Raw genomic sequence first — 244668 nt, forward strand, 5'->3', positions numbered from 1 at the left:
TCTACCACATCACCTCTCTGCCAAGAGGCAGGAGGCACGCTTCATTATCAGTCTTCTGCCATCACGATTTGTTACCTCACTGGTCAGAATTCTGAAGGCTTTATAAGTTGTTTTCCTTTACATTGTGGTCATTGTGCAAAGGATTCTTCTGGCTCTGTTCATCCCACTCTGAATTCATACAAAAATTTCCTTATCAGAAGGACTCCTCTCGTGCTTCTGTTTCTATCCAGAGCCTCCCTGATAAACTCTCTCTTTCCATTTCAGTTCTTGGGCTAGTGATTGACATTTTTCCTAGAAACAGACTGACATAGTCTGAAAACCATGGAGCAAAGTAGTATTGAAATCACTATCTTCTCTCCTTTCTCTGAAGAAAAACAGCCTGATCCTGGAAATAGTGCATTCATTCAATAATTGACTGCTTTAGTTTTTTGGGGTTTTGTTTTTTTTTTTTTTTTACTCTTTTAAGTAGTAATTTAACAGAATCCCTTCTGAGCAAAGCTAAAAATAAAAATTTTTCTACAGACACAATGGATCCTGTCCAATAGCATCATTCATGCTTAGGATTTGGGAGCGGCCTAAGATGGGTGTGGGGTCTCAACAACCTGTAGTGATTCCATCCTTCTCTTCCTCCTTCTGTCTCCCCAGCACACAGGAAGGAATGCCATTGGAGACACGGTTGTCTTTATTACTTTATTTCATTAAAATGATCATAAAATAATTTTAAAATAATAAAAATTATCACCATTTTACAGATGAGGAAATAAAAGGACTAAAAGAAATTATATGACTTGCTCAGGGCCACACAACTAGTAAGAAGCTGAGGTAGGATTTGAACTTAGATCTAGGACCAGCACTCTCCACTCTGCCATCTAAAGGTTTTATAATACTTCATGGTACAGTGGAAAGAACAAGGATACTAGAATCAGAAGACCTGAGTTCAAATCTTGCCTCTGACACGACCTGAATCACTTTGGACAAGTGAATTTAATCTCTCTGGGGACTCAGTTTTTTTGTGTGTAAAATGAGGGGGTTGGACTTGGTTATTGTTCAGTCATGTCCAACTCTTTGTGACCTCCTTTGGGGTTTTCTTGGAGAAGAGTAGTTTGCCATTTTCTTCTCCGGGTCATTTTACAGAAGAGGAAACTGAGGCCAACAGAGTTACGTGACTTGCCCAGGGTCACACAGCTAGTAAGTGTCTGAGGCCAGATTTGAATTCAGGTCTTCCTGGCTCCAGGTCCAGCACTATATGTACTGCATCACCTAGCTGTCCCTTGGTGGTTTCTTCTAATTCTAATATATGTTCTATAATCAAAAGTCCTCTGAGTTCCCCCTTGGCTCTAAATCTGTTATCATTTCCCTGAGACATGCTACCTTTTGCATATTGATAAGTGCATCCCAGTGAGTGACACTGATGGACGTTTTTACAAAATGACATTTGATTCTACCCTCAACACACTGGATTCACCCTGGGGTGGGCCTCCTAGAGAAAGTGCAAACTTGTATGCAAACATGAATCAGACTCTATAATAATGAAAAGGGCAAGATAGGTGGCTTTTAAAAATTCATTCTCATCTAATAGTAATACTCTGTATTGACAGAGAGCCTTGCTTCCAAGAGTGCCAAGCCTTGGGCAAACATCATTTCATTAATGCTCACGATAACCTCTCTGTAAAGCAAGAAGGTGACTTGAACCAAGATCCCCGTTTTTTAAAGGAGAGAACCTAGGCATGGATTGCTGAAGCGGTTTGCATCAGCTAATTTAGAGAGTAGCCAAAGGGATTAAATCTAACTCAAGTCTATTTCTGTAGATCTCATGCTTAATTCCCTATTCATTGACCCATAAATGGAAGTAGGCAAGGTCAGCCTTCTTTTCACAAAGCCAGCTGAGTAAATTCACAAGACACCAGGTCAACTGAACAGAATTCCTGGGGTAAAAGGCATTTCTTCACTCTCCTACCCAGGAACAGTGCAAAAAGAGAATTGTGTCCTAAAAAGAATGATCAACTGAAATGATTCCTAAAATTTAGAGCTGGAAGAGGAGTCTTAAAATTCATCTGGTCTAAGGGTTCCTAACTTTTTGAGCGCTATGGACCTCTTTGACAGTCGAGTAAAATGTATGAATGATTCTTCCAAATGACATTTTCAAATGCATAAAACTAAATATATAGGAAAGCAATTATATTGAACTATTGTTACTAAACTACTAAAAATAAAAGTTCACAATCAGGAGTTAGGATCCCCTATGTCCAATGCTTTCACTTCATAGAAAAACTGAGTCCTCCGGAATCACACCAGGAGTAAAAAGCAGAGCCTTATGGGATTTATACCAATATTTGCTGGTTCAAAGGTCAGGATTCTTTCCCTTAATACACTACCTTCCTCATGGCATTGTTCAATACCAAGCAAGAATCAGATAGCCCTGAGAAGACGTCCTCCATCCTCTCTACCTCCTCTACCTCTCCCCTTTAAAAAACACTTTTTATTTATTTTGCGTACATTTAAATTTTATTTATGTATATATAGTGTTTCTCCCATATTATGTAATCTTCTTAAAATCTGATCTATTTCATTTCTGGCTTTGTATCTCCAGGGCCAAATAGAGGGGTAGAGAACCTATGACCTTAAGGCCACATGTGGCCTTCTAAGTCCTTACGGTCCTAAAGATTTGCTCTGTAAAATTTAGATTCAATCAAAAAGCCACACTTAAGGACCTAGAAGGTCACATGTGGCCTTAAGACCTCAGGTTGCCTACCCCTGGCCTAGAATATAGTAAGCACTAAGTAAAAGAATGTGAAATCAATGAATGGCGACATGGTAATTCTAGTCCGATGGAGCCACTGATGTAATTAGATGAGGGCCTCACCTACTTAAATTAGTTGCAATTTTGAAACAGCCAGATCATGAACCCACCTACTTGCCAATGAAATGAATATGTGAATTTTAAAATTATTTTTTTATTTGGAATGCAGAAGTTGAAATGGTCCATCTAAAGGAAAGAATTCCCTGAAGAGCTAACCTGAAGAGTGGACACAGGATGAATTCCTTTCAGTTAGGCTGATGTTCTTAAAACAGAACTATGTGACATCATGGGAAAGAGTACTGAATTTGGAGTCAGAAGACCTTAACTGGAATCCCTAAATATGTTGTGTCAGAAGAGTGACTTCAATCCCCTGACACTTGGTTCCATATCTGTCAAATGGAGGTGCTGGCCTCCACAAAGATCACTTTGTAGCTCTAAAATTCTATGGCTTGTCTTCAAAAGTCTATAAACTAAACTGCCATCTTGCCCTTGTCTGTGGAGTTGGGAAGAAAAAAAAGGAAAAAAATGTGCTTTCCAAGAGAAGGTGCTGTCAAGGGATGAGAAATCCCCTGGCAGATGTTAGCTGAGAGTTAGAAATCAGGTGTAAATTTGAATGTTGCCCACGTAGAGGTGATAATTGAGACTGCGGGACTTAATAAGAGCCCCAAGAGGTGACAAAGTGAAAAATATGTTTAAAAAAATAAATGAAACAGAGAGTGAAAATAATAAGGGGACCTCATAGAGATCTCAAAACATCTGCCCCCGCTGAAGATGAGAAGAACATGGAATTTTCCTGAGAAAATATGTAAAATAATCTAAAATACAAAAAAAAAAAAATCAAATGCTGGAATAAGTCCCTTGAAATGATCCTTCAGCTCCCTTTGCTTTCCCATTAAACATTATCTCCTTAATCCCCCACAATATGGGACATTTTCCTCTCCCACTATTACTATTGAATCCTCTCAGTTGGACCCAACTCTCTGTGATACTATTTGGGGTTTTCTTGGCAAAGATACTGGAGTGGTTTGCCATTTCCTTCTCCAGCCCTTTTTGCAGATGGGGAAACTGAGGCAAATAGGGTTAAGTTGTCCAAGATCACATAGCTAGGAGGTGTCTAAGGTCAGATTTAAATTCAGGTCCTCCTGACTCCAAGACTGGCACTCTTTTCATAACACCTCCCTAGCCACCCATTATTAAAAAAACAGCATAAGAAATTGGGGTGCAAGCAGAGATGGGTTCGTTAGGGGTTCTGGCACTGGAGGAAGGAGCTCTTGGTAGGGAGAACTTGCTACGTTGTAGAAAGTAGAGAAGACAGAGGATTTGGGGAGGGGGTCAGTGTAACAGGACCATGCTAGGACTACTTTCTAGGCAGCCTCGGCATGGACAGGAGCTTGCCACTAGAAAGTCATGGATTTTGTAGTTTCTGAAACCAGCACCCCAAACTTACCCTCTATTCTCTGATGAAAGGAAGTAGAATCCAAAGTAAAAAAGCTCATTCTAGCTCTCCTTGTCTAGTCTGCAAGATTTCTGGTCAGAATATGTCCTTTACCATGAGAAAGTGCATACTAGAAAGAAGCTTAATAAAAGTCCTGAATTTTGGAAGACCACCTCCAGAGGCTCCCTAGAGCATCTAGGATAAAATACAATTTCCTTGGCTGGGCATTTCAAGCCATCTGCAGTCTGGCTCCAGCCTACATTTCTAGATTTATTTCACATAACTCTCTTCCATTCAATATGTACTGCAGCCAAAATGGCCTACGTGCTGTTTCTCAGACTCAACATTACATTTCTTCTTTATGTCTTTGCACAGACTGTTATGCATGCCTGGAATGAATTCATTCCTCATCTTTAGATACTTTGTTTCCTTCACAGATCAACTCAAGCAGCAGCTCCTTTGACTCAACTCAACAAATGCTGGATTGTGCTAGACCTAGGGATGCTCAAGTATTCATAAGAATCCTTGATTTGGACATTCCTTCCAATGATGTAGTCCATAGCCCATCTGCACCAGCCCTTGCAATGGGACCCTTGGCCTTATCCTCCCAAAGCTCATCACTGGGAGTCTACCCAAAGTACTAGGGGACTTCCTCAATTTATTCTGGCACCAGGAGGATGCCTCTGTCCTTGAAGAATTTACTTTCTATTAGAATGCCTTTTCTGATCCTCCTAGCTATCTGTTCCTATCCCTTTCCCTCTTCAAATTGCCTTGTATTCAGCAGTTTTTCATTTTGTCTTTGCTTTCTAAGGAATGAACACGGTTCCTTGCACACAGTAGGTGCTTGTTAAGTGATTGTTTGGATGGTTTAACTGAATGTAAGCTGGCTTAGTTCCAGATGAATGAAGCATGTAATGGAAAGGACACTGAGTCAGGAGTTGGATTCTTGTCCTGTCTCTTTCACTCATTCGCTATGTAACCTGGTACAAGAGCCAAATAAACATCTCTGTTTCTCTGTTTCTTCATATGTATAATAGGGATGTTGATCTTTGTTCAATGATGATATAACAGAAAAAAGCCATTCCTAGGTTTGAATGTCAGTCCACATCTACTAGCTCTGTAGCCTTGAGTGAGCCACAGTCTCATAGAGCCTTAGTTTTCAAAGAGGACAGATTCAGACTTGACTTAAGGAAATATTTCCTAGCAATCAGAGCTATTTAAAAGTGGAGGAGTCTTTCTGGAGGGATAATTGCTTCCCCCTCAATTTGTTGTTCAGTCATTTCAGTTGCATCCAACTAACTATGACACCCATTTGGAGTTTTCTTGGTAAAGATACTGGAGTGGTTTGCCATTTCCTTCTCCAACTTATTTTACAGATGAGGAAACTGAGGCAAACAGGGCTAAGTAATTTGCCCAGGGTCACACAGCTAGTAAGTGTCTGAGGCCAGATTTGAATTCAGAATGAGCAGTCTTCCTGATTTCAGGCCTGGCACTCCAACCACTGTACCCGTTAGCTACCTATTTAGCATAATAACATGTAACAAGGTACAAATGAAAAGCAGTGAAAAGAGTGTCACCAAATAAATGTATAATTAAAAAAGATGGTCCTATTGCCTGCTGAAAGTTAATGATAACCATGATGTCAGAGTCATGATGTCAAGTTAATTGATGGGAGATCATAGAAAAAGCAGTCAAGGATGAATAGGTATAAATAGGTTGGAATATGTATCATTGAGGGAAATACCCACATTGATATGGTCACAGATCCTTTTTGGCACTTGAGTAATATCATCCATAATGTTTTCTATTCTTTAGGAATCTTCACCACCCTACAATATCATGACAATTGGTCCCTGAATGCCTCTAAAATTATGTCCCCTGTGGTATGAATTTCCTCAGTCCAGCTGCTCTTTCCAATTTAACTTCCCAGGGTTCCATTCTGAATGCAACAAACTTTATTAAGTGTGTATTATGTTCAAAGCACTGTGCTGAATGTTGTGGATTCAAAGACAAAATGAACCGCAGTCCATGCCTTCAAGGAACTTGCAATCTACTTTTCCATTTTTTCATGAAGCATATGGATAGTAATATAATAAGAACAAACGTACTTGGTTCACTGGCACTAATCGTGAGTATCAGTCACTGTAGAAACATTGGTAAATCTATTCTATTTTGCAGCTGTGTTGCCCTCATTCCAATTTCATCTATAAATGCTCTCAGAATGACCTGACTTACTTTGGTCTAAAGTCAAATTCTCCCAGGCTTGTTTTCTCCTCCATGATCTCATATATTAAGCTCAGCAAAGTGGCACCATGGTGCACAGAATGCCAGCCCTGGAGTCAGGGAGACTCGTCTTCCTCAGTTCAAATCTGGACTCAGACATTTACTACCTGTGTGACCCTGGGCAAGTCACTTAACCCTATTGGAATCAGTTTACTTATCTGTAAAATGACCTGGAGAAGGAAATGGCAAACCATTGCCAAGAAAACCTCAGAAGAGGTCATGAAGAGTTGGACACAGATGAAGGGAATGAATAAAAACAAATCTTACACTGTCTTGAAAGGTGATGATTGTTTAGCTGCTTCATCATCATACTTTGTGATGAGCTTATACTCTAAAATGGGGGGTGGGGGGAGGGACCTGCAGCTTTGAGGCCACATGTGACCCTCTAGGTCCTCAAGGGCAGCCCTTTGACTGATTGCCAGATTCTGTGAAGTTTGGATTCAGTCAGAGGTCCACACTCAAGGACCTAGAGAGCCACATACGGCCTCGAGGTGGCAGATTTCCCGCCCCAGCTCTAAACAATGTTGCCAGGGCCTGTCAGGTCTCATGGTGAAGGGATTCAGTGTTTCCTGACCAAAGCAGCTTCTAGATTCTTTCATCCTCCTTAGTGTAGAAACTGACTTGCCTTTGTCCTCGTAGTCTCAAGTCTTCATCTGTGTGATGTACCTCTTGTACGTAGCTATTATGAGTTTCAAATGAGATAAAGTATGTAAAGTGTTTTGCAAAGTTTAAGCCTCGATATAAGCGTCATTTGTCCTTATTACTGTTATTTTCACTTAAATTTAATTAAGAAATGGTCATAACCTGAGTCCATGTTTTTACTTTTATCTGTTTCAGTATCAAAAGATTCTATAACTAACCCAGGTTAGTGTTATTATCATAATACACAGTGTCTTTTTCGCATCTTTATCTTTTCTTCTGCTTTGATGTTCATTTTTACCTTGGCTCTAACCAGCTGATTACTATACACAGACAGCTGAAAGAAGCTGGCTTAGCTGAAGTTGGCTTTTTTCATATAGTGTTTAGTGTTTGTCTTCCTGAAGGAAATATTCATCGTAGATAAGAATGAGGCTTCTGAGTGATTTGTGAACAACATGATATAGTAGATAGATGGAGTAGCATGTACAGCAGAAAGAATACTGGCTTTGTAGTCAGAAGACCTGGATTCAAATCCCACCTTTGCTGATTACCACCTGTGTGACCTTGAGTAAGTCATTTACCTCCTTTTAAATGGGACTCAGTGACCTTGAGGAATCTTCCAGCTCCAATTCTATGACCGATGAGTCAGAGGACCTTGATTTAAATGCCATATCTGTCACTTTCCATCTATGTGACTTTAGACAAATCCCTTAACCTCTCTGGACCTGTTTCCTTATCTATCTAATGCAAAGGTTGGACTAGATGGTCTCTAGAATCCCTCAGACTCTAACCCTAGGATTCTTTGCCTTTATACTCTTTCCTTCGTTAGTTTCAAACCATCATTTTCAACTTATTTTTCTTATACTTCCCTGTGACTGCGTTGTTATTGAAGTCATCATGTATAAAGTCATCATGTGGATTGACTTTCTTTGTGGGTTCTTATTAAATTTTTAAAGGAATATCTGTACTTTTATTTTCTGCAATAGATATTAACACATCTTTATGATGGTCCCCTTCCTATGCTCTTTATTAGCACTGTAAAAGAATCACTCAAATATCATACTAAATGATCACCTCTGAAATGATTCCATTGGCCATTTCTTGTTTACTTATTTCAGTCATGTCTGACTCTTCATGACTTTGAGGTTTTCCTGGTAAAGATACTGGGGTGGTTTGCCATTTTCTTCTCCAGATCATTTTACAGATGAGAAAACTAAGGTCAACAAGGTTAAGTGGTTAAGGGTTAAGCCCAGGGTCACACAGCTAGTAAGTGCTGAGGCCAGATTTGAACTCACAAAGAGAAGTCTTTCTGATGCTAAACCCTGTATTCTACCCACTTAGCTGCCTTTGGCCATTGCATGGGCCTTATTAAAAGGGTATCCCATAGTGAAAGATTGGCATTTAGAGTCTTCCTTTCTAGATGGGCTGTATAACCTTCCTGGGTCTTGCAGACTGGTCTGAATTCTAATTTCTCCCCCACTCTTACTGCTGCCGGCAAAATTCCCATCTCAACTGAGTTCCCTTTCCCAATAAAAACTCCAGCTTCTGTTTCTCCTCCCACTAGATTTCCTGTTTCTTGCATCCTTGTTGGAACACATTGACTGGGCTACAGTAACTACCACCTTCTGGGCCATATTAATTTTGGATGCCTGGTGTAACATGGCCACCTCTGAACCTTAGCAGACTTGCATACCCCCTTGCTGAGGAGGTGGTCTTTCACATTCAGGCAAGGCAGCCATGATAGAGCAGAAGGAATACTTGGAGTCTGACTACCAGAGTCTGATGATTGGCTATAACACTTATTAACTGGAACCCTGGCAAGTCTAGTTGCTTCACCAATCTGATCTTCACTTTCTTCATCTATAAAATGTGGACGAAAAAACTTCAGATCAATAGCAGTCTGTGACAAAAGTCTTAGAGAGATTCCCGGAGCAACGCAACATTAAAATGAATTGCCCACCATCTCACAGCCAGCTTTTGTCAGATTTGAACCCAGCTGCTATATAAAGTGGAATTATTATTTTGCTTTTTTTTATGTAGCAAAGGTCTAGACTGTCCTTCCAGAGTGAGGCCAGCTACATCTCCCCCTCAAGGTTCTAGGAGTGGTGGGGATGAGTCTTTCTCTAGTGTTACTGGCTCCAGACCCAATTCTAATATATCCTCCCCACTGGGATCATCAGTGATTAGTATCCCAGTTTCATTTAACCAGTTCACAACAGTTAGCTTTTCTGAAGGGATACTTACTGCATAGATATAGCAAAAACAGTATAAATAGTTGCATAGAGCATTGGACTTTGAATAAGGAAGACTCATCTTCATGAGTTCAAATCCAGTCTCAGACACTTAGTAACTGTGTGACCCTGGGCAAATCACTTAACCCCATTTGCCTCAGTTTCCTTATCTGTAAAATGAGCTGGAGAAGGAAATGGCAAACTACTGCAGTCTCTTTGCCAAGAAAGCCCCAAATGGGGTCATAAAGAATAAAACATGAGTAAAATGATTGAACAACAAATGTTATATGTTTATGTGTAATATATATAATGTAATGTGTATGTATGAATATATGTTCATTATACATTGCATATTATATGTCCATTATATTATATATTCATTAATTATATATTCATTATGTGTATGATTTTGTGATTTCCTCTGGAATTAAGAATCACAGAAAATTGGAGTTGAAAAGGACCTTAGAGATAATCTAGTCCAACCCCCTCATTTGACAGGTGAGGAAACTGAGGCTAGAGAGGTGAAGAAGACATATCAATAATTTGGAGAGAGAAGAAACCAAAAGCATAGGCATAGGGATATGGGGCTCTGTAAATAAGTCAGGAACACCTGAGGCACACTCTTCCCAATATTTGCCCTTAGTAAGCTCATACTTGTTATGGCTGCTACAAATATTCATCCCACCAAGTTCACTTCCAAACATGGCATAGCCATTGGATAAATCCTTGTCTCAGTTAGCACAGTACTAGGTCTTTCAAGTCATTCATTAGGGCCTTGCTGCTGGGCAGAATCCCCAAGTTTGTTCCTCAGGGGCTTGGTACTGAAGCACAGACTATACATGAGTCATGGTTTAGAGCTGGTGGCCAAGAAGTTGAGATGGAGATTTGGTTTCAAGTAAGAGGATAAGAAAACTCACCTCTCGTAGCCCAGGGTGATTCTCAGGGCAGAGCCTAAATTTATCATGGGAAAGATGCTGATTGGGGGTAGTGACTTCTCATATGTGTTACTCTTTTTCCAAAGATTAAAAAAAATAATGTATCAACACATCTTCTCCCACATTCACCTTCAGAATCTAGCTGAATAGACATTAGCAAAGATTGCTATTCTACGGAACTAAATCCTCCCAAATGTGGCACAGGAGAAGTGTTTGGGTGAGTCAAAGTTACATCAAGGGGGAAATTGGAGGAAGGCACTGGCAAACTTGGACAATATCACAGTTCTGTCCAGATAGAGCCCTGCAGTCCTATCGCCTTCCCACTAAAACATACACCACCAAAATAAAAGTAAAAAGACGCTGTGATTTTGTGATTGCCTCCGGATTCAGAATCATGGAACCATGCAACTGGAAAGGACCTTCAAGTCTGAGGCCTAGACAGAAGGGAAACCAATAATTTGGAAAGAAAGGCCACAAGTGTGGGCATAAGGCTATGGAGCTGTGTAGATTAGCCAAGAAACACTGCAAAGGGATGAATCTGAACAAAACAGGAGCATGGAGTTCCCCACCCCAGCCTCTACCCCTACACTAAACACTTATGAGACATTATTAGATTAATCCCCTAAAGCAGGGAATGGAGCTTATTATTTCTAACGAGAGGAGAATGAATGGAGTAAAATGAGGGAGGAGGAAAGGAAAGAGGAGGATAATAACTCATCACTGACAATTAGCACTCAGTAATCAGGACCTAGCAGGCATTTTTCTCAATGATCCATACACAAGGGTGGATAGCTTTGAATGCTAAGAGAAATAAATGGTTGTGGGCACAGCAGAGAACAGATCATCATGTCTCTTTACTTGTTATTATGGTTTGGCAGGAAAGGCTAAAAAGCGTAAATGAAGTGAGAGATGGCCGCTCAAGAATTCACATTAGTTATTCCCTCAGCAGTGGGTGACTTTGGGAGATGGTCCTCTAATCAAGGCTGATTAGACTTGTGCTGTAATGATTTTCCTTTGCAAAATGTCCAGAGTGGCACCTTTTACCTCCATCCACTTCAAAAAAGGAGGGATGAGGGCATATTATTTTTTAATAGTCAAATAGTTGGTGATCTCAGGGATGCCAACCATCCATGTCTGCCCAGTGGAAGTGATTCTTGACCATGTTCTCCCATAAATCTGCCCCAGAGTGTCCACCCAACAGTGTAGAGGTCTTCTCCAAGTTCCTGTTCCATTGTGTGGGCATCAAGCAAGCATGGAGTTTGGCCATTGCTTACCCTACACATTTTATAAGCGTTATTAAGGTGCACTTTATAGAGAAGAGCTATGACACCATAGAAAAGATTCAACCTTTGAGAACAAGGCCACTTTTCTGAAGATAGCAGATTTCCAGCAGCTATTGAAACTGAGAAAACAACGTCAAGGTTAGGATTTTGTTCATGTCACCTTACGCCTCCCTGAGATGTACATTAGGAGTCCAGCTGGGTTAGCATGGCACCTGGAGATCAAGGTTCAATTGGTACTCCCACACTCAAATATGTGAACATAGGCAAGCCATTTCACCTCTATTTTCTCCCCTGTAAAATGGGGAATTACTCGAGATTATTAACGAGCAAGCACCTTGTAATGCATAAGTGCTTTCTTCAAAGACAGAAGCTACTATTATTACTAGTATTTCAGAAATACATACACATCTGCCCACTGAGTCAGGGGGAGGGGAGGAGGAAGACAAGGTTTGGATTTTTTTTCTCACTTTTGTGCTTTTCAGAGTTTTCAATGCAGAATTAGAAAAGCGCCAAGAGCAGAGTAGGAAAAATTGAAACCATGACGGAGCATACCTCAAAACAAGTAGCTCCCTTCTCTGGTTTGGCTTGCAGAGGGACTGACTTCCAAAAGAAGTAGAGACCCCTTTTCAGTGACCCAAAGAGCCAATGGATGCCAGGAAGCCACTCCAGAGGGCCTAGTGCACTAATTTTCATTAGGACACTCAGTTATGCTTTGCTCAGCTGGAAGGAGACACAGGAGCCCCATCATGCAAGAGCTCCTCTCATCTACAAATTCCTTCTCTTTTCTTGGCTCGCCTCTCCTAGTCCCTAATCAAATAAAGTCAGATGAATTGAATTCAAATTTTGTAAGTAACTTAAAAAAAAAGTAAGACAGAATAAATGGGAACCCTCTAAGACAAAGTACCCTGGCATCTCATAAAGGCTCTTAAGTTAATTACATAAGAGCTCATGGTGTAGACTCCAAAAGAAGGAGAATTTTATGGAAATTCTGGCAGAGTCCCAAAGTGGAGTCGTGCTGTGGACACTGCAATAATAACTCTTCTTATTACCAGCCAAGTTTTATTTTATGCCTGAACAACTGGTCCCTCAGCAACAGATTTTTCATACCCACACAGAACCTAGGCCAAACAAACCTCTAAAATCTTCTTTGGGGGTGGGGACAGACTCAGTATTCCTAAATAGCCTTCTTGGTTTTTTGGTCTGCCTAGTTCTTTGGGGTGAGAGAGGGGTGGGGGCATTTCCACAAGCAAAGCAAAGCAGGGGAGAGGGGCATTATCCTGAGAACCCTAGCAAAGATCTGCAATTGTGTGAATCACCATAGAAGGCATAGCTTAGAAGAGGCCTGGGATGAACAAAGGGAAATGACTGCCCCCTCCTTGGCTCTTAGCCACCAGTCTGTCCACAGTAAACTTTGATAATCCATGCTCTTTCCCATCCCCCCACTTTGAGCCTGGGGAGGATTGATTATTCTGACCTGAAATCTTGTCTCCTTGGCTCTTCTCTATGATGCTGCCCGTGAACATTTATCTTCATCCTCAACTCTAAAATAAATGAGTTCTACCCATCACTAAACACGTGTGTGGGCTTGGGTAAGTCAGTTCCCCACTCTAGACTTCAGTTTGTTCATCTGTACATAAAGGGAGACAGAGTGACTGACTCCAGAAGCTTTTCTCCTTCTCCACTTGCCCAGAAAGGGAGCTTCTGAAAGGTCGGCAGAGATGGAGTGTTCCCACTGGCCAGCCTGGGGCAGTAATGGCACTGTCAGTGAACCCTGAGAGGGGCACGATCCTAGAGCATGGTAGCTGGACCACTGAAATAGGGGTCAGAGAGAAAGTTGAAGCATCCAGTGCAACAACCACAGAGAAAAGCAAATGAGTGTGTGCCTAAGAGTAATATTCAAGCACCCAGAGGCTTCTGCCCCTTCATGAGGTGTGTGGGTCCACTGTGATTTAATGCTGAGTTGGGGAGGGACCATGACAAACATTGAGGGTGAAGGGAGAGGAACTTTCTAGAAGAGGACTGTTTCTATTGTGGTTTTCTCCTGTATTATGCCTGTCTTTGATAATACTGTTTTGTCTGTTAAATGTTGAGTTAGTATTGGTGTTTATTGGAGAGCAGGGGAAGGAAGGAAGGAAGGAAGGAAGGAAGGAAGGAAGGAAGGAAGGAAGGAAGGAAGGAAGGAAGGAAGGAAGGAAGGAAGGAAGGAAGGAAGGAAGGAAGGAAGGATAGGAGGGAAGACAAATGCCTCCCCTACACACAGGTACTGGTTTGACCCACTCTCGTCTGCCCACTGAAGAAGGAAGAGGACAAGGTAGAGGAGACTTACTTTCTTCCTTTTCCCTCTAACTTCATCCCATTCCTCACAGTGTCATCCTGGTCTGCAGCTAGTGACCTCATTCTCAACTTTCTTAGGCATGGCCACAGCAGGTTCTTCAATATTTCCCGTCTTCATCACGCAAGATGAAAACAAAAACCCTCCTGAGTTCTCCCGTCTACATGTATTACCATTTCCTTTCTGTTTCTTCCTAGCTAACAGTCCCTTCTATTGTAATGCACACCTTGCAGCACACACTCTTCCGTGTTAATTGTTTCTCCCCAGCTATTTCTATTCCATTCATTTTCTCCATCTCTCACTACAAGAGGGATGGGGAAAGATCTCAGTACCTACTACACCTATCACTATAGTTTATTTAATTGCTTATTATGTTCGAGGCACTAGAAGCAGCTTTTGCCCTCAAGGAATTTATATTCTATTGAGGGAAACAACATGCCTTCATACAGATGTCCTATTTGCTCTGGAGTTATTTTCCCAACCCCGCCATTGACAGTAGTAGGTCACAGCCCCAGAGCTTGCCTACCATGTCTCCCTTCAGGGTTCTAGAAGCAAGCCTAGATTTTCTAATACTATGGCTAATGAGTTCCTCAATTTGTATGTTGCCCACCATGATTATGAATTGGTTACCAATTAATCAACCAGACTAAATTAGCTTTTAGAAAGTGGTATTATAGCAGTATAGTTACTACAATACATGTCTCCTACAACTCTGTGACAAATTCTCCCGTAAGGGTATAAAGAAGTCAGGGGAAAGTGACTCAAGTTTAGAGGCCTTGTGTGGCAAAGATAGAAGCCATACTTCCTGGAAGTGCTTTTGCTGGAGTCCTGAAGATTCCCTCAGGTACTTTTTCCTGGGCTCTTTGTAAAGCTTTGAATCTGCATTCAGTCTTCATTGACTCCTGATGTAAACAATGTCACAGCTGATTTGAGGATGCTTCTAACGATGGCAACTGGAAGATGGAAAATTGTCCCGACCTCTGAAATTCATGAGGTCCCTCTCCAGTCAAGGAGAGGAAGGACTGAGATTAAGACTGAGCCTTGGTATTTTGTTCTTTCCCCACTCTGCCCTTCTCTTCAATTCTTTCTTAGGGGGTTAATGAGAATACTCTCTCCTCCACTTGCTCCAGTCTCTCTGAATTCTGAACCAGTTCCCTGGGTTAATACATGCCCCACAGGGAATTATCAAGTTTTTCAGTCAAATTGAACACACTTACTTGTAAGAGTCTATCAAGACTTTGTTACAGTTATTGGAAAACCCAGGTTTGATTGGTTGACTGATTGATTGGTTGGTTGAGTCAACCTCACAATTTTAAGATTTCCAGGCATTTTGTATGATGGGATGGCTTCCCCAGTTTCATTAATTGACTCCCACTCTTTAAGGCCAGTTCAAGTGGGAAACAGCTGGGTGGGAGAAGTAGGAAGAGCTTCATGTAGCAGATGGCCTATGAGCTGAGGTTTGAAGGAGGGTAGGGATACTAGGAGGAAGAGGTGAGGAAGGAGTAGGTTCTAGGTGTAGTACATGTTCTCTCAGGGACTAGATTCCCCGAATTCAGCTGGCTGCTTACCTCAGGGTTCCAAGGTACCCTGAAGGCTTAGATGAGGGCTGGGGGTGAGGAGTATCTTTCTAAGGCTATAACTCAAGAGGTCACACTGGTATGCTTCCCTCATTGATTTTAAGTTGATATCAATTAGTCGACCAAATGCTGTAGGAAAGAGGTATTTTACTAAAATAGTAGATAAGAACAGTTAATATGAAACATCTCACCCAAAAGTCTGCAACACAGTCTCCCCAAAGCGCATAGAGATTCCAGCAGAAAGTGGAATCAGCCTTAGAGCATATGTGACAAAGATGAACAACTCACAGCTCCCAGAAGTCTTTTTACTGGATGTTCCCCTCATGTATGGTACTGGTCAAATCCTACAGCTGTCTTTCCTCCATCTGTCCAGTTTTTCCTTGGTTTCCAATGTAGACACTGCCACTGATTGCTGCTCTCCAGGGGACACTGCTATGACAAAGATGAGATATACAAACTTAATCTTCCAAAGTCCACAAAATCCTTTTTTGATCAAGGGGTAGAGAGGTGATAGAAGCTCTTCTCCCTCAATCCCATAAGTGACACCCTCTTAGGTGACTCGACACTCAAAAGCCCCACAGAATGTGACAGGGTTTACATTAGTTTAAAGCCTTTGATCAATCATTTCAAAAGAGTTGCATGGACTTGTTCACACTACGTTCAAAGTATCAGCATCTTTTTAGTTACTTTAGATGGGAATGAGATGACTGACTCAATCAATCCCCACCCTTACACAGGCATAGGGAATGGGGGAAGGCTGGCTATGAAGTGTCCTCTATGAGGAATAACAAGAAGATTGAATGTGATGGTGATGGAGTCCTAATAGAGCTGCCCCCAGCCCCAACATGCTAACTTTATTACAGGCCCACTGTACCTACCTAACCTGCCCCCCCCCTCCGCCCCACCAATGTCCTTCACGTATGCCTCACTGCTCACTAGAACAACAGGTGTGTCCCTGAAATCTTAGTTCTCAGAGAAATAGCAGGCATGGGAACCCAGCCATTGCCTCTACCTAGTCACTGCTCCCAGACCCATTCCTCATATTTCCCACAGAAACAGCAGATGTGTCCATGCACTCAACCACAATCACATCCATCTAGTCCTAGACAGGACCACAATAGCCAGTCAATCAGAAAGCAGCACCACCAGGATTCCCAAGCAGGATATGAACCCCAAAACAACAGAAGGAACTTTCCCTAAATAGGCACCTGTACAGTAGACCTAGAGTAAACCTATGACATAGAGAGGCTTATTACATCATTATCATATATACATACTCCCCTAAATGGGTTTCTCTGTATGCATTGTGGGTAATCACATGTGCAGTTCCACTGTGGCTGGGACCCCTCCTTCATTACCTAATCCCTTGACAAACTGCTCCTGCTTTTTTAATATTAATCATATTCCTATATTCTATATAAATTTCTGTTGTACAATTGCATCCTTACCCTATAAAAATCCATCTTGTTTTCTCTGAAGTTGCTGGTTCCTCCTGGAACATGGCATGCTTCATGAGAGGTGTTAATCTCAATAAATGCCTATGCTTGGATTTGAGGTGGTCTGACTGAATTTTTGAGATTGTTCCACCACAACATATCATGAAACCCCAACAGTTTTTGGCATCCCTGGATCTAAACCTCAACAATGGGATAATGGAGTGAATGGAGGGGAATAATATGTAAGAAAGATAGGTTGGAGCCAGGTTGTGAAAACCTAAACAGAGCAGTCAGTATATGATCCTAGACATAATAGGGAACCAGTGGAGTCTACTGAGTATGGAAGTGACTTGGTCTTTGGTAGCTGAAGAGGGAAGCCACTTAAGAGGTGCTTAATGAATTGGGTCAAGGAAGCTAGGTAGCAAAGTGGAACCATGTAGTTGGGAGGATATGAATTCAAATGTGACATCAGACACTAGCTATGCAAGTCACTTAACACTGTTTGCCTCAGTTTCCCCATCACTAAAATGGACTAGAGAAAAAACTGGCAAACCACTCCAGTATCTTTGCCAAGAAAACTCCAAGTGGAGTCACAAAAAGTAAGGTACGAATGAAATGACTCAACAAAAAATTAATTGGATCAAACTCATTCTTCACAGGAAGAGTTTATAAAGTGGAGTGCAGTCAAATAAAAAAATTTCTCCCTTCATAAATGTCCTTTGTGCTGATTTTCTGCTTTCTTCTAGAAAGGGGCTCTATAATCAGTTTAGTAGTAACATCACAGCCTTGATTCCCCATAGGAGGACACAAATTATTTCAAAGAGTTGCTATCTGTTCATTACACTGACTGAGCCTATGGGCAGACCTCACCTAGCACTTTAAAACATCCCCAAGCTGGAAATTGTCATTTCTCCTAGAGGAATCGATAGTTATTGCTATAATTTCTACTTCTACATCATCCTCACTTACTGAATGGAGCTGTGATTTTGAAATCAGCATGAAGAGCACGCGCAGAAATTCCTTCCACCAACATCTCCATTTCATTTTTGACTTAGTAGCTAAGTCCTAGGGAGATATGGGAGGCACATCAAGCTTAAGTGACCTGCCAAGAGTCACATAGCCATGAAATGTCAGAGATGGGACTTGAACTCAGATCTCCCTGACTCCAAGATGAGCACTCTGCCCCTAATACCACGACAATTTAAAAACCTCACCTAACATTCACTTTGCCATTTTCCTTATTTCCAGCCTGGGAGCTTTGACCTGGAACATTGATTTAATTACAGTAGGATGCTGACATCCTCTTCAGTTGCTGCAGAATAGATGCACCCCCAATGAGTTTACAGGAGTGAATTAGAAGGGTAGGCAATGATTTCTGAAACAGTGTCCTGTGTTGAGTCAGGAAAACCTTAAAGATGCTTTGGAGACAGCACAAGCTTCCAATCCATGATTAAATCAACATCCCAGATATAGAAGACAGCTAAGTGGCAGAGTGGATAGAGCACTGGACTGGAGTCAGGAAGACTTGAATTCAAATCCAACCTGGGCGAGTCACTTCACCTCTGCCTCAGTTTCGTTGACTGTAAAAAGGATAATAACAATAACATCTACCTTCCAGGTAACACACTGCCCTGAGGAGTATTGTGAGGGTGGAAATGCAGTGGTATTTGTAACATGTTTTTCAAACCTTAAACTGCTGTACAGATGTTAGCTATTACCATTAACACAGTTCCAGTGAGAATGATGCTTTCCTACAACATTTACTACCCATTGTCACATGACTTGCACTTGACTTTGTTTTGAGTGAGGGAGGGCTGTGCAAGGTCACCAACATCATTTCTCTGATGTCATGGTCTTCTTCGAAAATGAAGGACGAACACAACCTGTGAGCAGATGGAGCTGTATGAGTGGGGACCCCCGGCTCACACTCTCCCTTCTGTCTTCCCCTCCCCTTCCTTTGGGGTTTACTGGCTAGATGTCCTTCCTTCCTTCCTTCCTTCTTTCCTTCCTTCCTTCCTTCATTTTTTGTTTTTCCCCAAACCTTAAACCCAGTGTACTCTGAAGCCCGTAGGCTACACAACAATAAGTTCCTGCCCAACCTCCATTTAATGACTGCCTTACAGTGATTATCAATAGTAACAGTTTCTGTTTCCCTCCCAGCTTGATTTAGTTCTTTTTTTCTTTTGTTCATTAAAAGGGCTATCCCCTGACTACTCCTTAAAGAGGCCTATTTACTCAATGGCCCTTACCTCCCTCTAAGGGAGTACCTGAAAAAGCCAGCCTAAAAAGGCCAAGGTCTCCCATTGCATCCTGGGCCATCTCCATTCATCCTGATGAATATTTGGTCACAGGATCCAGATGGCTCAGGAGGAGAAAGTGAGGTTGTTGACCTTGCACAGCCCTCCTTCACTCAAATCAAAGTCAACTGCAAGTCATCATCATTTCTCTGATGTCATGGTCTTCTTCAAAAATGAAGGATGAACACAACTATGCATTGTATCTTATTTATTAGAAAAACAAAAACAAAAAATAAAACTAGTCAAGAAAATATGTGGTTATATTTGGCTCTAAATTAAAAACTCAAATGAATCTCCTACAATGTTATAACAAATAAAAGGCACATTGCAATTTTGTTACAATTCATAGATGTGTGGGACTTAGACAAAAATTTTACCACACCTACCATGCTTTTAAAAAATTTTGGCCTAATGAGAAAACAAGGTGAAGAAAATTAAGGAAGGTCAAGATTTTAAGAAGGGGAACTGAAATATTTTTCTAAGAAATAATTTTCATCAGTCATATTAAAGAGTAGTCATGTAACACCTGTCATCCCTGGTACTAGATGAGACTGAGACCAGTAGATGATTTGAGCTCAAGAATTCTAAGTTCAAGTAAATCTAAAGCTGATTGGGTAACATACATTACATTTCAAACCAAAATAGTGAGTTCCTGAGAGAGGAGGGGAAGGGAAGAAGGCCCCCTAAGAAGTTTCAGGTGAGCAGGCTGGGGTCAAAAACCAGAATGAAGCAAATCTTCCATGTCAAACAGCACCATGGCCAGATGCATGAGTAACCTCTGTGCTTCCAGCCTAGGAGAGATAGGGACACCCAGTATCAAAAGAACAACAACAAAAAAAAATCCTACAAAAAAATGAAAGTGACTTGGAAGAAAAAATAATGTTGGAGAGCCCAAAGTGCCACAAATTTTAAGAAATAAAATCAGTTATCTGATATTGACTAACATAGGATTTAGAGCTAGAAAGGAATCTAGCACAACCTCTCAATTTACAGATGAGGAAACTAAGACCAAGAAGTGGCTTATCTAAGGAGATATAGGAGGTTAAATGGCAAATCTGGTATTCTAACTCAGATCCTCAGGGCTCTATTTGTTAGACATTTCTACTTTTCATTATGACAGACGTAGAATGAGAAAACTGTGGTCTTAATTCCTATTCTCTTTTTATTTATAGTTTTTTATTTTTTCCAATTACATGTAAAGACAACTTTAACATCCCTTTTTAAAGTATTTTTTTTTACTTTTCCCCAGTTACGTGTAAAAACAATTTTTAATATCCACTTTTAAAACTTTGAGTTTTAAATTCTCTCCCTTCCTCCCTCCCTTCCATCCCTCATTGAGAAGGCAAGCAATTCAATATGTTATACATGCATAGTGATGCAAAACATGTATATAAACAGTCATTTAATATCCATTTTTAATGAAATTTTTAATTCCAAATTTTATCCCTCCTTTCTTCCTCTCCCTCCTCCCTAAGACAGTAAGAATTAATTCCCATTTTTCCTTCAGGCAAGGACAGCATATTCTAGTAACTCATGAAATGTCAAGATGGGATGGAAAGGTAATCTTCACCTGAGGAATGGTAATAAGGTCCAACTCCGGAAGAAGCAGGTATCGGCTAAACTCCAGGCCAGATCAGGGGCAGGAGTATCTACAGGTTACCCGGTAATCGGTCAATAAACATTTATTAAGCACTTATAATGTAACAGCTACTATGGTAAGTGTGAAGAAGGCAAAGAAAAAAATAGCACTCCCTGTTCTCAGGAAACTCACAATCTAATGCAGGGAGAGAATATGCAAGCAATTATGTACAAGCAAGCTATATACAGGATAAATTGGAAATAATGGAGGGAAAACACTATAATTAACAAGAAGGAGGAAGGTATGATTTTTAACTAAAGAAACTAGGAGGCAGAAATGAGGAAGGGGAGCATTCCAGATATTTGCAGACAGCCAGCAAAAAACAAAAATGCCACAAGTCAGGGGATGAGGTATATTCTTTGAGAAACAGCAGGGAGGCTGGCAATGAAGGTGAGAGAGCAGGTTATGAAGGGCTTTAAATGCCCAAGAGATGGTATATTTGATTCTAAGGGTGGTAGGGAGTCATTGGAATTTAATAAATGAGGAAGTAATACAGTCAGACCTTTGACAGATCAGTGGAAGATTGAATGAAGAGGGTAGAGATTTGTGACAGGCAGATCCACCAGCAGACTATTGCAATAGTCCAAGTGTGAGGAGATGATAGCCTGTACCAGGGTGTTGACAATGTCACAGCAGAGAAGGGGGTGTATAGTGTAATGGGTAAAATCTGAAATAACTGAAAAAACAAAGGTTTAAGCTTTTGAGCATATCAATTTATTAAGTAACGCGTGTCAATTGTTTAACAAATCGGGACCAGGCAACCTCAGCTGACACTAGATCCTGAATATAGGTAGAAACAGATTTTTATGCACTAAAAGAAAATGATTAACAGGATACAAACCAAGATACTAGATTAGGTAATCTGATTTCTAATTGAAGGAAAAGATTAAGGACTTTCTAAGTTGGAGAGGAGAAGACAAGTAGGTAAACTTCCCCAGATGTGAAACAAGATCACTTAATTCCCACAATTAGCAAACAGGTAGAATTTACAGGAAAATGAAACTTAAGTCCCAAAATGGAGCCAGTTTTACAAGATGGAGTCAGTTTGGTTCAGATAATTCTTAAAAGTCTCTAAATTGGAAAGATGTTACAAAGGTAAAATTAACAGTTTTTGGTAACAGATTGGATATACCTAGTTGAAAAGAATGAGAGGTCAAGGATGACATCTAGGTTTTGAGCCTGGGTGACTGGGAGGATAGTGGCACTCTCAGCAGTAATAGGGAAGGTAGAAAAGGGGAGGGTTTGGAGAGAAAGACAAAGAGTTCAGTTTTAGACATATTGAACTTAGATGTCTATGGAATATCCAGTTCAAGATGTCCAAAAGGCAGCTGGAGATGCAAGACTGGAGGTTAGCAGAGATTAGGGTTGGAAAAATTCATTTGAGAATCATCAGCATAGAAATAATCATTTAATTCAATACCAATGAGATCACACACAATGATTTAAGGCTGAGATGAGTAGGTGCACTGATTTGCAATCAGAAAATTCAGAGCTGAGAAGATGCACCGGATTAAGAGGCTCAGGGCACGCAGCAGTACACCAGGGAGTTGGCACCTTATAGGACTCAAATTGCTTCCCTGAAACTTAGATTTTTTTTTAATTTTGGAGAATTTTTTATTCCAAACTCTGCTGCTATACCTACTTAGCAATATGTGAGCCCATACAATAATAATCACTTGGTTCGTAACTTTAGTTGTTCAATCATGTCCAACTCTTTGTGACCCCATTTGGGATTTTCTTGGCAAAGATATTAGAATAATATGCCACTTCCTTCTCCAGTTCATTTTACAGATGAGGAACTGAGACAAATAGGGTTAAGCAGCTTGCCCAAGGTCACAGTGTCTGAGGTCAAATTTGAACTCAGGTCTTCCTGACTCCAGGCCCACTGCTCTATCCACTGAACCAGCCCAAGTTCATAAGCTACCTTGCATATCGTCTGACACACAAATTACTTAGGAAAGATGTTTTTCTACTTTAATGTCAGAAACCAAACACAGAAGTCAACTCACTGAAAGTTAGTTGGAAAATGACATGCTTGTGAACCTAAATTGTGATATTTTAATATATCAAGACTATGATAAAATTATCAAAGAGGATATGGCAAGAACTTTAAAAAAACTCCAGTGGAGCTATTAGCAACTTAGCATTTCCAGTTCATGAGCAAACGTTCAATTTATTCACTAAAGACATGGGCAGAAATGGCGTTCATTGTGACTAAGACTTTATAGAGGTAAAACGTGGAATTTATAGCAACATAAAAATGTTTAGTGTAAAATGCAAATATCACAGCTGGTTGGGTTGGTCATCTAGGTATCAGCTGGGGTCCTCTTGGGCATATTACCATAGCAAATTAAGCATGGGCATGTTTCCTTTTAAAAGACTGAATTTTATTCTTAAGGAGCATCTTAAATCATTTTACCAGTGGTGAAGTGAACAGCTGGGCTGGTCACAAAACCAAACAAGAAAAGCACATTTTATTTGTGGCAAGTAGATTGGGAAATGTGTGTGGGTGTGTGTTAGTCTTGCCATAAAATGCCATTACCAAATTTGAATCTATGTTGCCCATAATACTTGATGAGACTGAACTAAAAGGAAAGGGATATTTGACAATGGAGGATCAGGGAAAATGAAAAGAATAATTGCTGAGGCTCGAGAGAAAGCAGAGGGTGCTGAAAAATGTTTACAATCAGCTCTCCAGGAAAAAAAATGTATGAATGTATGACAGATTTTTAAGCCTATTTTACATTATTAATATTTTCATCTTCACTTTCTCAAATCTGGACAATCAACAAAAAAAACAAATCAAGCTCCTGTTTGTAGCATTTGCCAATTTCCTAAGAGTAAAAGTTCACCTTGAAAAAAATTAATCTCTGGTTCTAGTGCAAAGGAAGGAAGGGAGGGAGGGAAGGAGGGATGGAGGAAGGAAGAAAGAAAGGAAGGTAGGAAAGGAGGAAGGGAGGGAGAGAGAGAGAAAGAAGAGAGGGAAGGATGAGGAAGGTGAGAGGAGGATTTTTTCAGAGAGAATAATAAGATGATAGAGTGATAACTTCTCTTCATGAAGATGAAGGTGATATTTTCCAAAGTTGTCAGGAGCTGTATTTCCAGATGCAGGGAGCCGCAGTGCATTTTTAAACTAATAAAGCTTCAAACTGCACTGGGTAATTGATAGGACTGACAAGTGGAAGAGCAGAAGCTGAAGGAATTAGAGAAACCCATCCACAGGCTGTGGTCAGGGGTGGGGTGAGAGAAGGGCAGGAGGATGGTTTGTGTTGCATTCAGTAGTTTCACTTTTATGAGTTTGATATAACGTATCTATCCCTGATTGGATAAAATGTGAGAATACATAGGTATCAGAAAAATCAACTCCTTTATATGGAAAGTGTCGCTTGCTATGCATGTAGTCAGGAAAGTGGGGGTTGATTCTAAACATGTGTGACCCAAGTGTAGCACAAGATACCTGATCATGATTACTCTTTTATTATGTACTGTTGTCAAGTTACCTGATAATACCTATGGTAGCTACTTAACTGTGTTGTCATGAAACTGAAATGAAATAATGTATGTCAAAAAAATCTGTACTGAGACTTTGGGGATAGCCTGTATAGAAATGATGTCAGAGACAATGTGGTACAGTGGAAAGGGCACTGGTTCTTGAGCCAGAAGACCTCTGAGCAAATTTCACCTCCAACAATTTATTACCTACATGACCTTGGCCAGATCATTTCACTCTTCCAAGCCTCAGTTATAAAATGAAAGGGTTAAACTAGATGTAAGAATCCTTCTAGTTCTACCTCAATAATTCTATGCATTCATTAACTACTAAATTAACATCCAATATGCCAGAAAATTTCAAGTATAGATCTTAGAGCTGAGAGAAGGGAAGGCAAAGGTTGGACAGCTTTGGGTTAATGGTAGAGGATATAAGAAACAGTGTTTGACTTGGGTTCAGTGTCAGGCAGGTAAGGGAAAGGATAAGAAGAAGGCACTGAGGTTGGGAGGAGAAAGCCCTGTGTTAGGACAGAGTGAACTCAAGGCTCCTGAAGAAATTAGTGACAGAAATACATACCTCTATGCCTCTCATAGCTCATGGGAAAAATAACAATCATAGTTGAATGTATAGGGTTCTTTAAGATTTGCAAAGAGCTTTAGATACATTAACTTATTTGACATTTCAAAAAGCACTGACAGCTGTTTAGCAAACCTCTCTGTCAGGGTTTTTGGTAACCTAGTATATAGGTCATCTGATGACTTGTATTCATCAGGGAAAGCAATGAAGGATTTTTAACTTTTCTGACATTCTCTTTCTAGGTCCTTTCCACTTCTCTGTCCTTCTTCACAGCTATTTAAGCTTCACTCCCAATCTCTGTCCTTATATTTTAAAATATGAGTCTATTAACAAGCTTCTTGTACAGCTACATTGGTTCAAATATATCAAGGAGATCAGAGGAGTCATATATACCACCTAGTGTAGTCTGAGCCAGATTAAAATGTAATTGGGAAATAGTTAACAAAATAAGCAAAAATACAATAAAACGTAGATAACATTCCATCTTAAAGCTAAGTCAATATGCAGCCCACTGGGATACTTATGTGCGGATCACTGGTCCCCATTTTTATTTGAGTTTTGACACCACTGTTTTAGATGCTTTCCTCTTTTTTCCTCATCAGAAACTGAGTGAACAAAATCTCACAAGAGACCTGGGTTCAATACTTAATATCTGTGTGAGCACAGGAAATTCACTAAACATCTCTGAGACTCTGTTTCTTCAACTGTGAAGTTGACAAAATAATACTCACAGGACTTACTTCATAGGGTTGTTGTATCTTCTGAGTGATGCCCATTTCCAGTGAGATAATGTATGTAAATCACAATATCGGTTTCAGCTTTTACTATTTCATTCCTGAGTGTCTCCCATCCCCTTTCTAGCCAACTGCTCAGGCAATGACATCATTCTCATTCTATCTCTGAGCTACTTAAAATTTAGTTTCTTTAAAGTCGGATTCTAAGCTTCTAGGAAGCAGGAACCACATGTGTTTAATTTATTTTGCACAGGTCTCTGAGGAGGGTCAAGCGTAAGTCACTAGCTAATCAATGCTTCAGGGTAATAATTATGACGAGAAAGATTTCCATGGATTTCAAATCCGGTAGACTATTTTTAAAGACCCTGCAGCACATTTTAAAATTGGCCCAAGTAGAAGATGATAGGGACTGCATTCCTCGTGTATTAGGTGGTGGGGTGGCTAGAACAGTTTGTTTCCTGTCACAACCTGATTTAAAACTAACCTATGAAGAGTGGAAGATCAACCTCTGCAAAGGAGAAGACTCCAGGGCAAGGCAGAAGAATGCAGCAGAAGAGAGAGAGGAGTCATAGCAATTTTCTACCCTTTTTTCTCTTACCTCTGCCCCCTGCACAGGATTCGTCAGTCACCAACTCCATTGATTCTTTCAGCAAAATGTCTCTGCTATCATACTTCTCAACACCCGTTGCCATCACCCTAGTCTAAATTTTTAATTATCTCATTGCAAAGTTACAGCAACAGCCTTGTAATAAACTCTTCCCTCCTTCAACCTATCCTATATACTACTTGCTGCCAGATTAATCTTCCTGATTACATGAAGTCATTCTACTGTTTAGAGTCACCTAGTGTCTCTCCATTGCCTATAAAATTAAGTGCAAACACCTCAACCTGTCACTCAAGGCTCTCCATAATATGACCCTAATCTATCCAGCTCCATTTTCACTATTACCTCAACTTCCTTCTATTGTAGCCATGCTGGTTTTCTTACCGTCCCCAAGAAGATCATTTTCCTACACGAGTCTGTGCCTTTGCTTGGGTTGTTTACCATGTGACCAATGATCTTCCCTCTCTTCTTTACCTATCCAGATCCTAACAATCTTCCAAAATCCATCTCAAATTCTACTCCCTCAGTGTAGCCTCCTAACACTTCAGCCTACATTAACGCCCCCTTACTGAAACTCCTATAACATGTATTGAGTATATAGACCCCCCCTCAACTTCACCTAGTTTCATGCTACCATTAGGTAATTATCTCTTCAGATTCATAGCTCTGAGCCCCCACTTGGAACATATTATTGTTGTTTTTCAGTCCTGTCTAATTTTTCACAGCTCCATTTGGGTTCATTTATTTTTGGCAAAGATACTGGAGTGGTTTGCCATTTCCTTCTCCAGCTCATTCTGCAGATGAGGAAACTAAGGCAAACAGAGTTAAGCAACTTGTCCAGGGTCACACAGCCAGTAAGTGTCTGATGTCAAATTTGAATTCAGGGCTTCCTGACTCTGAGCTCAGTGCTCTTTTGACTGAGCCACCTAGCTGCCCCACTACCTACAATAAGTATTTCTTCAAACTATGCCAAACCAGAAAACACTTGAATAAAAAGCAAACACTTTTAATTAAACCAGAATGGCAAAATACTGATGAGGAATTAAATCACGTATTAAACACTTTTAGCACCCAATCCAAATATTTCACTGGAGCGCTATTCAACTCCCAAGCAACCTTTCTAACTCCCCAACACAGCAACAACGGGACATATCAGTTCACTCATTGGACAGTGATAGAGTAAACAACAAGATTGTGTTCATTTCCCTTTCTACCAGACCACAACAGCAAGGTATTGACTTCTCTCAGCACCACAACTTGAGTCATTCTCCCTGTGCCCCTGTTTCTTCTGCCAGCCACAGGACTCAGGTATTTTTCCTCATCTTTCTCACCTCACCATTAAATTTTCTTTGCAAGAACCCCATAGGTCTTTAAACTGGAGGAGTCTAAAGTGCCTACTCAATTAGGATGAACATCAGCTGGGGACACCATGCTGCAAAACATAGTATTTATAGAAGTGTAATCCAAAGGAAATTTTCTTCAGTGAATAAGGCTCTTTCACACATACCCCCTAAGCATTGTGGGAACACAGGATACAGGCATACATACTCTTTTATTGCTAAAAAGCTCATTTTCTAAGATGATTCATGTGGTGTTTGTCCTTCGTTTTTGAAGAGGACCATGACATCAGCAAAGTGATGACACGACTTGCTGTTGACTTTGATTAGAGTGAGGGAGGGCTGTGCAAGGTCACCAGCCTTACTTTCTCCTCCAGAGCCATCTGAATCCAGTACCAGATATTCATCAGGATGACTGGAGATGGCCCAGGGTGCAATGGGAGACCCTGATGTTTTTAGGCTAAGGCCTTTTCAGGTACTCACTTAGAATGAGGTAATGCCCATTCAGTGAATAGGCATCTTTAAAAAGTAGTCAAGGGATGGCTCCTTTATTTAGAAAAACAAAAAAATCAACCTGGGAAGGCAAGACCCTCAAAGTTGCTGTTCCAAAGAGAAATAGTTACCATTGACATTCACTCTAAGCCAGGAGGGCCCCAAAACAGCCAGAAATTGGAGGTTGGGCAGGGACCTATTGCAGTCCAATCTATGGGCTTCAGAGTGAACAAGGTTTAAGGATGATTCACATAAGGAAGGCTAGGTGGCACAGTGGATAAAGCATTAACCCTGGAGTTAGGAAGATTTGAGTTCTAAATCTGGCCTCAGATACTTAGTAGCTGTGTGATCCTGGGCAAGTCACTTAACCCTGGTTGCCTCAAAAATGTAAAATTATTCATGCATATGAGAATATAAGATCCTGGAAGACTGTTTTGTGACTACCCTCAGTACCTAGTACCATGCTTTGGACAGAGAAGGTGCTCAGCATTCACTGAATGAATATAACAGAAGATATCCAAACTGTTTTAACAAAAAACTAAGCCATCTTGATTGACTGGATATTTTAATAGGATTCACCTCAAAACTATAATCTAATCATATGGTCTAACCATAGTCTAATTGTAATTATGTTCCTTCACCATAATAACATTTAAACCATGCAGAATTAAATTAGGATTAAATAGGGAGATCATCGATACTCATGTAAAATTCCCAGGTCAGTAATGAAATTCATCACTACTTAAATCAGTACTCTCTAACGTAGGGGAGCAGGGCTTGCTTTATACAGAGACAGGCTTAATGGCCATAATCAATCAGCTAGGTAATAAGCGTTTGTTAAGTGTTTACTATGTGTCACTACGGCAAAGGTCTGGCAATACCAAAAAAAGGTCAAAACAGTCTCTGCCTTCAAGAAAGTTCCTTTCTAATTAAGGAGACAACATGTAGATAACTAGATAAAGAGAAGATATATACAGAGTAAATGCAAGTATGGCCCTTGTAAATCCTGGGGGACCCTTATCGCAACTCCCACTCATGAAGATGGGGCCTCCAAGATCCCATAATGTACCCTAGAGAGGGTGACTTTTCTATTCTATTTGCTCCCCAGTATTATTAATCGATAACATCTAGTTGGCCAGACTTAAGTAGCTTTTAGAAAGCGACATTTACTAAAGTAGTAGAGCATGAACAACTGATTAAAAACAAAAAGTGTGATATACTGTCCCATAAGTAAATAGAGTCCAGGGAAAGTGGGATCCAATGTAGAGAGCACATGTGGCAAAGAAGTAACTTGCTGCTCCTGGAAGTTCCTTTGCTGGAGTCCTCAAAATATTCTCCTTAGGTAAGGTGCAATCTTCCTGTGAGATTTTATAAAGCTGAGGAGCTTTGTCCAGACTGTCCTTGGCTCCAAGGGCAGCCACTGTGTATCATCAGACCCATACTTTAGAAAAAAAACACTCTTGTCAGTTGAGTGAAGGTTGGATCAGAGTGGGTAAAGACTTGAATCCAAGAGACTGATGAGAAGCCCATTGCAAAAGTCCAAGCAAGAGATGATGAGGGCCTAAAATAAGGGGAATGACTGTATGAATGGAGTGGGGGGCACCTATATGAGAGATGCTGTGAAGGGAGAAATGACAAAATTTGGAAATGGATTGGATATGTGGGATGAACAAGAGTATCTAGGATGACACCAAGATTGTGGGCTGTGACTGAGAGGATGACAGTACCTTTAACAGTAATAGAGAAATTGGGAAGGGGAGAGGGTTTAGGGCATGGGGGGCAGAAGATAATGAGTTCAGTTTTGGATATGTTGAGTTTGTGATACCTTTCAGATATCTAGTTTGAGGCAGTTGGTGATGCTCAGGAGAGAGATTAGGTTTGGATATATAGACCTGGGATACATTTATAAGAAATGATCATTGAATTAATGGGAAATTATGAGATCACCAAGTGAGATAATATAGAAGAAAGAAAAATTCTCAGGACAGAGACTAGGGTGACATGGATGAAGAACCATCAAAGCAAACTGAGAATGAAGAGTCATTCAGATAAGAGAAGAATCCGGATGGAGTAGTGTGATGAAAACCCAGAAAGGAGATAGTATCCAGGAGGAAAAGGCAATCAAAAATGTCAAATTCTGCAGAGAGGTAAAAAAAAAAAAGAGGATTTAACACAGGCTAAGGTCTAACATAGTCCCTGACCTCAAGATGCTTACAATCTAGCTAAGGAGATAAAATATGAAAAGGTAGGTATTAACATAAAACACTAAAGTAGAGGTTCCTAACTTTTTTATAATTTTCCAGAGAATCTTTCAGCAAGTTTCTCTGATGAAAGTCTCATTACTGAGATATATATGTGTGTATGTGTGTGTGTATATATACACACACACATACACATGTATATATATACATAAACACACATATATGCATATATGTATAGATTAAAATTTATAAAAATAAGAGCCATTCTCCAATTAAGAAATGGTCACAGAATATGAACAGAGAGCTTTCAGAGCAAGAAATCCAAGCTCTCAATAGCCATGTAAAAAAAGTTCTTAGTCACTAACAATTAGAGAAATACAAATTTAAAAACCGTAAGGTTCACCTAACACCTCTCAGATTGGCAAAGTTAACAAACAGGAAGACAAATTCTGGAGGTGTTGTGGGAAAACAGGTAAATCAATACATTGTTGGTGGAGCTATGAGTTGACTCAGGCATTCTGGAAAGGGAAACTATACACTCAAAATTATTAATCTGAGAATACTTTTTGACTCAATGTGCAGATATTAGGTCTATTCCCCAAAGGGATCAAAAAAAAAGAGGAAAAGGATCCATGTGTACAAAAATATTTACACCAGCTCTTTTTGTGATGACAATAAGCTGGAAACTGACTCCCCATCAACGGGGGAATGGCTAAACAGGTTATGATTGTATGAATATAATCGAGTACTCTTCTGCTATAAGAAACCTGACAAGACCTATATCAACTGATGCAGAGTGAAGTTAGCAGAGCTAGGAGAATAACTTTTAAATAATAATAGTATTTTAAAGACAAATATGAAAGATTTAAGAGCTCTGATCATTGCAGTGCCCAACCTTGATTTCCAAGGTATCTCCTAATAGAGAGATAATAGACTCAGAGTATAGATTGAAGTATGATTTTTGGAAATGGCCTATTCTAGAATTTGTTTTATTCTCCTATTCATGTTTATACATGGGATTTTGTTTCTCTTATTGGGGATGAATGGAGGGAAGATGAAAGGAAGAAAAGGTGAACTTTTTAAAAATTTATTTATTTAATTTTTAACATTCATTTCCATAAAATTTTGGGTTCCAAATTTTGTCCCCATTTGTCCCCTCCTCCCCCCCAAAACGCCGAGCCTTCTAATTGCCACTATCAACAATCTGCCCTCTCTTCTAACATCCCTCCCTTCCCTTATCCCCATCCTCTCTTTTGTCCTGTAGGGCAAGATAACTTTCTATACCCCTTTACCTGTATTTCTTATTTCCTAGTAGCAAGAACAGTACTCGACAGTTGTTCCTAAAACTTTGAGTTCCAACTTCTCTTCATCCCTCCCTCCTCACCCATTCCCTTTGGGAAGGCAAGCAATTCAATATAGACCATATCTGTGTAGTTGTGCAAATGACTTCCATGATAGTCATGTTGTATAAGACTAACTATATTTCCCTCCATCCTATCCTGCCCCCCATTGCTTCTATTCTCTCTTTGGATCCTGTCCCTCCCCAAGAGTCTTGACTTCAAATTGCTCCCTCCTCCCATTGCCCTCCCTTCCATCCTCCCCCCCACCCTGCTTATCCCCTTCTCCCCCACTTTCCTGTATTGTAAGATAGGTTTTCATACCAAAATGAGTGTACATTTTATTCCTTCTTTTAGTCAAATGTGATGAGAGTAAACTTCATGTTTTTCTCTCACCTTACCTCTTTTTCCCTCCACTAAAAAGTCTTTTGTCTGCCTCTTTTATGAGAGATAATTTGCCCCAATCCATTTCTCCCTTTCTCCTCCTGATATATTTCTCTCTCACTGCTTAATTTCATTTTTTTAAGATATGATCCCATCCTATTCCATTCACTCTGTGCTCTGTGTGTGTGTGTGTGTGTGTGTGTGTGTGTGTGTGTGTAATCCCACCAACTACCCAGATACTGAAAAGTTTCAAGAGTTACAAATATTTCTTTCCGTGTAGGAATGTAAACAGTTCAACTTTAGTAAAGTCCCTTATGACTTCTCTTTGCTGTTTACCTTTTCATGTTTCTCTTCATTCTTGTGTTTGAAAGTCAAATTTTCTTTTCAGCTCTGATCTTTTCATCAAGAATGCTTGAAAGTCCTCTATTTCATTGAAAGACCATTTTTTCCCCTGAAGTATTATACTCAGTTTTGCTGGATAGGTGATTCTTGGTTTTAGTCCTAGTTCCTTTGACTTCTGGAATATCCTATTCCACACCCTTTGATCCCTTAATGTAGAAGCTGCTAGATCTTGTGTTATCCTGATTGTATTTCCACAATACTTGAATTGCTTCTTTCTAGCTGCTTGCAGTATTTTCTCCTTGACCAGGAAACTCTGGAATTTGACCACAATATTCCTAGGAGTTTCTCTTTTTGGATCTCTTTCAGGTGGTGATGGGTGGATTCCTTGAATACTTATTTTGCCCTCTGGTTCTAGAATCTCAGGGCAGTTTTCCTTAATAATTTCATGAAAGATGATGTCTAGGCTCTTTTTTTGATCATGGCTTTCAGGTAGGTCCATAATTTTTAGATTGTCTCTCCTGGATCTATTCTCCAGGTCAGTTGTTTTTCCAATGAGATATTTCACATTATCTTCCATCTTTTCATTCTTTTGGTTTTGTTTTGTGATTTCTTGGTTTCTCATAAAGTCATTAGCCTCCATCTGTTCCATTCTAATTTTGAAAGAACTATTTTCTTCAGTGAGCTTTTGAACCTCCTTTTCCGTTTGGCTAATTCTGCTTTTGAAAGCATTCTTCTGCTCATTGGCTTTTTGAACCTCTTTTGCCAATTGAGTTAGCCTATTTTTAAAGGTGTTATTTTCTTAAGCATTTTTTTGGGTCTCCTTTAGCAAGGTGTTGACCTGCTTTTCATGCTTTTCTTGCATTTCTCTCATTTCTCTTCCCAGTTTTTCCTCCACCTCTCTAACTTGATTTTCAAAATCCTTTTTGAGCTCTTCCATGGCCTGAGACCATTGAATATTTATTTTGGATGTTTGGGATACAGAAGCCTTGACTTTTATGTCTTTCCCTGATGGTAAGCATTGTTCTTCCTCATCAGAAAGGATGGGAGGAGATATCTGTTCACCAAGAAAGTAACCTTCCATAGTCTTATTTTTTTCCCCCTTTTCTGGGCATTTTCCCAGCCAGTTACTTGACTTCTGAGTTTCCTCTCCACACTCACCTCACCTCCAGATCTGCCCAGCTAGTGCTTGGGGTCTGAGATTCAAATGCTGCTCCCCAGCCTCAGGACTTTGGTCAGGGGTGGAGCAGCTATTCAGTGTGAGATTAAGTTCAGGTGCTCAGGTAGGGGCAGGGCCGCCTCATGGGGCTCAGTTCCCTCAGGAGGTTTATGAGGAGACCTTCAACAATGGATCTGAGCTCCTGCCTGCTTGGGGAGCCCCTGTCTGCTGCTGCTTCTGCTGCTGCCTCCCGAGGGGGCCTGAGTTATGGAGATACCCCACTCCCCTTTCAGCTGGCCGAAAAGACCCTCTCACCAACCCTTGTTACCTGTGGGTGGAGGGACCTGTGCTGCTGCTGGCGATTCTGTCCCTGAAGCCTGCTCAGATCTGCTCCTCTCAGTGCCTCATGGCCAAGGCAAGGCTGGGCTCTGCTCCAGGTCTGGTGCGCGACAGACCTTTCAGGTCAGTTTTTTGGGTCTCTCTGGAACAGAAATCTCCTCTGCTCCATTGTTCTGTGGCTTCTGCTGCTCCAGAATTTGTTGGGAGTTCTTCTTTACAGGTATTTTATGGGCTGTGGGTTGGGAGCTAGCATATGTGTATCTTTCTACTCTGCCATCTTGGCTTCTCCCCCAATTTTAATTATTTATACAAATTTTAAATCATTCAATACGAAAAGTTATTGAAAGTCATTGGATGAAATGGAGTGCCATTGACAGGAAGTCTATTCTGGTTGTTTGAAGGACTTGACCACACTCTATGGGGTTTATATAAAACCAGCAGCTACCATGGAGATATGTAATTCTACCATCTAGAAGCTTAGAAGTGGGAGTCTTTCTAGCTAAACCCCTGAGAAAGAATCACTTGAAAGAGAGAAACAAGACAGGTGAAGATTGGTCTTCTCCCTCACCTCCTTGACTGGAGAACTTTGTGAGCTTTGAAAGATCCAAAAGATTTAAGACTTCCTGTCTTCCCATTGGCATCCTAAAATTGTCCCTGGGACAGCAGTGACCAGTGATCAGTGTCTGAATCAGGAGTCAACAAAAGACTCAATGTGATAAGAAAAAGTAGATTTGGAACTTTTCAAAGAGCCCAGAAGAAAGCCTCCCTTCTGCCTAGGGGAAACTTCCTGACCCCACCTGTCACAAAGAGGAGAAAAGGATTTCTGAAAGTTCTAAGTTACCCCTTTGTCACATATGCTGTCTAACCGTGAGCCCAACTTCCACTGGACTTTGTCTGTGTATATGGGAAAGTGTGATCCCAGACTGAAGAGATGTTTTATCCCAACTGTACCACAAAATGCCTGCTTTTGAAAAGTTAATTAAATCTGGCTGCTTAACTGAAATTAACTAAAAATCATGAAGGGAAGATGTATATCTGTAGGGATGCATGAGCTATAGCCTTAGAAAGACACTACAAATCCTCAGGAATACCCTAGAAATCATCTGGGGTGGGGGTGCAGGTTTATAGCATCCTGGCTTTGGGGACCTGCCCTGCCAATGTGAATGGAGAGGTAGGAAGTAGCCTCAGACTTTATATGGGCTATAGAGGTTTACAAAATGGTTTTAATCAGTGTTTTACAATGTTAGGAAATAGAGGCAGTAATTCCTGCCCTCAAGGAGCTTCCTATCTAAGGGAGAGACAAGGTGATAAATATAACAGGTGCCAAAACTGTCAGTAATGGGGTGGAGATATGGAAGAATCTTTGGGTCATGTTAAAATAAATGGCTCTTGAGCCAAGTTTTGAAGGAGGGGATGTGGTAGGAGGCATAATAGGAGATAAATCATTGAAATAGAGTAGGATCGGGGCAATTCATTGTTGGAGAGGTCTTTAAGCCCACAATCAGAAACTTTAATTTGATTTGTAAGCTTATTTGTGGGCTGATCTCTTTAAGACCCCTGTGCCGATGCTACTACGTTTGTTTACACACACCATACATTCAAACAGTCATACCTCTGAGTTTCAAAGAATGGCTATGTAAATTAATGTTACCACGTGAACCTACATTTCCTGTCACCCACTTTCATTGACCCCCATCCTCTACCCCTACCTTGTGTGACATGTCAATTTCCATAGCACCACCAGTCCAAACTCCCTCTTGTCCTTGCCCACCCCTGCCCCATCAGTTCCAGTTAAAATTATTTAAAACAAACCCTTACCATGACCCTGTTCATTTTTCAATCAGTAAAAATAAAAATAGTAAAACCACCAATGGCCATTCCTGGAAATTCTTTGAGTCTTCATGGTCTGTTTCTATTAAAGCAGTGAGGAACAGTGGCTGTGGCATTGATTGGATATATAGATTGGGTGAGAGCTAAAGCTTTTCCTTTCCCCCTCCCTCTTTCCATTACCTGTAACATTTTTACACAAGAAGAGACCATTACTTAGAAAACCGTTACTGTCAACCTTTGAATAGTCAAAAGCTCCAACATCTTAATGGAGAGTAAATTATTGGTGCTTTCACAATCAAAGACCTTTGTAACCTGACGGGAATGTTAACTATGTTAACCCCTTCTGGAGTTTCTAGGTATAAGCACTTTCAAAATGAGTTTAATATCTATGAACTGCCCAAATTTGAACAATATTACCTAAAGAGGAAAATACACTCTCTCTGAACAGAGATTCAGAGGACATGGGTTCACCCTACTACATGCTGTGATCTTCGACTAGTTAGTTTCTTGGGTCTCAGTTTCCTCTTCTGTAAAAGGAGAGTATTATATTAAATAGCCTCTGAGGTCAAATTGAGTCATCAGTAAGTATCTATTAAGTGCTTATTGTGTACCAAGAACTATGCTAAGCCCTTAAGATATAAAGAAAGGCAAAAAATAGTTTTTGCTGCCTTCTCTGATATTCCTGGTTGTTAGTGTTCTCTCCTTCCCTAAAGTGCCTTATATTTATGAATTTGTGCATATTGTTATATTCATTCCACACCTACCCACCCCTAGTAGGATGTAATTTCCTTGAGGAAAGGGACTATTTATTTCATTTATTCTTTGCATCTCCCACACTTAGTACAGTGATAACAACAATACAAATTAAAAGAATAGTTGAAAGCTGAATGAAAAGGCGCAGAAGAAATGAATGTTGTAGAATTATGATGACCAAGCCTGCAGGGAAGGAGAAATATGGGAATGTGCCTCCCTTCTTTGTACAGGGTGGAAGACTATGGATGTGGAACACAACCTCCAGTGTTGAGTTTGACCAATGGATTTGTGTCAATTGTTGTTGGGTTTTTCTTCCCTTTTTCATTTCTAATCTGACTCCCAACCAAGCTGGATAGAGACAAGGCAGCCTGTGATGCTTACTGCTTGCTGCCTGTGGAATGTGATTCTGGATTGAGGAAGAGAATACTGATGTGATCCTGCATGTCTGCAAGAGGGACAGAGTTGGTTTGAGAGCTTTGAAGGGGAAAGATATTTTTCATTTCTACTTTGGCAGTGATACATATTTAGGAATACTATACATCGTTAGCAGAAATGGTTTGTGCCAGACAAATCTCCAAAAGCAAGATGGAACTCTTTTCCTTTGTATTTATCTGGCTCTAAATGGAGGTGCTCAGAATAATTTAATTAATAAACTTATGTTTGGAAAATTTGTGTCAAATATACAAAATATTGAGAATATTTTTTCCTTATTTCTCTTCTTATCTTAGTGGTATCAATTTGGTCCATTCAAAAGCTTTTCAATTCTATGTCATCAAAACAATCTTTTGGCCTCTATTACTTATTTGGTGCAGAACTCTCTAATTAGTCATGACTGTTGGCCTAATTTGATTCTTTTCTAATTTTTTTTAAATGATGTGATTTTTTTTTAATATTCAGCTCACATTCAAGCTTGACCTGAAGAAAAGCTATGACAATCAAAATATCTCCTGCTTTTTCAGAGATGGAAGAACTATGGATATGGAACTGAATAAACTATGAGACTGGACTGTGTTTGTAATTTTTCTTAACTGCCTTGGTTTCTAAGTTGGGTTTTTTTTCATTGTTGTTATAGGTAATGGCTCTTCGGGTGAATGCGAAGGAGGAATACATTGACAAAAAAAGATGGTTGATAGCAAAACCAAAAATCATTAACATTTTTAAAAAATATTTTCAGGTCACATATTCATTTTGAGATTATTACGGTATGAATACAGTACGGCCATAGTTCCCAAACTGTGCACAATGGTGGCACCAAAGCAAACTCACAGGGACACTGTAGAACAGCCTAAATTTTCAAGGGAAACACAGCAGATGAATATCCAGTGTCAGGTGATCAAATATCAGTGAATCCTAATTCCATATGCAACATTGTATCCTTGCAAAACTGTATTTCAAGCAGTTGTTGTGATAAAAAAAATGATTACATAAAAATCAATATAGAACAGGAAATGAGGATGGCAGTATCCAATCTGATTCCAACGTCCAACAGGAGCATACATGCCGTTATTAAATAATTGTGGTTATTTAAGAATAAAATAAAACATTTTCTCTTTCAATTTATATGTATTTTTTTTTTCGAACAGTTACCAAGTTGTTAGGACATAAAACATAGTAAGTTAGCTGGACCTGAACGCTTAATAAATGGAAATATTAAGTTTTGGGGGGGTTTGGTCTGTAGGTGCTAAGAAAAAAATGACAGATCCTGAGTACGGTGAACTGAGATATTTGGGTATCTCTGCAGTTTGGTGTAAACTTGGCCTAATCTAATTTCAGCCAAATTGCTTTCCAGCATTTTCAAAAATTCTTGTCCAATTTGGAGTTTTCCTTCAAATAATTTATGATCTAGATATATCAAATACTGGCTCATTATTGAGTTCTATTGTTTCTAAATCTTCTTTTGCTCCACTGATCTTCTTTCCTGTTTTATAAACAGTACTAAATAGTTTTGATGATTATTGTTTTGTAAAACAATTCCAGATCCGGAATAGCTTTTTCTCTTTCATTCCTACTTTTTTAAAGCATTATTTCCCTTGGGATTTTAGACTTTTTGTTTTTCCAAATGAATGTTTTTATTTTTTTCTAGGTCTATCTACCCCTTCTTAATCTGATTGGTATAGTACTATATCTGAAAATTAAGTATTGCAATGTTTATTATATTATAAACATTCTTTTAATTTTTGTTCTATTTTATTTCTTTGTCATACTTTATTTCTTTAAATAGTGCTTTGCAATCGTATTTGTTTATGACTTTGTAAGCTGATGCCTTGGTATTTTATGCATTTTGTAGTTCTTTTGAATAGGAATTCCCTTTTTATTATTTCCTCCTTGATTTTGTTGTTGCTAAATGAAGACTGATGATTTTTGTGGGTGTATTTTGTATCCCACTACTTCACTGAATCTCTGCAAGGTCCCATTCTGACAGTTCAATGTGGAGTAGAGGCACCTCTGGGCTCCTGAAAGCCAAGCCCAAGGAGGGTGAGCTCTGTTCAGCTGCATCATGCTAGAAAGGTTTCTCATATGGCTCTCATATTCTCATATAACCCAGCTAAACACAAATACACATCACAAGTCATCTGATCACCTGGTGATAGGTTTCCTCCCGTTGGCAACCTGTGAAATAAAGAAAAAGTTAAAATGACTGTCAGTCTTACACAGCCCGCTTACACTTTTATAGGGACAGTTGGAGAGTGCTGGAGAGAGAAGAAAAGGCATCTAATACCACAGTTTTTAGATCATCAGCAAACTTTAATTTTTGATATTCTAAAAATGGGATCCTTGCTCAATGAGTGGACTTCCTGCTGGATGAGTTAATTCACATCAATCTTGATATTTTTGTTATAAGCAAAGCCAGAAGAAAAGAAGAAAGTTGAAGCTAAACAGAAGGAAAATTCATTGTTACTCCTTGGAGATTCAAGGAAAGGAGTTCACGGGGGGAGTTGTGCAATATACCCAAAATGACAAGAAATATCATTTCACAGGAAATTTGGTCATCACATATTATGACACTAAGGATATGTTTTTTTGCAAAAAGATCACTATGAAAATAAATATAGCCTGTATACCAGTATTGGTTGCTGAAGATAAAACAGTAGAGAAGTTAATAATAACCAGCATTTATATTGCATTTTAATGTTTGTAAAACACTGTAAATACTTTATCTCATTTGATTCTTATAACAATTACGTACATAGATACTATTATTAACTCCATTTTACAGATGAGTAACACGATGCTAAGACGTTAAATGTCTTTCCCCAGGATCACGCAGCTAGTTAATGTCCAAATCAGATTCAGATTCAAGTCTTCACCAGTCCAAATCCAGCGGTCTACTTATTACGATGCATGCTGTTTTTGCTGCTCAGTCATTTCAGTTGTGTATCGTGTGGTCCTGGGATCTCCTCAGCTTCACATAGGTTCATGGTACCATTTAGCTAATTATCTCATCAGATTCGTAGCTCTGAGCTCCCACCTACAATTTGATACAGTTGTTCTTCAGTTGTTTCATTTGTGTCTTACTCTTTGTAATTTCATTTGGGTTTGGTTTTGCTGTGGGGTTTTTTTTGAGGGGGGAGCCACTGGAGTGATTGCTATTTCCATTTCTAGCTCATTTTGCAGATGAGGTAACTGAGGTAAACAAGATTATGTGACTTGCCCAGGGTCACACAGCTAGTGAGTGTCTGAGGCCAGATTTAAACTTATGAAGATAAGTCTTCTTGATTCCAAGCCCAGTGCTCCGTCCACTGTGCCACCTAGCTATGCACTATGCCACTTCACTACCTCTATTATAATAAGAAGTTGATGAGAACCTCTAAATTGAATCAACATATAATCTGGATATTTGGTGACTTTGATGCAAAAACAGGAAAAAGTAAGGATGGGGAACATATGATTCAAAAGAAAGAAACAGACGAGGCCCAAAACTTAAAGCATAGAACTGGTAGGTGATGGACAAAACACCAAATGATGTATCAAAGAATGAAATTGACTATTTTTTAACAGATAGGAAAAGACTTATTGACATAGTTATCAGCCAACTTCTTTTAACAATTGGACTATCAACTCATCAAAGCTAATATCATAAATTAAAATAAATATGAAATAGAATAGCAAGAGTAAAAAGGATATTAATAAAAAGATATTATGCAAATAAAGATTTAAATTATTTAAATAGGCTATTGAAAATTTAAAAATGGGAAGTAGAAAACAGCAATGACATGAATTCTAATTATAATGTCATCCAAAAGTTAAACCAATGTAAATTGATTGCTACAAGAAAGCAACTAAAAGAGCTCAGAAACACTTCAGTCAGCAAACATTTGATATTCTTGCCAAATGGAGAGAGATGACTGCCAAAGGCAACACTGGGTTAAAATACAAAATCCTACATAAAATCTTATGAAGGGGATGATGGATAATTATGTGCTTTCTCACCTCATAAAGCAGAGAAAAGCAGTAGAGAGTAAATTTCATTTAAAGGAAGGTTGGCAAGATATTCAACTAAGCAAAGCCATCCCATGGACATTCAAGGATAAAAATAGAAAAAGAACTAAACACAGAAGAAAATGAAAAAAAGACTTTCGAAAACCTCATTTCAACAAACTGGTTTTTTTTTTTTCCATTAAGGATAGTAGAACTACTGCACTTGCACTCAAACATCACAGTCTTTGAGATTTTTATAGAGGAAGTAGAAGTTGTTCTAAATGGGAAAAGATGGAGAAAGCAGCTGTATTGGATCAAGTATATATAGAGATTTGTACTAGAGGCAATATAATTATGAGGTCATTGAGGGACCAATACATAAGACATCTGACAGAAGAGAAGATGCCAAAGACATAGAAAAATATTTCAAACCTTCCTACTCTCTCAAAAATTGAGCAAGAGAATATGAATGATTACTGAACTATGTTCCTTCTCTCATTTATACAAACTCTTTATGAGAGCCACTTATTCATGAATGAAAGGTCTCCTCAATGAGGATATTAGTATAAAACAAGCATTTCACAAATGACATCAACAATAGACCACATCTTTATCAAAGGTGTAGAAAAATGTAAGATTCCATGGTGTTTATTGTTTGTTGATTATGAAAAATCATGACTGGATAAAACAAAACGCACCCTTAAAAGTTCTTTTAAACTAGAGGTCTCCCATTCGTATCTCCAGATCACCCAGGATTCCCAAGAAGAAGTAACAACATAAATAACCTGTTCAATAATCTACTATTAATAAACATCAGGTGACAAATAAAACAAGGAGAAGTATGGTCACCAAAAGTATTCATCACTGTGATGGAAGACATCCAACATTGACTCCAGTTGAGGAAGGATTTCCTGTGGATGGTAAGGTCCTAGAAATCCTCCTATTTTAGATGACATTGTCTTGCTGGCACCAAAACTCCAGAAATTGCAGAGCCTCCAAGAAGAGGTACATAATCATTCAAAGGAATTTTCCAGTCTGTCTACACAGAAATGATCAAACAGGTAGAATAAATCCATTGCCCAAATTTCAAAGTGAACCTGAAGGAACACCATATAGAACATTTCCATCGGTGTGTATGTGTGTGTGTACATTTCATAGATATATGTGTATATGTATGCATGTGTATATATGTATGTGTGTACATATATGTACGTATACATGTGTGTATACGTACATATAGTGCATATGCATATATGTATATAAAACAGTACAGATGGACAAAGATGGTCTGAAATTAAAAATAAAGGAAGAGATGGGGCTGGGTTACCTTGAGGAAAATATAAAGCATTTTAACTGACTCCCATCTTTCCATAACAGTAAAGGCTCATCTTTTCCATATCTTTTCAATAATTTGCTCAAGTTGCTCTATAGCAGGGACACCTGGAAGACACCTAGCTCCAAAAAAACACTAAAAGCAAATATCCCACAGAGGGCCACAGAAAGGTGGATAGAACATATGAACAGATTGAGCTGTAACACAAAACCCGTGAAGAACTCTGAAGCACAAGAATAAAGTCTGCTATCAAGGAAGGGCATGACCAAATAAGTGAACCACTGTAATGTTTCACTAGGAATCTCTTAATGTCCAGAAAAATCAAGAAAGGCCTCCAGTAGAGAGTGTCTCTCATGGTGATCTTTCTGGAGGACAGGCAAGAACTTCCCACAGCAGACACGGACAGGTCTCAATCTATATTACGGGAGGGAACTCCTGTATCAAGATCGTAGATCCATTTGAGTGTTTAATCGCTGAACTAAAGCTATTACTCAATTAGAAGATAAGCTATAATCTATTAAACTGCTCTACTCACTTTTTTTCTTTTTATTATTTATTTATTTTTTAAAATTAAGTTATTTAACTTTTAACATTCATTTTCACAAAATTTTGGGTTCCAAATTTCTCCCCATTTGTCCTCTCCCCCCACCCCAAAGCACTGAGCATTCTAATTGCCCCTATCACCAATCTGCCCTCTCTTCTATCATCCCTCCCTTCCCTTGTCCCCATCCTCTCTTTTGTCCTGTAGGGCCAGATAACTGTCTATACCCCATTCCCTGTATTTCTTATTTCCTAGTAGCAAGAACAGTACTCGACAGTTGTTCCTAAAACTTTGAGTTCCAACTTCTTTTCCTCTCTCCCTCCCCACCCCTTCCCTTTGAGAAGGCAAGCAATTCAATATAGGCCATATCTGTGTAGTTTTGCAAATGACTTCCATGATAGTCATGTTGTGTAAGACTAACTATATTTCCCTCCATCCTATCCTGCCCCCCATTGCTTCTATTCTCTCTTTGGATCCTGTCCCTCCCCAAGGGTGTTGACTTCAAATTGCTCCCTCCTCCCACTGCCCTCCCTTCCATCATCCCCACCCACCCTGCTTATCCCCTTCTCCCCCACTTTCCTGTATTGTAAGATAGGTTTTCATACCAAAATGAGTGTGCATTTTATTCCTTCCTTTAGTCAAATGTGATGAGATGTGTGAGTCAAACTTCATGTTTTTCTCTCACCTCCCCTCTTTTTCCCTCCACTAAAAAGTCTTTTGCCTTCCTCTTTTATGAGAGATAATTTGCCCCATTCCATTTCTCCCTTTCTCCTCCCAATATATTTCTCTCTCACTGCTTAATTTCATTTTTTTAAGATATGATCCCATCCTATTCCATTCACTCTGTGCTCTGTGTGTGTGTGTGTGTGTGTGTGTGTGTGTGTGTGTAATCCCACCAACTACCCAGATACTGAAAAGTTTCAAGAGTTACAAATATTTCTTTCCATGTAGGAATGTAAACAGTTCAACTTTAGTAAAGTCCCTTATGACTTCTCTTTGCTGTTTACCTTTTCATGTTTCTCTTCATTCTTGTGTTTGAAAGTCAAATTTTCTTTTCAGCTCTGATCTTTTCATCAAGAATGCTTGAAAGTCCTCTATTTCATTGAAAGACCAATTTTTCCCCTGAAGTATTATACTCAGTTTTGCTGGGGAGGTGATTCTTGGTTTTAGTCCTAGTTCCTTTGACTTCTGGAATATCCTATTCCACTCCCTTTGATCCCTTAATGTAGAAGCTGATAGATCTTGTCTTATCCTGATTGCATTTCCACAATACTTGAATTGTTTCTTTCTAGCTGCTTGCAATATTTTCTCCTTGACCTGGGAACTCTGAAATTTGGCCACAATATTCCTAGGAGTTTCTCTTTTTGGATCTCTTTCAGGTGGTGATGGGTGGATTCCTTGAATACTTATTTTGCCCTCTGGTTCTAGAATCTCAGGGCAGTTTTCCTTGATAATTTCATGAAAGATGATGTCTAGGCTCTTTTTTTGATCATGGCTTTCAGGTAGTCCCATAATTTTTAAATTGTCTCTCCTGGATCTATTTTCCAGGTGAGTTGTTTTACCAATGAAATATTTCACATTCTCTTCCATTTTGTCATTCTTTTGGTTTTGTTTTGTGATTTCTTGGTTTCTCATAGAGTCATTAGCTTCCATCTGTTCCATTCTAATTTTGAAAGAATTATTTTCTTCAGTGAGCTTTTGAACCTCCTTTTCCATTTGGCTAATTCTGCTTTTGAAAGCATTCTTCTCCTCATTGGCTTTTTGAACCTGTTTTGCCAATTGAGTTAGCCTATTTTTCAAGGTGTTATTTTCTTCAGCATTTTTTTTGGGTCTCCTTTATCACGGTGTTGACCTGCTTTTCATGCTTTTCTTTCATCTCTCTCATTTCTCTTCCCAGTTTTTCCTCGACCTCTCTAACTTGATTTTCAAAATCCTTTTTGAGCTCTTCCATGGCCTGAGCCCATTGAGTGGGCTGGGATACAGAAGCCTTGACTTCTGTGTCTTTCTCTGATGCTAAGCATTGTTCTTCCTCATCAGAAAGGAAGGGAAGAAATGCCTGTTCACCAAGAAAGTAACCTTCTATGGTCTTATTTTTTTTCCCTTTTCTAGGCATTTTCCCAGCCAGTGACTTGACTTCTGAGTTTTCTTTCCACACTCACCATGCCTCCAGATCTGCCCAGCTAGTGCTTGGGGTCTGAAATTCAAATGCTGCTTCCCAGCCTCAGGGCTTTGGGCAGGGGCAGGGCTGCTATTCAGTGTGAGATTAAGTTCAGGTGCTCAGGTGGGGGCAGGGCCACCACACAGAGCTCAGTTCCCGTAGAGTGTTTATGCAGAGACCTTCAACAATGGATCTGAGCTCCTGCCTGCTTGGGGAGCCCCTGTCTGCTGCAGCCCATGCTGCTGCCTCCCGAGAGGGCCTGAGTTATGGGGACACCCCACTCCCCTCTCGACTAACCAAAGAGACCCTCTCACCAACCCTTATCACCTGTGGGTGGAGGGACCTGCGCTGCTGCTGGAGATTCTGTTCCTGAAGCCTGCTCAGATCTGCTCCTCTCAGGTGCCTCACAGCCAAGGCAGGGTTGGGCTCTGCTCCAGGTCCAGGGTGCAATGGACCTTTCGCGTCACGTTTTCAGGTCTCTCTGGAACAGAAATCTCCTCTGCTCCGTTGTTCTGTGGCTTCTGCTGCTCCAGAATTTATTGGGAGTTCTTCTTTACAGATATTTTATGGGCTGTGGGTTTGGAGCTAGCATATGTGTGTCTTTCTACTCTGCCATCTTGGCTCCTCCCCGCCACTACTCACTTTTTGATATCTAGAACACAAAAGAATCACCAAAAGCTTGACAGACTTACTGTATTTAGCAAAATGGTAGTCAGATAGGTTTAAATTATTTGGGAGAATGCTTTAGGAGAGAGTGAACTAGGTACAGGGACCCTTTGGTGGTTGAGTGGATAGAGTGCCAGGCCTGGAGTCAGGAAGATTCCTCTCTTCTTGAGTTCAAATTTGACCTTAGACACTTACTAGCTGTGTGCCCCTGGGTAAGTCACTTAAATCTGTTTGCCTCAGTTTCCTCATCCATAAAATGAGCAGGAGAAAGAAATGACAAACCATTCCAGTATCTTGGCCAAGAAAATGGGGTTACTAAGAGTCAGACATGACTGAACAACAATCATTCAATGTGAGTGCCTGCCTGGTCAGCTTTTAGGTAGGACTGACCCTTTGCAAAAGTTTATGTTTGAAAGTCTTCTGTGATTCCTGTAAATGCTAGTTTTGTTTTGTTTTGTTCTGATCGAAGTTCATTTTGCTGGTGAGAATGACAAAAGCCTAAAGGTTGATAAATAAGAGAAGAAAACAAGATAGGGAGGTATATGTGTGACATGTTAATTTTTCAGACCGTGCCTGTTATTCTCAGTAAAGTGTATCAGGGATTGTGACATGTTTGTGTTACACTCAGCTGTCACCTCACTGCAATTTGCAGTGTTCTCCAGAATTCCACTTGGGATTGACTAGGGCAGAAAAAGATGCACAGTGACAGTTATATTTTTTTTTTACTTTTTTATTTGCTTCATCCATTCCAAACCCCTCTGACGATGTTCTGTGGTTTGCTACCTGCCTCAAAAGGAAGCTAAAATACCCTGAATTAAGAGACAGGGAGATGATTAGGGGAACCAGAGAGAGTAGATGTCTCTGTACATAAAGACTTTACTAAATATTCTCTAATTGTTTCTATCACCAGACTACTTACCCACTCCCTGGCTGTGCAAATGCAATGCTTCATCTCAACCCACAAATCTTCCTTTATACTCAGAGCTATGCCCCTGCCAACAAACACAAAGAGAATCCTTTTCCCAACTAGTCTATTGGGAAGACCTCACAGATATCTTACGACAACCTGGGTTTTCCCCTTAGCTGTGATCCTTGATCTTCCCCCTTGTAGATTATCCCTGCCTATGGGACCCAGCTCATCTACTCAGACTCCTCCATTCTCCAGTTAAACTGTTTTTGAGATTCTTCTAAGACATCAGCAACTCACAACATCTAATTCTAGGGTTCTTAACCCGGGATCTTAAGGTATGGACAATTAACAACAGAGTGGTCTGCTGCCTTCCTGAAACACCTAGAATGTGGCATAGAGCTTCCCATAGCTTGTCAAACCAGATAACCACTACTCACAAATGATGATTCATACAGGGATAAGTGACAAACCTAAAAAATATCACTAAGGCTTAAAAAGTCTTAGGCAAAAGAAACTGAAGAATTTAGAAATACAGGTGGTGTTTTCATTACCACTGACATAGAAAAGAAAAGGATTTAGAAGAATAAGGCAGATTGAGGAAGTGAACAACCTGTTGAGGAATTTGAAAAATATGGATTTGCATTTGGAGATATTTATATTTCACTTTTTAGTTTATTTTTAAATTTTGTCATCTTTTGTTTTTAAATCACTTACATTTTGTAATGTATCCCATGCCCCATCCTCCACCCAGAGAGGAACTTCTTTCTTTTAACAAAGGAAAAAAAGAGAGAAGAAAAAATAGTTCAGCAAAACCAACCAACACAATGAAAAACTCTGATGTTTTATCCAGTGTTCTGTACCCATAGTTCCTGTCCCTCCCCACCTCTGCAAAAAAGAAGCAGGAAGTACCTTCTCATATCTCTTCTTTAGGGCCAATCTAGGTCTTTTAATTCATTACATTGTTTCAATTATTTTGCGGCTTTTTAGTTTATGTTGTTGTAATCATTGTATATGTTATTTTCTACTGCTTCTAACATCATTTTCATCAGTTCATGTAAGTCTTCTCATGCTTCTCTGTATTCATCATTACCCTCATTTCTTACAACACAGAAATATTCCATTCTCTGTATGTACTTCAACTTGTTTAACCATTCCTCAATCAATGGACATCAATTTTGTTTCCAGTTCATTGCTACTACAAAAAGCGTTGCTGCAAATATTTTGTTTTATTTGGGATCTTTCTTTACAAAATCTGCATTTCTTAACACATGGGAATCACAGGTTCTTGGCCAGAGAAAAAGTATGCCTAACTAGGGCCAGTAAAAAAAAACATGCTTCTCCAGAATTTTGTGATTACTGCCAAGAGGCTTTAAACTGAAAAGGGAAAAGAACAAAACTGACCATGTAGACTGAAATGATCCAGAATAGAAGACACATTGGAATGAGAAGAACCATAAAGGAGACCAAGAATTCACCAGAGAGAATACACAAGACATCAGTGGCTTCATGTCTCTATACAAATGCACAAAGTATTAGTAATAAGACGTCCTAAGACTAGAAGGCATATTTTGACTTCAGGAATATTACTAAGCCTCAGTGGAATTGGGCTCCTAACTGGGATATGGCTGTAGAATGGGATACTTTATTCAAAAAGAATGAAGTAATAATAACCACCACAAAAAAATACGGTTTCTTGAGTCTTACAAAATACTTTACCCATTTTATTTCATTTGATCCCCACAACTACCCTGGAAGGAAGGTACTATTATTATACACATTTTATAGATGAGGAAACTGAGCTACAGAAAGGTTAAACAACTTCCCCAAGGTCATACATCCAGTAAGTGAGGTAGGATTTGAATTCATGTCTTTGTTCCTCCAGGTTCAGCACTGTATTCATTAAACCACCTCAGTGCTTAAGACAATAAATAAAAGACATGAAACAGGGGCAATATGTATTAGATAAATATGCTTGTGTAAAGAAATCTTGGACTGTGAGGGATGAGACATGGTAGAGATCACTTGAACAAAAATTTGCAGGAGAGAAGACAGATAATGTTGTTAGAGGAATATAATGGACACAGAAAGAACAATTAGAAGTGGAATTTGAGAAACATGTCAAATACTTATCATGGAAGCAAGATACTATAATGATGCGCAATTTCAACTATCCAGACATTTACTAGGTAGTTCTCTGTCTCTGTCTCTGTCTCTCTGTCTCTCTGTCTCTGTCTCTGTCTCTCTTATTTAAAACTTTTCACAGTCTGGTCCCTACCTTTCTGAACAACTTTCACTTTATTCCATTCCAGTACTATTGTACTGTAAGAAATGGTGAAGGGAATGGTTTCAAAGAATCCTGTGGGGTGGAGCAGAAGGACATGACTAATAGCAACAAGCTGGTGTTGTGGAAGGTACATTGGATGTCAGAGCATGCAATCAGGGGACCTGGACTTGATCCCAAACTCTGCTTCTTACTATCTATGTGACCCTGAACAAGAAACTTCACCTCTCAGGGACTCAGCTTCCTTATCAGTAAAATGAGGGGGTTGAATCAGTATTAGATGATCTGTAACAGCCCTCCCCAACTCTGTATTTTATGATCTTTGCCCTTGCAGAGGTTTGAGCCAACAACAAAATTGTGTGACTCTGTAGCAATGCCAAGACCATAAGAGACTTGCCCAATCCAGCCCCTTCATTTTACAAATTAGGAAACCAATGCCCAGAGATTTAACGTGTGAAGTCACACAGGGAGAATTCAACCATCTAGACCACTGTTATGATAGAGATGGGATTTGAACTCATTTCTTTCCCTACTTAGGTCATGTCTGTGACTCCCATTCCTTTTCAAATGAAGCTTTTTCCCTTCTTTAGATACATCTAAAAAGTTTGAGGACTTTAAATAATCCAATGTTTAAATTATTTAAAGTCTGTGCGAAGGTTGTAGGAGATGGACTTCTTGTTTTTCTGAGTGATGGAAAACACTGATGGTAGTGAATCACTTGACTTTGAAAAGACAGGCAGTCTTCCAGGTTCCATATGTCTGAGAAGGTGAGAACCACTGGCGCCAGGGGCATACATGTTCCTCGAACAGTCACTGCCCAGCCTCTGTACACCTCTGACCTCATGATACTAAGTGATTTCTTAAAATCTTTGGTTCCTAGTCAAATTCTTGGTTCATCAATAATGCAACTGAGAAAAACGTGTCAGGATCCCAGAAAGTTGAGTGCGCATACACACACACAAACATATTGGCATACATATCTGTCCTGACCCAAAGGCCTTCACTGCTGACATTTCCAAAACCCCTATCTGGAAATTTGCAGACCTCCATGAGAGGGGTTACCACCCAATCATTGCAGAGCTGGTTACTTCCAGCCAGCCCCTCCAACCTTGTCCCCTCAGCCTAGGTCACTCACCAACCTCCCAGTCATCTCTTCCAAACTTTCTCTTTCTCAGAATTGTCCATCATGATTTAAAGGGCTCCTTTCTACCAGTGGGAAACTCATCTCACTGGATGCAGAAAAGGGATTTCAGTTCATGGCTGTGTGTTTCCCGGGTCACAGAACACTTAGTCTTGGCAAAACCATCCACAAGATTTCTTTGTCTTCCTCATTCCCACCAGAAAAAAAAATGTTCCTTAAAATGATCAGTGAGGGGGAAAGGCATTTCTTTTGATGAATTACTAAAAAGGATTTTTAAAATTTCATTAAGTGGTTAGTTTGAGTCAGAAACCAAGTGTCATTATGCTATAAATATGAATACTGCTAGAATATTGTGAGTCTATAGCTCACCAGAAGGGCATAGCAACTTGGACTCAAAGTCAGAAAGACTCGGCTTTGAATTCTGCCTCAGATATCTGTTAGCTTTGTTACCCTGAACAAGTCTTTTAATTTCTCTGAACCCTCATTTCCTTATCCATAAAATGGACTCATGATTTCCTTGATACAGTGAATTCCCTGAATCAAAAAACTCCCTCTACCAATGCATAAATTCCCTCTAGCAATATAGAAACTCTCTCTGCCAATGTAGAAATGCTCTTTACCAATCTTCTCTGCACCTTCTAGTCTTAAAGAGTTGCCAAGACCATTGAAATACTAAATTACCTACCTGATGTCGCAAAACTATTGTGGATCAAAGTCTTCCTGGCTTCAAGGCCAGCACTCTGTCCTCTACAAGATACTGCCTTTCATCTAAAAAATGGAGATTAAAGCACATGCTTTTGCTGTGAGGATCAAATAAGATGATATACATAAAGCATTTTACACATTGTAAAAACCATCCTTATAATTTTTATTATGAAAAATATTGTTATTGTTCAGTCATTCCAGTCACATCTGACTCTTCATGACCCCATTTGGGAATTTTTTGGCAAGAATGCTAAAGTGGTTTGTCCTTTCCTTCTCCAGCTCATTTTACAGATGAAGTAACTGAGACAAACAGAGTTAAGTGATTTTCCAGGGTGAGGATTTGACCTCAGGTCTCCTTGAATCCAGGCCCAGCACACCATCCGCTGTGCCACCTACTTGTCATTCCTGATTAGAGGAATGCAAATTAAAATAGCTTTAAGGTACTAACTCACATTTATCAGAAATGACAGATGCTGGAAGAGATAACAGAAAAATAGGTACACTAATGAACTATAGTGAACTGATCCAACCATTCTTCAGAACAATTTAGAACTATGCCCAAAGAGCTATAAAACTGTGGATATCTTTTGACCCCTTTAGCCTCAAGTAACTCCATGTCCAAAAAGATGTTGTGCAGGTAATAAAGTCAACCTAATCTCAGTGACCTTTAGGTAGATCTTAGGTTCATTCCCTCATCCAAGTAACTGCCTGGGTTTCCATGGCTGGATGCCTTGACCATGTGAAAAAATTAGGCAGAGTCAGGATTGGAATCCATAGCATCGGTCTAGGAGATCTAGCAGGTATCCTGAGCTCTCTTATACATAAGGCTTCCTCTTCCTGTTTGCAGATATTATTAAGCATATGGAAACCAGCTCATAAAGAAAGTGATTTCTTCAGTTGACCAAATACATGTTTTAATAAAACTCTTGGTAAATATGACCTATTAAGACAAATAGGTGGTTTAGTTCTATGACAGTCCCCCCAAAACCTCTCTAAAAAATATACTCATTATTATTTCATACTTTCTATTGTCCTCTCTATACTGCTCCACTCCTTTTAAAATGGCAGTATATTTGGCACTTCTGGCCTATACTTTTTAGGGTGATGATCTGAATGAGTTTCTTCAATAGTTTCTCCCAAAAGTTTCTAATAGTTTCTTCAAAAGTTTCTTCCTTGTCATAAGTGAGGAGGAGAAAATAGATAAGAGGAGGTGTTGCATAAGAACATTGGATATAAAAGTGGTAGGGGAGGGGGCAAGGTGCCCAAAGACTTGACCTCCTTTCCCTAGTTTTGCTCAGGGCAACTCTGGTTATTATAAAGAGGAAGCAATGACTAGCTCTCTTCCCTGCAGGTAACAGAGAATATAATGGGTTTAAAATGCTACATGAGTTCAAAGGATTTAAATGAAATAAAAGGAGCATCCTTCTTTAGGATAAAGGGGAAAATCTAAAACTGGGTGTCAGGGAGATTGAGACATTTACTTTCCTGGAGATTAAGTTATAATCCAGCCTAAAGGGAGGTAGTCAGTTTCTCAGTCAATAAGAATTTATTAAGTACTTACTATGTGCCAGGGAGATGTAAAAGGATTGCCTTGGTGTAATGAGAACTCAGTTGAGATTATGTAACATAGTTTGTTATTGGACTCAATCAGGATGGCTTCATGATTTTCACTAATTTCATTCAGCGAAGGGGCAAAGGCAGACAATCAGGATGATTTCAGGAAAACTTGGGAAGACTTACATGAACTGATACAAAGTGAAGTGAGCAGAACCAGGCGAACATTGTACACAGTAACAGCAATATTGTATGATAAAGGACTGTGAATGATTTAGCTATTCTCAGTGATACAATGATCGAAGACAATCCCATCTCATGATGAAAAATGCTATCCAGGGGGCAGAGCCAAGATGGCGGAGTAGAAAGACACACATACGCTAGCTCCAAACCCACAGCCCATAAAATATCTGTAAAGAAGAACTCCCAACAAATTCTGGAGCAGCAGAAGCCACAGAACAACGGAGCAGACGAGATTTTTGTTCCAGAGAGACCTGAAAACCTGACACAAAAGGTCCATTGTGCCCCGGACCCGGAGCCGAGCCCAGCCTGGCCTTGGCCACGCAGCGCTGAGAGGAGCGGATCTGAGCAGGCTTCAGGGACAGAATCTCCAGCTGCACAGGTCCCGCCACCCACAGGTGACAAGGGTTGGTGAGAGGGTCTCTTTGGCGGGTGGAGAGGAGAATGGGGTGCCCCCATAACTCAGGCCCCCTCGGGAGGCAGCAGTGGAGGTGGGAGCAGACAAGGGCTCCTCAAGCAGGCAGGAGCTCAGATCCATTGTTGAAGGTCTCTGCATAAACCCCCTGAGGGAACTGAGCCCTGCGAGGTGGCCCTGCCCCCACCTGAGCACCTGAACTTGATCTCACACTGAATAGTATCCCCTACCCTGCTGAAGCTCTGAGGCTGGGAAGCAGCATTTGAATCTCAGACCCCAAACACTGGCTGGGCAGATCTGGAGGCAAAGTGGGTGTGAAGAGAATATTCAGAAGTCAAGTCACTGGTTGGGAAAATGTCCAGAAAAGGGGAAAAAAATAAGACCATAGAAGGTTACTTTCTTGGTGAACAGGTATTTCCTCCCTTCCTTTCTGATGAGGAAGAACAATGCTTACCATCAGGGAAAGACACAGAAGTCAAGGCTTCTGTATCCCAGCCCACTCAATGGGCTCAGGCCATGCAAGAGCTCAAAAAGGATTTTGAAAATCAAGTTAGAGAGGTGGAGGAAAAACTGGGAAGACAAATGAGAGACATGCAAGCAAAGCATGAAAAACAGTTAAACACCCTGCTAAAGGAGACCCAAAAAACTGCTGAAGAAAATAACACCTTGAAAAATAGGCTAACTCAATTGACAAAAGAGGTTCAAAAATCCAATAAGGAGAAGAATGCTTTCAAAAGCAGAATTAGCCAAATGGAAAAGGAGGTTCAAAAGCTCACTGAAGAAAATAGTTCTTTCAAAATTAGAATGGAGGGGCGGAGCCAAGGTGGCGGAGTGAAAGCAACGACTCACCTAAGCTCCTGGACAAACTCCTCTGGATATCTCTGAAAGGAGAATCTGACCAAACTTTGGAGGTGTGGAATCCAGTGGGTGACAGACTTTGACAGATTCGGAGCCCAGGTTAGACTGGAAGGTTCACGGGAAGGATCTGTTCCGCGGGGGTAAGCCCCCAGCGCACAGCGCAGCGCGGTCAGCACAGCAGGGTGGAAGGGACCTGAGAAGCCCGAGAGTGGCAGGCGAAACCAGCGGAGCAGGAGACCAGCCAAACCGAGCCGGTGAGAGCCGCTGAGCGCCAGATATCAGCGCAGCAGCCTTTGAAACCTTCAGCCTGAAGACTAAACTTCGGTAAGTCACCTACTTGAACTTCAGGGAGCCAGGATGGCGGAGTGATCAGTAAATGCTCTCTCCTCCCCCCTGATGACCGTGAAAGAACCATAAAATATTTCCCCAGATAAATCCTGGATCAGCGGGAACAGCAGAAGGGGGCAAATAGTCTCATAACACCAGAAGCTAGAAAAATAGCAAAGGGGGATTCTTGCTACTGTGGCGGAGGCGATCTGGAAGGACAGACGACCCAGGGCAGAGAAAATTCGCACTGAGACCCAGGCAAGCCTCAGCGCCAGGAGACGAGCCCCAGGAGGGGCGGGAACACACATTAGCATCTAGGCGTGCCCCAGCCCTTCAGGGGAAAAGGGAAGACAATAGGGAAGCTGGGATCACCATCCCCTGACCTTGCCTTTGCCTCAGGTCATCTGAGGAGATCTCCTGAGACCAGACCACCCCTCCCACACACCTAACAAGCTAACCCCAGGGTTGATCTGGGAAACAAAAAACAAAAACCTGCTTTTAGCCTCGACACACATCAGCTCAACACAAAGATCTGTACCTTCTGACTGAAAGAACCAGAAGCTACAACACTCAGCCAACATCATGAATTGGAAAAAGCAGATGAAAAGTGAAAAAACCATAGAATCTTTCTATGGGGATAAGGACCAAAACACAAACACCAAAGAGGTCAGAGCTGAGACTGTACTTCCATCTGAAACCTCAGAAGGGACTACGAATTTCTCGCAAGCTCAACTAGATTACCTGGAACAGCTGAAGAAGGAAATAAAAGAAAAACTGGCCAATGATTTTAAAATTATAAAAAAAGAATTCACTGATGAGAACATCACTCTGAAAAGGAAAATTGAACAAATGGAAAAGGAAGTTCAAAAATTAACTGGAGAGAATAATTCCCTAAAAGGAAGAGTTAATCAAACGGAAAAGGAAACCCAAAACCTAATTGGGAAAATTGATCAAATGGAAAAGGAAACACAAAACCTGAGAAAATTGGTCAAATGGAAAAAGAAGTACAAAAATTAAATGGAGAAAATAGCTCCTTAAAGGGAAAAATTGGTCAGATGGAAAAGGAGATGCAAAAGTTAACTGAAGTAAACAATACGATGAAGATTAGAATTGGGCAAGTAGAAACTAATGACTCAATGAGGCAACAAGAATCAGTCAAACAAAATCTAAAGAATGAAAAGATAGAAGAAAATGTAAAATATTTAATTGGAAAAACAACTGACCTGGAAAATAGATCCAGGAGAGAAAATTTAAGAATTATTGGCCTGCCAGAAATCCATGATGAAGAAAAGAGTCTGGACAATATCTTCCAGGAAATCATCAAGAAAAACTGCCCAGAAGTACTAGACCCAGAGAGCAAAATAGCCATTGAAAGAATCCACTGTTCCCCTCCCGAAAGGGATCCCAAACTCAAAACCCCAAGAAATATCGTTGCCAAATTCCAGAGCTATCAAGTGAAGGAGAAAATACTACAAGCAGCCAGAAAGAAACAATTCAAATATCAAGGACATACAGTCAGGATCACACAGGACCTTGCAGCTTCTACATTAAAAGATCCAAAGAACTGGAACCCAATATTCCATAAGGCAAAGGAGTTGGGACTTCAACCAAGGATCAACTACCCAGCAAAGTTCAGCATAACATTTCAGGCAAGGAGAAAGTCATTCAACGAAATAAGGGATTTCCAGAGCTTCCTGACCAAAATTAGAATGGAACAGATGGAGGCTAATGACTTTATGAGAAACCAAGAAATCACAAAACAAAACCAAAAGAATGAAAAAATGGAAGAGAATGTGAAATATCTCATCGGAAAAACAACTGACCTGGAAAATAGATCCAGGAGAGACAATTTAAAAATTACGGGACTACCTGAAAGCCATGATCAAAAAAAGAGCCTAGACATCATCTTTCATGAAATTATCAAGGAAAACTGCCCTGAGATTCTAGAACCAGAGGGCAAAATAAGTATCCAAGGAATCCACAAATCACTGCCTGAAAGAGATCCAAAAAGAGAAACTCCTAGGAACATTGTGGCCAAATTCCAGAGTTCCCAGGTCAAGGAGAAAATATTGCAAGCAGCCAGAAAGAAACAATTCAAGTATTGTGGAAATACAATCAGGATAACATAAGATCTATCAGCTTCTACATTAAGGGATCGAAGGGCATGGAATAGGATATTCCAGAAGTCAAAGGAACTAGGACTAAAACCAAGAATCACCTACCCAGCAAAACTGAGTATAATACTTCAGGGGAAAAAATGGTCTTTCAATGAAATAGAGGACTTTCAAGCATTCTTGATGAAAAGACCAGAGCTGAAAAGGAAATTTGACTTTCAAACACAAGAATGAAGAGGAGCATGAAAAGGTAAACAGCAAAGAGAAGTCATAAGAGACTTACAAAAGATGAACTGTTTACATTCCTACATGGAAACACAATATTTGTAACTCTTGAAACTATTCAGTATCTGGGTACTGGGTGGGATTATATACACACACATGCACACGCACATGCACACACACATAGAGACAGAGTGCACAGAGTGAATTGAAGAGGATGGGATCATATCTTAAAAAAATGAAATCAAGCAGTGAGAGAGAAATATATTGGGAGGAGAAAGGGAGAAATAGAATGGGGCAAATTATCTCTCATAAAAGAGTCAAGCAAAAGACTTATTAGTGGAGGGATAAAGAGGGGAGGGGAGAGAAAAATGTGAAGTTTATTCTCATCACATTCCACTAAAGGAAGGAATAAAATGCACACTCATTTTGGTATGAAAACCTATCTTACAATACAGGAAAATGGGGGATAAGGGGATAAGCAGGGTGGGGGGGAGGATGGAAGGGAGGGCATGGGGAGGAGGGAGCAATTTGAGGTCGACACTCATGGGGAGGGACAGGATCAAAAGAGAGAACAGAAGTAATGGGGGACAGGATAGGATGGAGGGAAATACGGTTAGTCTTATACAACACGACTATTATGGAAATCATTTGCAAAACTACACAGATTTGGCCTATATTGAATTGCTTGCCTTCCAAAGGGAAGGGGTGGGGAGGGAGGGAGGAAAAGAAGTTGGAACTCAAAGTTTTAGGAATAACTGTTGAGTACTGTTCTTGCCACTAGGAAATAAGAAATACGGGTAAAGGGGTATAGAAAGTTATTTGGCCCTACAGGACAAAAGAGAAGATGGAGACAAGGGCAGAGAGGGATGGTAGAAGAGAGCAGATTAGTGATAGGGGCAATTAGAATGCTCGGCATTTTAGGGTGGGGGGAGGAGACAAAAGGGGAGAAAATGTGGAACCCAAAATTTTGTGAAAATGAATGTTATAAGTTAAATTTAAAAAAAACGAAAAATGCTAACCACCTCTAGAGAAAGAACTGATGTTGTTTGAATACAGACTGAAGCATGCTATTTTTCACTCTCTTTCTTCCTTTCTTTGTTCAAGTCTTCTTGCACAAAATGATTAATATGGAAATGTTTTGCATGATAGCACATGTATAACCTCTATCAGATTGCTCACCACTTCAGGGAAGTGGAGAGAGGAGAGAGGAAGGGATAGAATTTGAAATGCAAAATGAAAAAAATTGAATGTTAAATATTGTTTTTACATAAATATTTTACAAAAAAATATACATAAGATATTATTTTTAAAAAAAACAAAGGCAAAGGGAGCAGATGGTGACAGTAATCCCAGTATGGGTCTTGGCAAGATAATTTTGGAGTTTATAAGTATAGAAACAGAACATTCATGGGTGATGATGAGATCAAGGGCATGACCATCTTACGTATAACTCAGCTAGCTTGAAAGAGTAACTCAGGATAAGAAAGCAGATCAAGGAACTGGGAAGTGGGATTTGAGGGTAAGTTTTATTTGCTTTGTTTTTCATGATGAAGAAAAATAGACCTCCATGATGGAGTATTCACTGTGTTCCTCTTTAATAAAATAGTAAAAATGAGATTTCCTGGCTGCATGCCTTAGTGAAATGTTCTGGACACCTTTAGGACCACTAAAATGGGAGGGTGTTGAGTCCACTTCTCTCTCAAACCTAGGGTCAGCCTCCAAGCCACTGGACTTTCCTAACTCATATTAATGGCTCAAAATCCCATGGCTGAAAGCAGCCTGAAAATCAAAGACCATCCCCAACTCTCCCAAACACACACACACTGGAAAACACTGGAAACAGATGTTCAGAAGACTCAGACATCTCGTCATTAATTTTGGAACTTAAATGCCTGTTAATTTCTTCCTTTTATTGCTGTGCTCCACACTGCAGCAAGCTCAATGACAGAGAGAAGGATCCTTGAGAGACATTCAATATATCAAGTTGGAAGGTCACTCAAAATCTGGGTGCTTAAGGTAGGGAGGATACAAAGAAAATGGAAGAGAGGGAGAGGTCATACCTACCATGGGGCACATCTCTGTGGGAGCCACACTCCACAGTGGAAAGGTACTGAAGCGGGGGTCATGGGAACAGAGCTCAAATCCCAGTTCTGCGATCCCATGTCCTCAATCTTACCTCCTCCATTGCTCCAGTCTCAGGGCATAAGGTGAGCTTCCTTCTTGCTGAGGCTGTCTTCTGAGCTGAGGCTCTTCACTCTATCGCTGTTTCTTACCAACCGGGAGTCAGCAAGACCTGAGATCAAATCCAGCCTCATACACTAGCTGTGTGACTGGGGCAAGTCATTTAACCCTGTTTGCCTCAGTTTCTTCATCTGTAAAATGAGCTGGAGAAGGAAATATCAAACCACTCCAGGATCTTAGCTAAGAAAATCCCAAATGGGGTCATGAAGAGCCAGATGTGACTGAAACACCTAAGTAACTAGTTCTTCAATCTGTTTCTCATTCCTTGTGGGCTAACTACAAAAATGCTTCAGCTCTCACCTGTCCTTAAATAGTAGATATAGGTAGATAGATAGATAGATAGATAGATAGATAGATAGATAGATAGATAGACAGACAGATAGAGATAGGCCAATAAATGGAAGAATGAGTGAATAAACAAATGATCAAATTAATTAATTAATTGGTTGATTATTTAGACTACTTTTCTCTTGTCCTTTCCATCCCCTGGAACTATTATCCTCATGTCACTCTTTTTTGCCATTGATAAATTCCCAGAAAGTCATCTATATTCTTCCCCTTCCTCACCATCCCCTCATTTCTAATTTTGTCTTTCTTTGTGTCCCCTATGCTTAGGACAGATCCTGGCACAAATTAAGTTCTTAATAAATTTGTTGACTAATTGACTGACTTCTCAGCTTCATGCATTCTGGCTTCCATGTTCACCTATCTATGGGATATAGCTTTCTCCAAAGAGATTTCATTATCACCAATGATCTTTTTTTTTTTCCCCCAATGATCTCTTAATTGGGAAATCTGATGGCCTGTTCTCAGGCCTTATCTTCCTTAATTTCTCTGTATATTTTAAACCCTGTCAATCATTTGCTTCTCAATATCATCTTCCTCTTTGGCATTCATGATATTGTTCTCTCCTGTTTCTTCTATAAGATTCTTCTCTTCTCCAAAGTATCAATGAGTCCCAAGCTTTTGCTCTGGGTTCTCTTTTCTTTTCTCTCTACATTGTTTCCCTTGATAGTCTCATCTGCTCAGATGGTCTGAATGCAAGTGACTGCCAAAACTCCATCACTAGGTGGCACCGCGGATAGAGCACCAGCCTTGAAGTCAGGAGGAACTGAGTTCAAATCCACACTCAGTCACTTGACATTTACTAGTTGTGTGACTCTGGGCAAGTCACTTAACCCCAATAGCCTCACCAAAAACAAACAAACAAAACCGTCCATAACCAGACCCAAGCTCCTGTCCTGGATCTCTGGTTACCTGCCAGGGGTATCTCCATCTGGATGTTCCATCAGAATGTCAAATTAAAAATGTCTCAAAATAGATCTCATCTTCTTCCCTCCAAAACTTGTACCCCCTTCAATTTCCTTCATTCTATCAATAGAACCAGTCACGCAGGCCAAACCCTCAAAACCATCTTTGAGGTAACTGGGGTAGTGGAAAAAATATAGAACAAAGGACTTAGGAGTCAGACTCATATTCTACTTCTAAATCTTACTAGCTGTGTGATAATGTCTAGTTTACTGTCTTTGTGCATCAGTTTCCTTAGCTATAGAACAAGTACCTATCTCACGGGGTTGTTGTGGGTGAGCATTTAGTAAACCTTAAAGCATTATAGCAATATGAATAATTTTTCCCCTTATTCTTAAACCAATTATTTGCCAATCCAGGCAATTCCACCATCTCCTACATCTAACCTATAGATTCCTCTTCCTTTTTTCCTCACTTTCCTCACTCTTCCTATACCAATCCAAGCTTTTTTAATCTCTGTCTGGACTATTGCAATGACTTCCTACCTCGGGTCTCTTTTCTCTCCAGTCTATCCTTTATTTTTGTTTGCTGTTGTTGGATTTGACTCTTTATGACCCCATATACCATAGTATGCCAGGTCCTTCTAAACTACACTATCTCCCAAAGTCTGTCCAAGTTCATGTTCATTGTTACCATGACACTATCTAACCATGTCATCTTCTGTCATCCTCTTTTCCTTTTGCCTTCAATATTTTCCAACATCAGATTAATTTCCAGAGAGCACCATCTTCTCATTATGTGGCCAAAGTATTTAAGCTTCAGCTTCAGTATTTGACCTTTCAGTGAATTAATTTTTTTAAGACTGATTTGATCTCCTTGCTGTCCAGGGGTCTCTCAAAAGTCTTCTCCAGCGCCACAATTCAAAAGTGTTGATTTTGTGATGCTGGTTTCCTTATAGTCCAACTCTCACAGTTACACATTACTACTTGAAAAATCATAGCTTTAACTCCATAGATGTTTGTCTCCAACTTGATGCTTTTTAGTATTCTGTCCAAATTTTCCATAGCTTCCCTTCCAAGGAGCAAGCATCTTCTAATTTTGTGCCTGTGTCCCTGTCTGCAATGATCTTTGAACCCAAGAATATATCTGACACTGCTTCCATTTCTTCTCTCTCTGTTTCCAGGAAGTGATGGAACCAGCTGCCAAGATGTTAGTGGTTTTTTTAATGTTAAGCTTCCAGCCAGATTTTACTCTCCTCTTTCACCTTCATGAAGAGGCTTCATAATTTCTCTTCATTTTCTGCTATTAGAGGGTTATTGTCTGCATATCTGACTCTTACTATTTCTCCCAGCAACCTTAATTCTAACTTTTGATTCACAAAGCTGCCAAATTGATCTTCCTGATATGCAGATCTGACCATATCATTTCCTTCCTCGAAAACTTCAATGATTTTCTATTGCCTTTGTATAAAGAATTTAAGACCTCCTGGAATCTAGATTCCACCAACATCTCTTGCCTTATTTGATGTTATTCTCCTGTGATTCTCTATACCTTCCAGTCAAACTGTACCACGCCATGTCCTCTCTCATAGAATTACAGACTCACGGAAAGGAAATCCAAGACCATCTAGTCCAGGAGTGGGAAACCTGTGGCCTCAAGGACACATATGGTCCTCCAGGTCCTCAAGTATGGCCCTTTGACTGAAAACAAACTTCACTGAACAAATCCTCTTAATAAAAGGAATACTCTGTAAAACTTGGGTTCAGTCAAAAGGCCACAACCAAGGACCTAGAAGGCTATATGTGACCTCAAGACCACAGATTCCCTACCCTTGAAATTCTAGTCCAACTCCCTTTGTTTCCTGACAATTAACCTGGGCCCAAGAGAATTTAGGTGACTTGCCCAAGTTTATACATAGTGTACAGTGTAAGCACACTAAAAAGCATATACATACAGTGTAAAACTTGCCCAAGCTTATACAGAATGTATAGTGTAAGTGGTCAAGCTGGGATTTAAACAAAGGTCTTCTTATCCCAAACCCAATGTTCTTTCTACTCTACCACATCCTTTCATTAACCTACACTTTCATACCTCTGTGATTCATGTAACTAAGTTCTCCCTTCTTCCCCAAATGCCTGCAATGAACTCCCTCCTAACCCCCATCTGTAGAAATTCTTTCTTCTCAAAATTTTCCTAGGACACTTTGTCAAATTCACATGATTTAGCCACATAAGCAATTCTTCTTTGTTGATGCATTATTTGGTTGAGCTCATGTGAATACTGCCAGGAGAGAACCACTCTTTTAAATAGTTCATAGACTCCATTCAAAGGGAAGCCACTTTAAATTATATTCAAAAAGTCTATGATCAGCCTTCATATTGCTCATTGAACCAATAGTAAGTGGGTGGCACATTGGATAGAGCGTTGGCCACAGAGTTAGGAAAACCAGTCACTCACTGTGCAAACCTGGGTAAATCACTTAACCACTCTGTGCCTCAGTTTCCTCATCTGTGAAATAGGGAAAATAATAATAGGATCTACTTCCCAGGATATATGGATAAAATAAGGTTATATTTGTAAGGCACTTTGTAAATCTTAAAGTGCTATATAAATGATAATTATTGTTATTATTGTTCTAAAAGTATCCATATGTTCTGAATACATTTATTAAAATACTTCCTCCTTCTTGATGAGGAAGTATTAACTTTTCAATAGGGTGGTGGACCCTTTGTTTCATTTTTTAAAATATGTACTTATTTATTTACTTTTAGTTTGCAACATTCATTTCCACAAGATTTTCAGTTCCAAATTTTCTTCCCATCTCTCCCCTCCCCTCACCCCAAGACACCATGCATTTGGATTACCCCTTTCTCCAATTTGCCCTCCTTTCTATCACACCCCTCCCTTCTCTTATCCCCATCCCCTCCATTTTCGTGTAGGGCAAGATAGATTTCTACATCCCGTTGCCTGTATATCTTATTTCCCAGTTGCATGTAAAAATAATTTTTAACATTTGTTTTCAAAACTTTGAGTTCCGACTTCTCTCCCTTCCTCCATCCCCAACCATCTCCACTGAGAAGGAAAGCAATTCAATATGTTATACATGTGTAGTTATGCAAAGACTTCCACAAAAGTCATGTTGTGAAAAACTAACTATATTTCCCTCCATCCTATCATACCCTCCATTTATTCTAGTCTCTCTTTTTGACCCTATCCTTCCTCAAAAGTGCTTACTTCTAATTATCCCTTCCTCCCATTTACCCTCCCTTCTATAATTCCTCTCCTCCTTCAACCCTTCTTCCCTACTTTCCTGAAGTGTAAGATAAATTTTCATAGCAAATTGAGTGTGCATGTTACTCCCTCCTTAAGCCAAATGTGATGAGAGTAAGGTTCACTTTTTTCTCTCTTACCACCTCCCTTTTCCCTTCCATTCAGAAAGCTTTTTCTTGCCTCTTATGTGAGAGATAATTTGCCCCATTCCATTTCTCCCTTTCTCCTTCCCATATATTCCTCTCTCACCCCTTAATTTTATTTTTTAGATGTCATCTCTTCCTATTCAACTCACCCTGTGCCCTCTGTCTATATGTATATAATCCCTCCCATTACCCAAATATTGAGAGAAGTCTCAAGAATTACAAGTTGTCTTTCCATGTAAGAATGTAAATAGTTCAGCTTTAGTAAGTCCTTTATGATTTCTCTTTCCTGTTTACCTTGTCATGCTTCTCTTGATTCTTGTGTTTGAAAGTCAGATTTTCTATTCAGCCCTGGTCTTTTCATCAAGAATACTTGAAAGTCTTCTATTTCATTGAATGACCATTTTTCCCCTGAAGTATTACACTCAGTTTTGCTGGGTAGGTGATTCTTGGTTTTAATCTTAGTTCCTTTGACTTCTGGAATATCATATTCCAAGCTCTTTGATTCCTTAATGTAGAAGCTGATAGATCTTGTGTTATGCTGATTGTATTTCCACAATACTTGAATTGTTTCTTTTTGGCTGCTTGCAATATTTTCTCCTTGACCTGGGAACTCTGGAATTTGGCTACAATATTCCTAGGGGTTTTCCTTTTGGGAACTCTTTCAGGAGGCAATTGGTGGATTCTTTCAATATTTATTTTACCCTCTGATTCTAGAATATCAGAGCAGTTCTCCTTGATAATTTCTTGCAAGATGACATATAGGCTCTGTTTGATCATGGCTTTCAGGTAGTCCCACAATTTTTAAATTGTCTCTCCTGGATCTATTTTCTAAGTCAGTTGTTTTTCCAGTGAGATAGCTCACATTGTCTGCTATTTTTTCATTTCTTTGGTTTTGTTTTATAATTTCTTGACTTCTTGATCTCTGCTCCACTTTAATCTTTAAGGAATTATTTTCTTCAGTGAGCTTTTGGACCTCCTTTTCCATCTGGCCAATTCTGCTTTTTAAGGCATTCTTTTCTTCATTGGCTTTTTAGATCTCTTTTGTCATTTGGGTTAGTCTATTTTTTGCAGTGTTATTTTCTTGATCATTTTTGGGGTCTCTATTAGACATGTTTTCCATCATTTTCTTGCATCACTCTCATTTATCTTCCCAATTTTTGCCCTACTTCTCTTACTTGATTTTCAAAATCCTTTTTGACCTCTTCCATGGTCATTCCTCTTCCAATTCATATTTTTCTTAGAGGCTTTGGATGGAGGAGCTTTGACTCTGCTGTCCTCCTCTGGTTGTATGCCCTGAGCTTCCTTGTCACCAAAGTAAGATTCTATAGTCTGATTCTTTTTCTGTTTTTTGCTCATTTCCCCAGCCATTTACTTGACTTTTGATCTCTTTGCCAAAGTAGATCTCTGCTTCCAGTGGGGGTGGGGGGTTGTACTGTCAGCTGCTTGATCTCCCTGCAATCTGTGGGCCTAGAGCTCCAGAAACAGTCATTGGTGCTGCCCCTGCTGCTGCTGCTGTCTGCTGAGGGTTCCTCTGCCCCCTTTCCCCTTTACCACCCTGGGGCTAGGGCTGGACCACTCTACTCTCCCACACTGGTCTCACAGGCTTTTTGCACTGACCTTCCAATATATCTTCAGCATTTTGGGGTTGTGAAGTTTGGAAACTGCCACAGGTGCCCAAGATTCAGTCCCCCTGAGGCCTACTCAGGTCCTGTCTGTGCTGGTGTGGCCCACAATGGACTGCCCTGCCCCCATTGTGGGGTGATGGACACTTCCTGGCAACCTTCCAGACTGCCTTGGGCTGGAGATTTGGTTCACTTCATCATTCTGTGGGTTCTGCAGCTACAGAATTTGTTCACAGCCATTTTTTACAGATATTTGGCTAGGCTTGAGGGCAGCACTCTAGAAAGCCCATGCTCTTACTCTGTCATCTTGGCTCTGCCCCCCAACCCTTTGTTTTTGTGCAACTTTTGATTAGAAAACTTTCTAATTATGCAATGGTCCAATTTACATTTCCAAAAGTGAATGTTAAAGATTGGTAATAATTGCCTTATATGTATTCTCACTGAGCTTTGATTTCAAGATACCAGTTAGTCTTTTGACATCATTCTCTTTGACTGTTTTGTGCTTGAAATATTTTACCCAGAAAATAATCCAAACAAGATATTTGTAAGTTTCACCTTTATTCCTTGGTTTAATTTGATCTCTGGGCTTATTTGACTTCAGTCTCTATTTTTCCTTGGTGTACATTAAGAATTTTATACTTATGAATTCCCAAGGACATTTTTTATATCAATGGAGAGAGATTTCATAAGGGATGGAGATGCTATTTAATATGTTTTTCCATGTAGCTCAAAATACAGAGGCAGAAAATAATGAAAAGAAAAGGTAAATCTCAAAGACCTCCTGAAGGCCAAGTAGAGATTCTCAAATGATACGCAGTAGTCCAGGGGACATGGATTAGTGATGTTCTTCCCTTCCCCTCAGTGAAATCCCTGCCTAACCTCATCCTATTAGGCCATCTAATAATAGCACCTACAAATACTGTTTGGGGGCACATCTGGAAGAAGGAGTGCTACTCAGAGACAATGGCCACTGATATCCCACGCTTGAAAATACCAGTCAAAGCCAACTGAAAAATATCAGAGATGGTCCATCTGCCCAAATTTTGCCTCTCTTTACCACTAAATCACTTTTCATTTATGGATATCTCTTCTGGTTCCATTTCTTAAAACTATTTTCTGAAGTAGCCTAGTTTGGGACTGAGATTTCAGGCAATTTTTGTGAAGAAAAATGATGACACTTTGCCAATATCTTTGTACAATAAACACAGTTTCAATCACAGAAGTAAAGTACTGGATGCTTTATCACTCTCCTTGTTTAATAGAGGCGGAAAATGCCAATAGTCTTGATGCCCTCAGACAAAGGTATAAGGACAAACCTAATTTAACATTTGATTCCCTGGTAATTTTTGTCCACATCTCCCTTGCCCACCCACAGTCAGCACATGCTTTCATAATGTCTCTGGGTCCTAAGACCTTCCATTTCTCTTCCTCCTGAGTCATGAAACTAAAGGAGGATAAGAGCTGCACCAGATGAGGTCAAAAAATTTGTAAAATTACAGCCTATTACATTTTTTTCTACCAGTTGTTTGTTTGTTTTTTAATGTTTCTTTACTTAGTCCTGGAAGGAGGAACATTCAGCCAACAGTTAATAATACAGTACACTTCCTAAATATAAAATTCCATTTAGGAATTTCCCATATTTTGCACTGCCTCTTCCCTCTCCCACTGCCCCAATGGCCCTCCTTTGCCCAATTAGAAAAAGTAACCAAGCTGTCCTGGCTCACAAACACCTCCCTGTGGTCAAGCTAGGGAACTTTTTTTCCAGGGAACTATCTCCTCATTCCATGCCCCTACCCATGAAGAGTATGTACTATCCATGCTCCTTTTTCTTTTGTGTTTTATCATTTGTAAATTAGCAATTTTTTTCTGTTGTTATTGCTTAGTCAAGTTTTAGTCATGTTCATTTGTAAATTCATCCTACAAAGAATCATAGAATTTAGACCTAGAAGGAAACTCAGAAGCTACTTTTCTTACATTTTACTTTCATCCATATACTTAATGATCCAGTGACATTGGTCTTCTTGCTATACTTTAAACATGATGCTCCCTCTCTCTACTTAATTCTTTTTCTCTGTTGCCACAATGACTATAATGTTCCCTTTCTTCACCTCTACCTCCTACCTACCTTAGCTTCCTTCAAGTCTCAGCCAAAATCCCATCTTCTGCAGGAGACCTTTCCTAGTCCCTCTCATTACTAAAGCCTTCATCTGAGATTATCTCCAAATATATATGTGTATATATAATTATATTAGTTGTTTAAATTTTACAATTCTATATTTATTATTTTATAATTATGTATTTGCTACATTATATAACAATGACATTATATTTTATAATAAATATACAATAATAAATTCATTCAAATAATTTGAATTTATTATGTGATTATATTTATTTAAAATTTTATATTTAGTAAATTTTTAGTAATTTAGTAAATTTAGTAAAAATTTATATTGAGTAAATATTCATGTATACCTAGTTATTTGTGTTTTTCTGCATTAGAATGAAATCCTTGAAAGCATGGCTTGTTTCAGTCTTTTTTTGTATTCTCAGCTCTTTGCACAGTGCTTGGGACAATAGTAAATTCTTAATAAATACTTGGGAACCATTTTGATTATACTAGACTTGTCTCCCAAGATATACACATCTTGCTTATAATAATAATACCCCAATCCTTTAGTATAGTCCTTTAAGATTTACAGAGTGCTTTTCCCACAACCTTAAGAAGCAAGTACTGCAGTCATTAGTATTGTTTTCTTGTTTGTCCTTCATTTCAGAAAAGATCAGTGATATCACAGGATGATGTCTTAACTTAGATGTGAATTGGATTTAAGTGAGACAGAGTTGCACAAAGTTGTCAACTTCACTTTCTTCCAGAGTCATTGAAGTCCAGTGGCAAGACAACAGTTACAGTGACTGGCAATGGTCCAGGTCATCATCATCATCAGTGGATGACCTTGGCATCTTTGATGTCTGACCAAGCTAAGCACTCCACAGCTCCTGTTATCTGCCAATCATTCCACATGATTGGGGTAGACATCCCCCTCACCCACTAACAGGTTTGAGATCTGTCACTTACCCTCAATCTGGTTGAGCCTTCTGCTGAGACAGTTTTTACTGGGGTATGGCCACTACACATACTACAGATTTTTGGAGTCACATGTGAGAGTTCGGTAAAAGGTAGACACCAAAGGTCGATGAGCAACCCTGTAAAGGGCCCAGCAAGCCCTCACACCAGAGGTGACAGGACTCCCTGAGCAACCCATGCACTCCAGTATTGCTATTACCGTTTTACAGAACAGGAAACTGAGGATCAGAGAGATTAAACAACCTACCCAAGATCATAGAGCCCATAAATATTTTTCCTGACTCCTAAGCCCCTCCTAAGTCCAAAAGGAGATTTTCTCAACCATAGCAGGAAAAGAATATCCAATATGGAAAGGGTTTGGGGATACCTTGAGTTAATTCATCTGAGCAAAGCTCCCTTGCTTGAGTTGTCCATCATGATCCACTGGTCAAGTATCAGAGAGCCTCCCTAGAATTTCTCATAGCTGTTTTGTTCTCTGGCAACCAGAAAGTGATGTCAAGAACCTGAGCCTTTGGTCCACTAAGCCAATCACAACTCAAGGAGTAATTTAATACAGTTTAGGGGAAAACCACACTAACTTGCATAGGAGGAGGAGTTAGGATATTGCTCTCACCACAACAATCATCAACAAACAATGCCTGACACATAATAAGTGTTGAATAGCTGCTTATTGATAGATTAAAGTCAAGTATGTCCATATATACAGAACAAAAAAAATAGCCTATGAAACCTTGACTTTCCATCCCCTGTCATTTGCTTTTTAAAAGAGAATATTCAATTTAGTAAAGTAGTAACAAAATTTCCATTTGCATCTCTCCTTCTGCACTTTTTTGTTTGTTTGTTTCAATGTTTTATTGATGTTCCTTCTTTTTTGCGTCTCTCTAATTTGCCACTAACTCAACCCCTCCCTCAACGGAAATGTGCCAGGCACGGGGGAAATGGAGTGTCAGCCCTCCCTTGGAACAAATTTTAACAGTCGAACAAAACAAATCAACACGTTGACCATGTCAGGAAATGCATGTCTCATTCTGCATATCTATTCCATCCCTTTTCTTCCAAGAGGTGGGAATCAGTCTTCTGATGTTAAGATAAGTTGCTACATTGATCAGATTTCTGAAATCTTAAAAAGAATTTCTTTAATTATTGTAGTCTTGATATAAATTTTTCTCCTGGTTCTACACACTTTGTTCTGCATCAGTGCATGCAAGTCTTCCCAAGGTCCGATGAATGATTCATATTTGTCACTCATATACCAAAGGTGCCTTCCTTTCCCTGCAGTCTCCTGCCTTTTAATGTCCCAACTTGTTCTTTCTAACAAGAAACATCTTATCCTGCTTCTCAATCCCATTTCATCTTTTCTCCTCTCCTTGAAGTGGAAAGGTAGAATTCCTACCTGAAGAAGGTATCCTTGTATTTTCACAGGCAGCTTAGTTAGAAGAAGGGGCTACTGTAAAAAGTCAGCAGTCATTTGGAAGGCCTTTGTTACTGTAGTCACCACCACCACCACCATCATCATCATTATTTTAAATGAGAAAGCTTGATGAATTACGCAAATGGCAGAAAGGGAGTGAACAATATGAGAACTGATGAGAATTCTATAAAGAACTGGGTTATAGTTAGAGATTAAGGTAAATGCCAGGAAAGGTTTCTTGGCCTTTTGGAAAGTATAAAAGGAAAACGTCTAGTATAGTGACTAGTCTGGATTCTACAATAACCCTGAGTGCCTGGGGAAGGAGTTAGAAAAAAGGTTGCCAATGTCAACAGTGATTTATCCCACTTTAGCTGGATGAATCCTTTGCAGTGTTTCCTTAATGTCAAAAGTACCATTCAACAAGCAAAGAAAACATGCAGATTTTCTGGTTAACCTTTAACTGAGCATATAAAACATAGGGCAAATGTGTGTTTGAAGAGTAAACAGAGATGATAGCACTGCTGTACTTTGAATAATCAAAAATTACACAGTATAAAGGTTTTCTCTTTCACGAAACCCAGGTCTATCTCCATGAGCACTTAAATCAGGCTGGAGATTTGTCTCTCAACTATCTTCATGGCCCCTAGGAATTAATAATTGAGAAAAGGCAATCCTACAATATTAATTATCTGTAAGCAGAGCGTCATGCCAATGTGCTACTTTTACACAAGATTATCTTAGAGAGGACAAGAAAAGGTCAAATAAGTGAGAGAGAGAGAGACAGAGACCGAGACAGAGACAGAGACAGAGAGAGAAAGGGAATGATGGGAGGTGAGGCTGATATATCCATCAGGGATTAAGCCTTTTCTCCTAAATTTTCTAGCTTTTTTCCCCAAAAAAACCCCACAATTCTGATGAATCAATGTAATTCTAGCAAAGGCAGTGAAAAATGTTAGGTGACCTTTTTGGTCAATGATAGTTAATAGGCTCTTTCCAAACAATTCAAAGACAGCAGACCACTACCCAAACTGAAATGTCAGGAACATCTGGTTAAAGCTCCTCCTGATAGAGCAGTAGGTAAATAGTAGAAAATAGTCATAGGAAAATAGAATCTAGGGTACAGATTTGATGCCCTTATTGGACAATTCCACATGCCAAAAGGGCATCTTAATTATTTAATAACTCTATCTAACAGACCAATTCAGGTTATATTGATCATTGGACTAGCATTATTTAAAGATCTTAAGGGTCTGGGCTAATTAAGATGTTTGTCCCAGGTATAGAACAGCACAATGCTGCAAAGGAAAACATACATTCATTCAAAAATTACTGTTAAAGTTCAAAAACAGTAATATTTCTCTTTGGAAGCCAAGGAGAAGTGCACACAGTCATCTTACTACTAGCAACAACTTTCAGTTAACAACACCAAGGTCAGGGAGTTAGAATGGTGGTATAGACAGGAAGGGTAGTAAAAGAAGTAAGGGAAATAATGTATTTATTCCAGGAGGGTTGTATATAAGTTGCATTTTATTTAAAACAGCCATTAACTGAAAATAATAATTTCAGAGGTATTTTTGATTCATCTTCACTTTTCAGAATGTATATAAAACCCAGAAAGGCAAGCCTCAGACAAGGAAGGCTTTAAACGTCAAAGTTTGTATTTTGTCCTAGAGATCATAGAGATATTCAAGCAAAGGACTGAAACCATCAGATGTGTGTTTTAGTAGTATCACTGGATCAGCTGTGTGAAGAATAGTTTGTAAATGGGAGAGGCTGGGATATTGATTTGGACACTATTGAAATAGTTCAGATCAGAGGTGGGGAGGAACTGAAATAAGGTGATCATGCTGTGAACAGAGAAAGGAGGATGGATATGGGAGAAGTGAGAAAGGAAAGGATTGAAATGAAACAAGTTTGTTAATTATGGAGAAAACATTCCACAGAAAACAATGGAAGATTTGGAAGGCGACACTGGGGAGGCAGAGTCAAGGAGAATAGGAGTAAGGTAGCGGGCAGCTGGAGATGGGAAATGGGTCTGCACATTGGCAGCTGAAGGAGTCGGAATCGTTGGCATGGGGAGAATATGCATAAGTGGGAATATGCCACTGAGAAAAACATCCAGGCAGAATACATGTATTTGGACAGAGATCAGTTGAGGGAGATAGATGATTAGACTGTTCAAGGTCCTTCCTTAAGGTCCAGCCTCATTAGACTCCATTTTTCCAGTCACGAAGAGGGTGCAAGTGATGACCAGAGTGGAGACACCATGACTGGAAATATCTGCTGAATGCTGTGGGCAACTGAAACAAAGCCACCTATAGCTAAATATTGTTGTGTGTTGGCTTTCCTTTGAGTGAGATATGTAGGGAGGACCACAGAAAACAGGAAGTAATTGGTGGATTATATTTACAATTTTGTTTAAAAAGTCTTTGACAACAGGGATTTTAATTCAAATCAAAATCACATTTCTGTCTACCTTTTGGGCAAGATTAGATTAATGTTATTTTATTTAATAAGTCTTTTTTCCTCCTACAATTCTGAATATGCCACATTTACAAACTAATTCATGAGATTGAATGTGACCCAATAAATAGATAACCTGAGATTGGTTTCCAGTTCTTTCTCACACACTGGCTGTACAACCTTACTTAGGCAAGGCACTTAATGTCTCACTACCCCTGCGTAAATCTAGACCTTCAAGTTACCAATCTTTAGTAAAGGAAATTTACTCACCAGGAGATAAGAACACAGACAAATCATGCATTTCCAGCTGGATAGTTCTTAAGATGAATAAATCTACAGATAAATATGTATATATTAATATTTAGTGAGCTGATTCCATAAACATTTATTTAGTGTATTTTATGAACTTAATGTTAAAAAGTCATTAAAATCAGTGATTCCTTATGCTCAGTAGGTGCCTTTCAAGTCTCAATACTTAAGCAGCTTTTCATTGTTAAAATAGCAAAAGGGCTTATTCCACATTATGAACCAAAAGCAAGAAAAATTATTTTCATTATTGGAGCCATTCTCAATGTAGGCGTACAAAACACATTCAGGAAAAGGAAATGCCCTCTGCCTACTCACTGCTACTTCATCAATAGTGAATTTTTCCATCCCTGAACAGAAAGAGAAAAGGAGGAGAAAAAAGGAGGGGGAGGAGAAAGGGAGAAGGAGAGAGAGAAAAAGAGAGAGAGAGAGAGAGAGAAGGAGAGAGAGAGGAAGAGAGAAAAAGAGAGAGAGAGAGAGAGAGAGAGAGAGTGAGTAAAGGCAAAAATACAACTGTCTACTTACTACGAAGCTTTACTCAAAGGAGATTTTTGTTGGTAACTCAAATACAGAAATATGCCTATGATCTCATTGCCCTCCAAGGATGCTGATCACAGCCCAGTCATGAATCACATCCATATCTTCCCATTCATTTGTCATAGGAAGCCCAACCAACATTTTTCTTTCCTTGATTTCTCTTGTCATTATGAAAGTACTGGTGGAGCATATATTGGCATTTCATTGATTATCCCTCACTCTCACCACAGGACCAGCTCATCTTTTTTTCTCATATCTTTCCTAAACGGCATTTTTTACTCTAGTGCTCCATAGTTACCCATAAACCATTTGAAATACAGGAATCTCTCTGTGTTCCAAAAGAACAAATAACTGACATTTGATTTTTTACAACAAGATATCATTCTCACTGAACCCAACACCGCCATCTACATTAGATACAGATTAGCTTGTTTCTCAAACATTTAGAATATTTTGCATTTTCTGAGCTTAATGCAACAGAGGAGGGATGAAGAGGGGGAGGATTGCTGTTAACGGAAGAAATGAGAAAAGACAACTTAATGTCTACAGGGTTATAGGCACAAAAAAGATTGGGATAAAATATTTACAAGGAACAATCTACTTGAATCTCAATTGGGAGTCAATTTGAGAAGGTACAGAATTAAACAGTGACAGGCACTGCCATATATACAGATTGGGGCCATGACAGAATGGAAGGACGTCCAGCAGCATGAAATAGACTATGTCCAACTCTGCTGTTAAAAAACCATCCAACATGATTTCTCAACTATTTACTTCAGGAAAATGTGATCCTAGATTTTGAGATTTCTTTAAATTGAAGGTTAAATAGATTCTTGGCTGAATGGCATCACAACTGGCTTGTTCCAGTCACCCTCCCTACCATAGTCTGCTTGTTCAAGATAAGTGTGAATGGCTTAATTTATGCCACACACAGAGAAAACTTCATTAATTTTTTTTAAATCTCCTATAATCTCAATTTAAGTATTTTAATATGTTTCTTTTCCAAAGGAATGGGTAGGGGAGTTATAATAATTTACATGCAGATACCAGAATGTTATCCAAGATATTAATGAAATTATCCACTAGCTTCTCTACTTGAAAATGACTAAAAATAGCTTCTTGGTTGGATGGCTAACTTTCATATCAAATCTGTTCACATTTCTCCCTTAGGGAATTAACATTCTCCATTAACAATCAAATTCAAGGATGAACTCATTTAACATCCTTATTAGCACAATACAAAGATTAATTAAGCAATCTCTTCCAAATTGCTCACCAGTGGTTAATAGCAGGTCTGCTGGTTAACTTCCTGAGGCAAAATCCACATTGGTGAAGATCTGAAGAAACTAGTTAACTAGAGAAATAATTTTGGCATGGATCCTTGTGACTTTGAATGGAAATTATAATTTGTAACAGTCTTAATGGACCTGAAATGTTTATCTCCAAGGGGCAAAGAGACAGTAGATTAGGGAACAACCAATTTTAAGATATACTAAAGCCATAAGGCAGAATAGACAGTGTTTTCATGTTTGAAATATATATCACTTTTAATGCCTTTATTATTGGTATTTTGCCATTTTGATCATTCTTTTTTCACTTCCTCAAAAGAAATAATAATTGTCCAGGAAAAATAATATGGAGGAGTTTGACTGGAAGAGGATATGAAGTTAATGAGTTTTTAAAACTATTTAAGGCTTATAAATAAATCTTACTATCTAAAAGACCTGTGGCTACCTTACATTTTACTATCATCCCAACTAGGGTCCTAGTTAAACTTTCATAACTAGAATCTGATAGAATGTATTTATTCCATTTCAAAACTACTTAGATTTCAAAGAACAGATTGAAAGACCCTTCTTCATACCCCGCAAGATGATGCAATAGATTAGTTCCGCTTATACCATAATCACAGAACTCATTGTCCCATGAAGAATAATCAGGAAGACATGATTGATGCATACAATATAAAAGGGCTTTGTTCTCTGATTCAAAACTATCTTGGATATCACTATATCAATAGAATAACTGTGCTATTCATTGAATCCGTATGACAAAAATTTAAAGCTTTACTTGGAACTTCAGAGGGAAAGCAGGGTCATACCTGGATCTAGGATTTTATCAGTGTGGGAAACTCTCATTGTGGAAAATCAACTCCTTTATAAATTACAATCTGAGAGAGTTGTCTGTGTGGATCTCTGTAGTGGGGATGAAGACGAGAATGGAGTGAGCGGAAGGAGGAAAGGAGTTGCCTCTCTAAAACCTCTAAGGTTATTTTTTTCTTCCAAGGGGAGTCCATACCACAGGATAATCTTATAAGTTTGTGGGACTATATAGGGACTAGGGGTAGACGATAAGGGGGAATAATTATATCCATATATGGGCTACTATAAGGGGTTTTTTGCATATTTGTTAAAATAAATTTTTGTTGTTATTTTCTCTTTCTTACACCTCCATGAAGGGGTAATTTAGGAGCATGTCCTCTCCTATCTCTTCATTTGAGTCCCATTTAATGTTTATAATTTTGTTACACTTACTTTTGATTTTTTATGCCATTTTTTCCATTTACATTGCTGTTACCATGTACATTGTTTTTGGCTCTGCTTACTTTTTTCTGTATCCGCTCATACAGTTCTTTCCAAGTTTCTCTGTATTTATTACATACATTATTTCTTACATAACAGTAATATTCCATTACATTCTTGTAATTTGTTTAACCATTCCTCTTTTAATGGCATTTACTTTGTTTCACATTTGTAGCACTCACAAAAAGTGCTGCTATAAATACTTTAGAGTATGTGGGGACTATTTTTCTTATTGATGATTTCCTTGGAGTATAAACTTAATAACAGACTCTCTGAATCAAAGGGTTTAGCCATTTTCGTAACTTAATTTGCGTAATTCTAAATTGCTTTCCAAAATGTTCGCACCATTTCACGGTTCCACAAAGTGTTAGTATGCCTAGCTTTTCACAACCCCTCCAACAATAACTGTTGCTATTTTTTGTCATTTTGCCCATCTGCAGGGTGTGAGATAAAACCCAAGGGCTGTTTTGAATTGCATTTCTCTTAGTAAGGATTTGGAAGAAATTTTTCATGTGGTTGTGAATACTTGGTAGTTCTTTTGAGAATTGTTCATAACTTTTGACCATAATTTATCTATTTGGGAACAGATACTGGTCATATATATTTATTACCTATTTATTTATCTTGGATACTAAACCCTTATCAAAGAAATTTGATACAAAGATTTTTTTTTCCTATTCAACCATTTTCCTTCTTACCCTAGATGCATTAGTGTGGTCTGTGCAAAAGTTTCAAGTTCCCTCTTTCATTGTAAACACAGTATTATTTTCCTTCAGTTATTTTAATCTTTTTTAAAGATAGCTCTTTTCCCTTTGGCTCTCTTCCCTTACTCCTGATCCCTTCTCCTCATTTGATATTCCCTCTTTCCTCTCCTTCAGCTAATCCTGTTCCTTAGTTTTTATCCACTTCTTTACAAAAAGGATTCTCTCACTCTTTTCTTTAACTGTCTTCTCTTTCTGTTTACTCTAGACCCTCACTCTCTGATTCATGACTCCTATAATTATCTGGTCTCTCTCTTTTCCCCAGATTCTTCAAGCAGTTAAAACTTCCAGGATATCCATTCTAGGCTCTCCCCTTTAGGTGCTTTCTGCCACTGCCTCATAGGGCTTGCCCCATGGATTCTCTTTTTCCATTGTGTCTCACTTTCAGAACAATACCAATTATTGTAGCTATCAGAGAGGACATTGCCCCATAGTAGGGCCCCTCTCCTAGCAAGATTTTGATTACACAGCTCATCACTGATCTATACTCTCTCTTCTTGACCTTTTTTTCTACATTTGCCTGGAAAGCTCCTCCTTGTGTCTATACTCACCCACCAGGTGCCAGTTATCCTCAGAGGTTCCAAACCTCCCCCATCCCTAGAAAAGTAGACTTTTCAAATACCAAATCCTGCTGATCTCCCCTAATGTAACATCCTCATCTTCCTTCATTTTGACGATCTCTCTTCACTCATAGAAGCATTTATCATTAGTATACCCTACCACGTCCAAAGGTCTTTTTCCTTCCCACCATCTCTTTTTTCAATATTTGCACTATCCTCCTCACTCCACAGTAGGTTCTTCTCTTTCTGAGATCCTTATTGATTGCCCTTGATTTGACCTTTGTGCATCACTCCTTCTCTATGCCCCTCTCCTCTCCCTTCTTTTTGTGTACCCTGCCATATTGTAATACAGTCTCACGTGTAGGCAGGGTATTGTCAGTTTCTGTCCATAATACTCTACCTCTACCCGATTTTCACATTCATCAATATCCCATTGTGTAGATTTAGAAAGACTTCTCTTATTGGTCTCTCTGTGGTCACTTTTGCTTTACTGCCCTTGCCTACTGCATTTATTCATTCCTTCTGCATTTCTGTTTGGGGTGTTCCAGAGGCAAATAATCTTTTCAGTTCTGATCTTCTTTTGAAAGATGTCCTACACTCTTCTTTGTCATTGAACATCTATCTTTTGTTCTGGATTGTCAAGCTCAGATTTGCAGGGTAGGTCACTGTGGACTCCACTGCTCTTAGGGACACATTATTCCATTCCCTCCTCCTTTTCTCAGTGTGCACTAGAATAGTTTTGCATTACTCTAATGTCCTTACCTTTGTGTTTTAAGGTCTTTCTCCTGATGGCTTGGAGAACTTCTTATTTCTGAATTAAAATGTTAAATTTTAATGATTATGTGACTTAGAGTTTGCAACCTTGGGTTTTTTCTGGAGGAATCTGTGAATTCTTTCTGTTGGAATTTCATTTTTTATGTTTAGAAATTCTGGGCAGTTGTCTTCTATTCTTTCCTTCAATGTAGTGTTAATTTTTTTTGTACTGTCACGTTCTTCTAGGAGACCTATGATCCTTGGACTGTCTCTCTGCATCCTTTCTTTGAGTTCAGTGTCTTCTGTTTGCATAGTGAGCATATTTTATTTTAATGTTATTGGTTTTTGCTTCTCTTCTTCTAAGTTGCCCTTCAGTTCTGTGTATTTACATTTCCAATTTATTGTTCTCTCTTTTGTTTCTTTGGTGAGGCTTGACAACGCAAATTCACATTTTTTTCTGTTCTGTTCATTATTTTTGCTAGCCAGGACATAAATTCTGCTCTCATAATTTTCATCTCTCTTAGAAATCACTCAAGAATAGTATGTTGTGGTTTCATGTACTCCTTAAATTTCACAGGGTGCTCTCTCATCAAGTGCTGGATTATTTTCTTTTTCTTTCTTTTCTTTCTTTCCTTCTTTTTTTGCAGTATTTATTCATAGATAGTTGAACTAGTTTACAAGATCTGGAAGTCATCTTTCCTTCAGCTGTTACTAGTTCTCCAGTTGATTTATCTATTTATGTTCAAGGTCTTTGAGTTTTCTTCTTCCTGAAATCTTTGACTTAGAGTCTTTCCCTTCTGCTTATTTTCCTTGTCACTCACTTCCTGACTCCCTCCCTTGTGACTGAAATTTCCTTGGGGGCTGAATCTGAAAATGTCTCAGCCTCCTCCTATGATGGGCAATTCATGGTTCAGAAGTCTAGGTCTTTACCCCAAGTGATTTTGCAGTGATCAGAATTGGCCTCAAATGGATGCTGTGCTCATTCCCTCAGGCTTCATGGAGGACTGCACAGCCCTCTGTCCTGGTGTCCTGGTGATCTGTCCCATTCTCTCTGATTCTCAGTTCTCTGGCCTGGTGCCAGCAGTTCAGAGTCTGTTTCCCCTGAGACCAGAAATGCAAAGCTTTGTATCAATCATACTTCTGGATTTCACTGCTAGTAGTTTTTTGGCTATGGCCAAGCTATCTGTCAAGTCCCAAGAAAACTTAAGCAGCCTGGAGTTGGGTCTCCACAGCACTCACTGGAAAGAGGGAAAGAGAATCAGGATGTTGGAATGAGTTTTGATATAAGCCTATCATCATGTTCTTGGGTCTGCTAAGCGCAGCTTTGGAATGGAAGGAAGTGGAAGAGGGATGCTAAGTGAGCTCAGGGTCATTAAGCATCAGTTTCTGGGTGGGGGAGGGCAGTTAACCTTCCTTTGGGTTTTGAGCATCATAGACCATAGAGACAGCTGAAGCTGATTTATCTTTAGCACATAATTTGTCTTGTGGAGAGGTCTGAGAGGTCATGGCTCTAGATACATCTATTGCTCACATGACTTGGGAGTCTCCATATTTTCTTTATTATAATAATAGCTAGATTTTATATTGTACTTTAAAACACTTTTCAAACGCTGTCTCATTTGATCCTCACAACAACTCTGGGAGGTAGATACCATTGCTATTCTCATTTTACAGAGGAGGAAACTAAGGCCACTAGCAGTTAAGTGACTTGCCTAGGGTCAGAGAGCTAGTAAGTGAATGGTCATACTTAAACTCATTTTCCTGACTCTGGCTCCAGGGTTTTTTCTACTGTGCCATGCAGCTTTCTCTTTAGTTTGGATATTTTCTGTGGAGTGAAATGGAGCTTTCCCATAACCAATAAGCCTTGTTGGGAGGGGAGACGCTCAGAGTAATGATCTAGTAGCTTCTTCCTGTGCAAGGACTTTGTGTTGTTCCCAGGGGTGTCTGTTCCTTATCCCCAATTTAATTTCTCTTAAAAAGTTGATTTGAGGGCTTGTTTCCTGACACATGGCCAGGGAACGTTAGGAGAAGCTTGCCTCAGGCATCAAAATTGCTATGCACATGTACCTGGCACACTTTCTGATACAGAGCCTTATGGCTCTTAATATATTCTTCACTGCTATACTAAATGTACAGTAACCTTTCTTTCTACAAGGTTCACTCCTTATCACTCTATATCATCTTATCCAGATCATAGTTTCAAGGTCATTCTCTCTCCTTTCTCAAGGGATTAAGTACATGACTAATAGATTTCCTGGGGTGCCCAGTGTAAGGGCTTGTCAAGCCTTGTCCAGGACTTCCCATCCACCTTTGGGTCTATCTGTCACTCAGTTCTCACCTATGACTCCAAGAAGCTGCAGCATGAGCAGCAACCACACTCTAGCAAAACTGTCTTAGAAGATGGGCTAAACCAGGTTGAGGGTAACCTACAGGCCTCAAATTGAGTTAGGGGAATTTCTACCCCAAGTATGTGGCAATATCCTCCTGGTGGAATGGGTAACTCATTTCAACAATTTGTTGGAATGAATAATTTGCTCCAACAGCCATGAGAATGACAGAAGCAAGAGCTGTGGAACCTTAGTGCTTGGTTAGACATCAAAGAGGCCATGGCCATCCACTGCAATCTTGGCCATTGCCAGTTGTCCTGGCTTCTGTCTTGCCACTGGACTTCAATGACTCTGGAAGAGAGAGAAAGGCTGATGACTTTGTACAACTCCACCTCACTTAAATCCAAATCAGGGGCAAAGCAAGACATCACCTGTGTTATTGTTGGTCCTCTTTGAAAATGAAGGATGAACAACCCAATTTCTTCTGTGGGATTTAGGGAATTCAAAACATAAGATGCTGTCCTGTCAAACATTCTGGTCTCCTAGTTCTTAAAGCTCCTTAAACTCCCTCAATCTATATTTTCATTTTGTAGCTAGCACAATGCCTGGCACAAGTGAATGTGTTTAATGAATGCTTGCTGATGTTTCCATCAGTGGCAATGGCCATATCCTGGTCTCACCATCATCCATGATTGTTCAACTTTTGTGGACTTAAACTCTGATATTTTCTCTCTGCTCATAATCTTCTACTCCAGATGTAATACAAAGTGCCTTCTAAAATGTTGTCTTCTCATTTTTTAAAAGCCCTTTTAAAACTAAGCAAATTTAAGTCTTAATTCTCCAAATGAACCATGATCCTATACTTGAACAGCAGGTTATTTTTTCTAAGATCTGTGCAAGTGTAGGAACATGAATACACACACACACACACACACACACACACACACACACACACACAATGATCCCTTCTGATCTAGATTTTCCCTTAACTCTCCTGCTTTCTGTTCTGTGTCCATCTCTCAGAAATTCTCCTGAAAGGAATGATTCTGCAGTTAATCTCTCCACCTTCTACAAACACATATACTTTTTGTTGTTGTCATTGCTGTTGTTTTTAATAACAGTCCAAGCTCAAAGACCAAGCTCCAGTCCACAACAACATGAGCCGACCAATTCATCCTCCGTCAGTTCTTGTTAGTCTAAGACAATCATCTCATTCTCAATCCTAAAATAAAGAAGGAGTCATCCTCACTGAGGTTAGCCAATCAATAAACATTTATTTGGTGCCTACTATGTTCTTGGCACTGTGGTAAGCAGTGGGAATACCAAAAAGACAAAAGATGGTACCTGTTCTCCAGATGCCCATAGTCCAATGGGGAAGATGACATGAAAATACCTATGTACAAACAAGATTTTATAGATATTATACATAATAGATATGCAAGTTATATAATGTACAGTATAAATTGGAGATAATCAACAGAGAGAAGGCACTAGCATTAAAGAGGATTGGAAAAGGCTTCTTGTAGAAGATGGGATGTCAGCTGAGAAGACAGGAAGCAGAGATGAGGAAGAGGAGAATTTCAGGAATGAGGTACAGGCAGTGAAAATGCCTGGAGTCAGGAGATGGAGTGTCTTGTTCAATGAATAGCAAGGAGACCGGTGTCACTGGATCCCAGAGTACAGAGGGGTAAAAGGGGGTTAAGAAGACTTGAAATGTAGGAGGGGGCCAGGTTTTGAAGATCTTTAAATGCCAAAGAGTTTACATTTGATCCTGAAGGTGATAGTGAGCCATTGGAGTTTTTTTGAATAGAGGGAATGTTACATGGTCAGACTTGTGTTTTAAGCACTTTTATAGCTGAGTGGAAGGTGGACAGAAGTAAAGAGAGATCTCAGGCAGTGAAAATATCCAGTACACTACTGTCCAGGTGGGAAGTGACTTGGACTTGCACCAAGATAGTGGTAATATCAGAAGAGAGAAAAAAGTGTATATCGAGAGATGTTATCAAGGTAGAAACAACAAGACATGACAACTGATTGGATATGGGCAGGGAGAGTTAATGAGGAGTCAAGAATGACACCTGTGTTTCAAACCTGAATGATTAGGAGGATAATGGTGCCCTCAGCATTAATAAGGAAATTCAGAGGGGAAGAAGATTAGGGAGAAAAGATAATGAGTTCCGTTTGGGACAGTCTTTGAAGTATAACTGGACATTCCAGAATATGTGTTCCCTAACCTCTCAAGGAGATTAACAACAGTCATATCTACACCCTTCATAGGAAGCTATAATCAAAGTTCCAAACAAAGGCTTACCTCCAGATCAAGGAGATATTTAACAAAGCAGTAAAATTAAACAAAACAGATACATCACACCTTGTTTTAGAATGACAAGATTATTACCCATAGAACCATAGGCTTTCAGAGCCAGACAAGACTTTAGAGGATGTATATTGTCTCAGAAGTCACTTGTTCAATCCTTCCTTACCTGAAGCCTGAATCCCCATTACAATATCCCTGATGAGTGATTATCCAGTCATTGCTAAGTTATCACTCAAGAAGAGGAGCTTACCATCTCGTAAGTTAACACCCTTTCCATTTTAGAAGGTTCCCTGTAACTTTCCCCCACTGTTCTGTCCTTTGGAGTCATACAGAATAAGTTTACTCTCTTTCCACAAAATAGATTTTCAAATACCTGAAGATACCTATCATATTCATCTCCATGCATCAAAGTCATCTCTTATCAAGGCTGTACCATGATATATCCATCTCTTGTAGTCAGCAGGACTGTACTGATTTATCACTAGTGCTTCTTAGGGGTCTTTGGAATCAATAGCAATTGTGAAGGAACAGACTTTTAAAGATTAAGTAAAAGGATGCTACTATCTTTGAAGAGGGGGCTGCAATGAGTTAGGGAGACTGTTACAGCAAGTTCATTAAACTGAGATTCAGACAGATGGAGAGGAATGGAAGGTAGCAGATTCTAAGTTAACTATGTAACTTTGAGCAAGCCACTTAGAGATACTCTGGTCCTCAGCTGCATCACCTATAAAAAGAGAGAATTGAATTAGATTCTCTCTAATGCCCTTTCCATTTATATAATTCAGTTATTATTCGTGCCATCCTCAGATCTGGAGTCATAAGACTTGGGTTCAAATTAGCTGTGTGACTTTGGGCAAGTTGATTAACCTTTCTGGGTCTCAGTTTCCTCAGCTGTAAAAAAGAGGACATTACAGTATGTGATTCTGAGGTCCTTTCTAACTCTAGATCCAAGATACAATCTATTAATCTAGACTATTCATATAATTTATTAACTCAGCATTTGGGATGGTTAGTCAAAGAACTATGTAAGAATACAACTTTGCAAAAATGTCTTGCTCCATACTATCTTGGATTACTAATTATTACTTGGATTACTAGTTATTTTGCATATGTTTGTCCTGTCTCCCCAAGAAAAGGAACTATATCTTCTCTCATGTCCCTAGTCAGTAACAAATGAAAACCAAGTTCACCACCAAAGACTCACTGCTACCACTGAGGCTAACAGCAATAATGGCAGCTACGTGGCATGATGGATAGAGCTCCATGCCTTGAGTCAGGAAGATCTGAGTTCAAATCCAACTTCAGACACTTATTAACTATATGACACCAGAAAAGTCACTTAAACTCTGCCTGCCTCAGTTTCCTCAACTATAAAATGAGGATAACATTAGAACCCAACTCTCAGGATTGTTGTAAAGATTAAATTAGGTAACAGTCAAAATGAGTTTAGCACAGTGCCTAGTACATAGTAAGCATTTAATAAATACTAATTTCCTTCCTTCTTCTCTGTCATGCTTCTCACCCTCCTCCTCCTCCTCTTCATCATCATTCTCATTATCATAATGCTATAGATTCTGCAAATAGTTTCAACAGGAAAACCAAACACATCAGGAACAGCCCTGGAAGTAATCTAGAGCCTTCCAAGCTAACTACATTAAAGGGGCTATCACATTTAGATGTATAAGTTTCAGAATGTTATTTCTGTCCTGCATTGTTATTTAATGTTTGCATGCTTATTTTCTCCCCCTGTGAGCTTGGCATGGGATAGCTGTGAGCACAATTGCCTTGCAAGCTATTGACTTGAATTCATTTTCTGGCAAAAGCCCAAATAATTGAGGAAAGCAAAGGGAGAGAAGCATGGTTGAAAAAACCAGCGATAAGAAGAATGAAGGCCAGCAGCATGTAAATGAGTGATAAGCATCGCACCAGTGGGTTTGAAGGATGCCTTGTAGTGTGAGAAAGAGAAATGGAAAAGTAAGATTCGTCCCCTAAGTCATTATCCTGGTCATGATCATCTGGTCTCTTCTTCTATGAAGAGTGAGCCTAGCCCTAGCTTCCAAGCAGTAGCTGGTTGTTGCTGCATGGACATAGCCATGGAACATGGTAGGATTTCCTCCTGTTCTTTCGATTTCCTGTTTACTACTAGAAACATCAGAGTGTGCTGTCAACTACAAGACAACTTAGTCAGAACATAGTGCTGATGCATCCCAATTTAACTAGTAATTAGTAATGACTTCTGACCACTAACCAATTAGAAGTTAAAAGTAAGCATAGTTACACATACTATGTGTTTGGATCCAGTGCCATTGCGGAATACTCACTGGATTTGACTGAAACTTTAAGGAAAGAGTCTAAGTGTCACCTGGTCCTCACTCCCTTTCCCTGAATAAGCAGTATTCAGTACTGATGCTTTCCAGGGCTCCCTTACTGGAACCCCTAGTACCTGTTTCTTAGAAACAGAAGGATTCTACTGCCCACAGACTAAAGGGAAATAGTACCAAATTCTAATTTAAGGTCCAAGTGCCCATGGCCTTTAGAGAATTCAATTCAACAAGTATTTATTAAGTGCCTACAGCATTTTATGACTCTCCTAGTAGGTGGGATCTCACAAAGAATTCTATAGGGGGAGTGAAACAAGGAGAATCAGTATTAACACCTAAGCTACAACCACCTTGGGGATTAGCCTGAAGAAACCATATACACAGGCAAGGCAGAGTCTCATTGGGAATCTCTCTAGATGTGAAGGGGAGCTACAAGGAGGAATTCTTAAGCTTGGGACAAATTCAATAGTAGTACAGAGGACCATCCAATCACATTTGTAATCAAACAAGGAAAGGAAAGCGAGCCTTTTTGATGTTCTGGCAGGGGTAGGGGAGGGAATTAGGCCAAGGGAGAAATGCGCCACAACCTGGGGGTTGTGTGGTGACTGCTAGTAAAAGATCACAGGACCACAGGGTAAGGTGCAGACTTGGTGGTCACCACAGGAAGGAAGGATACTTGCACCTCAACCCTGTAAATGTCTATACCATGAGGCAAAGCCCTGACACTCCGTGTTGATTATGATTCTAGGATGGAAGGGGATGGAATAATAGGTTTAAACTATAGCTTTGATTTACCTAGGGACTTAGTCTTGCAAAAATTGTGTGACCATTTGCAGAAACAGACTGCCTGGGGAATATCTAGTTTGTCTGAAGGGTAGCTGAAAATTATTTGCCCTCATTCACCACAATCCTAATAGCCAATACTTTCCCTTGGTCTAAATATTCTTCAAGGGGTAAGGACAGCTTCTTTTGTAATTTCACTATAGAGTCAAATTCAGGCATATCTTGCTTCACAAAACAGTGCCAGAAAGGTTGCCTGTAAACAAAATTTCTGTAAATTAAACACTGTTTACTTTCCATTTTTAAAGCCAAAACTCTGATCCTACACAATCTGGTCCCTGAATATTTTAAATAAAACAACAAAATACTGAAGATAATAAACCTGTAGAAACAGACTCTTTAGAGAAAAATAACAATTTTCCAGTGGAACAATACTCCAAAAACAAAGAAGAACCACTGATCTGAAACTCAAAATGCAATACTAGGAAATATTCTATAGAAGATGGATTTGGGGAAAAGAGATGCACCCTAGATTTTGCTTGGACCTTTTTTGTTTTTTGTTTAGGAAATTCCCTAAAATTCCACACATTTAGTTTATCTTCCTAAGGTGATCTTTCTTATGTAACACTCTTGTTTATTAATATAAGATATCTTAGAAACATTTGGCTAGCAAAAATGGAGTGAATTTGCTATGGATTCCTTATACTGAAGACTGACAACATTCCATATCTTAGGGTCATTATTGCCATTTATTTCTCATATATGAATTTCTATGAAATGGATGTGGTATAAAAGGCTCTGGAGTTAAGAGGACCTTGGTTCAAATCCCACTTGTGAAATTACCTATGTGATCTTTGGCAAAGTCATTTATTTCTCTTCGATTTCAGTTTTCTCACATACAAAATATGGGGGTTGACCTCTGAGATGGAAACATGGTCTCCAAGGTCCTCTCCAGCTCTAGATCCGTAATCTTGGAATTTTTTTAAGCTGGATGTACCTATACAGTATGGGCTATTGAATGTCTTCAATGAATGTCCTCAAATACCTCATTACTCCCTTTCCTGACTCCTTAGTCTTTTTTCCATTAATTTATTCCCCTCTCCATACAAACACTCAAATCTCCAAAAGATACCAAAACAAGATGCCATCCAAATTTGTGAAAGAAGTGGAAGTTCCTATACTGTGAGTTTATCTTCCTATATTTACTAGTTCCTCTACGAAAATCAAGTATGCCTTTTAAAAAAATATGTTTTATTGATAGCTCTTGTTTTTACATAGGCAAGATTTTCCCCAATATTCTCCCCTCTCTCCTCTTCCAGAGAGCATTTCATTTAGCAAATACTAATTTTTAATGAAACAAAGAAAACAATCAGCAAAACTGATAAATAGATCAAAATGGATATATATGTGTGTATGTGTGTGTATGTGTATATATATATATACACACATATGTCTGTGTATTTGCTTGAAAATATGTATACTGTACCATACTATGGACCTGTGCAAATCTGTGTAAAGGAATGAGGTGAGAGTATCTTTTTGTAGCTCTTCTTAGACCCCACTCTTTTTCTTCACTTTTAATTGTTCTGTGGTGGTTATTCTTTCCATTTACGTTGTTGTAGTCATATTGAATATAGTTTTCTCGGCACTTACTTCGCTCCCCATCAGCTCATGTAAGTCTTTCCATGCTTTTCTTTGTTCATCACATGTCATTTCTTACAGCACAGCAATATTCCATGACATTTATGTACCACAATTTGTTTAACCAGTTTCTAATTGATAGGTATCAACTTTGTTTCCAGTTGTTTATTATCATAAAAAGTGCTGTTCTAATTATTTTGGCTTATATGTAAGCTCCCTTCTTATCAATGCCCTCCTTGGAGTGTAAGCCTGATATATAAGTTAACAGCAGAATGAGGAAGTCAAAGGACATTTTAGTCATTTTATTTGCATAATTCCAAATTTTCTTTCCAAAATGGTGTAATGACTCACATACAGATCCACCAATAATACACCAGTATACTTAACTTCCTACAACCCCTCCCACATCAACTGTTCTAATTTTTTGTCATCTATGACAATTTGCTAATTTGTGATAATTTGATAACTTGTGTTTTAAATCACATTTCTCTTTGTGGAAGAATTATTTCATTGTTATTAGTAGTCTGCAATTTCTCATAACATTTTCCTCAGGGCCCCTCTTCCTTTCTCTAATACAGCCACCACTCTGGTGCATGCCTATTCTATTGCAATAGCCTTCTGGGTTGGTCTCCATGTCTCTCCTCACTCCAGTCCAGCCTACACTAAACTGTCAAACGGATTTTCCTAAAACACAGGTCCATCCACAGGAACCTGTTATAAGATTGGTGATTTTGAGACCACTATGACAGTCTCCCTTTAAGTGAAGATGTAAACTCATAGTACATACTCATGAAAGAATATTGACAATCATATTTTTTTCCTAAGGTTAGTACAACTGTGTGCAAAAAATTATGTTTTATCCACCACCAGCTCGAGTTTCTCCCTCATAAACCCCCAAGATATTTTGCCCTTATCCGTGATTTACAAATTGGCCAGCTCCAGGGGGTCACTCAAAATCGGAGAATAAGAGCCCCACTTTCAGAAGAGCACTTTGGAGCATACACCTTTCACTTTAGTGGTAGCACCACTTCCTATTGGAGCATGCCCTTCCTGATGAATGCCTCTCTATGCTTCTCCACACAGAGCTGCTCTTAAGTGAGTTATACTTTTATGTTGGTGATCCTCCAGTCATGCTAGAACTGACTTATTCATCTTTGCTTCTCCCTCTGTTCTGAACACATATTGGACACTTAGGTAAGCAAAGATGTCAAAGAAAGAGGGCTTAGAAAAACATATATCAAAAGTTCCTTCTAATCAAATCCAGACAAAACAGAAAAATACTTCTGTCTCCAGATCTCAGATCCTGGAAGAGGGACTAGATCCTCCTTGGTATTGGAAGAATTAGGCCAGGGCCATAGGAATGATGAGAATTTCATTTAATAAGGTCTGAATTAGTTGTGGGCTGAGCAAGAGTATCATTGGATTTTATCATAATTTTTTGAAACTGGAATTTTGGTTTTTGCATGCAACTGGGAAATAAGATGTACAGGCAATGGGGTATAGAAATCTATTTTGCCCTACAGGAAAATAGAGTGGAGAGAGATGGAAGAAGGGGATGGTGATAGAAAGGAGGACAGAGTGGAGGAAGTGGTGAATGAAGTGCACATCATCCTGGGGTAGGGAGTGGGGAACAATGAGGAGAAAATTTGGAATTCAAATTCTTGTGGAAGTGAATGTTGAAAACTGAAAAGTAAATTATACATTGGATTTCAAAAAAAAGAAGCAATTGGAATTTTGATCAGGGAGAGTTCACTAAATATAGCCTGATCCAGATCCACCACACTGCTCCTCAGGGGTTTAATGCCATGACACCCCAAAAGTACCAGGTCCTCCTTTCCTCTTTGTTTTGGAGAATAATCATCAAACCAACATTACCTTTCAATTGCTCTGTGACTCCCCTCCCCAAAACACCCTTCCCTGGCCACTACTTGGCCACCAGAGGATAGTGCTGGACATGGAGTGAGGAAGACTCAGGCTCTAATCCAGCTCCAAACACTTACTAACTGCGTGAAACAGGACAAATCATTTAGCCTCTATTTGCGTCAGTTTCCTCTTCTGTAAAATGGAGATATAATAATAGCATCTATTTCCCAGGACTGTTTTGAGCATAAAATGAGATATCTGTAAAGCCCTTTGCAACCTTAAAGTACTACACAATGCGAGCTGTTCACTGTGTGATGACAAACTTGGACAGATTTAACTCTTCTCAGCAATACAAGGATTTAAGACAATTCCCAAGACTCATGATGGGAAATGCCATCCACATCCAGAGAAAGAACTATGGAATCTGAATGCAGATCAAAGCCCACTATTTTCTCTCTTTTTGTTTTTTGTTTCTTCATTCTCATGGTCTCCTCCCTTTGGCTCTAACTCTTCTTTAAAATGTGACTAATGTGGAAATATGTTTAATATGATGGTACATGTATAGCTAATATCAGATTACACAGTGGAGGAGAGGAGGGAGGGGGAGAAAATTCAGAACTCAAAATCTTGTGGAAGTGAATGCTGAAAACTAAAAACAAATAAATTAAATTTTTAAAAAAGAATGCTAGCTATGATTACATTATTATCACTCCTCTATATGTGTTGTCTCCCTCTGTTAGAACATAAGCTGTTTCAAAACAAGGGATATTTGGCTTTTTTTGTATTCATATCATCACCACTTCACACAGTACCTGGAAAATAGTCAAGAATGACTAAATGGTTTTTTAATTCATTCACTGAAAAATAAGTCACTTTTTAAAAAGTTTTAAAGTTACCAACTTTTTGTGAGGAGTAAGTTCAACTTCTTAAATTTAATTGTTTTTTTCAAGTGTAAGTCGATAAATATTGCTGCCTTTCCACTTGGAAGTATTTCCCAAGGAAACAGAAGTCTGGGCACTGTTGCTCAAAAGTTTTGGGAGCTGCCAGAGGACAGTGAGACTAGAGCTCAGACTACAGACACATGGGCCAGCATGTGGTACCCGCTGTGAAAGACTACTCTAACACAAAGTGCTAACAGGAAGAGCTGCCCCCATTTTAGTCTGATTTCTCTTTGAACCACAATCAGAACAAGTACTGGGAATACTTCAGAATCAATTTGTTGAAGGTGTGTGATTACAAAAGCTCAATGACTCAAATTAGTGTAAGTTGAGCACAGATGTTTCCCTGCTTCCCACTTAATGTGCTGGTCACAGTCAGACACACTTATACTTCTGAAATCTTTACTTTCCAGCAGAAGAGAAATCCCACGGTGGTATTCATGGACTTACAACGAAAGCAAAAAGATGCCGTTGTTTAACTATTGCACTTGCTTTTCTCTGACAGACAAATCGATACAACACTGAGTAGCTGCTCTTATATAGGGTGGCCATGGGTTTTTTTTTGTCTCTTGGTTTGGGGTTGGGTTGGGTTTGGGGTTTTTTGGTACCACAAGTGATAATGTTTAATATAAAATTTTGGAATAATCTCTTTGTTCTCTCTGAAGTAAACTCAGAGAATGCCTCTTCCTATGTCAGCAAAAGCCAGCCAAGGCCGACTCTACACTCCTTAAGGAGACCTTTAACCTAAGACACTATATCTTGAATAATGAGACTTTCCTTTGAATCTTATTATCTACAGACATGTACTATGTTATGGCATATTAATGGTAAAGAAAATATAGACATCTTAGGTCGTAATTTCTATTGAACATTGTTTACCCTTTCCTATGTCAATTATCTATTTAGGGGAGGAAGCCTGCCACTTACTAGTGGTGGGGTTTCTTTCCTTATCACCGAGACATATGCTTACCCAGCCTGAAATCCCAAGGCCTGACTAACATTGCTTTGTTAATTGTCCTGTCTTACTGAATTTATGATTTGCTTAATTAGGAGAGTTTCTTTCTCATGGCAAAATGTACTTAAGACAGATGATTTCTGTACTAGGTAGTCAGAGTCACCTCTGACTCCATAGCGCTATGTAACTGTTTTCTTTATGGGGAACTGATTAATTAATTAAGTCATAAAATGTATGCATTTAGCCATGTTGCCTTTTCTCTAACCAAGTTTTCAGGTCAACACAAGATATCTATGACAAGGAGCTAAAAGCCTGCCCCCTTACCTTTAAAGTCAAAAATACTGAAAACCAATTTCTTCAGTTCAAAAGCAAGCAGAGAAGCAACATCTTTCCAGACATCATATTTATCACTCCAGGAGTATATCCATTTAATCATGTCATTCTCTTCACAGTTCAGTCTGTTTTATGCAGGTGAAAATTAGAGTTGAATCTCCTGTTCAAAAATGTGATTATTGCATGATCTTCATTCAGAAGTACAGAGCTGATAGGGGTACTGAAACTCATATAAACATGACATTAAAAAATAAAAATGTCAGTGTGTGTGTGTGTGTGTGTGTGTGTGTGTGTGTGTGTGTGTGTGTGTTGGGGGGAGACTGCTTGAGGTTTGGGGGTTTTTTTTCCTTCAGGCTTCAGTAATATGAGGTGTAATTATTGCACTTAATGCACTCCTAACACATGAACAATAATAAATCCCTCTTTTCTCCTTCTTGGAATTTTCTTTAAAAATACAGTCAAGTATAGCTTTAAATTGAATCTTTTCTTATCAATGAACACAAGTGGCAAAGCAATGTTTCCTACAGTGCATATACTACATATACAAATGCTACATACATGCTAGAAAAAACCCCCACTATATTCACAAATAAGGAAGGGACATCTATCCCAAACCACTGAGTACACTGCTATTTTTCTTTAATTTCAGAATCAGAATTTATGTCCATTAAATCAGTAACTATTCAACCTGGTCACTGAAACTTCTGGGAAGACGGAGGAAGTCTGATTCGGCTAAAATTACCTTAAAAAAGAGACTATTCAGTTCATAGGACCATAGAGTTAGAGGCTGGAACAAACTCCAAAGGTCACCAATTCTAACCCTATTTCAAGAGGAGGAAACTCTTGCCCAGAGAGACTAAGAAATTTCCCCCAGGGTCACATGAATAACAAATCAATGGCAAGCTCAGGATTCAAACCTGAGTCCTGACACCAATTCTGGCACCTTTTGCATTGTATTACGCTGCTTCTTTCTTTCCTGAGAATGCACTGTCTGTACCTCACTGACTGTCTTGTTAAAATGTATGCATTGTTGTCTTATACTACCATTAATTTTTCACTTGTCTTTTCCTCTTTGACTACAGTAAAAGCATCTTGGGAGACAGAAATTCAATCTTATCAGCATTTAAGTGTCTACGTGCATCCACTCTAGGGATATAAATACAGAATTGAGATAGCCCCTGGACTCAAGAAGTTTATATTCAAATGGGGAAAAATATAAATGTAAATAAGGTTTTTTAAAAAATAAATGACAATTTGAGGAGGATGGAGATGGTACTAACAAGACTTAAAGAAATGCATTCAGGCTACTCACTGAAGGTCAAATATTGAAGCTTAAATACTCTGGCCACATAATGAGAAGATGAGACTCACTGGAAAAGACTCTGCTGTTGGAAAGACTGAAGGCAAAGAGGATGAGATGGATAGATAGTGTCATGGAAACAATGAACATTAACCTGGACAGACTCTGAGAGATAGTGCAGGACAGAACGGCCTGGCGTGCTGTGATCACAAACAGTCAGACTCAACTGAACAATTCAACAATCACAAACAACAACTAGGGGTAGGAGGGAGATCAGGAAAGGCTTCCCTGAAGTGGCCATAGGAGCTAACTTGGAAGGGACCTCTGCAAACAACACACACTCAAAAGATAAAAGAGATGGGAGAAAATGCTCCTCCCTCTATTTTTTGAACAAAGAGAGGAAGTAGAAACTATGGATATGGAATATTGTTCAGCCCTCCCTCACTCAAAACAAAGTCAAGTGCAAGTCATGTCATCATTTCTCTGAAAACATGGTCTTCTTTGGAAACGAAGGACGAACACACACAGATTGTTAGACTCAGTTGATATGTTTGTTAGCTTTGTTGAACTGCTTCCCCCTCTTACCTTTTTTAAAATTATTATTCCTTACAAAAGATAGTTTACTGCAGAGTGGTGGGGGAACAAGAGTAGGAGATACATGTGGAAATTCAAGTGATGTAAAAGCAAGATACCAATAAAAATGCAAACCAATGGTTTGGCCAGTTCAGGAACCAGGATTCTCGGTACAATAAAGTCCAAGAGACTGAAATGGAAATGGAATTACAAGGGGCCCAAAAGATTTTGAGTCTAACTTGCCTGTATGGGATCAGATAACACACAATTAAGAATGCTGGTAAATAACTGAAAGTCTGGGAAAGTCAACCCAAGAAGGATGTGAAATACTCAAGAATGAAATTCTGGAAACACAGCAAACAATTACAATGTTGGAAAGAAGTGGGATGTTGGATGGGGAATTAACATAGGTAGCCTCCTGCAATATTGACATCAGTCTTTCATTTTACAGATGAGGGGAAAGAGGCAGAGAAATTGTTATTGATGTGGAATTAACATAGGTAACTAATAAGCCACTTAGGTTTTTAAAAAAGAAACGTAGAAAAGATGAAAACAAGACCAGGTAACACAGGATAAGCAGAAAGTTGTGGCATGGTCCTATAAAAAGTTATCAGATATGCCAAAACTCAGAATGAGCTGAAGCTGACAAGGGGAAGTTAAATACAACAAGACATAAAGGGAAATTAAAGACATAAAGATAAAAAATTCCAACAAAAATGTTAGGGGAAGCTATATCGGAAGAGAAATAAAGCTTTGCTTTATTGAGATATAACATTTTCCTGGGATACACAAAAGTTGAGACACCAAACAAAGCTGCTTCATTATTATTAATTTGTTTTCTTTTCCAAGGACAACACTGTTGCACTGTAAATGACAGACAAAAATGACTTAACAAGGAGTGGATACTCAAGGTAGGTGAAAAGACAATAGGAAAATGCATAGTTGTCCTTGATGAATTCAAGTCAGCTACCTGGCATGAATTACATCTTTGGATAAAGAAAGAACTGAAAAATGCAATGGCGGACAGAAGGAGTACCACAAGAGTGGAGAAGGCAGATGACCTATTTTTACGAAGAGAAGAGCCTACTTTGCAAACTCTAGGCCAATAAGCTTGATTTTAACTCCTTACAAAATTCTTAGAACAGATCATCAAAGGGATGTTTTGGTGGGCAACTAGAAAATTAGGTGATTCAAAAGACTCAAAATGTCTTCATCAAAAGCAGGTCATGCCAGATAAGTCATTGCTTTTTTTTTTACATGGTTATTGAACTGGTAGGTGAAAGGAGTGCTAAAGTGTATATAGCTTATCAAGATTTTAGTAAAGCTTCTGATAAAGTACTTTATATTATTTGTGCTAAAAAAAAAAGAATGGGGACATATATTACTAAAGCATAATCCAATTAGATGAATTCAGAACTGGTTAGATAGCTGGACTTAGAACAGTGTTTCTAATGGTTTGATGTCAATACGGCAGGAGCCTTCCAGTACAGTGTCTCAGGGATCTGGTTTTTTTTTACCATTTTTACCAAAAACTTCAATAAGGAGAAAAATGGCATATGCATCAAATTTGCTGATGACACCAATCTAAGAGGATTAACTAACATACTGAGGAGGCATAGAGCCCTGGAATTAGAGATAGGCAGACCTCGGTTCAAATCTTTTCCTTAAACACTAGCTGTATAACCCTGGGGAAGTCAACTAATTTCTCTGTCTCTTTTCCCCTCATCTGTAAACTGAGAGGGTTGAATTTAAAACAATCTCTAAGAATGATCTTGACAGGTTAGCATTGGGTTGAATCTATTAAGACAAAATCCAATGGAACATCTTAAAACTTGAGTACAAAAATTAAATTTCACAAGAACAAGATGGGAGAAGAAATAGAAGTTTTTCTGAAAAAAGATCTGAGGTTTTTAGTGAATTACAAGTTCAAGGAGTCAGCAGCGTGCTTTGGCAGCCAATAATGCTAATACTGTCTTGGACTACAATAAGAAGCTCAATAAAGGATACTCCCTCTGTACCACATCTGTAGCACTGTGCTCAGTTTGGGGTACCACAGTACCACTTAAGGATATTGATAAACAAGGTGGCATCCAAAGAAATGAAACCAGAATCATGAGGGATCCACATGACATGAGGAACTGGAGATGTTTAGCCTGGAGAAGACTCAGGGAAACATAACTACCTTAAAGGGTTGTTATGCAGAATTAAGACTTAATCTCTTTGGCCCTAGAAGCCAGAATCAGGAGTAATGGGTAGAAGCTACAGAGATGCAGTTAGGCTTGATGTCAGGAAAAACTTCTCTGCTAGGAGTTCCTCAAGCAGAGTCTGGGTGACCACTCGTTGTGTATGTTATTATGGTGGGGATTCCTTCTGAATATGGGTTGAAATATGTGGCCACTGAGATCCCTTCCAACTTTTAAATTCTGATTTAATTTTTCAATGACCCACGGAATGACCATTAAGTTACAAACATTTTGTTGCAAATATGAACAGTTTCTAAATCAAAAAATTCCCCTCTATGGGGTGAAATGATGACCATATCATTAGTCACTTCATGGGTCAGTTTTGCTCATTTTACTTTGTTAAAGGAAGGATACAAGGAGGGGGAAGGAAAGAGTATCAGGAAATGGCTGATATAAAAACAAAAGGAATTAACAAAACATTACAAAATAGTTGCTAGATGAATCACTGCTTCATAAAATATGTAGAATGACTTACTCCATTTTAAAAAGGTTGAATTTTTTTCTTTCCTAAAATCTGATTTACAGGAAAAAGCTGGTTAGAACTACTGCTCTCCACTCTCTTAAAGTAGTTATTATTGTATGAAGAACAGAGACCAATGGGGGTGTCTGAGCTGTAATATTTTCCTGGGATACACAAAAGTCAAGACACCAAAATGGAAGTGTGAGTCATTCAATGGAAAACTGAATATTCAGCATTTGGATATTATGCTAAATACAGGATTACAGAAATGAAAGATAGTCTCATTAACATACACAAATACTGTAATGGCTAGGCCAGGTATAATAAGTGAAAGTGTATGGATATTGAGAATTTCAATCAATTTTAAAAGTAAAATGAGCAGCTAAAATTCCAAGACCAGAGATATTTTGATTTAAATATACATGTGAGTGGAGGCAAAGTATGAGGAATAGGTAACTGAGTCAGCCATGTTATAGTTGGATATGACCTTAAAGATAACATTTAATTCAACTCCTTCATTTTAGAGACGAAACAGACCCAAAGTGATTAAGTGACTTATCCGAGGTCACATAGCTCCTGGTCTCTTTCTGGATCTGAAGTTAAATGAATCATACAGTATGATTTACCTCCCTACCTAAATAATTAAGAACTGCAATGCTTAGTTAAAGACAAAGTATTTGATGATCAAAGTAACCCGGCTGAATGTCCCTTGCAAATTCATTTTCAAAAAGTCAAACTGTATTTTTACACAATTCTATAATGTCCTTTTCTAAAGAATTCAAAGTTCCATAGGTCTAAATAATATATAAAAATTATCTTTGAAATAGTGGAACTAAGCCTCTGAGTGACATGCAATTAAAAAAATAAGCACATGAAAAATTAATACTAATACTTAATCAAAGATACCAAAAAAGAGCCCTTGCCTATCAAAATCTTCATATTTCTTGTGGTAGAAAAAACCAGAAACAAAGTGGATGCCCATTCATTAGCAATGGTTGCAAAAACTGATATGTGAAGGTACTGCTGAGGTATGAACAGAGAAACTTTAGAAAGATTTGTATGAACTGATGGACAGCAATAGAACCAAAAGAAAATATACGGCAAGGTAAAGGAATGGAAAAACAATTCAAGGTCACAAGTAGAAATAAAACATGAATTCCTCCTTCACAGCAGAAATGGAGAACTAAGACAGAGTCCACTGTCAGACATGGTGTCTACATCAGATTTTTTTTCTTGTTTTGCTTTTCCCCATGGGAACAGTTCAACACAGTGGTGGAAAGAGATGACTGATATAAAAACAAAGGGCATCAGTAAATTATAAAAGCAGCTCAAGGAAAGGAGAAAATTAAAGTCTATAGAATCAAGTACACTATTTAATATTTTATTCACCCTCCGACATAATACAGATGAGCTCCTAATATTTTCAAAATGCAACAGAATACAAAAAAGTACAACAAAAGAGGGAACAAAATTATACGTTCAGTCAATAAGCATTTATTAAGTGCCTACTATATCCAAGACACTCACAAAACATGTTAAAGTTGTTGGCTATGTGACAAAAAAAGGTAAGGTCTTAAATTGTTAATTCTCTTAACTTTTAATTCTCTTTCCTTCCAGGCTATTCTGTTGTATTCTATGATTTGCATTATTTCCTTATTTCAGAAAAATCACAAAATTAACAGTTCTGTGACTCAGGTTCAGTTTGTGAGAAAAGTAATGAAAATAAAATCTGTACTGTGGTAGAAATTATTCTATGTCCCAAATCATGTGACCCAGTCCGATCCCCTGCCTCCCCCATGAGGCCAGGGGTATCTCACTTCCATCTCCCCCTTCCCCACACATACTTCTGAGTCCCAGATGACCTACAGTCTGACATGTCCATCGTCCCAGGTCAGGATGATGTCCACAGAAGCACTGGTAGCTTCCCAGTGTATGAACTCTGCCCATTTCCCATCTACCCTTATGGCACATTCTTTCCCCATCAGTACTCTTCAGTGAGAACCCTCCCATGGTGCACACTGACTCCTTCCTTTCAGCTTCCTGGACTGATTTCCCTCCATCCTGTAACCTTTCCCATTCTCCTCTTCAATTACATTCCACTTCCTTCTTTAGCTCCTAATTTGCTTCTTTAAAAATGCCTTGATGATCTTTTTAAAACTACATAGCACTTTTTTAAAAAAATACAAATGTAATTTCATTCCTTGTTCTTTCCTTAGTCTCTCACATTTATTTTGGATTTTATATATTTATTTACCTTCCTTGTGATTGTTTTTTGGAGATGCTTGCAAGTTAAATTCTTGACATTTGGTGTTTTGGAGGGATGTAGAAATGTTTAAAATGCCTTTTGTTGATCATTCAACTTCTTTGTTTACTAGGTTCAAGGTGTATCATTCAGAGTAGCAACTTGAGCTCCCTAGCCTTTTGAATATTTCTTTTCCTTTTCAGAATATACTATTCAACCAATCAATAGGCATTTATTATGTACTAATTATATACTTTGGATCTCCACAAAAATATAAAAGCATAAAAATGACATTTTTTCATATAAAAGCAAAAACAAGTTTCTATCCTTGAGGAGGGATGACATGCATATAAGTAGGTACATAAAAGATAACTATAGAGTAGATAGAAAATATTAAGAGTTAGATGGGACCAGGAAAAGTCTCCAGCAGAAGGTGGTGTTTGGGCTGAGTCTTGAAGGAAGCCAGATATTCTAAGGGGCAGAGTTAAGAAGAATGCGTAATCTAGGAATGGGGGACAGCTAGCAGAAAGATACTGAGACAGGAGATGAAGCGTCATGCATGAGAGACAATAAATAAGCCTATATGGCCAGACCACAGAGCACAAAGAGGGCAATGATGCATAAGATGACCAAAAAGACAGGAATGGACCAAGTTGTGAAGGGCTTCAAAAAGGGCAAAGAAATTTATATTTGTTCCTGATTAATGAATGGGGAGACACTGGAGTTTCTCTAAGAGCAGGTCAACATGACCAGACCTACATTTTACGCAAGTGTGAAGGCTGGATTGGTATGGGGAAATTCGTCCACTACTACAATAGCCCAAGTGAGTAGTGAATGATGAGATTTGAACTACGGTGCTGGCTCTAAGAGGGGCTAAGGGATATATCCAACAGATATAGCAGAGAAAGAAATGATTTGGTAACTGAATAAAAATGTGGCAAGAGAGGGAGCATTCAAGGTTGGGACACTAAGGTTGGGAAAAATGGATTTAAGTGCTTGAAACAGTGGCCAGAGAAGCTGTGTCCATCAGGAGGGAACCAGGTCTCAGTGAGACACCAAGATGGAAGGAGCAGAAAAGTTAGTTTTAAGATGAAATCAAGTTTGCTACCTCTGGAGCAAGCATTCCAGAAACCCCATTGTAAAGGATAGCTAATTTTATAGTGGGAAGGAAAGGAAGGGAGAAAGATGGGTTAAGGGGATGGGAATAAGGGAGAGAGTGATGAGGCACAGGTAACAGGGTTTGAATGACAGATGGGCATCCAAAATTCCTGGGATGGGAAGGGTATGACTGGATGAGACTTTGTTAGTCATTGACTAATGAGCTGAGGGGGTTATCAACATCCCTTGGGGACTGCCCTCACTGTGGCATCCTCTCAGAGTGTTAGGTAGCTCAGGTGAGGGAACCAGTGGCGGGGTAGGGTGTAAGTATAGAATGGAATGGCATTTCGCTCCTTTCCCTAAGTCAGGCAAGGCCAGGTCAGGAAACAAGAGGAGTATGATGAAATGGCTTTCTCTCAGAGACAAAGGCAGTAGTATGAAATGGCATTTCTCAGTCCCTTGCAGGAAGGTAGGGGCCCTTGCAAACAAGAAGCCAGTTCAGAAAACCAGCATACTCTGTCCCCTATAGGCATGAAGAGTCCCCTAGAAGCAGGAAGAAGCTAGCATTCAGCTAACAGCTATCACTGATATAGGGTTTTAAGGTTTCCAAATGTTTGCAAAATATTATTTCATTTTATTCTTGACATTGTACAGTTGCATCTGACTGTCACCCCATTTAGTCAGGGTGAAATTCCAACACTTCAAAGGTGTTGCAGTTTCAATGTTTTCTCAAGCTTATGGTCATTCAATTAAAGTACTGGAGCTAAATGTTCTATTTGTCTAACTACATATGCTAAAGCAATCACACTCTCTGTCCTACGTTCTTTTAAAGTTATATGAAAGAAAGACTAAGAGTTTTATATCCTACCCCTAGTAAGGTTCAGGCAAACTAAGAGGGACAGAAACTTGGACTTCAGTTTTCAAAAACATCTGAGGAACAAATAACCAATTGAGAATTTCCATCAGTGCTCTTCATGAGGTAGCACAAAAGACTACAGCTCTGTTCTCAAGTCCTTTTCAATTCCTTAACTTCATCCAAATAAAAAAAAACTTAAATTACAAGGCTCTACAAGTGGCTGGAGGTGTGTTGGCAAACCTCTTTTTAAATCGCAGGCATGCAACAAATTCCGGACAAACATCGTTTACTGGATGTGCTTTTAATGCTCCTGGAATACACATACAGTCTCTTTTAAATTCAGAATATTACTCAAAATCTCTCTACCAATAAACAAATGAATAAGTGCAAAGATGCAACGTTGATCCTAAAACTCTTAGACACAGAGAAAAGGGAGGGAGAACCAAGGGAGTCAAAATCAGAAAGAAAAAAGGAGTTGTGTTTATTAAAAGGAGGAATGTTTATTAAAAATAAAGACTAAAGACACAGTTTCCAAGTTTAAAAAAATGTGTATATATAATTTTAAAAATCCAAATACATATTATACATTATAGCAATGCACATTTATTTTTAAACAAGCAAAAAAAAAAAGACCCAGAAAGTTAGGCTTATTATTTTTATAACTTCAGAAGAGAGGTGCTATGGTGAAATATTTTGGCTTTATTCTACTGACAGATAGCTGGACACCTGGACACTCACAATGCTAAAGAAACACTAAATGCTTTGTGTAACACTAATACACATAGCTAAGGGAAAGCACTCAATTGGGTTTGATGGACACACTGTTTCCAAGTAAAGTCAACATCTCTGTAACGAAGACTCCATTAGTAGACATCAGTAGTTCCATCTCATGAAATACAGGTTTAGACTGGAAAAAGAAGCATATATGCCCTCCTTCAGTTTTGCCAACTGCTGCAATAAACTACTAAATCTAGACGTCCTCACATTATTACCCTTGTGGATCCAGGAAAAAATGAGCGTCAAATCTGAATCCTCCACTCTCCAAAAAACCCAACTGGTACATTTCAAATAAAAGCTGTTGTGCCTCACTCAATCAGAACAGCGAACAAGTCTTTTGTCTCGTTATCTAAGGAGGCTTGCCAAATCAAACAACTTTCCAACAGAATATGCTCTTCGTTAGGAAGATACTCTGAAGGGCAAAATGAGCTTCAGTGTTACAAAACACATACTTCAGGCTGGATACTAGGTTGTGAAAGTTTACTATTCTCTTCTGTCTTTTCCTGCCCAGGTCCATGGCAAATTGTCTTGCGCTTAAACAATCTCAAACTTAACCGCAATAACTCATTGTCTACCACTGGAGTGTTTGTGTATGTCTGCTTCAAGGTGCCCTGAAAACAAAATAGGTACACATTATTAACAGCGAGAGATGGAGGCTGCTGACAACAATGCTAAGAACAGTTCCTGATGCTCTCTCAGTTTCTGATTCTAGAGAATGTAGTGTTTTGCTTACATGGGCTGACAAGCTACAAAAAGAGAATTATTTGCACAAACCTTAATGATTGATACCTTAGAATTCAGCCAGTCCAGCTTCAAATTCCACTAATGCAGGAAATTCCTTCTCGATATCTTGGCCAGATTGAAATCAAGTTTATTTTTAAACACTTTAAAGTGACAGAGAGCTCACCACCAGACGAGGAAGCCCTTTCCATCAATGAATAGCTGCTGTAAAATTCTTGCAATCCCAATTGGTCGCAGTTCTCCCTACTGAACCAAACAAGGTAAAATCCAACCTTTGCTAGGTGAAATTCTTTTAAATGCCTGAGTACAGTAATGATGTGGTTTTCTCTCCAGTCCTTTCAATTACTGTTCACATGCTATCACTTCTCGGTCTTTCAGTGGTCACTTCATGACATGTCCTATTCTATCCGTAGCCTGATCAATGCAGGACAAGGGTCTTCTTATTTACCTTTTTCCAGACACAATCCTCAGACTACTATGACCACAGATCATGCTGGCTTTATTGGGCAGCTATAGCAAAGAGCTTATGCTAGATATGAAGTAAACTAAAAGCTCCAGGTCTTGTTATATATTCATTTGTATTAAACCAGAATATCCTCAATCTAATCTTAGACAACTAACTTAGTATTATATGTAAGACCTTACACATATCCCTATTAAATCTTAACTCGTTAGTTTGGGACCATGAATTTTGTAAGAACTTTGAATTTAATCTTAGTCTACCTAGAGTGTTTTTGAAATCTAGTTCTGTTCTTTTATATATTAACTAATAACTCTCCTCAGTTTTGTGAAATCCACAAATTTGTTAACTATATCTTCAAGTCACTGATAAAAATGCTTGGGCAGGGTAGGCCCTTGTGGCCAACCATTAGCGATTTCCCTCTACTAACTGATCTAACACTGACCATCACTCTTTGGGAAGTCATACAACCAATTACAAATAAATCCTTCAGCCTACACCTCTATGTGGCTGCACTGGTGAATTTCACCGACTCCTAAAGAAGCCTGTCTAGAAAGCAGCAGCATCTATTTCTCCACTAGTGACAGTGCACGTAAAAAGAATTCTGCCACAACTGGTTGTCCTCATGTTCTTCTGCAGATGTACCACAGAAGCAGGCATTCACCTTGATTATTTCATAGGAAGGGATCATTATCATGGATAAGGAATAAAGAAAAATATCCACTACAATCCATTAATTCATAATCACGGAAGGGAAGGTATGTTTAACATGTTATGTTTAATATTCACCATAGTGACCATACTAAATGGGTACTTAATACTTTTTAAAAATCTTCTACATAATGCAACCACAATTCTACTTAAAACAACCAAATGAAAACATATCATTCATATCAATCAATACACTTTAAATGTAATCCAAGGAATGACAGTACCTTTTCATTTTTTACTAGCTGTTTCCGAATTGCAGAATCCCGCCTAAAGCACAATGCTTTACAACATGGTCCAAGATTGCTGAGAAGACCAGCTCTCTCTTCTTTACGTAGCAACGCTGCCATGTTTAGGGCTCCCAATTCATGTTCAAAAAGATTTTCTGCATCTAGCAATAAAAATAAAGCAGCATAGAAAAAAGAAACTCTACTAATTAACAAATAAAATATTCCACGAAGTTCAAAATATACCTAGTTAAAAGTATGACTATACTATAGGACAGTCAGTGTGGCATAATTCAGGAGTTGGTAAACTACAGAAAATTTTTAAATTTCTTACTATATTAATTCACATTTTCATTCTCTTCCTTCATTCCATCTTCTAACTTCAAAGTACTATCAACTATCAAGTGAACCAAAATGAGTTTTACCTCCTTTTTATCTTTCACTCCCATACCTTGATAAAAGTAGACACCAACCCCCCATTCTTATCTGCTCTCCCCCAAGTCAAACGCCAAAAATAAGCAGTAGGCAACAGAATATAATTTAGAACCTCTACAAATTGCGGGGAGGGCGGGAGAGAGGGGAGAATCCCTGAAAAATTTAAAACTGGGAAGTGCTTTAAGGTTTGCAAAGCACTTTACAATATCTCTTTTTATACAGACAACCCAGAGGTAGTTACTATTATTATCTGCATTTCTCAGAGGCAGACAGTGGTTAAGAGTCACACAGTAAGTGGCTAAGGTGGGATTTGAACTCTAGGTCTAACCTTCTACCCACTGTGTTACCTAACTGACTACACTAAAATGGTCTAATGTACGAGCCACACCAAGAAAAGCCACTACACCAAATTTAGGTAGCTTTCTCATAAAAATGCATCTTATAAGCAGCATAGTAAAGTCAAAAGAACACTACACTACGAATCAGAAAGTTTTGATTCTTGTCACAGCAAGTTCTTCTAATACCACCTATGTCCACTTGAGGAAATCACTTATTTTCTCTTAAAAGGCAAATCTCAATTTTCCTCATCTGTAAAATGATGGGGTTGGACTATATGACCCACAAGGTTCTTCCTACCTTTCAAATGACATAATGAATGACTTATTTTATTTTCAATTCCACCAAACCATGGTGTGCACAGTACAATACAGTTAATTGTACAGTGTCAAGAAAATAATGAAATACTACCCAAGAATATATGATTTTATTTATCTTTGGAAACTTAAAATTCTATAAATTACAATGTTAAATCATGTTGATGGCTCAGGCTAAGCAGACCTACAGATAAGAGATTCCAGCCCAAACTAATTAACTGTCTTCAGGTTCCCTACATTAAGTATAGTTTCCCGTGGAAAGGGGAGAAAAACAGCCTTCTGAGATGTAGCAACTAAACCATATCTATCCACTATAGTGAACCTACCTAACTATACTCTAGCCTATATTACAAGTTTCTGGCTCTCTCAATGGTACTGTGCAAAGTATTTAGCAGTTTTATATTTTAACTTACTCATTTGTAAAGTTAAAATAATAATTACCATCATAAAGATAAAACAGCTGAAATAATAATTCCTCCAGTAAAAAAATGCTACATCAATACAAAACAAGATTCTGCTCAATTTAAAGACTCTAACAGATGTAGGAAGAAATTATATAAACAAAATGAAACAATTACCTTTGGGCTTTTCTAGAAGTCTCTGGCACGTTTCTTTAACTTTAGAAAATAGTTCAGAACCTGCCAATTTTTTAGAAATTCCAACTCGTAGCATAACAGCTCCAGGTGTGAATTTTAAGAGGGCAGCTCCAGGTTCTCGTGGTTCTTTAGGATGTTTTGGCATAAGACCAGACCAGTCGACATCTATCACATCCAAAGGATCTGCAAAGGTGAATAAGAATATGGATGTTTTCAAAATAAAGAGTATCATACTGGAAAGGTTATGAGGGTAAACATGCCTTTTTGCGTGTTTATATCATGGCTAGAATGTTGATTTAAGTCAATTTTATGCTATCATAGATGTTTTTAATGTGGTCAATCATACTTTATGTTTAGTTACATAAACATTACAAGAAGCATTCTTGTCCATTAATATCCTATAAAACAATACATTATAATCAAACCCTGTATAAGTGCATGACCAGTTTTCCTATGATGCTTCTCCATAAACTTCAACTCCAAAGACCCCATTGCGCTATGGAGGTGACCTCAGCCTCATTAAAGTGTTTTGACAATGAGATGTAAACTCTAGCATATCTCAGAATGTGGGGCTCTGTAACAGAATATGCAGTTATTACGATTTGGTCAGCCAAGTTTAGAGGCTCATCGTCAGGTCAACCCTTAAGGAGATGAACTACTTTGGACATTACAACTCATGAAGATTATCTGCTAAGAGGGCTTTTGATTTGTACTGGTCATACTGATTAAACTGTTGTTCTTTTGAAGTATTGCAGTATATATAAAGTATCCTACTTTACCTAATATTGCATTTCCAAAGTCACAGAATGTGCCTGTGTTGATACTGGCTTTAGAGAATGTGGACTTTAACTTTACTATTTAAAACAGTCATAGGTCTGGAGTTGTTAAAATTTTGCTTTAGTGACATCATTCATCTAGAAAAACAGATCAGAATGGCCTTAGCAAAAGTCTGTCTGCTTTCAAAGTTAACAAATAGGCCGAACACTTGGCGATGAATCTTTTGGTCATGGAAACCTGTGAAACAAAAGTAATTACAAAATGATCCAAGTTCTATATTCCCTTTCGAGTTCTGCAGTGACGATGGCCAAATGGCAAAAAGGAGGGCATAGGTTGCTAAGAAACAAAACATTTAGACCATCTACATAAATATCAACATAGTTGTTAGAACTATAAAATGTGAAATCCTTGTCCAATTCTTAGTAACTGAACATACTACTGGAAGAACTAAGTCACAGCTCACAATAAACAAAATGAGAAAAAGGAATACACAGCTAAATGGAAGAGTAGCTTAAGGTTGTCTTTGGAGATACAGAACTGGTTTTATTATGTGTCCCAATGAAAGAAGCAACATCATTTCATGGAACATTTGGTCATCCCATCTTGCAGTGCTCACAATTAAATATTTGCAAAAAGACAACCATGAAATTGCAGCTTAGCCAACAACAACTGTGAGATCAATGAAAATTAGTTTTTTGAAGATTTTACTGGCACTTTCTGAACTAAATTAATATATACTTTTGATTCTTGATGACTTCAACACAAAGATAGATGAGAGGATAGTAAAAACTGTTGGAAAAATATAGTTCAGGCCTAAAAATTTAAAAAAGCCAAAATACTGCTATACACAGTATTACACAGAAGCCTCACATCTTTATGTCATAAACACTTCATCTGAGAAAAGAATAAAAAGCTAGTGGACATAGCCAGCACCAACTAATATTTGAAAAAAATAAAATAAAATCTATTTTGACAGGAAATGACTCATTACTGATGTAGAAAGTTTTACCTGAATTGGGCTATCTGTATACTGTCTGAACAACTATTTATAATCAAAGTCAATAAAAAGCTAGAAATAAAAATGAGATAAAAAGAGATGGCATGCAATTGAAATGATGACCCAACCTATTTAAATAAGTCACTGATGCCGAAATAATGGATACAGAAAGACGAAAGGACACACTGATTACAATAATTCACACAAAGTTTTAAACAAGGTCAATGAACAATGAGACCAAAAGAGCCAGAAACTGCCTTATTTGGCACATCCTTGACTTAACTTGATAACTGGGATATAGCAACCCAGGACAACAGTAGTTTTTTTATTATTAACTCTTTACAGAGAAGGATGGTGGCAGTTTAGGTGTAATATCACCTTATAAAACCCAAAGAAGCAATATAAAGTAAAACTAGTTTTTAAAAAACTTGGAGATTCAATTAAGCAGTTATCCTAAAAGTATTTAAAGTATGAAGTTGGAAAAGAGAACAAAAAAAGATGGAAAATTGAAAAGTTCTGCCAAGATTTTTAAAGCAAACTTTTCATCATCCATTAAAGTAGAATTATCACATTTGAATTCTAATGTGCTTATAGAAGTAGAAAAGACAATGAAGACAGGATGGGAAAATTAGGTCCACTAAGCAAGTATCGACAGAGGTCAGACTAGTACCTGAAGGAAGGAACATACCAAAGCTATCAGAAAAAAAAATACAGAAATTCATTACCACCAAAAATGTCAACCAAGACAACATTAACCTGCCAATAAGATACCTGCTTTCTCATTTACATAACATTTTTTAAATGAGAATAAGCTACATATGCATGTTAAAGGAAACTTTTGAAGAGGGAATTAGGAAAAGGCAGGCATTTTGAAATACTACTGTACAACAGACCACTGTAAAATAGACCACTTCTTCACCATCATGAATCTAACTGAAAGACAGAAGAAATGCAAGATATCTCACTGAGATTCTTGGTTGTTGACTATAAAAAAGACCATCTGATCTGGTAGAGCAAAATGCCACCTTAATGGGCTTCAAGTGAGATATGCACCATGTATGTGAGATTTCTTGAGATACAACAGAGATGGCCTTGTTCTACAACCATCTAACATAAGTATCAGGCAACAAAGAAAACAAGGAGATGTATAAACACAAACAGTGTTCCCCTTTGTTACGAAGGACATGTAGTCCACAGAACCTGTGTTTCTACATGATGGAGTCTTCCACACACCACTCAGAAGAGTCTGACTTAACTACATAACAGGAGAAATCAAAAGGCTTAAGACTGTCTTGCCTGTTGTCTAGATTGTGATAATGCTGTTACATGTTCAATCTACAGAACTTCAACAATCTTAGACAATGAAAAGAGACAATGTGCCGGGCTCAAAATTAACAGGAAGAGGAAAGCAGGCTAGATTAGACTGCTGCCTTTGGGAAACTATAAAGGTCTTTTAATAATCCCTAACTTTTCCATGAATGAAGGAAAGATACATCTTGTAATATCAATATCGTTCCAATTTTCTATAACTGAGGCATGAAACATTAAAGAAATGAAACTATGTATTATCCAGAGAACAAGAAAAGATTTCATCTACAAAACACAGAAGCAAAAAGAAGATGAACTGGTCACTGTGCAAGAATGGAGGTTAAGGAAGGGATAAGCCCATAGGTTCCACTGATATCCTTTCCATCATCACCAGGAAGACCTGAGAATCCAACCCTAGCACACTGGGTAGTTTGTGGCAAATTTATGGAAGCACATAGTTAAGAGCTACACAGGATGAAGGCATAGATGGATTATAATCCAAATCGTAGGAGGGAATAAACCGCATAAAAGAGAGTTCACAGATCCATTCGAGTACTTAAATATTACTGATTATAACTACAATTATCCTTTTTACAGTGAAAATCCAGGCTCATTTTTATTAAATGAATCAAAAAAACCCCTATAAATTAGGCGACCTTTGTACTCAGTTGCTACTGCAATTGTTTACCTGGAAAATTAATATACTGATGATAGTTATAAATTAGTCTAGTAGTTTAGAAAGCAATAAGTATTTCCTCCCAAAAAAAATCCCTAAACTGTAAATAGTCTTTGACCTGCTACTACTGCTACTGCTGACTACTTACTCCTCTTCCTCCTCCTAAAGACATCAAAGAGAACAACCACTATATGGAAAAGTATTAATAGCTCTTTTTGTGGTGGTAAAGAACTGAACATTGAGGGGGTGTTTATCAGTTAAGGAATGGCTAAACAAATTATGGTAGATTAATGTAATGGAATGTTATTGTGCTATAAGAAACGATTTCAGATATATCTGGGAAGAACTGCAACATGAAATGATGCAAAGTGATAATAAGCAGAACCATGAGAAAAATGTATAAAATGAGAAAACACACTACAACCTTTCCCAACTCAAAAAAGAAAAAAAAAATACAAGCAAAAAGAAAGCCAGAAAGAATCAAACAAGGACAGCTTTGAAAGTTAATGTGCTGAATGTATTATACACTTTAAAAAGAAAAACAAAACCTGCAAAATGGAGATTCATAGTTCTCTCCTGCCCTATACTATATGTGTGTGTGCATGTATGTGTCTGTACATGCATGGAAATCCTAATTTTATCTGGGATTTGTTAAGTTGAGAGGGAAAAATACAATTTAAATTTAAAAAGATACCTGGCATCTTCTCATCATCCTGCTGATCTTCCCTCTTTTCAGCATCACCTGCTAGAATTTCATCCAGTTCATCATCACTGATTGGCTCATATCCTTCTCCAGCACCAGATCCTAAAGACTGTGCATCATCTAACTTGGTTTCATCATCACCTGCTAAGAAGACAAATGAATTTCATCATAAAGATAACTTTATTTACTAATGAAGAGCCTGATATGAGATTCTACTGAAGTAACTAGGAAAGATGAGAGCTGTTCAAGTCATGAAATACTAAGGGCATAAAACAATTCATTTTTTGTACTGCTCAATTATTTGATGGGTTCCAGAATCAAATACAGGTGAAAACTTATTTTGTCCCAAACCAACTATAATAACAAGAGATAAAAAAATATAGTAATGGTACAAACACAGGTTATTCCCTTTTGGAAAAAATACACATTCACAAAAACACAACACACAAAAACCAATTATGAGCTGCAATCAAGTTTTATGTAACTGGAGCTTATATTCAGATTAACATATCAAGATAGGCCATAAGATGAGAAGAAATTACTTTTTTCATTTTCCAGCCACAATTTCCATTTGAATTCTCAGTTAATTGACAAAAAATTGATTTGCCCTTGGACTGAATTCATGCAGAGTAAGTTAGTAAAGATAAAAACGAAATCCAGATGTCTATTTACTCCAAAAGACTTTTTTGTATCATTGCTGTAATTATTCAAACTAAATGCTTTTAACACAATCTATGGAGGAGCCAAGATGGCGGAGTAAAAAGATACACATATGCTAGCTCCGAACCCAGAGCCCATAAAATACCTGTAAAGAAGAACTCCCAACAAATTCAGGAGCAGCAGAAGCCACAGAACAACGGAGCAGAGGAGATTTCTGTTCCAGAGAGACCTGAAAAACTGACCTAAAAGGTCCAGAGCACCTGGACCCAGAGCAGAACCCAGCCCTGCCTTGGCCACGCGGCACAGAGAGGAGCAGATCTGAGCAGGCTTCAGGGACAGAATCTCCAGCAGCACAGGTCCCTCCACCCACAGGTCTGTGAGAAGGTCTTTTCAGCCAGCCAAGAGGAGAGTGGGGTGTCCCCATAACTCAGGCCCCCTCAGGAGGCAGCAGCAGAGGCAGCAGCAGACAAGGGCTCCCAAAGCAGGCAGGAGCCCAGATCCATTGTTGAAGGTCTCCTCATAAACCCCCTGAGGGAAATGAGCCCCTTGAGGTGGCCCTGCCCCCACCTGAGCACCTGAACTTAATCTCACACTGAATAGCAGCCCTGCCCCTGCCCAAAGCCCTGAGGCTGGGAAGCAGCATTTGAATCTCAGACCCCAAGCTCTGGCTGGGCATATCTGGAGGTGAGGTGGGTGTGGAGAGGAAGCTCAGAAGTCAAGTCACTGGCTGGGAAAATGCCCAGAAAAGGGAAACAAAATAAGACCATAGAAGGTCACTTTCTTGGTGAACACATATCTCCTCCCATCCTTTCTGATGAGGAAGAACAATGCTTACCATCAGGGAAAGACATAGAATTCAAGGCTTCTGTATCCCAAACATCCAAAATAAATATTCGATAGGCTCAGACCATGGAAGAGCTCAAAAAGGATTTTGAAAATCAAGTTAGAAAAGTGGAGGAAAAACTGGGAAGAGAAATGAGAGAGATGCAAGAAAAGCATGAAAAGCAGGTCAACACCTTGCTAAAGGAGACCCCAAAAAATGCTGAAGAAAATAACACCTTGAAAAATAGGCTAACTCAATTGGCAAAAGAGGTTCAAAAAGCCAATGAGGAGAAGGATGCTTTCAAAAGCAGAATTAGCCAAATGGAAAAGGAGGTTCAAAAGCTCACTGAAGAAAATAGTTCTTTCAAAATTAGAATGGAACAGATGGAAGCTAAAGACTTTAAGAGAAACCAAGAACTCATACAACAAAACCAAAAGAATGAAAAAATGGAAGAGAATGTGAAATATCTCATTGGAAAAACAACTGACCTGGAAAATAGATCCAGGAGAGACAATTTTAAAATTATGGGACTACCTGAAAGCCATGATCAAAAAAAGAGCCTAGACATCATCTTTCATGAAATTATCAAGGAAAACTGCCCTGAGATTCTAGAACCAGAGGGCAAAATAAGTATTCAAGGAATCCACCCCATCACCACCTGAAAGAGATCCAAAAAGAGAAACTCCTAGGAACACTGTGGCCAAATTCCAGAGTTCCCTGGTCAAGGAGAAAATACTGCAAGCAGCTAGAAAGAAGCAATTCAAGTATTGTGGAAATACAATCAGGATAACACAAGATCTAGCAGCTTCTACATTAAGGGATCAAAGGGAGTGGAATAGAATATTCCAGAAGTCAAAGGAACTAGGACTAAAGCCAAGAATCACCTACCCAGCAAAACTGAGTATAATACTTCAGGGGAAAAATTGGTCTTTCTATGAAATAGAGGATTTTCAAGCATTCTTGATGAAAAGATCAGAGCTGAAAAGAAAATTTGACTTTCAAACACAAGAATGAAGAGAAACATGAAAACATAAACAGTAAAGAGAAGTCATAAGGGACTTTACTAAAGTTGAACTGTTTACATTCCTACATGGAAAGAAATATTTGTAACTCTTGAAACTTTTCAGTATCTGGGTAGTTGGTGGGATATTACATACATACACACACACACACACACACACACACACACACACACACTACAGAGTAAATGGAATAGGATGAGATCATATCTTAAAAAATGAAATTAAGCAGTAACAGAGAAATATATTGGGAGGAGAAAGGGAGAAATGGAATGAGGCAAATTATCTCATAAAAGAGGCAGGCAAAAGACTTTTCAGTGGAGGGAAAAAGAGGGGAGGTGAGAGAAAAACATGAAGTCTACTCTCATCACATTTGACTCAAGGAAGGAATAAAATGCACACTCATTTTGGTATGAAAACCTATCTTACAATACAGGAAAGTGGGGGAGAAGGGGACAAGCAGGGTGGGGGGGATGTTGGAAGGGAGGGCAGTGGGAGGAGGGAGCAATTTGAAATCAACACTCTTGGGGAGGGACAGGATCAAAAGAGAGAATAGAAACAATGGGGGGCAGGATAGGATGGAGGGAAATATAGTTAGTCTTACACAACATGACTATCATGGACGTCATTTGCAAAACTACACAGATATGGCCTATATTGAATTGTTTGCCTTCCCAAAGGGAATGGGTGGGGAGGGAGGGAGGAAGAGAAGTTGGAACTCAAAGTTTTGGGAACAACTGTCGAGTACTGTTCTTGCTACTAGAAAATAAGAAACACAGGCAATGGGGTATAGAAAGTTATCTTGCCCTACAGGACAAAGGAGAAGATAGGGTAAGGAAAGGGAGGGATGTTAGAAGAAAGGGCATGTTAGTGATAGTGGCAATTAGAATGCTCAGCGTTTTGGGGTGGGGGGAGGGGAGAAATGGGGAGAAAATTTGGAACCCAAAATTTTGTGGAAATGAATGTTAAAAGTTAAATAAATTAATTAAAAATAAAAAAAATATATACAGAAAAAAACAATCTATGAAAACTTATCTTACACATTTTACATGTGGCTATAATCAGGTGAAATATTTTTAATATTCTCCATACCTTACCCCAGAGTTTTTTCAATACTGAATTTTTACTGCCTATTTTACTCATTTCATCAGAATTCCATGATTATTTGTATACACTAAGAAAGTAAGGAAGATAGCTACATCTTCCTTAATTTTTTTACCTCTAAATCAGTAGCACAAATGGAGGCTCCATTTCTTGTCATATTCAATACTAGCTATTCTTAATAGGTAGGCTTAGCTTTGTCTTTTAGCAAACATACACATTCTTAGATATCAGTACAAACTTAAGTGTTACACTCCAGAAATCACAGGTAAAGGGTCTATAAACTTAATATGAATTTAACACTGTAAGTATAGGGTGTAGCTAACATTTCTAATCACCCATAAAACTTATTGATCTTAAAAAGTGTAATTCCCAAAGTCATATAGGTGAATTCTTTAGTAGATATATGGTAAAATCTCATTATTCCTTAAGTTATGACAATCCAGAATATGGTATGTCATGATATTTAAGTAACAAAATTTTTAACTATTTGTCCTATGAGAATTTTTAGGATATCAGAAAAATTATAAAATTAAGTATTTCTGAAAGTATTAACACTAAAATATACAGATTATCATAAGTACAGCCTCTGTAACATAAGCCTATTATAATTATAGCTTAGTTTACTTCACTTTACTTGATATTTTCTATTTCCAATTTAAGTTTATTTAATTAAAAGTATTTTTTTTTAATTTAAAAATTGTTTTTGGTAATTTTAACTCGTTATTGACTTCAGGATGGCCAAGACCATTCCCTATTATTCTGGATTAGATTTTATACCAACTAAGTCCTCTTGAAACACCTGGCCCTTGAAAAGTACAGAAATCTAAAATGTTTTAAATTTTCAGAAGACGATTTAAACTATTATTTTTTTTCTTTAGTGTTTTCAGCTGTGTCCAACTCTTCATGGCCCCATTTAGAGTTTTCTTGGCAAAGATACTGGAGAGGTTTGCCACTTCCTTCCCCAGCTCATTTTGAAGAACAGGAAACTGAGGCAAACAGGATTAAATGACTTGCCCAGGGTCATACTGCTAATAAATGTCTGAGGCCAGATTTGAACTCAGGTATTCCTGACTCTAGGCCCAGCGCTCTATCCACTGCACAACCCAGTTACCCAAACTAATATTTTTACCTGAAGATTATTATACATTGATTTAGCCTTTGTCTCAAAATGTATAATTCCACAAGGTGAAAATTAATTCTAACCACAAGTGCTATTAACAACATTGCTTAGACTACAAGGAATACTATGATAATTTTAAGAGTCTGCCTCCTGTGATGCCTGGAAGAGGTTTATTCTTGGCCTAAAGTTTTGTGGCTAATATAGTATTTCTAATTAATACAGTATTTAATAAAAAAGTAATTCACAGGTACAAAAGCTTTAAAGTCCTGAACTCCCATTTAGAAGTAGGCAGACTAGCCACGTTTACTTCCTTCCATTCTTGACTCTTCACACTTTTCCACTTCTGTCCCTCCCTCTATAGTCTTTCAGTTCCCTTTTCCATGTGCAGTCTTCCCCCGTTAGAATGTTAAGTTTCTTGAGGATAGTGATTGTCTTTATTTTTGCTTATATTTGTATTCCCAGCAGTTGGCACTATGCCTGGTACTTAGTCATTCTGTACCCACAAATCTGCCTAATGCATTCACTCCCCTCTTCCAAAGCTCTCAACCCACCACACCAAAGAGACCAAATTAATGAGATAGTGTGGCAGAAGAAAAATAAAGGAAATTAGGCCTTTTTTCAAATGGAAGATTGATAAGACAATTTAAAGAGTCTAAGCAGAAAATTTTAGACCATCTGGAAGAACAAGAAAGCAAGGATCACCACAAGTAACTCTACATTTTTCACTTACGATTAACATATTTTCTACAGTCTAAAATACGAATCTAAAAGTTCACCAAGAACTCTTAAAACTTCTTAACAATAGGATTCACCATGTTTAATTTATAAAGCAAGATGCTATGTGAACTTCTCCATAACAGAATAAAAATATCCCTAGCAGCCTATAAAGATGAAAACTTAGTCTATTTTTTTAGTGAAATCCCAGATCTGTTATGTATGGTCTTGTGTGATTTTTAGAAAGTCATTAAACCTGTGGAACACAGTTTTCCTATTTGCAAAATGGAAAGGTAACGTTAGATGATCTTGAAAGTCCCTTCAAGCTTTAAGTCTACAATCCCATGAGCTACAAAGATAGTGATGAAACTCTCTGAAAAGAAAAGAAAACTCCCTTCCCTTAATGCTAAGATGGTCTTTTAGTAATTTCTTAAGACAAACGAATACTGTCTTTCCCCTCTGCTCCACTTTCTAAATTTAACCTACTTGCCAATTTCCTCCCCTTCTATGAAACCTTCCCAGACCTCTCTTGGTCACTGTGATCTCTCCCCTCCTCTGCACTCACAAATACTCTACTGTACCATTCATTCAACAGAAAACAAACAAAAAACCCTCATTTTGCCTTGTAATACTTTTTATATTATTATTGTTGTTGTAACTCTAGCCAATAAGCATTTACTAAAAATCTCAAGGACTATTATTATTTAACTTGAGCTAAGTCTCAAGGACTATTATTATGTAACTTTTTATGTACCTATGCCTTGCATCTCTCTCAACTAGATTACAAGCTCTAAACGCTCTAAATATATCATATAACTCCCTTTACTTATGGCTCCACACTATCTGTGACAGCTAGTTTCTTCTCTGTAGGAGTAAATGGATAAAAATCCACTGATCTATTTCTGTCATATCTAAGATATCTAAGGAAAAAAGTTAATAGGGGACAAAAATCTTTGCATGCGCTAGTAAGATTTATTCTAAACAATCTAACTCCTTTACATTTTTTTGATCTGCCTTGGAAGGAAGTACATGGTTAAACTAAATTCATCAGATTTTTTCCTCTGCTTCCTCTACAAAAAAAATTTTTTTGGCAAGAAGAAAACCTTTAAGGAGAAAGTATTTTGTTTTCAAAGGCAAAGAAAGAGTAATATGCAGACTACTGTAGAGCTCACCTTCCAAGCTCTCAATTTTCTCAGCTTCATTTACATCATCAAATCCATGCAAAGATCCCAGGTCTTTTTCTATTCTTTCTTTCTCCAAAGCTATGGAGTCTCTGCAAATTCCCTCAAAATCTTTCTCATGCTCATCCAGTTTTGTTTCACTGCGTTTTGAAGACTCTATGTGTGAAGAAGTATCAAGAGTTCTGTCTCTGTCTCTTTCACTAGAATCAGGAATCTGCCTCTCTCTTTCCCTGTCCACGTCTCTCCTTTTGTCTCGCTCTCGTTCTCGTTCCCGGAGTCGGTCTCTGTTTCTTGGCCAATCTTTATCAGTATCTCGGTCCCATTCTCTCTGCCTTGTTTCTCTCCTTTCCCTTTCCCGTTCTCTATCATGTTCATGTCGATCTCGTTCCTGAAGCCTTTCTCGGCTATCAAAAGACCCAGATCTTGAATGAACCTGGCGATCTGACTCAGGGGAACTTCTTCTAGAACTGTGACTTCTTGAATCTTGACGATCTAAAATAAATATTATAAATACAGATATCTGTGTTATGCATTAAGCTTAATAACACAAAAGACAACACAGGTTAAGAGGGTTTCATTTTAAAAATGCCCCCTTGTTTAAGAAGTAAAGAGTAACCCTCTAAAGAAAAATAAATTTAGCCTAATGTATGATGTTCACACACATTCTCTACTCGTGTTCAACAAGTTAACAAAATACCACCATATCTGCACATATTACTTCTTTAAGAACATCCCTTAGTTAAGGTTCAAGTTTCTTTAAGTCTAAGAAATGAATCTTCACCCAAACTCTGTCCCTTCAAGAAAAATTCCATCCACATAAGAATATTTGGTTCTTTTTCCTGAAGGTTCTTAGATGATAAGAATCTTTTCTCCAAGACAAATAAGAAAAGGGAGCACTTCAGAATTATGAAGGCTAAAGACTGACTTTGAGAAATAAAAAGCAGACAAGGATAAGAATGAGGAAGACTCAAGCGGAACAAGGAGTCAGACAAGGGGGAGGGGCTTAAGTAAAAGAAGAACATGGTGATTCAAGAAAGATGAAAATCAGAGGACCATCTCTACAGGAAGAAAACCAGAGGAGGTGGTAGTAGCAGCAGTGAGTTCAAGAAGAAATAAGTAGAAAGGGAAGAAGAAAGTCTGAGGAAGAGAAGAGTTTGAGAAAAAAGGAAGGAGGAAGGTTCAGAGAAAAGAACAAGAGTTTGAAGATGAGGAAGACAGGAAAAGAGAGAAAAGAACCTAAGGAGGATGTAGGAGGAAAAGGAAATTGACAAGATATATTAAGAGAAGATAAAAAGTCAGTAAACTGAAAAGGAAAAAGAAGTGGGTGTGGCTGTTAAAACTATTAAAAATCTACATGTTTTAGCCCTTGTCTCTCCCCTTTGCTGCAATGTAACATCATCAAATTGTCTACGGGATGGTTTCTTATAGGGTGACACACAGGCACTTCAAACTCAAGCAAAATCCAAAATGGAAGCCATTAGTCATCTTTGCCATGAAATATTTGCCTCTTCTAAACCCCCTAGTTTTGCCATCCATCCTGACTGCTCACTTTCACCCTCCCAGACCTAATCATTGCCAAGTCTTATCCATTCTACCTTACAGCTCTCATTCATCCCCTTCTCTTCACCTGATGTCACAACCACTTTATTCAGAGCCTCATCACCCCTCGGGGGGATTACTATAAAATCTGCAATTAGTGTTCTCCATATCTTAAATTTCCTTTCTAATCTGTCCTCAACACTGTTCCCAACTTGTTATCTCTAAAGGCACAGTTCTGGCTATCACTCCCCTACTCAAAAAGGCACCCTATTGCTTCAAGGATTAAATTTAAAAACTCTTATTTGACATATAAACCGCTTCACAATCTGACCGCAACTTACCTAGACGTTTTTCACACTCCCCCTTATACACTGTACATTCCAGATGAAGTGGCCCGCCTATGTGCTTTTTTCCATATATACCATTTCATTTCCTGACTCTTGCCTCCATGATTTTGTCCATGTGTGGCTGGCTTACTGTCCTTCCTTACCTCCATTTCTCAGAATGCCCAGTTCTTTTCAATGCCCAGATTAAAAACAACCTTTTCTGATCCCTCCAGGAATCAATTAAATATAAACTATATACAAAGTACTATTTGTATATGTGTGGTTTTTCCTTAATGGAATGTAAGCTCCTTGAGAGCAAGGCATTTCATGTTCTACTGAACTGACAAGATGAAAATGTGACTAGGGTATACTGGAAGATTCCCCCAAGAGTTCACAAAAACAATTTTCCAGGGGGAGCTACTAGCCAAGAACCTCAAGGCTGATGATCTCATTTTTATCAAGTATAGAGAGCAGCCAGAATAGCATAGCGTCCTATACTGGCCATGTTGCTTATATTTCTGAAACAAACAAAGGCTATCAACAGTCAAAGTACAAGTTTGTCTCCTGGGAAACAAAAGAGGTTTAGGAAACTTTCAAAAGTAACAGGGAAAATTAAGTGTTTCTTTAAAAAATGAAAGAAGGACTTCATATGGACACAAAGAAAAGGAACCTTAAGAGGCCGAGGGGAAATTCAGACTTGTGGTAGGAAGTTCAAGGGTAGAATATGATAAAGAAAAAGAAATGGAAGAAGGACAATTGAACACCTGAAACAGAGATAAGGCTCTTCCAGAAGACAAAGGAGCTCAACTTGGTAAAAACAACTATCCTAAGGTGCTACCAGGGAAGCAAATGTTCAGCAAGGGATCAGAGGAAGAAGGTTTGAGTAGTGATAGCTACTAACTCCCTGATGAGGGATTAGCCTCTGTCTCTTCAGGCCCCTTCTCTTTGTTTTGAACTGAAACCATTCTTCCATTTTTTTTAAAGGAACATTTAATTCTCCATGATTGCTAAAGGGGTCCTGAGGTGGCTATTTTTCAACCTGATAACTCTGAAGAAAGGTCTGCTCTCTTCATTAGGCACATATCTAAGAAGTGACCTTCAAACTCTCAAGACTTGTCCAATTTGGTGACCACTACTGACTTTTAATTTAATTTGGATACAAATAATATTTCCAGAAAAAAAATATAGAAAGTAGTTAAACATTATGAAATTTTGAGCAAGAAACTAAAGGCTTTTATTGACACAGATAATGAGGTGTTTTTGTTTTGTTTTTTTACACAATTTTTTCTAAAAGTCAAGGGCTTCAAGAAAGAAAGGCTGGTTAATATATCTAAGCACAGGACTAGATCTCTGAATCACAGATTAAAACAAAGAAATTATAGATTGCTGGTAGGAGAGTAGGAAGGTACATTTAACAAGGGGGCTGGTTAAGAGCAAATTTGCAAATCAAATCCAAGTGGTTTTAAAATAAAAAGGAAAGAGGCATTAAAGAGAAAACTTTTTTCATAACTACTAGATTTAGCTACAATGTAGGAAAAAATTAGTCACCAGCCCTTAGTGTTTAGAAGTAGAATGACAGAGGCAAATAAACCAGCTTAGCTGCATCATAAAGTAAACTTTAGCCAGTAAAGTGCAAGAAGATTAAACAGGTAGGAAGGAACCAGCTTATGAAGGGCTTCAAATGCCAAACAGAGAATTTATTTGTTCCTGGAGGTAAATCAGAGGCCACTGAAATTTACTGAGTTGAGGGGAGGTGACTTGAGCTTTAAGAAAATCATTTTGGCAGGTAATTGATATACAGGAGTGGGAATGGCTTTGAGGCAGGGAGACCAATCATAAGGCTAGAACAATAGTGCAAGCAAGAGGTTATAGAAGGCCTATATGAGGATGGTAGTTGTGTAAGTAAAGAAAGGGGACGTACAAGAAATCATGACGGTAAAAACACTAAAATCTGACAACAGGCTGACTGTAAGGAATTGAGGAAAAATACTGAGATATTCACAGGAATCCAAGGAAGCTGTCAATAATGACATTTTGGAGCCGATTTTAATTTCTATAACGGAATCATTTCTCCTCCCCCATGATAAGGTGATCACCTGAATTCTTGTCACCATGAAAATCAACTCAGCTATTGATAATTAGGAGCTTCTCAACTCCCTCATTTGCCTCTTCCCTCTGACTGAAGAAATGGCATGTAAAACACTGAACTCCTCCCAAAGACTTCCTTTATAGAGGCTAAGAATTTTCCAGGTAACTATTTTCCACAAGCACCTCTACTTGGTCTTAACTGCAACGAATATTATGCCTCTGCCCTGTCCCCTGGTGACCTCTTCCCTTTTCAGCTCCCTTCTGTGAACTGCCTTCCCCTACTAGATCACAAGCTATTCAAAGGCAGGGGTCAGTTTTCTTTTTCTTATTTGTATCTCCAGCTCTTAGCACAGTGTCTGGCACACAGTAGATGCTTAATAAATGTTCAATGAATTAAACCAAATTGATTCTCATTAAGAATAACATGGTTGCTAGTTAAAATATAAAAAAAAGGATCTTAGGGAGAAGTGACCATCTTACAATTCATGAGAGAGGTAAAGAGAAAGGCCATCCACAGTCTGGTATAAATCCAGGATTTTATAAATATAGTATCAGTATAGTAAAGCTAAAAATGAGCTTATATTCATAAAGAACAGTAAGGAAAACAGTAATGGTCACAAAATTTACATTAAGGAAAAGAGGAGTTACAAATAAGGACAGGGCTTCAGCTAAGGATTAACAGGAAATGATAATGAAGGAAAGAAAACAAGATAGAGATGCTCAAGTTTTATTGCTGTTTTCTCAGCTAAGGACAGATTTTTACATTGGAAAGGAAAGGAAAAAATAGCAAGTAATAAGTAGATATTCAAGATAAATGAAAGTTATTAAGAAGTTCAAGTCACCAATTCAAGATGAATTGTATCTTTCATCCTTGGGTAGTAAGAACTATCAGATGTGAAAACTAGTCTAGAATTTTCAGTGATTTTATTTATAAAGATTATGAAATGTGGAAAAGGCACTGCGTGTATTTGAGAAGAGACAATGTCTTAATTTTCACAAATAACAAGAAAAAGTAAATCTGTAAACCGTAAGTCAATAATAAGTCTGTTTCTCATTTCTGGTAAATGCTAAAATATACTAATAAAACAGTTGGTCACCAAAAATCAAGGAAATAAACAGAAGAAAACTAGGATCCCAGGGAGCCGGTGTGGCTTCCTCATCAACAGACTGGACCAGGCTAAGTTCAGTTCCTTTCGTAACAGGGTTCCTCTATTAGTAGACACTTCTGCCATAGTTTACTCAGATTTCCACAAGGCACTTGACAACTTCATGCTAGTCTTATGGAAAAGATGGAAAGGTAAAGGCTAGATGACACTACAGTTAAGTGGATTTAACATCGATTCAAGGGTCAGACTCAAAAAATCCTAATTTATTGTTTGATGACAACTTGGAAAGAGGTCTCTAGCAGAATGTCCCAGAGAGCTGTGCTTGGTCCTATTCTTTTAATATCTTTATCAATGACTTAAAAGTCAAAGAGGGCATGGTTATCAAGTTTACAGAAGACACAAAACAAGGAAGGATAGGTCACACACTAATCAGTCATAGTTCTAACATGCAGAACTTTGGGCCAAAATTAATTTAATTTAATAGTGATAATTGCAAATCTTATATTTGGACCTCTCTTCTCCACCTAAAAAATTTCAATAACACACTATTAGGGAGACACAACTAGACAAAAGGTAGTAGGGAAAAGACCCAAGGTTGATCAACTAGTGAACTTTATGCACAATATGAATAAAGTATGAAATGGGAGCCAAGAAAGGTAATATAAGAGTGGGGTGCATTAAAAAGAGTAGTAGTTTCTAAGACTGAAAAATGAGAGTTCCACTCTACTCTGACCGTCCCATGAGCAGTATGCTGGAGGGGAAAAAAATGAAGTTGCAGTAATTATTATGAGACCTGTAAAGTTGCTCCTTAGGTCCTATAACCAGTTCATACAGAAAGACATTAACATTTCCTTACCATTTCTATTCCACCTTGTTCCATATAATTCTAAGCTCCTATGTGAGGTCCTCAACAACTTAACCAACATACCAAGCTTTATCAATTAAGTATTGTTATCCTACCTCAAGTTAAAAATTATTGGCATCACTGGAAATATTATTAATATGACACTGATATTCAATATTGAAAAAGTAGGGCAGAAGTTAGTAATTATTTGAAGGTACAACCTTTAAAACTTGTTTCCAAGATTAAGAGATTACTTTAAAGCATTACATAAAACTATCCAGTTTATTATTCTAATAAGTTTGCATCTCTTCAAAAGTTACATGAACAGAGAAGACATCGTTTCCAGAATTGGAAAAGCTATTAAATTGTGCAGAACTTTGTTTAGTTACCCGACAGGAGTTTTAATTACCTGACAGCAGGGTTGTGACTACCTATAAATGCTGTAAAGTAAGCTAAAATGGCAAATACCAAAGAATTTTAAATGCATCATTTTCGAAAAGACTTTAATTTATGCTAGCTTCTTTTTGTAGGCAAAATGTTCTGCTTTCAGATCCACTGCCTAACATAAGAAGCTCATAACAGCTCCTTTAGTTGGAGAGATTGTACACACACACTCACACACATACACATAGATAGAGAGTACAGGGTGTGTTATATCAGAAGAAATGATATCCACATACTCACACACACACAAAAAATAAATAACATAAAATAAAATAAAATAAAAATCAAAGGGTGAGAAAGGGAGTAAGGAAATGGGGCAGGCTGTAACTCATAAAAGAAATAAGAAAAATATTATTCAATAGAGGAGATAAGGAAGGGGGGGAGAATAAAGCTACTCTCCCCACATGTGTCTGAAGGAAGGAATAACATGCTCACTAAATTTGATATGAAAATTTATATACACCACAGGAAAGTAGGACAGGAAGCAACAAGTAGAGTGAAGGGAATGTTAGAAGGAAAGGCAAATGGGAGAAGGGAGTCACTAGAAATAAACACTTTCAAGAAGAGACAAGGTCAATTGTAGGGGGGGAAATAAGGGAGACAGGGTAGGTCAGAGGGCAATATAATTAGTATTACACAACATGATTACTATGGAAGTCTTTTGCAAAACAACACGTTTAGTCTGTATTGAATTGCTTCCCTTCTTAATGGGGCTGGGGAGGGAGGAGAGGAGGGAGAGGAGTTGGAATTCAAAGTGTAGAAACGAATGTTGAGAATTTTTACTGTATACAATCAGGAAATAAGAATTACAGGGATAGGGGTATGGAAATTTATCTTGCCCTGCAAGAAAAGAAGGAAGATGGGGATAGGACAGGGGTGGCGTGTGATGGAGGGGAGGGTACATTGAGGGAAGGAGCAACCAGAATACAAGGTATTAGGAAGTAGGGGGAGGGGGGTGATGGGGAGAAAAATTGGTCATGTTACAAAGTGAGGTAAAAGCAATTAGTATTAAAACAATAGACTAAATTAATTACTGAGAATAAATCAATGACATCTTTAGTTTGGAGAAAAGAATTTCAGTCTAACTTTCCAAGAGGAAGGTAACCTCTGATAAAATTTGGCATTGATGGAAAAGTCAAGGTTTTAATGGTAAATTTGATTTTATGACTGCCATTTAATCAGGAACTAGAACATGTATAGAAAGACATGTAAGCCACTTAAGACTTGCCTAAAAGATGTTCCTTAGCCAAAGTGAAATTATAATCATATTTTAAACCTGGCTAAAGGAACTTGCCATTTTTAGATGATGTGGGACTACTAAATGACTGTTCTTCTGAGTCTAACTCCAGGTATGGGAAGCAACAAAGGTGATCCGAGCCTCCATTACATGATGCCAGTACGCTCATGAGGTGCTGGTATGAACTGCATAGGTGATCTCAAGGGAAGAGTGGGAGAGCGGCTGTTCAGCATGGGCTGAGGTGGGATTCTCCGGACTCAATTTCCCCAGTGACACCTGGCAGACTTTAAGCCTGACTGAATACAAGTGGACAATCTACTCCTGCCTGGAATAGACATGAAGTTGGGGAGATATTGTTTCCCTGCAATGTCCCTACTCTTGGTGGCAATTCCCTATAGTCAAAAGGTTTGTAAGCTTAATACCAGATCTATTCAATTATAGATTATGGGTAGAGGAACATCCGAGGCTGCCTAAAATTAAGCTATTAGGCATAGGACTTTAGACCAACAACATGAAGTTAGGGTCTTTTTATTCTTAGTAATACTGAGGAGGCAATTAGATCAAGAGATTGTGAAGGTAGCAACATAAATATTATCTATGTCTCAGTTGGCTTATGTTTAAAAAAAAAAATAACAGCTCCTTTACCTAATAACCAGAAAGTCACTAAACCATTTTATGAAGGGGAAGAGATTTTCAAGTCTTTGCTCAATACTGATGGTCTATAATATGCACAATTATCATCCAAGGCTAATAAAAACATACACAAGTGGTAGATTAAGTTGTTTTTTTAAACCAATGTAACCACTGGTTTAACAATCTATGGACTCCACTTAATTACCTGAAGAAGTACTGCGACTGGGCTCCCCACGCTTCAATTGATCAATCCTGGATTTTCTCTCTCCTGGAATTTCTAAGCTTTTTGTCTTTTCTCTATCTCTGGAGCTACTGTGCAGGACTCTCTTCCGACCAGTCAGGTCATCTCCACTGCGATGAGCAGAATCATTGGAAGGTGACCGCAGGCGGCTAGAAGTATGACTACGATTGCTACGATTGCTTCCCAAGCTGCTACTCCGTTTTTGATCAATTGGCTTGCGATGTGGTGCATCTTCTATGGTAACATGAGGTGCTTCTATTTTCTCCACTCTAGTTCTGTGACATTTTTTGTTAGATTCTTCAGTTGAACGCTCAGGTACAATCATATCTCCACGGTCAGGGACATCTTCATCAGACCAGTCACTAAATGTTGTATCTTCTCTTTTCTGGGAAACCTCACCAGTTGTTCCATTTTTCTCACTTGACACCTCAATTAACTCTTCTTTTGTGGTCGCAGGGGGGGTCCGTGGGCCTTTTTTCTTCTTACTATGTTGAACTAATTCATCATCAGAAATATCAGAATCCCCTTTCGATCTTTTACGTTTCTTTTCAACATTTTTCTTCTTCTGCCCTTTCTTAGGTGAAAATACTTGACCGTCCTCTGTTGCTGACTCAGTGCTGTACCTTTCCATTCCAACATCCTCCTCTTTCTTTCTCTTAGTGGTCCTTTTTGGTACTTTGGACTTTTTCTTGTTTTCCTCATGTGCTCGATCAGACCCATCTCGCTCTTCAGGCTGGTGGTGTCCAACACTTTCTTGTGCACGTGTTCTTGAGCTTTCTGTTACTTCTGGCTGCTCCACCCTTTGCTTGTCTCCAGAAGAGACTCTCTCTTTGAGCTCCTGCTCTTCATAGCGCCTGGAGCTCTCTTTTCTATCTGGCTTTCGGTCTTCCTCTTTCCATCGGTTCTGCCTATCTTCTGCCATGTGCGAAGGGCTAAGTGAACGAGATTCCTGAGGTCGTACAACCTGGCTCAATAGTCTATGTTTTTCATCTATTCAAATTTGAAAGAGAAAACGAAACAATAAAGCATTACATGCAGCAAATGTCAACAACCAAATTCCATCTCCTGCCAAATTTTCAAGGTTTCAAAGTGAAAACATTTAACATAAATATTATGTTTCAGAAAATAAAGACATGCAATACAGCTTGGCTACCAATGTTAAAGCATGTTTTTAATCATAAATACTATTATTCTAAAGCAAGTATGTAACTAAATGAAGCTATTTAATAACTGAGATAATGAGGAAAATGATCTCATATTAAGTCAACAGCTCTTCCTGTCAATAAGTTTCTACCTACGAGTGGGCCCAAATACTGTAGTAAATAAAGTTAATTAAGATACGCTTACTTTTATCATCTCCACTATTGTAGGTGTCACTATCAGGAGAATGTTCACGTCGGCGTTTGGGTGACTGTCGGGGACTAGGGCTGCTTTCAGTTCTATGGCGCTTCCTAAATTGGAAGAGTAATTTCAATTTAGCAAAACCAGGTGAAAGGGAAAAAGTTCTACATTTTAATAGTTGTTAGAACTAGGAGTAGTACAGCCTTATTACAAAACATCTGTCCCAGACATAAAATTCCAAAACTTAATCCATTTTAATGAAATATTAGCTCCTAGCAAAATAATTCTCAAGATCATTTCTTTTTACTCAGTCATTTAAACAGAAATAATACAATAAAATGTTGAAGAGAAATCAATTTTTAAAAATCAATAAATTTGGAAAATACATTATTTGCTCAAGATTTATTCTCTGAGTTCCATAAAATCTTTCTCCATTGCCTCACTGTGGAGTGATAGTGACCCTAGGTATTTGAAGGTTGTACCAATTCTGGAAAGCATTTCTGTTTTCTGAGGACAAATCTAGCTAATGACACAGAATCGTTAAAAGTAGGTTGGTTAAAATAAAAAATCAGAGAAAGCTGGGAAGGGACAAACGTGGAATAGAAAATTAGGAGACAGTATAAGGAAGAAAAACTAGCAACTTAAACTAAAGGGAGGTAACACATTTGAATAAAAATTCTAAAAATGCTACTGATACATTTTCAAGGTTCTGTGAGGACTAAGGAACAAAAAGATGGGTAAGATAAAAGTTAAACAGCTTTTTAACTCTAAACTCTAATGCACTAATAAGGTGATTCATAATCACTTACTTTGATTTTCTCTCATCATGAACATCTCTTGGATTCCTGTCTTCTCGAACATCTTCTCTTTTTTCCCTTCGGTCTTCTCTTCCTTTGTCTTCCCAATCCCTTTGACGATCACGTTCTTTATCCCTTTCTCTCGCTCTTTCTCGTTCTCGTTCTCTTTCCCTTTCACGTTCCCTCTCTCTTTCCCGTTCTTCCCTCTCCCGTTCCCTTTCCTTTTCCCTTTCTCGTTCTCTCTCTCGTTCCCTCTCTCGATCATGTTCTCGATCTCGATCTCGTTCACGCTCTCTGTCTTTTTCTCTTTCTCTCTCCCTCTCCCTGGCACGATCTCGTTCTAATTCTCTCTCTTTTTCTCTCTCCCTATCGCGTTCTCTTTCTCTCTCTCTTTCCCTCTCCCTCTCTCTCTCCCTTTCTCTAGCCCTCTCATCTCTTCTGTCATCAGTTCTGTCTATTCTTCGTTCCTCTCTTCTTTCATCACGCTCAAGTTCATCACCCCTTCCTTGATGACGTACTGGTGAGTTTGGTCTTGGATCTAAAACAAAAATAAAGTTTTGCCAATGAATAATTTGATTGATAATTTGATTTGATTTGATTGATAATTTGATTTTCAAATCAGAATACATTATTAAAAAGTTCAAATTTTTTCCTTGCAGATAATAGGAACACAAACTTTAAGAGCTAAAAGGGACCTTGGAAGCCAGCTAGTTCAACCCCATTTTTTACAGAAGAGAAATAAGAGACTAGGGAGGTTATGTGGTTTGCCCAGAGTCACATAGGTACTGACCCATATCAAAGGCTGAATTTGATACCAGGTTCTGACTCTAGGCCAGTGCTCTCTTCGTTGTACTACATCAGTGGAAAAAATACCTATTATGTTTACTAATAATCTGCCATGTATAATCATCACAGCTACATTTAAAGTAAAAAATTTTTCGATGTTCTCTAATCCACAACTCCCACTGCATTCATATCTTTCCATGCCAAGATGGGCTCCATCACACTGCTCCAATTCCACTTTCCACCCCCTCCACTCTTCAGGTACCATCATCTCTATGTTCTTAAGACACAAGGAGATCACTCACAAAAATGAAAGAGAGCAGGAGGATAGACAAATATAGAATGCAACTGGGAACAGGAAAGGGCTGGGAGGTGGGCTAAAAGAAGGTTAACAATCACATTCATAATATTCATACCCATACCTTTTGGCCACAGATTTTGGCAAAAAATTACAAGGGGGTTTTGGGGAAATAGATACATTAAAACAAAGTATGTATTCATTTCAAAAGGCTAGAGAGTTTTAAGGATTTTTATATGCCAAAAGCTTAGTAATCTTGAAATGATACTCAAAAGTAAGAAAGCAAAAACTGTTTTGCTTTTGCTTTCAATGAAAGTTGAAAAGTATCATGTGATACTTAGAATTAGTCATTACTGTCTAGTAATTAAAATATTTAATATATTAAACAACGATTACTTAGTTTAAGAGTTTTTACCTAGGATGACAGTTTATTAACAATTGCTAAATTCTGCAATTTTTCAAGCAAAACACTTATTACTGTATTATGAACACATATCTATTTTTTGCTTTAACCTATAAGTAGTGAAGATTATTCTATTTACTTCTGTGTGAGAAAGGAAAGCTATACAGAAAATGAAATGCCAAAGTTGCCCTACTGCTGAATTGAGTGGCTGTGTTCAGCCTATGATTGAAGAATTGAAGGGTAGGCTGCTGGATAAAGAATAACATCAGAAAATGTTCAATAAAGAACTTTTGGACTGTCATGATTTTCCTATATTCATACCTGACTGATAGTTGGTCAAAAATAAAAGGTCATTATTACATAGCTTAGTCAGCAGCCTGGCAAACAACAAAAAAAAAAGAAGTGATATACATCAACCCACTGAGAAAGTTAATTGGTCTTAGAGTCAGAAGATAAGGTTGTAAGTCTCTACTCAGACAACTATAAGCCATATGACACTGGACAAGTCAATTAAGCTCCCTGAGACTCAGTTTCCTAATTTTAAAAAATGGGGCTGATAATAAACTGACTTACAAGACTATTCTGAGGGAAATGTTTTGTAAAACAAAGTGCTTAAAAATTTATATCAATAATATTTACTTATGTATATATGTATAATATTGACAATAGTCAAGTTTCTAAATAAGGAGTTCAAATAATGAGGCTATGATCCCTGTGAGATCTGATTTTTCCTGACACAGATCTTACCCACCTCTGCCCACATAAATGTAGGAAGTACATTTATACTGGTAGAAGATATAAAAGATCATGGAACTTAAATAGTAAAAAACAGTGTTATGACTATTTAATCCAAACTCTTTATATTAACAATAAGGAAGTATAATTACTTTGCAGGAGAGTTCAATTATTTTCATAAAATCACACAGTTATAAGCAAAAATACTAGAATCCATTTCTAGCTCCAGAAGGAACAGAGGCAGTGTAGGGAATTATCAGCATGAACTGAAAGGATATGAAATGATGAAAAAGAAATTGAATTTGGGGTAAAGGAATTTGGGAGGACTCAAATAAAACATGTGCTAAACATTTACTCTGTGCAAAACACTATGTTAAGTGCTGAGGATATATACAGAAAAATAAGACAGTCCCTGTTCACAAGGAGCTCATATTCTAGAAGAAAAAAATATCATTTTCTGAAGGAAGAGAACAAAAAGATCGAAGCTAAAGGAGGAAAAGGATTCAAGATCAATCAAGTGTTGTGGAAGTGCCTACTATATGTCAGGCACTGTGCTAGCATCTGGAAATGCAGATGTAAAAGAAGGCAACAGACCCTACTGTCAAGGAGGGAGACAACAAATGCACATGGAAAACATGAAGTATCAATATGAAATAGTTAAATACAAGGTAGTTTGGGAGGAAGGGCACTAGCAGACGAGGGCTCAGGAAATGTTCATCTTCATCTAGAAGATGGCATATAAACTGTATCTTAAAGGAAGAACAGGACTTCCTCAAGGCAGGGATGGAGGGAGTGCATCTGTAGAATGGAGAATGGCCGGTGCAAAGGGCATACAGACAGGAGACAAGGGTACTACTGTGTGTGAAGAGCAGAGACAAGGCCAGTGCAGCTAGGCTATAGAGCATGAGAAGGATTAAGTCAAATTGTGCAGAGCCCTAAAATCTAAGCAGAGGAGTTTATACTTTATCCTAGAAGCAAAGAAAGCTACTGAACTGACTGAGTAGAAGCCACATGGTTAAAAAATTACTTTGGCAACCATATATATGCAGGATAGACTAGAGTGGTGAGAGATTTCTTGTAGGAAGACTTTAACAGAAGGCTACTTTAACAGTCTAAAAGAAAGGTGAGAAAGGTCTCAACTACGGTGGTAGAGCTGTGAGAATGAAGGAGAAGAGCTGGATACAAGAAATGCTGTGAAGATAGATGGCAGGATTTGGCAAGTGACTGAATATAAGGGGTGAAGGAGAATGAGAAAATCGAGGGTGTCAAGATGACAAACTTGAGTAACATGGAAGGTGGTGGTGCCTGCAAAAGAAACAGGGAAGTTTGGTAGTCGGTATAAGGGGTGAAGGAGAATGAGAAAATCGAGGGTGTCAAGATGACAAACCTGAGTAACATGGAAGGTGGTGGTGCCTGCAAAAGAAACAGGGAAGTTTGGTAGTCGGTTTTATGGAAGGGAGAGAGGAAGATAATGAGTTTAGTTTTGGGATATGCTAAATTGAAGCTGTCTCTGGGGCATCCACTGAAATGCCCAGTAGGCAACTGGTGCTTCAAGACTGAAGATAAAGGATCTGAGGGAGTGAAGAACAACAGAGACAAATAAAAAAAGTGAAGGCACATAAAAGGAAACAAGATGAACAGAAGCTTAATCAGGACAAGAAGATGAAGTGGGAAAAGGACTCAAAAAGATCCTAACAGCTGGAAAAGACAGGGTAACTTGTACAAGATAACCAAGACGAATTCGTAAATGGTTAGCAAGACTGAACTAATGTACTAATAGGGTGGAGCAGGGTAGACAGGAAGTGTCAAAAATCCTGACTGCAGACCTTTTAACTAGTTTGCCCCAGCAGTTACCCAGGGAACCAACTAGCACAAATGAAAAAAAAAAATGCGGCTCATTTCCAGCAAGTATGGGAAACAAGAAGACTTTTGCAGGGATCTTCAAAAATTGTGTGGCGTTTATATTTGTCACAAAGAAGAGACTATTCATGCTCAAAGTTCTGGCTAGTCTCCTTCCTAGAGAAGATAAGAAGGAACATCTATCTACTCTCCAGGTTACAAACGAGAATGAAATGTTCCTTAAAAAGAGGAGTGGGGAGGGAGGGAGGAAAGGCTCCAAATGTGAAAACAAAATGAAAAAAAGAAATCAAAGAGAAAGAGTGGAATTCTGACATATTAGGGCAGAAAAAAGGGTGAAATAAAGGAAAAAAAACCTCTCAACACCTGGGAGTTAAATAAAACGGAAGAAGCAGAACATTCTTAAACATAATCAGCTGCCCAAAGGGGAGGGGAAAAGGTTAACACAAGACCAGATGGATTTATAAGTGAATTCTATCAAACATTCAAAGAACAATTCCAATATTACACAAACTGTTTGCAAAAATAGGAAAAGATGGGATCCTACCAAATTCCTTCAATGATACAAATATGGTCTTGATACCTAAAACCAGAAAGAGACAAAGCAGAAAGAGAAAAGCAGAGAAAAACAATAACTCCAGCAAAATAATAGGATATAAAATAATTCCACATAAGTCATTTGTATTTCTGCATATTATCCACAAAACTCAACAGCAGAAAGGGACAGAAAAAAATTCCATTCAAAATAATTACAAAATACATAAAATACCTATTTCAGAGACATCTACCAAGACAAAAGAAAGGAATTATATAATTAAACTGCAAAACACTCTTTAGAGAAACACAGCTAGACCTAAAAAACTGATGAGATATTAACTGCTCATGGTTAATCCGTTTCAATAATAATAATAATAATAAAAATAAATCTCCTCCCAGTAATAATAATAAATACTTACATTCATTTACTTATTTGGTGCCACACCAATCATACACATAACTAAAATAATTTTCATCCCAAAGAACAAAAAAAATCAAAACTTTCAAGGGAGAAGGGGACACAAAGTACTAGATCTCACACTAAACTACAAAAACATAATCATAAAAACTGTTTGGGACTGTTTAAAAAAAGATAGGAAAGTTGACCAGTGAATAAGATTAGGTACACAACCAACATAGTACCCTAGTTTTCAATAAACTTAAACACCTCAGCTGCTGGAGTAGATTCAAAAACTACAGGGGAAACTGGAAATCAGTCTGGTAGAAATCAGATTCAGAACAATTCTATGATGCACTGAAATGACCTCAAAATGGATATACATGACCTAGGTAAAAAGGTCACATCATAAACAAATTAGAGGACCAAGGAAGGAGATGTCTTTTGAATAGGAAAGAATTCTTGACCAAACAAAAGAGAACTGTATAAGACAAAATAAACAATTTCAATTACACAAAATTGTAAAGCTTTTGCACAAACAAAAAACAACACAGTTCAATTTTAAAAAGAAATAATTAACTGGGAAAAAGTATTTTTAGTTGGTTTCTCCAATAAAAAACTGACATAAAAAACTTAAATATATAAGATCAAAAACTATTCTCCAACAGATAAATGTGTTATAAAAAGGCAGTTCTCAAAAGACAAAAAGCAAGCTTTCAATAACCATGCTAAAAAGTGCTCCAAATGACTTAGAGTAAGAGAAACGAAGATTAAAATAATTTTGAGGATCCATCCACCTCAAATCCATCAGACTGAAAAAGACCAGGGGTTAGCAAATCCAGCTTGCAGCCTATTTTAGTAAGGATAGCAAACTAAGAATAGTTTTTTAAACTTTAAAATACAAAAATAATTTATTTTTAAACATAAAAACCATTGTTAGCTCAAGGGTCTATTTGGCCCACAGGTGGAGCCCTATAAAAGATGACACAAAAGGATAACGGCTGTTAAAAGAGAATACATGAAGACAGGACACCATTGACAGACCTGTGAACTGCTCCAGTAGTACAAAAATGTGACACAAACGTTAACTACTGTTGTAAGAGCCTCATGAAAAGTATAGAAACTAGTGATGGTGATTGTCAAAAAATAAAAAAGAAATGAGTGTCATTGAAATATTTTTTAACCCACATTAAAGAATAAAATGTAGTTGAAAGGGAAGTATACTAACAAGACTGCTCTAAAACTATTATATTAAATTTATTATATACTTTTTTAAAAAGTACATGCTATTCATATTTTTCTGTTCTTTCCATATGGAAAGGTCAAAAATTCATTGTTAACAAGCTCAGAAACACAAAATATTTTTTTTTAATGGAAGCAGGGATTGTCCAATAAAGAATGGTAAAAGGGATCCAGAAAAGCTATTATGGAGAGATTATTAAGTAAATGTCAAAGAAAAAAGATACAAACAGTGATAGCTGGAAACTCCCTAGTAAGAGGGCAAGTAGTTTAAAATACATCTTTTTTACCTGATTACCTCAGTCACAAATAATAGTTTTCTCTGAAATCGCTCTATACTTTTCATGAGGCTCTTATAACAGTAGTTAACGTTTGTATCACACCTTAGGTTTGCCAAACAATCTGCATATGCAAAGTGGCCTGAATGTCTTAGGGCAGTGTTAAGAAAGGCTTAAGACTTAAAACTGCACTAAGATTTTTGGGACATAGTGTGTTACAGCACCTGATGCTATTTTGTAATAAAGTTATTTGTGTCTCTATATCATCTTTCTAAGTTTCTTGAGGATAGAACTCCTTTATATCTCTATATATCCCTTCAAAAGAACCTTAATCAAAGAGATACTTAAGAAGGATGTGTTCACTGAATGAACACAAGTGGCAAGTCCATAGGTAAGGAAGCAGATTATAAGGAGAAAGAAGATTAAAAACTGAATTAATAAATTAGACCCAGAGATATAAATTTGAAAGTTATTCACACAGCAGTAGTACTGAGGCCATAAAGGCAAGTGAGCTGTATTCTATGGAATTAGACTATATTCATCAAGTGCTCAGACTATATTCAACAAGTGCACAATGTGCATTGGCAAGACAGTGCCCACCACCAAAAAGTTTACAATTAAAAAGGATTTTAATTAAGGAGTCCTATCCTCTACATATTATGGTAAGGAGTGACAAGGAAGTTTGGGGAAAAACTTTTTGTATTTAAAAAAGACCTACAGATGCTTACAAATCTTAAAATGAGCCACTGACAGCAGATTTTCTTGCTAATGCCAAATGTGAGATAGGTATTAAAATGCTAATTTAAAATAATTTGACATAGACAGAAATATTTGTTCCTCTTAAGTCTGGTCTTTTTTAATATGTATGTTTCAGCCCTTCATACAACCAATATAATAAGAAACCTAATGACTAGACGAAAGCCTTTAAAGGCCTTCATTAAGTAATTAAAAATAACAGCTATTCCATATACCCATTTGGGAACAAAAACAAATAAAAAAATACTGGCAGAACATACCCTATTTAAAAATTTTAAAAAATTTTAACAGATAGCAACTATAAATATAATTGCCAATTACGTATCTCAAAATCTTTACAAAGAAAAAAATTCTATTTTTACTTTGCTTCCCTTTGATTTAATCTGGCGTTCATTTCTCTGAATGAAAAATTGAAATTTTCATAAAGTGGCACCTAAAACTACCCCACTGACTAGACAGAGGTCAGAGCTCTCCACAGACAAAGTTCAGCTGTCTTTCTACTAAGAGAATGAAGTCTCCATTCTAAACTGCATCTTATAAACATATTCTTCCTTCCATCATTAACCCATATCAAAATTTATTACATACTTGATGCTGACCATAGTAAACCATCAATATTCAATTCCCAGGTTCATAAAACTTCATACTATATTAATCTCAGCATGACAGCATTCCTTACTAAGTAACCAATCAAGGTTACACAGACCTTTTCCACAAAATATTAAATATTTAAATACATTAACATGAACAGACAATAAAACTTGCTTTAAAAATTACCTTTAAATGCATCAATTCTAGTATCAAAACAATTAAAAACTTTTTATGAATGTGTTACATTAACAAAAGACTGCATGCTTAATACATACACCAAAGCATAAGACATGACCCTCCAAAGAAGAAAAAATCCTTATTTGTATTTCTCCTACTTATTTTTCTTTCTCAATATCATTTTAGAAAGAAAATTTTTCAATACAAAGGTTTTCTTATTCAACTCCCATCTCTGGCAATATTATTACTGTCATATTTATTTACATTTATTCTATTTATATAATATGATATAATTTATACATATAAATTACATATATAACTTATAACAAAATATAATAATGTATTTATTATATTTATATAATATAATTATTACTATTACTCTGGCAGTACTATCACCTCTCACTACAGATAGTAGATGGCTTTGACAAGATGTCCCATCGAAGGCCACTTATGTCCTAAGGACCCTTTAAGGTTACTACAAAGGGAAAGGACAATAAAAGAGCATAAACTGGCTTCCTCATCTACCTGTGCCTAGGCCTAAAGTGTTCTGCTTCAGTTTTTTAGGGTGGCCAAAAAAGGACAACATGACAGGCAGGCTACCTGAGCTGGAGGTCAGGAGTTGACAAGCTTGAGCAAGCAGAGTAAGTTTGGGAATAGGAAGAAAAAAAGACGACAGTTTTCCCTAAAAGGAAGAAAGCTGCCAGAGTTGCACAAGATCGAGAGAATGTCAGTGGCCAACTATTTCCATTATAATTTCTTTCTTTACCCTGACAGAAAATATCATGGAGCAATGTTAGAGAATGTTCTAGACATATGTATTCATATGTTACTGTGCTTAGTGAGAAGCAAAATCCTCTAAACAGTTAATTTTCATTAATAACAAAACCTGCCACTAATTCCTTTTTGTACCTAATATACCCTTTAATATGCATGCATTAATATGTACAAGTTTTCATACCTCTCTCTCTGTTGTCACGTCTGTCCCTTTCTCCATGTCTTCTTTCAAAGGATGAATCCCTAGGTTGATCTCTAGCATCATAACGGTCTCTCTCAGGATACCCACTTCGAGATTCCCAGCTTTCATGGTAGTTTCCACTACTACTATGCCCATCAACTTGAGATCCTCTTGCTCCTCGACTTCCTGAACAAAAGATATTCACACAAATGTCTAAGTTATTTTGTTTAGTAGGGTTTTGAAAACATCATCTTCACAAAGAGCACCATAAAGCACCCCAGTAAATCATAAAACCTCAATTGAAAGAGATACGAGGAATCAATTATCCAGTCCAGACCCTATTTGAAGCATTAATTCCCACCAACACAAGCAGTCATCCAGCTTCCAAATATGTGGAAATCACTACACTGACATACTATTTTTGGATACCTGTACTTGCTAGGCAAGCGTAATTCCCCTCTATCTGATATCTCTTCAAGTATGTGAGGACTGTGATCATGCTGTTTACCAAATCCACAAGGATCCTTACAAGACTAAAGATTTCTTTAAATCTACTTTGGATGATATGTAAGTCTTTTCACCATCTTGTTTGCCCTCCTCTGATCGCAACATCAAGAAAATGTTTTCTCTACTTAAAACTAAAGGGCATTAAATAGATAGAATATGAATTAGAAGACCTGATTCCCAATCCTGGACCACAGATAGATTTTATCAAATCAATGTGTTTTCCCCTCTCTAAAAACAAATAAAGTTTGCATAATTATGAAGTTAAAAAAACAAGTTCTCTTGTTACAATATAAATGCCACCTGCTCTCAATGGTAACTTAAAAGAATACTACAAGAAAAAATTATGTCTATGTCTTTGTTCTGAATACAATTTATAGCTAAGAAGTCTTGATAAAAGTTCAAAGTGCTTAGCCAAAGTATCATCACAGCATGTATTCTCTGCTCAATTCTGCAAGACTTAGTGCTACAAAATCTTCAAAGAATGTGGTAGCAAAGATCTGAGGGCCACTCAATTATAACTGCCTACCATTCAAAAGTCTTTCTACTTACCTTTTTTAGGGATGGCAAAATCTGACAGCATCAGAAAGTCCTAATGGTGTCAAAGAATATTACTAACAATATATCAACAATTTCCTGGTAACAAACCAAGAAAGTTTAAGAGATGTGGTAGCTTGGGTTTTCCAAAACACCTTCAAAAACATATACTGGAATAGCAATCTACTGTTTGATAAATCCAAGGACCCCAGTTTCTGGGATAAGAACTCACTATTTAACAAAAACTGCTGGAAAAACTGGAAAATAGTGTGGCAGAAACTGGGCATAGACCAACACTTGACACCACGTACCACAATTAAGTCCAAATGAGTATACAATCTAGGTAATAAAGGTTGATACTATAAATAAATTAAGGGAGTAAGGAACAGTTTATTTGTCAGATTTATGGAGAATGGAAGAATTTATGACCAAACAAGAGAGAACATAATGAAATGCAAAATGGATAATTTTGATTACATTAAACTGAAAAGTTTTTGCACAAACAAACCCAATGCAACCAAGATTAGGAGAAAAGCAGAAAACTGGGAACGAATTTTTACAATTAGTGACTATGATAAAAGCCTCATTTCTAAAACATATAGAGAACTGAGTTAAATTTACAAGAATACAACTGATAAATGGTCAAAGGATATAAGCAAGCATTATTCAGAGGAAGAAATTAAAGCTATCTATAGTCATGACAAAATGCTCTAAATCACTACTGATTAGATAGATGCAAATCAAAACAACTCTGAGGTACTACATCATACCTATCAAATTGGCTAACAAGACAAAACAGGAAAATAATAAAAGCTGGAAATGAGGTGGGAGAGTTGGAGCACTAATTCATTGATGGTGGAGTTGTGAGTTGATCCAATCATTCTGGAGAGCAGTTTGGAACTATGCCCAAAGGGCAATAAAAAGGTGCATACCCTTTGACGCAGCCACACCACTTCTAGGGCTGTATCTCAAAGAGATCATAAAAATGGGAAAAGGACCCACATGAACAAAAATATTTATAGGAGCTTTCTTTGTGGTGGCCAAGAACTGGAAATCAAGGGGATGCCCATCAATTGGAGAATGGCTAAACAAATTGTGGTATATGAATGTAATGGAATACTATTGTGCTGTAAGAAATGACAGTCAGACTTCTGAAAAACCTGGAAAGATTCATATGAACTGATGCTGACTGAAGCAAGCAGAACCAGGAGAACATTATAAACAGTAACAGTCACAATGTGCAAGGAATGATTTTGATGGATTTAGCCCTTCTCAGCAATGCAAGAACCTAAAACATTTCCAAAGGACTCATGATGCAAAATACTACCCATATTCAGAGAAAGAACTATGGAGTCGAAACAGAATGAAGCAGACTATTTTCTCTTTTGTTATGTTTTATTTTTTTCATGTGAAAATGTGTTTAATGGGAATGTATGTATAAGAGCCCAAATAAGATTGCATGCCATCTTGGGGAGGGAGAGGGAGAAAATTTAAAATTTATGGAAGTGAATGTCGAAAACTGAAAACAAATAAATTAATAAATTTGGAAGAAAAAAAACCATATACTGGCAAAAATTCCATTTTCAAAGAAAATAACAATTGCAAACTTAATGTCCCTAACTCCTGGGAATAAAAGTAAGAGTAGTACAGGAACAGCTAGCTCCTCAAGAACAAATAGCCAACACATAATTTTCACCAACCAAGGGGAAATTCCCAGTCCCTCTGCAGAAGACTGGAAATTATATTGCTTGACTTGGCCTTCAGTTAATCATAAGTACCTATTGTGTTATCATGTGGGTCCAAAGTACCATATCAGATACTTAGTGGTCTACCACATCAATGAACAAGGTCATCAGTAAATCTCTCGACACTAGAATTTTGAAATGAGGTCATCTTTATAAACCTTTTCTAGATTTATTTCCAAGAATCTGTGTGCCAATTTCTACCAGTTCCCTTCAGTCCTTTGTAATTTACTACTCAGGAAAAAGTGAAAAATGTTTTAAGGTAATCAACTTTAAGTCAAAATCATACCTTTGGGAGTTGCTAGCCACCTGGTAATTACCCATCACATAACACCAAGACAAGAATCTTAGAATCTTAGAAAAGATGGAGTTGTAACTTTCTTACTAAAATGCATAAGTTTTCTCTAAGCAGTCTTTTTTGCTTGTTTCCATTTCAAAGTCTTGCAAAAAGTTAACGCTGTCACAATTCTGGCCACTGATGGGGACATTATTTGCTATGTTCTAGTCACAAATAAACCAGCATCGATGTCTTTAGCAGAAGAGTCTATAATTATTGTTGCACCTACTATATAAAGAAATTAGAGAATTTAAAAAACTAGTTACCTTGCCCTACAATTTACAATGGTAGCATCCTGGGAAATCTTAAATACTAGAGAACTGCGAGAGTCTTTTTTACTCAAGGTCCACATTATGGTACAGGAAGTAAAAAGGATGTGGGATGGCAGGGAGTAAGGAGGCAAGGTCTGAGACCAGGAGACAAAGAGAACCACAACAAGTTACCTTGCTTCTTTTCAAAAGGTAAATGGACACATAAAAGAAATTCAAGGATGGGATAGGAAGAGAAGCAACCCAGTGGTTGGAAGGTTAACTAAGATGTGCATAAGAACTAGTATAAATTCATTTTTGAATAAAAATGTAAATCAATATTCCAATTACATTATACTTAAAAAGTTATAATACACATAATACAACAAGGATTTATTGATTTAAAAAGTTTTTTTGGTCTTTTAAAAACATATACACTATAAATATTACATGTAAAAATGATGTTTTTTAAAGCCCAATCAATATTTAATGTTGCAAATTAATAAACTTCAATTGTATGACGTGTATTATAAATGCTTTTCAACAGAATATAGATGTAGAAGTGGCTAGGTTAGAGTGCTGGACCTGGAGTCAGGAAGACTAAGTTCAAATCCAGCCTCAGATATTCACTGACTGTATGAGCCTGGGCCAGTCACTTAAGTTATATATGCTTCATTTTCCTCACTGGTTGATTGGTATTAATAGTGCCCGCTTCCCAGATATGAGAATAAAATGAGATATTTGTAAAGCATTACAAACCTTAAAGTATGATACTGTTGCTATTAAACACAATAAAAAATTAATATATGCGTATCCCAAAGTCTTAAGTTCAGTTTTAAGCTCTAACCACATACATTTGTATCCATATATGTGTGTTTATGTGGTTATGTGTGTGTGTATGAGTGTATAGATAGATACACAGATACATACATACACATATGTATATATGTGTGTATATATATATATATATATATGCCCACTGTATATGTGTGCCACTGAAATCTTGATCTACCCTCTCCCCACACAAACCCCATATGTATTGAAAAGGGAAAAAAAAAGTTAGTTGGTTGAAGGGTAGGAAGAATTTCTTAAGGAAATGGTCCTCAAATCAGGAGAAACAGATAAACAAGCAGGAAGATTTGAGGGCCAGGAGAAAGGACCCTTTATTAGGCTGACTATTAAGCATACACTGTGCAAGACAGTGTAACTATAGGCCAATGTGGAGACAGACTTCTAGGGAAGGAACATATTCAGCTGAATATCAGTGTTTTGGTTCATGTTTGGGGTCAGTTTAGGGGTTAGAAAAAGTATAGAATGTTAGGAATGTACATACACCAAGGGTAGTAGAAGGCAAAACCTGGGTGTCTGTGTCAAGAATGCTGGTGAGCATTCTACAGCACAGCATTTGATGAAGAAAAAAAAGAAAAGAAGTGGTGGGAAGGGGGGAAGGGGAGGGCATTGACTAATCCAGATCTCATACTTTTAAAAGTTGAGGAAATCATGGTAAATGGAAAGTTGGAGTTCAGTAGAAGATTCTGGGGGACAATGAGTACAGAAGGAAAGGAGGGAAGGAAGTAGATGCAATCCTGGGGGAAAAAAGGCACAGGAATTTAGATAGTTTGATGATTTAGGAATCATACCTTAGGATGATACCTTAGGAAGGTATAAATATTCATTCATTTCTTTTAGTACCACTTTAACCACAATGACTTTAAATTCCAGTTATATTAAATTTTTCTATTAGAGATTTCATTTCCTCTTGATTAATCTGGGTGTGTATGTGTGCATTTGTATGCATATGTCTTCCTGACATTGCCTTTGACACTTCTAACTAATCATGACTGATGACTTTCTAACGAATACAATAAAATGGAACTGATCAAGTCTTGGTTGGTTCATTTGGGGGGTGGGGAGGAAGTATCAGTCATTTTTTTAACAACACACTGTAGTGGTATAATGCTACAACAATGATCAGAAAATCACAATAACAAAAATGTGGCATTTATAAGAAATTTATATTTAGAAAAGACACTAGATGAAATACTATTTTCAAATAAATAAGATAGCTAAATAAACAAATAAGATGAATAAGATAAAATAAGATCAAAATAGTACCTTTTTCAGGCAAATCTGGACCTCTGCCTCTACTCCTGCCCGTCCGGTCACTCCTACTTTCATTTCGAGATTCATTTCTAGACTCATTCCTTGTTTCAGTTCGAGAACTCTCTTCTCTACCATGATTTCTTCCATAACTTCGAGAGTCTTCTTGGTAAGTATCTTCCTTTCGGTGAGTATCTCTATTTTCACGGTCTCTATAATCATGGGTATCTCTTGTAGAACGTGAGTCCCTCTGGTCACGGTTATCTTTATTATCTCTATTGTAATCTCTTGTATCCCTGGAGTCTCGGGCATCTCTGGAGTCTTTTAATTCCCTTCGGTCTCTAGTGTCCCTGGTTTCTCTCCGATCTCGGACCTCTCGAGATTCTCTGTCATCTCTATGGTCTCTAGAAGAGTTCTGGTCCTGGTCATACTCTCGTTCTTCTCTAGTTTCTTTTTCTCTATTATCCCTTTTGCCTCTAGGCTCTATAAAGGAATTTTGAAAATCAAATTCATTTACTCCATCAATTTTATCAAGTATTTCCAGTGAGGTAGAAACTATATAAAAATACTTCAAAATACAATTCACTTTCATAAATGGTATGTACTGCATATTCTAGAGGCAACTCTTTAGAGTTCTATTAAAAAAAACTGCAAGTGCATCATTTCCAAACAGTGCTGTAAATAAAAGATATATTCCTGAGCAGCCAAAATGTGGACTACACACAAACATAAAATTAGTCTTTATAAAGGTCTAAGATTGAGAATTAATAATGAGCAATGGGGTAGGTTGCTTGAATGTGCTAACAGACCTGAAATACAAAAAACAAACTCCAAGTCTTCAGAGGGATGCCTTAAGTTTACAGCTGGTTAACATTCAGTATAGAAAGAAGAGTTTCATCTGGATAGGAGGGGCAGCAGACATGAATGAAATCTTGGAAGGGGGATGAAAAGGGTTAATTTTTTTCCTTTATCAGAATTCCCTAATCTCCAAAGGCCTGCTCTTTCATAATATCCACTTAGGTCCAAAGGCAAAACCAAGTAAATTTTTATTTCACCTACCAACTATTTCTATTTTAATAAATGATCTCCCTTCTCTAATACGAGTTTCTCTTTTTCAAGACTTATTAAAAGAACAGGGCATTCTGCCTGGCATAAAGCCACTCTCATGTTCCTCTAGTTCTGAAGTATCTGAAGATATCCTATCCAACATGCATCAAACCTTCTGCAATGCTCTATAATGACAACATTCTCTAATTTTTCAGAGAAGTAAAGGTAGTATTCTTTTTAAACAACTTGATTAGATGCTCACCTTATTTATTAAAGTCTTATTTAAAAGCAAGTCTCTTGCTATAATGAAGACAGGTAGCAGACCTTAGTATTTGTTAATGTCATCTCTGTATATGAGCAAGGGAATAAGTATATCATACCTACTACGCGCCAGATGCTATGTTAAGCACTTTTACAAATATCTCATTGATAAAAATAATTTGATAAAAAGTAAACAGCTTCCAAAAACGAGTAATTTTTAAGGGGAAGGTGTCTGGTATAGAAGTAATACATTGATAATACAGCTGGAAAAACCCTAGAGTTCTCCCACTGTCTCAAGACCTAGACCTTTGACAGATATATAGGAGAGAATAAAAGAGTTAGCAGAACCAGTTGAGTTCTGAGGATACATGGCTGCCTGACAGCCTGGAATCACTTTAAGGAGATGAAATGAAAAAATAATATAAAGGAGGACAGGAAACAAAGTTGGATAAGGAATGGAAAAGCTACACTTACTTGATAAGATCTGTGGGAAGAATACTGGATTTGGAGTCCAAGAAACTGAGGTTAAAGCTCAGCTTTGTGAAGACCAAAAAAAATTTGGTTGGACAAATCACTTATCTCTGTGGGCCTAGCTGCTATAGGCTGAACATCATACTTTCTCAACCCAAATGATACAGTAGCGGGACAAAGCCTGAGTACACTGCAGAAAACTTACTACAAACAGTATAAGGGCTCTGTTACAACAAAACAATTTGGAGATTCAATGTAATTTGTTATAAATAAACTTTATAGCTACAAACTAGGAACTACATTAAAAAAAATCCTAGAAATGTGCTTACCCTCCCTCCTTTCGTGGCGTCGATCATGTGACTGCGAGGTCCGCTCATGATCATGCCTTGCTTTTTCACGTACTGGAGATCGATGCCGTGATGGACTTCTTTTTCTCTGAGGAGAAGATGAGGACCGTGGTGGGTATGGAGAAGGAGAGCGCCTTACTGGGGGAGATGCTGTCCTCTGGTAGGCTGGGGAAGGAGTTCGCTTTCGCCGAGGAGAAGGAGAATGTCTTTGAATGGATGACCCTGATTGTGATGAAGATGAGTGATGCCTGGAAGATAAGGGAGAATGACGCTGCCCTGCTGGAGAAGCAGACCTATAGAAAAAAGAAAAAAAGAAATATATATATACCAAAACAACTTCTTTATCTTCTATGCAACAGAAAAAATCTTCACTAAATACTAAAACTGGACATAAAAACTGATAATATACAAAAGCAGATGAGATAAATTAAGTAAATAGACTTCTACGATCATGAAAATGATTTATCAGTCATGACGTTAGCAACAAAAATAAAGCAATTTAAAATGGTAGCTCTGGGCAGAAAATTCTGTATCCTCTTTCTATTAGATACTAATAACCTACCCAACTCCAAGAGGAGCTTTGGCAGTACAAAGTTCAACCCCAAGCAAGAGTCTCATGCTTGCTTAAGATTATCCATGGCAGTAGACACAAGTACTGATCAGGGAATAAGGGACACAAGTAATGGTGAGAATTACTTGATAAATAAGTGCAGTATGTACTGCTAAGAGCCATAACCTCAAGGATAAGTGGCTATAAAAGCTAGTAGAAGACCAAGAGGGGAGAAAACTGTTATTATATGACATAGAGGTACAAGATATACTGTCTATTACCAACACTTCAACAAAGGCAACTAGAATAAAGTTTACCTGGCATAGATCAGGAAAAGAACAGTACTATACACTGTCTGCATTTCATTCTGACTGCCTCCCCGCCATGGGCCAGCACATGATGAGTTCTTCTCTAGCTCCTAGATGTATTTTCTTGTTAGCATACACTAACACTGCTAACAGACAGCTAAAAACCCAAAGAGGGACAGCAGGGACCCACTACCTACTCCTAGATATTCTGGCATATCTGTACTTGTCCGTATTAAAAATGGTGAATGAATGAACGAATGAACATTTATTAAGTGCTTATTACGTGCCAAGTACTGTGCTAAACAAAAGGAGTACAAAACAGAAAAAACAGCTCCTCTCAAAGAACTTACATTACTAGTAGGGAAAGACAATGGGTTCAGGTGCAGGGTGGATAGAAAGAGCCATTCACCTGTGAGGCAGATAGCAAGTACTAGGAGTCCTTAGGATGTATCAGGGTATCTGCCCCAGGAGTGGCCCACCACCCTTGGGAAAGAGGGAACAAGGCTAACAATACAAATGGAAGATTTCAGTTTTCTCTCAAGCTGGGGAGGTTGGGAGGGAGTGGAGGGAGGGTAATGGGGGTTAAGGTAAGTCAGTGTCCAGCCAAGAGAGGGCAAGAGTAAGAAGCCATCAGAGTCTAACAATGAATGTGATGAACACCTCTTCTATTTCTGTGGACTCTGACCTAGAATTCTACTTATACATTTGATTTGGATTCAAGCTGTAGCATGAATAACCTTGATTAGTAATTGTTCATTCTTTCTTCTATGGTATTTACATGAAGATACTTAAAAACCCCTTGTTTGAAAAATTCTTCCTTACACACACATACCCACACACACTCACTTTCTCACAGAAACCCAAACATAGAGATATATAATAACTACAAAGCAATGAGATTTTTGTTGTTTTTCTAAATATCAGAATTTATAAATCCAAATAATTTGTTGTTCACTTCAAAGTAGTTACTTTGGAGGGAACAAACACATATTCCAACAACCCTGATAAAGCAAAAAACAACTTTGAAACTGCCTTCACAGCCTGCAGCACAATCTTTCAAACATCCTTAAAATCTTCTGTCTTTGAAGCTTAGTTTAGTTTTTACAAAAAATCTACAATAAACAAGGAGCAATTCTCTCATAAATAATGAAACTAGATCAAGCTGCATACTAACAGTCTTGTTCAAGAAACACTTTATAAAAAATATAAAAACTAAAAAATGCTATCGTGGTAAAGAAACTTCTCACCAAGAAACTTTCAAGGGCTTCAAAGTTCCTATCTAAGCTGAACCTATCTACCAGTGGTAAAGAAGTCAATCACCAAGAATCTCTCAAAATCATTTTAAAGAAGCCAAAGATCAAGAATCTCTCAAAGTCTTTGCAGTTCCATAAGACCTAGAAGTATGAGTTCTATAAGAACTCCATTGATTTTAAAGAAATTAATTTTGCCTTCACTTTTGATTTTGATATGTATGCTGCTGGGTCTGGTGAGCATCCTATTTTCCCACTACACTCTCATATCATATTTCAAAGTCATATAGGAAACATCATGTTTTATTACCAGTTATTATCATCTTCAAAAACACCATTTTGTTGGCTCCAGGAAGCATTTCTTGAAAAATCAAAACAAACATTGAGTCTGCTATTCTTCAGCATTCAAAATACACGGCATAATCTTCACAGAAATTTTTATGCTCATTCTTTCTTAATTAATCTATTTCATAGGAACCAAACATCTGAACCTTTTAAACATGTTAATTGATCTAGTGAAGAATTCAATGATACATGTTGTACATCAACAGGACATTTTCCCTAACTACTTTAAATTTTTTCCATACATTATTCCCTTAACTTCTAGTTTGGTCAATGTCTCATTTAACTTTGCATAGATTTTTATATCCTTTTTTCTAAATAAAGGTGATTTATTTTTATGTTGACTGAAAACAACAATACAGATTGCCACAGATGCTAGCACAAAAACAGGTGACTTTCAAAGCATGAGTGCTATGCATTCAGATATTCAAAGCATCCCTACTACCATCAATGCAAGCCAATGCCAAGAAAAACACATTTTTAGTACTTTACAAGTCAGATGATAAATGTGTTCAAATTAGGTGCCCATTTATAACCAGACCCATACTTTGTTCTAAAAACCAAGATCTATCACTCTTGGGTTAACAAATTTTTGAGAGTAGTGTTAGAGAAGAAATTTTGAAACTCTCTAAATAAAATTCAACAGAGTAGGTTTCTAAAACCAAGAGAAAAATTTTCCCCAAAACTAGTTTCTGCAGACAGAAGCAGCATTTGAAAGCACATTACTAAAGCGCAGAGAATAGGACTTCAAAACCTACAGTCTCCAGCCAGAAAATTCAGTCAATAATGATCTGAGCAGTCTAAGCCTGGAATTATGATTAATTCCATGTCCCAGATTACAATCCAAAGCACAGGGAGGCTAAGTTGTGTTTAGGCAACTTGGATCAGATATGAATCATGAGATACACAGATACAGATACATACAGATACATATACACACACACACACACACACACACACACACGCACACGTGACTTAAATAGCTTTTGTTTTTATTTTGTTAATCTGATTCAACCACCTGCCTACCCTAAAAGGAAACAGTATTGGGTACATATACAAGACAGAGTTCAAAGTTAACAAAATGTCACTCAACAACAAAAAAAAGGTCATATTCTCTTTTTAAAGTCAGGTAAAAATCATCAAATTCAATACCAAACACAAATCTGGACTTAGAAGTCAAAAGTTCAGGAAAAACAAAAATGATTTTACTGAACCAAAAAAGGGAAAATAAAAATTGCATTGTCTGCAGTATTACAAAACTCATATTTGTAAACTGTAAGAACTATCTTGACATACAGCCATTAAGGTGTAACTTGATCAGACACCAATCATAAAAGGTGTTGGTTGCTTAGTTTGCCTGTTTGCTGTATAATGATGTCTCAATTCAGAATAGAGTCTTTCATTTTGAAAGAAAATCCCCAAAATCCCCCTCAGAAGAAAAAGCAGAGAGAGAAAAGCTCCCTTAGTCCATGGAGGCAAACTCTTAGCCATGAACCAATTTGCTAACAAAATTTCTCACCCCACAAAGCAGGTAACAATTATCAACCATCTTTCACAAATTGTCTCCCAAAGTGTCTATGCGAAGTCAACTAAGTTGTAATTCAACCTTTTAAACAAATCATGTAAAAAGAGTAGAAGTATATGGATTATGAAACAAACTAACCAAAATTTCTTAATATCATCTACTACGATAAATAGATGACATAAAGCACCAACACATTGTAGCTATCCAAGCTCCTTCACCGTACATAAAGAATTTTTCCTTGTTAAAATCAGACAAATTTCTGAGCCTAGATCTTAGTTCCCTATATATAAGCCTATGTTCTCCCACCTGCAAGATGGAGAAAAAGAATGCTTTTGAGTCGACAATTCTGTAGGAGCCCGAGAAGCTTGTAGTCTCTTTGCAGCAAGGGGTGAATATTCCCTGGAAGGGGAAGAATTACTGCCAGAATGATCTGCAGAACAAGGGGAACGCTTTTGTCTATGGGAACCTTCCGAAGGATCTCTATTCAGAAAACATACAAGTAATAACTTGTTAAACAGACATGATATAAACAAAATGAGAGAAGAAATGATAAAAACAAGCAAATCTGAGCCAAAGCACCTTGAAGAAGTAGTCTGCATCAGATTTCATTTTTGCATCTAGCAGAGATGGTATGGGGGGATGGGAATGGGCATGCATGTGTACATATACATAGATATACTTATGTATACGCAAAATTTTTTTTTATCAATTTAAGAAGAATCAGATATGTCAAGGCAACCCCCAAATCCAAATGATGTTTAATCTCAATTAAGTTCTGAAAAATCTCAACTTCTGGGGAACATGTTTCAATAAAAGAACCTTGCAAATAGTTATTCTACCAAGAAGGAAAAACCATTTGTTCCTGACATCGTATACTGGAGACAATGAAGACAAGTAGTTGGAATGTTATATACAAAGACAATGTCAAAGAATCATATTTTGAATTCCAGAAATAAGGAGAGTGATGCTTCAAATCTGGGCTGACTCAGTTACACTTGCAACAAGTAATTACGGTGATATAGTCAGTGGTAAGATAACCTACTATTTTCTATTATTGTGGGGCTTTTTTGAAGCTTGTGAAACAAGGTAAAAAGCATCATTTCTCAAGGTGAACTTTTCCCATTACACAAACCTGTATTCCTGTTGTCAAGATGTCCAAAGAATAGTTAATTAGACTAGGGGTAAGGGTTTTGTTTTTAAATTGGAAAGACCGAGAAATGAAATATTTAAAATGACAACTATCATTTTACATTGATCTGTAATAAACAATTTGACCTAAGCTAAACTAGTAAACTTTATGATTAAAAAAAAAAAACACCAAAGTCCTGACCCTGGCTATGGATGAAAAAAAGGACAACATGTTTAAACAGAGCACACAATTACAATTATTCCTAAGTAAACTGATGGTTTTAATTCTAGCTTTAGTTCAAAGAGTCATTTAGAACTGAAATGACAAACATATTTTGAAAAGCAGCTGTTAGGCAATGTCAAGCTACCTCTGAACTGGAACTATTCAAAATAAATGAAACAGTGAATCCAACAGAAAGTAAATTTGAAATATCCAGACTCTTCGTATACCAGAAAAGCAAAGAAAGGTACTAATTCTAGGTTCACATCTAAAAGAGATTCATTCAAAATATTAATCATTATAAAAAATATTTCCAAAGTCATAACAATACAAAAGAATCAGAATTTCATGGTCAACCTTGAAAATTCCTTTCTGAGAGGTCATTTCATAATAAAAAAGACTGCATTCTACAAGTTAACTTAGATTAAGAGACGACTACCTCAAAAAAAAAAGGGGGAGTCACCAAATTTTCCAACTCAAATCAATTTACATTTGTTGATACAACATAGTTCCATACAGATAAACAAAATCCCTAGGAACAAGACTTCTCTCTATTAACAAAATCAGTCAGATTATAGATACAGTTAGGTGAAATTCTGTTATTTCTCAGCTGTGACCAGTAATCAAAGAGGATGGCTCCACACCTAGGCAATCCACTGACTAGTCACCTGAAGTCAGGGAGGCAACTGTGGCTATGTGTTGCCTTCCTATCACCACAGGTGGGACAATTCAGAGAAAAGTCTGTAACTACAAACTGAGAAGGCCTCCTTCATGGAATAAGGAGGGATGAAAAGAAGAAGTATCCAAATAAAGCAGAGTAGAGTGGAAATGTATGCCCTGGAATGAATGAATCCCTATGGCTTCTGTATTACTTTTACCTGTGGTAATGTTTCTGACAATAAAATGTTTATCTACAACATCTTATTTTCTAATTAACAACAATGGTAATAACTAATGTACTTTTTCCCTAATACTATAGTTTATGAAAATGCCCCCAATAAAATTTCATAAATACTAAAACTCTTTTAGTAATTTTTAAATTACTTATCTTAAGAGTTAGTTACTAAGTAGGAGTTGTTGTTACTACAGACAGTATGAAGAAGGGGCCAAAAATATTCCTGATCTTGGTTCAGTATCTGACTTTTTAAAATTGAGTCTGTTTTCTAAAATTCATAGTAATGAAGAAAAACCTAAAAAGTTCTCAAATCAGCCCTTTTAGTAAATACCTCTAGTCAAATGGAAGCTCCTAAAGGACAGGAATGACTTCCTTTTTTGTCTCTGAATCCCCAGTATATTACAAAACATCCTGCACAAAGTTGGCACTTCATAAATATTTCCTTCATTCAGACTACGGGATTCAAGCTGACTTGTGAGCTTTAGAGCCTTTGGCTTCATCAGAATAGTTCCTTCCTTTCTTGGCTTTGTTCCTCCCATATCTCGGTGCAAAGCCTCAGCTGTGAGCTCTGATGCTCTTCTGAATCACAAGAGAGTGGCCCTAGAATTCCTGATAGAGAGTTAGGAGGATACCTGCCCAGCTGAAAGTTAACAGTACTAAATTGGGAGCAATGGAGCTAGAGAGCCAGGACAAAGGCCCTGGGGGGCAATTCAGTGCCCTGGAGTTGCAAAAATCATGCACTTTCCTCTAAGTACAATTTAAGGTATGTGTAAGTACCATTAAAAAAAAAAAACTATGAAAATATATAATCATTCCCTAATTTGTAGGCAGTGATTATTCAAATTACAAAATGATTCACAATGGGATTCCTCTAAATAATAAGCTCTCTCAGTACAATGAACACAGGCCACTAGTTGTGTCTGGGAGTGCGATGTTGCCCCAAACTGGAAAAGGAATTTTCTAAAGTCAAGAAAGTCAGAACCTGTTCCTAAATCTACCACTGAGTAGCTGTGACCTTAGATAAGTAGCTTTATGGTTCTGGGTCTCAGAAGCATATCTGTTCAATGGAATACCAGTTCTGCCAACCCTTGAAGGTTCCTAAAGAAGAAAGAGAATCCAAGTCATAATATTTGTAAGGCAGCTCACTGATGCAGTGGATAGAGTGCCCTGATAATATAAGTTAATTGGGACATCTGATTCCATTTATAATGATATAATGATTTAATTGATGGCATTTTTCAGGACATCTATTGTATAAAAGGAGTTATAGATTATACAAAAAAGACTTTTATCATTTAGCATGTTCAGGAGATCAGACTAGGAATTTATTTAGGAGCAGTAAGAGAAACCAAGTTGTTTTCTCTTTTATTCACAAGTAATTTCAGGAAGCCAAGTGTCACAGAGGAATATAAAACAACAAGCATTTATTAAGCGCTTACTATGTGTCAAACTTAAGACTAGTTTCCTTAGTCCCAGGAAACAGATAAACACCCTCATTTCTATCCTACAGAAATGAAAAAGGTAATAATTTACACATATGAATTTGGTACCACTTTTACTTGTATATTCCTCAAAAACTAACTCTACCATTTGACAGCTGCTTCCAATATTTGTTCTAAGCCCATAACTATAAGGCTTGTAGTAACTTGTTACTGGATAAAGGATTTATTCAGAAACAGACCCAAAACGGCAATGTTCAGAAATTTTTAGGTCCTGAACTTTCTAATCATACAGCATTAAGAATATCTTTCTCCTACAGCACAATATGACATGATTTCGTTTCTTATAAGCTCCCTAATACTCTGGACATAAATTTAAATTAGTATACTATGTGAAACCACATACCTCCATAAAGACACACAAGCGATTACAAAAAAACCTGACAATTACTACATGAGAGTCAAAAAACCATAGATGGAAATCACTGTGGTAGAAGTTATTTACACTTTTCATCTCTCCTCAAGAACAAAGGAGCTCTAATTTATGAAGAATTCAACTGTGTAAAAACGTGAATTTGAAAACTACCTAGCTAGGAAGAGATATTTCAGACGGATAGGAAACCAAAAGAGCAAAAACTTGTCTTTTGAACAGTAAAATAAATCTTTTTCCTAAGCAAAAGTTATGAGATTTGCCTAAACAGTACCCATCAGTACATGTGATAAGAAAAGAAGAAAATCAGGAATGCCTAACTTCTTAATCCTGCATATCAAATATATCTCTGAAGCCATAAGAAGGTAGGAAAGGTGTCCATCTGAGAATATTTGAGAATATCTTCTTCAAAATGCATGGTCTAACAGAGATCCTACTATGATGGCTCACAGTTCTAAATCTGGAAACCTAAGAGAAATTTTAGAAGGTTGGCTTTCTCCTCTGTTACTTCAAAATAAATATATCTCCAATGAAAAGGAACTTCTCTTTTCTTAAGCTCCCTGATGAAGTTAGTAATGTTTAGGTGTTTATGCTTTTACCTAACAATTTAATTTTCCAAGGCATGGAAATATGTTATAGCTGAAAAGCTTGTCAAATATCAACTCTATTATATGAGAGGATAATGAACAAAACAATAAAAATCCAAAGGGTAAAACGATCATAATTCAGAACACAATCCTACTTACCTCTGCTTCTCTTTTTTTTCTTTATGTCTTTCAATATCCCTTCCTCTATCTTTCCCTTCTCTTGGTTTTTCTTCAACCCGTTCTTTTGCTTTATGCTTTTCTTTATGTTTTTTCCCCAAGGCAGTTTCTTCCTGTATAGGAGGAGGTGGGCTAGGAGTACGAGGTCCTTTCTTTTTACTCTGGTTGCTTTTAGAACTCCTAATGGTATCAAAAAAGTATGAGTTTATCTTTAAAAGGTAAATGACTATTTTTAACTTAATATACCTTAATGGCTCACTTTTCCAAATCCAAATGAGATTTTTTTAAGTTAAATTCTTTTAACAGTATTAATAAAACCTAAGAAAGCATCACGTATGAAAAAATTTAAGTGCCCTATTTTTAATAGGCCCTTCCTATTGTTGTTCAGTCATGTCTAACTCTTCATGATCCCATATGGGGTTTTCTTGGCAAAGACTTTAGAGTGGTTTGCCATTTCCTCTTCCAGCTCATTTTACAAATGAGGAAACTGAGATGCAGAGGGTTAAGTGACTTGCCCAGGGTCACACTGATGGTGTCTGAGGCCAGATTTGAACTCAGATCTTCCTGACTGACTCCAGGCCCAATGCTCTATCCACTGCACCACCTACCTGCCCTTTAATATGCCTCTCTATATCTTTAAAAGTATGGTGTGCCAGTAAGAAATGAGGAACTATGCTAGGTATGTTAACTATTCCCCTACCATAAAAACTAAGGAACAATTCAGGGTGCAGGATCACAGAATGACTGTCAGACATCTGTTGATATTAGTCCAGCCCACTGAAAAAGTAGGAGTGAAATCACCCATTCAAGTTAGTCACATCCTTAACAAAGATTCTGTTGATGCAACCAAGTATTTATCTGTTCATTCTTTAACTAAAACAGAAATGGTCAATTGATTTCTATGTGGTCATCTAATTAATATAGCACTGTATAATTTGTGGTTTAGTTAATGTCTTCAACTTCCTAGCAAATTATAATTCAAAATTTTTTTTAATAGCCCACAGAGAAATTTCACATATTTCTTTTAATCCCTTACTTACACTTACTACGAAACCTTATCATTTCGTTTCTCCAGGCTTGAGTTTTGATAACTCCAAATGTTAAAAAGACATATTAATCTAAGAAAAGTTGAAGAGACAGGAAGCCCAATCAAAAAGCCTTTAGTATTTGCCCATATTTCTCAATCTTAAGCACTTCTCTTCTAAATCTCCGAAATTCATTCTTTCCTAGACTACTCCTAAGTTATTCCTACATGAAATACTTAAAATAGCATAAAACTCCACTTTCCTTTCCCTTTCAAGTTGCTCATTTAAAAGTTTTTAAGAGCTGGTCAATCAAGCCATTACTAAGTACTTACTATGTACCAAGCACTTTAAATTGATTTTAATGATCATAAAAATCTTAAGGAACCCTTTCCTAGAGTTCACTATCTACAGATTACAGATCATTTGGCCCTACCTCCACTTCTACATCTTTATGGATCAATTCATTGCTTATAATACCACCATACGAGAGGAATTCAAAGGTGCTAATACTGTTAGCAACTATGTGATAAAAAGATTTGCTCATAAGATCATAAGAGCTGGAAGGGACCTTTAAAGCCATCTAGCACAATCTCTTGATTTTAAAGATAAGGAAACAAAGTCCCAAGGAAGTTAAATGTCTTGTCCAGGGTAACCCAGGAAGTTTGATACGAGGGATTTTATCAAATAATCAAAACTCTTTCATTTATCGATGTTAGCCCTGTCTTCCCTCCTCTTCTTATCAGAAATAATAGTTCACTGTATGAGCACACTAGAAAAAAATAGGTTATACCTAGTGGTATGCTGCATTTAACTCTGTTTTTAAGTATATTCTAAGTTTTCCATACATTCTGAATCATAAACTGCTATGCAGTCCGTTAATATTAGAAGCTTTGGCCCTTACTAAATAAATGCTTGTTCCACTAGAAAGATAACAATGCTTACATCAAAGATCACACATATTGTTTTCAAGACAGAAGCATGAGAGCTGGAGGTCCATTCTCCATAGTTTATGTTACAACTAAAACAGAATTTCCTTCTTCCTAGCCTAATTCCTTCTCCAAAGATGGATTTTGTTGACAAATGTATATATGTTACAGATTTGGGAGATTTTATTGTGCTAACTGAAGAAATCCAAGAATTTATTCACAATCTGTAGAATCAGGAAGACTTTTAAACCAACTTTAAGCCAATTGATTACTCCGTGGAGACAAGAAGCCAGTCAAAAAGGGTTTAGTATTGGTTTACTCTTCTCATTCTTAAAGCTCTTTTCTAAACCTCCCAAATTCATTCTCTCCCACACTATTCTTGAACTCAAAGTATTCAACAGCAATAGTATTATAAAAAACAACAAACATGTGTAAAAAGCCTCTACAGAGTACAGAGCACTGAGCTGGACAATATCTCCTAAGTGATGACACACCAAAATAACAACACATGGCCATAATATACATTACACAGGAAGTGCAATGTGAAATCAAAAGGGGAAGGTCATTATCAAAGGGGGAAGCACTCAGGAACGATTTCCAGATTCAAAAGACTAAAAACTACAATACAGGTTGCAAACATAAAATGAATGAAAGGCCACTGACATATAATGTCTGTCAAAGATGGTATCAAGAATCAAGTACACCTGAATTCCTCTCAATGTCCCAGGCATCTTTTTAAGAGAAAGAGATGAAGGATATGTTACAGGCTTACTGTTCCAGACAGTGCTAATTGTTGAGGGTACAAATAAAAGCAAACAAGACAATTCCTGCCCTCAAGGAACTTAACACTCTCAAAGTGGAAGAGGACAAGGCAAAGGGGGAGGGGCGGAAGAGAGAGTATGCATATAAGATTTTGATGTGGGGATAACTTGAAAGTGGAGGTCCTAGAAAGATAGAAGTAAAAAGCTCATCTGTCAGAGGAACTAAAAGTAGAGTCCAAGTTTCTAGGAGGGTAGAAATGGTTAGAGATCAAGTATGTGAACTATAAGACTACAATCTGCAGAAAAAGTATAGATCCACCCTAATTGAGGGAGTCTCCCTAGGATCCACCTACACTGATGAATCACAGACCCAATCAAAATAAGTCAATACACACTATATGTATGTATGTAACACATACATATACATTTATATTTGCATACACATATATTTACATAAACACAAAAATATATAAAAACAGTTAAATACTAATTGCATTAGAATAACAAGTTAGGGTTTGAATGAAATATTGTCAAAGGAATTGTTGCCTTCCACTGATGTGGTTTGGTGAAAAGTTCAACAGAAGTCACAGTTGCCACTGCAAAAAAAATCAATTTTCATTTGCTATTGTGCAATATTTTTTTCAAATTTTTCTTATAGAATTTTATATGTACCACAAAAGAAAGCTAGTCATTACTTCCAGGATTAAATGATTTTCTATGATATCTCTGTTTTGATCAAAAATTATATCACTCACCTTAATCACAAGACCTTTACTGTAATGACTTTTAGCTAATAACCAAAAACAGTACCACTCAATAATAGGCATTTGCTGATTATTTTACTCATTTGACACTTAAGATTATGCTGTCCGGACTTGCTATTAATCATTTCGTGTATTAAATAAAAAAGTTACACATCTATAAAAAATATTATTCAGTTTATTATTAGAAGCCTAGGTTCAAAGAGACACTGAGCTATTTTCAAAACCAAAACCATCTTCCAAAGGATAAAAATCTGGCACCAATAAAGCCAGACCATTCAGAAGACGTTGCAGGCTGACAGGTCAAAGAAACGAAGCTGAAAAAATCTGATCACTGATTACAGTCTTGTGATACACAGCTAGATGTTAAAAGGTGACAACACTCCATTGCCTGTTTAAATTCCACTATGTTTGCTTTTATAAGTCTTTCTGTACAGTCACATAATGAAACTAGGAAATAATTGCAACACTCAAGATAATAAACATGAATGAGTTTTTGGAAAACATAAAGCATCATTCAAACAAACTACAGCAACTGTTCATTTATCTGGGCCAATTTTCAGGAACCTAAAGTACCAGACCTAGAGTCCAAAAGGAGAAACAAAGTTTGGTGCCCAAGAAAACCCTATCATTTAAGCCCTATCACAACACCTAGGGTTGCTCAGAGAGCAGCCTGTTTTGTTTAATAATCAAATTAATCAAATCAAAACTTAATCAAATTTGTTAAACTGGTAAACATATGATATTGCTACTCAAAACGTAGATATTTCTAATTTTATACATTTAGAGGGAGATTTATGTTTTTTTATTTTTTAAAAATAAGAGATCTTATCCAATTTCCTATAGCCACAGTTCTGCCCTCAACTCTAATTAGCTAGAGAGCAGATCAAAAACAAGAAAGCTGCTGAAAACAGACCAACTGAGAAATGACAAATGACAGTATGTGAGGAAAGAGAAAAATTCATCTACTGGACAGGCACAGTAGTTTGGGATCATATGTTATGGGGGGAATATATCAATAGGATCTTAGGGTAATTACTATATTGTCATAATAATTGGTTTATGTGCATCAGGAAGAAAGTATTAAATTATGTTTGGTACTACGGCAAAATATCCTATATTATATTTTAGAAAAAAATCATCCAAAACATTACTTATAATTTTTAAATGTTTTGGCAAAGTTTTGGTTTTCTGGATAATTCACTAAGCACAACTCATGCAGAGACAGGTGGGCATAGTGAAAATAACACTGAACTTGGAATCAGGAGACAAGTGTCTAAATCAAGGTCCTAATACCTCTATGCCTCAAGTTTCCTCATATGAAAAAATGGGGATATTACTATTTGTACCACCTACCTCACAGGGCTGCTGTGAGGAAAAAGATGTGTACACCTTAATGGGATAAAAAAATAGAAAGTATTATTACTGATTTCCTAAGGAATTCTGATAAAACGAAGGACTGATATATTAATATATAGTAACAATGAGATAAAAACGAAAAATGAAGTAGTTCCCTCTCCTTTTATATCACATTTACCACCATCATCATCTTCTACCACCAGGAGATATAAATAAATTTCAAAAAGAAGGTAAATCATAAAGCCATAGTTTCAAAAAAGAAGAAAGGGATTTGAGATTCCAAGCAGCATCAATTAACAAGCATGACAAAAATATTCCATCACTGCTCTCAAAGAGCTAACATTCATCAGGGAACTCTACATATACAAGGACATGTAAAAAAGATACAGAGAGAGGGGCCAGAGACAAGATGGCAGAGTAGAAAGACACATATGCTAGCTCTCCCCCCACAGTCCATAAAATACCTGTAAAGAAAGATTCTCAAATTCTAGAGCAGCAGAAGTGGAGAACAACAGAGTGGAGATTTCCAGACCAGAGCGACCTGAAGGACGACGGGAAACGTCTGTCACCCCCGGATGTGGAGTGGAGCCCAGACCAGTCTTGGCTGCGTGGCACGGCTCTGGGAGGAGGACGCGAGCAGGCCTCAAGGGAATCCCCAGTCGCAGTAGCAGCGGTTCACAGATCCCTCAACCCACAGGCGCCAAAAGTCAGTGACAGGGTTTTTACAGCTGGCTGTAAAGGGAGAAGCTCCGGCCTCAGACTGCAGCCCACAGAGGTCCCATCGGGTAGGCTGCAGCAGTCCCCACAGCAGCCCGCATCCATTGTTGCATTGTAAAACCCTTGGGGGCACTGAGCAGCTGATTCTTACCTCAGCCCTATGTAGAGGCCCTGCACCAGCTGATCTTTATCTCACACTGAATGGCAGCCCTGCTCACGCAGCTTATCTGAATCTCAGCCCCCAGTGCTGGCTTGGCAGAACTGGAGACGAGGTAGTTGTGAAGAGGAAACTCTTGCTAAGATTCTGAGCACAAAAATCTCTTCCTGCTCCCAGACCAGTGTACATGCTTGACTGTGCCACCCTGGAGAAACTGAGATCTTATAGATCCCCAGAGTATACCCTACTCTTGACAAAGGACCCAAAAATCAAGTAACTGGTTGGGAAAATGCCCAAAAAAGGGAAAAAAAATAAGACTATAGAAGGCTACTTTCTTGGTGAACAGACATCTCCCATCATTTCAGATGAGGAAGAACAATGCTCACCATCAGGGAAAGACATCAAAGTCAAGGCTTCTGTATCCCAAATATCCAAAATAAATATTCAATGGTCTCAGTCCATGCAAGAGCTCAAAAAGGATTTTGAAAATCAAGTAAGAGAGCTGGAGGAAAAACTGGGAAGAGAAATGAGAGAGATACAAGAAAAGCACGAAAAGAAGGTCAACATCTTGCTAAAGGAGACCCAAAAAAATGTTGAAGAAAATAACACCTTGAAAAACAGGCTGACTCAATTAGCAAAAGAGGTTCAAAAAGCCAATGAGGAGAAGAATGCTTTCAAAAGCAGAATTAGCCAAATAGAAAAGGAGGTTCAAAAGCTCACTGAAGAAAATAGTTCTTTCAAAATTAGAATGGAACAGATGGAGGCTAATGACTTTATGAGAAACCAAGAAATCATACAACAAAACCAAAAGAATGAAAAAATGGAAGATAATGTGAAATATCTCATTGGAAAAACAACTGACTTGGAAAACAGGTCCAGGAGAGACAGTTTAAAACTTATGGGATTACCTGAAAGCCATGATCAAAAGAAGATCCTACACATCATCTTTCATGAAATTATGAAGGAAAACTGCCCTGAGATTCTAGAACCAGAGGGCAAAATAAATATTGAAAGAATCCACTGATCACCTCCTGAAAGAGATCCAAAAAAGAAACTCCTAGGAACACTGTTGTCAAATTCCAGAGTTCCCAGGTCAAGGAGAAAATATTGCAAGCAGCTAGAAAAAAAACAATTCAAGTATTATGGAAATACAATCAGGATAACACAAGATCTAGCAGTTTCTACATTAAGGGATCTAAGGGCGTGGAATATGACATTACAGAAATCAAAGGAACTAGGACTAAAACCAAGAATCACCTACCCAGCAAAACTGAGTATAATACTTCAGGGGAAAAAATGGTCTTTCAGTGAAATAGAGGACTTTCAAGCATTCTTGATGAAAAGACCAGAGCTGAAAAGAAAATCTGACTTTCAGACACAAGAATCAAGAGAAGCATGAAAAGGTAAACAGCAAAGAGAAGTCATAAGGGACTTACTAAAGTTGAACTGTCTACATTCCTACACGGAAAGACAATATTTGTAAGTCTTGAAACTTTTGTCAGTATCTGGATAGTTGGTGGGATTACACACACACACACACACACACGCGCACGCGCATGCACGCACATACAGCACAGGGTGAGTTGAATAGAATGGGATCATACCTTAAAAAAATGAAATTAAGGGGTGAGAGAAAAATATATTGGGAGGAGAAAGGAAGAAATGTAATGGGGCAAATTATCTCTCATAAAAAAGGCAAGTAAATGACTTTTCAGTGGAGGGAAAAAGGGGGGAGGTGAGAGAAAAAACATGAAGCTTATCTTATCACATTTGACTCAAGGAAGGAATAACATGCACACTCATTTTGGTATGAAAACCTATCTTACAATACAGGAAAGTGGGGGAGAAGGAGAGAAGCAGGGTGGGGAGGATGATGGAAGGGAAGGCAATGGGAGGAGAGAGCAATCAGAAGTCAACATTCTTGGGGAGGGACAGGGTCAAAAGTAAGAATAGAAGCAATGGGAGGCAGGATACGATGGAGGGAAATATAATCTTACACAACGTGACTATTACAGAAGTCATTTGCAAAACTACACAGATATGGCCTATACTGAATTGCTTGCCTTCCCAGTGGGGATGGGTAGAGAGGGAGGGAGGAAGAGAAGTTAGAACTCAAAGTTTTAGGAACAACTGTTGAGTACTGATCTTGCATACAACTAGCAAATAAGAAATGCAGGTAATGGGGTACAGAAAGTTGTCTTGCCCTACAGGACAAAAGAGAAGATGGGGATAAGGGAAGGGAGAGACATTAGAAGGGAGGACAGATTGATGATGGGGTGATTAGAATGTTTGGTGTTTTGAGGTGGGGGGAGGGGAGAAATGGGGAGAAAATTTGGAACTCAAAATTTTGTGGAAATGAATGCTGAGGAGGAGTCAAGATGGCGGAGTAGAAAGATACACATATGCTAGCTCCTAACCCACAGCCCATAAAATACCTGTAAAAAAGAACTCCCAACAAATTCTGGAGCAGCAGAAGCCACAGAACAATGGAGCAGAGGAGATTTCTGCTCCAGAGAGACCTGAAAAACTGACCTGAAAGGTCCATCGTCTACCGGACCCAAAGCGGAACCCAGCCCTGCCTTGGCCACACGGCACAGAGAGGAGCAGATCCGAGCAGGCTTCAGGGACAGAATCTCCAGCAGCACAGGTCCCTCCACCCACAGGTGCCAAAGGTCAGTGAGAGGGTCTTTTCAGCCAGCTGAGAGGGGAGTGGGGTGTCCCCATAACTCAGTCCCCCTCGGGAGGCAGCAGCAGACACGGGCTCCCAAATAAGACAGGAGCTCTGATCCATTGTTGAAGGTCTCCACATAAACCCCCTGAGGGAACTGAGCCCAGTGAGGTGGCCCTGCCCCCACCTGAGCACCTGAACTTAATCTCACACTGAACAGCAGCCCTGCCCCTGCCCAAAGCCCTGAGGCTGGGAAGCAGCATTTGAATCTCAGACCCCAAGCACTGGCTGGGCAGATCTGGAGGTGAGGTGGGTGTGGAGAGGAAGCTCAGAAGTCAAGTCACTGGCTGGGAAAATGCCCAGAAAAGGGAAACAAAATAAGACCATAGAAGGTTACTTTCTTGGTGAGCACATATCTCCTCCCATCCTTTCTGATGAAGAAGAACAATGCTCACCATCAGGGAAAGACATAGAATTTAAGGCTTCTGTATCACAAACATCCAAAATAAATATTCAATGGGCTCAGGCCATGGAAGAGCTCAAAAAGGATTTTGAAAATCAAGTTAGAGAGGTGGAGGAAAAACTGGGAAGAGAAATGAGAGAGATGCAAGAAAAGTATGAAAAGCAGGTCAACACCTTGTTAAAGGAGACCCAAAAAAATGCTGAAGAAAATAATACCTTGAAAAATAGGCTAACTCAATTGGCAAAACAGGTTCAAAAAGCCAATGAGGAGAAGAATGCTTTAAAAAGCAGAATAAGCCAAATGGAAAAGGAGGTTCAAAAGCTCACTGAAGAAAACAGTTCTTTCAAAATTAGAATGGAACAGATGGAGGCTAATGACTTTATGAGAAACCAAGAAATCACAAAACAAAACCAAAAAAATGAAAAAATGGAAGATAATGTGAAATATCTCATTGGAAAAACAACTGACCTGGAAAACAGATCCAGGAGAGACAATTTAAAAATTATGGGACTACCTGAAAGCCATGATCAAAAAAAGAGACTTCCATGAAATTATCAAGGAAAACTGCCCTGAGATTCTAGAACCAGAGGGCAAAATAAGTATTCAAGGAAATGAATGCTGAAAACTTAAATAAATAAATTATAAAGAAATTTAAAAATATAAAAAATAAAGATACAGAGCAACCTAAAATGGGGGGAGGAGGGGAAGAAAGAATCAGAAAAGACTTTTTACAGAAAGTAGCATATGAGCAAAGTCTTGGAGGAAACTAGGGACTCTCATCAATCAAACAACAAACAGTTATTAAAATCTTATGTGCCAGACACTGTGCTACGAATTGGGGATACAAGTACAAAAATAAAACAACTATTGGTCATGAGCTTACATACTAATGAAGACAAGTACATATAAAATATGCTACATAAAATACGGTACATAAAAATATGGCATATAAATACATTGCAGAACGTGCTTACTAACTTATAAGATTATGTAACTGCTAACAGATAATATGGTGCATGGGTATGTATACACACACACTAGTTAAACAGAAGGCAGTTTGAGAGGGTAACTGTTAACAGGGTTATCAGCAAAGGCTTCATGTAGAAGATGGGGTTTGAACTTCATCTTACATGAAGAGAGAGGGACTCCAAGGAAATGTATTCCAGGTATGAAGGAAAGTCAAAACAGAAGCATGAAGACAGCAGATGGAACATCATGAGGGAAGAACAGAGAAGATGCTATCAGGAAACATTTTGCAAAAAGAGGACAAAATCAATCCAGCCATACGATGAACAAAATCAGGATTAAGCATTAAGTAGTGACCAAAAAATGGCTGTATTCAGATATTACACAAATAAAATCAGCAAGATTTAGCTATAAAATAAATATGTGAGGTGAAAGATGATGTCAGGTGTCCCTAAGGTCACTTTTACTTCCTAAATTACACTCTTCCAGGCTGATATTTACCACTGATTTGCATGTTTTTATCTCCTAGTTGAAGGAATTGAAAGAATGAAAGTATTTACTAAGAGCTAGCTATATGCCAAGCACTGGGGACACAAAAACAAAAGCAAGACTATCCCTGCCTTCAAACACCTTACATTCTCGGAGTTAATTCCTATAAGGGTGAAGGGGTCAGAAGGATGTTTTATCTGGAAAGATGGACTATACAATCACAGGGGAGTAATTCAGTTTAAACATCCCTTTCCTGAAGCAATTTCAATATTGATTAGATTACCGTTCCCAAAGGAGAAGTGGAAATCAGGGTTGGAATGGGAGAATACACTGTGTAGCAAGACAGATGGCCAGGGCAGCTGGTCTGACAGCATATGAGTTTGGGGTGTTGGGCTGATGAGATAAAAGATATGAGATATGTTTCTGTTTTCATAACAGGACACCACCAGAATGGTGATTCCAGAACTGAGGGGATCAAGTCACCTAGAGAGTGTACTCATGGTGGGGAGGGGGGTAAGTGCATATGATTCAGGCTTGATATGATATGAAGGAGCTAATCAGCTGGAGTTCCCTCTCCTTTCTACATCTCATTTACCACCACCATCATCATCTTCTCTAATCCTTACCTTGGCATAAAAATTGTTTGTTTACAAAATGCTTTTACCTCAATTGTCAAATTTGTTGCTCATGAGAACATCATTTTACTCATGAGAAGTGTTCAGAAAAGCTAAACACCCTTCCAAAGAGCACAAAGTAGGTAGAGTCAGGATGAAAGCCCAGGCAGATCTTCTGACTCCAAAATCAATGCTCTTTTGACTATACCCACAATGTTCCATAAAAGACATGAACAAACAGAAGTGTGATATAAAAATACAAGACATAACTGTCCAGATGAAAAAACCTGGGTGGGTTACTTAAGGAGCTAAAAGTAAATTCTTATGACATACTAGGTAACATTTTTTTTTAGCTAAAAATTTTCATGAAAACTATGCCTCTTATTCTAATGCATGTTCACCTACTGACCTCTGCTGGTCCAAGAGAGGAGAAGACACTGCAGATATCTTCTTATCTTTCTTGCTAGCTGAAGAGGATGACTTTGGACTTGATTTTCGCTTTGGAGATTTACTAGACTTTCTTAGAGGAGATGGAGACAATTTTGATCTAACCACCTCTGGAGAAATCTTTTTAAAAAGAAAAAAATTCAATAAGTTTTACTAATGGGTTATGCTAGGACATTGAGTAAAACTTTATTAGATCATAAAAAAAATTAGCTTCCAACATAAAAATGCCTTTTAAACTCAAGGATATCTGTTTACTTAAAAAGCCTACTTTACATTTAAATCTTTTTTCCTATAAAATGTCTCAATACAACAGAACAAAGTATAATAAAATTTCAATTAAATCAGGTAAGTGGTTCTTCTACATACACTTGACATTTTACAGAGACAAATAACAAGAAGGCCAACAGATGAGCTACAATTCTTAAAAAGAATAATTCCTAGGATTGGTATACATTGAGGTCACTCTTGAACATCATCTAGAACATAAAAGTCCACAAAATGAACCTTAGAGATAGCCCTGAAATGCTTTACAAGTGCACATTTTCAAAATACATATATAAAGCATAATCAATTACTGTATTTTATACTTATTAAAGCAGGAAAATACTATTTTTAAGTAATTTCAATTAATAAAGTTGAAACAAAAAAAGTTTCCATACAATCTTTAGATAAGAATCCTTAATCAAAACAGAAGAATCCACTAACCCCTCTATTTCTCAAACATTCCAATTAATCTAGGATGAATTTTGGTAATAAAGACCTAAAGTGTAGGATGATAAAAAATTTTAGGAATCTCTTCTATATGGCAAAATCATTTTTAGCTTTAAATTAAGTTTGTAAATGCCCTGTTAACAGATAATGTATTTGTTGTGGTGGCAAAGCTGAGATAAGGAATTCACCTCTTTTTTAATGACTATTTCTTCTCTCTTCTCCAAGTTTTCTTGTTCTAGCTTCATTAGTTCCCTCTGAATCTTTTGGCGCTTCATTTCCAGTGACAATTCATGGACGTAATCATAATTAATGTCTCCATTGTCAGAATCTTTAAGATAAAAGTCAACACTGAGACACTTTATAAACAACTTAAACTTCAGAACGAGACTAAAAATAATTTAACAATAGATTTTGTCAAATTAAAAGATTATTCTATTATTAGGGGCAAGATGGCTTCTAAGAACCCTTCTGGCTCTAACTCTATGATCCTATGATGTTTTGTTTTTGTATTGCTTACATTTCTCAAAGTACTCCTTCCCTTTTCTCCTTTACAGAAACCAATCTCTTACATAAATTTTTTTTTTTAAAAGACGAAAAAATAGTTCAGAAAAACTATCCAAAAAAATCTTATGCAATGTTCCACATTCATAGTTCCCCACAAATCTGCAAAGAAGCAGGGGGAAATATCTTCCCAAATCTCAGACACCTCACCCAGCTGAACTCATTTTGGATTTCTTTAACTTCTCCACCCATTTCTCTCCACCTCACCCCCAACCCCCAAACACATCACTGGGAAATCTCATCATCTTGCAAACTGAAAAATACAATTAACTATGGTAGTCACACCTTGGTTCTAAGTACTCTCTGTCCCTCTGACTGGAAGGTGGGAGTCATAAACTTCTCTATTTTAAAGAGTGGGAAGAGAACAGACATCTTAGACATCTCCTTTCCCTCCCAGATGAATTCATTTTGAACTTCCTCAGCTTTCTCAGCAGGCCCTTATGCCTGGCAACTTCCTCTCCTCTTTCCCACTTCCCTCCCTTTCAACTTTCTTGCGCTGTATCCCCAGCATTCAGCACTATGCCTGGCACATAGCAGGTGCTTAAATGTTTACTGACTACTGATATTTACACTTCTTTGGGAAAACATCTGGTTTATTCTGATTTGGAAATTATAATTTCACACAGTTCAATTTCTACTATTTTGTTAACTATTCTTTCCAATGACATTATTATTGGAACTGATTTTCCTGGCTCTGTTTACCTGGTCATAAGTTTATATGTCTCCCAAAGCTCCTCTGTACTGATACTCAATTTATTTTTTGTTAACAATATAGTTCAAGAAGAAAATGATAAATGCTGGAGAGGATGTGGGAAAGTTGGAACACTAATTCATTGTTGGTGGAGCTGCGAGCGCATCCAACCATTCTGGAGAGCAATTTGGAACTATGCCCAAAGGGCTACAAAAATGTGCATACCCTTTGACCCAGCAATATCGCTACTAGGACTATATCCCCAAGAGATCATAAAAATGGGAAAGGGTCCCACATGTACAAAAATATTTATAGCAGCACTCTATGTAGTTGCCAAAAACTGGAAGTCAAGGGGATGTCCATCAATTGGGGAATGGCTGAATAAATTATGGTATATGAATGTAATGGAGTACTATTGTGCCATAAGAAATGATGAACAAGAAGACTTCAGAGAGGCCTGGAAGGACTTATATGACCTGATGCTGAGTGAAAGGAGCAGAACCAGGAGAACTTTATGCACAGCAACAACCACAGTGTGTGAGAGTTTTTTCTGGTAGACTTAGATTTTTGTAATAACACAAGAACTTCTTACCAAAAAAAAAAAAAAAAAAATCCCAATGGAGGATCTCAAGGCAAAATGCCTGCCACACTCAGAGAGAGAAATATGGAAGTCACTCACATATTGTAGCAGATCATGTTTGTGTATGTGTATGTGTTTGTGTATCATGTTCTGATTTGTTATACGGATTCTTTCATTTATCTTAGTCTGACTACATAGCATGACTATAGTGAAAATATACTCAATAGGAAAGTATATGTAGAATCTATACAGAATTGTATGCAGTCGTGGGGAGGGAGGGGGGGAGTGGGGGGTAGGAGGGGGGGATAAAATCACAATTGTATGGCAGTGATTGTTAAACATTACAAAATAAAAAAAATAAAAAAAAATAAAAAAAAAAAACAATATAGTTCAAGTATATACCACAATTTGTTTAGGCATTCCCCAATGGATAAGGCAGTTACTTTTTCTTCCAGTTCTTTGCTATACCAAAATGTGCTGCACAAATGTTTTTGAGGGTATATGAGATCCTTCCCTTTGTCACTAACCTTGCTGGGGAAATACTTAGCAGTGGATTCTCTGGGCTGAAAGGCATGAATATTTTAGTCATTTTCTTTGCATTAATTCCAAACTGCTTTCCAGAATGATTAGACCAATTTATAGCTCCACCAAGAATGCATAAATCTGCCCACACACTCTCCAATATTATTACTTATTCCCCTATCTTTGCCAACTTGGTAGGTGTAAAGTGAAACCTCAGGGTTGTTTTGTCTTGCATTTCTCTTATTATTAGTGATCTGGATCATTCTCTCATCTGGTTTTCAATAATTTGTAATTCTTCTTTTGAGAGATGTTCGTATCCTTTGAGGACTTCTCTACTGGGGTTTTGGTTTTAAGTATGTCTTAGTTTATCAGTGACTCTTGACTTTCAGACCTGTATCAGAAGTATCTGATCAAGACTTTTTCCCAGCTGACCTCTGATCCCAGTTACACTGATTCTGTTCATACAAAAGCTTTTCAACTTCCTGTAATTGAAGTCATTTTGCAACGTTCTATCACCAACTCTTTCCTTTGCTGGGTTAATAACTCATTCCCTAACTTTTCCAGCATAAATTTAGATGCTATAGGATTTGGTTTATGTGTTTATTAAAACTGAAATTTACTGTCTATAATTAAAGCATAATATAATTCTCTTGGTTTTTTGTGAGGTTTTTTTGCTTTATATAATACCATTGTTGCAACTCCAATTTCATCTGATGAACAGTAAATTTTGTTCCAACCTCTCATTTTGATTCTGTCTTTGCTTTTTAGATGTGTTTCTAGTAAACAACAGATTGTGAGCTTTTATATTTTTACCCATTCTGCCATTCCTCTGATATTACAGGATTGCTACAGTTCATTCACATATAAAGTTATCAGAGTTAAGTTTATTCTTCATTTGTTTATTTAACACATTTTTCAAAGTTTTTTCCCTCATTTCTCTTACAGGTGAATACTTTGTCCCCACTATCAGTTCTGTTTAAAATATTTTGATGCAACTCAATTCCCAGAGTCTCTCTTCCTCCTAACCTATAATCTCCCCTTGTTACCATTGGTCCACCCTTGCCCTAGTTTTAGAATTTTACTTTATTTTTCTTTTTTTAATCTATTCAGTTATATATTTAATCCTTTCTTTTGTCCCTTCTGTTTCCCTACTCAAAATCTTCCCTCTTCTCCAACTGTTTTGTTTGCTAGTTTTCTTTATACTGCACCTTCCCCTAAGTTTTTGTCTGCTCTGTTATCTTCCCTAATTTCCTTCCTATCTTATTCTGAAATTTTAATCTCTGATTCATGGGCTATATCCACATTTTACAGTGGGATTTCTGTGATTCAATGATGAAGCTAGAATTAATATTGGCTAAAAACAGCACTATCTGCTAGAAATTACTGTGTCCTAAAATGTACATTCCACTTGTGCCTCTTTCACTTCCTGTAACTAGTTTCCTTCCTATTGACCATGATGAGTCTATGTCTCCCCTTCATCCTCTTCTGGTTGCTTATGGTCCATAGGAGCTCACACAATTCAGCAAAGATTTTGTCCATGGAAGCACAGTATTCTCTCCAAAAAGGTGAACTCGCAATGTAACAACTTCTCCCCAGATTAAACCTATAATGAGGTCCTCAACTCCCATCACAGGTACACATCTTTTCCCCCATAAGGGTGCTCTTCAGTGACACCCCCAACCTGCGGTTAATTTAAAGTCTGCCTCTTCAGTCCCCAAGACTCAACACCTTCCTTCTGCTGCCTCTCCCACTCCTTGAAGCTCCTTTCTCTACCCCCAAAATGACCCCATCCCAGCCCATTCTTTCCAAGAAACTACAGGAATTATCTTTTTGCTCTTTGTCCATGGATTTGGTAGGAATGTACTACACCCATTTTCCTCTGTCTCTCATTTCCTCTCTCCCCACTTATTCATCCTAAGCCACTTGGCAATTCTGCTGCACAAAATACACTGGTTCCCTTATAGTAAGATCATGAGACTTAGTCCACATTCCTGTAATTCTGCTCCTCCACCTTTATTTCAGAGAAGGCCTGGATTACAGACTACTTCTGTCTTGTACTAGTTCCTGACCATGGACAAGGCACAAAACATATTTTTTAAGTGCACTAGTTCTCTCATCTAGCAAAATGGGATTACTGTACTGTAGTACATATCTCATAGGGATATTGTGAGAACCAAGTGAGATAAAGAATATACAACGTTTTGTAAATCCTAAGAGGTTATATAAAGAAATGGAAACTACTCTTACCTGACACTGTGAGAAAGGAGATGCACTGATGGCTACTCCAATAAAAGCCACCACTTCAGTAAAACATTCACTTATTCAATAAACACTTAAGTGCCTACAAGTACAATACTTCTGTTGAAATTCGGCTAAGCCAGTCTCATCATGAAAGATGGAAGTGACACTGGGTTAATAAAATCACAGATTTAGAGGTGGAAAGTACCTTAGCATCCTTCTGACTGAACCCTAATTTACATTTAGGAAAACTGAGGTAGAGAGGTTAAGTGATGTCCCTCAGGTTTTAAGTGACTAAGGCAGGATCTGAATTATCTTCTGACTTCCTATCCAGTATTCTCTTCAGTACCTTATAGTGGAGAAAACCTTGAAATAACTCCCAATGAGAATTCAAATAAAATGAGGTACAAAGAGCTTCAGCCACTATTATGATACTTAATATATAAATCTAGTAGATGCTCAAGATACATTAAATAAACTCAATAAATGAATTTAAATTACTAAGTAGAAGATAATTACCCAGAACATCAAATTTCCTAAGTATTCTAGCTAATAAAGGTTTACCGGACTTCAGGGTTATTTATCTTCTAACATTATAATTGGATCGCTTACTTTAGTTTAGCCTAAACCCAAGACACTCACTTTACAATAAAAATCTAGCTGTACTGTGACAATTACAAATATTATAAATAGGGAGTCAATTTTTAAATGAACTAAACTCAATTTTAGTTGAGAATTCTAGTTAATGTAGATTTTACAGCACTTCATCTGCTTGCATAATAGTTAACAAATACTAAGTAATCTGGTCCCAAGACTCCTAAATGTACTGACCTGCTGGGAGAAAAGGCATCTTTTTTAACTTACCATCTCTGTTAGTTTCCCATTCTACATTTTCTTCTTCACTTTCTGGAGTTCTCTCCTTGGTGATTTTGATGTCCTCTTTCTCCCTATGTCTTCCTCTTGAAGACTCTTTCTAAAATTGCACACATATAAACATGCTATAGTCTGTTTTTTTAAACGGATGGCTTTATTAAGCTCAATTTTTGGATTTATACTTATTCATAATCATGTCAGTAAGTCAATCTCAGTTACTCAAACAAAACAATAAATTCTAGACATTTCATTCCACTGTTCTACTAGTATATCCTTATAAAGAACAAGGTGCTAAAAATGTATGGATTTTTTTCTATCAATTTACAAGCTGGTTCAAGGGAAAAAAACAAAGGACACAAACTCTGTGACCTTCCATGTGTGATATGTACTGGGAAAATAGTCATTTTAACATTTACACTATATACTGGAATGATCTGGGATTGAGCATAATTTCATAAATATTCTCTAATAGACAGCACTCTTAAACATTTAATAACTTTATTTCAGATTAAGAAATATCCCAACACTCTTTTCTAGCAACATGATATTCTTGAACAATGATTTTATTATATCCTAGTTACCTTTAAACAAAAATTTACAATTACTTTAATAAGAATCAACACATATAAATTGTTTTTACAACATTAAAAGGTAAATAAATTAATATTTAAAGTTAAGGCTAATAGGCTATCTTCACTAGAAGAATTTCATTTTAACCCAGGCACAATCTTAGACTATAAAACAAAAGCCTATAATAAAAAATAAGCTATTTTAAAACTCAAATTAAACATCCAGTTGTATCAGACTTTTTAAATATTATCTGAAAAGCCTCCAGACACTACAGGAAATTACAAACCAATCCCTGTCTTAATGAATTTGTAATCTTCATCCCCACATCTATACCTTTTCATTAAGATGCTAAATCTTACACGACAATGACAATGTCTTCTCTGAACATTTTTAAACAATGATCCGCTTACAATTTGAATATTAGAGATACTTGTAACAGACACAAACACTGACAGATAAGGACATGTAGTATCATAAATGCAGAACAGGAAGGAACTTCAGCTGTCCAACACCTTTATTTTATACATAAGAAAAAACTGAGGCAAAAGGGAGGTTAAGAGGCATACAAGAAGGATTCTTCAGACTGGGGATTTGAATGCAATCACATTATGTAACCAAAAGATTAATGTATTGTCACACATGAGGTCCACAGGATTAAACTACTAGAAGTGGCAGAATTTGAAATGCAGACAAGGAATTCCCTTGGCTTCACAGCAAAAGAAAGGGAATGAAATCCAAGATTACTAATCACGGTAACCAAAAGTTTTAGACAGGCTGATTCTAGGGCCAAATAAAAGAAGCCCAAGAAAGAAGGAAGAGATCAGAGCCAGATTTCACTGATTTGCATTGACAATAGTTGTCAAAACCAGTTGTCAAGAACATTTCATAAATGTTTTAATAGCAATTATGATTCTCTATTAATGAGATGGGAGCCAACACAGAGATAAAATATATTTTTGCAAAGTGAATTAGTATTCAAAATTAAGGTAAGTTTTAAGCTAATTTTCTTTTTTTTTAATAAAGGAAAGAGTAACATGACTTTTTAAAGCTTTGTAATTTTCTCTTATCATTTTAGTCCCCTACAAATGGCTATGAATTTTTCTTTAAAACCGCAAACTCCACCTTTAAGCTATTTCAGAGGCAGCCAAGATGAAGGTCTCCCGTTCCAAAGATATAGTCAGGAAGAGAAATGCCAAATAAATAAATATGGTGGCTATCCTATCACCTTTTTAGTAAAGATAACTTGTGAGTAAGCCCTGAATCTACAGCTAAATGAAACTAGGGCAAAAAAAAAAAAAACAAGCTCTGAATAAAGACAGTATCTCCAGAGATTTAAATACTGGCATCAAGCCCCATATTAGCATGAACTTTTGTTTTTTTTAAGAGCACACTGATTAGCTAAATAACTGCACTAAATTTCAAATATTTTTATTGGTACATTAAAATTCTACTTGCACATGTTATTCCTGAAGATTCCAAGGCTTCACAGGAAACATTTGAGTCAAGAACCTAAAATTCTACTAGGGGAGAACATACCACTGAAAGGTGGTAAGAGTGGATAATGGTAGGGAAAAGAACAATGAATGGATGATTGTATCTCCTGAACACTGAAAGAATGACTAAGAAGGCACATAATTACCAAATGCTTATGATATTCCATGAACTGTGGTAACCACTGGAGATACAAATACAAAAAGATTACAGCCACCCTCAAGCAGCTTACATTTTAAGAGGTTAAGACAACATATATAGGAAATATGGGAAAACAACACTTACAGGGGAGCGGTGGCCAACAAGAGGTATTTTGGTCAAAGAAATCACAAGGATGATAAAGTGAAGTCACCGTTCACACAGGTGAATTCTCACCAATCAGAAGTCAAGTTAAGAACTGGACTGTCAGTTAAGAGGTTATGGCTAGAGCACAGCAAATTGGCATGACAAGGAGTGCCCATGAAAGAACACATATGGTTTTGGCATAAAGAATAAAAATACCTGCTTAGAACAAGAGAGAAGCACTGTGCCACAAAAACCTTGTATCTCATACTCTACTCAAGCTTCCAAAAAACTTACAGTATAAAAAAAAATTAAAGCATCCTACTGGGTACTTCCAACAGGGCTGAAAAAAAATCTCTCTACATGGACCTCAAAAGCTGACTTTCAAGAAAAAACAAGACAAAAAAAGAGGTAATAAAAAAGGGAGCACGTAATTATATAGAGCAATAAAGCCCAATTTCAGGTCTAGCTCAAATTCAGTGTCATCAAGAGCCTAGAGAACCCTCTAGAAAAGCTCAAAGAAGGGGACATATACATTTGACTAGGAGAGTTACTGGGGTTGCACAAGCAAAACTCCTAGTGGCCATTAGTTCCTGTCAATCATATTCTTTTCCCCCCGTCTTCTATTCACAAGGATCAAATCCTAAACCAAGCTTCAACAAGTACATTAGCAATTGAAAAGGAGAAAAGGAAGCAGAGGGAATATCTATTTATATAGCACCTACTGTGTGCCAAGCACTTTAAGTGTTTTACAAATATCTCATTAGATCCTCACAGCAACCCTAGGAGGTAGGTACTGTTATTATTGCCATTTTACAATTGATGAAACTGAGGCAAATAGAGGCGAAGTGACTTGTCAAGGGCCACACAGTTAATAATTATCTGAGGCCAGATCTGAACTCAGCTCATCCTGACTCCAGGCCCAGAGTCCTATCCACTGTACTACATAAACACTTATGTGAAGAGTCAAGGAAAACACTGAGCAAACGTAACCAAATATGTCTCCTACCTAATATCAGGCTAGTAAATTAATGAGCACGAATGGTTAGTAAGAAATGTACACTGAGGGTAAAGCTTTACCAAAAAATCAAGCTTACCACAACACGCTGCTGGGTAGCATGGCAACACAGCACACTGGATTTGTCTAGTTCTCATTTTAAGAATTTTATTAACAAGTAGGTTATATACAAAAGTAACATCATTTTCAACTTTCTCCTTTTTTAATCTCAAAAAGGTCTATAAACTGTGTAAGACTTAAGAATGGTGAACAATGCAATGTCTAGTCATGACTCTAAAGGAATGAAGCAGCAAGCTATTCACCCTCCAGACCGAGGTGACAAACTCAAGATGCAGAATGAGATATACCCTTATGGGCATGGCCAATGCAGGACTGTGTTCAGCTTGCCTATTACATGAGCTTGGTTTTTTTTTTTCTAACAAATGTTTTGTTTTCCAATCGGGATGAAGGGAGGGGATAAGAGGGAGAAAAATACTCATTAGATCAGAAAAGTAAAATAAAAGTAACACAAAAAGCGGAAAAAAAAAAGGGGGGGAGGGTATAATAAAATCTACAGACTAACAGGTAGATCTATTTCATAATCTTGCCATGCTGGTACGAAAATGCCATCATTTTCATATATAATCTAGACATGCCATTATAGGTATAATAAAAGACTAATCTAACACAGTCAATCGGAGATTCTAATTTCAGGTGCCCATATTCATGAAGAGTTTTTAAACAGTACTTTTCTATGTGTTCCCAATACACAGGAAACCTTCTAGCAAGTTTTAAGAATCATTTTGGTTATTCTGTAAATTTCCTTTTATGCAAAAGAAGCCCTTAAACAAACTATGCAAAATTTAATGTGATCCTTAATGCAACTGAAATTTTGATATTTAAAGCTAACATATGAAATAATATGTGCCAGACACTGTGCTGTGCACTAGGGATACAAAAACAAAACAGCCCCTAGCCTCAAGGAGCTACTACAGTCTAATTGGAGGAAACAACACACACAAAAACAGTTGCAGACAAAAATGTAACCTTGCAGGGAAAGGCACTAGAGAGTCAGAAGGCCCAAAAAAAGCTTCATGCAAAAGTTAGCTCTGAAATCAAGGATTTCTAAAAGACAAGAGTTGAAAAGGGAGAACATTGAACGTATGTGAGAGAGTCAATGAAAAGACAAAGAATAGGGAAATGGGAGGGTTCTATGGAAGGAACAATCAATGCTAGAATGACTAGAACAGAGCAGATGGGTAACATAGTAAGAAAGGTAGAATAGAGCCAGGCTGCAAAGAGTGTTAAATACCAAAGAGAGTTTAAAATTCTTCTTGGAGAGAAGGGAGAACACGTTGGTCAGACCTATGGTTTATGAGAATCACTTTGGTAGCTTCTGTACAGAATATGCACCAGAGTAAGAAGAGACTTAACACCAAGAGACTAATTAGGAGACTGCTGCAACAGTTCAGGTGAGAGATGATACAGGCCTCAATTACAACGTTGGCTCTAAGAGTAGAGAGAAGGGAATGTATGCAAAAGATGTTGTAGAGGCTGAAACAGCAAGATATGGCAACTAATATGCTATCATGGATGAGGGAAAGTGAGAAGTCAGAGAAAACACTGAGGTTACGTAACAGAGGGGACTGAAAGAATACAAGTGTCTCCAACAATAATAAAGAAGATCAAAAGAGAGGTGAAATTTGAGGGAAAAGAGGAGTTCTATTTTGGACAGGCTGAGTTTGAAATGATCACAAGACATCCAGTTTTGAAACAGGCAGTTGCTGATGTAGAACTAGTGCTGTGGAGGGAGACTAGGCTTGGATGGATTGGATATATAGGAAATCACTAACATGAAGACTAACTGAGCTCTTGGGAGCTGATGAGGTTGCAAAGTGAGAGAGAAAAAAGAGACCAGGACAGAGCCTTGAGACAGACATAGAGTTAAGGAGTTTGACTGAGAAAGGCAGAGCTAACAAAGCTAGTAAGACATGGTGAGAGTTTAAGGATAAGGCAACTAAAGCACGCAAGGAAAACACCAATAGTTAGGGAGAGACTGAAGATTATAAAGAAAGAAGGGATGATAGAAGTAAACTTCACCAGAAACTGGAAGGAAACTGGTCACTCTGAGGCAGAAGTGTCAAACATGCCCAAGGCAGCACTGCAGCCAACAATGGGAGGTACATCTAAACCAGATTAAAATATAAATGGGAAATATTTAACAAAATGAGTAAATATTTAACATAGATAATGCTAACATTGTGAATGAGCTGGAGAAGAAAATGGCAAGTCATTTCACTATCTTTGTGAAGAAAACACATGAAGAGTTGGTCATCAAGAGCTGGATACGATTGAACAATAACAAATGTTAATATACAGCCAACAGGGATCCTTTCATACAGTTTGTTTACTGTATATATACAGTAATATACAGCCTCATTTCTATTTGAGTTTGACACCACTGACTTAAGGGATAGAGACTGGGGAGAGAGGATAAGGCAATCACAACAAAGGTGATAAAACTTTAGCCACCTGTATAGTAAGCAGATGGAGTTCAAGATTAAATGCTTTTGTCATTCTGTCATTTCAGTCACATTCAGCTCTTCGTGACCTAATTTGGGGTTTTCTTGGCAGAGATACTGGAGTGGTTTGCCATTTCCTTCTCCAGATCATTTTACAGATGAGGAAACTGAGGCAAACAGGGTGAAATGACTTGCCCAGGGTCATACAACCACTAAGTGTCTGAGGCTAGATTTGAACTCACAAAGATGAGTCTTCCTGACTCCAAGCCTAACACTCTGTGCACTATGGCGCCATCTAGCTGCCCAATTAAATTTTTATCAAGTTAAATAAAGTACAACCTCACAATCATGAGCCTGTAGAAACCTCTCATGGAAATCATACTGCAGTTATAACTTAAGAAATAAAACTTTAGGGGGCGGAGCCAAGATGGTGGACAAGAAAGACACACTTACGCAGGGTCCTCCCCACAGCCCATAAAACACCTGCAAAGAGGGACTCTCAATAAATTTTGGAGGAACAGAAATGGAGAACAACAGAGTGGAGGAGATATCCAGCCCATGGTGACCTGAAAGGCCCATGGAAACGTCGGTTGCGCAGGACGTGGTGCCCAGCCCAGCCTTGGCCAAGTGGCACCGTGCTACGAGACTGGGAGGAGGACACCTCCAGGGCGGAATCTCCAGTCACAGTAACAGGCGTCAAAGGTCAGTGATGGGGTTTTATCAGCTGGCCAGGAAGGAAGAAAGGCCTTCCCATAGCTCCAGCAGCAGGTAGCAGCCACAGAGCCTGCACAGCAGCAGCATAAAAATCCCTGGGGGCATTGAAGAGCTGAGTCTTACCTCAGCCCTGGGTGAAGGCCCTGGCCCAGCTGGTCTTTGTCTCAAACTCAATGGTGGCCCTGCCCATCCACCTTATCTGAAAATAAGCCCCTAGTGCTGACTTGGGAACTGGAGGCCAGGTGGTCGTGGAGAGGTAACTGCTAAAATTCTGGGCATAAAAATCCCTCTCTGTGTCCAGACCAGCACACGCTTGCTTGTGCCACCTTGGAGGAACTGAGATCTCACAGATTCCCAGAGTATACCCTACTCTTGACAAAGGACCAAAAAGTCAAGTAAGTGGTTGGGAAAATGTCAAAAAAAGGGAAAAAAAATAAGACCATAGAAGGTTACTTTCTTGGTGAACACATATCTCCTCCCATCCTTTCTGATGAGGAAGAACAATGTTTACCATCAGGGAAAGACATAGAATTCAAGGCTTCTGTATCACGAACATCCAAAATAAATATTCAATGGGCTCAGGTCATGGAAGAGCTCAAAAAGGATTTTGAAAATCAAGTTAGAGAGGTGGAGGAAAAACTGGGAAGAGAAATGAGAGAGATGCAAAAAAATCATGAGAAGTGAGTCAACAGCTTGCTAAAGGAGACCCAAAAAAATGCTGAAGAAAATAACACCTTGAAAAATAGGCTAACTCAATTGGTAAAAGAGGTTCAAAAAGCCAATGAGGAGAAGAATGCTTTAAAAAGCAGAATTAGCCAAATGGAAAAGGAGGTTCAAAAGCTCACTGAAGAAAATAGTTCTTTCAAAATTAGAATGAAACAGATGGAGGCTAATGACTCTATGAGAAACCAAGAAATCACAAAAGAATGAAAAGAATGAAAAAATGGAAGAGAATGTGAAATATCTCATTGGAAAAACAACTGACTTGGAAAACAGATCCAGGAGAGATAATTTAAAAATTATGGGACTACCTGAAAGCCATGATCAAAAAAAGAGCCTAGACATCATTTTTAATGAAATTATCAAGGAAAACTGCCCTGAGATTCTAGAACCAGAGGGCAAAATAAGTATTCAAGGAATCCACCCATCACCACCTGAAAGAGATCCATAAGTATTTTATAAAATATGTTGGAATTGCTTAAGATAACGCAAGGTGAAGGGACTTACCCATGTATCCAGCAGGTGAAGGGCAGATCTGAACTCACCTGGCGCTACAGCCAACCCTCCACCCACTAAGTCATCCTGTCACTATTATTCCATTCCACTGGTAGAGAGCTCTAATTCTTAGGAAGTTTTTCCTTGCTTGAAACAAAAATCTACTATAATGCTAGTCTGATAGCCTTAAAGGCAAGTAATTTGCACAAAGAAAGGTAGCATTCACCAAAACATTCATAAAAACTAACTTGTGAATTCTGAATTTTATTTTGGTTAAATTTTAATTGACATCATAGTCTCAAAGCATGTTAGAATGCTAAACATCTCTTTAGAGTAATATGTAATAGCTTTAAGTCTGATTGCTGACAACAAAAATTAATTTTAATAATTAAACACTTTTACAAGCAAATATCTCTACAAAAGACTCAGAATCCTAAGGGGTTTTTTTCCCTTATTCTTTTATTCAGAATTGAAATACATCAAACAGATATCAGTTCATGCCAGGCTAAATAAAAGTATTCTCTTTCATAATTTTCTGACTTTAAAATAAGGAAAAAAGGTCAGGGAACATGAAGATTTCCTCTTTCTCAAATCCCTGAGATTTAAATACTTTGGGTAAGAAAATGGTTTTTCATCAAATATCTTGTATAAGGTGTTCTTAGGCCTTTTAGAATCTAAAAAAATCTAAACTGCTTTAAGTTCTTTGTTGTGTTAAGATAAGGCTATAGGAGTAGCACTGCAGAACTACACATAGCACAGACCTTACTTCTAACCATCTCCAGGACCCAATCTTCTCCTAAGACAGTTAGCAATAAAGTGAAGCTCCTTAAGAGCATGGATTAGGTTTTGTCTCTGAATACCAAGTGTCTAGTATAGTGACTAAAATATAGTAAGCACTTAATAAACGTTGTATTAAATTAAATATTGTAATCAGAGCCAAAGAAAACAAAAGCACAAAAGGAAGTATATTTTCTAAATTTAGGCAAGACAAAAACTGCTACCCCCGACATGATTTGTACATTCCTTTAATCACACCAAAGCATACAGAATATAATCAAAGATAATATATTATTTGGTTAATTTTAACATATCCGGGGTCAAATGGTCTTCAAAGAGTAGTACACTGCAGAGTCCAGGAAAAGGGGAGTCAAAGAGTAATAATCTATTAATGTTTACCCCATATTGTCCAGAAAAGGAGCTCTGATTATAATGACCAGATTTTCAAGACGGAATGCAAATCTCTTAAGAAAATCCAATTCTCTTTACTATAATTGTACACTTACTAAGCAACCTTCAAAATTTGTAATTTAAATTCCAGAAAAGACCTATCCACCAGGAAAAAATGTCTTTGTGACAAGTAATCAACCTTCATTATGTTTTCAAATGTCTATTATAAATTTGTAAGTTGAATTCTACTACATAATTCTCATTTTGTTGATGTGATTCCATACTCCCAGAGTCTACTCACCTGTAAATAAAGTAATAAAATCAAGGACCAGCTCCACAGTGATCCCGTCAGGATTTAGACACCCATCTAAAACCCAGATTAAGCTCCAGGTAATCAACCTCTCAAGTGCTATAGCGTCTGAATTACAATAAAGAACTTAAAGCAAGTTAGGTGGATTTTTGCTAAATAACATTTCTCAGCTATCTTAAAGAATGCTGCTAAAAATTTAACCTAAGGATAAATCAAAATCATACGTTTAACTTTCTAACAAATTGGAACATAAAAGTCTTTTAAAGGTATCTGATATTTGAGGAAACTTGTTCTTACCCTAACTGGTGAAGATGACTCCTCTGTATTTCGTTTCTGAGGCTCTGTTTCCACATCTTGCCGCTTATTCTTCATTCTTTCCCTGAGATCACCAGTTGGTCTTTCTGGAGACCTACATAATTTAGAAAAAGAAAGAAAATATTATGTTATATGACTCGAGAAGTAACCAGAAAAATCACTCTTAAATATGGATACTTCAAAAATTTTAATGACTACTCAAAGCTTGGAAAAATCAATCCATGTAATCCAACTCTGCATACACAGGAAAAAATGAGCAATATTCTCAATACTATTCAACAAATACACAGTTAAATATTTATTTTGGTCAGACATCACTGAATGAGGTGGGGAATCAGGCACAATATTAGACACAGAAATTTGGAAATTGAAGTTTGACTTTTCCCATCTTCATGCTGAAAGGCTAATACTATTGAGTTGTTTAAATTAGTCAATCATCTGGCATATTAACTGGGTTTGAGACCACTTTGTCAAAGCAAAAATACAAGAAATAAAATTGAGAAATGGAATTATGAGACTTAACATTATATTTAACATAAGGGAACTACTCATACTCAGAACCATAAATGTATAAATTTGCTAATGCAGCATGTTTGTAAACAAAGGCAGCAACAACTAATAAAAACAACATGCATCTTAACTCAAGCAAAATTCAGAAATGGTGATTTAATGCCAGCTAAGGAACTGGGGAAGGCAGAGGGCAAGGAAAAGGAGAACTGAAAGAAAACATAAGCATCTATGTACACACACTAATAGTATAAATAATGTTTAACATACATCTTTGGATTTTAATTTGCTGAAGAAAATAACACCTTAAAAAATAAACTAACCCAAATGGCAAAGAAAATCCAAAGAGCCAATGAGGAGAAGAACAGTTTAAAAAGCAGAGTTGGCCAGATGACAAAGGAGGTCCAAAAGCTCACCGAAGAAAATAATTTCTTAAAGACTAGAATGGAGCAGACAGAAGCTAATGACTTTATGAAAAATCAAGAAATTATAAAACAAAACTAAAAGAATGAAAAAATAACTGACAATGTGAAATATCTCATTGGAAAAACAACTAACCTGGAAAACAGATCCAGGAGAGACAATTTAAAAATTATGGGACTACCTGAAAGCTGTGATCCCAAAAAGTGCCTAGACATCATCTTTCAAGAAATTATCAAGGAAAACTGCCATGACGCTCTAGAACCAGAGGGTAAAATACATGTTGAAAGAATACACTGGGCGCCTCCTAAAAAAGATTCCAAAAGGAAAACTCCTAGGAATATTGTAGCCAAATTTTAGAGTTCCCAGGTAAAGGAGAAAATATTGCGAGCAGCCAGAAAGAAACAATTTGAGTATTGTAGAAACACAATCAGGATAACACAAGATCTAGCTTCTATCTTAAGGGATCGGAGGGACTGGAATATGATATTCCAGGGGTCAAAGGAGATAGGATTAAAATCAAGAATCACTTACCCAGTAAAACTGAGTATAATACTTCAGGGGGAAAAAATGGTCATTCCATGAAATAGAGGACTTTCACATATTCTTGAAGAAAAGACCAGAGCTGAACAGAAAATCTGATTTTCAAACACAAGAATCAAGAGAAGTATGAAAAAGTAAACAGAGAAAGAGAAATCCTAAGGAACTTACTAAAGTTGAACTGTTTACATTCCTACATGGAAAGATTGTGTGTGTGTGTACATATATATCTATATATAGATATACATATATATGTGTTATGTGTGTACATATGTGTGTGTATACATATATATATATATATAAAAACAGAAGGCATGAGGTGAACTGAATATGAAGGGATGATATCTAAAAAAAATTAAAATTAAGGGGTGAGAGAGGAATATATTGGGAGAAAGAGAATGGGGCAAATTACCTCTCACATAAAACAGGCAAGAAAAAGCTTTTTTCAATGGAGGGGAAGAAGAGGGAGGTGAGAGGCAAAGAGTGAACCTTATGCTTATCAGATTTGGCTTAAGGAGAGAATAACATGCACTGGTATGAAAGTCTATCTTACACTATAGAAAAGTAGGGGGAAGGGAATAAGCAGGGGTGGGGGGATGACAGAAGGGAGTGCAAATGTGAAGAAGGCATAATTAGAAGTAAACATTTTTGAGAAGGGACAGGGTCAAAAGACAGAATAGAATAAACGGGAGGGCAGGATAGGATGGAAGGAAATATAGTTAGTCTTTCACAACATGACTGTTTTGGAAGTATTTTGCCTGACTACCCATGTATAACCTAATTCAAATTGCTTGCCTTCTCAATGGGGATGGGTGGGGAAGGAGGAAGGGAGAGAAGCTGGAACTCAAAATTTTAAAAACAAATGTTAAAATTTGTTTTTACGTGCAACTCGGAAATAAGACATACTGGCTATGGGGTATAGAAATCTATCTTGCTCTACAAGAAAACAGAGGGGAAGGGGATAAGAAAAACGGGGGAGGTGTGATAGAAAGGAGGGCAGATTGAGGGAAGGGGTAATCAGAATGCATGCTATCTTGAGGTGGAGGGAGGGGAGAGATGGGGAGAAAAATTTGGAACTCAAAATCTTGTGGAAGTAAATGCTAAAAACTAAAAATAAATAAATCAATGAAAAAAAATTTCAAATGAAGAATTAAGCTTGAAAATGTTTTTGAAATATCCAATATGGACATACCAGTGTTTCTTTTTAACAACTTTATAAAAGTTTACTGCTTTCCCTTCCCTACACCCCCAAAACTACTCACCAGATTTTCTATTTTTACATGACAAATGTTGACATTTTCCAAGAGTTTATGAGTAATTTTCTGAAAGCTAAATTTACCTTCTATAACTGCTGCTATAACCTTTGCCTCGAGGTGAAGGGCCATGTACAAATCTACATGTATTCCCATAGGGACAGTTGCCAGTCTTCAGCCAGTTACGGCACTGTGTCTAAAACAGATAGGTATTACTGGATGAATTCCATGAAATTTTAATAATAAGATACCTGAGATGCAAAAGCAAAACAAGTTTTATCATTCCAGCTAATCTGATAATATATTCTAAAAGTAATACAAATAAAAGGCAAATAAAGAAAAAAGTTTATGAAAATTTTTTTCAATTCTTTTGAAAATATCAAAAAAGTCTACCAAAAATAACTTTTATAAACATTCCTATATTAAAAACTAACAGTTCTTTGCCAAATCAAACCAACATTCAGCATTATGATTTCCAAAAAGACCCTCCTGTCTATGCTGCTAAGGACTCACCTCAGCTGTATTTCCAGTGCTGGGTCCAAGCCTTTCAAATACACTTGGTCTTCGGGATGTGCTATCAGATATGGTCTTGGTATTTTCCACTGTGACCTTTCTTCTAATTTTTGACATCTTGTACTACTTTAACCAAAAAAAGAGACAACAACCATAAAATACTTTGGTTTGAAATAACTGAGACCAAACTCACAAACAGAACTACTACACTGTATAACTGGAAAGGCTTACAATTGAGATCAAGGATGAACATGCAAACTCAGGCAGAGATAAAAGGTGCACATCAGAGCATTTTGTTTTCATTTTAAAGATTTGTATCATATAAACAAAATTTATGCTAGTCAAGCTAATATAGTGACTGAGATTTTATTTACTCCCAAGTTTTTAAAAAACATCTTCATCTGGTTCAAAATGTTCTAATATTGCCTCGCTAACATAAAAAGCAATAGTTTTAAAGAAAAAAAATTGTCTAACATATACAATTTATCACTATTACATTCTGCACAACATTCTAGCTTGTCAAGATTTTTTTAAATCCTGTGATCTCCCCATTCACAGCTTATACTCCAATCTCATCTTTAGGAAGTATTCATGCCTGCCCATCTTGCGGGAATTCTTGTTCCTGTCCACCCACAAATTCCTATCCTCAAATTCTCTTGATATTCTAGGCATCTCAATGGAATCACTGATTATCTTTCATTTTTGTCATTTCTGATCATACATTCCATTGATGGCATATTTTAATATCAGTTCTACATAATTCTTATTTGTATAATGTGCTACATAAAACCTGCATGAGCTCATCATAAATCTTTCTACTACCCCTTGAATAATCCTTAACTGTTATTTCAAAAGTGTGGTACTCCATGACTTACAGCCCCAATGCCCACTCTGTAATCTTCTCAAAGCCCCAGGAAATTCCCTGCTTCATTTCTCTTTCCACACAAAAACAACTGCTTCCCAACAGTTTCTTTCCTTCCCTGGCCCTTAGCTAAACAGAAAACAGTTTCTCAGTTTTTCTTCCCCTAATGAATTTACTGCTAAGAAAAGATATACAGAAAAAGCTCAAAATAGTTTAAATTGCCCTTTTTTCCCTTTATACTTAAAATGCAAAAATACACAAGGTAATAATAATAATGGGTCTTTTGATACACATAGGACCAAAATAAGCTTCCAAAACGTAGACAAAAAACACCTAAACTCAGTAACTCTCATGGGCAGAAAAGAAACAGGGTTGGGGATAATGGCCAGTAAGATAGATGGAAATGCAGTATCAAATAGAGAATTTGCCTTTCTCAAGCTTTTCCAACTCTCCTTTATTCTACTGGAAGTCCTCTTTTAATTACTTCCTATTTATTTTATTGACAGTTTGCTTTACATATATTTGCAGGTTAACTTCCACTAGATTACAAGTTCCTTGAGGGCTTGGTTTTGTTGTTCTTGTTTTGGGGGTTTTGCGTCTTTTAGTCTGTCCAGCTCTTAGCACAGTACGTAGCAGAGTAGGCGATTAATAAACAAATAGTGATTGCTACCAGTAGGTAAGCTAGACACAGATTAGGGATTCCAGGCCTCGTCAAGGGGTGATGGAAAATATCCAAGGGCAAGGCAGGTAAGGAAATGTCTGGGGCTGCCCACTGACAGGCGAATTTCCAGGTGGCTACTTTATAACCACAAAAAATCAAATACACTTGAGTTTTATTATTGCAACCTAGTATTTATTATTTTCCATATAAAAGATAGGGACATCTTGAGGACAAAAAGTTGAATAAATATTTTTCTACCAACCATTTTCATATACCCAAAACAATAACTCTTCAAAAGAAATAAAAGAATTTTATAACTTTTTTCACCTATCAACCCAAAGAGACATCCTGTGTTCAATAACTAAATGTAAACAAATTTAAACTGTGTCTCTCTTATCACCAATCTTCTGTACAGATTTCTGATCTCCTTAACTTTCTTTTTTTACATATGCATTACTTTCTCCTTCCATTTCTGATTTATTGGTCATCCTCTGCTAGCTGGGACATCAAGACCAGCACCAAGACCATTTCCCCCATATTAATTTATAAGTATATCTCTAACTGTGATAATTTAAACAAAGCAACTTTCAAAACCTTTAAAAACTTCTGATTCGTAAAGGAAAATGGAAAAATACACAGTTAAGTGTAATTCTCCTCCATCCTTCAGGCTCAACATTCCTAAAACTGAACTCATTGTCTTTACCCCAAACCACTTCCCTTCCAAACTTCCCTATTACTGTCAAGGGCACTACCATCTCCCAGTCCCCCAGGACTGAAACCCTGGTGTTATCCTCACCTCTTCATTGTCTCACCCTCCATATCCAACCTGTTGGCAGGGTTCAGAGTTTACCTTCTTTTGCTTCTCACACATAAGCTCCCTTCTCTCATCCAATACAATTTGTATAGTGGCCTAGAAAAAAAATCTCTAAAGTTCACTAATTGAGGCAGCAAGGTAACTCAGTGGATAAAGTGCCAGGCCTGGTGTCAGGAAGATTCATCTTTCTGAGTTCAAATCTGGCCTCTGACACTGACTACCTATGTGACCCTGGACAAGTTATTTAACCCTGTTTGCCTTGGATTCTTCATCTGTAAAATAAGCTGGAGAAAGAAATGGCAAACCACTCTAATATCTGTGCCAAGAAAACCCTAGAAAAGATTAGGAAGAGTCAGACACAACTGAAAAAGTAAACAACAAACAGAAAAAATGTCTAACTTAAACTTCACTAATAATCAAAATCTCAATTATAGTAACAGCAAATCAATCAATATTTACTAAGCGCCTACTATGTGCCAGGCACTGTGTTAAGCAGTGGGGAAATAAATTAGGAAAAAAGACAGTACCGGCCCTCAAGATTATTACCTAATAGGGCAATATGAAACACAAAAGGAAGCTGAAAAGCAGAGGGAGGATGGACAGAGGGTAGTAACAAGGTGGAGTATCAAGGTTGAGGATATCTTACAGGATAATAAACGAAGTTATCCTATTAATGAGTTTCCTTGGGCATGGTAAAGTCAGACAAGTCCCAAGGTCATGCAACCACGTGAGAAATAAGTTAATACCTATGATGTCTGTGTCATTTTATTGGTCTTTTTCATACTTGTCTTTGGTAGGGCCTGGGATTTCACTAGTATGGGGAACTCCAAATAAGAAAATTCTGTCTACTGCAGGTCTACAGTTTTTGGGCAACTTAAAGTCTTACTGAACTACCATGGCACTGAGAGGTTGTCGCTTGCCCAAAGTCAGTCAGCCAGCATGCCAGAAGTGGGATTTGACTTTTCTAACTCCAAGCTGGTCTAAGTCTACATCCACTAGACCACACTGCCTCTCTCCTTAACAGTCTACAGAAAAAAAAAAAAAAGGAAGACTAGGAAAGTGATTTTCAACAACTGCCCTCCTGCTTTAGAATTCTTTAACTTTGCCTGTTGGCTTCCTCAAAGTTTCAACTAAGTTCCATCCCCTCCAAGAAGCCTTTCTCAGTCCTTCTTAATCTTACTGCCTTCCCCTGAGATTTTCTCCAATTCATTCTGTATTTATCTTATTTGTACGTAGTTGCTCCTCCATCAATCTGAGTTCTTGGAGAGCAGGAATGACTTTTTGCCTTTTTTTCATTGACAGCTAAGTGGTCCCCCTTAGCACACCTCCAAACGGTAAAGATAAAGGAGGACAGCGCAGTGCAGCTCTACGTGTGGGGAGTTCAGGCTTGGAAAGGAACCTTCTTTACATTCTCACAGATCGTCATACTGCCTGGCATACAGTAAGGACTTCCTAAATGCTCCTTCTTAGGAGGGATGGGAGCAATGCGCTTCGGGTCCCACCAGGTTCTTAAGACAGTAAGCAGAGCTAACATGTGCCAGGCACTGTGCTAAGCGCTTTACAAGCATGAAGTCATCTGACAAGTAGGTGCTACTACGATCTCCGTTTTACGGAGGAGGAAACCCGAGGCCAACAGCTGAGTTTGTCTGAGGCTGGATTTGAACGCAGGTCTTCCCGACTCCAGGCTCTATGGCTGCAAAGGGCCTCACACGCCACGTAATGCACATCTCTCATTTTACAGATGAAGAAAGACACTGAAGGGCAAGGCTTAAGGGACGCTGGTCCAAGGGCACCGAGGCAGTGAGCTCCCGAGGTGGGATTAGAACCCCCGTCCTCCGGGCGGGTGCAGCCAGTCCGGCCAATCACCACGCGCCTGCCTCCACCCCCTCCCCCTCCCCACCGGGCCGGCCCCGCCCCCTGGCCCGCTCCGACGTAAACACGGACAGCTTACCTCCGCCCCGAGCTCCCTCCGAGGGCGCTCCCCGCCGCCCCCGCCGCCGCCGCCGCCGCCGCCGCCACCACCACCGCCCCCACCCCCGCCACCGCCTCCACCCCCGCCACCGCCCCGAGGAGCGGGGGAGGCGACTCCCTGCCCACGGCCCGAACCTCGAGAGGAGGAGGAGCAGCGTGCGCGGCTCCCGGGAACGGACCCTCGGCTCGCGGGGGCCCCCGGGGGCTGCTGGGAAACCGAGCCCGCCCGCCGCTTAGCCAGGGTCAGGCGAGGGGTGGGAAAGGTGAGAGAAGAGACGGACCGCGGGCCGGGGAGCGGAAGGAAGAGCGAGAGGAGCCAGAGGAGGAGGAGGGGAAAGGTGGGGAAAGACTCGAGAAAGGGAAGAGGAGAAGAAGCCGCCAGGAAGAGACGACCGGGCCCCACACAAATTCCCCTTCGCTCCGTCGCCGGAAGCCGAGAGATCACAGGACCGGGCAGAAGCAGTTTCCGGCCACCGGATTAGTCGTCAGTGCGCACGCTCAGCTCGTCACGGGCACGCCTCTCCTGGAGGGCACCGGATTGGTCGTCAGTGTGCACGCTCCGCTCGTCACGGCCCGCCTGTCTCCCCGAGGCCACGCCTTCTCCGAGAAACTGAGCAGAAAGGGGGCGGAGTCTATGTTATGCGGACCCTGAGAGCTCTGAATAGTTTGTCATTCATTTTCACCCGTTTACACGGCAGGAAAGCCGGTTCCTTTTTTTTTTTCCGTCATAAAGTTCTAACAGGACATATACTAAATACATAAAATGCCACGTTAATCCGTATAATTTATTTCATTCAGTCAAATATTTGTTGAAGAGTACTAACTATGCGATCTTAATTCAGTTCAATAAACATTTATTAAGCGGCTACTATGTGTCAGGCACTAAGCTAAGCGCAGGAGATACAAAAAGAGGGAAAAGACCCTCCAGGAGCTTGTAGTCTGTCTCTTCACGTCTTTCCACCGATTCAAACAATATTTTTCTGAATAGTTTGGGCCCCAGGGCCCTTTTCAGCTCTGAAATTTTCAGTATGCAATTTTTCTGTTGTCTCCTGCAACAGAAGTGGACGGCAGGAAATTTCTTTTTCAAGACTGGGTCCCAAGAAATAGGGCTAAGAAAAGCATCCCGAGGTATATTATGAATTGAAGTAGGGGAAGACCTACATACAAGAACTGCCTCTAGCCTTTGCTGTCTGATCAATGTCTGGCTCAATTCGAATTGAAAAAGTTTCCACAATAAATGTCCGTGGCACAGATGAAATAGCAGATCTAGACCGCTATCCACTACACACATAATAAAATCTAAGACCGAAGAAGAAAATAGTATATTGCTTTTATTTGAAGTACAGGAAGAAATTTGTTGAAAGTCTGGACCAAAAGTTGGTAGACACTGACACTTTTTCCTGCTCCTTCATTGTAGTCATTAAATTTGTGGTAACATTTCCAGTCAGCAAGAACATCATTGGCTTTTTAAAGTACTTACAAAGATAGAATTTGAGATACTGGGTTATCTTACTCCCATCCCCTCTCACCACCACCCTCCCACCATAGAATAGCATCTGTGCTGACTATATCCCTTTGGTAAAAACTGAAAGAGTATCTAAATTAAGTCTTCTTCATAAATTCTGGAAAAAATAATTGGGTCCTACTATTATGAAATCATTTATTTGAAATAGGACATATTAAGTGTTAAGGATGACATGAGAAGCTATTGAATGGACAGCTGCAAAAATTTCTCTCACTGTTGGTCTGATTAAACTTTCTGGAAGCAAGAATCCATATTGGCCTTTATCTCGAAGTTCAAGAGTAAAAGAATATTTGATGCCCATGTCATAGGCCCAGTCATCTGAACCTCCAGGAGATAAATCTGGAAAAATATGAATAAGTTAATTACTATATGAAATATAGGTGACCCAGGATAACTGATTTACATATAATAACTAACTTATGATCTCAGATTATGCTTCCTACCAAAAAAAAAAATGTGAAAGCATCAAAGGATTCTTCATTCCTGAAATGCACTCCCTCCTCACTTTCTTTCTGAATCTTTCAAAATTCACATCAGATGTTACCTTTCTTACATGAAGCCTTCCTGATTCTTCCCAGTCCCAGTTGTGAGAGCTTGTTACATCCTCAAACTATACTATATTATACTTATCTATAAAGAGGAAGCATTAGTAATGGTTTATTTAATTAAATTCTAACTAGGTACATATGGAAAGGTGGGATTGAATAGGAGATTAAGGTCTAGAATTAGAGGCAAGAAGATACTTTACTAGCTGTATGACCATGGGCAAGTAAAAACTTTTATATACCTCAGTTGTGAGGCTCAAATGAGAAAAATGAGTTTTGTCTTCATAGACATGGTGCCTGGTATACAATAAGTACTTAATAAATGTTGAATTAAATGAAACATCTTTCTTACTTCCCTTCAAATTTATAAACTTAGGAAGTCCTAGAAAGGTGAGGGGCTATATTTGGAATGTAAGACTGTAGCCTCTGTAAGAACTGAGCTAAGCTATGCACCTAATCCTTTCCCCCTCCCCCAAATGGGGCTGGGGTTAGACTTATGCCCAAATTGTCAACAGATTTCCTTTTGTGCACTATCCATTCCAGTAAAAGTGAAAAGGGCATGTTGAAGTCATCTGTGTGATGACAAATAAGTCTTTGACTTTTCTTGTTCCTTACTCCTGAAGCATATTTTGGAGCATATTTTTCACCATCAGTCCTTATACCTACTTTTGGAAGTTGTCTTGTACCAAAGAATATGTTGATTTAATTTGGAGGGTCTTTTTATGCTGTTCCTAAAATTCCACTATTTCTTCACAACAGATATTGGTATACAGGTTGCAGTTATTTTTATAATAGTGCTGGTTTTGCAAATACTTATCATGAGCAATGCTATAAAAGAGGACCAAATGTCCCATGAAATTATATTTCTTGTTACTTTTAGATAGGTAATAAAAACCAATTCCTTTCTTTCCCTCTCAAGGAAAATCTGTGAATCATCTCCCCATTTATTTGTACCTTCCTTTTGGCTTCTGGTCAATTATATCCAGAATGTTAAGAATGATACAACTCATTTCCTCTAAAAATATGTCCACTTGCTCTTTGGATAAGAATCTTACATTGAGAGTACCAACAACAAGTTATTATTTATGGAAGGCCTAAAAATTATGATTCTTGGCACTCTCTGCCTCCTTTTCCACTGTTCTACCACCATCACTACAGAAAGGGGTGGCCATCCAAAACTGAGAGCCATTGTAAAATTTTCTTTGTTTCATAGGTTGCCATGGACAAAGAAAAGTCTGCAAATAGCCTTTCTTCGAAGGCAATTTTTTTTTTTTTTTTGGATAATGCTATCTTGATTTGATTAAAAGAAGCTAGAATTAGGCATGGATACTCATGCAGTCATCTTGCTGTAACTCTATTAGTTGATTCTTGAGTAAGTAAAGTAACCTTAGCTAAATGTTAGCTATTGTTATTGTTGTCATAGTAGCTAAGTTGCTGAATTTAATTGCAAAAGGATATTGCTTTGGTGGAGTTAGATGATGAACTCAGTTTTCTGCATGTACAGTTTTAGTTGTTATTTGGACATCCAAGAGGAGACATCTTTGGGGGACCCTAATAGTCAAAGACTGAGAGGAAGATGAGGAAGCAGTAAAAGACACAGAGAAAGCTGGCAGAGATTGTTATAGTAGCTAAGACCTGCTCATTGATTGGAGATTCTTAGAATCAACATATCTTGAAGAGACCCAGACACTCACTTTGTAACTCATCTTGTAGATCATCTCCAGTCTGCTCTACTTTCATACTAGCTGCCTGACCCCAGCAAGCACTACACTCTCTTACCCAACCCCTTTCTAGCTCCAATTTATGGTTTGTCTTGCCCTGGACAATGGTAAGTTCCTCAAGAGTGAAGACTATCTTGTTTTCTTTTGTTTTGTAGTCCCATCACTGAGCATCGTACCTGGCACATAGTAAATGCTTATGAAATGCTTTATCTAGCTAGCTGTGTCTAATCCCCTTTTAACCACTGTTAAACACACCAGTGCAGCTTCTTTTTCTCATGATTACATCCACTAGTCTCTAAGTTTTCATCCTCAAAGGAGTGGGGTGAGTGGGATAGACTTAGTGAAGACTTCTCAGATTGTAATTTTTCTCCCAGGGGTAAGGTAAGGCCTAAAGGCTCAAGGTTACAATATTTTTAGAATAGAATAGTTCCATATAAGGATATAAAACTGCGTAGTGTATTAGGGTCTCAATGATTGGACAAAACTTACATAATTCCTCGATGTCTTCATTTCAAAAGGGATTCGTTAGATTTCGTGTCTAGAATGTAAGACCATATTCTCAGCTAATGAGGATAATGGTCAGTGCGGGGAGGAGGGACTTGCGTTAGGGTCTATATAAATCACCGTCCCGTTCTTTGTCTTTGACTTTCCTACTCCTACAGGTAAGCCCCGCTTCTGGAGAATCGAATAAATCACTTTTCTGTCATCACTTTGAGAGGCCTCTGAGTAACTGATTTATGTAGGGACCTGAGCCATGCCACACAGGGGGAAGAGGGCTTTTCAACTGCATTTTACATTACTAATGGTATTCAGTACACTGGTGTACACATAAAAGGCATTCCATAAGCACTTGGTGAGTAAATAGTTGACTGCAATCCATCATGAAATTCCCTTCTCCTTTGGTTTTACATTTTGTCTTTGTGAATCTCCTCCAGCCCTCTCTGTTTCCTTTACTGTTTCCTTATCTTCCAATGTTCTAATAACAACTAAAACTGTACTGTTGAAAACTGAGTTAATTATCTAACTCTTCCAAACCAATATCCTTTCCCAAATAAATTCACCAAACTTCCACTTCTGTGTGCAAAGCACTATCCTAGGTATACATGCTCCCTTCCCCCTGGCCGTAACCTTTTCATTTTAATGCCAAGTTCTAACATCTTTTCCCTCATAATATTTTTTAAATATGTTTCTTCTTCTATTTCCATAGTTACTACCAAAATCCAGACGATCATTTTATGCCCAAATTATAACAATAGTGTCTCATGACTAGTCTTTCTGACATCCTTAATTTTCCAATACATCCTGAAACATTACCAGAATCTTGCTCAAACAACATTAAAAAAAAAAAAAAGCTTTACCCAACTTAAAAACCAAAGGAACTACCTATTTTATCCCCTATCAAATTTTTACTCCTCAGTTTAGCATTCAAAGTCCTCTATCCTATACCTTTCCAAGCTCACCTCTCTTTATTCCCTACTGCAGTCTCTCAAGTCAAGCCAAATTAAGCTTGTGCTTATCACTTGTATGTATCTGTTTAGCCTAATTCTGCTTTTGCTCAAATATTCCCCTCTGTGCGTAATGTTAGCTTCCCTCATTTTTACCAATATGTATCCATTAGGTCTGTCATGTTTCAATTCAAAATTCGCATCTTCTAAGTAGCCTTCACAGGCACTGTTGCTCTGATGCATTCATGTGTGTTTTATAGCTACTATTTTATCCTTATTAACATGTTGCTTTGTAATTGTCCTTGAGTCATATCACCTATGTCACAACGGACCTGCCTCCTCTGCAGTCTTGCTTAACTGCTTGTGCTGGTACTGTCAACTGAACCATATATATACCCAATATAGACACTATATATGTATGTATGCGTATATTTATATGTAGGTATATGTGTATACATATGTATATACATTTTACATACATATATAATGTAAACATTGTAGAGACTGGGCAGGAAGCCACCTCTCCTTCCAGCTTTTTGCTCTACTAAATGACCAAATAAATTTCTTTCTAAAACTATTTCAGATTTTGGAGTTTGTTCTCATGATTGACAGTGATCATGGAATACAAATAGTAATGCTCCTCTGTGGTAAAATGAAGAGTAAATGCCACATAAGTTTAAACTTCTAAGGAAATTTGGAGCTAGATGGTGGAGGTCTCGAACCCTAGGCTAAAAAGTCTGAAGAACAGGTCTCAGGGAATGTCAAACAATCTTGATTTTAGTACTCAGAATGTAGAATATTGTTTTAAATGTTTTACTCTATTTGATAACATTTATGAATGTTACACTTATTTGCATGTTATAATTCCTTTCTGTTGCAGTCATGTGAGAAACAAAAACTTTGCCTGTGCTATTTAGTAACATATATATGTGTGTATACACACACACATACGCACAAATATGGTCTGTATATATGTGTATTTTTATATTTACTAAGTAGCACAAGTTACTATATATCATTACATATATTTATATATAGTGTAATCCTATAGAGCACAGGTAAAGTTTTTGTTTCTAAAATAACTGTAACAGAGGAATGTAACATAACAGATATATGTGTGTGTATGTGCTTATATACAAACATGTATATATAGTTACTAAATATAATATCTAATGTATTATGTGGGGGGAGAGAGGGGGAGAGAAAAAAGAGAAAGAAAATGAGAGTTACCAAATAGCACAGGTGAATTCCTGTTTCTAAAATGACTACAAGAGGAATATATAATATTATAATATTATAACATAATAATATATATGTTGTATATGTGTATAAATGATAGAGAGTTAAAGGGAGGGAAAGAAAAATATGCTCTACTAAATGTATAGAAGATTATATAGAGAAAATTATAGCACATAATTACATTATATTATAATATATATGCTTATATAATAATTGTTTTAAAAGAACTTAAGAAATAATACTTACATATTGTTGGTGCACCAGGGCCATATTCATAATAAGCATCTTCATTAACTCTCAGAATAGCTTGAGCTGCTTGCCTTGCCACTAGAGACTGAAAGTAAGAAGATATGGGATTTTTATTAGAGCACAGCTATAATAAGTGGAATGGTAGAAGTGGTTAGCAGATGGCGACATTACATTTCATCTGTAGACTTACCTTGATTTTAATAGAGTGAATATCTGAAAATAGAAATGTAGAACCATACAACCCAACCCAAGTCAACATAATCCAATATAATGCAATAGATCACCCAAGTCAATGTAGTATGATATAATGCAATAGATAAATGAGCTTTGTACTACAAAAGGAGTATTTCCTTCAAATACGTATTTGCAATGTAATGGCTTTAGGTAGCAAACTCCTCTAGGCATACTGAAAATACCTTTGTTTTAAAATATTCTCATACACAGAATTTCTTATGTAAAGTTAAATGTACTTATATTTAATCTATAAGCCAATTTGGAAATAATATTACTCATATAATATAGTTTAATGATAGCTGATATTTATCTAGCTCTTTAAGAATTCACTGTTACCTTATTTGATCCTTACAACAATTCTACAAGCTAGTGGTAATGCAACTATTTCTAGGTCCATTCAAACAAAGAAACTGAGATTTAGACTGACTTGCCTAAGTTCACACATGTATAAAGCGATACTAAAGCCACTAGAATCCAGAATCTAGGTACTCTGACTCCAAATATAGCTCTCTTTCCACTCTACCACAGTATTTTCCTTTCCTCTCTTTAACTTTCCACCACTCTCCATTCCTTCTCTCTGAGAACACCTGGATTTTTTTTCCTAAAATTTCCCGTGACCTCAAAACTTTTTTCCATCAGAATTAATGTACTGAGTTATAATGTAGGAGACAATCCTCTACCCAAATTTGAAATTTGCTTTATTATCTTTCTATTTTTTTTTAAATCAGACCTAGAATCTTGACATTCTCACTTGGCCAACAGGAGGCATGACCCTGCGCACTTAATCTCTCAGTGTTCTTTAAATTGCAGACTACAAATTGCAGAGAAGTGGTCTGCATTGGTAAAGGGACTTTCCTCCCCTGTGAGCTCCCTCTACCAGTGAAATCACTAGTCTAATCCCTATCCCCTATGTGTTATATACACTTAATCATGTCCTTGTTGTCTCACCCAGGAGAATGTTCATAAGCTCCTGGACACTGTATTCACAGGAGAGCAGAGACATGTGCTTCACATGGACTTGCATACTGAGGAAGGAAGTAGTTTCAAGGAGAGAAAAGAGTTGGGCTATGGAGTGGTAATGACCATGGGAATTCAGCTGAATAAACTACTCAGTAAAGATGCAATATCAAAGGAAGCTGTGTGAGGACTCTATGAATAAAGAAAGGGCTTCCTAACCCTGTAGCACCAGGAACTGTGGGTTGCTTTTGCTCCATGAGCATCCTACAGATGTATTTCACCAGCACTGCACCCTAAGTTTGAACCCACTCTTCCTAGGAATACTGGGCACATTTGTGGAAGTGTATCCCAGGTATGTGGGGGAGGGGGGGGGAATTTTTAGCTATTGTTCTTAAAATACCATCATAGTAAATACCCTTGCTAAGAGTTTTTTAACATGTATAATTTCTGAGAACAGGAACTAGCAATTTTTTTCTTTGTATTCACAGTGCTTGGACACATAGTTGGCATTTAATAAATAAAGCCTTGTTGACTGACTAAGTGATTGATGCGGAGTTTTAAAATATTTCTTAAAATGTTAATAAGAAGTCAAAAATTTTTCAAGTATCACTTACTAGTTCTTCATGGTCTTTACTTCTGCTCATAGTGTAGGAGTAAGGAAACAGCACCATCTGAGAGTATGAATGCATCGTTAAATATGCTTTAATGTGATCCAGATTTCTCCTGAGGAAACTAGCTACTGCCTTTACTTCTGGTTCTGACTCAGGGTGTGGTCCACAGTAAATTTCCCTGCATGATGAATTTGATGCACCTGCCTCTGGAACAAAAATCAATAGAAATGATCTTTAAAAGATGCAAAAGAAATGAATTCTTCTGAATTCTCAGAAACAATTTGCATTTATATCTCAACCTCACCCCATTCCCCTTCTATGTTGTATTCTGAGTGTGTGGCTTACCTTTTTAGAGAAATGGTATAAGAATCACTGGCATGAATTTTTATCCCACCTATGGTTTCTATTCCAACTAGCATATCTCTCATGCTTGTTAAATGTTGGGCTTAGAATTTTTTCTGGAACATATTTGTTTTGGTAGTAAATGCCAAAACTGAAATTTGAACATAGTTTTTCATGACTCTAGGTCAGGTCTTTAAACTGAGATTTACAAAGAACTTTTTTATTCTAAGATAGACGTAGTTTGGCACATGGCTCCTGATGACAAGAGTATGTTAGTTCAAAAACAGATAAGATGGGGGGGGGGGCGTTGGAGGGCGTCTAACTAGACAATGACTCTGTGTTAAGGGCTACCATTCTCATTAAAAGAGATAAAGCTTTGACTGCACTCTAAGCTAAAAGAGAGGAAGAATCCAGTGCCCCTCTTAGGGGGAAGGCCCAGTAGGCATCAGCAGTGAGAGCAACCCAGTAGAGAAAGTTGGGAAGTAAGAGAGAGACGTGAAGCTTAGAGAAAGATAAAGAACAGTCAAGATGTGCTAGTGTGTGATGCACAAGAAAAGGTCCCTGAATGCAGCAATTTCTAGCAAGGAACAGATCCAACAAGAGAAGTACAATAAAATCCTCGGATGACATCACGTCCCTATAGCATCAGAGGCATGCCTTTACATGTGTGTAGCTCAGTTACATATGTTCCTCATGTATGTCCATCCACAAATATACTCTAGCCATACATGTCCCCTACAGATATGCCCCAGTTTCATGGGCAAAATATTCTATTGCTACTTATCTCATTCTACTACTTCATTAATGTCTTTGTTTTGAATAACTGTATTTTCTGACTGACTGAAAACAATAAGTATATCAGTGGGGGTTTATGAGCTATGGTGTTGAGTGATTGTGAACCCATAGAATACCTTATATCCGGGGCAATTTTAGGGGGAGACTCACATGTAAATGAAGGACACCCACAAGTCCTTCATGATGGGAGATTAGAAAAAAATCAAAAGACATAGGGTCATATTAAGTGAAACAAGTATTCTCATAATATTTCCCATTTATTTTTCCTGATCTCTTAGGCAAATATTTAATCCTCCCTCCCCAACATCCCAACATTCCTGTTTCCATTTTTTAGGATAAGAAACTTCCCTTGAGCTATTTTCAACAAGTAAGTATGCAATTAAATAAGCTAAACTTGAGTTTTAACTCAGCCACAAGTCAGCAATTGTTTAAAGTGATTGTTCCCAAACATGTTGATATTTCCACTTTGGGTCGTATTCTAGAAGCCACAAATTTCAGAATATAACAAGAGTAACGACAATGATAATCACTAGCATTTATATGATGCTTTAAGGCTTGCAAAGCACTTTACACATATTATCTCACTTATTCATATATTTATCCTTTTATTTATCTTAAAATAGCAACTACTAAAATGCAGAAAACCAATTATAAGAAAAATCTAAAATGCTCGTTTGTTTTTTAAAAATACTAGCAATCTTTTGTAGAAAGCCAAGCAAATACATTCAGCTATGTCTGGTTTAAGGCAAAAACCTTAATAGTCACTTTAAAAGTGATATTAAATATTTAATTAAAAATTATTTAATCATTTAATAATTAATTTGATTAATTAATGATTAATTAATAAATAATTTATTTTAAAATCAAACACTATTCAAAATGCATTTTGAACTTTCTCTTTTCTAGGTTGACAGCAAGCAAACTACTTCCTCAGATCAACTAACAGTTCACCATAAACCTCAAAAAAGTCTCAGTAGTTAATAAACATTTATCAAGTGCCATCTACTTGCCAGACACTGTGCTAAGTACTAGAGATACAAATCTGAAAAGAGAAGTGTCTGCCTTCAAGAAGCTTACAATCTAGTGAGGGAAGACAATACACAAAAGGAAGCTGGTGGAGAAATACAACCAGGTGGGAAATGAGGAAATATTCTAAGCTAATCTTTGTCCTCTCTCTCCCATGGCTCCACCATTCAATCAGAGCTCGTGTTTGTCCTTCATTCTCAAAGAGGACCATGACATCAAGATGATGATGTGACTTGCAGTTGACTTTGAGTGAGGGAGGGCTGTGCAAGGTCACCAACCTCACTTTCTTCTCCTGAGATATCTGAGTGGTCTGATATTCATCAGGATGGCTGGAGATGGCCCAGGATGGAATGTGAGACCCTGGCCTTTTCAGGTTAAGGTCTTTCACAATCTTACTTTGAGTGAGATACGCCTCATTCAATGAATAGACTTCTTTAAATTACTCAAGGGATGGCCTCTTTAATAAAAAAAAAAATCAAATTGGGAGGGGAAGACCCTCAGGGTTCCTGGGTAAAAGAAACAATTAAGAGAGTTATAAAGTGTAGTACCAAGGCTCACTGGATCTTGTAGGATGAAGAGGTTGTTCCAATAATGAGCTTCCTGGGGCATTGCACAAAAGCTAGAGAAGTCTGAAAGTGGTTCAGCCCATTGAGAAATAAGAATGGTTTTGTTTCAAATCAGGAGGATTTCCTGTACCACTTTTCACAATATAATGGTTCAAACAGTGCCCCAAATAGCCAAACCAGAGACATGGATCCAAACTCAACATCATTATAAGGGTAAGGAGGTCACCCCACTTCAGTCACAAAATAGAAAAGTTTACAAGAGATTAAGGGATTCTGTCTCAGAACTTGACAGAACTAGACTGGATATGAGCATTCAAAGAGAGTCCTGTGATTCACATTTCCCACCCCCACCCCCTTTTCTGGCTGGGTGGGAGGGTTCTTCAGCTCCCTTAACCTCAGAAATGTGCTCCTCTTGAGAAAGACACTGAAATAAATTCTCAAGAATGCAGAAATTTATTCCATAAGTTCAACTTCTAAGTCTCCCAGGTTCCCATCATCCTCAGGTTAGCTCCATTATAACTAATCGCTTATTCTGGCTAAACATTAAGGCAAAGGCATGACTATCAAATGAAATAGAAATGAGAGTCATTATAACATTGAGGCATCAGGGATGAAAAATATACAAATTGTTCATTATGTCCCCAGTCAGGCCTCTGTCCCAGTAATTTAACCTGGTATTATAAAGACTTCAGTGCCAAAGACACAGGAAATGGGTGGGTCAGTGTGGGAGCCAAGGTTAACCAGAATATTAAGAAAATAACACTCTGGATACAGTTCTCAGCTTTAGCAAACCTCACCCAAATACCTGGTCGGTCTTTCTTTCTTTCTCTTTCTTTCTTCCTTTCTTCCTTCCTTGCTTCCTTCCTTTCATCCTTTCTTTCATTCATTCTTTCTTTCTTCCTTTCTTTCTTTCTTTCTCTTTCTGCCTTTCTCTTTTTCATTCTTTTTCTTTCTTCTTTTCCTTCTTTCTTTCCTTCTTTCTTTCTTTCTTTCTTTCTCTCTCTCTCTCTTTCTTTCTTTCTTTCTTTCTTTCTTTCTTTCTCCTGCCACCCTCAGTCCTTTGCCTGTCTGCTTCCACCTTTACTCACCAGTCTTCACTGATAGGAAAGATCGTCACCCCAAAAGTCTCAAACATGAACTTCTTACAACTGTGATGATAAAGAAAAAACTTATTCCTTTGATCACATTTGTGAGTATTGCTGGAATGGGAGCAACTTACATGTCCATATACTTCCTTTTCAAAACTGATGTGATCGTTAACAGATAGAAAAATCCAGAACCACAGGAAAATGTGAATCCTTATAAGCCTCAAAATGTCCCCTGGATAGGGACCATAAGTCTGACAGAGAGATGCTGGATGGGTGTAAAACAAAGGACTATTCATTAAGTCCAGTCCTCTTATGAGTACTCAGACTGACATTAATACAATTCTCCATGTGGAAGCCTATAGTGGAGTCTACTTTCAAGAGAATGGAAGTACCATGGGGAGCCATTGGACCATGCATAAACCTTCCATTACTGATTCTGATCTGCTAACCATGTGGTAGACAGAAGCCTCTTTGACTGGTTACAGTTGCAGAACTGGAACTAGGGGTATCTTTGTAAGACATGAGTCTTCCTCAGCCCCTTCCTTTGATTTGGCCTCTTTTTCCGCAGCTGATTTCTTCCTGGTCGCCTGTTCAGTGAAAGATAGTTCTGTAAGAGGTGAAGCCTTGGACTTTCTCTCCACCAGATGTTGACATGTGGCCCTGTGAACATGGACCTCAGTTTCCTTGTGTACCTTGGAAGTTATTGTTTTGAGTGAAGGAAATTCAAGATTATGATGTTGTCAGTTTCAAGAATGAGCCATCTGACAGTCAAGTCCACACTGTGTCCTGTAACCAGCCCAGAAATGATGCTCCAAGGGAGTGACTTTTAGGATGCCACAAAATGGGAGCTGAGACTAGGACTCATCCAAGATCACTGCCACATTTGGACATGAACTTGGTGGACTCATTCCAAGCCCTTTTTTCCCAGAAACTGAGATAGGATGAGGAGCTTATACTCCCAAGGGGTTGGGGAGAAATGATAGTGCTTCTGTTCTTACTATATATTTAAAATAAATATCCCTTTGTAAAAGTGAATTGATTAAATGGAGCTGGGGTACTAGTCACTAATGGCTAACAGTGGAAGGAACACCACTGGATGGGAGCTCAAACCAAAGGCATTAGAGAAAAGACACCCCAGAGGTTGTTCTTTAGTCAATTGTACAACTCTTTGTGACCCCAGTTGGGGTTTTCTTGGCAAAGATTCTGGAGTGGTTTGCCATTTCTTTCTCTATCTCATTTTACAGATGAGGAACTGAGGCAAACAGGGTAAAGTGACTTGCTCAGGGTCATACAGCTAGTAAATGTCTGAGGCCAGATTTGAACTTAACACCTCTTGACTCCAGGCTCAGCACTCTATCCACTGAGCCACCTAACTGCCCTGGGGGTACCTACCTAGAATCCTGAAGAAGAGATGTAGCTCCAGGATCATGAAGTCAAATTGAGGGGATGGGGGGAGTGGAGACTGGCCAACATAGCTGACCTGGGTCTCTGACTCAATAGCTCTCAGGGCCATTTGCAGCTCAGAATAGACGCTATCATGGGGCTTTGTTGTCCTTTTTCCAAACGAAGTAACCACTGGGCACAAGGGTTTTAATTCTGACTAGCCTTTCTGCTATCCAGAATGTTGTAATATCATGATGGAGAAAAAAGTAGTGTCCTGGGCCCGAGAGTTAGGAAACCTACACTCTAGTCTCAGCTCTATCACAAACTAGCTGTTTGACTTTGGACAACTCACTTAATCTATCTGGCCCCAATTTCCCCATCTGTGAAATGACAGCAGTGGAATGGGAATTTGAGAGTCTCTAAGAGCCCTTACAGATGTAACATTTTATGAATGTATTGTGTCATTTCTGAAGAAGATAAAGACTGTAGGAGAGAAACTTTATATTACTACATTAATTTATCTTGCATTACCCTCTCCTGCTCATCTCTTGCTACTTCCTGATCTACTTTCTTCTTCTGACGTGGGCTAGTTTTCTTCTCTGAGAAGGTAACTTCATTGCTGATGCCTGAAATCGGCTTTTGAATTAGACTCACCAGAAAGATGAGATAATCTAATATGTACTAAGCATTTGGTGACTTGTTTTACCTTGGATCTGATCTGTAAACAGATAGTCCTGTACATAAATCTCTGAAATTAAATCCCTATCATTTCAGTGGGTGCAGAAAGAAGGAAGGAAGAAAGGAAGGAAGGAAGGAAGGAAGGAAGGAAGGAAGGAAGGAAGGAAGGAAGGAAGGAAGGAAAGAAGGAAGGAAGGAAGGAAACAAAGAAAGAAAGAAAGGAAAAGAAAAAAGTGATAGCCTAGTAGATGAGAAGTGCTTAAGAAAAAAGATTTTGAGTCTTCTTTTGTTCAGTGACAAGCCTACCAGAAGCAGAGGTCTGGATGCTTACAGTCATTTTTTTTCTAGATTGTTCCCTTTAAAGAACTCACTGTCTAAAATATCACTTTGATTTTTTTCCAATTAAATTTAGCCTCAGAAAAGTTAAATAGCTTGTCCAACACTCCTATAGTTCAATTCTTCACTAAACCAAAGAGGTTTTTTTTTTCTTTTTCCATGGTCAGATAAGTGAAGCTTTACTGTATCTGGCTACAGTGGATAGAAAGCCAGACTCAGACTGGAAATATCTGGGGTTAAGTCCTACTTCTGATACATACTTTATCACAACCTTTCTGTGCCCTAATTTTCTAAGGTATAGAAGAAATTCTCCGGATCTGGAGAGTTTCCTCATATTGGAGTCTTCTCCAATATGAAACTCCAGGTTACTCACTATCCCAACATCTAACAGTATAAAGGACATATCATCATACCACACCAATGTTTCGAAGCAAAGTTCCTGTTCAGATCCGTCCCGATGCATCGATTTCCCTTGTGCCGGGAACGGTTTTTTCTCCACATTCGGTCCTAAGCAAAGATAGGAAAAGTGAGAGGTCAACCTGGTTCAAAGGAAAAGGTCACTTGAAAAGTCCTAAGCAGTTTGCATTAGATATCCTTCCTTCACTTTTCTCAGGTCACTGCTCGATCCTCCTATTTCTTTCTCTTTGCACTGTGACTTTCTCACCCTGTCCACAGCTGCTACCTTTGTCTAAGCTAACCAGTTGAGTACCGGATTACTTTTACTAATCTCCTAGTTAGATTACTTATTGTCATTCCTTTCCCTCTAATTTATCCTACGTGTTGTGTCTTCCCTCAAGGTTATTTGGAGCCCCTTCTCAGAAGCTTATAATGACTCCCGTTATATAATTCCATTCCAAAGTAAATAGTGTGGGGACTTCTTGCACCAAGGAAATCACAATCCTAACAACCTTAGGATATCTGTTCCATGGATATGTGACTAAAAATAATCATCACCTGGTGGCCAAGACAAATGATGATTTCAACAGCAGACAAGTAATCAAAGCCTTTCCAGTTTGGCAAGACCTAACAGAGCTGATACTATGTAAGCAGAGCCTGTGAGAACACAGGGTCATCCGTACACCTCAATGAGACATGACAGTAGTGCTTTATGGGCAGGTGGCAGGATAAGAATCGTGCTGGACAAGAAGGCATTAATTATAACCTGACCCACCTGGATGAGATAACATCCATCTAAGTATATATCTAAAGAGGAAGGGACAGAAGAGAAATAGAAATTATACTCTCCTGGCTTAGAGATGGTTGGCCTCAATAATTTGAGGGGATAAATCCCTTTCATATTATTAATTTTTTCTTCTTAGGTTCATAGAATCTTTGAGCTGGACTGAACATTAAAAGTCAACTAGTCCAGCTTCCCTGTCAATGTAGAAATCTGTTTTGTTAAGAGCTAATTTTGCTTCAATAGATTTCATGACAAAGAGCAAATTATTATTCAAGTTGGGCATCCTTTGTTCTCAAGGAGAACCAATGACCTCAGAAGGGTGATGTCTTGACTTGCTCATGAATTGGATTTAAGTGAAGCCAGGCTGTGCAAAGTTATCAGCCTCATTCTCTCCTCTGAGTAATCAGAAAGCAATGGCAAGACAAAAGTCAAGATGACTGGTGATGGCCCAAGATGCCACTCCACAAGTGGTAAAGTAGTCAAGTCTTTCCATTTCAGGACAGATCTAGTGGTTAACAAAATCTTTCTTATAACTCTTTTTAATTTAATAGCTAGCATTTATATAACACTTTGAGGTTTGCAGAGTATTTTAGATTTGATCTTCACAACAACCCTGGGAGGTAGGTGCTGTTGTTACCCCCATTTTACAGAAGGGGAAGCTAAGAAGGAGAGAGGTTAAGTGATTTGCACAGAGTAACACAGGCAGTAGTATCCAAGGCAGGTATTGACCTTGAGTCATTTTGAAATTTGCCAAATAGTTTCCTCATAATCCTGTGGAGAGGGCAATAAATAAAACTCTATCCATTGTGCCATCTGGCTATCCCTATCTTTTACCCATGGATAGGAGGAGGAGGAGGAGGAGCAGGAGGAGGAGGAGGAGGAGGAGGAGCAGTAGTTAGCATTTATTTAATGCTTTAAAATTTTCAAAGTGCTTTTCTTGTGTTAACCCCTTTGTCATTAATAGCTATACAGAAAGTCTATTTCTTTTGGGGGAATGTTTTAAATGGAATTCTTATAAAGGTATAAGTTGAACTAGATATACTGTAAGGTCTCTTCCTACTCAGATTCCATGATTCTTTAGTAATAGGTTGTTAAGTCTCAAGGTCCACTGTCTGTGTGAAGCTCATAAGAGGCATCCAATCATGACCCTATGCAGAGAATGTTAAGGTATTAAGTGCCTTTCACTTACTGTTTTCCATGTGTAATCATAACCATCTACATTCAACACAGGCATAACATAGAAATCTAGATGATTGAGAAGCTTGGTGACTTCAGGTTGTTTCCCATAAAACTGGGTTGCCTAAAATCAAAATAAGATACAATTAATTATTTTCTTAATTCCTTTCAACAAAGGCATTATGTTTGCCTCATATATTAAGTGTGTGGATTTTACTCCTTGAAAGTTTATTTACTCCACAAAAGAACTGAAGCTTCCAGTGCAATATAATGCTACTCCATTCCAGCAAGTAGTTCCATCATGGACACATGGTCTGGACAATCAGTATAAATTGAAGGTATGATTCATTAACTGTTGGCAGAGCTGTGAATTGGTTCAGCCATTCTGGAAAGCAATTTAGAACTATCCCCCTAACATCACTAAACTGTGCCATACCTTTTGACCCAGTAATATCATTAGGCCAAAGAGATAAAGGAGTCAAAAGAAATGACCCTTATATAACAAAATATTTGGAGCAGCACTCTTTTTGGTAGCAAAACTATAGCATGTTCTTATGGAAAATTATAATAACCACTTTATGATGCAATTTCTAGCAATATTTTGTGAAAAATGGAAACTGGTTTAATATAAATAATTCACATCAGTCATTTACACTGGAAAAATACCTTTCTTAATGAAATTCTCAAGATAATAGCTTCATGTTTTCATTTCATTTAGTATGCATAAGCACATCCAAAATCTAATAATATTAATTCTTAACTTAAATTCAGCATGGAGTAGGAAAGAAGGATGAAGCTGTCAGGACTAAATCATTGGAAACAAAAGAAAGAACAGGGCTGAAAGCAAACGCTAGAAGGACACTATGGACTCACATAACCTATGAACCACATGCAGAAAGCTGGAGCCACCCATTCTCGGGCATGGATACCACAATCAATCCATATGGCATTTCTTGATGTGTTTCTCTTTGTAGAAAGCTGGACAAAAAAGAGAAAATTTCTAGTTGAAAATGGAGCATAAGAGTCCAGAGAACCGGTACTCTAGGTGATACATACTTTCTCACAAGAGATAAGTAGAGATAGAAAAATAGAAGATTATATAGCTCTCATCTGAATTTTAAAAATTTCCTGGCGGTGAATTCTCAGGAGACTTTAGATTATTTCCTAAAAGATATTGGATAACTTCATGAACAATGTCTTCATTTGTAATCTTTTTTAAGTAGTGAAAGAAAAAAACACCAAAAAAAAACTTAAAAAGTGAAAATAGTTTGATCTGCATTCAGACACCATCAGTTCTTTTTCTGGGTACAGATAGCATTTTTCATCACTTCATTTGTAATCTTTCAAAAGCCTACTAGTCAGTTTTCAAATGGATGTTTCTTACATCAAAATTTTATATAAAGCTGCCAGCACAACTATTTATGGTTACTGAGTGAAGGCATTTCTTCAGGGAACTAATGAAATAAGCTTGAGGCACACTGTCTTCTGATGATCTAACATAACCCAGGAACAGAGTTCAGATAATTCTGGAGTAAAGCCTATAGACTCCACAGAATCATATTTTTAAATGCATACAAGAAAATACAGAGAGTTACAAAGGAAATCAATTATATTGAAAAAATAGTCTTCAAAATATCTTTTTAAAAATGCTGGCTCCCAGAATTAAGAAAACATGATACAAAGGAATTAGAATAGGCAAAGAAGAAATTGTTATCACTCTTTGCAGATGATATGATGGTATACTTAGAGAATCCCAGAGAATCAAGCAAAAAACTACTTAAAATAAACAACTTTGGCAAAGTTGCAGGTTACAAAATAAACCCACACAAATCATCTGCATTTCTATATATTACTAACAAAGCCCAACAGAAAGAGATAGAAAAATAAATCCCATTTAAAGCTACAGTAGACACTATAAAATATCTGGGAGTCTACCTGCCAAAACAAACCCAGACAGTATATGAACACAATTACAAAACGCTTTTCACACAAATAGAGTCAGATCTAAGTAAGTGGAAAAATATCAGTTGCTCATGGGTTAGACCAAGCTAATATAATAAAAATGATAATTCTACCTAAATTAATTTATTATTCAGTGCCATACCAATCAAACTACCAGATAATTATTTTCTAGAGCTAGAAAAAAATAATATCAGAATTTATCTTGAAGAACAAAAGGTCCAGAATACCAAGGGAACTAAAGAAAAGAAATACTAGGGAAGGTGGCCTCACCTTACCAGATCTCAAATTGTATTATAAAGCAGAAAATCATCAAAACCACTTGTTACTGGCTAAGAAACAGAGGTGTAGACAAGTGGAATAGGTTAGGTACTCAAGACACAGTAGTCAACGAATATAGCAATCTACTATTTGACAAACCCAAGGACCCCAGCTACTGGGATAAGAACTCACTATTTGACAAAAATTGCTGGGAAAATTGGATAACGGTGTGGCAGAAACTGGGTGTAGACATAGACTGGTCATGCCTGACACCGTACACAAGAATAAAGTCCAGATGAATACATGATCTAGGTATAAAGACTGATACTATAAACAAATTAGGGGAGCAAGGAATAGTGTATTTGTCAGATTTATGGAGAATGGAGAAATTTTTGACCAAACAAGAGATAGAGAACATTATGAAGTGCAAAATGGATAATTTTGATTACATTAAATTGAAAATATTTTGCACAAACAAACCTAATGCAACCAAGATTATGAAGGAAGCAGAAAACTTGGAAAGAATTTTTGCAACTAGTGTCATGATAAAAGCCTCATTTCTAAAATATATAGAGAACTGAGTCAAATGTAAAAGAATACAAGTCAGTCCCCAATTGATAAATGGTCAAAGGATATGAACAAGCAGTTTTCAGAGGAAGAAATTAAAGCTATCTATAGTTACATGAAAAAATGCTCTAGTCACTGTTGATTAAAGAGAAGCAAATCAAAACAACTCTGAGGTAACACATCATACCTATCAGACTGGGTAACATGACAAAACAGGAAGATGATAAATGTTGGAGAAGATGTGGGAGAGTTGGAATACTAATTCATTGTTGGTGGAGCTGTGAGCTCATCCAACCATTCTGGATAGCAATTTGAACTATGCTGAAGGGGCTACAAAAATGTGCATACCCTTTGACCCAGCAATATCACTTCTAGGACTGTATCCCAAAGAGATAATAAAAAGTGGGAAAAGGTCCCACATGTACAAAAATATTTGTAGCAGTACTCTTTGTGGTAACCAAAAACTGGAAATCAAGGGGATGCCCATCAACTGGGGAATGACTGAACAAGTTGTGGTATATGAATGTAATGGAATAATATTATTGCACTATAAGAAATGATGAACAGGAAGACTTTGGAGAGGCCATATGTAGCAAAAACCTCAGTGTGTGAGGAATTTTTCTGGTAGACTTAGCCCTTCACAGCAATGCAAGGACCTAATAAATTCCCAATAAACTGTTGAGGCAAAATGCCTTCCACATCCAGAGGAAGATCTTTGGAACTGGATCACAAAATGAAGCAGAATATTTTCTCTTGTGTTATGTTTTGTTTTGTTTTTCATGGTTTCTCCCATTCATTTTAATTCTTCTATGCAACATGACTAAGGTGAAAATATATTTAATAAGAATGTATGTGTAGAACCTATGTAAGATTACGTGATATCTCAGGGAGAGAGGGGGGAAGGAGAGAGAGGGGAAAAAAATCTAAGATATATGGAAGTGATTGTAGAAAACTGAAAACAAACAAATCAATTAATAAAAAAAGAAACCTTGATCTAGAAGAAGAGATTGCTCACATGATTATTATAACAGCTAATATTTATATAGTCCTTTAAGGTTTGCAAAATACTTTAGAGATATTATCTCATTTGATCCTCTCAACAACTCTATAAATTAGATACTATTATTGTCCTGGCTTTTACTATCTAATTCAATAAACATTAATTCAATATCTACTGTGTGCCAGACACTCTTCTAAGCGCTAAGAATAAGACAGTCTTTGTCTTCAAGGACCTTACAATCTAATAGAGGGAGACAAAGTTGAAAACAAATTTTTTTTGAGAGGCATACTATAGGGTACCCAGAAAGGAGGCAGGTGTTCAGTGGAGTCAAAGCCTAGCAGAGCTGCTGATGGAAAAAAGAATTACCAAGAAGATTGTGAGCTCTCTATAAAAGAAAGTTTTGGAAGTTCAGTGCTCCTCCCTCCAATCAGTTGAGAGAGATAAGAAATTGAGATTGAGAAAGGTGAACAGCTAGTAAGTGTCTGACTCAGGATCTGAACTAAGGACTTCCTGATTCCAAGTCAAGCAAGTCTATCCACTGTCACCCCGGGGAGTCCTTCAAGTATCAAATGTCTCAAAGGAGTCTTTGGCAAGTTTTGATCATAGCCAGTTTGTGGTTGAATTCTCTAATAGTGCCTAAAGTGTCAATAGTCTATGTTCTTGACTTGAGAGATACAAGAATTGTTAGAGAGCAAACTGAGTGAGGCACAGGTGACCACTGTATTCTGAACATTTTCAAGCCTAACTTGTATTCATGCTCATAAGCCATCTCAAATTGGACATCTTCAAAATAGAACTAATTCTCTCTCTCTTCAAACCTTATGCCTCTTCCTTTGCTATTGCTGTTTAGTCATTTCAGTCATATCTGACTCTTCATGATCCCATTTAGGGTTTGCTTGGCAAAGATATTGGAGTGATTTGCCATTTCCTTCTAATATAAGGCTGTTCTTTATATTAGACTTTTACCATGGCTCTGGATCTTATTTTGTCTGTATTTTGTATTTAATTCTTATGTAGGAAAATGGGATGGAGCCAAGATGGAGGAGTAATGGCAGAGACTCACCTGAGCTCTCCCAAGTTCCCCTCCAAACAATGTTTAAAAAATGCCTTCAAAAGAATTCTGGAGTGGCATAACCAACAAAGGGATGGTGTGGAGCAATTTTTTAGCCCAAGACAGCTTAGAATGTCAGCAAGAAAGGTCTCTCTCACTAGGATGAGTGGAGCACAGTCCTGTGCCAACCTGGTCAGTGCAGGTGGTGCCCAGTAAGCCAGCAGAAGGCCTTGGAAGCATCTGATTTGGCAAAGGAAGGGGCAGCTTTCAGAGTTTTCAGACCACAGATGATAAAAGGGTCAGACAACTGGTCAGAGAAAGATTAAAAGGGAACCTTTGCAGGCACTGGGAGCAGGATTCTGTTGCCTTGCTCATACACTGTTCCAGGTCACAGTCCCCTAGCAAACAGAACAGGACTGGCAGGAACAGGAACTCTGATTACAGGTCCAGAATACAAAAGATTACTTGTGGTTACTCATAAACCAGAGCACAGGCCAGGAGAGCAGTGATCATATCTCTTCTTCAATCATATCACCTCAGAAGAGATGAAAACTTACAGACCCCCAGAATTAGCTCTGAAAATGGTAGCACAAAAACCCTGAAGCTTGGGGCAGTGTTCCCTTCACCCCAGGAACAGAAAACAACTTTAACATAGAGTTAAAAGTCAAGAAATAGGCAGAAAAATGAGCAAACAACAATAACCACAAAAAAATTCTGACCATAGAAAGTTACTGTGATGACAGGGAAGATCAAAACCACAAATTCAGAAGAAGACAATAAAATCAAAGTAGCTATATGCAAGGCCTCAAAGAAAAATGTGAATTAGTCTCAGGCCCAAAATGAATTCCTAGAAAAAGCTCAAAAAGGAGTTTAAAAATCAAAGGAGAGGGGTAGAGGAATAGATGAGGAAAAAAATGAGAATGATACAAGAAAATCATGAAAAAAGAGTTTACAACTCTTTGAAGAAATGTTGAAGAAAATAACACCTTAAAAAAATAGAGCAGGATAAAATCAATTTTATGGCAGTGATTGTAAAACATTAAAAATAATAATAATAAAATTAAATTTAAAAAAAGAGAACAGGCTAAATTATCTTTTTAAAGGTACAAAAATCCACTGAAAAATTACTTTACAAAGGATAATTGATCAAATGGAAAAGGAGATTTTTAAAAAGTTCACTGAAAAAACTTTCTTAAAAATTAGAATTGGACAAATGAAAACCAATGACTCCATGAGACATCAAGGAAAAATGCAACAAAATCAAAGGAATGAAAAAATAGAAGAAAATGTGAAATATTTCATCAGAAAAACAACCAATCTGGAAAATAGATCCAGGAAAGATAATTTAAGAATTACTGGATTACCTGAAAACCATGATAATTTTTTAAAAGGCTAGACATCACATTTCAAGAAATTATCAAGGAAATTTACCAAAAGGTAAAATAGAAATTGAAAGAATCCACTGATCACCTTCTCAAAGAGACTTGAAAATTAAAATTCCCCAAATTTCAGAGGTCCCATGTCAACGAGAAAACAATACAAGCAGCCAAAAAGAAACAATTCACATATCATGGAGACATAGTCAGGATTATACAGGATTTATCAGCTTCTGCTTTAAAGGATCAGAGGACTTGGGATATGATATTCTAGAAGGCAAATAAGTTATGATTACAACCAAGAATCACCTACCTGGAGAAACTGAGTGCAATTCTTCAAGGGAAAAAAATGGATATTCAATGAAATAGAGAAGTTTCAAGAGTTCCTACTGAAAAGATCAGGACTAAAAAATTTGATTTTTTAAAATTTGATTTGATTTTTTTATGTTTTCGAAAATTTGGGTTTCAAGTACAAGACTCAAGAGAAGCTTTAAAAAAAGGTAAACAGGAAAGTGAAAACATAAAGAATTCAATAAGGTTAAACCATTTACATTTCTACTCAGGAAGATGATACTTGTAACTTTTAAGAACTTTATCATTGTTAGGGCAGTTAGAAAAAGTATACATAGAGGGCATAAGTGTGAGTTGAGTATGATGGGATGATATCCAAAAAATTAAATTAAGAAGTGAGGAAGAGAGATGTTCTAGGAGAAGGGAAAGGTAGAATGGAATAATTTATCTCACATAAAAAAAGGCACAAAAGAACTTTTACACTGGAGAGGAAGATGGGGAGAGCAGAGAGAGAGGCAGTGCTTGAACCTTATTCTCATCAGAATTGGTTCAAAGAGACAATAACATACACACTCAGTTGGATATAGAAATCTCTTTTATGGTACAGGGAAGTAGAAAGGGAAGAGGATAACAGAAGGGATGGATTTGAGGACAGATTAGGGGAGGCAGTGGTCAGAAGCAAAACACTTCTGAGGAGGAATAGGATGAAAGGAGAGAAAGAAGGATAAATGGAGTGGGGGAAAAAAGGGAGGGTAGCAGGATGGAAGGAAATATACAGTTGGTAATCATAACTGTACAAGTGAATGGGATGGTCTCACTCACAAAATGGAAGTAGATAGCAGAATGGATTAAAAACCAGAATCCTACAATATGTTGTTTACAAGAAACACACTTGAAGCAGAGTAAAAATAAGAGGCTGGAGCAGAATCTATTACACTTTAGTTAAAAAAAAGAGAAGCAGGAGTAGCAATTATGATCTCAGGCAGAGCAAAAGCAAAAACAGATCTAATTTAAAAAAGAGATAAATAGGGAAGTTACATTTTGCTGAAAGGCACCATAGACAATAAAGTTGTATCAACACTAAACTTATATGTACCAAGTGGCATAGCATCCAAATTCTTTTTTAAAAAAGTTAAATGAGTTACAGTAGAAAATGATAAATTTTACTAGTGGAAGACCTAAAATTTCCCCTCTCAGAACACATAAATCTAACAAAAAAAATTAAACAAAAGAGAAAGAAATTAAGGAGATGAGCAGAATTTTAGAGGTTAAATATGATAGACTTCTGGAAAAAATTGAATGGAACAGAAAGAAATACACCTTCTCAGCTGTACATGGCAACTACACAAATATTGACTAGGTATTAGGGAATAAAAACCCCACAATCAAATGCTCCAAAGCAGAAATATCAAGTACATTCTTTTCAGATCATATTCAATAAAATTGCATTCAATAAAGGGCTATGGAAACATAGATTGAAAATTAGTTGGAAACTAAATAATCTAATCATAAAGAATGAATGGATCAAAGAAGAAATCATAGGAACAATAAATAGTGTCATTAAAGAGAATGACAACAATGAGACAACATACCAATATTTACAGAATGCAGTCAAAGCAGCACTTAGGGGAAATTTTATATCTCTAAATGTGTACATCAATAAAAGAGAGAAAGAGCAGCTCACTTAATTGGCCACAGGTCTAAATTTTAAAAATAACTAGAAGGACAAATTAAAAACCCCCAATTAAGCACCAAATTAGAAATCCTGAAAATCAAAGGAGAAATTAATAAAATTGAAAGTAAGAAGACCATTGAACTAATAAATAAAACTAGGAACTAGTTTTATTATAAAAGAAACAAAATAGATAAACCATTGATTATTTTGATTTTTTTTAAAAAGACCATATTGCTAATATTAAAAATGAAAAGAGTGAATTCACCACCAATGAAGATGAAATTAAAGCAGTTATTAGGAGTTATTTTGCCCAATTATATATATAAATAATTACATTATTTATAATATATACATAATTATATACATAAATAAATCTAACAGTCTAAGTGAAATGAATGAATATTTACACAAACATAAATTGCCCAGATTAGCAGAGGAGCAAATCAAATATTTAAATAACTATTTTAGAAAAAAGAAATTTGACAAGCCATCAATGAGCTCCCTAAGAAAAAGTCCCCAGGACCAGATGGATTCACAAATAAGTTATACAAAACATTTAAAGAACAACGAATTCCAACACTATATAAGCTATTTAGAAAAACAGGCAAAGAAGAAGCCCTACCAAATTCCTTTTATGACACAAATAGGTATGAATACCTAAACCTGGAAGAGCAAAAACAGAAATTTCCCTAATGAATTTTGATGCAAAAAATTTGAAATAAAATACTAACAAGAAGATTAGAACACTCTATCACAAAGATCATACACTATGACCAGGTGGGATTTACACCAGAAATGCATGGCTGGCTCATTATTATAAAACAATCATCATAACTGACCATATCAATAACACTATCAACAGAAATCATATGGTTATCTCAATAGATGCAGAAAAAAACTTTTGATTAAATATAACACTCATTCCTATTAAACACTAGAAAGCATAGAAATTACGGAGTTTTCCTTAAAATGATAAGTTGTAATAGGTATTATCATCTGTAATTGGTGTAAGCTAGAAGTCTTCTCAGTAAGGTTAGGGATAAAGCAAGGATGCTTATTATCACCACTATTATTCAGTATCGTACTATAAATGCTAACTATAGCAATAGGAGGAGAAAAGAAATTAAAGGAATTAGAATGGGCAATGAGAAAACAAAATTATCATTCTTTGTGGATGATATGATGATATACTTGGAAAATCCTAGAGAATCAACTAAAAACCTAATTAAAATAATTAGCAACTTTAGCAAAGTGGTAGCTCCAAAGGACTTTTAATGAAAAACACTATCCACCTCCAGAGAAAAAGACTGACGTAGTCTGAATGCAGATCGAAGCATATTTTTTTTACTTTATTCATTTTTCTTGAGGGTTTTTTGTCTGTATTTTCTTTCACAACATTACTAATATAGAACTATGCTTTGCATGACTGCACATGTATGACATATATCAATGAGGGAGGAAGCTGGGGGAAGAATTTAGAACTCAAAATTTTTTTAATAAATTGTTAAAAATTGTTTTTACATGTAATTGGAAAAAATAAAATATTTTGAAATATATATATATATATACGTTATTCCCTCCAATAGAGTGTAAACTCCTTGAGGTAAGGGGTCATTTTATTTTTTGTCTTTATATCCCAGTACCCAGTCCAGTGCATGGCTAAGGTCATGCACTCAATTCAATTCATCTAATATCTATCTTGTTAAATCATTTAAATGTAAGTTTTAAAAGAAAGACTCAGATTACTATTTTCATTACTTAGAATTGGAATTTCATCAAGCAAAAGACTATTCCTGATTACTCAGAGTTTAGGAGCAATATTAAGGTGTAAGCCTTGAAGAAGTCTGGAATCTAAACTTGGATAATGTAGATCTGTCCAAAGAAAGTTTGGGTAGAAAGAATCAAAGGCTTCCCAGACTCACTCCTAGAAACAATGGGATTTCTAGGATCCTCAGTTCTATCCTGAGTGTCCAAAGGCATTGTAAACAGACTGTTGCCCTGTTAAGTCTGGGTTGCCTCCTTCTCTTCCTTTGCAAATGAAAACTACACTAACAGAATGTTAAGGGGATAATTTTAATTCTCTTTCATGGTGGCTTTTGAATAAAATGGAAGAAAAATTGTAAAGTAAGAGACAGACTCTGGTCAAAACTGCCTTGTACTCATTTTCTATACATTCCAAATATGCTTATATGTACACGTCATCTCCCCCATTAAAATATAAGTTCTTTGAGATCAAGAGCTATCCCCTTTTGTCCCTTTATCCCCAATTTGTAGCACAGTACCTGAAATATACTTGTTGATTGGCCGTTTAAGGAAATGAATTTTTAAGCTGAGAGCCATCTGTCACTGAGAGTCATCACCTTCCCCCATCAAAAAAAAAAAATGACAGAGCAGTTACTTTTTCAAAAGGTTACCTTCAAAACAGAAAGTGGTCTCTTCTCAAATGAGGATCCAATGTGTATCTTTTCAAGCATATCAGGATATGCCTTAGTTATAACTTCCATCCAATAATAAATCTGCCAAAATAGAAATGAGTAATTAGCTAACCAAGTTTCAGATTGCAAAGGCAATAAACACTACTCTGTAATTTAGTGGACCACAGGAAGAACATAACTTCTTCAGCAGAAGTAGATGAATTCTCAAATCATTTTGTACAGTAGGGGAGATATGGAGGGGAGAAATTTTGGGTTGTTTTTTTTTTTTCCAAAGGAAAATAAAGGACTGAAACAGAGTTGAACCATATATAGGTGACATCAGGGAAAGTGGAGAACTACTAAGAAAGTCAAGATCATAGGATCAAAAATTGTTAGTTGGAAATGACCTTAGATCATCTAGTTGAATCCCTTCATTCTGTAGCTTAAGAAACTGAACTCCTAAGAGGTGACATTTACCTGCTCAAAGTGACACAGCAACTAAATTTCAAAGGCAGGATTTAAACCCAGTTCGTCTGCCCCTAAATCCATTGCTCTATCCACTATACCAAATAAGAAAAATAAATATTGTGGCTTCTGCAACTTGTTAACATTTTATAAAGATTTTGTTAAGAAGGAAAAGTTATGAAAAGTCTCTTCATAAAGAATCAATACGTTTGTGTAAGAAATCCATCTGTACAATTCCCTAAGTTCTTCCACATATGTGACTTTCAGGGAAAATGTCAGTAGCTTTCTGATTTATCTGTCATGAATGAGGTGGTTATACTAAAAAGTCTCTCTATCTATAATTCTATAAAGAAGTGTCATAAAGAAAGTATTTTCGGGTGGCTGGGGGAGGGTTAGCCTAAGGAAGTACCCTGTAGAAAACCCAGTGCTCCCAGCAAGGCAGGTTAAAATAACATTTCCCCACTAGAGGGCCACTGGTACTAGGTCAGTACTCCAATAGTATTAAGCAATGCTTTTCTAAGAAACATTAGCCTCCAACTCTAGGCCTCACTCAGAGGTTAAGGACCGCTCTTGAAGAGTCCTCAAGGTTCTGCCCTGATACAAACTTAGCCCTCCTTTGGAAATAAGCTAATGAGCTGAGTCAGTCCTGGGAAGTTAAGTTCACTTTGAGGCAAACCTAGAAGTTTGGATTGATCTAGAACCTGAGTCCTTTGCAAAACTTCCCCAAAATGGAAATAAATTCTCCAGGGCAACTTTGTAGTTCATCTGGCAATTAGAATACTACTGCATCTGTACTAGTGATGACCAAGGTCTAGGTTGTACCTCCAAAGACAGTTCCAGAGCTGCTATAAAGCAAAGCTCTTAGCACTTGGGGACTGAAGTATCATTTACCCTCACATCCAGAATAGAGTAACTATATAAGCTGTATGATGTTACATCCACAGCGTCCTATAGCATCTAGCACATAATAGGCACTTAATAAATGTTTATTAAATTCAATCCAATTGAAAATATCCACCCTACCCAGGTGAAATATTGACTGTAATGCCAATACCAGAAATCCATTCCTTAGGGTTCTTTCTATAATATCCTTCTGAATTGCAAGTAACTAGGCAGAGGCTAAGTTTAATCCATTTATATTAAAGTGTCAGTCATGTAGCAGTTCATTTACTAAGCTTCCTTCCAATTTTGAGAGCTACACGAACGCATTGGCCATCCAATTGTTTGTGGAAGGGTAGGGAACATTGAGGCACCTAAGACAAACTTTGCTTACTTCTTTCTGCTTACGGATAACATTGTGGGTAACCAGATGGTAACCATCAGAACCCACCTAGCTGCCCTAGAAAAATCATTAGAACCCACTAGAACTCTTTAAGGAGAAGATTCTTATTTCCATTTGTTTCAGGCTCTCAATAAGTATTTTAGGGACAAGCAAGTCTTCCTTTCTTCCAAATATGGAAGCAAGCTTCATTTCTTTCTTTTAGTTCAGGCCTAGAAAGGCCTTCCTGTCTGCTAGCTACTGGTACTATTTAGGTCAAGGAAGCGTTTACTGGGTAATGCTCTGTAGAGATAGTACCAAAGTGTGAAGACAATGTCTGATTATTTTCCCAGTGGATATTCTGCTCTCTGTAAGCCTCTTAGAAATGAGAAATCATTCCACTATGTTTCATAGAGTCAGTTTTAATCCTTTCTCCTTCCTTCTTTTTCTACCCTTTCTCCTAGGGGTTAGTATAATATCATCTTTCATAAGATTATATATCTGGGAGGAGAAGGAAGCAAGTGAAGGCAACATTTATTCAATGCACCCCATCCTCCCAGTCTTAACCAGTGTGGGGCAAACAAGGTTTTGCCCCAGGCATGGAGGGAATAGCTTGGAATCCACAGCTTGAGAAGATAAAGACAATAGAGATAAAACTCTCCTGGATCCCCTGGCAATGGAATATGGACAAACTGCTTTCAAGAATATATCTTCCCTATCTGCCTTCACTTCAACCTCCCACCCAACCTACACCTGGAATAGGATGTGTAATTGGGAGAAGAGTGGAGATCAATCTTTAAACATGAGTAGAACTGGGTACCTGGAAACATGACTATGTAGGGGGAGCAGATCCTCAGGTTGCTTCCTTCCAAAATGTGTTATCTGTCACCCTGATACTAACCATCTAGGGGCCTTCCTTTCTACCTCATCCTCCCAAGAAAAGTCAGGGTGGATCAGAGGCCAGAACCAACTATATCCCTGTCATGGCTAGTCAATAGTTAACAGTAAGAGGGAACATCCTATTAACATTGAGGGCAGTCACCATAAACTCCCACTCTGACCTGCTTATTGAAAGTCAACTTTTCCTCCTTGTCAGAGTAGCAGGAGGAAATTGAGGTTTTACCTATAGGAAAGGGTGGAGGGGAGGTGGATGGGGAAGGCTCAGAAATGTATGCCAGAGATGATATACTCCCTTCTGCCATCCTTCCTTCTCACTCAAACAACAAGTCTATTCAGTCTAGGTCCAGTGAGTAAGGGTCTCCTTTACATTCCTTGCCTAAAACAAACCTCACCTACCATCAGCACATTCCCAGGATTTTGCCTGTTTGTAGTCGGGGATGGTGATGATTAAGGTGATGGAAAGAAGTGTCAGGTATGTGGAGAGAGATGTTGGATCAATTTTGCTCCCACACCCACTATCTTGGGACCTGTAGACTGGCCAGGAATACCATAACCAATACCTCGTTAATGAAGTTAATTAAAATAAAAAAACAATCATCCTATATTTCTCTTCCCTTTCATAGCCAGACTCTTTTTTTTCTTTAGTAAAAACCACTATCTAAAATTCTTGCCTTCATTTTTTTCTCCTCCCATTCCTTTCTCAGGCCCTAGCTATCTGGCTTTTACTCTTAGCCCTCAAATGAAGCTGTTTTAAGGTTATGATCTCTCAACTATTCTTGTTAAATCTAATAGCCTTAATGAAGATATTGTAAAGAAAAAACGACTTTGAAAGATTTAAGAATTCTAGTGGATACAATAACAAACCATAATTTTAAAGGACTGGAAATATGATGATCCCTAAAGTGCAAAATGAGATATACATTTGCAGACGTGGCTAATGCAAGGCTTTGTTTTGATTAACTCCGTATATAGAATACAAGGATTTTATTTTTCTCTCTTTAAATCTGGGAGTGGGGGGGAGGGGGGCAGGGAGGGTAGAAAAAGGAGAGCCAGCAATTAAAGAAAATATGAAAATAAGGTCATGAAGGTATTTCTAAAAAATGCTTAAAAGAACAGAATGAAAGTCAAAAGGAAAAATAGACCAGCAAGACAGTTCTGAAAATAACATATTTCATTAATACAGACTTAAAAAAGAAAAGAAGCTGATCTGTGAATACGGATTCCCAACTTCATGTAAAAGTCTCTTTTTCTGTTCTCCTTTGCATATGGAAATGCTCATGTTATTTGCTGTTGGCTAAGTTCAGAATTTTTTTTTAAATCTGATTCTGAAGATAGGATTTGAAAAGTCAGACCATAAATAGGAGCAGAAACCAGATGTTTGGGAGTTTAAGGCCAACATTGTTACTTCTGTTCTCAGTGTATTAAAATTTTTTCATTTAATCTAATAGAATTCTAATTTAATTTAGTCTAACAAAAAATTTTCATTTAATCTAATAAAAATACAAATCTTTGTTTTTCTTTCTTAATTAATTTTTTAAATCTATGTCTTCTGTCTCTCCCACTAAGAAAACCTGATAGCCTCTTCTTAGTCTTTGTGCACCTTTCCTATTCTGTAGTTTTTGACACTACTACTTTTCCACTCTTGAATATCTGTACACTTGACTTTCAAGACCTTGCTCATTCCTGGTACTTCTACCTGGCTAATCACTCCTTTTTAGACTCCTTGGCTAGATCATCAGCCACATCCCAGACCCCCTAAGGTTCTGCCCTAGGACTGCAGCTGAGGCCTTCTGCTCTAGGTTCCAGTGCTCAAAGCTACAGCTACCCAGGTAGGAGATAGAGTGAGCTGCCCTTCCTCTTACTTCTCACAGGAACTAGTTCAGTCCACAGAGAAGATGAGAGCCAGGAGCTGTTAATTCTTCCTGCTTGGTGGCCAATTAGAGCAGTTTCTTCATCATCTTAAAGCACAAATATTTCCATGCTGAGTCATGTATAACCAGATGCAGCCCAGGGCTAGCTATTCCTAGTGCCCCCAAGTGTTAAGTTGGCCAGAAGCAGAAGGGAAAGTTCTACCTATGATCCTTGGGATGGCCCCATTACATGTACATAGATACATATATATTTATATAGAAAATACATGCCAAAAATCACTCTCAGTAAGAATTAGAGTATTGATTCAGGGCACTAACTCTAAACCAGTGTGAATAAGGGATGATATTCCTTCCACTGGCATTCCCTGTATACATTTTATTCCAAACATCCAGGTCTTGGGTTCCCCCTCCATGCAGGTATCCCACTACATCCAGTACCATCTTCAATCATCCTGATCCAAATCTTTTTAAAATTATTTATTTATTTATTTTTAGTTTTCAACATTCACTTCTATAAGATTTTGAGTTTTAAATTTCCTCCCTCTCCCTCCCCTACATCCTCCCCAAGAGGATGTACAATCTAATATAGGCCATCATGTACAGTTATATTAAACATATGTCCACATTAGTTGTGTTGTAAAGAAGAATTAGAATCAAAAGGAAAAACCATGAGAAAGAAGAAACAAAAGAAAAAGAAAATAGTCTGCTTTGATCTGCATTCAGACTCCATAGTTCTATCTCTGGATGTGAATAGCATTTTCTATCATGAGTCTTTTGAAATTCTCATATATTTGATCTATATCTTGCCACTGGACAAAGATGGCTCTGGAGGAGAAAGTGAGGAAGCAACTTTGTGTGGCCCTCTCTCACTTATATCTAATTCACTTGTAAGTCATGGTATCAACCTTCCTGATGCCACAGTCCTCTTCGAGAGCAAAGGCCAAGCAACAGCTGTGTTACCCTCATTGCTGCTATAAATAGACCTGCTGCTGCCCTTCTAGGCAGCTTAATTTCAGTGACAGGAGAAGACACTAGCAAGGCTGTTTGCAAAGTAGAAGTAACTGTAGTCTTTTTCAACGAAACTTGCCAGAAATCTGAGTTGCTTCAGTTTAATAAACATAGGTATAATTTTCCCCGTTGGTCATGTGAAATTATCCTTCTGGGGGAATTGCTGTGCTTGATATAATGATCGTCTTATCTTTTAAAGGAAAAGAAGGGACTTACTTCATGTAGTGAATGATAATGATGGTAGTATGATGAAGAGGCCCGGGGACTGAATGTACCATTGGTGGTTTTCTCAGAGTCAAATGTGTCATTGATGGTGTGCTTTCCAACAAGGTCTTCAACATCTTCTACCAGTACCCTAAGTTACAAAAAACAAATTATTAGTTGGTTTCCAAAGGCAATTTGCTGTGCCGAGGGAAGGCAAAACAGGTGTGCTTTTCCTAGAAAAGACCATCATGATGGCTAAGACTACTACCCTCATTACCACTACCACCCAGCCACTACTATTACCACCATTACCACTACCACCCAGCCACTACTGGTATGACTACTTTTACTTTGATTACAATCACTTGATTCCTGAGTTCATATGTGACCATAGACATTTCCTAGCTATGTGACCCTGGACAAGTCACTTAAACTCTGCTGCTTCAATTTCCTTATCTATAAAACGTGGTTAATAATAGCCTTCCCTTTCCAAAGTTGTCAAGAAAATGAAATGAGATAATATTTGCTAAATACTTTACAAACCTTTAAGCACTCTATCAATGTTAGCCATGACTACTACCACTAGTATGACTATTATTAGTGGTACATTAACTATCACCACCACCACTAACTAGTATGATTACTGCTATGGTGATGTCTACTATCACTACTATTCCTATGACCAGTAGTTCCACACATTTGTCATATGCTTTACAGCCTAAGAGTAGTACTTTAATAAATATTAACTCTTAGGCTCATAGCAACCCTGTTAAGTAGACAAAATAGCAATTATTAGCCCTATTTTCCAGATAGGACAACTTGAGTTCAAGAAAGTCCAATGGTAACAGAAAAGTTTCTCAAAATAAAGCCAACAAGAAGAGGAATTAAGGTTCATTGGGGCATAAGTTTCATTGCCCCTCAGTAACTAACATAGTGCTGTTGTCCAAAGCAGGCATCTAATAAATGATTATTAAATGAATAATATTATAAGCAGGAATTCACATAGCCTTTTAGCCATTTACCTGGACATAAACAGAAAGCATTTCCCTAGATCATCCCTAGGTTTCTTTACCTGGGGTCCATGAACTTGGTTGCTGATTTGTTTTTAAATTTTGACACCAATATTTCAATATAATTGGTTTCCTTTGTGATCCTATGTATTTTATGCATTTTATTCAAAGAAAGTTATCCATAGGTTTCAGCAGACTGCCAAAGGGACCTCTTATACACAGAAAATTTTCAAAATCCCTCTTCTCTGTGGTAGGATTTGACAGCCACTTAAAATCTGATAGTCACTCTCCCACCAAAATTTTTCCTTCCAATAAAGACACTCTGTAAGTAAGGGACTTTTTTATGAAGTATATACATTGTAACTGGGTTTACATGGTAAGCCTTTCCCACCATTGTCAAACAGCATATAGCAGGATTCCAAGAAAATAGGCCACAATCAGGTGAGGTTTAATGGAGTAGAGCATTCCTGCTTGGAGCATTGAACTGGCCAGCCTGAGGATGGGATGAGGACATTGGGCGTCCAGGGCAAAGGCTGGAGGAGCGCAGAGAGGGATGCCAGATGGGGTTAAGAGTACACAAAGAAAGGTCTCACATGATTCTAGGGCAACACTTTCAGGAGAATTGGTTGATCTTAAGATATGATGACAGAGTAAAACCCAAATCCCTTCAGCCTTTGATTTCTTTTTGGAAACGTACACGCTGAGGTGAAAAAAAGAAAAGACTGTCTCCTCAGCTTGAACTTAGAATCTTAAAATGTCTAACCAGGAGAGGCCTTAGAGATCAGCTGATGTGAATATCCTCCTTTTTCAGATGAAGATCTGGGGACTAGAAAAGCTAAGTGACTTTCCCACCCAAGGTTTCACAGTAGATTCAGCGAGTTCAACAGGAGTTTGCTATGGTGCTTCTGCTTTTCCAATAGAGAATGGTGACCCTACCTGAATATGATATTGCTCTGTCTTAAAAAGGTTTTCACTCTGTCCACATAAGAATCATTGACATAGAAATGGACTTCTTCTGACTTTTTAATGAACTCCATATCTTCTGGCTTCCAGAGAACAACCTGCCATTTTTCAACAACAAAAGAGAGATACATACTTTGTCACTCTCCAGTAGATAAATTGACAAGAGTCACAAGATATTAAAGCAGTAACTTAGGACAAGCAGTACAAACCAAATCCAGGGCAGGCAGCCTGAGGAAACCTCAGGAAGTGAGACTGGGTGGTGGAGAAGGGAAGCACAGCAATCTCAGTGGGGAAAAACTCACTAGGTTGTGGCCATGGCAGGGAAAGGAAAGAAAGCATATTGGTATTTGACCATTTTAACTAATTATTCTGCTATTACTAAGCTGTTAAAAAAATGAATGTGTCATCATTGCTCTTGTCAGGACCTGCACACCAAGACCACACCTCTATTTTCACTTATCTCTTTTCTTCTTATTAGGAGATGCCTTGTTTTCCAGAGTTAAGGCCCAGCAAGCAAACTTGTGCTCTGAGCTTGGAATAACAGCAATCCTTTGTGCTCACCCTCTGGATGAATTCTGTAGCAGCTAAATCACAGAATTGACTCAAACCAGCCCCTGGTGACCCCTGAGCTTGGGCAAGCATCTGCAGGATGAAGCCCTGCTATGAACAGACTTTTTGTCACTAGGCAAACTTGCTACAGCATTGCCTTTAAATCTCACTACTGCCATTACACCTCACTGCTTGATTCTTTGTCTTGCCACCTTGATACGTATCAAGGCTTAAGCCTCGCTGCGTTGGGTCTCCTTGGACTTATACAAGACCCCAGAATGTGTGTCTAGTTTCCCTCCTCTAATGGAATAAAGAAGACTTTTTACTTATAACCTCTGTATTGATATTCTATTTTATTTTATTTTTCAGAATTAACAGTATAAAGTTGGTATAAAGCTCTGTGAGCTCTTTTGTCACTTATTTTTCAAAACTGACATCCTTTAATTTTAATATCTTGGGATAAATCCTTGATCCTCCTACCCTAGTTATGGCTCTGCAAGATTGGTCAATATCCAAATATATTCTCATGGTGTAAGAACCAAGAGAATGATGTCAAATGAAGAGGAAAGGTAAAACTTTAATACAGGCAGAGTTCCTATAAATATGAGAGGGCAGAGTTGTTTCACTCTAGTCATTTTGATGAGCTTACCAGGAGGTGAGCCTTTGTTTAAAATATCTGGTTGTCCATGCCTTTCTCTGTGAGATGTGTCTATTAACTCCATGTAAGGAGGACAAAAAAGTTTCTGATTAAATCTCAGTGATTGGGCCTGCTCTTAAGATGAAGGATTCCTTGATTTTAAAATACAAGGGGTTTCAAAATCCCTTCCCTCGATTCAATCCCCTTACTTTGCATTTAAAGAAACTGTGGGCCATAGAATAAGTCATTGCCACTTATTCTCACACTCACATCACACAGCTAGTAAGTGAGACAGGCAAGACTTAGTCTAGGATTTTTCTGACTCCAAAGTCAGTCAGACCATAATGCTTGTTAATGTTTGGGATGATAGACTTTCTCTGAGGAACCACCCCTCTGTTCTGGCTTATGGAGGAGTGGACAAACTGCTCTCAGCTACTTTTAAATTTATATTACCTATCTTTCCCAATATATCCTTTCTCTTTCCCCTCCTAGGGAAACCCCTTGTAAAATATAATAAAAAAGAAAATCAGTTCGTCAAAACCAACCGCCACATTGACCAAATCTTATGTGTTGTTCTATTTCCATAGTATCTCCATCTCCACTCCTCTACAAAGGAAGGGAAGTGCAAGGTGGTCATTATAATTTCACAGGATTTAGCTTCATTTTATTTTTTGTTATTTCCATTAATACTATTGGGTTATTCTGTACATAATTTTCCTGGTTCTATTTACTTCACTTTGCATCAGTGCATATAAATCTTCTCATGCAACTTTGTATTCATCATATCACTTTCTCTTATAGAGCCATAATTCACCTGTCACAATTTCTTTAGCCATTTTCAGATCACTGAATATTTACTTTGTTTCCAGTTCTTTGATACTGTAAGAAGCAATCTGGAGTAGTGAAGAGAGAGCTAACCTTGGAGCCAGAAAGACGGCTCACATTCCTGCTATGAATACAGTCTGTGGACAAGTCACTCAACTTTTCAGTGTCTTAGAATTCAGGGCTTCTTAAACTTTTTCCACTCACGACCCCTTCAGTGTTTCCTAAACTGTAGGTCAGTTTAAGAAGCATTGTGTTTAGATGACTGTAAGAGAGTTCTCTAAATTGCAGAGGAAGTAGAGGGAATTTCCTTACTAGTGAGTTCCTGTGCCAGAGAAAGCTTAGTCAAATCTCCTCCCTAATTTACTACTACAAAAAAATGCTGCTATAAATATTTTGATGTATATAGGAACTTTCTTTTCATCACTGACTTACGTGTAGTATCTTTTTTCTTTTTAACTATTTTGCTTTTTGAAGACATACCAGGGTTTAGCAGAGAGGACCTTGCTTCCGGAGTGGGGTACTAATCTATGCATAGGTACAATTTTGCCCACATATAGTCATTAAAGGCTGGTCTGGAAAAAAAACATGAAAATTTAATGTTCTCTCATATCTGAGAGGACAGATTTTGGAGAACATGCACCCTATTTTCCCACACCCCAACTTCTTGTTAGAGGAAAAAGGACATTTTCTGCTAAGCTATGTGGTCCTGGAACCAAGCCCTTTTGAGATAGATATGGGGTTCCTGAGCAGTATACCCCTTGGAAAATGAAGCAATTTACTCATCTGTCCCTTGAAGCAGTAAAGAACTAAAATCTCAAGATGCTCCCTGGAACTAATGTGAGTGATTTGGACTGTGAGGGTCTGATGGCATTTCTCTGAAGGCCTGAATTCCAACTCAGTGCAAAATTGATGTGTATGCCAATATACAATAAAATGTTCCTTTTCTTTCTGAACAAATAAATCAAGGGGATGTAAACAGGGAGAGAGATTGCACCTATGATTTCATGGCAATAACAATGACCCAGGGAAGACCTATCAATTCACGTTGGCACTTTCTCTGAAACTTATAGTCTTGGAGAATTTCCTAGAGCACTGAGAGGTTCATAGACTTACCCAGGGTCACACAGACAGAATCTGTCTCAAGCAGGAGACAGGTAAGGGAAAAACTAAGTGTAGATACACCACATATTATATAGGGAAAACACTAAACATGAAACTTGTCAAAGACAATTGATGTAATGGCTATTGTGAGTGGAATTACCTCAAATGTCATTGTCATGTTCTGGAGAGTTCTAACTTGTTTAGTTGTTCGAGGGAGAGCAGCTAAAACCTGGCCACTGGAAAGAAAAACAGGATTAAGAAAAATATTGAAAGGGAATTTCATTGTCCCTGTGACACCTTAAATCCAAATCATCCAAAGTTGAACTCATCATCTTTCACAAGATAACTACTGTTTTTTTCCATTCTTCTTCAGGTCTCCCAGTCAACTAAACTCAAAATTTATGTTATCTTTGATTTCTTCTTCTCTTTTCTCCCCCAAACCCAAACAATTACCAAATCCTATAGATATATCCATAAGCTACTGGACACTTATCTTCTCCTTCTCATCACCCTAGTTCAGACCCTCCTTACTTTTCACCTGGATTATCATAGTAGTTTCCTAATAGATTTTTTCCATTTCCTCTTTAGCCTCTCTCTAATCCATCCTATACCTTACTTCCAGATAATCTTACTGTGCACCACTAAAATCACATCATTCAGTCATCTCTAATGTCTACCAAAATTAAAATTGATTAACCTATATATTCAACCCCAAAGTCTTCAGAACTTGGATTCTTCATTGCCAGTTTTCCATTGGACATTTCCATCTTTGAACGAACCATTGTTAACTTCAAATTCAACATGTTCAAAATTGAAGTCTTCTTCTCCCCTAAATACATTCCTTAAAACTTTCCTATTTCTATTGATGGTACCATCATCCTCAGATTCTTTCCTATTTTGTGATCCCTATATCCAATTCTATAACCACAATAACTTTCTACACTTAAATGGACTCCATCTTTGTTCAGGCCCTCATATTCATTCACTTAGACTACTGTAATAATCTCCTAATTGGTGTCCTTGCTTCCAATTTCTCCTCTCTACACTTTTGGCATTCAAAGTCCTGTTCCAATGGCTACAAAGAAAGGCAAAAGACACCCCTTGCCTTCAAGAAACCCACACTCTAATGGGGCAGATAATATGCAAACAATTAATGTACAAACAAGAGACAATATGAAAAAACTGTGAACAAAAAAAAGACATACAGGATAACATAGGAAATACACAAGAGAAGAAAGACGTTAGAATTAAGAGAAGTTGGTAAAGGGTTGAAAAGGTGTAAAAGGTATTGAGGGAATCGAGGGAAGCCAGGAGAGGGAGGGGAGGAAGAAGACCATTCTAGCCATGGGAAGCAGTCAATAAAAAGGCCCAAAGCCAAGAGATCACCTTACTTCTATCGATTTGTTCAAGGAACTGCAAGGAAGCCAATCTCACTGGAATGAAGAGTACAGGGTGTAAGAAGACATAAAAAGTAGAGGGAGTCAGGACTACATTTTCTCCTCAACTCAGGCTTTCAAAATTTTTATCTTCCTTCAAAGCCTAGATCAGATGTTCTTTCTCTGTGAGGCCTTCCCTAACTCCCTCTTGCTTTGTTGCACTCCCTTGTCAGTGCTTTTTCTTTTACTAAATTATCCTCTATTTAATTTTATGTCTATGTGTCATATAATCCAGGAGAATGTAAGCCCCTTGAGGGCAAGAACTCTAGGGTTTTTTTCTTTGTATCCCCTAACTGACAAATGTTTGTTGATACCAGTTAATTTGAATTAGCCTGACATCATTCATAATTTGGCACCATCTTGGGAATGAAGACCTACCTGGCATTTAGAAGACATATCTTCTAGTCTAACTTTACCACTAACTATGAAGTCTGAAGAAATCATTTGCTTCTCTGGGCCTTAGTATCCTCAGCCATAAAATGAAGAGGTTAGACTAGTTGACCTCCATCTCACCTAGGTCTAAAATTCTATGAGTCTATGATTTTATCTCTTTCCACTTTTATCTCACACCATTCTCTTTCATCAGTACACTATATACCCTCTAATCAGGACTGCTTAGGGTTCTCCAAGCACATTCCTTGATTTTTCCCCTTTTGCTAGGGTTATTACAGATACCTAGAATATCCTTCCCTATACACTTTCTATCTCGTAGTATCCTGCCTTTTCTTTAAGGGCTTCCACAGTTCTGGCACCTACCTACCTACCTTTGCATCTTCTTAAGCACTTAACAGGTTGCTAGATGGCTCAGTGGAGAAAGCACTAAGCCTGAAGGCAAGAAGACCTAAGTTCAAATCTAACCTCAGACATTTACTAACTGTGTCACTTTGGGCAAGTCACTTGACCTCTGTTTGCCTTAATCTATTGGAAAAGGAAATAGCAAGTCACTCCAATATCTTTGCCAAGAAAACCCCATAGATGATATGATCCACAGAAACACAAGGAGTCAGACATGACTGAACAACACAGTGCTATGCACAAAGTGTCTAACATTTATTAATGGTTCATTAATGTTCAGAGGGGGGGAAAGGGGACAAAGGGTAAGAGGGAAAAAAAGAAAGGAGAGAAAGAATCTGAGCAAAGAAGCATCTCTCTGAAAACCAGTGCTTAGCATGGTGCCTGGCACATAGTTGGCACTTCAAAAATGTTTATTAACTGACTGGCTCAATGAAAAAGGAAACTTCACACTGTTCTCTCTTTCTGGTCTTCTAAGCAAAATCGAATCAAAAGGACTTCCTTAATACTTTCTTTGCAAAATCAATAGATCTCCAGTGGAGAAGGACCCTCTGAGTCCCTCTGAATTAGGACTTTAGGAGTCAAATCTGGAGGGAATATTAGAATTAATTTAGTCCAATTACATTATTTTACAAATTAGGAAGGCAATATTCATAGAGGTGAAATTGACTTTCCCAAGGCCACACAGGTAGTAAATGACTTTGAAGTTTTGATAATATTTATGCTTATGCTTTTCAGAAGCATAGACAGGACTGGAATAAAACAAGGCCAGACTGAGTCTGTCCTCAAAATGAAAGCTCTAAAAGGAGCTCATCAGTGGCATAACAGGGTCAGCATGGTAGAAGGATATTGCGGAAGAAAAGGTCCCAAGAACTAAAGGAAGTTCCAGAGTGAGAAAGTAGTTGAGTCATGATGGCAAAGCTCCTAGTTAGAGTCAGAAGCACAGCTTAGAGAGAAATAGAATATGACCTGTCTGGGACCATCATTGTTAAGGTAAGCTCAGTTCTCACGTGAACTGTCTTGGGTCAGGTACGAGGCCCCCCCAGAGAACAGCTGGGAATTGAGGAGTGAGACACGAGTTATCTCGTTTTCTACCTCTTCTCAGTGGAAACTTGCTGGGGAGAGCATCCCACCCTTGAGATTGGTCCGTGGTCTGAGTACACCTTTTGTTAATTGGCTAAGGGGCTGAGAGCATTCAGTCCACGAGGGAACTAGCAGGGGGAGAGCTTAAATGGGGACAGGAAAGCCTGAGAGGGGATTGTTGTTCTTCCTTGCTCCTCGGGAGAGAGAAGGGGGCTCCCACGGGGAGCACTAGCCCTGCATGCTGACATGTAGCTTGTATCTGGAATAAAGCCTACACCTCTGTTTGACTCTGGAGGTCTCTTCTCTCATTTGTTTATCTGGCTGGCCACCGAAGATCAGGTAAGAGGACCCAGGCAGCCCACAGCAGTTAGGCTGGACACATCATGAAAATGGTGGCTTGGAAAGGATTTCACCAATGAGAGAAAGGGGCTAGCATGATGGAGGGATATTGCAAGATATCCAAAGCATACTGAGAGAGTGCAATAAGAAAAAAGAAAAGAAAAAGGAGTCCTGGGGTAGATTAGTTCTGATAAGAGAATTTTTAAGAGGAGAAAGAGAAAGGAAGGTAAAAGTAATACACTATTATAGAAAGGATTAAGAAGAATGGGATGAGATTTGCTATTTCTCATAATTAGGGTGAATGAAAGAAAGAACATACAAAGAGAAGAAGGGGTGGGAGGAAATGACATCAGATGAACCTCACTATTATCTGAAATGAACAGAGGGTGAATACACATGTGTAAACAGTGTGGTTTATTAATAAATCAAACTCAACAAGAAGACAAATGAGGGTATAGGATGAGGGTTAAGAGAAAGGATAATGCTGAGGAATGATTAGAGGTAAGCAAAACAAATTTCCTGATCCTGAAAGGGAAATTAAAAGAGGAGAAGGAAGAAAATAATTAGACTCAATCTAAGAGGATACCTTAAGTTTCATTTTAAATAATTGGGAAATCATTAAACAAATTGTGATCTATGAATATAATGGAATATTTTGGTCTGTGACAAGTGAAAACATGAGTTCAAAGAATCCTGGATAGTATGAACTGACATAGAGTGATGAGCACAATGAGGAAACTAATATAAGGGCAATGACATTGTAAAGAAAAACAACTTGGAAAGAATTAAGAACTCTGATGGAACCAATGACCGGTCGGTCTCTGAAGCATCTGTAATGAAGCAAATTACCCAGCTGACAGAAAGAGGTCATGGACGCAACATGGAGAAAGACATACACATTTCTAAATATGTCTGTGTGGATTTGTTTTTCTTGGCTATACTTATTTGTGACAAGATTCTTTTTCTTTCTTTCTCAGTTTTTAACTGGGATGGGAAATGGGAGACAGAGGAATTAGTAATAGCAATGCCAATAAAAAGATGATTTATGCAATATTTTTTAAAAACGCACAGAAGAGAAGAAGAAAGTGTAGAGCAAGACAGTTTTGAAAGTAATGCATAGGATTTCATAATATATACTTTTTAAAAAAATTAAGTGGTATGAAATAAAGATTTATGGGTTAATGCTATTTAAATTCATAATTTAAAAAATAAATTTAAAAAAGAAGAGCTTGGTACTGTAGGAACTAAGTGAAGAGGATAAGCTGGTCTTTACATGGTCTTATTTTCAGTAGTCACATAAAAATTTAACATGCCTAGAATCTGTGCTGCCAGAAAAGACAATGGGGTCTGATTTAGAGGAAAGATCACCTTGTTCCAAATTCATCATTAACACTGCCTATGTGACCTTGGACAGGACATTTACCCTCTCAGGGCCTCAGTTTCCTCATCTGCAAAGCAAAAAGATGATCTCTAAGATCCCTTCCAGCTCTGAATCTTATGAACTCTATGCATTTCTTCCCTTTCTTTCCCTTTATTTTTCTCTCCATCCCTTTCTCTCCTTCCCTCTCTCCCATCTCAGTCTCTCCTCCCCTCCCCCTTCCTTCTTTCTATTTAACTGTGTGAGCTGCCGCAGCTGCCAGCCAGCACTTGGGCAACCATTTCCCAGTACAATTAATGACTTTGTTTACAAGGTTCTCGTTAGCATTTTATCTCCACTCATTGCAGCATTTGGAGTTTTAAAAGCAAATGACTATTTGAACATATGAGCTCTTTGGCTGTCTTCTTCTTGGCATATGGTATATAGATGTCTTTAAAACTTTCTTCTGTTCTTGTTCCAGGGCATCTCACAGAAAAAAAACATTTGTCAAAATGCAACAAATCAGCCACTAAGAGACTACACCAGTTCCTAAAGGTTATTAGGAAAATGATCACAGCAGGAAAGATAACCAAAAAAAAAAGCCTTAGGAAGAAGCCAGGCTGTTAGCTCTTTCCAGCGGGTTTTATAATCTTTCTCTAAGAAGTAACTAATTGAATCTTCTTGTTCTTAATAAAATAAGAGATGTTAAAATTTTTTATTTATCTTTGCTTTTTGTAAAAGATGCATTCAGCAGAATTCAGTAAAAAGTTGATTTTTCACTTTAAGGAGGAAGAATTTGTAGTCTCATTTACAAGCAGGGTTTCCTTTTGAAGGAAAGGTAACTGAAATTCAGCTGAGCAATGCTACACAACAATTCACCGTTGTTCATTGCCAAAGACAAGATCTCAAAGTATATTTTGATGAGACATTTTCCTACCGACCCTTTCATAAGTGGCCATTTTATTTATTTAAAGCAGCAGCAAAAGGACATTTTGTGTGAAACAGAGAAAAGCAACCTGAGGAGGAAAACAGTTCTGAGGACCCAAGAGAGAAAACAGCCTCTCAGATCAGAGTACTGAGATGACCTGAGCGGAAGCAGTACAGAAACTAAAATATTGACTAATGTTAGAGATGGTAGTATATTGTTTCCCAACAATTAATTTTAATATGATTAGTTTCAGGACTTTAAAGTTTATTGCCAGGAAACTTTGAATCAAAAGTTTGGGACTCTGGGATTATAGTATATGGATTGTGTTTCCCATATGAGAGAAATATAAATTTGGAGTTTCTCAACGTACATCAGAAATAGGTCACTACATATGAAGAATTCCTGATTTGAGGCATTAGGACCCAGAACAAGAAAGGAGATCAGGACACTTCTTTGACATGCATTTGTTCATATAAGTCTTTTCATTGTTTGTATTCATTACATGAAGTAAAAAAAGCAAGGAAAGGAATATACACAATGACTACAACAATTTAAATGGATAGAATAACTACCACAAAATAATCAAAATTGAATATTTGAAAATTATAAGACCAAGCTTGACCTTGAAAGAAGAGATAAAAAAAGAGACCTAGCTGATCTTTTGTGTTTGGCTTCATTGGTTTTGCTTAATTTTTTTCTCTTCTTCTCTTAAAAAAATTCTTTAATATAAAGGACAACTTTCTGGAAGGGGGGGATAGATGAAAAGGAAAATGTAGTTGATAACTAAAAACAAAAGAAAGAAACAAAAATCCAAAAAGTCTATTTGTCATAATTTAAATAAACAAATAAAAAGATCAGAAGCCATGTTGAGAAGACACGGAAAAGCTGAGAAAAGCAGATACCACACAAAACTTGTAGAAGCTAACTAGAAGCTCTGCTGCTGATTCAGAGAGTTGATCTAATTGGAGGAAAGTTCTGTGGTGGGTGAAAGCTGGCTGGAAAAAGGCTATCTTGCTCAGAGATGTCAAACTCATGACTAGCTGGCTCTAAGAGGCTAAGTGAGGAGGTAATCGGACTAAAATGTAATTGTGAAATGTTTTACAAAATAAATAAAAATACAATATGACACAGATCAGGTTAATTTGTGTTAATTTTCTAAGGGAATATGTATCTTACTCCATTTCTATTTGAATCTGACACTATAAATTGAGAAAGGAGAAACCTCTTAAAGGCTTCCCTATGTTGTCTTTTATCACCCTCTATGAATAGAGAGGGGGAAGAAACTCTCAGTGTCCATGGAGAACAAGACCTAAATAGCTTTGAAGGTATCAGGATTAAAAGGGTCTACTTTTTACTGAAAATATTTTGTTGCCTCAGAGCCTAGCCAATAGAGCTGGAAAGCTCTGTAAATCCCAGGCTTAGGGCTACTGTTACCTAAAAGAGCTAACCCTGCTTCAGTGGTCTAAGCATACTAGAGAAGCTACTTTATCCAACAGAACACTTAGAAAAGGGGTACTGACCCCAGAGAGGGATCAAAATTTCAGATGAAAGGTGGGTGACTAAGGCAAAGGTTGCAGAAAGGAATGAAACAGCAGAGTCTTTTAGGGAACCAACAACTAGTTGTGGCCATCATCTATCTATTGGATCTCCACCTAAATACAAGTCTGTTGGGTTGCACAGAATCAAGACTTTCAAGGCTCACGCAAGGTGGGCAACACTGATATCATGTCCTAAATCAGACTGTTTAGGGTAAGGGGGGGAACCTGTGGCCTTAAGACCACATGGACCTTCTAGGTACTCAAGTGCAGTTTTTTGGCTGAATCCAAATTTTACAGAACAAATCCTTTAAGACCTCAGTTCCTGTAATGGTAATTTAAATGGGAAGATCTTTCCCATACATTAATAGACCCATGTGACCTTCCTGAGTCACATGGAAGTCTGAGTCACATGGAGCCTGTAGTGAGAGGGGTTTGCTGAACAGGTGGAACAGAAAGGGGTGGAGCACGAAGTGAATCAGAGCAATCAGAGTTAGGAAACAGAGAGAAGGCAGCAACTAAAGTGAGAGGGATAGCTTTGTTTAAGGGAGCTGGTTTGTGGGAAGCCTAACAGAGGGAAGGCTTGGGAATGGTATTCCCCCCTCATTGTTATTGTGTATAGATTTCTTTGTTGCTATGATGGATTTGGCTTTCTGGTGTTGGGATTCAGCCTTCTGATGTTTAAATAAATATTTTGGTTCTGCCTTCCATGTGGAGAGTCTGAAATATTTTGCTATTCAGAACTGTGCTGGCATATTCATTGCTGCTATAGGTGCTGTGAATATCACATTGATGCTACAATTCCTCACCCCTGGTTTAGGGTCAACTGAAAATGTGCAACTCACTAACCTGAGTCAACCCTGAGTTCCTTGAAGAACTGTGGAAATTGTGGGAATTGAGTGAACGACACTGACTCCATCTTGTGACTCAATTCTGGATCTAGCTCAGTTCCCTTCCTATTCAATTATAGGTCTAGACCAATTTCCATCTTGTGAGAAAATTTTGTTAAATTATAGGAATTGTGAGAAGTTTACTGTATTGTTTGAACGCATCCCTGATTGGCTGGGAAACTGGATTACCTCCACCTGTTGCTTAGAGACCCTTAAATAGGGACCTAGGTTATGCTGATCAGAAACCCAGTCAGGTCTAAAGATTGAAACAAGGAGTTTCCTCACAATTATAAACCTCAAGCAATTAACATGTCTTATCTGAAAACTGGCCCCATACTGGTCAATCAGTTATTGTTTCCATGTTCCTTTAATTGAATTCAGACATGGGGCAGGAGGGAGTGGAACATTTTGTCCTGAAATCAGAGTATTGCATCTATTTGCTCTCTCAACTTGGAAAGCCCCTAATCTTTTTCCAATTAGAAATCAAATTACCTAATCTTATATCTTAGTTTATATCCTGTTAATTGTTTTCTTTTAATGCATTAAAAAAATCTGTCTCCTAGTGTATTCCCGCTACAGTGCCAGCTTGAGGTGCCCTGGTCCTAATTTCTTATGCAATTGGCATGTATTGCTTAATAAATCGATGTGCTCAGAAGTTCAAACCTTTGTCTCAGTTATTTGAATCAGATTTCACCCATCACAGAAAACAGCACTCAAAACCCAGAAAATACAGTGCCACTATCCTAGATAATGCAGACCAGGACCATACAAGGCTGTAACATTCCCTTTAGAAATGTGCAGAACCTGATTTAATACAAAGTCCTAAATTAGGAATTAAGATTGGAGAATAAGAAACAAAATGCTAACAATAATGACCTATTGTGAAGTCACACTCAAAATTTATATGAATACAAATACCAAACATTCCTTATGGAAATTAAAAATAACTAAAAATAAGTTGGAAAAATATCGATTGTTAATGGGTGGATTGAGTGAATATGATAAAATTGACAATACAACAATTTATTCAGTGCCATACCAATTAAACTATTATAGGATTACTTTATAGCATGAGAAAAAATAATAATGAAATTCATTTGGAGGAACAAAGATCAAGAATCTCAAGGGAAATCATGGAGGGAAAGCAGGAAGGAAGGAAGCCTAGCAGTAACAGATGTGAAAATATAATATAGATATGAAAATATAATAAAAACAATAAATATCCAAATGACTTAGTGATTGAGAAATAGAGAGACTGATCAAAAGAACATATTAGGTATCAAACTTAAAGTTGGCATACATTGGTATAGTGTCCAATAAACCCAAAGACCCAACAAATTGGGACAAGAACTTACTTTTACTTGCATTACTAATGCTAGTAATAAAATTTCAAATTAAAAAGTTTTTTGAAAATGTGGCATATTCTTATACACAAAATGAATGTACTAATGCCACAAATAATTAGAAGAAGCAAAAACATGGGTCTCAGAATTGTCAATACATCTCATCATGGCACTTGTGAAAACCCTCATGACTCTAGTTCTTAAAACAGCAGTGAATTAGATGTAGGTAAATATTGATCTCATATGGTATAAATCATGCTTTTAGGACTGGGAAAGGACATTGGAGATTATCTAATAGAAACCTCATGTCAAAATGAACACCCTCATTTACATTTACAGAGGATCTAACAAGTTAAGTGGTTTACCTGGGATCATACAGCTAACTAATTAGTAGCAGAGCCAAGACTGAAACTTTGGTCTCCTGAGACCCAACACAATGCTTTCCTCATTACACAATCCAAATCTGTACTACACAGAGGGAAAAACACAGAGCTTCTGATCAGAAGACCCAGGTTTCAATACCTTTTTGCTGTGCGAATCTGGGAAAAATCATTTAAACTCTTGGAGGCTATTTCTTTAACTCTAAAAGGAGGTTAATAAAATGTCTACTACCCACCTCACAATGCTGTTGTAAAGAAAGTGCTTTAGAAACTTTAAAGGATTATGCAAATGTGAAATATTATTATAATTACCTGCCTCCTCCAATATTCCCTTTTCCCCTACTTCAGCAGTCCATTTTTAAACTATCTCCATTTAAATATGATACTGGGGAAACATTCATGTCACAGCATGAGAAGTTTGGGAGCTTCAATTATTTTCTTTTTCCTTTAAATACTATATCTCTGTAATCTCCATATTTTCTCAGAGTATTTGTCTCATCTTCTAAATTGGAACTAAAACCACAATGAGAACATTGAATCTAGGCACCAGATTAGATTAAATCCTATTGCTTCACTCATGGTAACCAGAGCCAAGGTAGGTGACTGGGGTTTTGATTTAGGGGGAGATAAATTTAGAGAGCACTGACAGAATTTATAGTCTTTGTGCATTATGGAAACAGTAAAACTTAACACCTAATTAGCAGTAATAATAAAATATGAAGCTGCTAAATAGTAAGTAGTTCCTGGGCTGTTGTCCAACCCTCTTAGTGGCCTTCTGAACAGTAGTAGTCGTCTTGTCAACTGAGGTCAGTTTGCCCTAGGAGATGGTTTGTGGTCCTTGTCCTAAGCTTAAGAATTTCTTGTTACAACTTTGGGGGCAATTAATATGCATAGTTAGGAACCTGCCTGGATTTTAGTATCAGATTCCTTAGTCCTATGCACTAGTTTGATTCAGTATAGGGCAAACTGGAAGGGAGAGGGGCAAACTTCTCACCACAGTCCAGGTTCTATTCAGTTACCTCTGAAAGGCGATGACATGCTGCTCCTGCCAGACAATAGCTAAAAGCAATCCCAGGATATAAAGCTTCATCTCAACAGGCTTTTGAACAAAATGAAAATAAACTGAGCAAAGCTGAGGGTCCAATGCCCTGATCATTGATTATGAAAGAGTCTTCTTTACACAGTGGTTAAAATGTAATGCCACTTGTGATTTCACAGTAGTGACTCAGTCGATCAACACAAGCTTCTCTAAAGAGAGGACAAGGATGGTGTGTATTCTGTTGGTATCATCTCAACAGCTCCATTTTGAATAGTTAAGTCAATACTCTGGTTGTGAAGCTCAGAGTTAGAAAGTAGCAGTTGAATGACAATTCTTTTCCTTAGCCACAGAATTTGGAACTGGAAAGGACCTCAGTGATTGTCTATTCCAAACTTCCCTTTTTGCAGATGAGGAAACTGAGACCCAGAGACATAAAGTGACTTGTCCAACTCAGTGGACAGATTTTTTAACCTCAGTCCTTTGGCTCCAAGTCCACTGCTCTCTCTGTTGCTTTTAGGAGAAAGAAGGAGAGGAGAAAGAAGGTAGAGAAAAGGGGCAATAGTACTAGCAGTAAAATACTGTTGAACAATTGTACCCAGATAATATTGACCAATAAATCTGTATCAACCCAAAGAGATCTTCCTACTGTTGTGCCTACACTAGGTTAGTAGTATCTACACCAGGTTGCATTTATCAATGACTTAGACAAAGACATAAATGAGGGGCATCCTTGTCAATTCTACAGATAACTAGAAGTTAACAGGGAGAATTAATATGTTGAGTCAGAGATTAGATTCAGAAAGTTGTTGATATGGCACAGGGAATGGTTGACATCAAGAGTGACAATCTAGTGAAGGGGAAGGAGCACTAGACTTAGAGTCAAGTCTTCATTTGGGTACTAGCTCAACTAGAGATGAATAGGGTAGTAGGGCTTACTAGCACCTCTGGTGTGATGGCTTGATGAGCCCTTTACAGAGCTGTTCATCTACCTTTGGTGTCTCTCTGGCTTTCTACTCTCACCTGTGACTCCAAGAAGCTATAGCATGCACAGCAGGCACACCCCAGTAACGCCATCTTGGCAGATGGGCTATACTGGTATAGAATAAGTTGTTATATAGTATAGCTATATAGTTTTATACATATATATATATATAGTTATATAGTATAGTTAAGGGTAACAGCATCAAATCCATCAGTGACTGAGGGAAATATTTACCCCATACATGTGAAGACTTCCCCCAACAGAATGGGCAAATGAGAACAATTTGCTTCAATGGCGATGAAGGGACTGAAGCAGGCACTGAGGGGAGCTTAGAGCTTGGTCAGACATCAAAGACATCAAGGTCATTCAATGCATCACAGGCCATTGCCAGTCATTTGACTTATGTCTTGACACTGGACTTTGATAACTCTGGAAGAGATAGTAAGACTGACAACTCTGTGCAACTTTACCTCACTTAAATCCAATTCATGCACAAGTCATGACATCACCCCAAGATGTCATTGATCCTCTTTGAAATCAAAGAACAAATAACAACAGTGATAGCTCTGCAGCCTGCTAATGTCCATTTCCTCCTCCCTTCCTTCAATGCCCAACTCAGATGCCACATCTCCATGAAGTTCTCACTGATCACCTCCACAGCCATCCCCCAAGGTAAAAATGATCTCTCCCTAACCAAAATTTTTCATATTACATTGCCTGGACTTTTCTTTTACACTTGTCACACTCTCCTTTGAATCACAATTATTTATATACTTGTCCTTCCCTCCATTAAATTGCTAGCTCCTTGAGAGCAAAGTTAGAGTCTTATCTATCTTTATATCTCTATTGGCTAGAACTTAACTTGGAGTCCAAGATGCCCCACCAAGGATCTAGAGATAGATTGTGAGGGATAGGTGAACTTAGATGGGGGAAGAAACTTATCTTTATTTTTAACCAACCTCTAACTGAAATTTAGCATGTCCTTCAGTTTTAAAATTAGCATGTCCTTCAGTTTTAAAAAAACACTTTTTCTTCAGAATGGGTCCAAAGATTTTGCCATACTGCCAAAGGCATCTGTGACACAAACAAAGGCTAAGAAGCCCTGGTCTAGAAAAAGTAGGTGCTTAATAAAGGTGAATCTAGGGGGGCAGAGCCAAGATGGCAAGTAGAAGCTGTAGCTCTCCCCGCCCCATACCTCATAAAACACCTGTAAAAAAATGACTCTAAACAAATTCTAGAGCAGCAGAAGCCACAAAATGAAGGAGTGAAGCAGATTTCCAAACCAACACAGCCTGGAAGGCTGACAGGAAAGGTCTATCACACTGGACTCAGAGTGGAGCACAGCCCAGCCTTGGTGACACGGCGGGGCAGGGACAGCAATAGAGTAGGCTTCAGGATGCAGAATCATGGGCAACAGCTGTGGTTCCCAGATTTCTCCACCCACAAATGCCAAAGACAGCTTCAAAGGTCAGTGAGATAGCTCTTTCATCTGGGTCAGAAGGGAGCAGGGTCCAGCCCTAGACTTAACCCCAGGATGGCAGCAGCCAGGGTGGTGGCAGCCACTGCAGTAGCATCCATTTTTGGAGCCCTTGGCCTAAAGACACTGGGGGAATCAAGCAGTCGATCTGAATCTTAGCCCTGAGTGGCAGTCTTGGGATGAGGAAGAGGGCTGGTGTAGTAGAGCTGGTGGAGGCTCTAGAGAGGGAATCCTTACTCGCAGATCCTGGGCAGAAAAGCTTGTGGTTGCTTCCAGACCACAGCACAGGAGTTTACTCTTCTCCCTTGATTGTGCCACCTTGGAGGAACTGAGAACTTACAGATCCTAAAGTATACCCTCCACTTGATAAAGGACTCAAAAGTCAAATAACAGGCTGGGACAACGCCCAAAAAAGGGGAAAAAATAAGACTATAGAAGGTTACTTTCTTGGAGAACAGGTATTTTCCTCCATCTTTTCAGATGAGGAAGAACAATGTATACCATCAGAGGAAGATATAAAAGTCAAGGCTTTTGCATCCAAAACCTCCAAAATAAATATGCAGTGGTCTCAGACCTTGGAAGAGCTCAAAAAGGATTTTGAAAATCAAGTAAGAGAGGTGGAGGAAAAATTGGGAAGAGAAATGAGAGCAATGAAAGAAAATCATCAAAAGTGAAGTCAACAGCTTGCAAAAGGAGACCCCAAAAAATGTTGAAGAAAATAACACCTTTAAAAAGAGACTAACTCAAATGGCAAAAGAGGTCCAAAAAGCCAATGAGGAGAAGAATGCTTTAAAAAGCAGAATTAGCCAAATGAAAAAGGAGGTTCAAAAGCTCATTGAAGAAGATAGTTCTTTAAAAATTAGGATGGAGCAGTTGGAAACTAATGACATTATGAGAAACCAAGAAATTACAAAACAAAACCAAAGGAATGAAAAAATAGAAGACAAAAGGAAATATCTCATTGGAAAAACAACTGACCTGGAAAATAGATCCAGGAGAGACAATTTAAAAATTATGGGACTACGTGAAAGCCATAATCAAAAAAAGAACCTAGACATCATCCTTCATGAAATTATCAAGGAAAACTGCCCTGATGTTCTAGAACCAGAGGGTAAAATAAATATTGAAAGAATCCACTTATCACCTCCTGAAAGAGATCTGAAAAGAAAAACTCCTAGGAATATTGCAGCCAAATTCCAGAGTTCCCAGGTCAAGGAGAAAATATTGCAAGCAGCCAGAAAGAAACAATTTGAGTACTGTGGAAATACAATCAGGATAATACAGGATCTGGCAGCTTCTACATTAAGGGATCAAAGGGCTTAGAATATGATATTCCAGAAGTCAAAGGAACTAGGATTAAAACCAAGAATCACTTATCCAGAAAAACTGAGTATAATACTTCAAGGGAAAAAAATGGTCATTGATGAAATAGAAGACTTTCAAGCATTCTTGATGAAAAGACCAGAGCTGAAAAGAAAATTTGACTTTCAAACACAAGAATCAAGACAAGCATGAAAAGGTAAGCAGGAAAGAGAAATCATAAGGCACTTACTAAAGTTGAATTGTTTACATTCCTGCATGGAAAGATAATATTTGTAACTCTTAAAACTTTTCTCAGTATTTGGGTAGTTGAAGGGATTACATACATACATACATACACACACACACACACACACACACACACACACATATAGACAGAGGGCACAGGGTGAGTTGAATAGGAAGGGACGATGTCTAAAAAAATAAAATTAAGAGGTGAGAGAGGAATATATTTGGAGGAGAAAGGGAGAAGTGGAATGGGGCAAATTATCTCTCATAAAAGAGATAAGAAAAAGGTTTTTCAATGGAGGGGGAAAAGGAGAGGTGAGAGGGAAAAATCACAAAAATTTCATCACATTTGGTTTAAGGAGAGAATAACATGCACACTCAATTTGATATGAAAATCTACCTTACAACACTAATTCATTGTTGGTGGAGCTGTGAGCTGATCCAACCATTCTGGAGAGCAATTTGGAGCTATGCCCAAAGGGATAAAAAAGTGTGCATACCCTTTAACCCAGAAATATCGTTTCTAGGACTGTATCCAAAAGAGATCATAAAAATAGGAAAGGGTCCCATATGCACAAAAATATAGCAGCTCTCTTTGTAGCAGCAGATTGGGGGAAGAGGTAACCATAATACATAGTTTCTTGGGGAGGGGGGAGGGAAAAGATGGGGAGAAAATTTGAAACTCAAAATCTTGTGGAAATGAATGTTGAAAACTAAAAATAAACAAATAAATTTTTGTAAATGTTAATTTATTTATAGGTGGCCAAAAACTGGAAATCAAGGGGATGTCCATCAAATGGGGAATGGTTGAATTCATAAGGTATATGAATGTAATGGAATACTATGGTGCTATAAGAAATGATGAACAGGAAGACTTCAGAGAGGCCTGGAAAGACATATATGATTCGATGCTGAGTGAAAGGAGCAGAACCAGGAGAACTTTGTACACAGCAACAAGCACAGTATGCAAGGAATTTTTCTGGTAGACTCAGTACTTCATTGCAATGTAAGGACTTAAAAAATTCCCAATGGACTCAAGGCAAAATGCCTTCCACATCCAGAGAAAGAATTATGGAATTCGATTGCAGAATGAAGCAGATCATTTTCTTCTGTATTGTTTTGTTTTGTTTTATGATTTCTCCCATTCATTTTAATTGTTCTATGCAACATGACTAAGGTGAAAATGTATTTAATAGCAATGTATGTGTAGAACTTATATAAAATTGTTTGCCACGTCAGGGAGGGAGTGGGGAGGGAGAGAGATGGAGGGGGGAAATCTAAGATATATGGAAGTGATTATAGAACACTGAAAACAAATAAAATAATTATTAAAGAAACAAAAAGAAAATCTATCTTACACCACAGGAAAGTAGGGGAGAAGGGGATATGTGGGGTGTGGAGAGGATGATAGAAGGGAGGGCAAAAGGGAGGAGGGAGTAATTAGAAGTAAACACTTGAGGGGAGGGACAAGATCAAAAGAGAACAGAATAAATGGGGGGCAGGATAGGATGGAAGGAAACATAGTTAGTCTTTCACAACATGACTATTATGGAAGTCTTTTGCATAACCACACATGTATAACATATATTGAATAGCTTGCCTTCTCAGTGGGGATGGGTGGGGAGGGAGGAAGGGAGAAAAGTTGGAACTCAAAGTTTTAGGAACAAATGTTGAGAATTGTTTTTGCATGCAACTGGGAAATAAGAAATACAGGTAATGGGGTATAGAAATCTATCTTGCCCTACAAGAAAAGAGAGAAAAAGGGGATAAGGGAAGGGAAGGGTGTGATAGAAGGGAGGGCAGATTGGGGGAAGGGGTAATCAGAATGCATACTTTCTTGGGGAGGGGAGAAAATTTGGAACGCAAAATCTTGTGGAAATGAATGTTGAAAACAAAAAATAAATAAATAAATTTTTTAAAATGTGAATCTAACTGAATGGAAAAGAATAACTTTGTGACTCATTAAGACCTTTCAGCTCCAAAAGCATGGCAGAAATCACTTCCCTGGCCATCAATAACTGTTCTTTATTCTTAAGATCACAGATTTAGAGCTAAAAGGGAGTTGAGAGACCACTAAGGGCTGGAAAATGGTCTTGCCCATAAGTGGTTTAAGAAACTATAACCCTATCCCCAAGAGATCATAAAAATGGGAAAGGGCCCCACATGTACAAAAATATATATAGCAGCACTCTTTGCGGTGGCCAAAAACTGGAAATCAAGCGGGTGTCCATCAACTGGGGAATGGCTGAATAAATTATGGTACATGAATGTAATGGAATACTATGGTGCTATAAGAAATGATGAACAGGAAGACTTCAGAGAGGCCTGGAAAGACATATATGATTCGATGCTGAGTGAAAGGAGCAGAACCAGAACAACTTTGTACACAGCAACGACCACAGTGTGCAAGAGTTTTTTCTGTTAGACTTGGAACTTCATTGCAATGCAAGGACTTAAAAAAATTCCCAACGGTCTTTTAAGTCAAAGCGCCTTCCACATCCAGAGAAAGAACTATGGAATTCAATCGCAGAATGCAGCAGATCATTTTCTTTTGTATTACGTCTTGTCTTGTTATATGATTTCTCCCATTCATTTTAATTCTTCTATGCAGCATGACTATAGTGAAAATGTGTTTAATGGGAATGTATGTGTAGAACCTATATAAAATTGTATTCCATCTCAGAGAAGGAGGAGGAAGGTAGGGGGGAGGGAGAGAAAAAAAATCTGAGTTATATGGTAGTGACTGTAGAACACTGAAAATAATTAAAAATTAATAAATAAATAAAAAGAAACTATAACCCTAAAGAGGTCAAAGAAAGAAGAAAAGGACTCATACAAAAATATTTATGACAGCTTTTTGCATTAGAAAAAAAAATTATGAGAGTGCCCATCAATGTTAGGTGGTGCGGTGAATGGAGTCAGGAAGACCTGAGTTCAAATCCAACCTGAGACACTTACTAGCTATGTGACCCTGGGCAAGTTACTTAATCCTTATTGCCTCAGTTTCCTCATCTGTCAAATGAGCTGGAGAAGAAAATGACAAACTTCTCCAGTACCATTGCCAAGAAAACTCTAAATGGAGTCACGAAGAGTCAGATGTTACTGAAAAGACTCAAAAACAACATGAATGTGATGGAATATTATTTTGCTATAAGAAACAATGCAAGGGATGGTTTCAGAGAAACCTGAGAAGACTTGGATGAAATGACACAGATCGAAGGAGAACAATTAGTATAACAACAACAACATTGTGAAGGCAAACAGCTTCAAAAAAACCCAAGAACTCAACTGGTTGCGATGGCCATCCATGATTCCAGAGAAGCAATTATGAAGCATTTTGCTACCTAGCTCCTGACAGAGAGATGATGAACTCAGAGTGCAGAATGAAACATTTATTGAACATTGCTTGTAAAGAAATTAGTTTTGCTTCACTTTGCATGACAAAGATTTTCCTTTTCTTTTCAATGGAGGAGGGTAGGTTGAGGGAGAGAAAAGAGATTTATGTCTATCGAAAAAATAAAATGTATTTGTAGATATATTTATAGCTACACATTCACATATATACATGCATTTATGTGTATATATGTATATATATGCATGTCACATATACATATATATGTATATGTATGTATTCACAGATATAAAACACTTGACTTACTAGGAGGCGCTTCAGGAGGCAGGCAAAATGAAGGATGGAGGAGAGCTCCCAGGCTTCTACTGGAGGGCCATGTCTCCCTGGAATCAGCTCTGCCCTTCTGGTAGCAGGGACCTTTCCTTTCTGTCAAAGTTTTGCCCTTTGAGGCTTTTGAAACTAAGAGGAACTTGGATTTGGGGAAAATAGTGGAATTGAAGTGTAGTTAACTACTCTAGGGGTGGGGTGTCATGATGCCTAGGCTTATGCCCTAGGAGAAGACAACTCAGCCACTGCTGAAAAGCCAGGGCTTCCTGGAAACGCCTCTATCTTCCATTCGAGGGATCTTTTCTTGCCATAAAACCTTTGCCTCAACACCTCTATGCTGCTCAAATCTTCCCAGGGAGCCAGAAGAGTGGGTGACTTTGGGGACCAGAGTGTACATGCAAGTATTAAGGGCCAGTCCCTCCTCTCCTTAGCTGCTTGTCCTGAATCATAAAACCAGGAGTAACTTTTCTGAAAAGGCTGGTGCCCAGTGCTCCTTAAGAAGGCTAAAAGTGTATTTAATTAGCAGTCAAAATACCTGGGCTCTAATTCCTGCTTTAACACCAAGTCTAGGGTCTGTGTTCCCTCATTTGTAAAATGATGAAGTTGGAAAAACATTTTTAAATGTTAAAACTAAATTAAATTAGATGAGACTAGAGAAAGAAATGTGAGATTCTTCCTTAGGCTAGAGCTAGAGGTCAACATTGTCTAAGTAAATGTCTGAAAGTCAGAAGCTCTTGAAGATTTCTACAGGTATTTCAATTTCCTAAGCTGTTTTTATGTTCTTTTTAAGGTATCACTTGTGATACCTTCTTCAGTGAAATTGTAACTAACATTCATTACCACTTACAAAAGATAAAAAAATAAAATGAATGAATTTGTCAAGGTGGTCTCTAAGATTGCTTCCAACTCTTAATAATCCATGAGTCTATGACAAGAGTGGGGAACCTGGGGCCTTGAGGCCATATGTGTCCTTCTAGGTCCTCAAATGCAGCCTTTTAACTCCAAGTTTTACAAAACAAATCTTTTTATTACAGGAATTTGTTCTGTGAAACTTGGACTCAGTCAAAAGGCCACACCCAAGGACCTAGAAAAAGGCCACATGTGGCCTTGAGGTCGCAGGTTCCCCACCCCTGCTCTATGACATCTGAGCTCCTTCTGACTGTGCTCTAGCTCAGGGTCATTATCAATAAGAGCTGACTGAGACTCCCTCTGTAACCTTGGTCCTTTATCTGTGAGGCTACAGCTTCCTTCTCTGTGAAATGAAAGTGCAGAACTAGGTCAGTGGTGTCAAATTCAAATAGAAATGGGAACAACTACACCATATATAAGGATCCCTGTAAATCACATGTTGACTTAGAAAACCACATACTTACATTATCTATGTTATATGATAGTTTTATTTATTTTGCTAAATAT

General features: G+C 37.9%; 2 protein-coding genes across 15 annotated transcripts; both read right to left on the reverse strand.

The window, feature by feature from the left end:
- Nucleotides 1-100059: 100059 nt before the first annotated feature.
- ZC3H13 (zinc finger CCCH-type containing 13) lies at nucleotides 100060-186043 on the reverse strand. 14 transcript variants are annotated; one of them, XM_072617211.1, is made up of 21 exons: nucleotides 185944-186043; nucleotides 181656-181778; nucleotides 181229-181338; nucleotides 178405-178516; nucleotides 168831-168939; nucleotides 163563-163702; nucleotides 162626-162783; nucleotides 151293-151490; nucleotides 146741-146914; nucleotides 142442-142752; nucleotides 140349-140816; nucleotides 134869-135051; nucleotides 130483-130518; nucleotides 125872-126397; nucleotides 125069-125172; nucleotides 123686-124711; nucleotides 115255-115755; nucleotides 108634-108786; nucleotides 104164-104364; nucleotides 102498-102661; nucleotides 100060-100972 (listed from the first exon to the last, which is right to left on the reverse strand). In XM_072617211.1, exons 2-21 carry the CDS (start codon nucleotides 181770-181772, stop codon nucleotides 100799-100801), a joined length of 4965 nt encoding a protein of 1654 aa, XP_072473312.1. In that variant the 5' UTR covers nucleotides 181773-181778; nucleotides 185944-186043; the 3' UTR covers nucleotides 100060-100798. The 14 variants fall into 14 exon arrangements, with proteins under 14 accessions (XP_072473312.1, XP_072473309.1, XP_072473306.1 ...); XM_072617208.1 differs by having other exon boundaries at nucleotides 108634-108783; nucleotides 181656-181781; nucleotides 185944-186035; XM_072617205.1 differs by having other exon boundaries at nucleotides 181656-181781; nucleotides 185944-186035.
- A 1233-nt stretch (nucleotides 186044-187276) lies between these two features.
- Nucleotides 187277-235655, reverse strand: CPB2 (carboxypeptidase B2). Its single transcript, XM_072617219.1, has 11 exons — nucleotides 235547-235655; nucleotides 224605-224680; nucleotides 221306-221430; nucleotides 219372-219510; nucleotides 213654-213755; nucleotides 203933-204037; nucleotides 203073-203183; nucleotides 201117-201210; nucleotides 194493-194695; nucleotides 192685-192772; nucleotides 187277-187827 (listed from the first exon to the last, which is right to left on the reverse strand). Exons 1-11 carry the CDS (start codon nucleotides 235615-235617, stop codon nucleotides 187643-187645), a joined length of 1299 nt encoding a protein of 432 aa, XP_072473320.1. The 5' UTR covers nucleotides 235618-235655; the 3' UTR covers nucleotides 187277-187642.
- Between the last annotated feature and the right edge of the window lie 9013 nt (nucleotides 235656-244668).

The sequence above is a fragment of the Notamacropus eugenii genome, chromosome 6, assembly GCF_028372415.1.
Source record: "Notamacropus eugenii isolate mMacEug1 chromosome 6, mMacEug1.pri_v2, whole genome shotgun sequence".
Taxonomy (NCBI): Eukaryota; Metazoa; Chordata; class Mammalia; order Diprotodontia; family Macropodidae; genus Notamacropus; species Notamacropus eugenii.

What these genes read in the sequence shown, in the direction of transcription:
- ZC3H13 (XM_072617211.1), bottom strand. Translation starts at nt 181,772, where the DNA reads ATGTCAAAAATTAGAAGAAAGGTCACAGTGGAAAATACCAAGACCATA. An exon ending in AGTCATCTTCACCAGTTAGG is followed by an intron (nt 168,940 to 178,404) that starts GTAAGAACAAGT and finishes GTGCAATTTTAG; the next exon opens with AAAGAGTCTTCAAGAGGAAG. An exon ending in CATGATGAGAGAAAATCAAA is followed by an intron (nt 125,173 to 125,871) that starts GTAAGTGATTAT and finishes CTTCCAATTTAG; the next exon opens with GAAGCGCCATAGAACTGAAA.
- CPB2 (XM_072617219.1), bottom strand. Translation starts at nt 235,617, where the DNA reads ATGAAGCTTTATATCCTGGGATTGCTTTTAGCTATTGTCTGGCAGGAG. An exon ending in ACATGACAATGACATTTGAG is followed by an intron (nt 221,431 to 224,604) that starts GTAATTCCACTC and finishes GAAAAATGGCAG; the next exon opens with GTTGTTCTCTGGAAGCCAGA. An exon ending in GACCACTTTCTGTTTTGAAG is followed by an intron (nt 204,038 to 213,653) that starts GTAACCTTTTGA and finishes TTTTTTGTCCAG; the next exon opens with CTTTCTACAAAGAGAAACAC.